This window comes from Motacilla alba, chromosome 2, assembly GCF_015832195.1.
Source record: "Motacilla alba alba isolate MOTALB_02 chromosome 2, Motacilla_alba_V1.0_pri, whole genome shotgun sequence".
NCBI lineage: Eukaryota > Metazoa > Chordata > Aves > Passeriformes > Motacillidae > Motacilla > Motacilla alba.
The window spans coordinates 24,447,616-24,735,973 of NC_052017.1; the positions used below are offsets into that span (position 1 = coordinate 24,447,616).

Genomic DNA, 288,358 nt, shown 5'->3' on the forward strand with positions numbered 1-288,358 from the left:
CAGTGTGTGGAGAGAAGCAGGGGCAATGCTAGAACTCTGGCCCTCCTGTCTGGGACCTTTACCCACAAATGGTATGAGGAAACAGGGGCAAAACAAAACCTCTGCCTTTGGGCAGTCTTGTCCTTATTTAACCATGAAAGCATCTCTTCTGGAGCTCTCCCTGTTCTTCCAGAAAGGGACAGGACTAAGCAGGAGCCTGGTGCCATTGACCAGGCAGCTACGGAGCTGATGGCCAGGCTGCCGTGGGAGTGATGGTGAGGCTGGCCTGGGGGGATATCCTAGGCATCTTAGAGGGTGATGGCTGAGCCTTTGTGGGGCTGCCAGCTGCTGCCGTGAGGATGGTGGTGGGGATGCTACCTCGGCTGTGGTGGGGCTGACGGCTGCTGCCGTGCGATGGTGTCAGGATGCTGTGGAGGTGGCGGTGGATGCTGCCTGGGCTGCCGTGGGGCTGACGGTGGAGCCGGCGTTGTGTTGACAGCCGGGCAGCCGCGCAGCTGCCGGCTCGGCTGCTCCTGGGGCGAAGCCTGCGCCACTGTGGGGGTGACAGCGATGGGAACATCGTGGAGCCGAGCGAGCGCACTTCAGGCCGGAGTTGCAGGGGGGCCGGGCGGGGACACTGAGCCGGCCCCTCCGCCGCCACCTGCCCCGCGCCCCCCGCGGCCCCGCCCCGGTCCCACGGGCGGCGGCGGGGGTGTCTCAACCGGGGGCGCGCTGGCGGAGGAGGAGGAGGAGGAGGAGGCGGGAGGAGGAAAGCGGCAGCAGCAGCTCTCGGGAGGAGCCTGTCCACCGTGAGACAGCATATTCAGCCGGCGGCGGCGGTCCTGCCGCAGCGGCGGGCGGCTCGGCTCGGCTCGGCTCGGCACGGCAGGGCGCAGCTACTGGCAGCAGCCCTTCAGTCAGCGGGGCATCCTTCTGCTCCCCGGGCGGCGAGGGCTCGGTGAGAGCTGCGAGGCGCCGGGAGCGAGGGCTCGGTGAGGGCTGCAAGGCGCTGGGAGCCGCTCCGCATCTCCCGGGCGCCGGCGGAGGTGAGGTACCCGCGGGGCGGCGGGGCCGGGACGCGGCGGGGCCGGACCGGAGGGGCGAGTGAGGGCTGCCCTTGGGCCCGGCGCTGGCGGCGGAGGAGCGCGGCGGGAGTCGCTCCGCGGGATGCGCAGCGGCCGCGGAGCCTGGTGGGGCCGCCGGAGGCGCTCCCCGGGCAGGCGGCCCGGCCGGGCCAGCGGGCATCCCGGCCGGGCGAGCGGGCATCCCGGCCGGGCGAGCGGGCATCCCGGCTGGGTGAGCGGGCAATCCCGGCCGGGCGAGCGGGCATCCCCGGCTGGGCGAGCGGGCATCCCCGGCTGGGCGAGGGGGCATCCCCGGCTGCCCGCGGGAGCCGTCCGGCCCTCGCCGCGGGTGGGCTCTGGCGGCCTGGCGGCTCGTCGGCGGGGGGGCTGCGGTGAGCGAGCCTCGCCGGCCTCCGCACCTGCTCCGGTCCCTCGGGCGCCTCTCGGCCCCGGCTGCGAGTGGCGGCCGCAGCCTCCCAGCTGGTGGCTGAGCGCCGAACAGCTTAAAGCGAAAGGGGATGGTAAAAGTTTTTCATCTATTATTCTTCACACAGCGTGAGCGGTAAGCGGGTTTGCTCAAGTCCAGGATGACAGCGGACAGTAAATAGATCTTTCTCCCTTAAGGTCATTCCCTAAAAGGGTGAGAGAAGGAGAGAGTCAGCCAGAGGCCTTTTTTCACCGGTAGTCCAGTGAAATAGATTTTCAAAAGGATGTTATTGCTGTTACATCATCCCGGGAATCCCCCATGGTCAGCAGACAACATAAGGCCCCAGATTTCCTAGACAAAGCTCCTGTTTTATGGACTGAAACAAAGTTTGTTTTTCTATCAATATTGCCATTGACAGAAAATACAGATTTGAGCTATAAATGCATATAACATAAGGATTCTTGGCAGATCAAGCAATTGAGCCTGCTAATATAGAGGGCACGAGATGGAAGGACCTGACATGAAGTTGGCATGTGACTTTGGCACCTGAAAATTTATCCTGACATACAGGGTTTTGTCAGTGCTTCGCATCTGCTTGAGGACTTTAAAAAACATTGGAAGCTGCACTAAATATCATGAAGCAAGGGACTGCAAAACCTGTTTCAGAATGGAAATCCCGGGTCCCAGGACTGCCTGTCTCCTGATAGATGGTGTTATCAGAGCAATCAGGGAATTTAATTTCTTCTACTACCAATGTGCTTTGTTGAAGTGCCTCATTTGTTCTTGCCAAGTTAACGGGGAAAAGTTACATGTTTGCTATTCTGATTCTTTTATGCTCTTTTTTTTTTTTTTTTGGTTTTTATTTTCATTTGAGATGGCATCTCTAGTAACATTCTCCATATTTAGTGAGGGCAGATAAAATTGTTTTTATAATTTCTCTGCAGCATTTTTCTGGAAGAATGGGTTTCTTCAATACAAACCTTGGGGGTGCATCCAGGTCTTCTCCCCATGGGAGTGCTCACTGTGACACCAGTGCATCCTCTGCTTTGTTCTTTTCCCAAAATCATCCTTTTATAGTTCATAAAAATAAAAAATGTGTTGTCCCTTCTGTACCTTCTCTGAGAATAGACTGTTTTGAAGATTGGGTCTTATCATCATCCTCCTTGTTAAGCAGGACTTCTGAAGGCCAGGTATGTGAAGACCCAAAAGATGGTTTAGAGTTAGAATTGGCTAGATTTCTCTCAGCTCTAAGCACTTCTGCCTCTAATTAGTCTACCATAAAAATTCACTAACTGTAGTGCTGTCTTATGCACAGTTTAGGAGAGGAATCTTTAAAGGAGCAGCAATAAACCACACCTTGCACATGTAGTGATTACTGGAAGTTTGTACCCAGCAGAATTTAAATTAAGAAGCTGACTTTCCTGCTCTTTCTATAGAAGGAAGGGCAGTGAGCTGCCCTTCTTTGTGATGCCTTTCAGTGGCTATTTTTTTTTTTTCATTATTGAAATGTGTTTGTTTTTCAGTGTATTTTTCCAGCTTCAGGTTTCTGGTTCCTGTTATGCCTCCCATAGATAAAAAAGCCTTGCTTTAGCAGCTGTCTTCAGTGTAGGTACTCTAAACCATGCAACAAGAACTTACCTGCCTTATTTTCAAATAAATTAACAGATTCAGTACCTTGGTCTTCTTTTCTTTTGTAAGACAGGTTTCAAAAAGCATTCCTTGCTGCCCTTCTTTTTCCATCATGCAAGAAAAGAGGGGGGGAATACTTGATAGAGCTGGTTGCTCTGACGGGCTGTGTTAGAGGCACCACCATTGCAGGATATTGGACAATGATGTGAAATGGGCTGGAAGGGAAAAAGATAAGGGATCAAAATCGAAAAAACATAAAGGTACAGAAAGGCAGTGTTGCTTTTGAAAGCTTTATTTACTCCTGCTGGTGAATGAGTTACTCACGTGGTATCTTTCAGCTCCTCAAACTTAACTTCTCACAGAGATTTTAAACGTATTTGTGGGCACTCTAGGACTACTCAGGGTTATTAACCAGGGCTATGCCTCAAGTGCCTGTTGAGCATCTTTGGCTTGGTTTGACCAGCAGCAGAAGTAGTAATTTGGAATCTTTCAGAGTTACCAGCACCTAGTGCCAAAATGAGTTGCTGCTTGGAGTTGGTGGTGGGATGTTAACAGAATGATCCTCCTTGTCGTTTCTGTGGGCTTTAATTTTTAGAGAAGTTGGAGGGAAGTAACAACTCACTGAGGTGCACAGGGTAATTCATATCTGCAGAGATAAAGTCTCAGGCTTTCTGCAGCCATAGTCAGACATAATGACCTCTCAGTGCAATACTCATCTCATACTCAGCAATTTTATTTTAGAAATCTTAAATGAAACAAACCATAATGACTCTAGATATAATCTGTGTTTAAAAGGACATTTACCAGACAAAATACTGATGGAATATGATGGCAAAATGCCCTTAGTACAGATGCAACTTGTGTTAGTGAAACTGTGCTTTTGCCAGTGCAGCTTTATTTCTGTTTGTCAGAGTAACACAAGTCCTGCAGATGAGTACACATTTACATGTCCATATGGGGGCTTGCATATCAGCTGAGGGCTCAAATGGTCTTCCCCTCATCTGTTTGTAAGCAGTCAGAAATGGTAAAGCAGGAATGATACTGCTTAACAAAAAGACCTTGACTCAGTCTGAATCTCAGATTGATGCAATATGTCCCTTTGCTACTTGGTAATAATCCATCTAAAAGTGTGCTAGCTCTTTTTAGTTAGAGATGACATTGGGAGCTGTTGTTCACTTGGCCATCTGCAAGCCTCAAAATAAGACAGTGTACATGAGCTTGCTCCCCCAGTACTGTTCATTTTACGTGGCATCATCTTGCCAACTTTTCTGGGAAAATGGCTACTTCCAGGCAGATGGCAGGAGCGGCAGGAAGCTGTGAAGCAGACTAATGTGTGAGCCACTAGATCTTACAGATACAAGACACCTCTGATAATCTGTGACAGGTGATATACCAACTCCTCCTGAGCTTAAAACGACACCCCTTCTTTTTTTACTGAGCATTTTCAGCACTTTTGGTTGTACCTTTTGAGGCAAAAACAAGCTGATGAGTATCTGGGAGTGCAGTGCATCATGGAGAAGGCATGGAGCAGGAGTGGTGGTTTCTTGAAGCATTTTGTGGGCAGCACACTGTAACTCCATGCTCAAGTTTAAGGAGAGAGGTATCAGCCCTATCACTGCTGACAGTAATGGGAGTTTCTCTCTGACTTCTCTGGTGGTGAACCGAGCCTATAGAGTGGTGGCAGAAATCAGCTGCCCTCATTGTTTGAATGCCATGATACTTCTCCAAACACTATTGAAGGAAATGAGAGCTTTGCATTGACTTAACAGAGTTTTTATCAGTCCCTGTCTAACTGTGCATTGATCTGTGTGCAGATATCTGTGTTACCTGATGAATAGTAGCTGCTTAGATGTCTCTTGTGATTCTTGGCTCTTAATCGTACAGTAAAAGTACATGTTTTATATTTAACACAGCTCCCATGCATGTGAATCAGCTGATCTGGAGAGACAAGTTACCTCAACCTGAGGAACAGACCTTCTGGGAGTCCTTCTGGAGCAGTGCAGCTGTACCCTGTGTGTTCCCCAGATGCTGGCTCACTGTCCCTGCTGGGCCCTAGAATAATTAATCAATAATTTGACTAAAGAAGAAGGCTCATTTATTGCCACTCAGCAGAAAACCATTACAGAAGGAATCTTTTAAGGACTTAACTTTTTGTTTGTGAAGTGGTATCTTTTCTTCACATTTCCTTTCCCTCTTGCTATCATTCTTTGAGGCTTACCCTTTTCTATTTTACCCAATACTTGTCTTGACATCATATTCCCTTCTTGCTGGCCTTCTCTTCCCCTCCCCTTTGTTTTCTCTCCCTAGCATAGAAATTATATTAATTCCTTGGTCTTTTCTCCCTCTAGCTGTGATGTGGTACAAATAATTCCAAATCCTGCTCCTCAGTTATTAATTTTTCACTTCATCCCAGCAGAAAGATGCAGTGTGTTTTGTGTTCAGACAATGGGGAGTTATAGTAAGGCAAAGACACAAAACTGCCTAGTATGATTAAATAAGTATAATAGAGGATCTATTTTGTATCTATTTATATCAGTCTATATCAAGCCTTCCTTGATTCTAATAATTTCAGATGGAATTTGAGGGGAAAAGCTATGCTATGTTAGTACTGAAAGTATGCCGTGTTAATATGGAAAGTTAATCATTGTATGTCTTAGACCACATGCTGGGAAAATATGGATTTCTTTTGCCTTAAACTATTCACCCCTTCCGTTTTGTACCCATTAAAACAGATCTTAGCTTTTAAAGGGCATAGAGAGTCATATTAAATCCTTACTATTCAAGGCATGCCCTTGTTTCATGTTTTGCACATTAGGCCACCTCTGTTAGGATCAGAGTGGTTACCAGGTCACTTGGTAATTGGGGCAAAGACATTTCAAATGATTGCTATTATATACTTCCAGAAATTAAAATATGTAATAAAGCAGGGTTACAGAAAAAAAAACAAACAAACAACAACCTAACAAAAACCAACAAAACAAAAAACCAACCAAGACTGTTTCTAATGTTTTCTTATATTTGAACCTCTCTGTCCTGGTTTAAAGACTATTCTGCTGACACAGCTTTTAGAAGAATTTCTTCTCAGATTCTCACAGCACAAAGTTGGGGGACTATCTAAACTCATGTGACTTATTTCATAATACATGTTTGTCTTCTCTTTAAATAACATGAAATATTTGCCATTTTCATTAATCTCACTATTCAAAATCATATGACGTTGTTGTTTCTTTCATCAGTTTGTTTCTAGTTACATTTTAAGCAATTGCTGAACCAGAAGGTGGTTTGTATCATAATTCTGATTTATTTCAGATCTTAGCTTGCCTCTAAATGAATTCATTCTTTGTCCTTTTTCGCTCAAACTGCTCATAGAGCTGTGTCACACGCTTATAGCAGTTTGTTACAAACTATCAACTTCTGCCAGTCTTCATTGCCTAGGAACACAAATTACTTCTGCAAAAACCAAAGAAAAGATAGTTCAGGTTCTATGTGCTTATGACTGTAAACTGTGTTGTGCATTAAACAATGAATGGCTTAAAAATCTATAACCTTTTGGAATGAAACAAGAAATTTGACCTAAATCATACCCCCTAGTGTGCAGTTAGCTATTCATGTACATAATCTGCTGCATTTGGCAAAGCCTGTGAATGTTGTATTCCTGCCTTTCACTATCTCCACAGTAGTAATAATAATACAAGAAAAATTGTGCTGATGGGATAGGAGGGTATTGTACTGGAGACAAAATAAAAAAAACAGTGATGCCATTCTCTCTTTGTACTGAAAGAGCCCGTGGGAAAACTGTCCCTTTATTTCTCACAATATTTTCTTGTTCACAGAAAGCTGAATAGCAAGAAAATGCAGGAAAGCCTAGTTTCTGAGCCTTTAAGGGCCTCTGAAAATATTTTTAAAACACCTTGTGCAAATTCAGTACTTTGTCTAATAATTATAAATTAGAGAGCCTTAAGATTTTTCCCATATGCTTAAAGCACAAAACTCAGAAGATGACAGTAAATTATACTCCTTGTGAGGGGCTAAGATGGAAAAAAATCTGTGTTTCATCCTTAGTACTGGTACTGTCCACACCTTTTACAGCAGCCTTTATGTACATAACACTTATTGGGTTTTATTGTTTACTTATCAGTGACTGCAGGGACAGGGAAATAAAAATACTCTAGACTTCCACGTTGACAAACATATCAGTCTCTTTGAACAAAATTATAATAAAATGTAGCAGTAATATTGGTTAATACTAGTGTGGAATTTGAAGTCTTTAAATGGAGATTATGCCTCCTCAGTGTTCATTCAGTAAAGCTTAATTAAGTTTAATTTTTTCCCAAGAAAGTTTCTGATCTCTCTAAATCAAGTGATGAATTAGGAGTAAGTATAATGAAAGTTGGTTGCCTCCTATTTTTTGGTGTTATTTTTCTTGAGGTAGTGAGTATGTGTGTTTATGTCAATAAGACTGCTGTGCTTTCTCATACCATGCAATGTTGACTTTTGCTAAAGGATTAATTTTAGCTATTACCCAATTACTCCTTGGTTCTCTCTGGTGCTCTCTTGTGATACTGCATTGATCTGTAGTTTAACAGTTTAACAGTTTGATGTGGCTGAAAACCAGACATGGATCATTTCTAGTTGCCTTGTGGACCTTCAGTGGTCCAGTATTTTTACAGCCACTAGTAAACGTTGATACATTTTCCAAAACTGTATCACATTCCCCATTTGAAGAGAACTGGTGGTTTCTAACTGATGTCTTGGTCTCAAATTCTGGAGCCAAGGTCCTGGTGTAATGGGCCATGCACTAAGGCTTGCTTCTGGATGCATCCTGCAGTGTGCTCCAGGGATGTGATTACCCCACAGTTCAGGACAGGGACTTGTTTGCTTTTGCTCTCAGGCAGCCCGTTTTGCAAAGCTTCTTCTCAGTGGTAGCCAGGGCATTTGAGAGATATGTGTGTGGGGGAGAGAAGAGCTCATGTGCAGCCAGCATTGCCTTTTCTAGGAGGCTGTGCCTAAAGTTCAGAGCATGTCCACATCTTAAACCTGGGATGCGTACTTGAATTCCCCAAACTGGGAGCTCTTATGGTGCCTGGGAAGCTCAGCTGCATCTAAACTGACAAAATGGTATGGAAACAAACTAAAATTGCTGTCCTCAAAAGTCAGCATGGCTCTCACCTGGCTCCTGAAGCATGGGAAGTCTCTAAAAACTCATTTTTTTGCCCTTTTCTGATGTGTTCTTACCCTTGAGCCCCCAGACTCAACAGCCAGTGTGTGCACTCTGTCTCTCTGAGGCTGCTCTATCTACTTCATCTCTAGTTCCTCAAGCCCATCTGCTAGACTGTGGCTCCATGCTGAGGTGCAGCTGACAGCATCTGTTCCTGGTTTTAATGGGACTCACCTAAAGTAAAGGAGTCTCAGGTAATTTTTACTTTTGCTTAAAGAGATATTTGATTGTGAAGTGGTATCTTTTTCTTTGTGCTCTGCCTTCCTCTGTGCTCTGACCAGCAACCTATATGTCTTCTGCAGTAAGTACATTTCCAGTCTTCCCTGCTGAAGCTGCTTCTCATAAGTCTAAAGTATTAAAGTTTCCTTGAGTGCAACAGAGCATGTGGGAGAAATAGAAAGGACTCTTCATCACCTTGCTTCAAATGCTCAGGAAGAAATAGGAGTCTTTAGCTCCAGATACTAAATACAGCATTGTATTGTAAACTAAACAGTTACTGTGTATAATATAAACTAACCCTGAAACAAAGGCTAGAACCCAGGGGCCTCTGTTAGGGATTAATGTTCGCTCTCTCGCATCTGCTTCTTCTGGTCCAATGAATCTTTGCAGAAAAGAAATTAATAGAAAATAGCTTCGATGATTAAGAATGCAATCTCCATTCCTCCAGTCCTTCTCACTCATTAGCCAACAGTCACCCTAGGAATGTGGGTTTCAGTCTTCTCAAGACAAAAACTGTCCAACCCCCCACAGACAAACCACAAACAAACAAAGAAGCAATCCCCAAAACATGTTGCTACTGTTTGGGTGGAATGCCTTAACCACAGAAAAGGTAAATGGAAGGCATAGATTTCTTGATTCTTAGTCTTCTCTCATATTCAGATACTTTGCATACGTCCTTTACATTATGCTGTTAGGCATCTGCATTTATCATCTTGCCTTGTTATCTGGACATACCTTTTTTCTCTTCTGTCAATCAACAGGGATATTTGGGTAATGCAGGCTCTGAGCATTCATCTTGCTTTGTTAGTACCACCAGATAAGCCCTGGGAAGTACAAAGAGAATGATAGTGTTGTTTATTCTACTTTTTTGAGAACTTTCTGTATATTTCTTACAGCCAGGGCTCTTCACTGCTTTCTAAATCTTTAGCTGTCTTGACTTCAGAGCTGAAATCAATATGTAATATTTTTAACCTAGTTACATCCTTACAGACATCAGCAGCAAAGCAGAGCATATTTTGTTATAAGAAAGAAATGGTATCTGGGTAAGTCTTGCAGCAAAACCTGTGTGATGATAGCAGAGCTTGTTCTTTGATGTCTCTCTGGCAGTTGTCATAACTGGGTTAAGAAGCAGACACTAGAGCATGCATTTTTCATGTTAGGGTAAATGGCTTTAAGTATCACTTTGCAGCCATGTACCACTAGGGTTATCTCAGGAGGAGAGTGGAAAAGTCAGAGGGGTCAGTTTTACCCCCCAGTGTGGAATGAAAGTACATGTTTTAATGGCTGAAATGTTTTCAGGATGGAGAAAATGAATCTTTGGTCCACTTCAGGAGAGACTAGCAGACAACATGAAGCAAAATTTGATGTTAGGCTTTAGTAAATCATTAAATTTACCCCTGGGAGGCATTTTGGTACTGTTATGATGAACAAGATATTTTATATAGGTTTTGAAGAAGTGATCATATCAATTATAGAAGCAGATATCATTGACACCTGATCATTGTATAAGAAATACATACAGAAGAAATTGAAATCAAAGACATGAAATACAAGGCTTTTATTTTTCTAGATAGGTGACCTGCAGCTTGTTACCTCTCTCACATTATCCATCTCTAAAATTTTACCAATTTACAACTTGCATTTGGTGGTCTTTTAATGTCAGAAAACACCTTTAAATTATCCTGTTAGGTCACAGAATCATAGAATGGCTGGGGTTGAAAGGCATCTTTGAGATCTTCTAATTCAAAGGTCCCTCCAGTGGAGACACCTTTCACTCAGAGGTTCGTTCAACCTGGCATTTAAACCCTTTCAGGGATGGTGCATCCACAGCTTCTCTGGGCAACCTGTTCCTGTGCCTCTCCACTCTCACAATGAAAGCTTTTTTCCTAATAGCCAATCTAAACCTACTCTTTTTCAGTTCGAATCTCTTTCCCCTTGTCCTGTCACTTCCAGCTGTTATAAAAAGTCTTTCTCTCTTTCTTGTAGGCTCCTTTCAGGTACTGGAAAACTTCATTTAGGTGACCCCAAAGTCCACTGTTTTCCAGGCTGGACAAATCCAAATCTCTCAGCCTTTCCTCCCAGGAGATGTACTCCATCTCTGTATGGAGTACAACTTGGTGGCCTCATCTGGACTCACTTCAACAGGTCCATGTCTTTCCTAATAGCCAATCTACTGGGGCCCCAGAGCTGGATGCAGCACTGCAGGTGGGGTCTCACTGCAGCACAGTAGAGGGGCAGAATCCCCTCCCTCACCCTGCTGGCCACACTGCTTTTGGTGCAGCCCAGTTTGCTTTGGCTTTCTGGGCTGTGAGTGCTCTTGGCTGGGTTGTGTCCAGCCTCTCATCCACCAGCCCCCTTAAGTCCTTCTCAGAAGATCTGCTCTTGATCTGTTCATCCTGCAATTCCTCTCTGGAGCAATCTGGGAAAATCACAGAAAATAACATGGTGCAACAAGAGAGACCAGTTAATGTGTGTGGGGAATGTAGAGTCACAAAAATTGGAATTTTGTTTTGTCCATTCCCAGCCATATACAGAGCCACATATGGAATCCTGGGTATTATTGCAGCCAGACAGTAAGCAATAACAGAGACAGAAGCTGATAGAGAGGGCAGTGACCAAGAATGCTTAGGAATCTTCTATTCTACAAGACCTAAATGTTGTCAAGCATGCAAGTGCTTTTTTTTGCTAAAAACATCTGCTCTTTGTAACTGGTGCATAATTCCTCAGTCAGATCCCTGGGAAGTACAAATCAGTATTGGCTGCTGCATTGTTGAGGACCATCTCGCAGAAGCACATCTGAGATCATTGTGCAGTTATAAATGTGCTCGTTAATGCTTATTGAGAGAAAATCCAAGATATTTGAAAGACCTATTTAAAATTCAGTTTTCTTTGAAGTGGTGTGTGCAGTTGGTTCTGTGGAGTTCAATATAAAGGGCGCATATTTGGTGCAAGACATGCAGCAGTTTTGCTAGAGTGACATGTTAGAATGAGTCCTTGAGTTCATTCTGCTCCTTGCTGAAATGTTGTGTGTTTCTTGCTCACCTCCAGTGAGTTGTTGCCAGCAGCTTCTTCCCTTCAACCTTGATGGCTCTTCCATGGCACTAGGTTTTTTTGATGCCTTGTTAAGGCTGACCTAGAACAGAGCCTAGATGGAGTTAAAGAATTAAGTAGGTATTTATTAGGAGGCCTCAACAGATCCACCTTGGGCAGTACAAGAGCCCAGCTAGGGCTACACTCAAATGAACCCAAAATGGTCACAAAATGGACAACTGGTCACGGGGTCTCACGCTTCTATAAGTTCTGGTCCATTAGCATATTGAAGTTAATTGTCTAATTATTGCTTTAGCTTATTAAGTCCCATCCTTCTTGTTTTTCTCTCTTTAGTCTGTCGTTGTTTATGCTCTTGGGCCTGAGATTTGGATCATTTGTCCATGGTCCCCAGCTAGAGAAGGAATTGTTTTGTCTACCTACTCTGTGATGAGAGCTTACCATCCCCTAATATGAAGCTCAGAACTACACGCTAAAGCTGCACAGAATCAAAAAAAGTGAAAGCTGAAACCTGAGGCATATGTTGGAATTGAAAAGGTCATAGTAGATTTAAGAGACTAAAGGGGCACGAGAGAAAGGGGTGACAAGAAGGTGTTGCTTCATTGGCACTACTCATGATGGAAGAATGGGCAGTAGTAGAGTTCTGCTCACATGCTGCTTTGTGGAGACCCTACAATTCTGCTGAAACTGAGTTTTTGTAGTAGGGCCATTATGGAAGAATAAGTGCGAAAAGATTAAATAGTAATAGATTGTAAGGGATGTGCAACTGAGCAGTTGTGGGTACATTTCTTATACCCTGTCAACATCAAAATAAATAGGCTAGAGATGTGCTGACCTGTTGCATAGCAACCAGGAGGAAGCACAGAACCAAATCTCTGGAGGCTTGTGATTTGTAAACCTTTACAGAACAAAGTACAAGACCTTTGCCCATCTGCTAGAAATGTTCAGAAGCTGAAGGATAAAAATGGTACATTCCCTGAAATGCAACACTTGACAACCATTTTTATTTATAGATAAATACACAGATGCAGTGTTAAAAGCCTGACTATTTTGCCTCAAGGTTATGTAGAAAAAATACTTAGTCTCTTCAATTTTACTTAGTGTTTTCCTGAATTCATCACACACAGGCGATTCCTTTAAATACTGCAAATGCTGAGTTTTTGCAGCTGCAAATATTTGCTCATTGTTGTGATTTCGTAAATATTGGTATGCCCATTTAGCAAAATTATTTATGTTATTCGACTGAAGTCAAGTACAAATTCTGATGCATGATGAAAAGAGCCACTCATGTTTATTTAAAAATTGCTGTTGAGATGCTTCTAGCCCCTCTTGCCCATTTGAAGTGTGTTTCAAACATTATTTTCAAATGAATGAGATGTATTAGAATACATTTATGCTAGGGTAGCAACTCCCTCTGGTTTCTTGCAGACCAAAGCTGTTTATCTGCTTTGTACAGTTTCATACTTTGCATGCACATTTTACAGTTGTGGAAGTCATAGGTAGATCTCATGGGATTTTTTTTCTATTGTAAAAATATATAATATTTCTAACTGTAGGAAAGATGTGAATTTGTACCAAGTAGAGATAAATACGGTATGTTATAGAAATGAATCATTTTTTTCCAGTGGAACACTTCATATGTCAGAGTTTCAATAGTAATAGTACTCCCACTCCATAAACCCATTCTTTAAAACCAAAACCACTGAGTAATATATTTTATTGTGCAACATCCTTTGCATTTCGCATGAATATGTTTTGCAGTTTTGGACTCAAGTAACTGGCTATTTATGAAGGCATATGAATAATACATGTACAGCATCTCTAAATGATAGATGCTGCCTATTTATTTCAGAGAAGTTCATGAATGAATCAATTATTTATAATTAGTTACATAGGATGACTAATGCCATATGTAACAGTATTTAATGAACCCCCTTGGTAATTGCAACAGAGATAATAACAAAAAGGACAACACAGGAACTCACAAACCAGGAAAGACCTCAAGGCTCATGAAGGGTAAAATTTCTATTCCTTTTGGAAAATCTCTACTCTAGTGCAGCCTACTGAATGAACAGCATGTAAAAATCCTGCAAACACCAAAAAGAAGTAAGATCCGTAGGCTTTTTATGTGCTACCAGATTTGGAAACTTAGGTTCCTTTTTAGATGAGCTTGGCAAAAGCATGCAAGCAAAAAGCTATGTTAGCAAATACAAAGAACAGGCTGGAAGAGAAGGGAGATCTTACATGTTTTTTACTTTTTCTACTTAAAAAGTGCACTGTTGTAATTGTCTTTTTATTTTATTTGATATACATTGGACATTTTGGACTTTTCCCCCTATATTTAGTCTACATACACATCTTGCAACTCTTTGTACCTGTTCTTCCGGTTTTATTACTCTAACAAGTATCAACTTATTGGTACTGAAATTCAAGTAAAACTTATTAGATACCTGTGACTCTTTCTGCTGTTAAGTGTTCATAGAAATGCTTTGAAAAAATATCTGCTCAAATATTGTGATATTGATCATTGATAAACACCTTGTAGCTTGTCAAGCTGTAGTAAAACTGGCTTGCACCTCTAAAAGTACTTGCCTGGCTTTTAGTCCAGTTGAGGAAAAAATGCCACTGTTTGCATATTTACATTCTTATTGCTACCACAAATGAGATGGCTGTGAGATGTTACTACCTGTGGGATGAGCTTAGTGGAGTAGTTTGGCATATGTTGTGTACAGCAGAGAAGTTTGTGCAAACATCGTTATTATTTTAAGATTAATGTAAATTGTCTTTCAAATATCTTGCTTCATGCAGTGACAAGCTAAAAGGAACTGCTGGGAGCATTGTTAGGACAGGATTCTTCTCACCCTGTCTGAGACATTTACAATGGAGATTTCTAGTACCTAATGTAGATCACCCAGGGCCCTTTATCATCATTAAAGAGGAATTGCTGACTTTGGGGCATGCTTGATCTTAGCTGCTTTTAAACAACTGCTTTAGGAAAAGTGGAATCACGTCCTAGGATACCCAGACTCTTTTGATTTTACCTGTACTGATGGTAGGGATAGCTCTGCATGTACACTGTGGGCATCCAGGATGCTGTGAGCTAATCAGAAGATGGTAAAGTCCCAGAAAGCGGCCCCTGGGAGCCAGTGCTGCATGTGCACAGGCCTGGGTAGCTGCCATCGTGCTGGGTCTGGTGTGTAAGCGGAATTAAATGTGTTTCTAAGCTTAAGAGGGGACTCTGGGGACTCTGGGACTCTTTAATGCGCATGAGGAAAACTGACATCTTGAAATGGAGTACTCCATTTCATCAAAAGGCATGCCATGAGGAGCCAGCTCCTTTCTTAACTATCTCGAAGGAGAATTTTCTCCAAGTATTGGGAGTTCAGGCAGATGCTCTCTGTGCAAGGTCCTGCTAACAAAAACCTGTGCTAGCATGTGTGGTAAGCTCTTCTGCAGTGGGAGGACTCTCTGTCCCCTTTGAAAACCATGACAATAAACTCGGCCAAACAAATAAAAATTGATCTAGGATCTAAGATTATGCATCTCCCTTGAACAGGGGAGCCCCAGGCTGTTACTCTGCTATGATAATTATTTCTACACTTACTCAACATTCAGTGTGTTCCTATGTGTTCCTCTCCCACACAGGGGATTTAATTGCTTCAGTAAAAAATGTGCTCCTTAGTGATTCCTCTGACCAGTGCATTCTCCCAGGCTGGAGATTAGGTTGTGCATAAGCCTTGGGCTGTCATTCTGCACCACAGAGAATGTTTAAAATAAATGTCTTTTACTGTTTGCCTTTATCTCTCTTGGTGTGGTGTGCCTTTTGGCACTCAGAGTGGCACTTACTAGAAATCTGCCCGCAGGAATGAACGGTGTTAGCTCCATGGTTAATGCCAAGCAGAGTGATAAGTATATTTGCCTCCTTGCTAGCTACAGACTTTCTGACACCCAAGAAAGGTGGTTACATACCGTTGGTGTTCAATTTGTGCTAAAATTGCAAATAGCCAGTCTGCAGGTTGGTAAGCTGTCTAGGGGGCTCAGGCATGACTATAATATATTCAGGATGAAAGTCTGTGACTGAGCTCTGGCAACATTCTTTGAAGGAAATTTAATACATCCTCTTTGTTGTATGTAAGATCTATTTTGTTAAAAATAGAGCAAAGTTATAATAGGATTTGATCACCCTGACTGGAGCATTGTGAAAAAGGGGCCAGGCACTAAACCATTGATGCTCAAATCAGGGGAAAAGCTAGTTAGCTTCCCTGACATTAACGGAATGAATTTTTAGAAAGCCATTCATTGATATCTGACAAACAGCTTGAAAGGGATGCCAGACCCTCAGGGTTTCTGTCAGTAGCCTTAAAATGCATTTGCATATTTTTTGCATGGAAATGGGAGTTCTCCCTCTGTTACCAAACTGCAGAACTAAAAGGATGCAAAAACTCTATCTAATCCAAAGGGCTCTGAGGGGTAACTTCATAATCAGAATTCAAATGTGTGCAACAGATTAGGAAAATTACTTCAAATGGGATTTCAGCCATATCTAAAAGAGACACAGAAACCCTGAACAGATTGGTAGGCAAAATATTACCTGCACTGCCATTAAAATGCTTGTTTTTTTCCTCTGGGCATTTCTCATGTAAAAAAATAGCTCACTGATGTCAGCTGATCACACAGATTAATGTTGTTTCAGGTGCTACTGCTTACTTTTCCAGATAGCAAATGTATTTTTTCTTTCTGTCAGTTTTGATTTCTCCAATTGATAGCCATACCATTATGGATGAGAGTGATAGAGGGATAAAGAAATGGTGGTCCTCCACATGCAGCCGTTGGTCCCATTGGTTGGTAGCTGTCCTTCCATTACCATTTGTCCTTCCTATACCATTTGCTGGCAGCTCTTTTGGAGGGAACCAGAGTCCCCTGGCCTTGAAAGGGTGCCTTGCTAGCATGGACAGCTCTGCTGAAGTGCAGAATCTGTGACAATGTGAGCTGGAATTTGAGCCGCTCTTATGCCTGTCCTTTTCATTAAATGATTTCCTTGTCTGATTCCAAATGTGATTCTATTCTTTCCTTTAAGGAAAATGCTTGCCAAGACAACAAAGCATTTGGGGCCAAGATTGTGCTTAATGGGCGGGTGGTGTTTGGTTGGCAATATCCTCCATGTCACAGGGTAACTACCAGGCTTTTATCATTTTGAGGAGGAAGCTGATGTCTGCAGTGAAATTCATGATGGGTGAAAACGCCATATAATTTTTAGCAGATAATTTTACTCTCTGGTCATCCACCCATCCAGGCAGTAATATGAGTGGAGTTCTCACTATGCTAAAGGAGAGATGGCATTCAAATTTCCCATGCATCAAGTGAACAATAGACTTCCATTGCGTGTACATGGCACTGCCATTGATCTGATTGATTTGCGTTGCAGCAGAGGATATGATCGCTGATGTGTGAACAGGAAAAGCACAGTTAACTCTTTTCATGAATGTTTGTATTAGTCAGAGCTGTCCTTGAAACAAAGTCCTAATAAGAAAATCAGTATTGATACAGTTAGATTACAGTTCATAATGATTATGATGTTAGAAAATCAATAAATAATCCATGACTTCAGTTATGGATTTGTGCAACACTGGTGGGGTTTTACAACTGTAGAAAAAGATTGGTATCATATCTTCTTTAAAGATCTGGCTCTATATCTGTATAGTATGACTTTATTTCCTTACCCTTCATTTTCAAGGCTCATGTACATCAGTATAGGCTGACAGAGATTTAAAAGAGAGAGTATTTGATGCTTCACATCACTATTCTAAAGAAAAGTGGATTTAAATGGTGGAAGAGGTCTTTCAGTATTTCAGAAGAAATGTTTTTGCCAAATTTGTGTGGTTGACATCAAATCAGGAGTGTTAGGCATGTCTCCTGCCTTTTGGAAAGATGACCTGTACACAAGACTGTTGGCAGAGCAATGTGCTGCTTCATTAAAGAGAAACATTGATTTGCTGGGGTTTTGAGCCTTGTCTGCAGCTTCTGGGGGAATGGCCCAGCTTTCCTTGGAAAGGGTGGAAGAGATTCCTGGACAGGATAGCTCAGAGCTTGGTGAGAGTGCTCGCTGGAGGGGTGAATGTGAGAAGGATACTGAGACTGAACCAATGGTCTGTGTGGGAGCGTGTTGGTGGGACAGGGGATCCTGCTTGGCAGCTGTACAAAGCACCTGCATAAGCAAAAGCTCTCTTGTTTCCATTTTTTGAAAGTAAAATTATTACTTGTCTAAGAAGTATGGGGCTGTTTGGGGCAGCTCTGATTCTGGTACTTGGAATCTATTTGTGGATCTGAGTTCTACACTCTGGCAGAGCTGCTGAAGATCATGGAAATCAAAAGATTTTAGCTTCACTTTGAAAGCATTAAAGCATTATTTTGAACAGCAATAAGTTTGCTTCACAAAGGTAATTTTATAGTAGAGGCAGTCTGAAAATATATTCCACATTTGGTGATATTCTGGTCTAGTTTCTTGAAATGAAAATTGCAAAGAAAATATTCCACTTCCTACAATGTCAGTAAAGTCCGAGGACCAGTGTTTATATAGAAATATATTTGTTGCAATTTTAGAAGCCCTCATTTTGATATAATTAACTATCTTTTTTTCAGTAAATAGGTTAATCATTCTATTTTCACCTTGATTTTCCATATTTTTGTTTCCAGCAGAGTCAAAATGTCAGACAAAAGTGATTTAAAAGCAGAACTTGAGCGCAAAAAACAACGTTTGGCTCAGATAAGAGAAGAAAAGAAACGGAAGGAGGAAGAAAGGAAGAAAAAAGAGGTAAATTTGCAAAACCACCTTTTAGATAGCTTATGCTTGTACAAGGGGCTTGCTGAGGTTTTGACATCTCAGTATTGTATGCCCCAAGGTATCTGTCATGTGGAATGAGATACTCAAACCCACGTCAGGCTAACCTGAAAATCAAAAAGCTTATTTTTAGTCAAGAATATTGGGGTGAGTGAATTGCTTTTAAAACCACAGCACTGTCAAATGACAACAGTTTAGACAACATGATGTGCATGTGTATGGAGAAAGAAAAATTGATTTGCCACAATGCTTTTTCCTGCGCTCTCCTTCAATGGAAAGGGAGTGGAGAGTGGGGAAAGACAGAAAGAGGACTCACATTTTTTCAAGCCATTACAATCTAAATATGTATTTTTGTACTCTGAAGACTAGTTTGATTACTAGCTAAGGTAACAGATTTACAATTATTATTCTCCAGTAAAGTAAAACATAATTGCAATTGCATTTTCATCTTCTGGCATGGGTGCATCTTTCACTTCTGTTAAAGTTTGATTGACATATTAGTTTATTTGTCCTTGACAATATGCATTAGGTTTATCATTAAGGGATTTGTACTTCTTTTTATTCAGTCACTTAGTGGAATAGAGGTGAGAATTGACAGGAGTGGATATTCATTTTCATGCAAAGTCAGAGAAGCATTAAGTGATTATGCTTCCTTTCCTTCAAATGTCAACACTTACTATAGTTTAAAGCACCTGTTATCCTTTACTAATAACTGGTTTCCTTTTAAACTGACACTTTAATATTGTACATGAATTTCATGGAATTACCGTGGAAATGTGATGTGATCCAAGAAATCAGCATTCCAGTTTTGGCTGTCTTTTTAATCTTTTGTCATTTGAGCCACATTTGTGCAGTTACAGCACATGCCCCAGTGAGGCTCCTGCACTCACTGGGGAAGTTCTCCATAAGCAGATCTTTAAATGATTATGCTTTCAGTGGTCATTACTGAAGAACTAGAGGGAGAGGGGCTAAGCTAATGCTCAAGGGAGCTATTAGATCCTTTCTCTTTGTCCCCTGACTCTGACTTTATGCCATGTGGAGAACTTGTGGTGGTTGAAACTTTCCATTGTCTGCAGATAATGCTTCCATGCGTATTGTAAATGGGCTGTACTGTGGTGCCAGATGGGTCCAGGAGTGAAGGCTGACACTCACAAAGGTGCTTGGCCATTCACACTGGTGCAGGGGAGCTGTCTACAAACCTACATGCTGTGAGACAATTCATGGGAAGAGCTGAGCACAGGAATATGCCTGGGCCTTGACTATAAAATCAATGTTTCCTGCAGTCTCTGAACTGGAGAACATGAACATTCTGAATTTCCGGGTTTTCTGTTGTGCCTGCACCAAGATCAACACCAGTCTGAGGAACTGTACAAGTCCTCTTTTCCAGCACTCTGGTTTCTGCAGAAAGGGCAACCTCATTGTGGGATTCTGGCTGATGCAGGTGCTCCTACTGTTTTTGGATGCCCACAGATCAGAGTGGGAGAAGGCTAATGTGTGTAAGCTCCAAGGAGGTAGAGATAGCTAAGCAGAGAGGGAAGGGTCTTTTGGTCCTTTAGTGAACCCAGGGCTGCCACAGTCCTAGTTTAGAGATGTCAGTTCTTTCCTTTGCACCTCTTGGATATTGAAGTTAATAAGTATTTCTTTTCCCAGCAAGTGCTTCAGACCAAATGTAGAACCTTAAGCTACATCACTGAAATGCAATAAATTTTTTTGTTGATTCTGAAGTAAGTAGGAAAGGGCCTGTTTTATTCAGGGTGATGATACTTGCTGTTCTGTGGTCAGCTTTTATGTTAGTTGAGTAAGTTGCACCTACTGAGTGAGAGGCAGAAAATTTCCATTGTTGGCCTGTAAAAATTCTTGCAAATATCCTTGCAAAAACTGATTTTACCATCCATTTAGGGAAAATTACTGTTGCTGATATGCACACTATAAATTATCTAAGTTAGAAATTACCTAAAAGTATCAAAATTAATTTCAAATTGTACCTAAGCAGTAGTGCATACACATATTTCCACACAAATAATTTCTAGAGCTGATTATATATGAAATAAACTTTTCTGTTTTGTTCTGGTTTAACTCAGGCTGATCTACAGCAGAAGAAGGAGCCAGCTCAGGAAGATTCTGACCTAGACCGTAAAAGAAGAGAGACAGAAGCTTTATTACAGAGCATTGGTATATCCCCAGAGCCACCTCTAGGTATTTATGAGAAGCACACTGTAAAGCATTCAGCTCTGCCACAACTAATGCTTTCTTTCTACTAAAGCATGCTTGGCTTTTTTGATTTTTGGCTGTATTAGTGAAGTGAACTCTTCTGTTTGAATGCCTGCCATACCATTCACGTATACAAGCTCATGGCATTTTGAGTACTCGTCATTGCCAAAAACATCTCTTTCATTTCTTCAAGATTTTTTTATAAACATAATGCAGGTTGGTTTTGCATACCAGCAGTGATTTCTTTTCTGATGGACTGTTTTTTCTTCTCACTCAAAAATATAAGTGCTATCTTCATTAACCCCAAGTTTTGTATCAAAAATTCAAATTAAGCATTTGTAAGGAAGGAGGAGCGTAGTTATGTGGGAACTCCCACTATGTTTCTTTTAAAATGAAGAAAAACTGGAGAAGGAAAATAAATAAAAAAACCCAAATCACAAATAGAAAAACACTTATCAACAGACACTATTGTAGATTTTTGCTCTGGTTTTGTCTGCTTGACATCTTTTTTGGTTTTAATGTTTTAGTTCTAGAACCTGAAGGCTTCATTTTGAAAACACATGTATGGATTACCTTGATAAGGCAAATTTATTGAATGGTCCTAAAGTGAGAAATTTCCTTCCATTTCCCCTCTTTCCTTCCCCTTCCCCTTCCCCTGCCCCTTCCCCTTCCCCCTTCCCCTTCCCCTCTCCCTCAAATTTGGGATCACTCTCACTGTTTTAGCTGAAATCTTGGCCTCTCTGGATCTATCAAGCCTTTTCATTAAGTTCATTGTGACTGAATCTAGGGTTTTACCCCTGGTTATTCTTGCCAGTAATATATAGGAAAAACTTCAAATTTGACAAAATGTTGAAGTTTTGGTTTAGGAAAGGAGCTTATACAGATGCCTGGGAACATATACAAGTAGGTAGTGACATTCTGAATTGGAATTTGAATTAATTACTTGCATCAACCAACATTTATTGAGAAAAGTTACTATTTTTATAAGCTATGATAGAGTGACTGAAGCTTTTAGACACCACTTCTCAGAAGAATTGTCTGACAAGTAATGGTTAGGTTATTTCTACATATAACAAAATATGTTTTTTTAATTATATCATTATACAAAAGTAAGCTCCAAGATTAAATCAGATATATATTTTAATGTATAGCATTAAAATACTCATTTTTATGTAAGAATGAGTATATATGTCCTTATCATTTTACTATCCAAACACATATATATTCATGTTGCAAGTTATCAGTTTTTATCTTAGTTAGTTTTTTCTGTTTGATACTGTCAAAAGAACATGTTAATTCACATGTAAGGTGATTTAGTTAAAAATACTATTTTGTTCTCTTTTGTTCCCCTTACATACACTCACAATTAATATACAAAGGAGGATTTAATTCCCTATTCACGTGATGCCAGGTCTCACAGTGAATATGGAATATGTAAACAACCAGACATACCTGTAACCTGCCAAAGGGCTGTCACAAAGATGAATTCACTTTTCACGCTGCAGTCATTTCTGTGACAGTCTCTAGGGAGAATCTGCATTAAATGCTTGACCATATGGAAAATCCAAATCTCTTGACAGGTCTGTCATTATACATTGTAAAGCATAACAAAGTATTTTAAAGTTTTACTCTGTTAAATCTATAAAAGGAAATGCACATGATTTAAACCAAATGGAAACTTTGCTTTTTGCATTAAACTTTCTTTTTGTGTTTTATTCAATGTGGCTGCTTTGAAGAATACTCGCTTTAAATCTTGACTGGAGCCATCTCTTAATTTTTAATATTTTTGAGAAACCATTTTAAAAGAAATCAGGATATTTTTACTCTTTTATTTATTATTTCTTTGCTGAAGAGCTTTAATTCAGGCTGACCTTGAGCTATGAACTTCCTTTCCTGTTTCAGGAAACAAAACTGCCTTTGCATGAAATATGCTTCAAAAGCCCTGGCAAGGCAAAGAGAAAATCATTTCAAGAGCTTGGGCAAATAGTCTCTAAACCAAGGGAAACTTTTCCTTGAGTGTTGAAATCATGTCCCACCCAAAATGGAAATTTTGTATGACCTACGTTACTTAAGAAAACAATCACCAAGTAAACTGTGTATTCTCAGCATCTTTGGGAAATGATTTTAACTTAGTTGATTTTCTTATTTAGCTTTTATTTTTGATGTCATTTCCGCACTGCAGCCTTAGAGCATATCTAGTGGACTCTGGCTTTTGATTTAAACTTGGAATTTGAAAAGTATGCTTGTTCATTTGCCTACGTGACTTTACCAGAAGAGTTCACTTAGATTTTGACAAGACAAGCCCCTGATACTACTTCATACTTTTAAAATCTTTTGCAAGTCAACTTCAAACCAGACTCAAGAAAACAAGTACTATTTTATTTCCACAGGTATCTTCTCCATTGATTAGCTGTAGATTGCCATTGGGCTTTCAGTCCTGTCTAGATACATGTCAGTTTTAACACCTCCAGAAGACTTAAAATTCACTTGACTCTCTTCCTTTTCTTTTTCTTTCCTTCCTTATTTGCTTTCACCATTTCAAACTCTCCTACTCATTCATCCACTATCATTTTGGTCCATTGGTTTTGATTTGTCTGACACTGCTCTTCATCAGTGCAGTCGCTGCATGTGTTAACATGGGATACCTGTTATTTTCATTATTTAGTCCCAACCCCTATGTCTCCCTCTTCGAAATCAGTGAGCACACCCAGTGACGCAGGCAGCCAGGACTCAGGGGATCTGGGACCCATAGGAAGGTAAGATACAGAGTTAACAGATTTAAATAAATGTGAGGGTTTTTTTCACTTTGCTCTTACTTCCCCATTTTTTCCTTTTCTGCTGTAAATAAGAACATGCTGTATTGAATGTGTACTTTTGTTTCTGCATTGTCCACTGGGTGCTACTGTCCAGTAAGAGTGGTTTTAGATGTGAGGCAAATAAACGCATGCAACAAATGGATCTTCAAGTCTGAGCCACAAACCTTATAGTGGAAGCAAGAGCTGAATTTACACTTCTGAAATGGCCTACAGAAAGCTCTCATGCTGTTTGGAAATACCCTAGACAAAAGGGAGATGTGCCCGGGGTAAAACCTGTTATTCATACTGAGATCTCTCTGTTCACATAATGCCAGTCCCCTTGGCATTCCTCCTCATGTAACACCGGGTTGACTCAGGTTGCTGTGACTGCTCATTGCAGTGTGCACCCCTGACAGTGGCAGAGAAGAGCTTGGACAGGAACAGGCTGAAACATCCCAGGACCCACTGGCAATTCTGCCTTACAAATTCTGGATATCAGAGAGTTTCATGCAGAATGGAAGGGAAGCAGCTCTGTTCTTGTTGGAAACTGGAATGTGTGTGAGGGATGGAAACAAGAGTAATCTTATTTTTGTTTCCATGGGGGAAATAAAAAATGAAGTGGCAATCCCAAAATAATTCCTTCTCTGGAATAGAAAAGAAAGGAGAATGTGAAGATGCTGCTGGTAAAGAAGGGTATGTTCAAGTAAAAAGAGGTGCAAGCAGCTTTGTATGTTTTGAGACATGTAAAAGACGGATCCTAATAGCTCTTTTTGTATCACACTAATTCAACATAGGGCTGAGCTGACAGCTCATCCAAGTCTGTGAGCCAAGACTCTGCTAATGGCTTGAAAGCACAGTGATTGCTTTCTGCAGTTCACAGTGCTCAGAAGACATCATAGAATACCTCTCCAGACACAGACTGTAATGGGACAGAGCTTCAGGTCACCAGATTTCATGCCACACCAGCCTTCTGCTTAGTAAAATCATACTTCTATAGCAGAGAGTATGTAGTGTCCCCTTCAGCCAGATGCAGACACTCTCCCTTGCGATGTGGACACTTCACAGCTGCTATTAAATCAGCTCAGCCCTGCTCCCAGGTCTACCCTCTAGAAGAAGTGGAAGTTGCTAAGTGAAAAGTCTGTAGGATGTAGCAGTTTAAAACACAGAAAATAGTGCAATTCTGCCTTCATAAGTAAATGCAGTAGATTTCAGCAAGTCAAAGTACTTAGAGTAAAACAAAAATCCTTTTTAAGCAAAGTATAGCCTGCTGTTCAGGATGAAGCTATTTACCTCATTTCTGTGTGAAGCTCTGACAAAACTGGGTGGAGACTTCTGAATTCCTGCTTTTCCTCTGAACCTTAATGCTGTAACTTTTTTACCATTAAGGTAAAAAAAGGCTCTTGGAAGAATTTCTTTGGCTGTTACCCACGCTAGCACTTTGGCTCTCTGTCAGCAGCGAGCAATGAAAGAACATGACCACGTGTCCTTTCAGAGGAGAATGGAGTTTGTCCCCTTCTTCTGAGCTCATGACGTTCTGCATTGTGGGCTTTCACTTTGGGTCCATTTTCCGGCTTCTTGTGGCCATACTAGGAATTCAGTGGGAATCCTAAGACCTTGCTTGTAGTCTCCTAGTTTGCTTGGCATATTCTCAGGTATTGAAAGGGCTGTGCTGTCTGCAGGAAGGCTGCCTGCACATCTTTGCCCGGAGCGATTGGTTTGTGGTGAGGGAAATAATGTCTGGTCCCATCCCTGGGGAATGTCTGTAACCAGTGGATAGTATTGAGTGGCAGTTAGTGGAATTAGTGTCACTGGCTGCAGGTAGATGTGCTAGGTGTTTGTGTGAACAGGTGCACTCAGGCCTGCATGTGTGATAGAGTGGTCAGACTTGGCAAGGAAGATGTTGTAGAACTGTCATTACAGTGGGTAAACAGGATGAAACCACCTCAGCTGTTTTCTGTGAGAGGTGCCCAGACCATGCACCTAACTCATTTTGACTACTGCATATATTATTGCCTGTTGTCTGTATAAACAAGGTTATCCTGCTTAATTTTAATTTATTTTTCCATTTCACTTTCTGTGATAGATGGGGCACTTCTGCTGAATCCCCTGCAATGCCATCATGCTTGTTAGATCTTTCCCTTTTCTGTACTAGGCTGAGCTCAGGCTTTAGAGGAGAGCAGATTAGTTTCAAAGCTGCTAATGCCACAATCTCGGCGATCACAGCTTGTCCATTGTTGCTGCTGCTAACTGCTGCAGGAATGATGAGCTCACACAGCCTGGCAGAAATCCTGCGGGCAGTCTGATTACTCATTGCTGAAGTGTTCCCCGGAGGAAGATGATGGATATTTAAAAAAAAAAAAAATAGCTGCGAAGTGGCAGATTTCAGCTTATTACAGGAGAGAGGCTCTGTTTGGCTTTGAGGAATGCAGGAGATCTTCATAAGTTCCCCTTAAGAGGGTCCAGATTCTGGTACAGAACTAGGCTGTGTTCATACTTCTTTGAGTTTTTGGTACTTCTGTTAGTTTTCTTGATCTGTTGGTCCCATTATCACCAAGTATATTTGAGATATGCTTGCTGATCAGAGCATATCTCAAATATATCTGCTCTTCAGGAAAGAAAATGTATCAACTGAAGAGTTTGAACACTGTTAAGTAGTTGTAGTCCTGGAACCACAGATCTCAGTCTTTGCAAGATGAAAACTGAGTGGTAACTTGCTCACCAAGTGTAATAGCTACATAGGAACAAACAGGCTCCTCCAGCTGGAAAGGTGAAAGCAGCAAAGTGTTTGGTATTGAAGTTGGAGAAATATAAAACAGAAAAAAAATTCAATAGCAAGACAAATTCATTGCTAAAACAATTTACCTAAAGACTCTGTGTGATCTTCTATCACTGGTTGTTGCTTGTCCAGGATAATGTGCGTGGCAAACAGGCAGATAATAGGTCAAACAATAACTCATTCATAAAGTTGTGCAGCCCTTTTGTTGCACGGGAAGAAAAGCTGCATGGTCATAGTAGTCGCTTCTGCCATGAGACCTGCAGACTAGTAGTGCTGCTATTCTTCAGGACCATTGTCCATTATCTCCAGCACAACAGCCAGAGCAGTGTTGTCTTTTCTCTGATGCCATTCACTGTATTAGGAGAAGAGATGGGGTGGATTATGTAATAGCACTGAATTATGGAACCATTTCTGTCTTCAGCATCCCAGGGTTTTGGTTTTTTTTGCTGCTTAATCTTTAGTACCATTTTGCTCTTCATCACTTGGGAAAACATTAGGTCTGAGCAGCATTCCAGCTTCCCTCTGAGCCATGACAGCAACCGTAAGAATAAGCAGATGTTAGATGGATAACTGTTCTAGAAACTGCTGACTGAATGCTTTCAGTTGGACAGGAGAGCCACATTTTATATCTGTTTTTGTGGTCTTGGGGATCATTTCTGGGTATGCAGAGGTGTGTTACGCTTTGATTCTGGTGCTGCTCTTAGTTACCAGGCTACACCGAACAATTCATTGGAGCCCAGTTGTTGCTCAGAGAGCAACTTATGTCTCCACATTGCTTTACACATCCCATTTTGCTTTTTTTTGATGCCTGTGTTATACAGATAGGATGGAAAAATTACATAGCCTGAGCAGATACGCATCTCTGGATAGATGGGTCATTGGTTCACAGAGCTTTCTTATATGATGTATTCAGACATGACTCATTTTCATAAGACAGTATTGCAGGATTGCATGGAGAGTCTCCTTGGAATAGAATATGCTTGGCTCTTTCAGGATGTGTTTTGTTTTGTTTAGTATTTTGTAAGCATTTTGACGATTCCCTGTGTCCTGTTGCTGATGGTCATCCTATCTATGCACAGACATGCACAACTTCAATGGAGATTTGAATGCATGTGATGAAAAAGGCTGAGGCAAAGGCATTTGCTGAGAGGTCCTATGCTGTAGCATAGTGTGAAACACAAATTTGCCTCTATTAATATAAAACTCCTTTTTAATAACTGTATGCATCTCCCTGGTGCATACTCTGAACTTTTGCTACCCTAGTGTGCTAGAGAGGATGCTAGCTAATATAATGGAGGCACCATGAAACATGCCCTTGGAGAGGTATGTTCTGCTACTCAGCATACCTTAGGCATTTGTGAACCTTGTCTTTGCAGCACTCACAGCCATGTATTTTGGGTTTGTGTTGTCTGAGGAAGTGCACAAGGACAAACCTTGTGCAGTGCCTCAGAGGCAGGCAGTACAGTATAAGGTTTTGTGGTCTGAGCAGCTCCCTGGAAAGATCTCATATCCTGGCTCAGGTAGGGTCCATCTGCACTTTGCATGTAAACCCTACATAAGGTAGCAGAAATACCTCTGTGCTGGGAGGAGGTGCTGCTGTGGCTGGGTAGTTTTCAGGGCTCACACCAGCCTGCATTGGTGTGTATGCCTCTGTTACCTACAGGGGATCCTGTGTTCACCTGGCTTGTGGCATGCTGGGAGGAGCTCCATTTGGGGACCAAGGAGTGATTTATCTCTGTGGCCCATTTTGCCCTGTATCCTTCAGTGCTTCTGTGTTCTGGGAACATGTAGGATGTTCCCAGCTAGCTTCACTGTCCTGCAGTAGTAGGTTTGCAGAGTAGCATCTCATTTGTTGTGAACTCTGTGTGTGTGTGTGTGTTTAGTGGAGTCCCATGCATGCAGCACTTCCTGCTGTGCATTGGGGAACATGAGAATCCCATTAGACTGGGTGTAAGGTTTCCTGCCTTCATCTGCTCAGTGAACTGCACCAGGCTCAGCTGTCTTGGATGTGTAAAGGTTAATGGCTGCCCTTCTTTCTGCAAGAATTTTGTCTGTGCTCTTTTGCTTTCTAACTTGTGTATTTTGCTGTGCATAAGTTTAGGTACCTGATTATTTTGTGGGCTCACATAAAGAAAAAGATATTAATCTTCTGGTGGCTTCTTTCAGAGGATGGTTATTTCAGTGTGGTGCTTTATCTGCTAAAATAATGTAAGCCGGATTATTTTGTGCTATTTCTCTCTTAGCCCATTGGACTGGGCTGTGGATTTGTTTAGCTACAGCTACTCATTCTGTAATTATTGCTCTTATTTGGATTATGGTACAATGTAATACTTAGTTTAAATGGTTCCTACCTGATTTATGTTGTTGTTCCTTTGATATCACAGGTTTTGAGATAAGTTTTATCCACTGAAATCAATTAACTTCCTTCATTGTATGAAGTGTACCTGCAGTAAAGCAGGGTTAGCCCTTCTTTGGATGAAGCTCTAAATATTTAATGAAAGTTCCTGTGAGAATGAGCTTGAACATTGCATTAGGTAGCAAAGAAAGCAAAAAATAAGGGGAAACTGGATTTCTCAAAGAGATTTTTTTAGCAGTAAAATGCTGGAGAAGTTAGATCACCCTGGAATCCTGATTGTCTCATCATCACTAGGTTTTAATTCTTCATAAAATACATTAAATGAGCAGTCCTAGAAATAGAACAGCTATCCTCAATGCTGGACCACGTCCCTCTGAGGAGCAGTATTGCCTTTGGCTTTGGCTTGTGGGGTGATTTTTTGTCCACTACATCAGTTCATCTTGCAGTCACTGTGTCCTCTGAATGTTCCCAGTTATATTCCAGAGAATATAGTAGCAGCTGTCACATTAGGTTGGGTACTGATAGAGAGTCGAGAGCATGTCTTCTTCTCTCATTCTGTTTTGAAGTTTGCTGGCAGTATTAGTCTGCATTTGTGTATGTTTTCATCAGATGTGATCCTGTCCTTCCATCTACCATGGCCACCTTGAGCCTTTTTGGTTATAAAAAGAAATACACTAGGATATGTTTTCTTTCTATGTGTTGGTGTCCACTCCCAGATTGTATTGTCCTGGTGCAGAATGAAACAGATATGATTCCAGTCCTTTTTCTCTGCAGCATATTGTTTACTCATTTTTGTATAAATAATAGGTATTCTTATTTATTTTGCAGCATCCAAACACACATGCCAGTCTTGTGTTAATCTCACATTACTTCATGTCTGACTGTCAAACACAAACGTTTCGTGCTTTTCAGATACACAATCAAAAGGAAAGAGATAGCCTTGGAGCATCTGGGCACCATATGAGTCAAAGCATGTCATTATTTTACAGTTTTGTATTTAATCTTGCTCACTGACAGTCAAAAAAAAAAAAAAAAAAGAAAAGGTATCTCTACTCCAGTGTGTTCTTACTACATAATATTTAAAATCAGAAAGATACTTTTTGTTCTATGATCTTTCATGAGTACATCTACATGTCATCAAAGTGTTTGGGTTCTGTCCTTTTTTTCCTGGAAAATCATACTTGGCAACTCAGCTTTACTTTTCAAATAGCTTCTTACATAAAACAGTAATATAACACATTAACAAGCTGAAGAAAGGGTATCAAAATGCCATTCTCCCTTTTAAGTGTCTACTTTGCTGTTTAATTAGACAGATAAAGAAGGCAAAAGAAGGTAGATTCTGGTCTCTATTTCATTTGCACAGGAATGTTGGATTATTTTAGTAGATGACCTTTAACAGTCCATACAGTATATTTCCTATCTTCTCTTTAGCTGCAGAAAACATCTCTCACAGACATTAGCAAAACCATGTTTCTAAAAGATCTGCTAAAACCACTGCCAGCAGAACCATATTGCCTCAGGCTTAGCTGCTTTATCATTAAGTAAATGCATTTGACAGGTTCTGTGCAATGATGCTGTTTCATCACTGCCACTCAGCTTTGCATTACCAGAATTTCATTGTGTTACCACATTCAGAAATGACAGGGATCCTTCTTCACTTGTTCCAGGACAAGTGGGCCTGTGATGTATTGCCTCAGGAGCAGCAGCTGTAACAGTTTTTTTTTTTTTGTAGTGGATTATTTCCTTTATGGTGCTTTTTTGTAAGATCAATTTATTTGTACAAAATGCTTTCTAAATGGCTGCTTTAGTGGCATACTTATTTCATAAATGGGCTGAGCCAAAGGGAAGTACAGAACAATGTGAAGACTCTAAGGGAGCTACAGGAAAGACTGAGGAAAAATAACTGCTTCATGGCAAGCTTTGCATGCATGGTGTTTTATTCAGACAAAGAAGGATTGTAACCCTAGGGACTGTTGTGCAGTCTTTCACAGTGCAGAGTCAGGAGAAGTTTTCTGCTTGGTGGCTAGAGATAAATGGGATGCCCTCTGGGACACTGTGTTGCCACTCTGTTTTGGTGGCTTTGGGCTTGGTATGGGGTGTGCACCATTACATGGTAGGACAGAAATTAATAACACCCAGCTGTTACACACATTTTTTCCCCATTTAATTTACCACAACTCCATTGTCAGGACTGCTTGGCACACGTTTCATTTTACAGTTTCCAGCAGACTTAGAGGCCAAATCGTGCCTTAAGCCTTCCTGACCTGAATGGTGATGGCTTCTGTGAAGCAGTGACAGTGTCAGCCTCCTCCCCTTGCCTGAGGGAAGCCTGGCTGTCTCTGCTGTCTTTGGCCTGGGAACTCTGCTGCTTTTTAAAGTGGTGCTGCAATCTCTCACACTTCCCCACAGCAGCCTGTTCACAGAATAGCAGTGGGTGGCTGTTGGGCTGTTTGCACATCACAGCTTGCCCTGCGCAGGTTAGGATGCAAGGCTGAAGGGCGGCAGAGTTCTTACATTGTTTTTCTTCCTTTTCTCACTGCAAAAGAAGAACCACAACCCTTCTCCTTTACATTCAATGAATATTTAGCCCTAGATATCTAAAGCCTCTCCCTGCCAGTTTGGTTACTTTTTTGTTGGTTTTTTTTTTAGCCCATAAACAGAAGCAGACACCTTAGGGACTGATATTTGGCAGTTGCTTTCAAGTGTCTGAATATCTGACCTAGAAAGTAGGGAGTGTTTTTTGGTGTGTGCCAGTTACAAAGTCTGAATGGTCCATATTAATTAGAATCATCTGCAATCCTTTTAGCATGTGAGCCTCTGGCATCATTAAGGATTTTCATGCTTTCCTTCCTAAAGGATTGATAGAGTTCAGTCCTCCAGATCTTTGATTATTTTTCTCATTAGCAAGCATCTCCATGCTATAAATCAAAGGAGAAGGAAAGATTGCCATTCCCAGGGTGCTTCGTAAAATGCCTTGGAAACCTGAGCCCCAGCTGCATCCAGAAGAAAATAATGTTAATGTATAAAGCCCCACTTAACCATTTAGGTTATCAGCCTGTCTATGGTTAGTTCTCTTTAGTAATTTACAGGCATATCATCATATATTTAGTCAGACAATCAGATGATTTTAGGGACTAAAATATTAATCTTCTTAAAACAAAAAAAATTACATTCTAAGGCTAGCTCAGCTTAAACAGTTCTCTTGCACTGAATTTCATCTTAATTTAAATAAATTGTGTAAGATCACCTCCCATTTTAAACTGTTTAACATAGTTAAACTGGTACAGTTTGTACATATTAATGTTTTCTCCTTCTCTAGCCTATTAAAAAAAAAAACCTTAGGAAGTTTCCATTCACAATTTCATGTTTTATCTGGTAAAATAAAAAGATTAAATTAGTGATGTAAATGATTTCAGTAATGCAATTTTTAGGATTTTCCTTCAAGTATGTAAAGTGGGAATTGCTGCCACTGGCGAGATATTGCTATTTTTTAAATTTTATTTTATTTTTTTCCCCATGGAGTTTTGAAACAGTCTAAGTATGCCATATAAAATTTTCCAAAAGCAGAACCTATGAAAATAAATGGTTTTCCATTTAAAATTTATTATGATTAGTAAATTTTCGATGTACTTATTTACTTTAATAGTTCAAACTCAGAAAATAATTTCTGAGCTGGTCTATTAAAAGTAAGATCATTGGGTCAGGAGAACTTTTGACATTTTGACTGCTTATATGAAAAATTTTTGATAATTCTCATAGGGTGAGTTCTTGTTTCAACCATAACTGTAGCAAAAATCTCATCCCTTTTGTAACGATTTTACTTTTTCTTCCACTAAATAAATTGTATAAAGGGAGGGAAACACTAGCTCTTCTTCCAGCTAGCAGTTATTGGATTTTAGTACAAAAACAAAATGGAAAATTTGCTGAAATCTTTCACCTTCTTCTTCAGCTGAATAATACCAGACCTAAAAGTTGTAGGTTCCAATCTTCATGTTACTTCTTTGAGTCCTCTGAAAGGTTATGGATTGCCTTTCCTAGATTTGACAATTAAATATGATTTTGTTTTTTGTGCAGTTGTACTCAAAGTCCCTTGAAGTTTATTAGAAAGCTTTCCTTATATGCATATCCATGGAGTCTGGATCAAAGACTCCTAATGTGAGTACTGAAGTTTCTTGCAAGCATTTGCATGAGCTGATAGCACATAAAACTTCTCCTGCCAAGTTCTTTCTTTACATTTGTGATCATTTGAGTTCTGTTTTGCTACAAAGACTTACTCTTGGTATAAAAACCAAGACAAAAATACTGTTTGAAAAAATAATTTTCCGGGTTTGGTTATAGTAGGTCATTGCTAAGGGAATAAAACAACTTGTGCCTTGTCCCTGAACCTGTTTTTTATTACTTCACTTTCAAAATGACCATTTTGGTATCTGGCACTCAGAGTAAATCTGTGTCAGTTCTAGCTATTTGACCTTCTGTCCTCACAGATCCAGCCCGCTACCCCCAGTGACCCTCCTGGTAAAGCAGCATAAATTTGCAGACTAAGATTTCTTTAGCTATAAAGTGTGAGTATGATATTGCCAGGAGATCTGTAATGCAGACCTGAACTAAAGGACAGACTTCAAATATAGCAGATAAATTCAGCAGATTGGATGAATTAAAATTCTGATTTAATTAGTGGAATTCTGTGAAATGGGAATCAGCAAGGTGTTGGTCCTGTGATACGTCCTTATCATTGCAGGCTCGCCAGAATTGTTCATCATGATTTAAAAGTCAAATGGTTTTTGAAAACTATTAAATCCATTCTGCAGCATAGCCTTGATCCAAGAAGAATTTTGGAATACACATATGTTTTAGGTATTATTTGTTCGTGATTTTTTTCAGTGTTTTAAACTCATGCCATTTTGAAAAAAACTCTTATGGTTGCCAGGCAGCTAAAACATAGTGCTGTGCTCTCAGGGAGGTCAGAGTTGCTCTTTTTATTGGTGAAGACTGGAAGTCAGAGGTGTCAGCCTGCTTGGAAGTGTAAATGCAAACCCAAGCAAAACCTTCTGGCTGTGCTCCAGCAGTGGTGCCAAGCTCCTTGTTCTCTGAATGTATTAAGGCATTTTATTTTATGATTAGCAGTAGCAGCCCAGCTCTGAACACAGGAGTGCACAGTGGAGTCAGAGCAGACTTTGCTCTACAAGCACAAGTGACCGTCGCGTAGAGAGGCACAAATCCTCCCCAACTGCTGATAGCCATCTTGCTATAGTGTGCTTCAGAAAACAAGCAGCACAAGGAAGGTATTTTCTTTTTGCCAATCCTTTCAAAGTGGAACAGATCTGCAAAACAGAGCACAGATGGCAGCAGAATAGTGGCTTAGATGAAAACCATCCATTGAGGCAAGTGGTACTTTTCCATCTCTGACTAGTGGCTTTGAATCTCCTGGTTTTTTATATAGTTTGTTTTGGAGACACACTTCAAATGTACAAAAATATCAGAAAGTGAAAATCACAGTGGACAGAATTAAAATTATAAAAATGTAGAGTGACATGAATAAAAACAAATAGCTTATCTGTACACACGTATATTTAGACATCTGCAGTAATTTCTCATCAACAGTTTCTTATCAGATTTGCTATTAATCAGCAGCAAGTTAGTAGCCTTGAAGAAAGTGACACAAGAAACTAGGTAGAACTCTGTAAAGTAGCTAAATAATTATGCAGCCTTAAATTCATTCTGGCAATTTTCAGACATTGAAAAAAAAAAAAAAAGTGGTCTATATACATGATAGATTACACATTGAAACTACAAATGCTACTGGATTGCAATTTGCTGACAATATTTGGTATTATATTGAAAAAAATAATTCATACACATTTTAGCATTTTATTCTGTTGGTGATTTTAAAAGAGGTCTCTTATCTCACAGATGTTGTGACCAGTATTTTTTAAGGTTGTATGAGCTGGGTGTAACATGTTTTTCAACATGCCATCAGTATGAAGGTGCAGAGTTCCTGATGTAAGAATTCTGAATCTTTTGGAAATTGTAATGCAGGGTTAAAATTGTAATTTTAAACATGAGGCTCTTCCTTACATCAAAGTCAGAAGCCAGAATTGTGTTCTCTGCAGTTTTGGGCTTGTTGGTTAGCTCATTTTTCCTAATTCACTTCTTTTGCTAGTTGCATTTGAAGTTAGAAGAAAAGAAAGCATGAAGCAGACTGAAGCCTGCAGGCTGTCAAGTAGCAGCTGATTGCTTCCTTATCTATTTCTCAGCAGATCAAAGTGAGAGTGAACAGTAAAGATACAAACCAGCTCTAATACCTATTGACAATTGGAGTCTAAGTTGGGTTGGGTGTTTGGAACTGCTGCACGGAGCAATCTCCTGCCTTTCTGTTCGTATGGAAAGAGTCCATGGTAATGTTTCACTGGTGGAGCCCTTCATTTAGGTGCCTGAAGATTGTATAAACATCATCAAGACCCCCTCCTACCACAGATGGGGAGAATGAGTCACATTCACATCCTTTTAGAAATATTACTCTGGTAAGCAATGGTGCCTTGAGACTTCCCACAGGATAGGTGAGTCCATATGCTCTGGAGAAGTCCCACCTTCATTTCTGGTCTCTTTGCTTCAGTTTAGTAACAGACTATGCTCTGCTTAGTAGATTGGCCTTTGCTCCCTGAAAAACTGTGGCACGGCCTAATCTGTGGAGTCATGGCACCATCTGCCACTGAATTTCAGGGTTAGGAGGGCATTGCTATTTCCCATAGGAAGAGTCATTCTAGGACACTGTTGTTGCTGCAAGGGGAGATGCTTGGTTTGGGGCCTGTCAGATCTATGGGTGTTTCATTAGGGACACATATGAGTATCCCAGTTCAGGAGATACCTCGGGACTCAGTACACTGTCAGTGCAGTTTTCTCCTGGTCTGGAGAGCACAACAGCTCTTGGTGACAGGAGATGCCCGAATATAGTGTTTGCTTTCCTCCAGTTCTGCTTGAGGGTGTGATTTGCAATGCTGCAAAGAGGATTCTGCCCTGCAAGAAGCCCCTGGGAAAGCAGACTTTGCTGCTTTTTCTATGAGGAGACTTTTTTTTCAAAAGCATGGATTTTCAGGCCTGGCTGCTCTTGACCTGGGAAAGGGGAGTTGGGGGAGAAAAGAAATCATGCAGAACACATGTTCTGCAGCATCAGCAACAGATGAGGGAGGATTTGCTTTTGGCTGCAGGGAAGCAGAGTCACAACTAAGCTGTCAGTATGTTGCATATGAAAAGTGTTGGATTGGGGCACATACCCAGAGCCAAGTTCTGTTGCGATATGATCATGATTACAGATACTAAATATCATTTTTTGATGGCAGATTACTAAGGATATGTATTGGAACTGATGCCGTACGTGTTTCATACACTACTGCTAAGGCCAGACCCAAAGCTGCTTAAATGAACTGAAGAGTTCTCATGGATTCCAGACAGTTTTGGATGTCAGAATCTATGCTTCATTAATGCATTCTAATGTTGGGAATTTTCCAAAAGGTTTCAACTGTTTTATTTTATTTTTAGTTTATTTTAGTCTTTTCCACATTTTTAATCTACATAATTGACATTATGCAATCAAAATAAAATCTTCTGGAGGTAAGGTTACACAGAGCATTGTAACATATGGCAGTGCCTGTTTTTCCATGGTAATAATAATAATAATGCTATGGAAATGCTTCTGTCAAAATTCCTCCCACCTTAAATTTTGTAACAGTTCTCTGTCCTTTTAGAACTGTGCTCTGAATGTCTTCATAATGCTTTGGACTTGAATTCAGAAGAAATAAGTGTTGTTTTAGCATCTGATCCTTTAGTAAATATATGATCATCCGAGCCTCTTCCTCTTGTTGGTTTCTTTCTTCAGGTAATTAAAAGATGTTGTGCCAAAATTATCTGGTACTTCTTCAGTAGTTAGAGCTGAAATAGCACCAGCATTAGTACTGTCCTAAATTTGAGAAAAAATAGGTTATTGAGATGCCACTCTAAAGGAAGAGAGTGAAAGCAGATCAATTGAAAGAGAGGTAACAACACTTGTACCTTGTCTTCTTAGTGCAACATCTAACAGCCCTCATTCCCTTTGTGCTGCTTTAGAACAATCTGTTATTTAGCAATACAGCTTTTTATCCTTCAGTGAGCCAGGGTCAGCTGCTGTGCACAGAACATGTCCAAGGGCCATGGACCATGACACAGGGCTATTGTTTCCCACTATGTGGGAGACTGATCCAGCACCCAGCTCTGGAACAGTGTTGTGTAGTTCTGATTAAAACAGGGTCAGTGCTGTCTGGGTGGGGGAAACAGACCAATCTGGCTTAGCCCTGACTGTGCTGTTCAATGAGTTTCCAGGGGTCCTTGCCATGCCTGTGTCACTCCCTTCACCGCTGGGAGGAGTCTGCAGGACTGGAGACTGCGAGGGAGCACTACTTTTTTCTGCTCGGTCTAATGCTCCTCTCTTTTCCCCATAAAAATGTTCAACTAAAATGTTTTTCATCTCTTCTACATAGACCTGTGGCAAAATCCTTTGAATCCACTTAGAGGAACCTTGAGCAATTTGTGCTCTCTGAAAGGTCCGGAGTGGGAGCACCTCAGCCTGACTGCTGACTCCTAGGCCATGCACTCGTCCTCAGGGACTGTGACATTACCTTCTCTACCTCTGTCTCTGGGTGAAGTCAAGCCACTGAAGTTCTCTTTTACGAAGAAGTAAGAGAGAAAAAAGAAGAGCAACAGCACCTAATTCTTTTCCTCATGAGGAAGTGTCTGCAGGAGAAATTCATGCACTAGCTGGAAAAATATTGACAGCTGCTTTTCTGCTGAGATCCAGTGGCATTTCAAAATGCCCACTGAGGAGTGTCCACAGGAGAACAAGCGTAACTAGGGTGCTCATCCATATGATCAAGGAATGTTGTACGCAATGTCTGTTCATCACAAACAGATTAGCTTTAATTTTCTAGTCAGGATGACAGCACAGGCTATTCAACATCATTTTTGGGTTGCTAAACCTCAAAGAATCTGTTTCTTTCTTTTTTGATGTTATTGCCATGGAAACTAGCTAAATTGCAGGTCCAGATTACATCTTTACTGTTCACTCACTTTCATTTTGATCTGACGACATTCTTCAGGTGCCAGGAAGAGACAAAGAACAAATCAATGGTGTTCCTTGCAACACAGAGTCACTCCCTGTGCTCTCCAGCCTTTGCTACCCGAGTGTAGCTACTTGTGTTCTGTCTCCCAGGGCAAGAGACTTGTAACCTGAAGATTTGTTACCTGCAGCCTCATTTTCTGTGGTAGCATTGCTCAGCCAAGCTGGAGAGGACAACTCAGCAGATTGCTTCCTCAGCTCTTTCTCACCCCTGTGCAAGTCGTTACACAGGGATGCACCATGGAACACAAATCTGGGAAATGTTTTGCAGATTCATTAAAACTATTGAAAACAGTTATAATTAGGAGTCAAGGAGAATTGCTATTAAAAGTAGGTATCAGTGTCCAGAGTGGTGAAGGCTCTGTATGAGAATCCAGATGATAAATACTTAAGGGAGGAATGTCTCTATACATGTCTGCCTGTGATAGCCCAAACCATAAGTGTTGCTCCCACAGTTTTGGGATTTGAGTGCTGCCTTGGGTGTGGGAGATCTCTAATTTTTTTTTTTTTTTTTTTTTTGGCATTTTTATCAAGGTACCTGGTAAAGGTGCCCTTTCTTGTGACCTGGCCTGGACTCTTGGAGGTGGAACATAGGGACTGTACTTCCAGAGACCTGTTGCAAGCTCTTGCTTTAATCAAATGATAAAAGTGTTCTTTCTGATGAAATAACCTTTATCCCCCTACAAATCCTGTAGGTTTGAAAGTGAATGTTGGGGGGAGGAAACTGAAATGAGTTATGTACATTTTCTTTTAAGAGTTTGGAAAACGTGGACATGAATGGATGAGTAGCCCCTAGGCAGCAGTAAAATTAGAGACTGCCACTTACAGAGCAAGTCCTAATATGTGCAACTGACCTTGGTGACATTACAAGAGCAATCTTCACACAGATAGAATTTTTACTGGAGTATCTATAATGCATTAGTCATTGATGCCTTTGTCTTGCATCAGGCTTTCAGATCTTATGTCCATTTTCCACTGTACTTACACTGCAGTCAAGTTAGAAGGGAAAAATCTGTTATTTCTTGCTGCATTATTTTATCTCTGACCATTTGTAATACAGTTTAGTTTTGGAGAAGCCTTTCTTTATCACTATAAACTCTTTTATCCTGATAAGTATTACTATGGATCATAAGTTGAGGGAAATGAGTGCCCTTATGTTGCATGAGAAAGTAGCTTTGCATTACAGGTATTTTTTGGGGTTTTTTGGTTTGTTTTTTTTTTTTTGTATGCACAGGGTGTTGAGATTGATTCTTTTTCTTTCTAAAATGACAAGAGTGGAGCACATGTCCTTGTCTGTCTGTCCAGAGAGTGAGTTAACATTGGTAATAGAATGGGTGGGTTTACTAAGGACAGGAGGTAGAATAATTATTTGGCTTTAATAGATCTATTTCTGAACTAATTCAGTAACTTGTCAGTTTGTATGAGTGATTCATTGGCAGAGGTTGCTATTGTTGCAGAAAGACTTCTGTGTATTGACCACAGCTGCTTATATGGCTCGTTTTGGCTGGACCTGGTAATATTATGAACTCTATTCCTCAGAATTTGTATTCAAAAAATTGAAATTGGGGGGGGGGGGGGGGGGGGGGGTTAGTTTTGACAGCTACCATTTTCCAGCATGCCTTCATGAAGACTTTCTTGCTTAGGAAAGGAGAACTTTTCTTTGCTCTAGCCTCTGCTAGTGAGAGCAGTGCATAATCTAGTATTCATACTATGGGAAAAGGTGCTGAGGAGCCACTTGTGTGTTCCTGATTTTTCATGGACTCCAGCAGTTTTGTTACATACAAGATGTGGCTTCCTGAGTGTGGAAAAATAAAGTCAAATTAAGAGACAGGGAAGGAGGAGGCATTTTTGAAAATGTTGGCCTTGTTATGTCAGTTTTTGCATTTCTGAATTGAAGGATTCTGAATATTTCACAAGACTGTTTAAAGGCTCTGCGAGTGTTTGCAAGGTGTTTTAGAGCTGGTTGCATGGGAAACTGCACTGCAGTGCAAGGAGCAACATCTTCACTTCAGACCACAACTCTGGAATGTTTGTACATTTGGTGATAGCCTCATGTGATGGCAGTCCATAAGAGATTGTCATAGACCTGAGTTTCTCAGATGTATTATCAGCCTCTTCCCCAGGAATGTTATCGGGAGGAAAAGAAGAAGAATTTGTTTGTTTGTCCCAGATGCCCTCAGAGTATGTCAGAGCTGGTATCAGTGTGCCATTTGTTGTCATGTGTGCTATGTGATGCTCCTGCCCAGAGCAGTGTTGTACAGGATGGAGTCTGTCTCAGGAGTGTGTGAAGGGATAAACTCTTCAGTGGAGTTCATGGCAAGTGCTCAGTCTACCTTATCATAAAAACATAAATAAATTGTGCCTGCAGATTTTACAAATTATTGTGAATCCATCAACCTAAGTTAAAGAGTTAGAATTTTTCAGGAAAAGGAAAAAACCCCAACCCCGTGTTTAGTTAATCAATATGTGACAGAAAATCCAGCTTCTTTCCTCTGTTTATCAATAATATGTGGTTTTATTAAATTGCCTGCCCTGTCTCAGTTTGACATATAAACCTTGTTTGACATATGGTGGCTGTTGCTTGCACCTGGAAGTTGAATGTACTACATAGAGCATGTAACTAAGGAGATGGGGTTTTGTTCATCCTTTCAGTTAATTCTGTGTGTTCTTTTTTTTCCCTCCCCTTCGTGCTGCACGGCTGATTACCACCCTAGGACCTTGCAATGGGACACAGACCCCTCAGTGCTGCAACTCCAGTCTGACTCTGAACTTGGGTATATGTCAGCTCTTTTTGTTATCATTTCTTTGCAAGAATTATGTTGAAAATGCTTCCTAGTCGAGCTGGTTGTATGTGATTTTCATTTGCTTTTTTGACTCAAAAAAACCATAATTTAAGTTTCCTTTTTTTGGTTTCATAAATAAGAAGCTTCAGCAAAGTCATATTTGTGGGAAATAACCCCAGCTATTTAAACAAGCTTATGGAAAGATAAATTGCTATTTCTGTTGCCTGGAACACAATACAAATAACTATTTCATTTCAGATGAAATGTTATTATTGTGGCATATATGTGCACGTATAATTACATTGATCTTGTTTGTACCAGTTGATTCAGACTGCTCTCTGAATCGTTAGCAAGATACTTTTCCCTCTCCTTTCTGCTCGCTATAGTTACGCTGTTTCCACATGCAGTAACAATGTCCCCTTTTGCCTTAGGAGCTGCGTATGTGTTTAAAATTGTACACTTAAGTGTGATCATAGTCCAAGAGTAAGTGCGAGCTTAGTTGAGTTCAGACCTATGAAGCTTTTAAAAAAATTTAATAGAGCTAAAATTAATATTTTATAGTTTGGGATGGAACTTCTTTACCCCAAAAAGTGAAAAAAAATAGTTAATTTAAATGGTATAGAAATGCTTGTCTGCAGAGGTATTTAGGATAACCTGTTCCTCTAAAAGGGGTGGGTAGCAGTACCTCAAGCTCTTCAGAGCATGAGTCATAGGTGAAACCAAATCACCACTGTGAAAAATTTGTTCTACCGATGAACTTACAGGGTTGCCTCTTTTGAGTCTCCAGGCAACTCTCTCATGCTTTTACTTGATCATGTTCTACTTCATTCACCGTTCTGTAAGAAAAACAACAGCTTCCCTTCAGCTGCTGATTGACAGTGCTCCCTGCTGCAGTTAGGTGTGTTAGGTCTATTCAACAGGAAAGATCCATAAGGAAAGTATCCAGAGAGTTTTCTAAACAGAAGTATTTCTCCATATCTAGAACTCCTAGGAATGTTTGTAGTTTACTCAGGAGTGTGACTTCAAATAGCTCGCACATCTACAATTTTACCTGGGCTGTACCAAAAAGGTAGCATTTTTTGAGCTATTTTAACCTACAGAAACTCTATAGAAATCCCAGCTGCTTTTTTAACAGAAGTTTGAATTAGGAGATGAGGACTCCTAGGAGCAAGGTTTCTCAAACAGCTGTGCAAACCAAGTTCCTTTATCTGACTCATGAAAAGATAACTCTGCATGTAGGGACTTCAATCAATTACTAGCAGCCAGTGCAGAGACAGAAAAGAAGCATGCCAAAGAGCAAATCCACAGGTATACATTTTAATGGAAGTCCTGTCCCTTTTGAAAGAAAACTGTCTTTAAACACAAGGCAGAGTTAAACTTTCCTCTGGTGTCCTGAGACTAGAGAAAAAAAAAAAGCAAAAAACCAACAAAACCAATGCAAAAGAAATCCTGCAGTCAGCAATTAAATGATGTGTGTCTCAAAACACTTCTAGCAGATACATCTTTCTTATAATACCTGTGGACAGAAGAATCAGTTTTAATGTATGGGTTTTAGTTGCTATCCTCCTACTGACATCCTATTAGCAGTTTGAAAAATAATCCTTCAAAGCTTATGTGTTCTCTAAGATGAATATTTATTGAATTTATGAGAATTATGAGCACCTCAGAAGAAAAATGGGGATGGGAAAACAATAGACCATTAAGTGTTGCCCTAAAAAGACTAGAACATTACAGCACATATTTGGTAAAGTCCAGATATTGAAAGGAAGCTCCAGCTGTCTCTGAGTGCTTGGGACCAAAGGCTAGGCCAACTTTTAGTAGCATGAGAACAATTAGAGGTGGCTTGACACAGACAAACAGCAATCAATAGATCATGTTCCTTCAGATGAAGAAGGACCTCCCAGTCTTCACCAGTAATTACAGAATATGAGTGGCACAGGGCATTTGTACAGGCACCAGCAGTTACTGAACTGGAAGTGTTTCAGATGAAGAATTCCATGTATTGTTTTTCAGCACAGTGCTGTGGGAAGTAGCTCACTTCTGTGACACAGTGTGCAGAGGTTCAGTTCCCCCAACTAGCAGTTAAATCCAGCTCTCTGTTAGGGTCATGTTCCCCATCCTCAGGCAGTCCAGGAGATACAGAGTGACCTCATGTGAAACTGTTTTAGAATTAGGTGAGGTTTTAATTAGGTCCAGATTAGACACATAATTAATTAGGGATTCTACTTAAGCAAGACCACTGTCAAGAGACTCCTTCAATGCAAACAACCTCAGTAAATGGAAAGAGTAGCCTGGGGCAGCAGGGGACTGGTTGCATAGGGAAATCAAACTGACCAAGAAGGCAACAGAGATTGCACATCTGGTGCTGAGGGAGAGAAAAGCACATGAGAGTTTGCTGGGGTGAGATATTTATTAAAGACTGAATTCACACAGACCGTAAGTTAAAGCAGCTACAAAATGTAAAACTACTCAAATTTTTGCCAGCTGAAGAAACTTTTCTGCCCCCAGTAATGAGGTAGAAGTTTTTCTGTAGAGTTTTTAGACAATTGTAGATTTTGTTCATATTGGCAAAGTCAGAGATGATTGTAAGGAGGGAGCATTGTTAATTTTTTTTCTTTGAAAAGAGGAAAGACTCAGAGCTGCAACAACTGTTTCTGCTGTAGTGGTTTGTTACAAAATACAGCTGATCTGTACCTATTACCTGCTGAAACTAATTGCAGTCAGTTTAATAACAACCCAGGCAGTAAAACAGATTTGAAAAAAAATATGGCTGATGTAGCTAAAAAGTTCAGTGGGTGTTATCCAATGATGACAGTTTCCTTTTTAGACTCCCATTTCCTTTCAGACATGAATCTTAATTGAATACCTAAGCCACTGTAAATTAATTAGGTCAAAACCCCTATGACTTCTGTTCTTCTGACAACCTGGAAAATGAAGAGGATATGGATAATGTGTAAGAATTTTCTGTTTTTCAAATTGTTCTCTTCAATAATGTGGCAAGTTGAGAAACATCGTGTCCAGGAATTTATTTCCCCATAAATGCACAAGCATGCTCATACTTGTTGATTTAGGTAACTGGCCTTATTTAGTTCATTTGTTTATTATGTCAGCATTATTTCTCTGCTAAAAGTTGGCTTTTTTTCTGGTAAAACACTTCCAAGTAACCATTTTATATTCTTCACTTCCTGCAAACAGTCAACCAATGTTCAGGAAATAAACTGATCTTTTCCCCCTACTGCTGACTGAACTGTTCACAACTAAAAATGTTCATGACCATGCTCAGCTGCCTCTCTTCGTTTTCCCTTACCCACTTACAGTTAGTTTGCTTCACTGATTTATTTCATATGGTTTATTTAAAGCAAGGGAAATAGACAAAATAGAAGGCTATACTTGCCCTGCTCCAGTTGTGTTTTAGCTCTCCTCCAGCCATTGCATTAAGACTCCACATAAACCTACTTCAAGGCCACTATTAATGACTCCTGTTAAGGGCAAAATCTCCTCCTTTATGGAAATTAAACATCTTGACAGTAAACGACTCTGTTACTGCTCCCAGCTGAACATTTGGCAGTCTAATTCTTCCTGGTTTAAATCCACTGTACCCTTCCCACAACTGTGTGTCCCAGGCTGAGGATGAGCTCCTTTGAGCAGACAGAACATCACAGTAATGGTAGTATAAAAGAGAATTTTGTGGCGTGGTAAGAGGGACACAAGCAGGCCGTTTCTCTCTCCCATTTGCAGTCCCTCTCAGCAGCATGATCTAGAGGTTCAACAACTGGACTTTACTGTGGCAAATGGTTCCCAGGTTAATTTTCTTCACTGCAGTGAGGTACTTCTCATGCCTACTGTGTTGTGTTTCACCTTTACAAACACTGAAGTATTTTTATACTGTTCATAAGAGCAAATATTTGTTCCTGTTGCTGATTTACTTTTACCATGACTAACCTTTTGATGTCGTGTATTTCACCTTAGACGCAGACTGCACAAACTAGGGGTGTCAAAGATTACCCAGGTCGATTTCTTACCTCGGGAGGTCGTGTCATACTCCAAGGAGACACAGACACCTCTGGCCACACATCAATCTGAAGGTAAGATTTATGGCTTTTTAAAAAAAAAATTAATAGAACATTTGCATCCAAGTTAAAGAATGTAATAAAAATAATAGTAAGTCATAACATAGCTGCTTGTCATGTATTTTCTGCAAGCCAGCTATTGTTTATGTGATTAATGGCTCTTCTGATGAGAATAATTATAAAAATCACTTTAAATGTGGGTGGATCCAAACTACTTCTGACTTACAATGAGTTGTGCTTAAATAGCAGTTTAACAGGAACATTTTAAACAACAAATCATTATGAATATAATTTAAATTGCGCTTTATTCGTTTTTTTTATGCTTTCTCAAGGAAGTTATAAACTCTGTGCTTTGTAAAGAGGCAGTGTTGGAAAGTTGCCCTCAGTTCATCAGCGTGATTGTGTCCCCCTGCTGTAGGTGAAGCTTAGGGAGAAGTTGCAGCTTAGGTCCATGTACTGAAAAAGGAGGTTTGCTTACTTTCATGTGGACAGTCTTTCTTTCTCTCTGCTGACATCGTGCTGGCATCTGTACTCATGGAGCTGTTTGTTGGCTGTTTGGCTCTCTTGTTGATAAGTAAATACACAGAAGGGCAGGGGCTTGCTGATCTGCCATTGCTGTACTGCAGGATGCTGATTGCAGGTCAGTAGAACCATTTAAACTGATTGCAAGACAGTACATTAGCCTGATGTTGTCTGTGCACTAGAACGAAGCAGATAGAAGAGGAAAAACTCATAGCAGTCTTGACCATAATTTTTGCTGTTTACAATGAAGGATCAATAAAAGTTCAACAACTGAGTAATTTTCTGCAGAAGATAGTGTAGAACTTTACTGGGCCTCATTCAGAGAAGAAAAATGCTCAAGTAGGTTCAGAAGGTGGTGGTGGTGGTGGTGGTAAATCTGTCTGAATATAAGGTACTGTCAGGGAAGATAGAGTGATAAATGTAGCCAGTTGTTGTTGGGTCTTTTTGGTAACTGGGTAACCAGGTCTGCCTTGGGAAGCAGAAACAGAAAGTGCTGAACTGGATGCTCAGATTCTGCTTTTCTGGAGCACAAGTTTCCCTTGGTTATCTGTGGTCTGCAGTAGTGCCTTCAAACACAGACAGCTCTTTGGCTTGGATGATGCTCCTTGAGCAGTGTGTCCAGAGTGCTTTACCTGCTCATAGGGAGAAGCTGTCTCAGAAGCCTCCCTGGGTCAGTCCAGCTCATCTCTGCTTCTTTCTCTGTGGGCTGCTGAAGCCTCAAGAAAATGGGTTTTGCCCCAGAGTCTTTGTCTTCTTTGCTTAGGACCAGTTGATGCTCAGCTCTGGAGCATTATCATGAATTCATTGTTAGATCAGATGGAGAGGGTGTCCTTCCTCAGGCCTCTCTGACACATGGCCTTTATCCAATGCAAGAACCTATGAATATGGAGAATTTAAGACATGGCTTTGTGTTTGCCTCCCTCAGACCTACGACTCCAGCACTCATGAGTTGACCTGCCTTTCTGAAAAGGACAAGCTCACTAATGGAAGTGTCTTCTTTCAGTAAAATCTTGCTTTTTTTCCCAAGGAGCTCTTCAACTACTACAAAATCCTTTTCTTGCTAGACAAGAGGATTATCTCCTACCCTTCAAGGAAAAAAAAACCCAAACAACAGTGTGATGCCATGGAGCCTGGCAGTCAGGACAATGAGCAGAGAGGCAGTGTGGTTTGAATTGGTCCTCCCAGCACAGAGGAAAGTCACTTGTTCCTCATTTGTGTGAAAGAAGATAAGTGCAAACATAAAACATCGTGCACTTTAAACTGCCTGGGCCAAAACTGTGATGGAAGAGATCAAGTATGTGGGCTTGGTGACTGGATTTGTTATCTTTCCCATTCTCTGTCATCACAGCCAAGGAAAAAACATCAACAGTAGTGGTGTTTTACATATTAAAATACAGAGGAAATATCACCCAATCTCTTCCTTCAGATGTGTGAGGGAGAGAAAGGGTAACTTTCATTTACTTTCCAACTTCTGCTGGGGAATTCTCTGCATATAACTTGGGTATGATTATGGCTCTGCATTAGTAAAGGAGATTCAGGAAAGTTTGGTTATTCTGTTGAGAGGCTATTTAACTGGAAATTCTCTAGGGCATAAATAAGCACTGTGATTTTGGTCTCCCAGGTCTGATGGAAATGCATTCTCAGGTTTCCAATCTCCCAAGCCTCTTTATGAATGCTGAGCCCTTCATACTGTCAGTCTAAACATGAACAGAAGAGAGAGATTCCTCAGGAGAGCAGCTTAGAGAAGTGTCTGCAGTGTTTCTATGCATTCATGTGATAAAATATAGCCATTATCTTTTCAAGATAAATTGTTCAGCCATTACTATGGTTATGGGCTCAGTTATTTAGCATCTGAAGCCTTAGAGTTTGAGAATAGAAAACAAGAAACTTATTTATTTGGATGAGTCTGACTTCAGCATTTGGAATTCACTTTTCACTGCCTGCCTTAAGTACTGGAAATGTCAAAATGCGGAATTTTAGGATGAGATTGTTTCATGCTTTCTTCTTGTTTGGAAGACAGCTAATAAATGGTATAGCTGGTTGGAAAGATGGGTGAAAAGAGAACTTTGGCTCCATTCAAAGTTCTTGAGCATTTTTGAAATATCCTCATCAGGTTTTCTGCATTTGCTTCTCTAGAGAGCAAGAAAGAAACTCTGAGGTTCTTTAAAGCTACTGCTGTTCTGGACCTCAGTGGATGTTCTTTGTGGTAATGGCTATTGCCCACCAAACCTAATAAAAAGGAAGGACTCACTCCAGTAAGTCCAAGTGGTGCCAGAGAACCAGATGCTATGTGCACTGAAGTCTCAGCTTGTCAGCTGCTAATTTTAGAAGAAGTAGTGTGGCATTATTCTTCACTGTATAAAAAACAGATTAACTCCTCTTTTCAGAGCAGGTAATTTGCTTTATTTCAGAGGAATAATGACATGTCATTTCTCCTACCAACTCTATTATTTAGGGAGATGTGTATATGCATCATTCAATCCTTTGATCACATGTACCTAATTCTTTTGCTTTATTTAGGTCACAGTCAGCTTCAGCCTTTTCCTTTCTTCCTTGCAGGATGACTTCAAAAACACACAGATCTTGGCTCTGGAGCCTGAGAAAAAAAACCATGCTCTTTATTTTCCCCTTCCTCCTGCTATAATTGAACTTGAATTCAGGTATTTGTAGGCATTGAGAGACATTTTACTAGTGCTGTTTTTTCCATTCTGGAGTTGATTAAGACCTAGACCATGCCAAATATTTTTTGAGAGTTCGCTGGGACACTTCCTTCATTGTGCAGAGGCTCTCACATCACCTCAGGAGTGGCAGCCCCATGGTTGGACCCTCCAAAGCACTGTAGACCTGCTGTTTGCTAAAGGTGCACCTAGGAGAAAACAGAAAAGCCTAGCCTCTGCCCAGGATGGGTCTCTCACTGCTGTGCAGCAGTGGTCTGAGCTCTGTCTGACTGCCTGCAATCCACCTTTTCAGACAGGAAAGCAGTCTGCACATTCAGGCTCTGCTAGATGCCTGCCTCATCTCCAGCTTGCTGTTCTGCTCTCGATTGGGCCAGGAGGTAAAATCTCAGAGAAGGGAGATACTCCTCTGATCTGGGTCTCCTCAGAAACTGAGGGCTGCAAGAAGGAGAAATTCTGTGATCTCTCTGGCTTTGCTGTCCAGTTTCAAGAGTGTTGTTATTCGTCTTTTGCAAAGTAGAAACTGCTTCATCAATAAAATGAGATGTTCTCACATTCTGCCTTGACAGACTGTCACTGAAAATAGGTTAGTCAGAAATGCTTTCCTGAAAGAATAGGTTCTGTGTACAAGAGAAGGTCTGGCTTTCTAAAACAATGGAAGTCATGTGCACTTCATCAGTTTATCATCTTCAACGGATATTTGTTCATGGAGGGAAAACAAATGATCTGCCACACTCACCTCCTGAGCAGGGTAACCTCATCCGACGTCAAAATGTTGCCCAGTTCTGGCAAAGAACACAATGAGACCTGTGATCCATCTGTTCATCTAGCTTTTCAAACACTAAGGGTATTTTGACTATTAAAGAAAAAAGAAAAATAAGCTCTCTACTCCATCTGGAAGTAGGCTGCAATGAAGTGGCAAAATGGAGGTGGAGCTCCAGAGGCTGGGTTGGGCTCTGTGTGTGTCTGACAGTGTAACTCTCTGAACTAAGGTTCCTGAAAGTTACCCTTTTTAAAGCAGGGAGAGAAGAGAGGGGAATTCTCTCACGGTCAGGCTCATGAGACACATGAGCCTATATCTGTGTGTGATACCAAATGTTAAGTGCTTACTGTAGGGTGAACCAAAATTCTCTAGGTACCACTGATTGCATTGACTATTTCTTCACTGACAAACTTGGTAAGAGAGCACTTTATATTGCTCTTTATATTGATTTAGGTTTGTCATTATGGAGTAAAATGGATATGTCTTAAAGAGTGATACATTGGCATCATTTGAGTTTTGGTAATTGGATGGGAAGTTATCTGTGACTAGGACTGACAAACTCCAATGCTGTGAAAGCAAGTCAGAACTCTGGAATTTTATCTTTTCCATGATAAAATCTGTGGATATTATGGATTTTATTTATACTTTGGTTCTATTTATACTTTGATTGTCAAGGTCCAAGATTTCCAGGTTTAATCAGTGAGGAGATCTGTCTGTGTACATGCTTTAGGAGACTGTGCAGCAGCCCTCTAACCCAGCAAACTCTGCCCCAGTCCTGCTGTGCCTTGCTGTGCCTGACTGTAGCTCAGCTCTAGCTTTGTGGGTGCATGCTGTACTTTGGAAAAGCCAGTCCCAGAACTAAGTGAGATCATACTTGAGCTTTACTATGGCCAATCTGGCTAGAGCTCATGGATCAGAAGCTGGGGTTTAAGTTAAAGAGCTTACTTTGGCTTTCCCCTTCCTGAGAATTGTAAGCTCAGCTCCAGTCTCAAAAGGACAAGTCTGGACCCAAGAATAGCTTTGAACGCCTCATTTAATGGGAAATGCAGATGCACATTTGTGCATTACCATGCATGCAAACTATGTGTCAGGATATATGATAATGTGTGATGGAAATTGGACATTACTAGGGGGAAAGCAAAGACTTTCTGTTGTAAACAAAAGGAGATGCTGAAAAGAAAAACTAGGATAGAAATCGCTATTAAAAAGAGAAGATGACCTAAGGATGAATCAGTGCTAAGGCAGAGAAACATTTTAAAAGAAACAGAGCCCTAGGATTTGTACTAATGGGTACTAATTTTGTAATAATGTTTTGTACCTTTGTGAAATACTATGCTCCATCCCAAGCGGTACCATGTATCACAAGGTGTTCTTAGTTAGCTATAAAAAATCCAGTTTGCCTTTTCTTTTCAGACTGCAGTCCGTCTGAGAGGTACCTTGGATCTCCACAGCTGGCATAAGAACTCTGATTCAAGATGGCTTTGTTTGATTAAATCAACAAAGCTTAATTTGTACTGTTGTACCAGACTGTACAAGATTGGATGAGACTAGAATGAAGTGGTGCAAAGATTTGAGGCATTGCATTGTATAGAAGTCTTTCAATAATTCCTCTTTCTTCCTGTCACAAGTGCATCACCTTTTGTAAATAATAAGATTTTCAATAATTTTTGTTTTAATTTAGCTTTGACATAAAGATCTTTCAAAGGCATTCAGGCAGCGCCCTCTGGTGGTGCAGCGGTGAAGCGCCGCGCCTGAGGAATGCCGGCAGGGAGGGATGCGGGAATGCTGGAGGGACCTGCGCAAAAACACTCGCCTGATCTTTTGCCTGAGGCAAGAATTACATTTAACAGAAGGTGCTTGAGTTGTATGACTGAGATGTAATAATGCAAGTGCTGGTGAAAGAAGTGTGAGAAGAGACCAAGGCATTACACGGAAATTGGGGGGGGGGGGGGGGGGGGGGGGGGGGGGAATATATATTATTTAGAAATGTTAAAAAACCTTGAAAAATCAGCCATAGGTACTCAGAGCAATAATACACCAGTGAAATCAGGTGCAAACCCTTGCTATTGTCAATCCCTTTTGAAGTACAATTAGTAAAGTACAATTTGTTAAGATGCATATATTCCAGAACAGCCACAACAGGCAGCTACCAGGTGTGGTGGGCCTGTATTCTGCTCCTCGCAAGCTACAGACATTGGATATATACCTCTGAAGGCTTTCTTCACCACCTGGCTCATGGTTATTTTATGTGGTACAAAATTAGAAGAAGGACTAGGCTTTAGAAATTAGTTTTTCTTGTTTCTGTTCTGCAGAAAAATATATTTGATACTTGTAAGGATTTCGTCTAGGAGGAAGAATGAAGAGGCCACAGTCTGGTCGTGGATACTTTGGTGTTTGAGTACAGAAAGGGACATCAAATGTCTGTTTTCCTAAAATATGTAACAGACTTGGGCTCAAACAGGATTTCTGCAAGACAGTCCCAGTCCATTTCTGAAAGGTGGCCGAACAGTATATTAATCAGCAGTCCTTGCTTCAGTATTTGCTCCCTTCCCTGTTTCTCCTTCCAGGTTTTCACTAAAGATTTCTGGAAAATGGCTTTTCTCAGACAGTCTTATGCAGACAGCCCTTTTAATGCTAAACTGTTTTGAACAAGCTGATCTGACAATTTATTAAGCATCAGTAATTCTCAGGGAATTATCTACTAAGAACTGGTTTAACAGAGAAGATTGCCTCTGGTCACACACAGTTGGAGGTCTGAAGAAGGAAACCTTTTAGAGATCTTAGACTTTTTCTTGATCATTTCATTACACAGGGATCAAGTGACCTGACTCTTTGCAGCTCCTCCACAATCTTAACAAAATTTTGGGCAGGTCTCCTGAAAACCAGGCACGCACACATAGGAGTTTCCTGCTCCAAAGTGTCCCTGACCTTCTGCAGACTCTGGTTTCTTTGCACGAGGTACCTCTACATTAAATGCAAGCCAAGAAAGCATATCTGGTAATTCTTTATGAGGGTGGGGAGAGAACAGCAGACCCTGTCACGGCTGAACCATGCCTTCTCTAAACCATTCAGGCAACAAAGGAACAAACCAAAGATTAACTGCTTTCTTGATGAAACAAGGAACCAGTTTTTGGCCTGGGCTGCCTTGGAGGGGACTGTTGTGCGATTTTGTTCTGTGCATGGAAACAATATTGCTTCAGAGCCTTCACAGCCATCACAGAGAAGGACCATGCTGTACCACCCTTCCTCGTGCCTTCTTGACCCTAATGGGTCTTTGCTCTGTGCTTTAAACCAGGTGGATCCCATCCTCCACCCAAGAGGTGGGAAGCTGTTCTCTCCTAGAATAATCCAAAAAGCATTGTAGTCAGTCTCCTTGTGTGGAAACCAATCTGCTCCTTTAGTTGCAGTGGGAAATAATGTGATTGAATGAGATCCTGGTACATCTGGTGTTGCTTGATGGAAAACAAGAGAGCTGATGTTAAGAGCCCTGACCTCAGACTCCTTTAACTAGCTGCAAGTCATCTCACAGTGCCTTTGACCCATCTCTGTGTCCTGACATCTGAAACCAGCAGTGATCCATGAATTCAGAGAGAAGCCCTGTAACACCTGTATGCAAATTGAATTCTTTGTTGGCTGGAAATGAAAACCTTCCTCTAAGTCTTTCTTCTCTGCAAAAGATCCCAGCCGTGTTTTACACATGAACAACTGCTGCATTGAGCTGACTTGTTAAATGTTCCCCTCAAGCCACAAAATATTTCTAAACCTATTTGCAAATATATGACTATTAGTATGTTGCAACTTAACTTTAACATGAGAACAAGGAAATTGGCCCATTAATGAACAGCACCATGATTTCCCCAGTCAACAGTCAGTGGAAAGACAGTGGCCAATTTTTCTCTATTTGCTGTTTTCACATGTTTCTAGTTATCACTGCATGTATAATTTCAGCAGTGCTTGAATATTCTTTGAATTAGCAATGTATATACATATTACAATGCTCAAATGAGAAAGTTCAGACCTGAAAATGTAAAAAGGGTGAAATCTGGGTTAACAGTGCTTCCAACAGAACAATGAAGACATGCCTTTTTGTTTTCTTCAGAAACAAAGCATGCTTTTTCCTGCCATTCCTGTAATTCCTTCTTTAGACTAATGGGTGATGCCTATTCAGTATATACAAGAATAATACCCAGCACCTTCTATTATGTCTTTAGTAACCTTTGGCAAATTCTGGCTTTGTAACGTGGACCAATCTCCACTAGAATTTAAGACAAGATTAAGAAAAATGTGCATTGTAGAAGTAGCAGTTATTAATCCTCAGTGCTCTAATTAGCACTTAATCTTTCTAATCCTGTAAGTAGATACAAAATCAGGGCTGAAATAGACACAGGCCATAATGTGGAAAGGCCTTCATTAGTGGTGTTAAAAAGATGTACAGAAAACTGCTTGGTTACTTCACACTTCTCAATTTGATCCTTGGCACTTGGACTCCAGGAGATGAAAAAGATTCACATGCCAAAATCCCCTCCTCTGTTTTAACTCACAGTACTAATGTACTGGGTCAAAAATTACACAGCTGAAAGTTCTCCTGTTCAGCACCTCTCTATCTTCAATTCTATAGCTGAGCCTCAGCCTAAGAAGCTGGCTAATTGTGCCCCTCTATAGTCTCCTTTAATTGGCTCATTTCCATAGGAGAGGCCACCTGCCTTGGATAGAGCAGTATCAGCTGCTTGCCCTCAGACTAACTGGAGAGGGAGCCAAGTGCCTGGGCTGGCTAGAGCAAAGAATTTGGCACACCCCACATGACTGCCTGCCTTGAAGATGAATGGGGATGCACCCCAAGCTGGGTCTTTGTTCACCAGGTGTGTCCTCACACTCTGACCCGAGCACCTGGGCAGAGCCCCCCAGTGGCACCCCAGGGCCTCCTTCTCCCTCCCAAGAGCTGCTCCAGGGTCATGTAAAGCCATGCTATATTTAGTATAAAGGCAAAGTGTAGATCTGTTTGTAATACTTGAGAATGCCTGCTCAAAATCAGTAGTACCTGGATCCTTTCCAGAGAATCCTTTTGCTCTCTCGCTCACAAGAGTTACTCTGAAAACTGAAGAAAGGATCTGGATGAAGAAACCTTTAATGAAATGGATATGTCAGTAAAGTAAAAGTCTCAGCATGAATTCCCACTGGCCACTATTAATAGAAGATGGAATTCTCTTTTGCTGCAATACAATAGACTGTCTCCACAAATAATGTCACTCTTTAACCAGACCCTGGCTGTCACTTGCTCATCTGTCTTATTTAAAATAAACTTAGCATGTATTCACTCTGAGTCACAATTACTTGAGATGTATGTCCTAGCCATAAACCTCCAAACCAGCCCTCTCTCTTCCTGCAAGCTAATACCCTACTTAAAGCACACAGGAAGTGAAAACATAGTAATTATTTTTCTGAAATGTGTTGAGCTTGAGCCACGAAGCTTCACACTTATTTTAAGTCTATAATTGCATGTTGTTGCTGTGGATACTCCTTTTTTTTTCCTCACCCCAATTGTGTTGGGAAGTTTGCTACATCCAAGCTCAGTGTGGGTTCAGCTTCTCTGTGATTGGCACAAGCAGATCCCTGCACTTATGAATAGACTTACTGATCTCAGTAGCAGCTGCTGGGTTTTGAGGACTCTCAGAATTCACTGCTTGGTTTGGAGCTGAACTTCTTTGAAGGTCTTGCCCCAGCTGCACAACTGGAGAATTTTTGAAATTTTAACCTTTAATCATGGTTGTTTCATATTTTCTTTCTTGTCATCTCCACTCAGAGGTTCACTTTTCCTCTCCTAGGCACGAATTACTCAGCAACAACACACTCAAAACAGCACTCATCTGCTGTGAAACACAGAAAGCACTAAAGATCTGACTTGTGACTGCATGAAGAATTTTCTGTGTGCTGGTATTGCATCGCAGATCATGTGCAGGTTGAAAACACAGCGTCTTACACAATGAGACAGCACGAACTCCTCCTGCATGTGTTTCACTGACTTCTTACCTGTGACATGAGACGTGCTGGGATTCACATGGGGGCATAATTGAGGCCAAAAGAGCTGAACCCAACACAGTCTTGTGAGGGGGATATGGACTATAGCCCAGACTGTCCTTCAGTCTGTGCACAAGTTTCCAGAACTGTAGAACTAGTTAATTTGGTCTGATGTCAACTGGGTATGCTGTAACATGTTCACAGTTCGTACTGATCAGGAGTAAGCATCTCTTATAGTCTGCCTTTTCCTCTTTGCTAGATTGGGTACTGCAGAAAGCTTGGGTGCAGGATTTCCAAGTAGGCAGGATTCCTGAGAGTTGGGCATGCTTACATATATTTTAGGGATGTAAGAGCTGCTGTTTAAGTAAGGACATAACAAATTTGCATCTGGCTTATTTGTACAGTCATGAAAAGGTGTCTAGTGAACAGTGAGCTTCCATTTTCAAGAGTGCCTTGGACAGATTTAGGGTGGACTGTGCAGGCACAAGTGCACCGTGACGCTGTCTGCTTGGGAAACATCTGTTCTGCCATTCCTAGGTTGTAACAGGATGGAGGCAGAGAGTGAACAGGAGATGAATCTGGTCTCTCTTTTCTCTTATTGTCTCTAGTCTATGTATGGAACTCTGTTTAAAAATTGCAGGTACATTCATATAGTTATTTAAGTATTTAGTTATAGGTACAGCTATAGATACAATGATTACATAATGTATTACCTGTCTGTATTATATCTGTAGATTTACAGAGACTTGTAGATACACACATAAAGCTGAGCACTACAAGATCTCACTCACTGCCTGCCAAGTGATACCCTTGGGCTCAGAGCAATGGTGTAAATCTCAGGAGTCTTATCTTTGTTATAGTCTATATGTGTAATTCAGAGCAAGTCACAAACTGAGCTACAATCAACACAGAGACATAGACCCATCTCTTCATTTCCCCGTAGCACAGACCACTAAAAGCTTGAACATGAACTAAATGAATTCACAACAGCCTAATTTACTAGGATTTTTAGCTGTCACAGAGCTGGCAGGTCTGCCAGCATGACTAGTGTTAGTACCCAAGCTAACTGCTGCATCCTTGTTGGGATGCTTCAGTAGTTCAGTGCAATCACATGCAGTAGCTCTACCTTGAGGGGCCAGGCCTGTTTGTGTAAATTTCCACACTCGAAAGAGTGAGACAGAACCTCCCAGAAGGCAACTTACCCTATCTACTGTATTTATCATAACACTGGAAAAAATGATCTTCTATTTGTGCCTTTCTCCATCGCTTACAGGACTTAGTCAATACATTCAAGTTATAACCTTAATTTTTAGATGATTGAGTTTAGGTAATTCCCACCACTTGGTGATGGGAATATAGGCAAGTGCCTTATGAAGTATTTTACTGTCATCCTCTGAAACGGTTTTGGAACTGCTGTTATTGCTATTTCTTTTCTTGAGCTCCTTCATCTCTTATCTATTCCCCTCTGAAGTTGCTTCTTGGGCCTCTGTGAAAGAAAAGTGAAAAAGCAGACACCTTATTTTCCCCTGTAACCTATGAAATTGAGGGCAGCACTTTCCCAGCTGATAAAGGCAATGGTATAGAGAAAAAATAGAAAAATTGCTTTGCTCTTTTATATCTTCAATTAAGTAGTGTTTTCGTATTATTCAGGGGACTTTATTGTGTGGACTCGATACTACACTTCATGTGCTAACATTTATTTAGATACATCAGTCTGGTTTGCGTATTGTGTGGCTCCTCAAATGCATGTTTCTATCCCATTTTGCTCAAGGGTTTTGCCGTACAGTAAAGGCCATCAAATCCCTTCCCCCAAACAGTGTTGAGCATCAAGTGGATACATACCTAGATCTGGAAATTATAGCACCATGACTGTGACATGGACAAAAACACAGCTTTGTTTACTGAGGCGTAGGATGGGGAATATATGCTTTCATCTCTTCTTTCATCACTTCCAACTGTATCACATAGGTTGTTGAATTGTTCACTTTACCTGTGATATTTCTTGCGTTAGAGTGTCTTGATGAAGTATAAAAAATGAATACCCAACCCTTAGGTATTAGCTATGCAGTGAGGATGTATTCAGATCTAATTACTGAATTAGTTAGTACTAGTTTGCGATTATCCTTAATGAATCTGGATTAGAAAAGGTTAGTAAAAGTACCTTTTCTGCTTCACAGTTCATCAGCTTGAGATAATTTAGTAACAAAGGCTCATGTTGCAATCAGGGAAAAGACTCCCGCTGACTAAAATGGGACCTGGACTGGGACCAAATTAAGTGCTTTCCATGAGCCTAAATAGCTGACATTGTCACTGACTCATCATGTGAAGCCCTTCAGTACATTGTAGAATCATTTTATTTGTATTTCATTAAATACGAAAGTATTTTGCTAGGCTTTCCAGCTTTGAAAAACAAAGTATTCACATAAGGGCCAGGCAACCAAATAGCTATCCTCTTTTACCCTGGTTAGCAGGCTTAACCCTGCAAATATTTATTCATGTTCTGTGCTCATCGTTAGTCCTCTGACATATTTGATTGTCTGATATAAGGCATGTATGTGTTTGCAAGACGGGATCTGGTGCTGTAACTTTCATTTGTTGTATCCTGTTTTGCTGATGGACTGCAAGCTCTGAAGGGCAGGAAATGTGTTTGTTTTTCATACTTATCAGTACAGAACATAGAAAACATGCTGTTAAAGAAATACTGATCATGAAAATGTGTTGATATATAAAAGAATAGTTTGGGTTGGAAGGGACCTTTAAATGTCATTTAATCCAACCCCCCTGCAATGGGATATTTTCAATTAGATCAGGGTGCTTAGAACCCTGTGCAACCTGACCTTGAACGGCTGGTGATGGGGCATCTGCCACCTCTCTGGGCAACCTGCACCAGAGTTTTACCACTCTCATTGAGAAAAAACTTTTCCTTATATCTTTCAGTTTAAAGCTATTGCCCCTTTCTTTTTTGTTGCAACAGGTCCTACTAAATATATGTATTACATATATATGTGTATATATGTGTTTTAAGGGAAAAATATGCTTCTTCCCTGCATTCCAGGTTGATTCACTTTGGCAACTGCTAAAAATGTGCATTTTATTACCAACACCTTTTATCAATCCAATGAACAATAGAAACAGCAACTCTGCTCCAATACTGGCCACATCTTGCAATAATTTATAAATGTCCCATATTAAAAATAATACAGTTACTCAAACTTTTTCAAAATGTCCCAGGGTAAGCAAATGCTTTTGTATTATTATTAGTTTTGACAAACCTGATTGTATGCTGGCCATTGTTAAAGGGTTGTATCTGCCTCCAAACACAGTGAGAGACAAAGAATTTTTAATGAATTTAATTAAAACTTTATGTGTTTTATGGTGTTCACCTCCAGCTGGTGCGCCATTCTTCTCTGTTGAATGAAGTTTCCTCTAATGCATAATGATGTGTTTTATAAGAGGGATGTTTGAACCCCCTTCCTAGTAGCCCTGAGGTAGTTTCCATGGTATGACACAGTGGTGAAGTTTTTAAAAGCAGGTCTCTTACACTTAAGCAAATGCACAGGCATGAATACATAGATATGAATCTTAAAATAAATTTAAGAATTTTTTTTTCCCCTTGAAACAGTCCTTATGGGCTAGCTTTTATGACCCATGCTGCTGAGCATTTGTCTGTACAAATGGCACACTGACATGAAAGGGTCTTGTTATTTGACTGCTTCTGTTGGGGGTAGAAAGTTGAATGATGTGTTCTCCTTTGGTTAACACGCTGACATCTGTACCAGGCACAAGGTCCTGATATTGATGGGCACTCATAGTGCTGCTGTAATAAAAATGAACAATAACATGTAGATAGCCTTGTTAGCAAATGTTTCAGTGCATTTTATGAGACATGCTGAGACACTGCAACAAGCTGGATCATTCCCATGGCTGGTTAGAGTTAATGGAATTTTAGTCTTCTGAATCTCTTGTGTGTTAGGGCTTTCACTCAGGGTTTCTAAAAAGGGCAGTGACCTGTGTCCTTTTCCTGCAAGCTGTCAATCAGTATTTCTTCTGTTCAGAAGTAAGCTCTTGCTAAAAGAGGTGGGCTCTTCATTTGTTTTAAGCACTTTCTTTTCAAAATCTTGAGTCTGGGTGTGGCCAGACTGGAACACACAGAGCTGTATTTTTGTGGTTCTTTGGATGGTGAGATCTCAGTTGTGCAAGAATCTTGAACAAGTTCCTCAGGGGAGAAATGAATGAAGCAAGATGTCTTGGACCAGAGGAATAGGACTTAGGAACAACTCACATCTCTACAGGGAGTAGCATGATCCCTGGAGAAGTGTCTGCAGTGGAGGCTACAGACTTCCAGTGGTTCTGCAGAGACTTGAAAACTGAGATGAATGTTGAAAGGCATCTTCATAAATAATGTGTCTTGTTCTAATAGCTGTGAGGAATTGGATAAGAAGCTGGTTACAAAATCACCCTGTACCAGCATCACCCTTTTGAGGTTGGGGGAGCCTTTTATACAATCTCATGGGAAGGTGACTAAAAGATGAGGCTTTCCAGGAGTATCAGTGTATCAGCTGGAAAACAAATAGTCAGTGGTTACCTGGAGATGAGACTGTTCTCTTGGGAGAGGGATCTCAGTGTTGAATCCACCTGTGATCTTTAACACAGTTTTCTAAGCTGTAGCCAACAGTAATAACAACAGTAGATCACTATATCTGTTTTTCCCACCTGATGAAGAAACAAAATTATACTGGAGAGGACCAGTCATAAACTAAATCAGAAAAAGTCTTTAGAGAAAATGCTAAAAATGTGACATTTGGTGGAATGACAAAGAGCTGAAGAGATGAAGGAGCCTCACAAGCTGAAGAATACTTACTGGTGATAGACATTAAAAAGAAAGCATGATGAACAGAAAAAGAAGGTGGATAAATATGAGATTGTAAAGAATGAAGAAATGAAAAGGAATTAAATGAAGAAATAATTGGAAGAAAGTGGAGGAAGTCCTGAAAACCACAAAGACATATTGGATCTTTCTCAGAAATTAACAGGATGCTCCTGGAAGTAACAGAAGGAAAGGATATGAGGAGCTGACTGTCCTACGTGGGAAAAAATCTGACCACAGACTAATGAGTCATCTTGTTGCATTGCTCCTGATTCCAGATGCTCTGACTGCAGTCTTCAGTGAAGCTTTGTTTGTTAGAGCAAATCAAATAAACTTGTTCTGATAAGCTGCAATATACCCTTCAGGGAAGGTAGAGCTTCTGTCAGTTAACACAGGGAGCTCTGGGACTAAATTTACCAGCAGCTGAGGGCCATGGTCTGTCCCTGGGGGTCTGTTGTCAGCTGGTGGACTAGATTCTGTGCAGTGTAAACCTGAACAACTTATATTTAGTGTGAGCATGAAGGTGGCAGCCTCAGAACTGCCACCCTGTGCATCGTGGTGTGGAAGTTTCTCTGGACATAAGGCAGAGCCACATGGAGGGAAGATCACACAGCTTTAAAAATGAATAATTTTGCCATACATCATGGGGGTATGCACTTCAGTATGCAGTATCAGTCAGGACATCAAAGACTCTGTAACTCACCTCCTAGTAAATTGGGGCTGCTCTTTGCCTTTGGTTAATGTTGTCGAGTGGTCAAGCTGTTAGGCATCGGTCTATATTCCTGTGGTCTCCAGCTCCAAAACAACATTATGTTTAACTAGTACTCTTTGTTCCTGCAGTTACTTTTGATTCGCACTTTTGGGAGGAAAGTAAAAGAAACGTGAGAAGGATTAGAGTTTGGGACTACAAGGGCTGAGTTGTGTACACCCATGACATGCTGTTGGTGTTTCATCAGCCTGTAAACACTGACAGTCTGACAGTGAACCAAAGGGTCCTTTGAAGCAGAAAGGCAGGGCCCTAAAAAAATGTAGGAGTCCAGGTGCTGGCTGTAGTCTTAAAGTTAAAAAACAGAGAAGAAATCAAGCAGGAAAGAAGTCAAATGACTGAAACCCAAGATTTTTTTCCCATGGTTTGCAGGTATGTTGCACAAAGTGGCCAGTTAACAAAGGAGGAAGATGCACAAGGATTTGATTTGTAGCAGGTTTTATTGGCATGTGAAACTACCACAGAAACAGAGGCTTGAAGAATGATCTTAGGGTGGAAAAGGGGGCCTTTCTCAGCTCAGCTGAAGTGCAGGGCTGCCTGCCCCAGCCTTTATGCAGAACAAGAGCATTGTGGAAAATCTTAGCAGCATGGTGCTGCTAAGAACATTTTGATAGGAGGTCAGGGTAGCCAAGCACACATCCAAGGGTGTGCCATAGGACACTTGTCTTTCAAGTACACTTTCAAGCGTACCTTTCAAGGTACACTTTTAGGTGATCTAAGTGGGAAACTTCTGGATGATTAAGGCCATTGCTGGATTTTGGAAGCAGGTCTGTACACGTACATTCCTAACTGTTGGCAGGACAATGGTGGAGAACAGAAACAGGAAATTTGTGCCACTTACTCTTTTGCCTATTTAAGGTAGTTATTGCAGCACAAAGGGATTTTGAGCCAAAGTGGTCATTAGCAGATATTGTACATACCTGTCTGTATATACAAATCATAGAATCATGGAATTGTTAAGGTTGTAAAAAATCTCTAGGATCATCAAGTCTCGCCATCCACCCTGTAGCACCACCATGTTCACCATTAATCTGTGTGTGCATAGACTGATGTCATTTTAGGGTGAAATAGGGTCATTTTGATGAAAAATATGGACAATTAGTAAGATACATTATGGATATCTTTAAGCATTCTTTGGATTGGAAACACTGATTCTGTCAGAATATAAAGAGAGTCTTACAAAGATAAAAAAGTAATAGAAACAGACATACAAAAATAATGGACATTTAATAAGTCTGCCTTTATTTTACCTTTCTCTGACTTCAGACCAGATTGTCCATGCATGGAACATCCTAAAAATCATTTTAAAATTATATAATATTTTCTTCGGAAGAAATACGAGATTTGGCTCCTCTATCTCCTTTAAATGTTTCAAAATCCCTGGATCAAAGCCCACAGAATCTCTCCCTAGGAGAAATCTGAATGTGGATAATTATGCAGGAAGCAATGAGCACTTTCATGTTTTAGCTTCTTTTACTATTTAAGTAGAAGTTAAAGTGAAATAAAAAGATATATCATGTCTTATCTTGACAGGTTTTTTTCCTTTGTTTTGGAATCCAATATTCACACTGTTTCCAAAGGCATAATGAAAAAAATTATGTAGAGTTAAAGTCTTTCCTTCAGTAGTCTTTATACTGAAAAGTATTCCCTTTGAAAAGCAAAACTTTATACAAAGCTTGCCAGTATTGTTAAAATGACACACTTTTTTGTGACCTTTGCTACATCTGCATAAATATTTCTGTCACTTTTGATTATTTCTTTCTGCATTTCAGAAAGTGCTCTAGAAAGTACTGTGCTGTGTCCATGTGAATAGCAAAACTCATGAACATTTCCTTTTCTGAGGGCAAACTTTTCTGCCCTATACTTACCCACCCTGAAACAGTCTTCAGCTCTGAACCCTTTGACCCTCTTGGTGATTTCAGTGAAGGGACAGCAGGAGTTATTTGAGTCAGGAAGCTGTACAGCAGAGGATATAATTCACTTGTGAGGGATATAAATCAGTTATCCACGTAGGATATGAGTCAATCAATGTTTGTCTGATCAACACACTTCTTTGGTCACTTTGCTTTGAATGGCACTTGCCATGTCCTACTAACCTCCTACAGATGTGTGTCATGAAGGCAGCAATAACAATTCCCTTCTTGGACTCCAGCAGAGAAATACTTGCTGAAGCCAATTACAAAATACCTGTTGATAAAACAGAGATCAAGATATTATTTGAGTGTTCTGTGTCCTCTGTATAGCCGGGCTGCTTTACAGCATTGTGCTGGACTATAAATCCCATTTACATTAGCTTTAATGCCCTTCTCCATCCCAGTGTTGTATAAGACAGCTTCAGTGTATGTGGAAGTGAGGCCAGAACAATTTGCATCCATTTGAATGACTTTCCCTGAAGTGATAGCCATTTGGAGCATGATCCCCTAGAGGCAAATTAGCAATGAAGCCTGACATCTTTGCCTGCTGTCCACCCAAGTCCCACCATCCCATTCCTAGGCCAGTTTAGTTAGGTTCTGCCTGGCTGCATTCCTGTGTAACCTACTCTAGGTGTCCCTGCCTTGGCAGGAGAGTTGGGCTGGATGATCTCCAGAGGTCCCTTCCAACCCTCAGTATTCTGTGACTGTGATTCTGTGATGAGAAATCTAGCCTAGAATTTGTTTGTGTTACATGGTACTGCACAGGGAACATGGAAAAGCCCCAGATAACTGAAGGAATCTGTTTGGTACACTGGGCCTGCAGCATACAGTAAGAACATCAACAAATGTCAGGCTTGGTAGCAAACTTCAGGCTTGCTCTCAGTGCACCACTGATTCATTGCCGTGGTCACTGTATACAACATGGATTAATGAAAAAAGGCAGTGCATGTAAAATGATTAAAGCGCTGATCGTTCTGCAGCCTGAGGCTGACTCAGGAAAGGATGGGCTCTGCCTTGCTGCTGGGATTGCCTGCTTTACTGAGGTAGATGTGCATGTGGTCCATATCATTACTGATGGTGTGTTCTGGAGTTGTTATAAATACGCTCAGTTTGGGTCAGGATTAAAAATTTTTAAAAAAAAGAAGTGGTCTCTCTGATTTGTTGTAATGATGGTGTGCTGTCTGCACTGTGTCATTTTCCTTACCCTTGTAGTGGGATAACATGCAATTAGAGACTGATGTCAGCCTGTAAAACTTTGGTGTAAAATTTTGGTCGCACCAAAATACCATACTTCTTAACAAAGCTGGCAGACATGTCCTTTGGCAGCAGCTGCTTGCCATGTGATTTAAAACTTCCTGTCACTATAATTGATGTGTTTTTATTCTTTCCACTTCCTGAAGCCTGATCAGAATTAAAATTGCTGTTGGAATTTCCTGTCAAAGCAACTCATTTATTCGCCGAGCGCTGCACTGACAGTACTTTGATTGGACATTGCCTTCAGCTATTCTCGGGCAGAGAGATTGCTGTGAATTATGCTCCTTGCCCAGGTTTGACTTCCCTGCATGCCACATCTGCAAATATATACAGATTGTCCATCATGTGGAAACCTTGTCCTAATGAAAACTCCACATGTAGAATGTTAGATTTGAATATCAAACTTGGCCACCTGCTGGGGCCCCGGCTTTTGTGTTTATTTAGGAAACCCCTGAATTCTTCAACTGATTGTCTCACCGTAACTTTCATGTTACCTACCAAAAAGAGCTCTGCTATATTTCTACACTGAGAATTTATACTTCTTTTCACATTTCCTTCAGAAAAAGCTAATGTTTGTGTGGGTTTTTTCGTTAATTTTCTGCTTCAGTATGCTGCTTGCATTCCTTCCCAGAGGTGGCTGTGTTGTGCTGCCATGTGGCATTTTCTTAGATGTTACTGCAGAATTTGTACAGGCCTCTGAGAACATCCAGGGTGAAAGATTCTGTGTCAATACAAGTTGTCATTATTTGCAGTGTGAGTGCCATGAGGTGGTAGCTCTGTCCATTAGGAGAATAAACTGTTAAATTTACTGTTGGATGAATCATTCAGTTGCCCCATTTGTAACTTCGTTTTCCTGTTAGAGCTGCTTAGCGAATTGCAGGTTATTTTGGGAAGCTGAATAATGGGCAAGTATTGGATTGTTCTTCAGTTATAGCTGACACAAAGTCATTGTCACGTCAGAGTAGAATAGATATAATGATACTTACTTAACTGCCTTTGTAAAGTGTTTTGATAACCTGGGCTGAAAGGTACTTACAATCCTGTAAACTGTTACTATTATTATTAGAGGCAATATATTATTTTTAAAGTTCTAACTTACATTATTTTGAGGATATAGAGCGGGCATCAAAATATTCATGTGCAGGGTCTTTCCCTTGACCAAACTGAGTGCCAAGTACTCTTCCAATGTCAATGTTTTAAGGAAATGCCTGTGACTGGTTTGGCTGGTAGCTGTTGTATGAGGCCATAAGTGGCAGTCTTTGATTCACTCTCTACCTGCAGCTGGTGGAAACAGCTCCCACCAGATCCTGGTTGTGGTGTAAGGTACTGTTGATGATTTATTAAATCTACTGTTTCTCCTACATAAAAACAGATCAACAACAACAACAACAAAAAATTCAAACAAAACTTTTTTTTTTTTCTATAAGACAAGTATAATAATATACTTGCCTTATATTCACCATGGGTTTTTTTGTGGTCAGGAACTTGGACTTTTTACTTAACACATAGACAAGTAAACAGCATGCCCTCCTGCAGTGCCTGTAGGAATAGAACAGCCTTTCCAGCTGAAGAAATGGGAAAGCGGATGCAGGTGTTTTATGGGATGGGAGAGGACAGTTAAAAGGGAGGAGCTGTGAAAGAGAGGGGGGCAGAGAGGAACAGAGGTTCAAGGATCAATGGTGGGGCAAAGGAAGGGCCTTGCTTTAAAGACTGGCCTAATTCTGCCTCACAGGAAAAATGTCAGGTCTTCTTTGTATTCAGGATCACTCTGCATTTAGATAATTATGCTATGTAGGAGAAAATACTGAATAATGGTTTTCAAAGAAGATGAAAAAAAAAGAAAAAAGTCTGTAAGATAAATGTCCAACTGTTGTAAGCAAGAGCACTGGCAGGACCGTGAAGTTTCACTGACCAAGTGATATAATCAGAAAACTGGAAAAATGGTAATTTTGTGAAGGAAAGCAAAAGTGAAATCCTACTTGGAAAATAAAATTTGCTCTTACTCTGAAGGTCAGGATAATGGTATGACAGCTAATGACTCATTTTAGTGCAAAATTTAAGGAAGACTCAAGCTATTCAAAGTTGGTCCTCTGGCCAGGGCTGGCTGGATGAAACTTCTCAGTAAAGGGACAATGACAGGGATCTACATACATGGATCATGAGACATGGCAGCAGGAGCTCTACTGGCCAGTTCTTAACAGCAGAGGTAAAGCCAGGACAGCTGATCAAGGCGGAGGGAAACTTCACATTTAAAGAGTTTCCCCAGGTCATTTACCCTAAGTAGACACCAATTTCTCTTTGGGAAGTTATAGAGATGAGGCTGCACATTGCAACATGACCAACAAAAGAAGCTCAAAGTGAGTCCCTGGCTCTGGGCTGGACTCCTGCCTGCAATGCACAGCAAGGAGGGAGCATGGGCAGACTTCTGAAAAGGAAGGGAAAAGATAGTCAAAGTGAGTTCAGTTCTCCTGATGTGGGTTGTGTTTGTTTTTTTTTCAGGAGAGAGGCCAGGACAAAGAGAGAAGTATAATAAAAAAACACAAACAAATACACTCAGTGTGCTGCTTCTTCAGCCGCCACGTCAGCCCAGCTGTAAATGCCCAGTGTAGGAAGAAGCCAAACCAACAGTGCCGAAGGCTCCAGGAAAGACATAATGCTGACACAACAGTATCTGAGTTCTCAACTGATTTCAATCACTAGATAAATATCAGTTTCAACCCTAAATGATATTCTCAAGTAATTGTCCAATGCCCAGTTGGGCTGGATCGGTGTTCCTCTGGAACTCGTTCAGGCCAACTTTAACTGCTTGGGAGAGCGTGGCCAAGAGCAGACTTATGTGCTGGAGCCTGAGATGCCATTAAACAGGCTGTAGTCAAGAGGACAAAATGCCTGGTGTGTTTAGTCTAATACACCATGGGACTTGTTTGCTACAGTTACAGTATTAAAGCTGTAATTATAGCCAGTGAACCGCAGATGTACTGTAGCCGCAGGGTTTAAATGGGGTGTTACTGCAGTAGAAACTACCCCCAGTAGGTTATAAGTTCAAAGGGTCATTTTTCCCTCTCTGTTTAATCAGATACTCAAGCTTACAGACTTCTTAGTGATCATCATAAGGTATTGAACATCCCAACCTGTTTTATGTAGGCCCCTTTGATTTGTTTTTAGTTTTTTGTTTCTGTTTCAGAAGAAAGATGATAGCTTAATGCTTGCATACGACCAGGCAGTCAGTATTTAGTGCATGGCGCAAACAGAATAGCATTTTTACGATGTGCTGGTTAGATAGAAGTATGCCACCCTGCAGCAATACTGGGCTGCAGTTCTCAGTAAATAATGATGTTGATGCTTTGTACTTGAGTCAAGGCTGAGAATCACAACAGAAAACATAGGTTTTGGCACAGGAGAGAACAGAAAACCTCTTTGAGACAATGCAAGTACAATACATTTGAAGATGGTATTAAAACATGCTATTTTATTAATTATTAAAACACAGGTTAAGCGTTTCTGACCTTGTTAGCCATTGCATGCTGGCAGTCTTTATGGCACTGGTCTGAACATGAACACACACACCTTTTACTAACACATATAGGTGTCAAATCTCGATTTGAAGTGACTGAAGAAAAATGTCAAAACTCATATACTTTTTCCTCCCTGTACTTGACAGACAAAATTTCATATTGAACGTAAAAGAGATGATAGCTGAATATTGACTTTCCATTTTAGCAGTGAGCATAACAATTTTTTTTTCTGATTAAGCAGGACTGTAATGGTTACCATGTAGGAAAATATAGGTAATATTAAACTGAAATATGTCTGTCTAGGGATCCATTCATTTCCCCAAAATAGCTAGTTTCTATTTATATATGAATGTCTGTATGTTTATATATATTTAAATGCCCCATTTGCTACACTGGTTTTAGCTTCTTGTTAGCATCACTTCTTGTTAGCATGATGTTCTACAGCACAAGGCAGCTGGAAAAGTGAAACATGTGTTCAAGAATTTATGCAGTGTCTTTCTTTCATTAAGAGAACTAACAATTATAGGTGCATATTATAAGTTAGCAGTGCTAAGCAGTATGTTATAGCCATGTCTGACAGACATGTTGTTTACATTCATATTTTATATTGGTGAAACTGTAGCTTTTTTATCAACATGACATTTTTCAAATGCAATATTTATACCTCTTCTTCCATACAGAGGAAACGTAGTCGTCTAAAAACATGATACGTTTTAAATCCACTTGTCTCCTTTTCAATTAGAAAATATTTCCAGTTATTTCACCAGCAAAATACATAATTCAGCGTATTCTATATTCCAGGCCTTCTATTAGTTGATGAGGGGAAAATTTCTCACCTCGTACTAACAGTAACCCATCTTATTTTAATATGGCTGAAACCTCTTTGGGTATGTGCAACCCTCCCTTGTTGCCCTTAACATTTTCTTTGGGCTGCCTGTACCATCATTTTGCACGTACTGTCTCTGACAGTGTCAGTGGGAATTGCTCACAGCCTACCATTTTTCCCAGAGGAATATCCTTGCCTAAACTGCTTGAACTGTGATCTCTGTGATCCTCAGAAACAGCTAAAAATACAAAATCTTTTCTTACATACATATACCCCAGGGAGATGGTGTGATTATGAGCTCCAAAGTCTAATTGTACTTCATGTGAAATGAATATATATGTGGCCTGAAAAGGCATCTCTGACACAAAAGTAAACAAATAAACAAGTAGTTAGTTAATCCATCTGAATATTCTGTCCTTAAAGAAAGCTACCTTGCATACAGTATATCTATTGTAGTATACAATCAACAGTGCAATATACAGGAGATATTTGGTAACATAAATACCAGCCTGGATCAAATCTGAGATCAGTCCAATATAGTACTTTTATTTTCAACAACATCCAGAACGAGGTATTTCAGAGAAATATTTCAGCAGCTCAGAGCAGGCAGAGGTGGATAATTCCTCCCTCTTTTCATCACACTCAAAAAAGATCTCTCTTAGTAAATTGAGATTGCTTTAAATCCTGAAGCATAAGGTTTCATTTTTGTTCCCATACTCTTCCTTTAAGCATTAACTATTACAAGCCTGGATATTACTACTGTTTCAGTACATGCCTACGCTCTCATAAGACCATAACCCCAGTAACATCCTGTCATAATGAGCTCCAAGGTCCAATTACACCTTGTCTGAAAAAAGTATTTCCTCCTTTCAAGTTTGAATTTGCTGCTGTTCAGTTGTACAGACTATTCTCTTGTTCTTGTACAGTGCAACAAGAATTTCAAGCTACAGCTTAGCAGTTTTGTGTTGTAGATACACTAGTACCTGAAACGTCCTGATCATGAGCTGGCTCTTCAAATATTACAAGGTTTTCTCTCATTCACCAGTGGATTAAATCCATGTAGATAAAAGTAGGAAGAGACAAAACCCACCACTTTTAAGGACAGAGTAATTCCCAGCAGGGACTATTCTCCAGCCCGGTGGTTCTTTGGGAAGATTCTTCTAAGGTCCAGAAGCACCTAGCAAAGACATCAGTGGATGCTGTGTTTATCACTGTCTGAGCCAGACCCTTCTAAGACCCCAACTGCAGCCTGATCCCTGAACACAGCATCTGTCTCACCCAGCTTGCTTTGGAGTTCCTTGTTTCTGTTGGTTGCTGGAGTTGCCTGTGTAGTCAGAGACATCCCTAGAGAGCACTAACGTAAGAATCTAAGGTGGGATGAGCTGCCTTTAGGAGATGCCTATTTCAGCCTGTTGACCACATGGAAAGCCCAGATAGCTTGCTTAAACTGGGCTGAATTCAGGTAGGAGCAAACCCACCCGTGCCAGCAGGCAGCAGCTGTGGAGAACACCGTGGGTCATTGGCCCATGAACACAGTCACGTCTGACACATTGTCTGGCAGGCTCTGCAGCAGGCAAAGTGTTTGAAAGTTGCTTTGGGAAAGAGAACATATCCATGCAGCTGGCTGTGTGCTTAGTAATCACTTTCCAGTGGTCAAAGTTGTCTTCCACATTTAGATGATGCAACTAAAACTAGGTAGACCCCTGATTACTTCCTATTTCGTGCAATTGCAGGTTGTAGCAACATTTCTCTTTTGCTGTGCTTATGTTTCATCAAGCTTTCAAAAAATACTAGGTCGCAAGATAGAAATAACTCTACACAGCTTAGATGTTTATTAACGTGTAATTCAGAGTCTATTTTAGAAGGATATGTTTGTGTCTGTTGATGATGAGCTGATGCGATCATTAGATTTCTTCTCTACATTGGCATGCTTTCTAAAATCCTGAAGAGGAATTTTTTGGAATGCGCATATTCTGGAATTTCTGTCAGTGATTACACAAACATTTTTTTGAACTAATTTCGTTAAGAAATAGTAAAAAGTACAAACAGTACAGAGTGAACATAGCTTGTCGTTTTTGCGGGGTTGAGGCAATTCATTAATTCAAATGGAGAAGATATGAGCATGCAGACAGGTTGGTAGACTGTCGCATTATCTTAAAAGAGGTAACTAAATAAAATGGACCCATTCAATATTATTATCATTGCACTAAAAAGAAAGGTTTAAAATAAGTGAGCAGGAACTAGCAAAAAAAAGCAATGTCTTTGGAGGTTGTATAACTTTGTAGATTGATTTTTCTGTGTAATACACTTCTGGTTCTGCTGTGGAGAGTGATATATCTGTATATTATATTCTCTGCAGTAAAATTTGAATTTTCCTAGATGTAAAATCTGTATTTCAGCTGCTCTGCACTTCTTGTTTTAGCAGAAAATTACAAACTTCTGGATTTGAAAATGACATATTTTTATTAAAGAAGTTAATTTTTACCTAGATGTACAAACTGAACACAATTGATCCATATCCCATTACATATTCTCGGTAAACTTTTTCCTCTATTTTATCCTGGTTTTGCTGTTGTTAGACTATCAATCATAATTGCACTGACTGCATTTTTATGGAGTTCAGCAGTCAGCTCCTTTGTGTTGCTCATTTAGACCTATGGAACGTACCTTAATTTCAGTAACAGTGAGATAAAGTGGGATTGCAGGAAACACTTGTGTGGTCAAATGGCTTTGACACATGTACGTGACAATGGGAGAGCTGTTTCTGGCAAGTGGCTCTGCCAACAGTCCATACCACCTGACCATTACACTGGGCCTGATAACAATGAAATATAATTCTCTCTGATGAGAATATGAAGGGAAAAATGACCCACAAATGTCACTCACACTACTTAGTGCTCTGCTGAATAATGCATGGCTGCCTAGAATACCATGGAGATGGAGATTGTAGAGGAAAAAAGAGAAAGGCAGCACCTCTCCAAGAGGAAGCCAGGGTTCTGGATGGCATCCTGCTAGGACTCAGCCAGATTTAGAGACACTTAAAAAACATGTAATGGCCACTGTGAATGCTACCTTTATAAATTTAGACTGATTGTAATGGCCATAAAAAAGTAGAGTCCTTGTGCATCCGACCCTTACTAGTATAAATGCCTGTTCTGTTCATTGGTGCTATTGGCATGTGGAGGGCCTTATGCTGTGCACTCCCCTGCAGTGAAGGGCTCCCAGAGCCCAGCTCTGAGTAGGTCCTCTTTGCTGGGAAGGAATGTAGGGCTGGGAGAAAATTTTTTTTTTCTGAGATGAATTGTAGTTGTTTCCAGCCAGAATCTGGCATTATTTTCTGCCATTAAAATAAAAACAGCTGAATTAGTTTCTGGATATGAATTCTTTTGGTGTACTAAAAATCTCAGCTGTCTCAAGCCAACCATTCTTTTGAGGTCATTATGGAGATACAGCAGAGGAGAAGGTACAATAGATTGAGGCTGTATCCCCCCCAGTTAGTTCTTTGGGAGATAATATTAGCTAAAGTAATTTAGAGCAGCCCTGAGGCTGCACACTGGTTCCAAGGCTTGGGAGGGTGTGAAGGCATAAGGGTGAGTGAAAGGTATAGAAGCATGGCTTAGGACCTGAGCCAAAGTTACTACAGTCAGGGGAAGTCTTTCTATTGACTTCAAAAGGTTTAGAATCAAGCCCTAAGGACGAAGGAATAGAAGCCTGACTGGTTGAATTATAATACCAGAAGGATTTAGCTTCTCTTACAGGGTTAAGTTTCATCCCTCCTTAGCTGTGAGACAGAAAGAAGTGTGTGAAAAGTGCCAGTTGCTCCATTTCTCTGAAAGAAAAATTCTCTGAAAACCATCTTACCTATTTTCCTGGGATGCTGTTCATGATCATATATTCTTTTGTACACAGTGGAGTAGTTTCACCAAACAAGCTCTTGTCCAGTTTTTCAGATAAAAATACTCTATTCATAGATACTCTATTCATGGGTGTGATTGGTTGAATGTAATCTCTTTTAAACCTAGAAAAATAAAGTTGAAATTCTGTTGAAAATTTGATAAAGGGGAGTTCAGCTTGGTGCTATTAGAAAGAGTCAGAGTTTTGTGGACATGATATTGATTTGTTTTCATATAAACTGAAAATTGCAGCTGCAGATAAGAGCCAGTTTGACTTTCAGTGACCCCCAGGGAATTGTTTCTTTCTCTGTAGAATAAAAGGATGCAAGTCTCTTGCAATCAAGTTGTCTTTTTTGTAAAATCTGTAAGAGTTTGGTTGTATTTCCTTATCTGCAATCAGAAAAAGGTGAAATCATTAAGTGAATTTATAGGAAATAAATAGGCTATTAAGAAAAGTTTGCTATGTAAACATGAACAAAATTGTTTGTAGGATCCGGAGTTTTGTTACTTTTTTTTCTTCTGTCTTAATTCTCTATCTCTGGTTTGGAAGTTTCTTTAAATAGTGTTCTAAGTAGTCTGTACATATGCAAAGGTGTAGTTGAGGAATTAAACTATGTTCTTTTGAACTACAAAAAAGTTTGTGTAATCTGTCATAAGGAAGAAAAGCCATCAGTAGCAGTGATATTCTACAAACAGTTGCATAAATTTAAAGTTAGCTATTTGTTTCAAATTTTTGCAGTACACTAATGACTACTGATAGTTGTTCGTGAAATCAATGTTTTGCTTTAGCAGCTGAGATTTTTTTTAATAGGTTACTTTATTTCAATCTGAAAGAAGCATTAGTTCTCTGTATATGACATTGAGGGGTGTTCAAGTATGCAAGCTTTTTTTTAACAGTAACATTTTGGGAACATACTGAATTGGTATATTTTGAAGGGAATAACACGTTAAACCCATCAGATACATGAAACTGGATTCTGTGTACTGGGTGCTAACGGCAGAAACCTCACACAACACTGGAGCACCAGTTTAACTGTTTCTTGTGGTCTGACACACAACTTGGCATGTAGGGTACATGCCTTTGAGACTGTCTTTTCCTGAGAGTGAATGACATCTCTTTGTAATGTACTCCATGCAAAATCAGCAAAATAGCAGTCTTCAGTTTCATCAGTTATAGACTTCCCAGGCAAAATTGTGTATTTGCACAGAAATGCTAAATGAAAGAACAGAGGAAGTTTAACCACAAACATCTTGATAAGTATACAGACATCATTCTCCTGAGACTATGCTGTGCTACAGCATTGAAGAGTCTTGAGCTACTGAGCTGGTACGAAAGATGAAACATAAACCTCTGCCATTGTGTTTTCATTGTGAATATTGGAACAACAGCACTAATTCTCTCAGTCTGTGCTTTTAGACTGTGAAAGTCAGTGTGCATTGCAGGGGTTGGTTTCATTCTCCTTGCTCTATTAACATGGAAACTGCAGGGCTGCAAGTCAAGTTTGCCTCTAGCAACATGAACCAGTGGCAGAAGCAGGACTTGCTGTCTGCACCCTTTGGTTTTCCTTATTTATCAGCTACAATATATTTTCTCTGATAGTATCAGTGGAACAGTAAAAGATCCTGATTTACAGTAATGTGTAGGGCTTTATCTAGAAAACTGCAAGGAAACAGCCAGTAGAGTGTGCTGCTCTCTCATGATGGAACAGAAGAAAATCTTTAGTTGGTTTGCTTAAAACTTCCAGAATATATATTTTTTTAATTTATTCCTTAATGTAAAATTATTCTTACCAGGTTAGACTTTCAATCTCTTTACCATTGCCTTTTCTGGAGTGGCACTCAAAACATCAGCAGGTAAAACAAATTTGAGTTGTGTAGAAGACAGTGACAACCCCAAACCAATACAGTATGGAAGAGCAGTGGAGTCAGATTATCTCATTTTTCTTCCAGCCTGAAGTTCCTATTTTGAGAGTCTCATTCATGAAGGTCCAAAAAGAGTGTTTACATTCCCCCTTCTCTAGCTGACCTTGCCAGTTATCCTCTGACCCTGTGTTATGATCTCAAAACATCTGTGCAACCCTGGTAACTTCAGTGTTTGAGGGAGGGATAGGGAGGGGGAATTGAAGTTGTACAGGATCTTTCATCGCCTTTTGCTTTGGTTATATAGACTTTGCAGTATTTTTTGTGCCAGAGCGTGGATAAGAACATTTGAATATTTATATTTAAATAAGTATATTTAAATACGTATAAGTTATAAGTACTTATATTCTAATGAATTGTTTCTGAAAGACTATGTGTCACTGCTATACTATCTTTTACAATTTTTTCATAAGGGATTGTTTTTGGTTTGCTTTTTCACAAATAACTTATTAGAAACAACATTGCTCAATGTATCCGAACTTTTTTCCTACATGGCATTTTCTCACCAACTGGGAATGGAGGTGATGTGCATCCGTTGCAGCTGGTGGGTGCCACTCTTGGCTGGCAGATTAGCTGGCACAAGATGTGTTGTGACAGCATGAAAAATGTCATGCGTTGGCAAATGAACCCATGCCTTCTACCACGCATGCTGCTTTTGGACTGGGAGTTCAAAAGAAGAAAACATGAGTCATGCCTCAGAGTGCATGGGTTTTGCTGCTCACTATAATTTGAATAAGCCTCTATCTTCAATGCAAAGATTAGGAGAAAACACTGTAATAGTTCTTAACCTTTATTTCTGGTAAAAATCAATAAGCAGCTAGATTGCCCCTTATCTTTGTAAGTTCCACAGCATACACTTCAAAATCTGACTTGTTTTCAGGTTTAATGAGACAGGATTTCTCCAGATTATTATTTTGGCTTTGTATCAAAAAATATTATCTGTCATTTTAATAAGCCTGTGCCATTAGTACAATCTTAATTATTTAATTAGAATCATGAAACTGGAAACATTTTTTTTTTCTGTATTGGCACAAAAAAAAAATCAGTCTATCAGAGGAAATTTTATTTTAACATTAATGAGTTGAGATTTCTGAAAATGATGGGGGAAATGGCCACAGCTAAAAAAATGGACTCAATAGGTAAAACTGTAAGTGTATGTGAGATCAAAAGAGAACAGTACTCTGATGTAGACAGCTCTTCATGGCTTGTATAAACAAGTGCTCCTGTTGTTACTACCTCTGTTGGAGCTGCAGGCATCAAAATGATCACAGAAAACACCATGGAAAAAGGCAGATTTAGCAAATGCCTGAGATGACTGAGGGAAGATCACAGCTTTCCTAATGACATTTATTTAACTTCTGCAACCATATATTTAGCAGGATAGGAGTGGACTGACTTAAGTCATAATGAGCCTTTGAGGACCTAAATGCATCAGTGCCAGAGGATGTAGCAAAATGAACATGAGGGATTTTACTGCCTAATACAGGTGCCATTTCTATTAACATATAAGGGAAATACTTCTGGTGTGGTTTCCTGAAAATACTCTAGCCATGGCTACACACTCAGAAAATGGACAAGCCAGGCTTTTCCTATATGCTCTGTAGCAGGGAAAGCAATGCAAAGAAAATGTGGGACTTCTCTGAAACCATGCTCGCTACACCTACACTACATTGTGTGTAGGCACATGGGGCAGGGGCTGATTCAGAGAGCACAGCCCTCTGCCCTAGCTGTGCTCCCACTATTCATAGTGTGCACTGTGGGACATATCTAGGGATGCTCTGTTACAGGGTTAAGGGAGCTCAGGCTTCACCTCTTCCCCATTCTGGGTCATACACAAGCACTTGCTGCAGCATGGATGATGCACGGGCAATTTTGGCATGTATGGGAACTCTTGTCCCACAGTTATCCCCTTCCTGCCCTGAGTAATATATCATAGAGGCACACCGTGATCAACACCTTGCCAAAGACAGAGTTTACACATCTGTGTTTTGATCCCAGTCTTGCGCTGAATCTTTGCCACAGCACCTCCTTCAGATTTTGGGGCTAGGAAACTAGTCCCATTCTTTCTGCGAGTATTCAGGCCAAGTGTTTTTCTTTGTTGCCTATCCTAAACTCCCTCTCCCACCCCCACACCAAAAAAAAAAAACCCCAAAAAACCCCAAACTAAACAAAAGCAAAAAATAACCCAATACCAAACAAAAAAACCCTCAGATGTACATACCACATTTACTGTAATCCGTGGGAGCTGCACAACTGACATACTGACATGAATATAGGATTTCATGCATTTTTCATTTGGGGTACTGTAAGAAATCACTTTATTAAGCTTTTGCAGACTGCTGTATGTAAGTACGGCAAGAGTTTATACACTAGATAATAGGGCTTAGGAGCTGGGCCTGACATAAAATATTTTGGTTAAGTAACATTCCATGATGCAAAAATATACTAGATTCCTAAAAGAAAGTCGAATTTAGTACTGTAAGATTCAGTCAGAGATCATCTCAAATGCTGGTATTTTTGCAGTGAGGAAGAAAATGGAAGGAGAGTGTGCTTTGTGTGCTTGTCCTTTCCCTATGTGCCTTTGTAATATAATTACTAGGTAAAAATGTAACAGCATTAAAAAAAATGGCGTGCCTGAAGCCTTCTGCATGCATGCATAGGAGCAGAGGCTTCTGTTAGATTCCTTGTGTCCCTGTGCAGCTTCTGAAGTAGATGTACAGTTTTTGTTCAGCAGCAAAGTCCAGTACTTGGGGTGCATTTACACGAAGACTCTGATTCTGCAATAGATAGCAGCATGCTTGAATCATTGCTGTATTTCTTATAGACTTTATGAGAGCAAATGCTCCTGTGGTACATGCTTCCAGTAACACTCACTGTATTTTTTCCTTGGCACTTCAACTTTCCCTTTCATATGGCCTGCTCTTGTTTGAAAGAACAGTATATGTTTAGTTTGTTGACAGAGCTATGCTTGAGTAACACTGTCTGCGGTGACAGACTTGAGTTCCCAGAATATAATCTGAACACCAGCCTCATTATCCCAGATATTGACACAACAGTCACCTATGCCAGATAGAGGAAATATATCAGATGAAGTGGACAACTGCTGCAGCATCATTACAGTAAGACTAAACAATCTGGAGCACTTCAAATTTTAGAGAGAGAAGGGCTGTGGCAAGCATGTTATACAAGGAAAAAGTAGATGAACAGTGCTTGTACAGTGAGAGCTCTGATGTCCTAAGGTGAAAACTCTGCTCTCTCCCCAGCAGGCTCTTGCCTTGAGGTGGTCACGGTACAACACACAAAAGAACATGTGGTTAAATGCGGGTGGCTTTCGGCATGGGTCCAGGAGAGCTCAAACCCTGTGTGTCTGTATGCATAGCAAAACACCTCAACCACAAAGCTCTGTGTGTTCTTGTAAACATCTCTCTTATTTATACACATGATATTTGTGCACTCCCAGTGTATAGGTTTTGTCCATGTGAATCCCAGTGTTTGCATGCCTGAGGGCCAGCGCGTAAAAACTGCACCCACAGAATTACCTGTACCTAAGCCAGGCTATCTTGAGTCTTTGCAAATGTGACATTTGCTATTTCAGGGAAGCATTTTATCCTTAATATGTAAGTGCAAAATTGTGCAACTGCAGTGTAATCTAGGTTTTCTAGTAAGAGACACATGATACATTTTTTGACCCTTAGGATACTGTAGAATGATCATTTTGAGAAGTTTATCAAGCTAGGTATAACTAGGGCTCTGACAACTATCTGAATAGGTTTTTACCTAGGTTTCCCAGCATAGACAATTTACATTTTAACTAGCATGTGGTTACATTTTCTTCCCCAGGTTTAATCACTAAACACTGGAAATCTTAATTTCATCAAATGCAATCAAAGAATTTTGTATAGTAGCAATTAAAAGTGTAAAACTAGCATTCGAGCTATAGCAAATTAAACAGCTGCATTGGAGTATTTTTAGCAGTCATTCCAATCAAAATGCACAAAAGCCTTTTCTTTTTTCGCGGAGTATCTGCCGGGTGTAGCTCTGGTTTCCATAATTCAACAACCCTACTAAATATACACACATACTTTTAAAAATTCAGTTACAGAGCAGCAAGAAATGATATTTTTTCTACCAGGCAAGCCGGGTGAAAAAGTTCAGAAGGCTTGTGCTGACTGAGTTGCTTTTGCAGAAGGGGAGCTTCCAGCTGTAGCTGAAGTGTTTAAATAAGGAAACCAAGAACTACTTTGTTGTTTCTGTTACTTTTACTGTACTTCATGTGTGGCATTGAGTTTTCCATATTGTAAATGCCACACATGAAGCCAGAGGACCTTGTTTCTCATCATTCCTAGCTCCTGCCACGTTGTGGCAGTAGGTCTTTCTATTTATTTTACTTTTTTTACTTTTTTTTAACTGGAATGCCCTAGCTTTCATGTATGTCAGCCAACAGAGTCCTACATAATCAACTATATAATTAACCAAGAGGTAGTTCTAAGCTTCAAGTACCTACATGTTCCACATCCCTACTCAGTTTAGAGACTGAATGAAGAAAATTGGAGGAATTTTAGAAGCGTGTGCAATTCTGAGTTGCTCAGCTGTGGGAATTAGCCTGCATTCCCCAAGTCTGGGAGATTTAAGAGACCTCAGTCTTGGTATGCAAAGACACCTAGAAATATGGAGAGGGTCACAAGTTTTGTTTCAGTCCAGACCACGTGGGAGTCTTAACCAAGCATTTGAGTGCAGGATGTAGATGATATTAGAGTGATATGTAGATGATGAAAAGGGACAAGGGTCCAAGCCATGAGTAGAGAAATCAGTTTTGGAGTAGGGATTGGGTGGGAAAGGCAAACTAACTCCATCAGTGTATGAGCTCATGGACAAACAAATACAGCCATGGAGTTTGATGACTGTGTAACTGTGAGGTGGGGTCCCAGCTTCTCTTCAGGCTAAGCAGGAACTTGATCACTCAAGTTGTCTTGAAACTGCTGGTGAACAAAAAGATCATGGGAGTCAGAGTATGTGAAATAAACTGACATGGCTTCATATCCAGGTCTCCCCTCAGCTTCTTTGTATATTTTGTTCAGATGAGGAATAAAATAAATGAACACCCTGGCACCCATTGGGACAGATTTCCTACTTTATCTAATATATGCTTAGGGAACCTAGCTCTTGGAGGTTTTTTGTTGCCAGCCCTGTGCTGAGAGACAGTATTCTCTTCCATTCTTCTAGCTTCTTCATCTTCCTCTGTCACTCTTTGCTCCATTTGGCTTTTGGTCATTCCTGCTGTTTTACAGATCATCTCCTATATTAATAGGAAAAAAAAAAAGCTGTTCTCCCTCCCCCAGAGATTCAGTTGTTTGTTTATCATGAAATGCATTAGCTTAAAGTTAATGAACTTCCACTAGAGCTCTTTCCTTTTATTTGCTGCCATGAAGCATCAATCAGTATCACAACAGTAAGTGCTAGTTCAGTGTGGATGACATCCTTAGAAGTAGGGATGCAGCTGAGGAGGTGAAGGGAAGTGGCTATTTAGAGCTCAAGTCATCCATTAAATTACTCAGTGATAAAGTCACTGTCTTGTTCTTCAGTGATATTCATGTCATGTTGCTGTGTGGGGAGGTGGTGATGCATCATTACACTCTGGTGCTTGGTGATGTCTTATCAGCACTGGAGATATTTTGGGATAGTGCCAATAGCTTGCAGAAGCTTTGCAGGCATGAGATGCTATAATGGGCAAGAGAAATAATTACTAAATCACCACTCCCCTTACACTGTGAGCCAGGACTGGAACTCAGCTTTCTTTTAAACACGTTTCTCAGAGTGACAGATGCGGCTTCCTCGCTGCTACCAAAACCTCATTCTCTGGCTGGCTGGAGAACATGTTTTTTATACGTCTGTATGCCTGCTTCAGGAAGTGACATGTTTTTCACAGCACTTTTGAAACCTTTCAGACAATCCTATAAATAAAGAAAACTAGTGTTGCTTCTTTTTGTGTGCTACTGCTAGCACACTGCAAATCCTCCAGACCTTGGCATTGCTGTCTTAGTCCCTGGTTTCTGCCTAAATATTAACTCCTACTTGAAGGGATGTGATGTTGTTGACCATTCCCCTGAGAAGGTTCTGCAGAGGAAGTGTGAATTGGAAAAAATATGAACATCCAAAGTGGGGAATGACCATTTGAAGAAGGGAGGGCCTGAAGAACTTCCAAATTATTTCATCAACTGGCTTGCTCCCTAAACTCCTTCTAGCATGGGAAGCCTAGAAATGCTCTTAGACACCTAGCTAGGACAAAATGTTTGTGCACTGTCAGCCAGTCCTTGCTGTAGCAATGTACAGTGTGTAGTGTTCACCTAAATTCCCATGATTAAACATTTCTCTTGCCCAAGTTTTGTGGACTGCTTCTGTGTTTTATACAGAAGCTTTTGGGAACTGTAGCATGCACTGAAAACCATTTTGCTGTTAATGGTTTGCATGAAAATACCATTGTAGGTATATGAAACGCATGATTACCGTGGCATTAATTAAAAATACTGATCAGTCTACCATGTTGTCAGTGCCTGCAGAGCTTTCTGAGGGATTTTACCAGCAGCACTGGAAATGATTTGCAAATGAATGATGAAAATATTGGGTTGTTTATACTTCAAGGATATCCTCTTAATAAGCAACTGCCTCCCTGCTGCCCTCCTTAAATTTTTTTCCCCATTCAGAAAGGTGTTGAAGGTAGGGCTCCACTGTGGGAGTTAAGATACCGTGTTTATATTTCAAAAAGCAAGCTGAAGCCCTTAGAGTTTGTCTCCAGCTGAGAGAAGCACACATTGAGAAATTACAACATTGGTATTGGCTATTTGGAGCTTTAGGAAGTGGCTGAGAGCTGGCAGTCAATTAAAACTGGGCTGGAGTTCAATATCAGAGTTATGCTGCCTGTTTTTGTAGGATGTGTTTGAATCCCGGGCTGTGCTGCAATATGGTTTTGATGTAGAAGTATGTAAAAAGGAAATGTAACCCTTAAGAAGCTGTCTGCATTTTCTGGTACAGACAGGTTGTTCTACATAACTCCAGGACCATATTTGGTCTGGAAAGTTGCACCCCATGTACTGTGGTGCTGTTCCTGATCCCATTTTTTGTGGTGTAAACATGGGATAAAGCTGATAACTTTGTTCCTTTGAAAGAAGAGCTGTGATGCATAAATTTTGGAGTGTGTCTTTCTGTCTGCAGCACAATGCTGGCTTTTAAGTGTGTGCTGTGCAGTGGCAGAAATAAGAAATAGCACTTCTGCTTGACAAGGAAAGATATAATCCATGAATTCTGTACATTAATGTGGATGTCTAGTGGTTTGATCCCCAAACTTCCCAGCTGTGATATGGACTATTTTCCTGACTGTAGCAAATCTCTCTAAAATGCCTGGCATTTTTAAGCAACTGGTTTCTGCAGCTGAATTCACAATTACTTTGATATAAGGACCCTGAATTTTTCTTTTTTACTTTTTTTGATTATATATCTGTGGCCCCTTTCAGTGGTTAGTGTTAGTAATTTCCACATTGGCTCACAGCGAGTGTGGTGTCCAGTTCTGTTAGCGCTATCACATTCACTGTTCACTGGAATAATATTGCTCTTATCAGACAAAGCAGATCAGACTTGTAATCCAGAGACTTCTGGGTTTTTTTTTCCCTTCTTTTCCTGGTATGGTTTGGGGCTTGTAATAAGAGCACTTTGGGAGCATTTGCCGCACTGTTGTGTATGCATGAAAAATACCACCTCCCAGCCCCACGAGTTGGAGAACAAGTTTAAAAAGGAATATTTGCCCTAAGGGTTTTCCCCAAAGACACTGAAACTAATTAAAGGCTCCCATTAACTTCAAGAAGTTTTGGATCCGATCGCTGGTGTTTTTTGTTTTCAGAGCCTGTAACAGAGGTTTCTGAGCCATGCTGCGAGGCAGCCTCACTCCAGTGGCGCTTCTGTTCCCAGCAGAACAGGCCACAAATGTGTAAAACAGATTCACCTCTTTGTAAAGCCATTCTCAGATGAAACCATTTAAAGTTGCTTTAGAAAGAAAGGAAATAATTATTCCATTTGCTTCAAGGGTTAATAACACTGGCTAACTAGTCTGTGCAATACAGAAAGGATCCAGGCATCTTCAACCTAGGAGTGAAGTCATGCCCCTTACCAGTAGAGAAAAGAATGGTAATTGCCTGCTGTGAGTATGAACGTATTTTGCTGGCTAGCAAAGAAATGGCATTGACAACTGGCAAACCCACTCTGCTGAGGAAAAAAATGTATTTTTGAGGCCGGCACACAGCCAGCATTTTCATTTGGGAAGTCTCATAAGTGGAATCAAAACTCTTGCGGAGGTAACATGAAACTGTGCTTTAGAAGGTTGGTTTTTTTAATCCCACATTTAATTCTGTCAACATTTCATGCTGGAATAAGAAAAATATTCCTTAGGTTGGTTTTAGTCAATCCCCCTCATCTTGGTTTCTCCCCCCACCCCAGTTCCTTTCTCCACCCCTCTCCTCAAGACTTCTTTCAGCGACACATTTGTTTAGAAAGCAGTGGTCCTTAGAAATATGGTGATATGTCTCCTCTGAGAAAAGCTGTGTGAGCAGCACCCAGTATTTTGAACCTGGCCCTGATTTGGGGATGTGTTAAAGACCATGGCTTCACATAGGAATAGTGGTCTGGTGGACAGCTGACAGGTCTGGGGAGGAGCAACCTGTCCAGGTCACCACTGGCACACCCGTGTCTTCTGCAGCCCTTTCGGCTCTGACATAGCAATGGCAGTTTTGAGATGAAGTAAGAATTGTAAAACCACCATGTGATAGGGACATTCAGTTGAGATGAAAAGGCAGAACTGAGACCTTAAAGATGGGGCAAGTCTTACACAGCCCATCTATAAGTAGTAGACACAGAAATTACCTATTTTAGTGCATTTAGGGAGAGAGTCCTAGGGTCATGGCTGTAAATACATTTAGGTCTGATAAGTAGGCATTGTAATTGATTCTCTACAAGCCTCAAGGTGGCCATACTGGGACTTGTTTGGTATGGAGGTCTTCTGAAAATCTTCTCTACAACGTAGATTTGCACCTAATCTTTTTTCCTGTAATTAAGACATGAGAACTTGTGAAATATTAACCCTCTGCCATTGTGCTTAAGGATTTATAAAGAGCTGAAACTTTGACTCATAAATCTGTATACAGGCACTTAAACAAATAGCCTGGTTACCCAAAGTGCTGAGCACGCAGCCTTTCCGGTTGATTTTCTAGGGTTTGGCCTAAAAAAGGCTTATAGAGCTGAGCTCCCATTCTTTCCTTTCCTCCCACTCTTTTTAGTGGTTTAAACTGTGCTACTCTCTATAGGGCTTCACTTTGCAGTGATGTCTGCTGCATTTGCTCTATGTCACTTGCAGAGAGAATCACTAAAATACATTGTATGGAGAGTTTTAAAATTGCAGGTATCCTGTAATCATCCTTAAGATGATGCCCTTTCTGTACCAGAAGCTGCATTTCATCAAAGTTCTTTGATGAAAGAACCAGTTTTTACCTAAATGTCTGCTACTCTTTATGTCTATCCTGGCTTACCATACTTCAATGTACAGCACGTTATTGAAGTATGTTGTTGGTGTTTGTCTATTAGAAATTAGACTAAAATCACCTTTGTACTTTGTATACTTTGGTGAACAGCTTTCAGGTGGCAAATGTTTCTTGCCATCAGACAGAATTTGATTCAGAGAAGTGCTCAAGACCATTTCTTGGTATCATTCATTTCTCCAGTCATTACTCTTCCTAACAACTTGAACACTGCAATAAATGTGCCATTGTTTATGATTTAGCTTGGAAAGTCCATTATGTTCAGTCTTCTGATCTTCATTGGTACATTTGGTGTGGTTCTTTATCACAAAGAACTATAACTTAGGGGAAATAAAATAACTTGCTGATGCCGTAAGTTTCCAATATGGCATCTTTCCCCCTCTCCCCCCCAGCATCCCATTTTTAAAAGAATTCATAAATGAGCAAACTTGTTGCCAGAAAATCAGTTTGTTGGGGCATATTTGTTACAGAACAAGTAGCATATCAAAGTATGAATGTGGAACAAAAAGCTGTATAAGAATAGAAGAACCTTTGGAACAGGAGCTAGAGAAGGCATTAACATTTTAAAAAACTGTTTGGAGGCAGGAAATAAATGTTGGGGATTTTTCTTCTCTGTGGGCTAAAGTTTTCTGTTCTGGCAATTTTGTGATGACACTGCCATGGCAAAACAGAGAACAAAATAAAAATTTTTCAAATTCTTAAAAGAGTAAAAAAATTTCAGTAGATTGTTCACACCAGGAAGAAAGAAAAAATAACAACAACAAAAAAGATATTTTAATAGTCTGTCTGGATTTCCTCTAAACAAAGATGAAAGCAATTTTGCAGGGATTTCTACTCAGAAAGGATTGAGATTTTTTTTTGCCCTGCATTGTTTTATAATCGTCCCAAAAATGTAATTGATAAAGGTAAATACTAAAGATAAAATACATTTGTTGTTAACTCTGGGAAATATTTTTTGTCTTTTTACAAAAGCATGTATAATAACTTTAATGGGCTTGAAAAGTGAGGGGCAGACAGAAGTTCTCTATGGATTCAGGGATACACTGCACCTGCCTACCATTTTGTTTGGCCTGGATATAAATAGAGGTCTTTGGACCAGGTTGTCATTAATCTCTCATCTTTCATTATTATTCAGTAATTTAATCCACAAAATACTTTAAGTGGTATATTATGACCCTTTGATTTCTAAATTATTTTCCTCGTAGATCTTTTTCTCCTTGTGTGTTTATTGCATTCCTGTGCACATGGAGTAAAGTCTGGGTCTACTAGCGAGGACAGAACAGTTTTCCAAACGTAAAACAGTTCACTCTGACTTTGGATTTGAAAATTACTTCTAAAGAGAGGCTTTTAAATATCAGAGCAGAACTGAGCATGAACAGACGTTGCAGGACTGAGTCCTTCAGAAGCAGGCTTGCTTTGTGCCTGGACTTGCACTCACTGAAATTATGAGAGAGATGTGAAATAGAGCTGTGCTTGGGGTGTGTAAAATAGGCCTCTGAATGAGAATGAAATGTAGAAGGAGGTTCTAGATGTGTTCTGTTACTGTAGGCTCTGGAAGAATTACAGAAGTAAAAGAACAGTCCTTTCCACTCTCCTACTAGATACAGGTACCTCCAACTTCAGGTAGAGGACATTAGTCTCAGGCTATTAAAAATATCTGAACAGAGGCCTCAGCTACAAACACTGTGATGGTACTTGTTTGTTCAGAAATGCATTTACTAATAAAATGAATTTAGAAGTTTATTAGTAAATGCTGACAATTGGAATGTTCAAATAAAAAACTTCATCTGTCCAAAATTTTAACAGCTCTTGTGTTTGAAGACCCAGTTAATGCAATTTTTAGTCAGTTTTCACAGAATCAAGTAATTCTTGAGGCCAGAAGGGACCTCAGGAGATCATCTACTCATAATTTTCCTTTATTATCCTTTGCACTTGAGCAAACTCATGAAAAAAACATGTGACCATGCTGCTAAATACTGCCCTAAGTTAAACCTACAAGACATAGAGATTTGAGAGCAGAAAGATTTTCTTGTATTTCCTATGTACTTTCAGAAAAAAATACATGTTGAAATTAAGTCCTCCAAACTTTGAGGAAATATCTGAATTCTGGGACAGTCACCAAAACCAGGCTTGAAAAAAACTTTTTTAAAGAGTATTAATATGCAATGTATGTTTATGAAAGAGGCAAAATCGACATCTGTGAATATTAAACATCTCTGCTTAAGAACAGAGCTGTTGGCAGCATGAGTTCAGTCCAAGCTGGGCTGAGGCAGTAATTTTCCTCACGTGAACTGTGTGCCCTGGGTCCACAGGCCCACCTTTTAAATCTTCTATTCTGCTGAAGGATCACACAAAAAAAAAGTTTCACTATTCCTTGTTTAGACTGTTAGAAATTTCTACCTGGTGAATTTTAGCATTTACGCAACTGGAAACTGTGGTTTTGTTATCAATTTCCATTCCCCTTTACTCATTCCCAAAACATGTGATCAGGTATTACTTTGGTGTTACTCCTCCCAAAAGTCAACTAGTACAAGACGTGATGACTGAGTACACTCTTTCCTCAGCCTTATCTCTTGTGATCCTACACGTCTTCTCCTAATGTACATGGGTGGCTCTTGGAGCTGCCTACCCCCAAAATCACAATCCCTACCACCCAAAGCACACTTTAACTTAGAGAAAGCACAGCTTAATGTAGAGAAAGCTTGCTCCTAAAAATAAAAAGTTCACTCAAGATCTTGTTCTCTTTTGGACACAGCCACCCGATGTGTTCATACTAGAAACACCTGTCCCTCAGGCCTGGAGAGACTCAGCTCTTCACCCCGTGTCAATGAATCTTGTACTGGAAATAGACTACAGACCACTTTAATAGTTGCTTTCTTTTGTTTGTTTCCTCTTAGTTAATAGGAAAAAACAGAAACATTTTAAACCAAGTTCAAAGGAAACTTGGTCATCTCTATTTCCCCATCCAGGAGAAAAGGGGTAAAATCTGTTTTGAGTTTAGCTATCAATCTAGTAGTAAATTGAATTAAATAAGAAAATGTTTGAAAGCCGAGTTGTATTTCATCCCAACTGCACTGCTGATTTAAATAGGGTGGTGGGAGGGGAATAGGGCTTAAATATTCAGCATTTTATGATAAAGTATCCCTTGTGCTTCCACCACACCTCCTCTGGAGATAAAACACAAAGCATGTTTGGAACAGCTCATTGCTGCCACGCTGCAAGGCTCGGTGCCTGTTGTATCAAAGCATAGCCCAAAGCAGGGTGAGGTGCTGAGCTGCCCCGGTGCTGTCAGCTCCGTGTGCATGTGGGAGCTTGCGTGTGCGTGTTCCACCTTGTGCAAGCGCCACAAAGAGCCAGAGCTCTGCTCTGGGTGTGCTACAGTGGACTTACGAGGCAAGGGAAGGAAAGGAAAAATGGATTTCCCAAATTGAAAAGCATGCCAGTGAAGGAAAATGCCATTTGAAGAATCAGGGGGCAGGAGGGGAATAATGCTAGTTAGAGTTTTCCAAAGGCAGGGAAAGAAAGTAAGTCTGGCCTTTAATTCTGAATTCCATGCACAGGATGGGGGGGGGCAGGGGGAAGTGTACTCTGGCATTTATTTAATGTAAGGATTTTGTACAAGTGTCTGTGTCACTAATTTGTATAGGATATTCTCTGGTTCTTACAGTGCTAGGCAGGCTCTGCAGAGTGACAGATACACCAGCTGAAATGAGAAAAATTACGTACAGAAATGGAGGCAGCTATTCACCAACACATAACAAAGGGAAATAGTGTGAGTAAGCATGTTAATTTCCAGCACATCTGGGAAGTCAGGCCTTAATGGCAAAGCCTATCATCCTGGTGTGGTCTTCCGGCTTTGGTCCTAGTTCAAAAGCCAGCAAATCTTACCGACATCCTGGGTACTAAAGACTTTGATTTGGTCACTCAGACAAAATCAAAGGTCATTTGTGTAAGGTATCAGACCCAAACACAGAGCCCTGGTTTCAATTCTTGTCTCTGACACTTGGACTATTTCTTTCTGTTGTCATAAGGGTTCCCAGTTTGAGCCTCTGCTCAAGGCTGAATGCCTTGGTGCTCCACATTGCCTGGCTGTTGGCTTGCAGTCTGGTACACTTGGAAACCAGCTCTGATCCCCGTGTGGAGAAACTCAGTTGGGTGGGAGCACATCAAGATGCTGATCTGAGCTCCAATGTCACCACCACCAGCAGGCTGGGTGTAATTGGTTGAAACCACATGGCAGGAGATACGAGCAGACATCCAGACATGGCTAAATAGTAAAGGGTCAACTCATCCCAAACTGCGAGTCTGTGAACTGAGAAATGATGAGCAGGCAGTACAGATGAAACATTTGACCAAATGCTGAAGCATGGACTGACTTCTATCAAGGTCCAGCCATGGACTGTGAGTCTTGCTGCAGCAAACACTGCAGGAAGAAGCTGGAGTGGTAGCAATACTATGTGCTGTTGGTGAAGCTTAACTTCTTACCATTTGTAAAGAGCTCTGGAGTGCACTGTCTGCTAGATTAACCTGCACTGATTTCACATCCATTTATATGGGAAGACATGTCTTTTTAACATTAGTTCTGCTGCATGCTTAAATGAGACATGCTTTACAATGTAATTAAGAAACTCTTCGCAGAGTTGTCAGCTCACACTTTTCCCACTTTGCTAATGCCTTCAATGCACAAAAGCCATGAAGAAAATCTTTCCGTGACATGATGGCATTACCAGCCCTTTTCAAGTGGGAGGACTGTACTCCTACACAGCAGATTTTCCCTGTGTTGTGGTATTCATGCAGCAAAGAGCTGTACTTCTGAAGGGTTTCTTGTTTAAGCTCTTTCATGCTTCTTGCCTTGGAGACTTCTTTTAGATTTGTAGCCAAGAGGAGGTCAGGAAGTGCTCCGTGCTGCAGCTTCTTTTTCTGTATATGTTTCTATGTGGTTCTCCACAGATCCATGGAACACATTCCCTTCCATCTCTCTCCCTTTCAGAGTAGTTTATGTTTCATTATTTGCAGATGGAAAAATGACAACTTGACAAACAGGGAGGATCTTATTATTTAAATCATCATCTTCTTTCAAGCTCTCATGAAGTGTAATGGGGTAATACTGAGAATGCAAAAACCAATTGGATTTTATTTGCCCAGTGCATGAAAAATGAACTTCCGTGCACATTTCCATGCAAGATTATTTTTAGCTGTCATTCTGCTGATGGAATTTGCCCATCTTTGTAACTTTCTGATTTGGCCAAACTACTGATGCATTTACTGATGCCATTACTGCCTTTGGTTTTAGGGGGATGAGTATGGCTTTATAAAGTCTGTATTTTCAACTCTTCTGTACTTTTTTTTCATTCCTAAGCACACAGAATAACAACCAGGGGTAGATTCAATCTTGAAAAAGCCACTAGGAATTTTTAGCAGCCTGAACCATCCCAACTAACCCAAGACACACAAGCTCTGTTCCCCAGTTTTGTTTATTCTTTTCCTACCATGATTTACAGCCAAGACACACTAGCTGTGCTTGCTCCTCACATCCCAGTCACAAAACCAGAAAAGACTTTGTTGAACTGGGCAACACTGTTAAGCCCTTGTCTAACAGTTTCAGATTCATTTAACCATGAGCACAAAGTTAATCAAGTTTCACAAAGGTCTGTGTGGGATCTCAGTCATGTTGGTAGGAGCTCTGGAAAGTGGTGGAGTTTGAGGGCAGCGTCCTGCCTGCAGGTTGCGCCAAGCTGCTTCTCTTGTAGTACTTTCTCTGCTAATACGTTTCAGTTCTGTGGAGGAAAGCACTGAGAGAACGTGGTGAGAACTTATTCAAAATCTTTCAGCAGCAAATGAAATGGTGGGGAAGAAGTGGAGCAATCAGCTCATGGAAGCAATGATGGGCACTAGCCAGCATTGCCCGGCCACCCACCTCCATCTTCCGCCTTTGCTGGGCTGCCCATGTAAGAGAGCAGTGCTTCTGCTTTCCTCTCTGTGAGCACAGGGTATTGACCAGAGTGTTTTCCCACCCAAAGCTGATGTCCCTGTGCCCAAAGCCAGCCTGTCCTGGAATGCTGTAACTGGAGCAGCAAGGCTGTCGCTCAGCCCAGCGGTGGGGTTGGCAGAGCTGGGCACAGCAGGTGTTCATGGAAGAGGACCTTCTGCCTTTCTGCATCACGGGTCCTTGAGCACAATGACTGGTCTGACCACTGCATTTGATATTTTGTATCACATTTGTGTCCACAGTAAGATTTTTAGTACATCCAGAAGTCTCTTCCAGCATCCCAGTTTTCTAGCACAGCAACTGAGCTTGTGTTCATAAAGGAAGCAATTACTTCGTAGCAGCTTGTACTGTTTTAAGAGCTAGGAGCAAACCCCTAAACCTTCCTCTGTCCTGTGTAATTGGAAAAGGTGTTTTTACAGAAATTGATGTCATGGATTCAAAACAAAATGCTTTTCTGTCTCTGATTTGCTCTGAACCATGGTTGTTACTGCAGTGTAAGACAGTTCTGCATCTTCAACCTTCTCTCCCCAAAAATCAAGCTATAAAAAAACCTGTCTAGATTTTAGCCACCTGGTTATAGTTAGTTTCTTATTTTAAAATAGCTTTCAAAATAGATCAGACATTACACTGTTAAAAACAATTTTCCCCGTAGGTATTGAATATCAGACAGGGCTTGTAGTAATAACTGATAGGTATCTAGAATAATCTTCAGTATGAACTGAGACTACAAAGATCTGTCAATCACTGTATTTAACTTTAAACACAGATGATTTGAATTCATGTTAGCAGCATGAGGAAGTCAAAAAGATGGAATGGAGCTGTTGGAGAAAAGATGATAGGATTACCTCTGCTGTTAGCCTTTCCTGCTACTTGTTTGAAATACTAAATCAAGGTGAAGTTTATGAAAAAGGCTACAACGGGGGTTTGTAACTCTTCATTCCTGCTGGGATTTTCCTATTATAAATCTGCTGTCAGAAGTAAGTGCTTTACTTGTGGCTTAATTTTATGCAGGCACAAACACCTTGGTTCAACACATTTTGCCAGAGACAATCTTGACTATCTTAATGCAACAGAGTCCTCATTAACAGGGACCTGTGAAAAAGAAAAATGCACACATGCTCTTTTGTCATTGGTCATTCATAAGCAGCCTGATGAAAACTGAAATAAAACATAAATCCCAAGGTGGTGTGGGGCTGGTGTGGAGACATGAGTGTTTGAATCACACAGCTTATGTGAATTATCCATCTTGGAAGAACATTACACTCCACCTTTTGAATGAAGTTTCATGCATGTAGTGCAAAGCTCACAATTTCTATTTGTTCTGCTGTGGCTGCTGAATTTAGCACTACTCCCAGTACCTACCCCCAAAACAAACACCTCTGTTGAGGTGATTTTTCCTATTTTATCCAACCATGTAACCATAGAGGCTACTAGGACAATGGATTCCAAACTGGTCAGACTTGGCTTGTGCAATTTTTCTCCCTGCAAGAGCCATCAAGAGAAATTGGTAGCACTTTTCTGACTTCATAATGCATCTGTCCTGTTCATTTTGAGTTCTGCATGCAAATATAAAGAGTCAGGATCAGGCTTCAAAAGCAATAAATACTCGTTTACTAATTTCCTGTTCGATGTACTGGGCTGTGTTTCAGGTGTGCATCAAGTTTGTTACCACTATCTGTTATCTTGTTCTCAGGACATGGATGTGAAATTTGCCTTCAGGCACTCAGAACTGGAAGCAGAACTTGAAGTTTGTCCCATCTGAAAGAAATCATTAACCTGAAGTCTTAAGAGAGGGAATCTCAGATCACAGGAATAGACATCTTGTCATTATGTTGATGAAAGACATCCTTATCCCCAATCAAGTGTGTGCTTCTATGTTGGTTTAATATCAGATTTTAAAATTGCCACACAAGTATGACTGCATCCCTTAGGCAGTGGCTGCTTTAAAGTCAGGCCCAGAGGGAATCTCTCCTCCATGCAGTGCTGTGAAATTTCAAATTTCAAAATATAATTTTGTACCAGCTTGAAAGAATACTCCAATGTAGTGACTCTCCACTTTGAGTAAAATTTTGCCTTATTTTCCAGTCTGGTTACTGAAAACATCTATGTTTTAACAAATGTTACTTTAATTTTACTTTGCTTTACCTCATATTTTAAAGTAGTCTAAAGAAGTACTTTTTAATGGAAGGCTCCAAAAAAATCCTCTCAGAAAATGTGAGAACAGGCCATTTTAATGTTTCTGGGACTGCCTCTTCATCTTGGTTTCTTTTTATAATTTTCCCACTTCCACACAGAAAGTGGCATCATTTTGCAAAAGAAAAAGATCTGATGGAGCTGCCGCTCCTTTTTGACGGAATATGACTCCAGCATTGCTGGCTTTTGTGATCTGGCTAGAGATGGAGGAGTCAACTGATGAAACATAATCTGCTTTGAATTATCGCAGCAAAACTCTTCGCTTGCAGTAAATTCACTGGCGTGCATGTGCGTTGTGTTTCCTCAGATCAGGATGACAACCTCATTGCTGCCTGGTTTGTGGCATCCCGAGTTAACACATGTAAATTCGCAGCTGTGAGGTGTGTTACAGTGAAAAGACACAGGGGCAGAAGCCAGCAACTTCTTTCTTTTGCTTTCCAACTAAAAAAGCAAAAACCAAGCAAAAAAAAAAAAAATTGATGGAGAGGTGCTTCTTCAAGTACAGGATCATGAGGCAGCATAACCCAGCATTTTTTATCTGCTTTCATATGGTTCTCCTGACTTAAAACTCTTGTCTGTAGCTGAGAGCTTCCAAGAGCTTGCAGGAGAGGGTCTTGGCAGTATTTTGCGAGAAAAGAAAGGGTTCTAATTTACAAGCAGGCATTGTAGGGCACTTCATAGCATCCATTTTCCAAAGAGGGAGAGACATAAACTAGCCGCAGAAATTATTTTCCCTGAGGACTCTGAACTGTGAAGAAGGAAAAAGGCAGCATATTCCAGTGGGTGGTTGTGGTGCAGTTGAGTCTTCCCATGTACCCCAATTGCAGGTGCAGTCTGCCTGTTTAGACGTCTGAACCTACTGAAGTGTGTTGAGCCTAAACACAGAAAAACATACCTGATCCTGCGAGTTGCAACAGATAAATGGGGTTTTAACCATAGCAATTGAGAACTTGGGTGATGGGGGTTGTTTTTTTCTTCTTTTTTTTTTTTAATTAATATCTTACAACCCAAGTTCTCAGAAAAACCTAGAAGTTCATCTGAGAATCCAAATCAGAGGGCATTTCTGTGTCAAACAGGTATCTGCAGGTGGGTAGGGCTCCTGGCGTGCAGAAAGCCCCAGATTGCAAGTAGGGGATTTTTGATATCTGCTTTGGGAAGACCAAATGCCAGGGAGGCTGGAGAGGGGCCAGGAGGAAGGAAGAGGCCTTCCTGGGGGCACGGGAGGCTTTGAAGTGTGACCCTGAGCAGAAGAGGGGTGGGCAGGGTGGGAGCGGAGGCGAGAGGCAGCTGGGGTGGGCAGAGGGGTGCAGGAGCTGCGGAGGCAGGAGGTGAAGGCAGGGGTCAGGGTGGAGGGCGTGGGCAGGGGGTTCCCAGCCCTGGGGACAGCAGTGCTGGGAGGTGGGTGCTCTCCCAACAGGCTGCAACAAGCAGCTATGGGAAACCGGCTGTGTTTTTTAACAGCTGGTTTAACATAATGAGGGCTGAGCAGCCTCCAAAGCAGCCCTGATCACATGCCTCAGGAGAAGCAGTGGGTGAAATATCAGTTTAGGAATCAGGAGACCAGGATTTTATTCTGTCATCTACAGCTGTTTCAGGAGTGACTTTGGGCAAGAAGCTGATGCGCTTGTGCCCGGGCTTCTCTACCACCAAAAGCCATTGCTCACCTGGATACCCCGCAAATGAGTGTCTAGAAGTGGAAGCTTCTCCTCTTCCAGTGTCGTAGAACAAAAACATTAAATTGAAAATTAAATTAAAATATGGCAAGTTCAAAACTGTCAGAGGGAATTCCTTTTTCACACACGCTGATGCAAATCATGGCTAACACCAGTGACTAAGGTGAAGTGGCGTCAGTGGGAAACAGAATTAAGTGGGGTCTGTTTAGTGCCTGTAAAAGTAATAAGCACACACTCATCGAGCCCTGACCCAGCGTTTCTTTTGTAGTTTAAAATTTTTTAATAAAGTATTTTTTGCCTGCCTTTTCCAAAGAAAAATGTTGAAATTATTCTTTGCTCATATAAAATGCAGTTGCCGTATGACTAATGGCTATTTTTAAAGTGCTGAGAGAAACGTATGCATGTGTGTGTCAAGGAGACAAAGAGAGGGAGTTTTTGTCTATTTGCTGTGGTAATTGTTTATGAATATAGTTGTTTTTCCAATTATCCTTTCCAGTTTTAATATATTAGAAGCCTTGTCTCCATTTCTGTCGGTTGAGGTTTTTGTGTAAATGTAGAAATTCATGCTGTCAGATATTTCAGTTACAAAAACATGTGCTACATCTTAAGTATTGGATTTTATTCATGAAATGCCACAGAACTGGGATGGGGAGATTTGTGGAAAAGATGGCACTAAAAGTTAAACAATGGTCATACAAAAAACTGTGTGGCCATTCAGATGATTTCTGGGCCTTGAACTGAACATTTATTTCATGTTCAAAAACAAAGGAAAAACCTCTGAAAGAACTCACGCCAATACCTGAAGGAGAAGTTAAATCCAGAGTCAGGGCTGGAGATTTGTCCTAAGCATATTAGTATGGCTGCATGAGCAGACATACAGTATGGAAGTGGAGAATTAATTTCTTCTACAACAGCTACATTTTGTAACCTTGCTTGTGCTAAAACCCAGGGGAAAAGTGACGAGGTGGCCAGTGGAGTCTAAAGTCATTTGCACTTGGAATAAATGAGTCTGTGAGTGAAGTCCTAGTCCCCTCTATTTTAGAAGCAACAATCACATAGAATTTGCTTGGTCTACATTTACTTAAAGCTTTAAGTACCTAGTGCCCAGCTGAGGCAGCCACGATTGACCTCTGTATCAGGGGCAGTGTAAGTGCCAGATACTTCATCTCTGTGTGTGTGTGTTTAATGTGAAAGCAGCTTTTGTTTTACAATTGCTGCTCATGCCATAGCTGGTGGGGACTGGTTTTCATTAACATACTTAAGTTTTTGTGATTTAACACTATTGCATGATCTGAGTGTTTCAAAATGTCTTGAACAGGCCCTATCCAGAAGTTTGCCACGTGTCTCAGTGCCCTTTCCCAGGGCAGAAGTCATTTCACACTGCTGGCATGACATGATTTCCTCTGGCAGCACAGCAGGAACACAGGTTTCAGAGGCTGTGAAAATCTGCATGGTTTAGTAATCCTCTTCTTCATCCACAGAAATAAAGGGTCTCCGGCTCTATCTTCCTCAAGGTTAACTGCAGTTATACTGGGGCAGGGTATTTTAAATGTATACTATTTGGTTTTGGAGCTGGAGGTCTGTAAATGCTACTGTAAGGCTTCTGGTGTTCAAACATTATTTCATGTTGGCATTTTTATTTGAAGGTCCAACCATGGCCAAGGAAAGAAACCTTCTGTACTTTTGTTTTTGTGTTACATCTTCCAGCTGGAATATTTTCAAGCACAATAGAATTGAACATGAGATTTGGAGAGGAAAAGAGAGGAGAAAAGGGAGTCAGCTAGAAGAAGAGGTGATGACTCCAGTGGGGTACTTTGCAGTTTAGTTCTCTGGGGACTGAAAAACGCTTTCAACCAGTGTGATGTTGCAACAGCCCAAAAGAGGAGAGAAAAATCCACGTCTGATCTAGACCGACCAGAAACTAAAAACAAGGGACACTTTGAATGCTTAGACTCTCACCACAACTGAAAACTGTGTTCAGGCCAAGGAACTGGAAAATCAGTTTCTTGGGTTAGAGAAATGCTTCCCTGAAGAGTCAGAAGCAGCTTTCCATTTTAATTGGTACAGAAATGATTGTATTCTGAAGCAGTGATCCTAACATTTGAACCAGTGCAAAGGTTTGCAGTCAGGGCTATGAAGGGCTTAGTGAAATGCTACAGTAAAACAAATTTTTCTGTGACATTTTCTTGCCATTTGGCTCTGTTAGTCTATCATTTGTCACAAAATGGAAAAATAAGATCTGTCTTCATAATGTACCAAAAAGAAATCTGACTGCAAACACAAGTCAGGAAGAGGCATAGGGACAGGAGCTGAGTGGTGTAACCCTAGATCAAGAGATGGTTATGAGAAATCATATACTGGAGACCTCAGAATCCCCTGACCAGGAGTAATTGAATGTGGTAATTGTTAAGGAGAGCTTTGAGAAGAAATGTTGAGTAAAAATTACTTACGGTGTGCTTGTTTTAAGAGGGAAGTGTAGTAAATTTCAGGACAAATTTTTAAGTGGCAATAGCACAGGCACGGCCTATGCTGTAGGCAAAATAAATTTTCTGAGCTAAATGACTCCTCTCAGTCAGCCAGGCTAAGTGTTTGTTTTTGGGGTGAAATATGTATTTCCTTCATTGCGCTTGTATAAGGATAGCTGAAGCCTGAGAGGAGGACTCTGGGGATCTGGTTGTAATGGCTGGTAAGAACACCTGCCCTTTATGGGATGAAGGGTGAAGTCATGCAAATTTGCATTGCAGAATAAGGGATGAGATCAGAAAACCCTTCTTAGATGTGTCAGAGATATGGGAGATGTACTTAGTTTTGCGAGAATCAAGAAAATTAGGATTTTTCCATTAGTCTTGCACTTTTAAAGCTGATGTATCATTACTGGTCTACTTACTGTGGAAGATGTTAGGCTAAATAAATTAATCTCACGGAGAACTACCCTGCAGTCTTCTGGATTAAAATGATATAACTGTCAAACATTATATTATTTTATGCATAAATTTTAGAACAATATTTTCTTTAAAATTACTCAGTCAGTATACTTGACTCTGGTAAAAATAGCATGACTCCTACAGCCTGTATTTTACCAATCTTCAAAGCTTCTGTTTTGCATAAGAGCACCACCGCACTTTGATAACAACACATGACAAAAGATAACAAAATCAAGGGAGTCTGAAGATGCTAGGCAGTCTGTTCTTGTAGCACAGTGATTTTTTTTCCTTGCTCATGCAGAGCTTCAGTCAAGTAACAGATAATTTTGTTCAGGATTGAAATCATGTATGTGGAAAATGAAGGAAGAACATAATATACTTCTGTTCAAGTTTTATAGGTGCTGTGGCCATAAAATGGTTCCACAAATTCATTCATCAGTTCTATCCTTTCTTTTTCTAATGTTCTTTTTTCATCTGATGGCCATTGGAAAGCACAACTGACTGTGCTAGTTCATAAGGACAAGATGGTATGTTGGGAGTGTTCTGTAACAGGGATGGAGAACTTTACAGGGATGAGCCAGAGCTTTTTTATGTTCCTCCAATGCACATTAAAGTATTTTGCTGGGTAGTGAGCACTAGTACCTTGCATACATATGATTCTTGAGTGCAAATATACTTGCAAGCTCCAGCTCACCTGAAATTCTCATCTGAAATTTGTTGCCTGTTACATGGAGCTTAGGGCAAGTTCTGTTCTCCTGTGGGGTTTTTACTCAGTATTGAGGTCTGAGTGGTGTTCCTTGCTTTGGCTAAATGAAATACATTTTAGAAGGCAGCTGCCTATTGCCAGGAAGAGCCCTAATGCAAGAATATTTCCATCTGGGATGACTAACATGCCCAATGTACGTCCAGTCTCACATCCCACTCTGCAAACAAGATCCACTGATGAATTAATTATCTTCTTGCTTCAAAGGGCAGTCAAAAGATGAAAGTGAAAAACTGGATGTATTTCAAAAAATGACATTATATGAAAAATAGGTCATTCAGCCAGATTGCAAATCACAGATTTTCAAAAATGTGGAATGTCAGGCAGTCCTATTTGAAAAAAATATGGCTTCTCTTGCTTGTTGCATGTTTTACTAGTGATGGAAAGAACACAGTCATAAAGGAAAGACAGTGTTTTAAATCCTACTTAGGATAATGCCAGCATTATTCAACTTGTTTGGTCCAGGCTTATGCCAATATAAATACAATGCATTTGTCCTTGTTCGGTTTGTAGTTCTTTTGTAACAGTAGCAGCAAAGTTATTTTGAACAGTTGTAAATGTAAAACTTATACAGTGGTTTCTGGTATTTCATAGTTGCAAATATGGAGTCTGCTTTTTGTGAAGACACTTGATTTTATAGAATGTGTCATATGCATGGCTGATGATATAAAACCCCATATAATAACCCACTGGCTTCTCATATATCACTGACTCAGTCAATAAAATATATAATTGTGATGCTAATTAAATTGCAATTTTAAAGCTGTATCTTTAACAAAGGGATTGTTTGTACCTACCCAGAATTAAAACCAGAGCTATCAGTCTAATTCAGTATAGCTGTCAATTCTAAAAACAATACACAGAAGCTGCAACTTCTTAGCTTCAGAGGCACAGGTCTGAGGAGGTGTAAATCCTCCCCTGAAGAAGAATGCACAACATGCTGCCTGCTGTTTAATGTATTAGCAGATCAGAGACCATAACTACATAAATCTCCCCAAAAATCAGCTATTTAGTAATCTATTTGAGCAGTACCAGTACTGACTTCCTAAAACTGGCAATTCAAAAAAGGCAATACAGTATTCATCTCAAGAATTAAAACCCTAAGCCAATGTCATGTGTAGTCCTCTCAGATGCAATTATTTATTCTAGTATTCTAGTTTGTCTTGAATGTGCCTGGTATGTTTTTATATGCTGTAAAAATAAATACAGTGGTTTTAAGCCCTGGAAAGTCCAAGTAGGTATTAAATAGTCCAGCACTGCTGAAATGCAGGGTCTGATTTTCTGAGATCATCTGTGCCCTCTGTGAATATCTGATCCAATTCAGCACATCTGGGCATTTCTTCTGCAGTTGCCAGGGAGCTGGCCATGTATTCACCGAGCTTTCCTCTGTACCACCTATTGCAAGTGGTTGTGGTGTCCAAGGCAAAGACCAGGCATAGAGCAGGCTCATTTGAGCTAGTAGTTGGTTAACATTTGAAAATTAGTATTTACACCCAGATGAAAAAAAACCCCAGGTTTGTAAGCAGAGGTCATACTCTTATTAGAGCAACTTCTGTAGTTGGGAAAAACAGACAAGCTTTTAGACAGCCAAGACCACTTCTGGTCTGAACCAGAAGCAGGAGTGTTCAAGCTAAGACCAAAATTAAAACAATTGCTTTACTTTTACCTTGTCAAGTACTGTTCAGACTGATTGGCCACCTCCTGGAGCCTTGAGAGTCCTCAAGCTCTGAGATATGAGGATACGTTTTTGATCCAGTAATCTCAGTCTGTATTAATCCCACATATGGCTCCACCAGCTTCAGCAGACAAACATCATTATTCAGGCATTTAATGATCATTTCCATTGAGGATTTGTTTATTTATAGAAGGCAGGGTGGCCTTAGTGGGCAGGACTCTAGGCTGAAACTCTGAAGCCCACTCTGGGTTCCCTGAGGTGCTGGCCTACTGCGTGGTCTGCAGTGCATGGTCTGTCTGTCAGCTTCTGTGTGGTAAATAGACATACCAAAACTGGCCTCCTTGCAAAGCCCTTTTATATCTACAAAGGAGAAGTGTTGCATGGCAGTTATACACTTCTTCATTACTAGCTCTTTTTCATGTGGTTCCTTTAATAGACATTTGAGTTCTGATAGTGTTACACCCTCTTCTCTTCTGAACAGGGTGTAACACTACTGCTGGTGCTGGTAGCATCTCTGTTTGCCAAATGTGACCAGAAGGCTCCTACTACTGTGATGTGAACAGCTAAACAGTGATTTCTCTCAACGTCCTAACATTAGATATGCTCTTAAAAGGGAAAGGCTCTGTGTGTGTGTGTGTGTGTGTGTGTGTGTGTGTGTGTGTGTGTGTGTGTGTTCAGGAAATACACAAGTTTCTTCCTCTCCCTGGAAAATTATTACAATCTGAGCGAGCACATGTGGAAATTAATAACTGTGTAGATGTTCACAGATTCTCCAGTAAATGCTATCTTTGTCACCCTTAAATAAAGCACAGGAAAAGGAATACTGCAGCATTTCCCAATATTCTTAATGTATGTATTTGCAGTCAAATGTACAAATGCATAACCATACTTAATAAAAGCAAATGTATCTAGTATGAACATGTGTGAGGATGCATACATTGGTATTAAATAATATGCTATATTATATATATATATATATATATATATATATATATATATATATATATAATGTCAAATAAACATTTAGGTTGCAAAGCCAAGCAACATTGGGTAGTCCAGAATGCAGATTTCTCAGGCATTCTTAATTAGCACTCTTCAATATGTAGGATGATACCATTCTAATTGCATGATAACATATAGGGCTTTTTTCCTTAACAGTTTCTTGCTTCAGCCAGTCAATAGGGGGATAGTTTTTTAACCTTTCTGCTTTTTATCCTATTCCATTGAGTGCTATGGCCTCAGATCTCATATTAGTGCACATGATCAAAGTATTACACTGAACACAGAAAAAACATTAATCCACTTCCAAGGTTTAGTTTTGCTGTTGCTTCCCCAACAGCATCATAATATGCCACAAATCCTGATGAACATGTCTCTGCAAAACATCTATGCAGGGTGAGAATTCTATTTTTTTTCCTACAATATTATTGCTGTCTTGCAAAAGCACTTAAGCACAGGAGGAGAAAGGACAAAAATGTCAGAATGACAACTTTCAGTGAAAGCTGAAAGAGGGAGCTGTGGGAGCCTTTGCATGTGTAGAATTTCCCTAAGACTTTCTCCACTCAAAGCACAGGGCCAGCTGACTTCAGCTTTCAGCACTTCTGCATTTCAGGCCCCAGGTGTCTCTTGCTGAGCACCCAGAAAATGAAGCCAACCACTCAAGAGGGAGGAAATTCCAGAATTATGTCATCATGCCTACACGTGGGGAGGGGAAAGGAGCTAATCGTGCCCAGACAATCCAAATTCTGGCATTTGCTAATATTTTAGCATTTGACTCACAACCCTATCATTCTTTTAGCTGACTTTCTCTGTGTATGTGTATACATTTCTCTGTAAATAAATAAGGACATCTAAACTGTGTCTAATCTGCTAAAAAGTCTTGCACTGCTTTCTCAGTAAAACTATATTGATGCTTGTGCCCTTGGAAAAAGGCATGATGTGTTTTAATAACCTTTACTTACCTCCATTTATCCCTACTCTGCATTAGAAACAGGAAAGGGCTATAGCAAGCAAATAATTTGACGCCCAAAACCAGAGGGATCAAGGACTTCTAGAAACAGGGATAAATTTGCTTCACTTCAGCCTGAAAACCTGCCACTAAATCTCAAGTTCTGAATTTTTTGCATCATCCCTATCCATTACCAAATTGCAAGTGAAGCATTAAAAAGCATTGCAAGAAGTCTTAAAAATCCTAAATATTTCAGTTGAATATTGATGTAGTTTTTGTTTGCTGCCTGAAAATTTTCTCAAACCCTTCACCTTCTGAAACTTCCCTGCACAAGCTGGCAGGTTAGAAACAGGTTAAAAATTGAAGCAGAAATCCATATTTAAACAGCTGGTTCCGAAAGTTGGTGCTTTAGGGAATGAAAACCTTTAATGCAAGACTCACAAAACTTTTGTAGGGGCTGGTTTTATTAGTATCTGCCATAATTCTATCTGTTTGTATATATCTGTACAGCATTGTGATCCTATCTGTGTGTGCATGGTTCTTCAGGTTAGCAGAATATTCAGTCCCTGCTGCACCAGGCACTCACACTTCTCACCTGTTCTTTGGAACTGGGAGTGCCTCTCTCTTCTGTGCATCCCCAGCTCCCCTAGCACCACAAACAAATAGCAGAAGGACCTTTTTTACCCCTCCTGTGTGTGTACAGCAGGAGAGCTCTTCTCACCGACTCTGCTGACTGTGTTGGATGTTATCTGTCTTTCAGCCAGTGGACAGAGCAATGTATTTACCCTGCTAAACTGAACCACCCTGGCTTGCTCTCCAAAGGTCTATCCTTAGTCCTTCTGTGTAGGGTACCTAGGGAACAGTAGGCACCAAAGGGAGGCATTGTGAGTACCCTGCCTTTTTTTCCATCTCAAGTTCCATGGTCTGACAAATCCCTGATAAAGGAATGGCAGTCATTAGTAGTGCTTTTAATTCTGGAAACACCTCTTCATCCATGCTGGATTCTTCCTCCCTTTCCAGATTGAGAAGCACATGGTTATCCCTTCTCCCTGGTGGCTGAGGAGATGAGTTTTCCCTTTCTCCCCAGTGTAGTCACTAGCAGTAAGGGGAATGATGGCAGATTTTATGCCAAGATTTCTTCATTTTACCAATAGGGAAAAGCATATCCGTCCATGCTGAAACACCTCCTTATAGTATGTGGCTAAGCTGTGATCTCCAGCTGAGATACTGCAGAATCACAGAGTCACAGAATATTCTGAGTTGGAAGGGACCCACAAAGATCACTGAGTCCAACTCTTAAGTTTAATGGCCCATATGGCAGCTAGCAACATGTCCCCTCTGGACTTCTGAGAGAAGTCCTAGGGTAGGCAATGTGGGGGGAATAGTACGGTGCCTATTACGTTATTGAAAACAAAATACAGCTGCATGTTCCTGTTGGTTGAATGCAACCTGTCAGCACCAGCATCTCACAAGAAGCCAGGACTGATTACAGCCAGCCTTCACAGCAGAAGGTGCCAGTAACCAACCAGCTGGAGAAGCATAATATGTTTTCCACATTAACATAGCAGGTTAGAGCAGGAAGTGTGCCTGGAGAAACACCATGGCACAAGGAACTGTATGGTGACAGCAGGTTGCTCAGAAAGCCCCAGAGGATCTGCAGTGTTTTCCTGATGGCTGAATGCCCCAGGGCCAGGACAACATGAGGTTGGTCTCTCATACCATGGACCAATACAGGGCACCAGTGATGCTTGCTATGCCTTGGTGGTATGTCAAGCTTCAAAATAACTGCAAAATAATTCCTCCATAGCCCGTGGATTTACTCATCCTAATTGTTAAATATTTTTGGGACCTGCTCTATTTTCATTCCTCATAGTTCACAAAATCTAGAAAGCTGTGTGTCTTTATCCTCTCAAGAATGTGAGTGGGTTGGGTGCCAGCCCTGGGCACAGGAAAAATGGATCGCATTGCTGTAACAAGCTGGTAACGAGTAATGAGGGCTAGGTAGACTCCAAGCCATTTTGGTGCATCACTGTCTTTTCAGCTCTGCTTGTATTATGTTCTGGTCTGGACAATCAGAACCATTGTAACTTCAGAGAAACATCAAGGAATGAATGGTTTGCCCTCCTGGATAAAATGAGAACATGTGAGTGTGGGGAGAGAGGGGGAGGGAGAGATACATTTGCATAGGTCAGGAAAGGTCATTAAAACATCTGGCAGTAGTAACTGACGTGTGTCAAATTTTAGTGTTCATTAAATTTGTATTAATGCAAGAATGGTTCCTAAGCTCCAAATGCCACTTTTGGTTGCTATATTCCCCCAGCTGATGGTGATGACTTTTCAGAACTGTGCCATGCTTGTTTCCTTGCTAGTGGCATCTGACCTGAGGTCAGTTTTCTGTTTAACCTATTCCTGTAGGTCAAAAGACAAATTATTCTGGTGAGAATTGAATTGGAAATGAGGTATCTGGATAGCAGGTGTCCCAGCTGTGGAATAGCTGCCAGGCTGAAACATATTTGTATCTGTCCTTATGCCATCCAAGAAGTCATATCCGAGGTCAGGGAGGTATTCAGTTGACATCTGAGAGGGGAAGTTATGGGGAGCAGAAGTGGCAGGTGCCCTGTGTGAGCAGATTATCTTGCAGTCAGGGGAAAATATCTAAGAGTGTCACTCTGAGCATAAATGTACATGTTCCATGTATTGGGCACTTTGCCTTTTAAAGAAGTGAGACAATTTCCAGGCCCCTTAAGGAGGAGAATCTAACAAATCTTTTTCTTCCTTTTTTTTTGTTTTTTTTTAGAGGATGAAGATGATGAAGAGATGGTGGAGCCAAAAACACAGGATGACTTAGAGACAGAAAATCAAGACCAGAAGCAGGAAGTGAAAGAAGGTAAAAATAAAAAGGAGGATGTTAGATGTTTAAAGGATTGGATTCTGCCAGTAGTTACTCTCATTAGTAGTTTCCACTATTGAGAACACTGAAATTGAAACAGTCACCAGTTTTATTGATTCAAAACCATGAGTAGCATAAAAGCAGAAAATTGTATCCCAGAGACCCAGCTGGTAGGCCTGAGAAGATTGTGAAAGGCATGAGGCTTGAGCTGTTTAGAAGAATGTCCTACATGCCCTTATAATTTGAAAATGAAGTAGGAATTCTTGGATCCCGGTACTGGTACTAATTTGTCCTCTGGCTCAAATACCCTGCTTATGTGAAAGATTTAAAATGGGAATGCCAGGCATTCCAGCAGCTCTATAAAGTTTGTTGGTCTTCAGAGGTACTTGGAGCCCATAACTGTCTGCCTGCTTGAGAGGAACAAACTTAAACCTAATGGTAGTCAGGAATCTTCCAGCAGAAAATAATTTCACTTGAAAAATGTTTTCTGTCAAAATCAAACATTTTGTGGGAACTGCCTCATGGAACTTAAAAACCCCCCCTGAAGCCCAACTGGTCCAGCCCTTCTGTCCATTACTCTGTATTGAGGTGTTCTGCACCATTACAAGACACAAAAATTCAGGTTACTACTTGCTTCTGCTGCAGACAAGAGACACTTGCTTATGTCATGCATGTCAGCACTGATGTGGCAGATATGCTTGGTGTCTCTTTTCCTTTCCTTGGACCTGTCCTAGCTTTCAAATTAGAAGAAGAATGTGAAATTTCGTCTTCTTTTTCCAGAACTGGAAATTTACTAGGGTATTGGCTATTCTAGCGTGTCAATGCCTTCCACAGTCAGTGCTACCTCCTGTGTTGAGTAGGGAAAAATAACTGAAATAGCAGCAGCTGTAGGGTCGAAGGAAATGGGTTTCTTCTCCAGCATTTCTTTTGTATTGCCAGGACTGCTCAAAATTCTGTTTATCCTCTTGAAAGGTAGTTTACTTCTTTGGGTAGGGCCTAAGTTATTTCTTGCTATGGTGATCATTACCAGGATAATTCTGTGAGCTTGGTTTTTCCCAAAATAATCTCTCTAGGGGAAATATATGGAGCCATTTTACATGGAAGCCCATGAAATCTTCAACTGGTAATACAGCAGCCAATGCTTATTTCTCATCCAAGGAGACTGGTATCTTTTCATCAGTATCCAAAAAAGATTAATCTTTTGTGCCCACATTTACTATCCTCACCCACTGAAATGCAAGCCATACTATTTCGATTATAAATTGATCTTTCTTCCCTCTATAAAGCATCACAGAAATCACCCATCCCATAAATCCTGCAGTGTTCATTGCTCGTTTAGGTCCTTGTGGAAATGTGGAGAGATAAAAGTCTTCCTGCTCCTCATCATTCTGCTTCTTCCACTGGCCCCAGCCACTGATACCATGGGCAGACAGCAGGAACAGGAGTCAGGCGAGTCTGCAAAGGCAGGACTGAGGACATGAGCAAGAAATGTGGCAACATGAAAAAACTTCATTCTTCATGAAAACTACTCTTCTTTTCAAAACGGTGCGGTCAACTTACAGTCACTGGACCTAACACAGCATCTCTTTTACTGATGGCAGCAGAAAGCCATAAAAACCTCTACTACTGCACATCGTGCGTAAGCACTGTCCTGGGCTGCTGACTGTCCTTGTAGTATTCAACTTAAAGCTTATCCCACACCCATTCATTCCCGCAGAAAATTGATGATAATGCTAATACATGGGGAGAAAGCACAAACTCCTGCAAGAAGAGAAGAAGAAAAAATCAAAATAGAACCCTGAATTGATTTATTTTACTTTTTCAATGGGCTTTCAAGTTAGCCTTTTATGTACTTCGCTCACCAGCCACCACTGCCAACATCTTTTATTTCTTTGCTGTGCTTTAGTCAGAGGGCAGTGCTCCCTTTCCCTGCCTAGCACACCCCTAGGAGCAGTAGATCATCTGGGCTGGTTTAGCACTGGTCTCAGGCACACAAACTGCAGGCTGTAAAAGCAAGGCACAGCTCATTTCAGCAGAACTGACTTTGTGAGGTGCTAACATCTGACGGGGTTCAAGGAAGAAGAAAACATGCTCATTGCCTGATAGAAAGTGAACTTGACCTGTAGTATGTGTTGTGATAGATAAAATAGTGGTGTGCTGCTGACAGCTGACAGGCATTAAATGCTGTGAATCAAATGAGGCCATCGTCCTCAAACTGACAAGGAACGGAGGCCCATTTTTTAGTGTTTGGTGTCATTCTCTCCCTGTTGGCTTTAGCCCTTTTGCCTACAAAATCCCATTTTCCTCTCTGTTGTAATCACCCTTCTCATGTTCTGAGCAACATTCAGAGTTTGAAGCCATCGTTTGTGTTTCATGGAAGTGATTAAAACCATGTTACAAGTCAAACAGGAGTTTAGAAGAACATTTCCTGTCGGTGCTGCACTCTGTGTGCCTACTCAGAATTAATAGCTTTTCTGCAAATTAGCACATAATGGGTTAAAAGCATGTTTATGTTGGCATTAAGTACTCTGGCTTCTTTTTCTCTGCAAGGCAAGACAATATTTTGCAAACTTTTTAAAGAATCTCTAATAGACATTATAGTGGCGCCATTCACACTGCTATATAGTAGTTAAGGCTGTGTCAGCACTTCCATTATGAATCCTGTTTTTCAGGGATTTATAACCCAGCCGTAAAAATTTGCTCTGGGCTGAAATTTGGTTTCAGCTCAGGGAGCACATTTTTTAACAGATTAAAAAAAATCAGCATGGCCTTTTTTGAGTTATAGGAGTGTTAAGAAAAAAATCCATGGGAGAGAGAAATGCAAGGAGAGAAAGGCAGACCATTTTTTCATGAATATAACTCAAAAATTGGTCAGGATAAAAAATAAAGTTTGGATGCAGTCTGTTCAGTCTCCCTTTCTCCAAGCCAACAGGACAAGAGTACTCTATTTTTATAATGGTATTTTAAGAGGAAACAGGATTTTTTTTTTCTATGTGGTTTATAGGTAGTTCGGTTTAATTCTTCAGACGTTTATTGCATGCTTAATTTCCTCATATTCCCTCCGCACACCCCAGAGTTGCTCTATGGCGTTTGGTGGGATTATTCAGCAGCCAGGGGTGTTTTGTAGGGTCTGACCCTGGCTCTGGGCATGTGCATCACTGTCTGGCATGGCACCTCTTGCAGAACTTCACTGCTATGGAGGCGTGAAGGGCAGAGGAACAGCTCAAGCCCCCCAAAGTGGAGTGGGAGATGAAGAACTGACTCATTGACCACTTGAAGTATATGAAGCCTTGGGACCACCTTGTGTTCCTTCCATGGGGTTGCCTTTTGCCACCCATGTCTCGGGTGCATGGGTTCTCCCCATTGTTTTTGGAAGAAGTGAGTGTGGGATACCTGACGGTGAACTGGGCTGGGCTCTGCCTGTTCCCAGCCTCTCCTGACCACATAAACAAAAGACTGGTCCCAAACTGTGGCATCAAGTGGGATGGGGTTTTCCACCACCAGAGAGCTCTGGAGCTCCACCTAAGGCTCTTCTTTGTGCCAGTAGAAACCACAAGAACAATGGGACCAGCTAGGTCTTAAAAGTGGGCCTCAACCTGCATTTATCTGAAGCTATGGGCATATCCACAGAAACTTGCACAAAAGACTGTGATGGGAAAGGCTGGGATGTGCATCTCCAATGACCTACTGTGCCCTGCTCTTGCCCTGACTCTGTGCATGGGGCTCAGGTGTCCACAGAGCAGGCTGGGCTGGTGGGGATGGTTTCACTCTCAACAGCTCAAGCATCAGTATTGGGAAAGCAAGACAGGTTGTGGTGAGGTTTGTCATGGCCAGAAATGCCACGGTTTCACTGCCACCAACACCACAGTGAGCTCAGGCGTGCCAACACATCCTTACAGCCAGCTCAGGCATGCTCAGGGATGGTGTCCAGCACAGGCCCTGGAGAAGCTCAGGCACTGGGAACAGCCCTGGCTGGCACAGTATCAAATTTAAGGCTCTGCAACCTGCTAATCCAAAATAAAAAAATCCCTAAATAAAGCTTGAAATCTTCCTTTATATGTTTAGTGGTTATGCCATGAAGGGGCTTGCCAGCACAACAAAGACATGACAAATATCAAACCATGGTATGGGACACAGCAAAGCAGGATATGGCATTTGACAAGACTGACATGAAAGTGCAAAGCACAAGAAAAACAGGAGGATCACAGGATCAGCAGGCAAGGACTGAAAGCTGCTGAGAGCTGCTTCACACCTTGCAGTTCTCACCCTGTGCCTTTCAGCCATCCTCCATCGTCAGCACATCTAAAGTTTACATGGATTTAAATAGATGCTGAAAGAAATAATACAGCTCTTAAAGGGGTTTTAATAATCTCCTTCTGTCTCTCATTATATCTCTGGGTTGATAACAAGGCTGCTTCCTGCTTTACTGTTTTTATTAGTTTGCCCTTTCTTTCATTCACTTACTCATTCTGGTCTTTTTCTTTTGGTTTGGTATTTTTTTTTTCTTTAATGGATTTAATTTTCATTTCTCTTGTCAGGTTTTTAGAATTGCTGAGATTCCAGGAGAATCTTTGTTATGTTTATTTAAATGTGGGATGGATTTTTTGTTTTGTTTTATTTTTTTATGTTTTTTAACTCCCTTGAGAGAAGACTCAAATTCTGGTACTCAAATATTTCTAAATTTGTTCCTGCACTGTTATCCCAACTATTTATGTTGTATTTACTACAAACATGCTTCTGCTGAATAAGAACAAGTCTGCAGCAATTTTCTCTTTGTTCCTAAAGATTCAAGAAGATGTTTTAATATCATTTTTTGTTTCTTTCTGTTTTGCCCAAAGAAATTTATGGACAAGGAACTTTATGTGACATACAGTATTTTTGAGGATTATGTTAACTCACATGAAATGATAAAATGTTCCTATATTTGTAAATAAGTCTTGAGTAAATTGGTTGTTTTCACATCATGTTCAACTACTGTTTCATATTCTAGACCTTCCTGTTCAAGCACAAATATATAATATTTTTCATTACAGACACACCTCACAATTTCTTTCCCTGTGGTGCCCTCTGTGCATTTTTTACTCTGTACAGCAATTCAATTTTAAATGTGAATTCCATTTTGTTTTGTAAACTGTTATACGTTAGCATGGGCGCAGGGCTTCTTTGGTACCTGTTGCTGACATCCCAGCCCCAGACCCCTTGCAGAGCAGGTTGCTGGTGGCTGTGGGGTCCCGTCGATGTCTGGGTGGGTTCAGGGGCAGACAGGATGCCCGGTGGTGCTGTCAGGCAGCACTTGGTGGCTGCACCACAGATCCTCCTGCCATGAGCTGTGCAGGGCCTGAGATGGGTTCAGCTCCTTCGGGTGGGATCAGAGCACAGATACAGCAGTTCGTTAGGAAGCTGTGGTGTTGAAACAAAAGCAGACTATGGAGCTTTCTTTGCAGCAGTTTTCATGGCACTCCAGGCAATAAGCACGTAGCTTTTAGCACTGCTAAACTACAGACTGCACAGGGCTTTGTTCAGCACAGAAGGTTAGATGTGGTTGGTTTGGGTTTTATGCCAGGGAGAGCAGATACTTGAAGACAAATGCTGTATTCTTACAGGGAATTTCTGGAGATATTGTCACATCACATAGGTCTCTGTGACAAAACAAAACAAAACACACTTTGATCAGCTACTTACGTTTCTCAGTTTTCCTTTAAGACAGCCTGTGTTTCTTGAAAGCTGAGATCAAAGTCACTGTAAGCTCCCAGATCCGAAGAAAAATTGCAGAAAATTACATAGGTTCTTTTTATTTTATTTGAGGTAATGGACAGACAGGGAGAAGGAACAAGGAGAAAATGGAAATGTCTCTGAAAGATAAATGGTTAGAAAACATCCATATTTGAAAGAACAAGTCTGTATGCTTGGGGTTTTGCTCATACTTCATGTATTTACAGTAGTTATAGCAATGTTTTACACTGGAAAAAGTAATGATAACATTCTTGTAAGAAGAGATTGCCTCAAATAAAACTTCAGAGGCAGCCGAATGAAAGAAGAAAATAAGGCTAAAATATGAAGCTTAATATTGCCAGGGGGCATCTGGTGTGTCAGTCAGATGAATGAGGTAAGCTGATTTATGCCCTAAAAACTTTAGCCAAGGTGTTCCTGATGGTTTAATAGACTGCTGGCCTCCCACAGATCATTGCTAACTGCAAGGGAGATTTTGCTGAGGTAGAACTACAATCATGTGTTTCTCCACTGCTTGTGAGCACTCTACAGCTCCCAAGTTGTTTACTTTTTGCCTTTTCCCTTTCTATTGATTTTGGGTTGTATTTTCTTTGCAGTTATAGTCAGCAAATGGCCGAGCAATAAATTTATATTTCCAAGCTGTAGAGAGGATTTGATTTAGCAAATAATTTTTACCATTTGCAGCAGTTTAACACAAGTTTTCCAGTTGCCTTTGCAGTTATTTTCCCCCTCTTTATGCCATTTTGCTGCATTGTCATGCTTGTTGTCTTTGATTCTCAGAAAGCAATGCTTTAGTGGTGACGATGGGATATTGCCTCATTACAGGCTTCCTTGCCAGATGAGTTCCCTCAGTGCCAATTACTGTTCAGCAGTGGATGCTGCAATAGGTCAAGCTGTACTTCTTGCTAGTCTTTTCTTTCACATGCATTACTTCTATGTAAAGCACTCAGGGGCAAATTGTGCTCCTGCCTTGGTAATTGTCACTCTGCTACGCAGGGCGACCATGTGAGGGGATGCAGATATTCTCTGGATGTGTGGAGCTCCACAGGGACCACTAACCTGCTGGTAGGAGACACAGGGCCAAGGCCATAGGAGATCATCAAAGGCTAAAGTTTGTAACTTTTTAGCTGCTCTGTCTCCTGAGGGCCAAATTGTTCCTCCACCTTTTGCATTTCTCCTGCCCTCTCTGTTTAGCTCAGGCGTAGTGCAGAGATTTTGTCTTTCAGAGCTAATGCTTTGACCACCTGACATAAATTTTGAGGCAAAGCATGGTGATAGCAGCCTCTCCCAACCACAGCAACTCTGAGAGCAGGTATGCTGAAAACAGGGGGAGCTGAGTACTGCAGGAGTGATGACCATGCCACTCCTCCTGCCTGCTGCTGTGCCCTTCCATCCATTCCTGCCTCAATGGCTGGTGGTGGCATCATGTCCCATCCAGCTGGGCACTGGAGTGCATGAATCCAATGAAGCACAGGAAAATCAGAGGGAGAGCAAGGGCCACGTCTTCCTGATCACTGAAAAAAACTGTGTGGCATGACACAGAAACTAGAAAATAATTTTGAGCTGTAGCTTGAAACTGTGTCACTCATTGTTTAATTAAACATTGAGATATGTATGACAGGGCTGGGAGTTAAACTTTGCTGTGTGGTGGGTGTTCTCTGAATTCCCTTTTTTGGCTGCCAGTGTTTTAACCCAATATGGCCTACAGAGACTGCAAGGTCATTTTCACAGGTAAACACCTCAAATCTGTAGTCTAAATCTAACTGCAGGACACCTTTCATCTCCTGTTAAACTCTTACGTAGGAGTCCCTGTAGTTTTGCAATAAATCTGTTTATGATATGTTGTTTGTGTTCCTAATTATAAATTTGGAACAAAATTCTCTGTCAACAGAGCTTTTTATGCTGGGAATTTAGGTTAGTTGCAAGGTTGGTTTGGGGTAACTGTAAAGATACTAATGTCATTTCTTGAAATACAAGTAATTCTGAAATAGAACTATAATGATGATTCAAAAGCACTTGTGGGCAAATACATAATCAATAGACAATATTGCCAGAATATCAATATGACCCTGATAGTGCAACTGAGAACAGAATTTTTTACTGTAGTAACAGCAGCATCCCAACTTTCATTCCCTCTGATGCTCACATTTGAGTTGTAATTTACCAACAGGTCATAAACTGATGGAGACATTGCACTGGTGCGTCCTTTAAAGACAGCATTTTTCAAATGAAGGGCCAAACTGGAAAGATTGGAAGTAAAGGTTTAGCAACTCTGTGTACATGCAAAGAAGCAACTTCACCTTGGGGGAGACATGCTATTCTTACTGCTGCCCAAGACAGCCCCTACCCCTCCCAGGGCAGCTTTGCCCATGGCTTGGTGACGTTTGTTGCTCTGGGTCTTAGGATTCCTCTGCAGGGAATAAGACTGCCTTAAAGAAACTGCTGTTTGGCTGGTTGCTTTCATTTTTGCTGCCTCAGAGAATATCTTTGGTTATTCACTTCTTTACTTCACAAATACTCTGAAACAAAGACAGAATTTGTCAGTGACACCAAGTAGAAATTGGAAGAATTGAAGGGAGAGATTATGTGAAACCTTTTAATATAAAGAACTGTAGTATAAGTTAAGAAGATTATTTTATCTTCAGCTCCTCTGACAGGTCCTCTGTTACATAAGTGTTCTGCTTTTTCCAGTCAGGTATTGCCTAAACGTCAGTCACAGCCATTTCCTGAAATAAGAACACTGAGTTTATTTAATTTGGGGGTTTTAAGCATTTTCCATTTCAGAATAATAAATACATAAGATACAGGATCTCTTCTATGTAAAGGCTACATTCTGGTAAGATACAGGAGTATGTTTAGATGTATTAAAAACTTCTTAGTCATGATTTTAAGAGTAAAGCTTTGATTTTTCTCCTGACATGGCCACAGCAAGCTTTCATGTCAAAAGAAACCCACTGAAGATGTTGATTCATTGGGAAAGGGGTGAAATGTCATACTCCTAACTACATCTTTTCATTTTTCAAGCTCCTCCTAGAGAACTGACAGAAGAAGAAAAGCAACAAGTTCTCCATTCAGAAGAATTCCTGATATTTTTTGACCGCACAATACGCGTAATTGAGCGAGCTTTGGCTGAAGATTCTGACATCTTCTTTGACTATAGTGGCAGAGATGTAGAAGAGAAAGATGGGTCAGTTTGGGGTTTTTTTGCCTCTGTAAAATAAGTTTTATAAAGATAATTCCAATAACAGGAAGCCTTAATTTTAAACAAAATTTAACATTTTTATTGTTAAGAAAAGCTTAAAATCTCTCCGTGAAGGCCTGGGTCACTTTGTCATCTGAAATGATATTTTAAAATAGCTTCATGATTTACTGATCTGGATTTTGGCAGGTTTTTTAATTTGATGTATTATTCAGCTGGTTTAATTTTTTGTTTCATTTTTGGGATGAAATTCAAAATTCTGGGAAAATACCTGAAAGAGATAAATACCCATATTCATGTAAATGTGTACATTCCAGCGGTGTATGTGTGTGTGCTTATGATATTTCACAAATTCAAACTAGTGTTGTTTATATTCTACTACTGCCTCAGGTCTGTAATGGATCCCACTTTACCATGCATTGTGGGGATGAAAATGATCTCCCAAAGCGTTTGCAATCTTAACAGCTAAGACGAGAAGTGACAAGTTTTGTTTTCAGCATTTGATATGGGAGCAAAGCAGTAAAACTCGTTAGTTGGAGAGGGAATATTTAGGTTGAAACAGCCATGTGTCTGTTGAAGCCTCATGGCAAATCAGGAGCTCTATTGCATGGAAGTTACTGGAGGTTAACCCAGAACAGCATCCCTATGGACCAGCTGAGTGCATCAGTGTGGCAGTGTTGGACCAGCACTGAGCTTCAGCCTGTCCTTATGGCGTCACACAGTATCTGCTGTCCCCATCTTGGGGAGAAGTTGCCATACCTTTAACATTTTAGGAGTCAAAAGTAAGAGATATTTGGTTATAGCTTGGAGGTGAAGGTTCATAAAAGTGGGAGCTGAATGCCAGGGCCAGGTTCATCCTGGGAGAAAAAGAGGGAAGAGATGGCCCAGAGTGACCCAGAAGAGTCAGGCAGGCAGTGAGAAATTAAAAAATGTGGTTTTGTGAAACAGACCTAAAATTTGTTCCTTGTTGCATCATTTTCAGCCAGACAGTCAGTGAGAGCAATTAAATCAAGGTGGCAGACTTCCCCAGGCTGAACAGAGATCTGAGAAGTAGTCCAAAACTTTTGCACTGCTTTTCACAGCATTTGAACCCTGGTACTTGAAAATCTGTCACTTTGTTTGAATTCACACAGAGATGTTCAAGCAGGAGCCAACCTTTCCTTTAACCGGCAATTTTATGATGAGCACTGGTCAAAGCATCGTGTTGTTACCTGCATGGATTGGTCTCTTCAGGTAAGATGTGGATTTGGGAGATATATTTCCATATCACTTTCACTTCTCCCTATAAAAACTATGGGCAGCCTCTGTTTGCTCTTCTTTATGCAGAGCAGGATATTATTTTTGAGATAACAGCAGAGCCCTGTGTGAGTGAAAGCACTTTTCTCTGTGAAAAAGAGTGGTGGACAATAATAAAGCTGTCTTTCTTTTTTCTCTTTTTTTTTGTATATGTTACTTGGCATGCAAAATCAGGATGTTGTGTTAAAACCCTAGGTTAACAAGCCTACCAAGATGAAGTCTTTACTTCTCCTCCCCCTTTCACTAATTTAGCCAAAAATGGAAAAAATTTTTGGGAAAAAAGGTTTAAAATTAAACTAACTAAAATTAATTTACTTAATAATAATAAGTATACATAGTAGTACATAAAACTTTTTTAAGTGGTGAGAAATAAAATTAATTTTTCTAATATACTAAAAATGTGAAAGTATCTGAACAATTTGAAAAGATTGAAAATAGGTCTTTCAAAAACTGCTGGATTTTCTCTTCAAGTGATAGAAGAGGAGGCTGCAGCTGCTCTGGGTCATGCTAAGGCAGCATGCCTGGAATGTACCCAGTCTCTCTGCATTGCAAAGCATTGTCATTGGAAAATAAAACTGATGATAAACCTGCTTAAGCTCTCCAAAACCAATGCAATCACATCAGCAAAGTGCAGAAACCATTTTAATTAGTTATTCTGTTGGAGAGCTGGGATTATCAGATATCATCACAGGTCCTGTTAAATGAATTTGGTTCCAGTTTTACTCCAGCCTCCCTTGTCCTGTTTCATCATTGTTAGACTGTTCCTAGGTTCTGACCTGCAGCAAAGCATCTGGTTTCCTTGGGAAGAGAACCAAGGAGACTCTGCTCCTAAATCCACCAGACATGTATAACAAAACTGCTGCAAGAGGACATTGAGTTCAAAAATGCGGGCACAAGCCACTCTGGCTACTTGGCCCCAAACCCAGCCTCAGGCGTGCCATGGGATAAGAAGCATGGGGACTTTCAAACCATGCTTCTCTCTTTCCCCTTGAAATGGCCACAGAGCTGCTTCCATCCCTCTGGATGCTTCCCAGGCAAGGTGGAAGCTGTCTGCACAGAGAGAAGAGTCGAGGGGTCCCAGTGAGCACGGCTGCTATGCTGAGGAGGTCTGGGTGGTGCACAACAGCCACTTGCAGAGAAGCTTCTTGTAATAGCCAGCTTGCACTCCATGTGTGAAATGAAGGATTTATACCTTTGCTTTCATACAAAATATCAGCCTAGCAACAGGTATGTGCTATTGTAATGTGGGTGGCCTTTAAGCACATATGGATTTCCACAGAAATCAAATATAAGCCTGAGGAAACACTTATCTTAGGTTGTTCACTTGTTCAGGGGCTGGAAATTACATGGAATTCTTATCTGATATTTTCCTAACAGGCAGCTCTTACTGTATTCCCAGGGCAGCAAGAAAAAAAGCCGCCTCAGAAGAGCACTGCCAAATGTAATTGTTCAGCCCCTGGGGCTTGAAGGCATGTTCTGCTTCCCACCTCTTTGTTCCAGGGTGGCCCCTCCTGCCTTCCTCTTTGTTAACTCCTCATGCTCAGCTCCCTGGCACTCCAGCAGGGGCTTCTCTGTGTGGGGGGCTTCTGTATGCTGCCCTACAGTAGCCTGGGAGTATGGAGTTGCCTCCTCTCCTTCCTGCTTTGAGTTGTATCCATGAGACAAGAGCTGGAGCCAGACAGAGGTATTTCACCTAACCACTAGCTCTGCTGCTCACACATGCTTCAGGACATGACAGTGTCCACTGTGCCAAAGAATAACTTGAATAATCATGGGAACTGCAGAACACATTGCTCAATTTTCTGCGATAAAACGGCTGCTGCGAAACAGCCTGGAGGCAAATAGAAGCTTAATCAAACAAAGGACATTGATGCATTGATTAAACAAGTTACTCTGTTCCCAGTCACATGTAGAATACAGTCTCAAACATGTGGGATCATTCATACCATTCAAGTTAACCCTCTAGCCCCTTGATTCTTTCACAGAGCAACAGGAAAATGGCTTAGGTGCTTAAGGATCTTAGGGAAAGGCACAACTGACTGAGAGTGAACATGAAGAATGATAGCACCTAACTCTGTCCATGGGAGCTAACTTAGATCACCTAAAGCCAAGAAAATCATCGTCTCGGGGATAGTGATGTGTCTTTCTTGACCCTCAGGCAGCAGCCTTGAAGGAGGTTTTGCACAGCACCATTTCTATGTTGCTTTCAGTTGCAACATAGCAGGACATCTGGGCACCTGGTGAGGACTGAAACTGTGTGAGTGGAAGTAGATTGAATGGGGCATTGGAGTGTGCAGTGCCAGAGAGGATTTTGGGTACTGCATTTAGCTCTGTTTTTCTAAGAGTCAAAAAGCCTCATAATGGTGTTACCCAGCTAGGTATGACCCCAGTATCTGTGTAAACTTTAAACTTTGTTTCCAGTCAAATACAAAAACTGATTGCAAAACCTGCAAGATTTGAGTCAGTGTCTGTTTATGGCCAGTCGTGCTGCGAACCATGCCCACTAAACTTCCCAGGAGCCTGAACCAGCCCCAAAGTGCTTCAAAATTGGTACTTTGGACCTGGTCACACACCCTAGCTGGTTGTAGTGATGCTGGCAGGAGGGCTTGTTGCTTCTGCCTGCCCACATATCTGCCCCTTCATGACTGCAGGCTCAGCCACTCGCATGAATGGTCCCCAACCTGTTCAGCCACAACGTGATGCCCTGTCAAGAGCCTGCTGCACACTCTGTTTACTTGGCCATGGGCCAGCGTGGGATGAAAAGGTTCAAAGGAGAAGCTGAGCTTGCTGTTCAGAAGTGATTGTAAGCTCTGTTGCAGGAGTGAGAGAGGAGAGGGGTGAGATGAATGAGAGCAGTTGAGGGCAAGGTTGGCACAACTGTGTCCAGAGAGGTGGCATCTCAGGTGTGGGATTAATTCACCCTCAGGTGCCCCTCAGGTCTTGATGAGGGAGAAGATATGGTTGGTCTACTGCTTCCTTGAAATTCCATGCAAGTGAATTGGGTGCTAAATTGTTCTTACAGGCTGTGCCAGCAGCCAGGGTCTGGAGGGATGTAGGTACAATCTAGTCAGAGATTCCTTAAAATGTGAAAGGGGTAGGCTGTGGTGTCCATGTGTCATTGCTGATTCCTCCACAAATGGGTCCAGGCTCATTTGGAATTATGAGCTTGAGTAGAAAAATCATCAGCTCTGTGATACATTGTCCATGGAAGTGTACAGAATGTGGGAAGCAACAGCTGCTGGTGGCAGAAGTTACAGCTGTGTGCATTATTTCTTCCAAATTGATTTTGAGAGCAGAGAGGTTCAGACCCCAATAATAATGATAGAAAGGGTGGTGGTTTGGGGTTTTATTAATTGTTAAAGTGCCTTTGGACCAAATTCACAACTCCCAAATGAGAGTTTCTTTGTCCTGCTTCCTACCAGCTGCACTGTTCTCCTGTAAAGTGGTGGATGATTTGGTAGGAATTTACCTGGGAAAGACAAAAAGTGACAATAATTTGCAGATACTGAGAAATTTTGAGGGAAAGCATTTCTAATTTACAAGAGGAGAGTGTGGGTCTTGCACAACTTGAGCTGCTGACTCACTGGTCTGCAGAAGCCACATGCTTTTCTCTGGACATGCCATAATCTCCACTGCCTTATCCCTCTAAACAGGCAAATACTTAGAGGGAAGGACAGAGGTTACCAGAGGTGGCTAGTGTCAAACATGTGACAGTGAACAACTGGGAGTTACTGTGTAGACAGAAAGTAATTTATGTTTTGTGGATACTTTGTTACTTCTTACAGTGTTTTGAATTGATGCAAGGTCATCAAGACAGTGTGAAATTCTGATTTTTCATTTATGATATTATGTATATATGGATGTATATGCATAAACAAAGCAAATAAATATGGGCGTTGCATATCTACTTCTATACAACAGTGGATAATGGATATACAAAAAAGTGTGGCTCTGTTTTAGAGCGCTTATTGCATCAATCCTACTGAGTCAGTGGAATTCAAGGTCACCCTGTGCTTTACAAGATGACCTCAGCATCTTGCAAAATTGAGCTTCTGTGAAGAAAATGTTTTGTTTGCCATTTGAATCATCAAGAACAGCTTTCAAGTTGATTCTGTGCATAAGTGAATAAGAGTGCATAATGAAATAAGAAAGAATAGTTTTCAGGAATGCCCAAAAAAGTGAATTTCAGAATAAAAGCAAGTCAACCCTATGGTCATAGTGTTTGATTATCAAAATCAATTAAGACAGCTGTTTGTCCCTGAAGAGATGTTGAGCAAATACATTAAAATTATTAAAGCTTTCAAATTTTTCCTCCTCCTTCCTTTTCATTCCCTTTATAAATATTTTGCTAGCTGTCTTTTCTTAAGAATTACCTGCAGAAAGTAACATTGCCTTTGTGATACTTTAGAATAACTGATAGAGAGCAAGTATCAGGGGTTTTAAGGATGTTAGGGATGAGTAAAATGTAAAACCAAAATGAAGCAGAATAATATGATTGAACTATCATGTATTTTAATTAAAACCAGATATTGCACATTTACTGTAGATTATTTCTGTCTGATATGATTTTGTGTAGGTTTTTCATTATCCATGTTATTTTGTTTGCATTTTCTTTTCCTTTGTAGTACCCCGAATTGATGGTTGCATCTTATAACAATAATGAAGATGCTCCACATGAGCCTGATGGGGTAGCCTTGGTGTGGAACATGAAGTTCAAGAAAACCACACCAGAATATGTCTTCCATTGTCAGGTAAGGCTAAGGAAACCATTGATTTTATGCTTTAGACATAACAAGTTACAACATGGTGCATGTCCCCACTGATTATATGAAAAGGTTAAGGTTAAAAATAGGCATATTTAGTAAAAGTACAAGTGACAGTCCAGTGTTTTTAGAAGGCAACCAGCCTTCTCAAACAAAAGCCTGTCAGGGCTGCATGTCATTCTTTGTCTATTTAAAACAGTCCCTAGGAGATTTAGTTCATAAATCCCTTGCACTTATGAAGTAACTGTGGTGTACCACTTCCTCATCCAGGCAGTAACACATGCTTTCCCACCCACGTTCACTTCCTCGCATCCTCTGCACTCAAGCTGCCTACCCTTGCCTCGGTTCTGCTCAATATCATGTTTTGCTTTTAAAATTGGGTAGTAAACTTTGCATTTTTGGACATGTGTCTGTCTTCCAGCTTAATCAAAATGGTATCAATTTCAAGAACTACTCCACCAATTCCTTTAGGCCAGTCAGTTTGACCTGTCCTTTAAGTCAGCAAAATAGTACTTCGCTTCACTCCATGCTACTTTGCAATTATGCTGGCTTAGAAGTTTATGGACAATTCAAAAATAGTTAAGTGTTTTATTTCTGTATGTCTGTTTGCTCCTCTTTTGCCACTGCTTTTATGTGTGAAATGGCACAGCCTCATATTGACAGAAGAGTTCAGCTCACTGCCTCTATCTCCATCAAACTGTCCAAACTGTGGAACAGGGCTTGGGCCAAATTTTAAACCTCTTCATTAATATCCCTCTGTGGTAATTAAATACAGGACAGTGGTATTCAAAAAGCCATATGGAAAAGTTTCAGCAAGTAAAACTTAACAATCAGAGATTAGTAAAATGCAGATAATTCTGTGGTAAAAATTGCTTCTCTTGGAAGGATATGTATTACCTGGCTAATTGTGTAAGCTAAGTGTCATTTTACATTTGAGGACCAAACATCTTTTTGAACTAAGTTTTTGTTTGGACTTGGGTGCATTATCAGATGTAACATAGTGGGAGGGAGTTGCTGGAATTGAAGTTGCTGCTTCAACCCGATTAAGTAACCTTTAATTCTGGGCATATTTTTCTAATTTGCTATACTGAAAAACAACTTCACAAGGAGTTTAGGCCTGCAAATATGCCATACAGATTTATATACATAAATATATGTGTGTGTCTATTACCTTTGAAAGAGGACTTGTATTTTCATGGAGAACACATTCAGCAGCCAATGCTGAACTGGCATTGACCTTCCAGACTGCTTAAGGTCTTAGCTCAGATCCCATGTTCAGATTCTTCTATGATACACACGCAGCTTAATGTTTTGAACAAAACTTCCAAGAGAAGAGATGGTGTTTCTAGGAAGCATAATCCTTAAACTAGATTTATTTTGCAAGATAATGACCAGATTCAGGGTATCCCTCCTGTGTAGACATAACTATTTGTTCCATTAAAGTTCTGTCTAGATACACTTAAACAAAAGAAGTATGACTTACTGCATTGGAAGCAATGAGACAGGCTACACTCTCCATTAGAAAAACACACACAGGACAAAGTGGTGGCCAGGGATTTGGCCTGGCTGAGCTTCTGTCTAATCCTCACATTGTTGGATGTGCTCCCTTTTAGAACTGGAACCTTAAAACCTGTGAATTGAGATGTATATGACCGTGCTTGCACAGGTATCCTGGATTCATTCTATTTCAGCTAAAGAATATCAGTTCTGCCCATGGGAAATATTTATTTTCCTTTCAAACTGACCATAGATAATTTGCATTATAAGCCCATTATGAGTTGGATCTGTCTTTGAACCACCATGATAGGGCTTTTGATGTGGAGTATCTTCTGCTTATCTTCAGATCAGATGGGGTTACCCACACGGGATTAAATGGGGAAGCAGAAAGTATGCAACTTGGTCTCTTGAACACAGGTTTTGTTGTAACTGACTCAGATGGAAAATAAGAAAAGAGTAATATCTTAGCTCATACTCTGGATTTCAGTTCTATAGATCATCATGTTATTCTGTTAGTGGAAACTAACTGTATAATTAGTCAGCCCCATATCATTTATATTACCACTTTGCTAGAGAAACATTCCCTTATTCAGTCCTGATTCAGTTATTTCTCTAGGCCTTCTGAGAGAGAGGCCCAGTTTTGCTTCATCACATAAATGACCTTACAAGAGTCCAGCCCAACAGCTAGAGATGAACACACACCTTAACGTTACAGCTGCTTGGCCCAGATACGACACACACAGTACTTTTTATAGTACTCTGGAAATTTGTTGGGGAAATACACTGTATCAGGCCCAATAGAGGCCCAGTAGAGGCCCAATAGGGCTCTATTTTCCTTCCCAATGACTTTCTATAAAAAGTGGTCGCAATAAATCCTACAAGATGCTGACTAATATACCTTTTGCCTTTCAATTTTTGAGGCTCAGAGAGCAAGACACAAGGAAGTACAAAGTAATTTCAGGTGTGACTGTCAATGAGATTTTGCGAGCCACTTCTGAGAAGCCAAATCAATGAATATGTTTATGAAGGCATTTCTGAGAAACTTCTAAGAAATTTCACCTCAGAAGTTCTGCTAACCTCAATAGAGATAGATCTGTGAAGCATCTCTGGACAGCTAAAAAGCTGGCTGGAGTTGCAGCAGGCTGAACTTCAGATACCAATTGTGCACATTTGGTAAATTCTTCATTAACCCTTAATCTTTTCCTGTCTTTCCTGATATATTATCTAGATGCATACCATGGAATTTCTTTATGTTCTTTACCTCTTTCTGAGACTGTTTTTAATCTTAGATAGGAGAATGTGAAATGCTGAAAGTTGCCAGAACCAAGGAGCTTCAACTAAAGATCAGCCATGACAGACAATGATGTAAAAATCTACTGGCAAGGATGCTTTTGCCTAAATCCAGTCAGCAAAACATTTGATTTCAGTCCTCAAATGTGAGGGATGGTGTATTCTGTAAATATGAAACTCTTACCCAATTTAAAGTAATTTTAAGTAGTTGTCTCATTAATACAATTTAAGTAGTAGTAAATTTCACAGCTCTACAATGTGTTGTGCTACAAATACTGGGTTCAATTTTAGTTAATACTCATTAAAGGAAAAGTTACAATTAGCCAAGGGGACATACTTGCTCATTAATTCATGTGTACTGCCATGTGCTCTGTCAGATGCTTTCTAAAACAGTCCTGATGGCTTCTACTCTTACCTCCCATGGAACTGGTGTTTTTCTTCTATGTGTTTTATTTTTGCCCTTCTTTGGGTTTTTATATTTCTGCTTTAAGTGCTGACAGTATTTTAGCTTTGACTCCCAGATTTTTTCCTCTGTAGCTCATCATACATTTCTTTACCACAAGGTTAGAAATAGAAAAACAGGGAAAAATGAGGGATTGGGCAATTTGTTCATTTGTTTTCCTATGCAAGCAAAATTTGTTGTCTCAGAAGCAAAACTGGAATGGGAGGATGATATCATTTGCCAAAGGAATGAATGCTCAGTGCTTTCCTTACGTAGTGAGAAATAAATTGAGCACGCAGTTAATACTGCAGAGTGCAGACTGGGAATATCTTTGTACGAAAGAGTGAGGGATGTCCTCTTCCCCCATGCTGGAGCATCACATACTCTTGGTGTAATTCAGAGCATTCCAAAGGCAAGACACATGCCTTTCAGAAGTACTTTATGAAACCATGCAGATGAGTCAACCCTAGTTGGGTTGGTTTGGCAGTATCCAGAGATGGAATGAATTCCAGGAACAACATGGAAATCACATTGAGTCTCCCTTGTTTTAGTTGGGAGAATTTTAAGCAGTGGTTCACATTGCTTCTCTCAGCCACTCTCATGTGCTTCTCTCAGGTTTGTGTTCAGGTGGGGGTCACAAAAACAGAAATAGTATCTCACAGTTATTGATGATCTGACTCATCATATGCTCAAGCCTATATTGATTTCTGCAATGCACAGGGCTGGCCTTGTATGTGAACATTCCCTCCTGTACCATTGATTGATAGAGTAGCACCAACCATGTTTCTCAGTATTTGTGTCTTTTTCAGAAGGTGCTATTATGTTCTTTATGTGTTTTTTCCTTGAACATACAAATAAAAATCTGCATTACCCACTAATTATGAGGATTATTTGTACTACTCATCATCTCTGCCCTGATGTTGTTTCTGTTTCATGGTGGTCTGATCTAAACTTTCTAAGTCAGAAAGACCTGAAGAAGTATCTGAAACTTTGCAGCAACATATCTCTGGTCAAGTGAGGTGAATGAGAACTCGGAGTTTGCAGTAGATGGGCCAGTAGATAATAGTCTGAGCTTGATACCCCTTCTTTCAGCAGGTTCTAGTAGCATGTGTATAGCTCTGCTCTTCTATCAGATCTCATAGCTTTTGGGTTACAGCTGATCTGCAGAGACAAAAGTCACAAGGAAAAGAAATAATCAGTGTACCTAAGAGACTTGAGGGTATTACAAACCATTTTCTTTCTTCTGGAACTGAAGAGGGGTGATTAAAGTTGGTTGAGGTATCTGGATCTCAGCCTCAAACATCCGTCATGTCAGGAGAGGAGGGGTGGAGGAGGAAGACCGCTAAAGATATTAGTTTTGCGCAAATAAACCAAATTGAATGTTACTTTCTGATTTGGAGGACTCTGCATTGTTATTGGAAAATGAAGAATTCTGTTTTACTACACACAATCTAATTGTAATAGAAACAAAATATTACTGCATTGATGGTCTTTTGATTTATTATGCATTATTTCCTCATCTTCTAATTTCCTCTTTGTCAGCTATGTCTTTTCCAAATGTCTCAAAAGGGCAGTGAGAAGCACAGATCTGACACTTAGAAGCAACTACATACAGTGTATTTTTAAAGCAGGAGAGCACATATGAAGTAGCTTTTCTTTGAGGAAACAGTAACCATTTAAGAGTTCTTTTAAGGAGTCAGATCAACTTTTAGCATAATCACAAAAATATTTCAGCAATATATCACTTTCAATAGCTGCAGCTATTTCTGTCCTTTTCCTAAAGTGCTATGCAGTCATATTTACTTGGTTAGTTCCATCTTTTTACTAAACTGTCAGGTTTCTTGTGGGAAAGGGGATTTGTGTTTTCTATTTTAATTTCAAGAAAAGATGTCCATGCTTGGAAAATATTGGTGGATTGGGTACAGAAATCAGCTACTCAGCTGCACCACAAAATGTTTCATTCTCCCCTAGTTTTTTTGTAGTGGCTTCCATACACTGCCATTAAGTTATGTGTTTGACCACTCTTCATTGCTTATCCTGGTGTGGTCTTTCCCTTTTCAACTAAATAGATGGAGTCATAAATGCATATCTTAGAATTAGATGCATTGAGGTAAGTGAAAGGGTATATTTAGTGGCTGATATTGGCCAGAGTTGCCTTATTTTTTTCCTGATCTGGTTTCTTTGTTGTTGTCTGCTCTTTCAAAATCAACATAAATTCCTTCAGATGTGCCTTTTGCTCCAGCAGTCTGCCTTCTTAAGGTGCTGGGTGCCCAAATCCACAAGGCTTGTGTGTGGAACAGGCTGAGGTAAAAGCTTGAATGACTAATATCCTCCTTTTCCTCTTGTCCTTGAGCTTCCTTCTCTGTGGCAGCCAGACTAGAGCTCAGTCCCTCCAGAGCTTCTAAAGAAAAGAAATACTACAAGAAGTTTAGTAAAGTCCAGAAAGTATGGTTGGAATACTTTAAACATTAAGAAAATTTTCTCTTGTAGTTATATTGGTGCTTTTCCACAAAAACTTCCTCACCTTGTAAGCACTAAGTTTCAAGCAAGGATTCAGTTCTTCAGAGAAATACAAGAAATGAAAGACCTGGAACTCTCTCTTAAGCTTCACAAATTTTCCTAAGTAAAATCAGTGCAAAAATCCAGCATGTCCAATTCCAAAGGTGACTTATCTAATTCCTCCATTTCAAGTGAGAGAGGGTACCTGTGATCAGTCTTTAAAGAGCCGTAAATGTCAGAGAAGACATGTGGTTCTGAGCTGACTGCAAATTTTCCCAAAAAAACCACAAACCCTTTCTTTGGAAGAGAAAGTTTTTTCCAGCCTGAGTTTCCTCATGACCCCTATGATCCTAAACATGAATCAGATTCCTCCTTTTTTCACAGTAGTTCACTGGTAATTGGGCCTCTGACTGCCTGCCTGTGAAGATACTGAGACAGCTGTCATAGTGGGAATACCTCAGCACCCAGGCTCCCAAATTCTTTACTGACTTTTGTAACACAGACCCAAATGTTGCCAATCATACCAAGGGCAGCTTCTTCAGAGATAAAGGCGCTGTTTTCTTTTAATTTCAGTTTTGTTTCCTGCTGTGCATCATTGGTAGGATGACCTTGGTGGAGCTGTGTAAAGCTGTGTTGTGCCTTTCCTCTGGGACACTCCGTCGCTCTTACATTTGTGTCTGTGTGGTTATCTGCACACTGTAATAATTAATGCAGAGGAATAGTTGTGCCATTTCAAATTTCATTTTTGGGGAAGTTCTAATTCTAACTGTATGACTGGGGGAGAAGAAGAGTTTCAGCTACAACTTTTGATAGAAGAACATACTCTGTTCTTGTTTCAAAACTTCTGTCCTCTGCCACATTTCTGGTCGGAATGTGGAAATACAGAGCACAGTTTGTGCCATGAAGATGTCAGTAAGCAAGAGCCCATGTCTTGTCTCTTAGGCTTTGGTTTTGGATTCTTTCCTCTGTCCTCAGCTGATACCACTTGTGGTTTTTTGTGGCTACACCACTTCTAGCCTTTGTTGATTAAAAATATCTATCATTTGGCCTAAGATTAGTGCCCCAGTACTTGTGGAGAAATTGTGTATGAGTCAGTAGAAGTTAACTCACACATCTGAAGGCTAAGTGTAGCACTTGGAAATGGTTTTTGGTGTGTTAGGTGAGAGGAGAGACCTGCATGCAGCAGATTTGTAGAGGGGGACAAAGAGGACCCCATGTCCAGAGGACAGTGTCTCCTGTCTCCTGTCAAAAGACATTTAAATTGGGGGAGGACAGAAAAGGCACTGGAAATGTGAAAATGTATATTCTGGCTTGGGTGCCACAATGTCTTAGCCAGTCCTGAAATCACCAGTCCTGCTTTACTGCCGAAATGCCACAGCTGTTAGCGTGGAGTCTACTAGCATCTGCAGTTCAAAACCAAGTATGCCATGTTTTCTACGTAGCCTTTCACCTTTCAGTTTTAAAATCTCTTAAACCTGACTTATTTCCACAAAACTCAAATCATTATATTTTTCATAACAAGAGTGGGAGAAGGAAGCCTTCTTCCAGGCAAGGTCAGAGAGCAAATAAGCATCATTATTTAGACTAAAGGGATGTCACGGAGTTGCTTACCTTCCCTTGGGTTTTAACTATGTTTTTACAAACCCTTTGTAAGCTGATTTTTCCGTAATGACTTGGATCTCTTGCTGCCTTGCACAGAACCCTGAAGAGCAACACACCCATCAAAGCCAATTTGTATAACAAAATAATTGTAGCCATGTCAGTCTGTGAAATGACTGCTATTACAAAAGGTGGGTGTAGTTCCCCTATTAGTAGTTAACATTCTGAATTATTTGAGAACCGTGTTTATACATACAAAGTCTGTTAGCAACAGAATGCTCCTTTTCTTAGAGCAAGGCTTAACACAGATCGTCTTCCTCATTTGAAACTGAGATTTCAATTATGAATCAAATAATTAGGAAGTGACAACTTTGCTTGTCTTGGATAGAAAATTTCAGGTGGTTCTCACATCTAAGCCTTTTTTGGAGGGGGTAAATGTCATACACTTAAATGATACACTGTCACTACTAGAAACAGCATTGTGCTTTTTGCAAGTGTGAAAATAGAGATTTGTAATGAACCTGTACTTAAAGATGCTGTTTCTCTTCCTTATGTTCCGTAGTCCTCCTTTCAGACCAAATATGAAGAATATGTTGGCTACTTGATACAGTGAGCATTCAATATTTTTTTTTTAAGTTTCTTTATTTCATTGATAACTTGCATTATACCTTTCTAAATTACTGGCACCTAATATGCAATTCAGAGAAAGCCTAACTTTTGATTTTGCCGAGTTAGACATGCAATATTTTTAAACTTTAGCTAGCTAAGGGGAAAAAAAAACTCAGTAAAAAACTGTATTTCATAGGAGAAAATTATAGTGATATTGATGGTTTGCCAAAACCTCAAGCAGTGACAAAATCCACAGTGTCCTGAAAAAGATGCCTTTGCAAAACCATTCCTTTGCAGATGGCTTAGATTATTGATACTTACAAACACATGACATTATTCATTCAACTGAGAATTGTGAAAATCTCCGTTGATAAAAAAATGCAGATTTGTCACACTATCCCAAAATTGCAGAGAAAAAAATTCACCAAATGCTGCAATTGTTCCTGGGGTTATTTTATAGTTTAGAAGTTGTTGATTTGGTTACATTTCAACATAAAATAGTGTAAAAAGGAAGGAAGGGAAAAAAGAGCCCAATTTTCCTTTGTTGATATCAACATTACATTTTAAATATTTTTTGTATATTTGAAACTCCCATTGCTAAAAGGGTTTTAGGTGAACAAGAAATGCAGGATCAGATGTGAAATCAATAAGTCACTGAGATCCTTCCACTGAATTTTTTCCATAAAGGATGTAAAATACCATGCAATTCCCTAGCTGCACTGCAAATGATGGATAAACAGCCATAGGCATGACTTTTCTGTTTGGGTTATGTAACTGTTCTCAGTGTAAACTACTTGCAATGAAGAGTACATTTGGTCCAAATTCAAGAAAATTATTTCACCTCATGATATTAGTCTCTGTGGGAGCTCTATGTGAGGAGTGAAGCCTCTTTTTGTGTTACCTGGCATAAAATATAAAACAGTTACTCTTCTAAATTGCTATAAAAGGCCCCAGAAACCAAGGAATCCATCATTACAGCCCAGGATACAACTGTCCACTGCCTCCAGTCTAAAACCAACAGTTTTCTGCCCTCTGCCCCCATGGCTGAATGACTGACAAGTACTTCCTTAAAAAGAACTTTTGTATATGGACAACATTGATTTAATGATGATTAACACTCCTGGCTTCCCAAAAAGGGAAAGCAGAAGCACGTGCCACGTGGCTGAGATACTGATATTATCCTTGGAAGATGTTTCCCATGGGGCAAAGAGAAAGAAAAGTTAAAGTACATTTATTTTAGCATAAAATGACAAGCAAATGTCCTAAATACAAGAAGCAATATGCTTTTAACAATTTGTCATATTGGAGAGATCAGAGTGTTTTCATTATCTCTACAATAAAATGTGCCAGAATGCGTTAGGACCTGTGATTAATTCATTTGCTTGCTCTTATAACACCGTTCAGTATTTCTGTAGTGAAGAAAAATATCAAACCCACTTTAGTTCCATATTGTTCATGAACATACACTAAATCACCAGTCATTTCATGGAGAGAAAAGCATGCTTAACATTTGCTATCTCATGTTTACATCTATTGGTCTATTAAATAAATTTACTAAGCCAAATTTGGACTGGACGTGCGCAGAACTACAGACATGAGTTTTCTGGGATAAATCCATTCTTCCTGGCAGGATAAGGATGCATTATGAAACATCCCATCACTGGTGTGAGTGAATGACCCAAGGATGCTGGTTTTTGAGCAAGAGGCAATCCTCTGATACTCCAGAGTCAGCAACTGTAAGATGGTGTAACTATGCTGATTTAGTGTTACTAAGGCTTTCACCTGAGACTCTAAAACACTTATCTCAATCCTTCCTCCTCTACAAGAATACTTATGGAAAAAAGTTGTGGAAACCAAGGAGCATAGCCTTGCAGGTGACGAAAGAAGGATGTGAAATTTCAGAAAACTAAGGTTTGCTCAGAGAAAGGGGAATTAAAAATTGTCTATAATGGGTTTCATTTATTCCTCTGTGATCTTAGCTGCTTCCTAATGCTCTGGGTGCAGAATCAGGCTACTGTTACTAGAATCTCTACAGTAATTTACTGTAGGAGAAATGAACAGTGTGAAAACAACTAATGTTTCCACCCTCATTCTTATATACAGACTTGCCTGTGGTATCCTCTGTGTTTCCACTAGATAGCTGTTTATTTGTGGCTCTCAGTCTCTCAATCTCCATATCTATGTGCAATGTTAAATAAATTTTCAATCATTTCCAATTATTTACACTGCTTATAAAAGGCACATCAGTGAAAATGATGGATTTGGGCAAATACAAAAACCTATTAGTCTTCATACGACTAACATCATCTACCTGGACTCATGCAGAGCATTTCACCTTGTCTTGCACAACATCCTTGTGTCTGAACCGGAGAGACATGGATTTGATGGGTGGAACACTCAATGAATAAGGAATTGGATGGATGGTTGCACTCAAAGAGTTGTGGTCAATGGGTCAATGTCCAAGGGGTGACCAGTGACAAATGGTGTCCCCAGGTGTCAGGGTTGGGACCAGCACTGTTTAACATCTTTGTCAGACACGTGGACAGTGGGATTGAGGCACTCTCAGCGTGTTCACTGACCACACACAGCTGTGTGGTTCAGCTGACATGCTGGAGGGAAGGGATGCCATCCAGAGGGACTTTCATGGGCTTGAGAGGTGGGTCATGCAAGTCTCATGAAGTTCAACAAGGCCAAGTGCAAGGTCCTGCACCTGGGGAGAGGCAATAAGCACAAATACAGGCTGGACTGAGAAGGGATTGAGAGCAGCCCTGAGGGGAAGGACTTGGGGGTGTTGGTTGATGAGAAACTCAACACGAGCTGGCAATGGGGTCTCCATCCATGGAGGCAGTCAAAACCCAGCCACACACAGCCAACAATAACCTGCTCCAACTGATCCTGCTCTGACCAAGGGGTTGGACCAGACAATCTCTAGATGTGCCTCCCAACACTGGCAATTCAGTGAGTCTGTCTCTGACACTTCATACTTGTTTTCCTTTCACTGTCTGATATTGATGTGGACATCTGCTGGGTTGAGACTGTCTCTAAGTCTATGGAGTCTTCCCAGGACCATCTGAACATCGGGGTGTCCTTCTTTCTTCACAGAATGAAGGTCATCTGCTTTCAGAATGCCTGAATTTAAAAATTGCTTGTTTAGGAAAGCACTTACCAATTTGCTTGGCTGTAAGCAGGCTTTTGAGTCACTAAAATAATGGAGAACTTAGAAGAATTAATTACAATTAAGTTCATGGACTTCTGAGAAAAGATGGACTTAAGTAAGTTCTTTCCTCATTTAAAGTTGTCTTGGTTCAATGTGTTTGATCTTCTGACTGTGCCTTGGTTCTCATGGCCTTTGCATTTCTTGTGGGGGTTTGGACTCAGTGCTGCGCTTGAGAATTATCTGTGACTGTCTCACAAGCAGCTGTGACTACTACACCCAACTTCACAGGCAGAGTTGTAGATAATTGTTCTTGCAGCATCTGTGCTGGTTTCTAATTCATCTGTGGCTTCACTTGATCAGACCCATTGGTTTGAGGAACTGCTGCCATAGAAACCACAAAACCATCCCCAGAGCATGAGAATAACTTGTGTTTCTATTCCTGTTCTCAGATCTGGAATTTGCTACCTCTGTGGGCTCTCTAAAGTCTGACTCTGGTATTTCCAGGACTTGCCATCAAGTGATTATCTGTTGTGCTTTCACTATGAGGAGAAGAGTCCAGGACACCAAAATCACAGCCTAAGCTCAGTCTCTGGGAGAACTCTTCTGCTTCTGCATAATGTTAGATGGGATCACCTCTGGATAGGGACTCTTAAACCTCACTCCTGAGGCCGGATCCTGGCTCCAGCAGGAAGGAGGTTCTGCCTGGACAAGTGTGCAGCATTAAAAATCTTAAGTCTTGAGGGGCACTTTATGAGCATGGGGCTTCCTGCCAAGATTACACCTATGTTCTTTATCAGATAATATCCGAGAGATAATATGCAGAAGTAATTCAGGAATAGTGACCAAAATCCCTGGATTTGTCCTTCCAGGACAGGTTCCCCAGGTAATTGCTATGGAGAATTGGCTTCACCTTCAGAGATTCTTTGGGACTTGTCTAACTGCAACACTTACAGAAGGCTATGGTTTGCATGATGTTTTGAGTATGTGCCTCTATAGATCTGATTTCATTTGCAGTCTTAAAATAAGATGCTTATCTGGCATTTCCAACCATTGCACCGAGTAAATTTTTCAGGTAATGCTATTATTCGCTCAATTCTAAAGGCCTTCATCAGACTGAGATGCCTTAGTAGGGATTTTGTTACAAGCTCATCATAATAAAGTAGCCTCTGTGCCCCAAAACTTGCAGCTATAATTAGCAGTAGTGGCAGGCAGTGACACCGTGACCCTACATGTATAGCAGCTCTGGTCCAGAAGCCTTTGGCTAATGCTGAGCTGAAACCAGTGAGCCCTGCTGCATGCAAGCTGCACGCCAGTCTACCATGCTCAAGCTGACACTTACCATCTGCTCCAAATTGTGGCCAGCCTGTGGAATGAGTGGGGATGGCAGAAGGTCTCTGCGCTCCACCCAGAGACACATACCCTCAGGCTCCAGGTCTGAAAGGGTGGTGTAGACCCATCACTTCAAGCTTGTCAATAATTCAATCAAAACTATTAAGAGTGCTCATGAATAACTGTAGACTATCATGACCTAAATAAAATAAGACAAACCAAGGAAGTGCTTGCTTCTCCAGCATGCAAGCACACAGACATTAATTGTTTGACCCTGAGATCTGATAAGCAGCCAGGTCCTAATCAGAGAAAACAAACATATTTGGGTACTTAGCATCTAAGAAGTTGAGTGGAAAGAAAACCTTATTTTGATGCGCTGTTGTTATGAAATTACTTATTTCTCCAGGCTTTAATCATCTCGTCACCAGTCTAACAAAGACAGTATGATGCTCAGCAAAGACTGTTTTCTCAGGCTTGCATGTGTGTGCAGTAATTCAGGGTTACTGAATTGACTCCTTGCTGCAGTCATGAATAAAGGCACACAGGATCTCCCTGTGTTATATTTGAGAAGTACCAGGATTATCTGCATTTGCAATACAGCAAGCAGTTTTGCTGTTTTTCCAAGTCACCATGACCTTACTGAATTAATAATAGCAAGTGCACTTTGCAGAAGGGCTGAAGTGTAGATCCCCATTTGCAAAGGCAGCTTGTGAACTTTTCTCCTTATTATTTTTCTCTTGTAGTTACATGGGCTGAACCTGCAGTTACAGAGATGAAAGCAGAAAGCTCCAGCTTTCTGCTCTATTTAAAATGAAGTCATAAGGCTGGATATTGCCTTTCTGTGGACTTGGGCAGAGTGCTCTGATTCTGCTGCAATACTCAGATGTCAGCACTAAGGTTAGATGCCAGAGTTACCTACCCTGTAAACTCGGCTAAGAAAGGCTGCATTTCCTGACATACTCTTTTCCTTATTTTTAAGGACTTAGTACTTTTTCAATAAAAATTAATTTAATTTGTGGCTACATTTCAGCTCCATTGGTTTGATGGTATAAGTGGAGCAATACCAGCTTTGGATTTAGAGCAGTCGTGTGGCTGAGTCTCTCTGTACAGCTTTCATGTGGTCTGGTGAGACATTCTTAGAATCCCCAAACATTTTTGAAGATCCTAAACTGGAGACATTCACAATTCTTCCCTCCCTTTCTACCATTAATCCTTCATGTTTTAACAAGCACTGAAGTTAATACAGCCTACACTCTTTCCTGTCACACTGGGCCCCCTCCCTCCTTTCTTTCTCTTGAATAAAGCAATCTGTTCTTTCCTGTCCATACTCTTGTAAATCAAAGGGGTAGATGTCGACACACACCATAACCAAGTATAAACTTCCTTTTTTTAATTAAACAGAGTTCTTACATTTGGTTTGAAGAAGTGTTTGTTTGGTTTTATTTATTTTTTTAATATGTGAAGGATGTCAACTGCTTTTATTTTATTTTTTGTAGAGACAAATTTTGTATGGTACCACAAATAATCTCCAGCACAAAATATTTCAGATGTTGTTTCATAGTTTAATAGGAAGGCAGTTGGAGGGGAGCAGAAGTCTTGGAATTTGAAGCTTTCAGAATTAAGAGGTTACCTCTTTGGTACAGGTTTTTGTACACATAAATCATGTTTTAACTTCCTTTTCAAATTTAATTTCAAATCCAGCTGTAATCCTGTTGCTTTTCTCGCTGCTGTTTTCTTATTACTACTAATTAGACAGTAAGATGAAACACAGAAATATCCAAACTCACAACAGCAGGTGCTAAAAATAAATAGGACTCTTGGAAGTAACACAGGCTCTATTTCAGTGTACAATACCAGGTATCTCAGTCACCAGAGGAAAGTCAACTTAAGTTGCCTCTTTCAAGATATCTTGCACCTTTAGTGGTGCAAAACCAGAGAAAGGTCCCTAAACCAAAGAAAGTGCTCAGATCTGATGCTGCTACTTTCCATGATTATTCTCAGTCCATGACTGGTCACGAAAAAAGGGCTTTATTTAATAATTCCGTTTCTGTTTTATTTCTAGATGATGGTTTTAATCCACATTTGCAGCTGAAGTATATCATCCCTGTGATGTAGGGGGCCAGATATAGGTGTGTGTAGCAATGCAGGAATGAAAAGGTCTTCTGATTGCCGGGTCAGAAGAAGGCTGGGCAGCTCTCAGAGGGACTGTGAGTGCTTAGAAACTGTAAATGATGCTCTTGATGAGCAGGACTGAGAACAAAGGTTATGAGTAAGTTGTATGTGTACTTTTAGCCTTCCTCTTTATTTATTTATTCCTCAGGAGAACAGACATAAGTAATCAGTGGTCCAGTCCCTGTTCTTCAGTTCCTATGGATGAAGGACTATGACTATGGTTTTATCCATATGGTTTTACCTTTTCATGGTTTTAGCTAAGGAGCAGTACCACAGCTTTGTCCCTCTACTCTCAGTCCCTCAAGCACAGAAAAGGATCTGCCACTTCAGCAAGAGGGCCAGCTGTGTCCTGGGGTGAATCAGGAACAGAATCCCAGCCAGTCAAGCAAGGGGATGGCCCTGCTCTGCTCTGGGGTGGCCTCACCTTGAATAATGCATGCCGTTTGGGGTGCGATAATATAAAAAGGACATTAAACTATTAGAGAGTGTTCAGAGGAGGACCACGAGGATGCTGAAGGGTCTGGAGGGGAAGCCATATGAGGAGCAGCTGAGGTCATGTGGTCTGTTCAGCCTCGAGGAGACTGAGGGGAGACCTCATTGCAGTTACAACTTCCTAATGAGGGGCAGAGGAGGGACAGGTACTGATCTCTTCTTTGTGATAACCAGTGACAGGACTAAAGGAAACGGCATGAAGCTGCATCAGGAGGGATTTATGTTGGATATCAGGAGAAGGTTTTTCACTCAGAAGGTGGTTCAGCACTGGAACAAGCTTCCCCAGGAAAGTGTTACAGCACCAAGCCTGACAGAGTTCAAGAAGTGTTTGGACAAGGCTCTCAGCACATGGTGATTCTTAAAGGGTCCTGTGCAGGAGTTGGACTCGATGATCCTGATGGGTCCCTTCCATCTATTCTATGATTCTGTGAACTCAGCTGCAGTTGATTTCATTGCCTGTAGTTGTCTCTGTCAGAGTGACACACAGCAGCATGCCACTGATGGTGGTGCTTTTTCACATGCATGTACTCAGCTAGAAAATCTACCCTGAGAGCTTCCTGAGAGCCTGCTGCAATATAACCTGGTCTTCTGGAGCCTAGAAATCCCTGTGAACTCCTCGGATTGCTTCTTCCCACTGACAAAGTATTGTTTTGAGATACATCTGGTGTCAGGCGTAGGCATATGGCACCAGTATGGCAATGCTGGCTCCGGGGGTGGTTTCCTGCAGAAGAGGTCTGGCTGAAGGCAGTAGTCAGTGCCTATTGAGAGTTATTATTATTTAGCACCCAGGTCTTTGTGAACTTGTTTGACTGGTGGCTGGGCAGAGTGCCATCGGAGCGTATGGACATGAGCAGAGACAGCTGGGTCTCCAGGGCCTTACACACATCACATGTGGGTACTGAGGTCAGGCTTCTCAGTAGGGAGAAGCTAAATGACTGTCTGTCCCAAGCACGTGTACCTGTGGTTGACGGGATATGCCATCATTAATCCAAATCTGGGCTGTATTAAGCTTCTAAAATAAAAAACAGCTTTGCCAGCCACTTGAAGAGGGCTGGGGGCCTGTTTGGATCAGTGCATTAGTGGGGAGGAAGGGAGGGAAGGAGCAGGGAGGCAGAGCAGGACTGATGAACAAAAGGTTATGATGTGGAGCCGTGCTCCACAGTACTCCTCCTCACAGGCTGAGATGACTGACCCCCCCACCAAGGCAGGGGGCAAAGGGCTCTGCCTTCCTCCCCCCAACTGCAGACCTCTCCAAGGGCTGGGCAGCACTTGTTTGTGAGGCCCAGCCCTCTCTTTGCTGCAACAAGAGCATGTACATCTCATGTTTTGTTTCTTAATTATGTTTTCAGCGTGGTTCTTGCAGCAGCTGGGAGCAGAAGCTTTAGCATTTGAGAAGCAGGATTGCCTGTTTGCCAGGCAAAATCCCCAGGTTTAGCAGCCTGAGCTCTCTCTTATGCTTGGGCAGTGCTCCCACATGGAACTAACTCAGGTTTCTGTCGCTATACAGGGCGACACGGCACAAGTACCACGACTCCATCAGAAGGATTCATAAAGAGCATTTATTAGAGTAACCGGTTACTTTTATAGTTCTCCAAGATATTTACATTTACTCAACACATACATATATTGCCCATTGGTAGTAGGAAAGAAACAAAGTTCTTAATAGGTGGACAAGGAGCAACGTCATTCTGTGAGCCAGCTAGAGTCCGTATCTCTTAACTTTCTCTCCTTCATCATGTTCCCATGGTGACAACCTTGGTGTCTTCCTCAGGAGAGATATGGGGCTTTCCTTATCTTTAGGAAGCCTTCGCTGGCTCACAAGAACAGCACAGAATGTCTTTCCTACAGGTTTCCCCCTCTGGCCCTTGGAGATCTGCTCACCTCCACAGAGAGGCAGAACATGTACAGGGGATGAGGCAACAGCACCAGTATTGTGGCCCCACTAAGAGCACAACATCTGGGTGGAAGATCACAAAGCCAGAAAATACTTTAGTAAGGCCAGCTAAGAGAAAGCTAAGGAGAGACAGAAAAAGCAAACTCCAGTAGGCTGTATTTGCATAGAGAAAACCTGAGCATTAGGCTGAAGTAAATACTGAAGTGATTCACTGCACAGTGCAATTCAGAGGAATGCAGATGACCAGACACTGTGATTTTGCCTGTCTCTTGTGGGTCCCAACAGTTGCTCAGAAATGCTTTGTGGCACCCGTAAAAAGATAATGCTGGGAATCTCCTAGCCTTAAATGCTGCTTTTCTACTGTGAACACTAAACTCCCTGTGGAATTCCTTCTGACATGATTCTTCCTACATTTATTTATGTTCTGTTGCCATATACTGTGAAACGATCTGCTTCTGCCCTCTGCAACAGGTAACTAAGCACCTACAGTGTAAAATGTCCCTAACTGAAAAACTGGGAAGCTTCACCATTGCTATTGGAAAGCGCCATGAGATTTCCCTAGAAGGGTGTGGCAGAAGTGCAACCAAGGATATGCTGTTATTTTAAAAACCTGACCATGTGCTGGTTCCTCCCCCTTTGAAGTCAGTGGCAAAGCTGTTTCAGAGAAGCAAGACTACTTGAACAGGCAAACAAGAGGCAGCCTGGGGGCAGAAGAGGCTTACAGGGAATGGTTTCTGCTGCTGTCCTTGAGCACAGAGCTGTTCAGACAGACTGGAGACCTGTCAGCCTCTCTCCCATTAAGACTAAGAAATGAATGCTTTTCAAGTTGTTAAATGAATGGGCTTAATCTTACAGCCCTTACTCATCTGAGTACTGCCATTAATTTTAAGAAAATAATCACTGTATTATGTGCTATGGAATGGAGTCCTTAAATTGTTAAATTCTAATATTTGACAGAATTTTTTATTGGCTAGAAAAATAATACTGACATAATTAAAAAGAGGTGAACATTTCACCTTTTGAAGACTGAAAGCTGCTTTGGAGGGAGATGTAAAACTAGAAGCAGTGCAGAGAGCTCAAGCCCCTGTCATGTCTGTAGGTTATTTTTGAACTTTATGAAAAACACACTTTAGCAGTTTATATCCTGACCATTCAACTGTATTCTGGCATTCTAAATGCAAAAACATGCTAACCATGAAAGCAGAACTTTTAAAAATACACTGTCCACTTGGCTTCTTTGCCCTGCTTCAGAGTCTCCCAAGTTTGTTTGGGACAAACTTGGGAACTTTGTTGTGGAATGACTGTTTGAATTGGGGTTTCTTAAAATACATGTGGAGCCTTGAAGCTGCTGTGGCGTGTACCCAGTGGTGGAGCTGTACTATTTTAAAATCATCTGGCTATTTCACTTCATGTAAGAATATCTGTCAGCTTAGTTAAAAGAAATGAGAGGGGTTGATTAAAACAACTCACGAAGCCATTAAACAAAGAGATAAAATGTAGAACATATGCTTTAGGGTCGTTTTAATTATAATGTGGGGGGAATCTGTGGAAACTGGATGGCAGCTGCAGTGTAGCTGAGTCTTAAACCCCTCTTAACAGTACCAACATCCTGTACCTTAGGGGTGGAGTTTCTTTTCTGTAAAGCTAGGTCCTTTGGAAATGGTGTTTGGAGGCTACCTCTCATTGCTATGACTGACCATAATGGAATTGCTGTGCTCAAACACTTAGATACAGACTAAAATAGGCATTTATGTACACTAATCATCTAGTCATTAGGTGCTAGACTACATAACAAAAGAAAAATGTATGCAGAAGTGTTAGTCAAGAGAGGAAAGTATAAAGATGTCAAGTGAAAAGCCAAGACGATCCAGAGAGAGTGGGGAAGAAAAAAAGGTAATGGCAGCTTTTTTTATTGTCTTGATTATTTCATTAGGTAAAAAAACCCAGTAATAAATATACTGCTGTAAGCTCTAAGTATGTCTATTAAATTCACTTAGCATATTATCTGGCTTTAAACAATTGGTATCAGGCAGCCTCATGAATTGAGTAAAATCTGTTTAAACTTCCCATTTTACTTTAATCTTAATAACCTAGCTACAGGCATCAAGAGTTAGCATAATTAATTCTAGCCCTATCAGAAGGGGTTTCAAGTCTCTCATGAGTTCAAATCAGTCTCTAGCCACTAAAAATCATCATGAGAAGCAGTAAGAAAAGGAGGCAACACATCTGCCCATGTCAAAGGTTTTACAACCCCATCCACTTCTCCCAGAGACAGGGCTATTACTGATACCGAGGTAGACACTGGGTCTAGTTCAGCTTGGCAGCTCCAGTGTTCCTAATTCAACAAAGTGTCCTGAAATGTCTGCCATGCTTTTTATGCAAATGAAATATGGTAATTTAGTTAACCCTTTGTCATTGAGTAAAGTGTATTCCCAGACAGGAATACCAACACTTTAAAATATACAGTCATTAAAATATTTTTTAAATATTTGCAGAAAATAAAGACATAACATCCAGGACCCATTATATAAAAATGGGAAATAATTATTTGAGAAGAGCATGGAAGACTTGAAGGAGTTACTGCTTCTTGCTCTTGACTGTAGCTTGTTGGCACATGAAGGTCTGGGGACTGTTCCCTTGAGGACTTCAGCTGTTATTTTAAAGACATTGAAATGTGGTAGTTTGGATAGATAACAGTCTCCATACTGGCTTGTCGGGCTCTCTACCAGGTAGCCAGGGTGCCCATCACACAAGTCTGGCTCCCAAGCATCCCCAGCTAACAAAAATATACAAAGATAACTCAGCTGCCATTAGGGTGAGGAAAAACTCCATTCTACTTAAACAGTGTAAAGTAAAGTGTGGTCCCCTTTGTTCTTAGAAGACTTTGGTAGCAGAGGAATCAGTCATTAATCCAACAATGAGACACAGCTTGTCAGCTGATGCTCTCAAAACAGCACACCTTGAGGTGAACTTTCGAGGTTTTTTCACAGACTTTCCTCGAGATACCTGAGTTAAAACTTAGAGGAGAAAGAGTGGAAGAGCTCTCACTGATGGGATGTCATGGGCCAGGATGCCATTCTCTGTTTGGCTGGCATCTGGTTAGTTGAAGTTCTCACTTCTGGAAAAGAAATTAAGCACTTTAACATCACTGTCATGGAGAGGTTATCTCAGGTTTTTAGCATCAAGCTCAGACTCATCCTGTATTTTCCCTAGGACCAATGGAACAACACATTTTAGGGTCAAAGTTAGTTCTTTGCATGTGTCCTGTTGCTTTAGTAGAATTACTAGTGCGCAAGGAGTATGAATAAAGTTCATACAGTGATTCCTAAAATACAAGATGCTAATTACATTATGCTTCCCTAGGGAGAGAACTGAAGATGGCTGACCATGTAACCCCTCTCTTCTCTACCTCTTTTCCTTCAGTCCTCTGTGATGTCAGTCTGTTTCGCCCGCTTTCACCCAAACCTGGTCGTCGGTGGAACATACTCTGGCCAAATTGTCCTGTGGGATAATCGCAGTCACAGGCGCACTCCCGTTCAGAGAACTCCCCTGTCTGCTGCTGCTCACACGGTAAGGATAAAAATCACCTCCTCTTTCCTTAGAGGAGATGGTCAGCAGGGAAAGGCAGCTGCCTAGTTGTGTCTACAATCCTAGTTGCCACACAGATGAAAACAGAGCTGTGGCCCTTGAAGGGAAAAAATTAGATCTAAGACATGAACAACCACCTCTTATAAGTGTTTGATTATCACACATTGTACAAGCAAGTCAGGACATTATTCTCCTTTCCAAGGAGGAAGGCAGGATTGAGTACAACACTTGAATGAGGCACCTGTGTGCCAGCACAGTGGCAATGTAACTCTTGTCCCCATTGTCTGTAAAGAGAGCCAGGCCACTGTAGAGGTTGTATGTCTCTCAGTCCGACATGGTAGAACACTCAAGTCATTATTGGTGTACACAAATATCTCCTTTGAACCAGATTAGGCACCTGTGAGGGTCTCATAGTAGATTCCTATAAGTACACACTGGTGCCCTCAGAAAAAGTGGGGCAATTTGCTTCTGTTTTGTAATAGAGCAATACATAAATCCCTGCCATGGTCTTCTGCTCCAGACAGGGCCACAGGGCAGAGTTTGCACACTGAGGGAGAGTTTATTTCAATGGAATGATGCAGGAGAGCATTTTGCTGACACACTTACACAGGTACTCACAGATAATTATTGATGGTGGCAATGGGCTCTAGTGATGTCTGGGAGATAAATGGGCAGAGCAGTAATACAAAATACCTGAGAAAGAAGAGACTTCATCTGTGATACAAGGATGATGTCTGTGATAGGAGAGTCTCTTACATTGCAAAGTTCTCATATTGTGCTGGAGGAAGAGACAAGCCTGGGTTGCCTGCTGAAGTGTCCTCACTCTGCCATGGCACTGACATCCAGCCATCCTGCACAAACGCCTTGAGCATTCTTGAGCTCTCCTCCTCCAGAGTCTGGGCATGAGCAGACTCTTCAGGAGGGATGGAAGGTGGAGTAGCTCATCCTGGAATCAAGCATAAGGCAATTCCTGAGTGCAAAGTAGAAAGGAGGAGAAAAATGGAAATGTATCATGTAAGGGTGCAGATAACCACAATTTTTCTGTAACATAAGGAACTGAACTCAACAAATCTTGTTCTAGCAGGTTGAAGGTTCAGACAAAGTGATAGTACTTTTGCAGCTCCAGCTTTTACAATTCTGTGATTCTAGTGCTTGGAATTTGCAGATCAAGGTTCAGCTTTCAGTTGACTGTGACAACATAATCCCTGGAGTTAAAAGACAACTCCAGAAGCCATGCCATGTGAACTACAGCTGAAGATTCAGTATGGGGCCAGTCCTATGATTGCAAGCCTCTTATATTAAAAATTACAGGTGTGCACAGACATGCTTAGTGGGCCAGGCAATACAAATATTGTTCCCTAAATTTCCACTATCATGAATGTTGATGTAATTATCTAATGATCTGTGCCATGGGCTGCAACTTCAACATTGCTTTTCATTTCCCTAATGTTTTTGCTCATTTTGTTGCCAATAATGTTGTTCAATCTGCATAAAAAGAAACAGTCTCTCCTGGAAGTGCAATTTAGAGATGTAGCAGACCAGAAAACTAGTGGCAAGAAGCTGACTGTCACTGAAAATTGAACAACTGGGACTCAAAATCTAGTGGAAAAGCAAAGATTAATGGGAAGTAATTTGTTTACACTCAAAAATCATTTAAGGCAAAATTGCACCTCCTGGAATTATATATTAAAACAGTTTTATTATTGCAGTAGAATATGTAATGTTTTCCTTTTGAATAATATAAATAAATTACTTTCAGTTGTGGATGGGCACTTTATGTGCTGTCATGGATTGGTATAAATAAGTGCTTACACAGTCTAACATGAGGAAGTATGATGTTTTAAGGAGTGCTCAGATTTTACAATAATAGTTGCTTACTTTATATTCGCACATAGGAATTACTTACATAAACTGTAAATGAGGTCTTGGTTGCAAAAGGCTGGCTTGAATCCTTGCTGCCAAGAAAAAAAAAAATTAAGACAACAGTACATTAGCAATGCTACTTTTTGTACTGCTAGATACAAAATTGTGAGCTGAATAGTCTTTTTTTTTAATTTGAACTCATGCTGTATGTTAAAAAAGGACTTTTCTTTTTTCTTTCTCTTGCTTTGTTTATTTGAAACAGATAGATCATGTTGTTTTCCCTGACTTAAACCTTCCTGAAATTTAGTATCACTGATTACTGCCTGGATTCACCAGGAAAGAGTATTCTACCCACAGCTTACTCACTAATTTCCTTTCACACCCACCACACATCTGCACTTGGGACAACAGGAAATTTTAATTAAGACAAAACCTTTTTGCATGATGATTTCATTTCCAAGATAAATAAAAGCAAGCTGGCAGCAACCCTTTAAAAGGAAGGAGCCTGTTTAGACTTTCTGTTACATACAGTTGGTTGTCTTTTTCATCTGCTTTCCTTCCATCTTTTCATTTCTGCCATGAGTTTTATTGTGCATGAAATTGATGGCTGGTAGCACTGATTAAAGCCAGACCTGACACACTGAGGTGCTGCTGGAAGGACATGGCTCACTCTTTCCCCCCCACTAAATATTCTAGATATTCCACTGCTTGCTGTAGCTTCCTCCCACCCACTCTGTCTGTTTGGTCTACTGGAGGTCAAAACCCCATGTAAAAAATAGTTCTATGCTTATCTCACACATCAGTATGCAGTAATCTTGTTTAGCACTGGGGTCATTAGCTTACACTAAGCAGCAAGAAGGTCCATGAAATGAGGGTAATAGTGTGAGACACATGTGAGGGACCAGCTGGGGTGCATTTGATGCTCTGGAAGAAACCAGGTGCCTGACAATCTTGAGAGAAAGAAAGAAATTGGCATCAAATGGACCTTGTGACTTACTGGTGTGTACAGGCACAAGGTACTATTTCAGCAGCAACTGCTTAGTCTATCTCAGTGTGGACACAAACACTGTTTGTACAGGTGCTGCACCTTTTGCTCTTGGAGAGGGGACATTTACTGGGCCCACTCAGGTATCAAACCTGAGAGTGAGCCAGAGCTCTTGAGGATTTCTGCCATTCCCCACTGACTGGGTAGGTGACCTGCAGCTGGACCTTGACGTAAGTGGCAGTTCTGCCATTCCTTTCAGCAGGACCAAATGCTACATTCCTAACACTACATGGAGTTGGCTTAGAAGCTCCCTAGGGATCTCTTGCAAGTTGGTCCTAATTTTCCTTAATTAAGCAAAGTATTAGAGAAAAATTGTTTTTTCTTTCTGGAGATGCAGGTTTTCTATTTATTGGTAAACATTGCAGAAAAATTAAATTTTTCTTTGCTTGACTTTTGTATATTTCTAACCCTTAATTTAGCAGTAGCACTTGTACTGGTCAAAGGAAATGAAATCTTATTGTTCAGTTTGACTGATTTTTCACTCTGGAGATTGCTGAACTTGACCCATCCCTCATATGTCACCATCAGGTATCAGATGACATTTCAGGCTCAAAGTTTACCAGGTTCCTTGGAAAAGGAATAGGCCAAGTTTCATTATGCATACTAACTGGAATTCAGCCTCCATGGAATGACTGCACCATGGTGAACCAGGTGTGACACCCTAAATCGAGTCACTCCCCAGTTATAATGACAGATTTTAAAAGGTGTATTGGCCAGTGCTGAAGAACATTGATGGGCTTGTTCATGTTCTTCAACTGGAGTACATTTGCAAATATTTAGCATGCAAGCCAAATTCTGACAGAGTTCAAGTTTTATGCAGCTGTTTTCTTGAATAAAGTTTTCATTTTTATTCCGTTTGGACAGTTTTCCTCTTTCTGCTGGTTATTTTCAGTGTCAAAAGCCATCAGTAGAATGATACATGTCCCTGTGGGTGAAATCTCATCCACATAATTCTGTATTTTCACAGCATTACTCAGCTGGGCTGTTTTATTATGAGGAAAATGAAACTTTGAAAATATTTCCACCTCCATAACATACTTCTTAAAATTTAAATGAAAAGGAAACACAAAAACTCAACCAAAACAATTCCTATCTGGCAAAAGCTGAGTCCTATATTTTCCAGGCATTGTGTGAACTTAATCATTCTTTAAAATAACATATGAGACATTCGAAATTTGTTTGTGAAAATGTAAGAATGGCTCTCTGACTTCCAGTGTTCTGTGCTTTCAGCATCCTGTGTATTGTGTGAATGTAGTTGGAACACAGAATGCACACAATCTTATTACTGTCTCTACGGACGGCAAAATGTGCTCCTGGAGCCTGGACATGCTCTCAACTCCACAGGTGGGTTTGTTTTCATCAGCGTGGGGGGGGGGAAGTGTCTTTGGTAGAGCAGGATACCTGCTTGGTGGAACATAGCTCCTAAAAGCCAAAATCTCACATCCTATAGAAACTAAAACCAAGGGATGCACTTGAAAGAGTACAGCTTGCTTCCAGCAGTCTCTGCTAAGAGCCAAACCCCATTTCCTTTACCACAAATCATGTAATTATTGTAATACGTTAATACATAGGTCAGTTTCAAGTGAAAATGAAATAGTCCATTTCAAAGCATGGTAATTACAGAAGTCGCCTGTGGTATAAATTGCACTTATTCTACAGCATTGTTTAACAAATATGGACTAGATTGCACTGCTGCTGAACATACCCTAGGCACTGCAGGTTTCCAAGGCATAGTCAAAAACTCAGAAACTTATTTTGCTGGCAGCCTTCAGTAGCCAAAGGAATAAACAATGCAAATCAAAAGTTTTAGAACTAATTCTCCCCCTCTGGAATGTTTGCTACTATTGTCTGTTCCCCCCTCCTCTCCTTTGTATCAGAAATGAAAGGAAACACAGGAAAATTGCCCAAACCACTAGTGATTATAATAATGGAAACTAAACAAAGAATCCAATGCTGAAAAAGGTGTACAGAAAGCATCTTTTAAGTGTTATCTTCTGAAGAAGTACATTTTCTATTCCAACACATCACTCATTTTTATACACAATTTCTTAGAAAAAAATTAATATAATTTTTACTAAGCATCATGGGATCTGATCTTGTTTCAAAATGCTGCATAGAAACTCCCTATAATGATTCCATTAATCATGTACTAATGTGCAATTACTATTGAATTATTTGCTTTTCAGTGTTGACACAAGAGGTGGGATTCCTCCATCCTAACCTCAGCCATCTAAAAGTTGATGTGTCAAGTCTAAGTTAGAAATTCAAGTTTTCTGTACCGCTGAAGTAGAGAGAGGCTGGTACTTCTGGAGGGTGACTCACCCCATCCAAGTGTGAAAAGCAATTTCAGATACCCACTCTGGGACACGGAGCTGTCCTATCTTAGGGTGGAGAAGAATTCTGGAAGTCATCACATCTACTCCTCTACTCAAAGTGAGACTAACTTCAAATTTTGACCACATTGCTCATGTAAGGCAGCAGTGTGGGGCTGGTAGTTGTGCCCTGGGACTGTAAGAAACCAATACTCTTCTGCAGTAGATATGAAGGCATCTAAAATGGCCAGGCATCTATGTTCAGGCACCCTAATGCCTTCCACAGTTTCTCACCTAAACATCAAGAAAATAAATCCCACCCCTGCATATTCATTTACTGGAATTATAAAGTCTGAAGCACAGATCTGTGAACATCTGACTTCCAGTATCTCATCACTCAAATGGAATTTCCCTGCTCCAAATCTGGCGCTCGACAAGGATGGGAACACACCCCACATTACACTGAAGTCTGGCACATGGCTCATGGTGATCTAGAAAAGAGAGGCACAGGACTTGACCTCAAGCTGCATGCCATAGCTTTAAACTGGGAGGAGTAAAGTGTTGCTGATGTGTGTCAGTCTGAAACTTTCCAAAGACACAGCTCCAGAGCCCTTGTGTACAGTCATGGTGTGGGTGCTGGGAGCAGAGTGTCCACCACAGTCTATGGCCATGTCTCTGCAGAGACACTAAATGATGATCTCACCCCAGAAGGTTTTAACAAAAATATATGATCTCTCTCCCATATTAAGAGAATTTCTCTCTCTCACTCGCTTGTTTACACAAATATGGGGTGGTCTCCCGATACATTTTCCATGCCTTGTTTTGCCTTTATAATAGAACCAAATATATTTCAAAGAAAAGCATAAACCAAGCAGAAGTATTTCTCTGTGGGTTTGCATTGCTCTCCTTTCACAGGGATACCCATTTTCTTTACAGCAAAAAAGCCCTTTTGAGAAAAACCGTACAGGCTTTGGCCCTAGAAGAACAGCAGCATAGACCTTTTAAACATAGAGAACATAACCACTTAAGTAGCTAAAAATGAAAATGGTGAAATCATTCAGGCCTTTTGTGGATTCTTGGGTTACACCATTTAGGCTGCAAAACTAAAAAGTTGTGCAAAATCTGCTCAAAGCGTACACATCTTGCAACAGCCACAAACTTGCATGGTTATTTTATTTGCAATTGCAAAAATGGGCATGCTGATTTACTTTAAAATATAGCTACCAAATGAAAACAGAAAACATTCCTGCTGGTTTGCAGCTTGATGGTGGAGTCTTGAGGGAGTATTTATGGTTACCTCAGAAAATCCCTGAAAAGCAATGCTTGGAATGGTGTTGGTGACAGGACCTCAACTTTTTAATTTTATTCTGCAACGGGACAAATGACACAGTAAAATAAATGCCTCACATGCACACGATATTGCAAGTGTTTCCTGACAACTGATTTCCAGAATGTAAATAGAAGGGTATTGCATGATTTATTAAAGCCCAAGGCTGGCAAATGTAACCATTAAGGTATTATCTTTAGTTTCTGCACCATTAGATTTTAAATTCTCACCTGTCATCTCTGGCTGATTTAAGATGATGCAGAAAAGACCAGTGCCTTCCTGCCAGTCTCACATGTGTGACAGACAGCACTGGGGATGGCAGCAGCATCCTGGTTTGTGACACTGCATCTTCTTATAACATCTTATGTAGAAACCAAATGTGACTGGGTCAAATGATTTCATCTTCCTCTCCTGCTACTCCATGTGGTATTTAGAAATCAGTTTTTAAAAAAAACCCAACCCAGACTAACAAAAGGAGGATCCCAGCATAATAACAAAAACCTATTTTGGTAGGAGAGCATGGAGCTGGTATACAATAAGTCCAAACCAGTGGCGGTCACAGGAATGGCTTTCCCAACTGGAGATGTCAATAACTTTGTCGTCGGCAGTGAAGAGGGAACAGTCTACACAGCCTGTCGTCATGGAAGGTGAAGTTCAGCATTTTGTACTTATAAAACATTGTGTACCTGTGTCGATGAGAGACAGCCCAGTGTGTGTGGAGAGTGTTCAATGTCTTCTTCTCTTGGATCAACAATGTCTGTATTGTTCCTGTGACCAGCACAGGAGCTCCCCAACTTTGAGCATCTTTGCTACAGCCTGTTATACTGGGACAGTTACCCCAGACTCCCTGTGTAGCTGGTGGTGAGCAATGATTACCCTTAGGTTGACTTCCTTTACCTTTTTCAGTCATGTGCCTGAAGAGAAGTACCTCAGAAATACCTCTTTCTCTCCGATGAGATGAGATGAGATGAGATGAGATGAGATGAGATGAGATGAGATGAGATGAGATGAGATGAGATGGAGGTTTACACAACTGTATACAGGTTTATACACCTAGCTGAGATGCAGGTGTCTATGTCTGCACAAGTTAAATGAGGCCTAGGAGACATATCTGTTGCAGGGTAATCAGGCCTAAACCAATATCAGATGGTAATCTGTTCTATTTTTTACCATTCTCAGCTCCATCTTCAGTCTCCACATGGATAAATCAGAGAAAAGCCACCATGGGCCTGGTTCCTTTAATAACATGGATGCAGCCACAGTGTGCCACATGGGTTCTAGAGAATCCTGTGCTCTCTCACACTGTGGTCACACATAATATAACCCAGGCTGTAGTTTGATACTGCAAGTTCCTGCAGGATGCTAGTGTGCTCTGTTAGCTTCCAGTAGTAGTTTTATCTCTGGGAAACTTGAAAGGCTTTTGTAAAGAACAAAAGCTTGGTTTTCCACTGACAGACTTGGAGCTCATCCCCACCAGTAGTACGCAATGTTCTCTGAATTCATATTTTATCATATTTTGAGTTTATGTTGGCCAAAAAGACATTGATACAGTGGTTTAAGATTGTAAGGCTTCTATTTCACATTCCCAATGTTTTATAAATACGGTTTTACATATGTTTTGTTCAATGATTTTTATTATTTTAAAATATTTTTATTTTAGCCTGACCGCTGACAGTGTTGCAAAATTGTGTCTATTTAGACATATACTGATAGGCTGTGTGGCGGGTCATGGTTTGAATGAGTCTTAGGCTGCTAGGATGAATGGAGCATGCCCAAGGGCATTTCTCACTTCTGAACTTCCAGACTTGCCTGGTTTGTTCCTCACAAGAGGAGGAAGGTGGCAGATCCTCTTTTTAGCACACCTTTTCAGAAACCTTCTACTGACCATTGACAAAAGCTCTTCTGCTGCTCCTGCCTGTCTTTCCTGGAGCTTTTTGCTATCATCCCTGGTTTACTTCCAGAGGCTCTTGTGTCCTTCAGCCCAGCACAGTGAAGAGCCATATGTCATTCTGGAAAAAGGTGTGTCAAAGCACAGCAGACACCAGGGTGGTCTCGGTGCTCCAGGACTCCCCTTACCCCACTGACTACGTGGCAGATAGCTGGGATCAAATAAGAGGTGTCCTTTGTATCCAGCACTGCAGGACTCAGCCCCTGCTCCAGCACATGCTGTGAGGTCTGGCAGGGGAACATAAGTGAGGTCACCCTGTCCACATAGGAGAGGTAAGGGGACACTGCACCAGCTGGATGAGGGACCAGCTTCCTCTGGCACAGCTCCATATCTCCTTTCAGTATACTGTACTCACACTGGCACAGGGCAATTTTTCTATAATCTAGCTAAAAGGGTAATTTCATTATTCCCTTTTCTGTGTACACTGTGAGACAGCACTGACAACTGATCTGGCATCATTTGCTTCCAGGAAGAAGAAAACAGTGCACGTTGTCTCTTACAGAGTGTTGTACTTTTCCTTGCTAATAGCTATTCCAGCCTCTGGCTGATGAAATGCACATCTCCCCTTGTTCAAAGTAATGACTGTATGATACCTGATCACAGGATCAATCACTTCACTTTTTGTGAAAAAGCATTTGCATCCTAGTGACTTGATTGACTGCTATGAAAAGTTATCTTAGATATTTAAGAGAAAAAGAATTGCCCATGGTAAGTCATTAACATATCTGCATTTTTATTTTAATGGTTATTCCTTGTGATAATGGCTTACTCAGAGGCATAAGCTATAGTATAATTACAATTTTGAATTTTATAATTATACAGAAATGTTATTTCAATCTACAGGAGTAGACAGTGTAAGTAGAAGTGAGTAAGGTAAGTCTTCAGAAGTAAGAGAAATTCTCCCGATTCTGAGCTCGATTCTGAGCATTAATTTTGCCCACTGGAGTAAACCTCTGCAGGCAAAGTCCTTAGCAGAAGGAGAAAGATTTGCAGGTTAAATAGAACTTTAAAAGGAAACAGGACCCCAACAGTAAAGAAAAGTTATGTTAAAACACTAGGTGGTGAATCACTCTCTGCGTGTAAATCCTTCTTCTCCCTGCAGTAAAGCTGGCATTGGTGAAATTTTTGAAGGCCACCAAGGACCTGTCACAGGAATCAATTGTCACATGGCAGTGGGTCCAATAGACTTTTCCCATCTCTTTGTCACATCATCATTTGACTGGACAGTGAAATTGTGGACCACAAAGGTAAGAAATCCAAGTTGGGCTGGGACAAGTAATTCCACTTGTGAAAATGCTGTTGTCAGAAATATTTTAATATTGTCTATCAAGTCCTACGAACCAATTAATTGAAAGGCTGTGGTTAGAATGGGCATAGTGATAGAATTGAAAGTAAAATATACAGCTAGTGTAATTACCCTCAATCATATTTGCCCTTGAGCATACCTTGCCCTTTAGCAGGTCTTCATTTCAGTATTAACCCTAGTGCTGAGCAGTTTCACAAGGCAAGGAGATGAGGATGTCTTGAACTCCAAGCCATCAAACAATCCATTCAGCTCTCCCTGTGCAGGCTAAATTGCAAGGCTAATACTATGCACTGTGGTGGTGCAGGAGCAGGAACCCTTTCCTCTGATGAAGCAACAGGGGAAGTGCACATACAACTTAGTGCAATCAATATCACTTGTGAAATGCACTGCTGGAGGAGGCTGTGATAGCCAAAAGGTATAAAATGTCCCAAAGACATTAGACACTGGAAGCAGGGAGGAAGTACATGCTGGAACTTACATTCATGATCTGCTGCTGACTACTCTTGGCCGCCTGTCCATGATGGCTTTCAGAGAAAGCAGCAGAATAGCAGAAATGACACAGTCCTGTGAATCTTTGAAACCCCAACACACCATGGGACACACTAAACAGACCACCAACCTGATGGATTGTATCGGCTGATAAAACAGGACAATGAGATGTAAAATCCTAATTATATAAGTCATCTAAATGTTGGTTTGTTTTTTTTTTTTATATACACCAGAGTAGAGAACTGCCTTCCAAATGTCAGGTTCTTGCCTTAACCAAGTCGGTTTTATGCCTGCATTTGGTTCACATCTTGAGCTGCACCCGGCAGAGTTCCCGTACTGGAAGCTGACCACAGTCAGGAAGTATCTCAGCATGTGTTCCTCTAAGACATCAGGGCTTGGAGATGCTAGAACAGATGCACAGCAAATGTAAATATGAAAGCGATCAGAAGGCCTCATGTGACAGCCTCGTGCTGGAAAAAGAAGCAGTTACCTAGATGGTAACTTGTATCTTCCCAGTGCTTTTAATGGCCTGATCCAATGTGTGGGCTAATTAACAGGTATCTTTTCCTAGTCGGGTTTTGTCTTGAGCATTACGCTTCAGGAAACTCATAATGAGAAAGGTGCATGATTTACCTAACTCACATGTAACTGTATACATCACTAGACCCAGCCTGAACCAATGCAAAAGTAATCCAGAGGAGTGGACATGGGCAGGCTGGAATGGGTCTGGGATGGTTCCTAGGCAGTAAATGTTAGAAAAGGCTGCAGGATAGCCAAGGCATGGACAGCTTAAATGTTGGCTCAGTGGGGCTAGATAGGCTGTTTGGTATGTGAGACAAGGGAGTCCTGGGCAGTGGTGACTTCTCTTGGGAGCAAGGGAATACTGGAGTATTGAAGCTGAAGCTGAGTAAGGGGGGAAGAATTTGTGGGGAGTGCAGGGAAGATGAAAGGCAAGTATTGAATTCCAATCACACATGTACAGAAAAGTCTTGGATTGGTATTTAGCTGTCAGCTTGAGGCTGAATATGGCAATGAGGGTCTCATTCATCTGCAGATTAAATGAAATTGCATTAAGGGATAATAAAGCCTGATTTTTATTTTAAACCCTTGGGATTTTAGAAGTTAGTAGTAACACTAACACAGCACATTTTGGGCACAAAGACACTGCAGATAGCAATACACAGTTATCCTTGTGGAATATTTCAGTGCCAGAATGGTTGGGTCTGATTTTGTTCAAGACAATCAGTTTTCAAAGAGCCAAACCATTTAAATTTCTGATATCTATCAAGCTGTGGCTTGTCTGGCAAGAGAGGCTTCCTGAGAAAGCTGTTTGACTGAGCTGGGCGAGCTGTGATGTGCATGTGACACACCACAGCACCGCTCAGACCTGGAAGCTGCATTGCTGTTTTGGATCACTCACTTTCTTCTGGAGCAGGTTTAAGCAGCAGCAGCAGCCCCAGGCTGCTGCCCTGCCAGCCACTGCCCTGTGAAAACATCCTCTGAGACACTAGACAAGTTCTTAAATTATGATGAATGTTTTCTTTTTCTCCCCATTCAACTGCATCAGAAGTTTATTTCCATATTGTCTGAATAATTTTCTTGGCTGGAGCTACTACATATTTAAGGCTCTCTTTGTTCAGTTCTCATCGTCAAGGCTCAGTCAATCAGTGGGCTCTGAAAAAAAATAGTGGATTGATATTAAGTATTAAGTGCTTCTGCTAGCTAACAAGATTTTAGTCTGAATTGGTTTATTCCTTTAGCTTCTTATTTGTAAATTTAATCTCCCTATCAGCATCCAAAGCCATATTGCTTTCCTGCTTCTACCAGCGTTGCCTACTTAATCCTGTGCACATTATCCTCTTTGGTCATGAAATTCAATTCCTTTCTGTTTCACAGGTTCAGAGTCAATGTCCAATTGTAAAGTGAACCATAAAAGCTTTGTGTTTATATTGTCTATTGATGTTGTGTAGCATCCTGGGGTGCTTACAAGAAAGGCACTTTCATAGCAGGCATTTGACTGATGGATTGAAAGCACCATCTCCCTTAAAAACTCTCACTTTACATTTTATAATGTTTTTGTGGTTAACACATTTTCTAGCTAAAGGCAGTTCAACCAGGTGACTGAGAATAAGATTTTCACTAGCGGATGAATGAGCGTTTTGTACATAACACTAACACAAGGTTCACATAATCATCCATCACATTAGCCAAAAATTAGGTCCCTGTGTGAATAGCAAGCAACCAGAAGCAACAGGAAAAGAAACAGAATTTGCAAAGATAGTTGCTTGATAACCACAACATTACCTGGTTCCTGATGAAGTTAATAGGGCTTTAAACTTGAATTCATGCTACACCATGTGAGCAAGTCTGGGATGCAGAGCTGTCAAAGGGAAGTCCCGACGTGAAGTGTCTGTGGAGCTCTGCCCTTAATTAGGTAGTGTCGGTACGATGCTTTGAAGAGGTAAAGTGCTAAGTGGAAATGCTAAGTGTTGTTAATTAATTAAACACTAATCCTCATGAATGAATAGCATGAGGTTAAATAATGAAATGTAAGTATTGTTATTATTACAGCAATTGCTGTTTGGAGAGCAAATTTTTTGATTTTGTGTCAAGAGATGGAAGCTGTCTTGGAATTGTTAAAACATAGCAAAACATAAGTTGGTTTCAGCTAAAGCCTAGAAGATGGCTTGTTTCCTGCTAAGGGAGTTAATAAGGGTCTGGACAGAGAGCTGGATTTTGTTAGCTTTTTCATCCTTCACATGCCTTCTTTAGCTCTTATCCTTCCACTGAGGGGAGTTGCTAATGACTAATTTTCTCCTCTTGCACCTATGCCTAAGTCGTGCTCAGATGGGCAGAGACTGGTGTAACTGTAACAACGTTGCTGTATCCCCATCCATGCTTGTCTCCCTCTGCCTAATATTTAAGTAATGGTGATAATGCCAAAACCAGAAGGAGGCTCAGAGGGGAGCAGACTGGTAGTAGGGCCACCACATAACCATTAGCAGGGTGTAATGGAGCCAGGGGTCACGTGTGCCCTCGGTGACAGACTAGCCATTGTGTGTCTATGCTCAGCTTTGCTTTACTGGCACGTGCATCAATGGTAGCACCTTCCTCGTGCCTCTCCTTTGTCTTTTCTTTTTTTCTTATGCTCTTCACATGCTGCTCTTCTCTTCTGGTATGCTGTGCTGTTCCAGTCTGTTGAGCTTTTTAGAGAAACCACATTTTAAACAGCAAACATTCCCATTTCTATGCTATGTGCCTTCACATACATCTCTGTACCTTGAAAATCTTACGCCCCTGTGCTTATCAAAAACTGGGTATGACCCAGTCCTTCTGCCTCTCAGAGCAAATTACTCTACCTGTCATACCTTCCTATCAGCATGTAAATTCAGACTCCACTGGTTTTCATTTGGCCTAGAGTTGAACACCATCTCCTCCAAGATCCAGCTGAAGCCTACCTTTACAAAAATGCAAAGAAGCATGTGGTGGTGGTGGGGGTGGTGGTGTTACTATAGGCAGGTACCTCTGCCCTTCCTGAGAAGCCTTGCTGATAGGATATGATCAAATTCACTTAATAGAGTAAATTTCTCATATTGTCATGTAAGGCATTTAGATGACTCTTCATATGAAGTTGGATCCTCCTGGTTCTTTTATTATGTAGCGCTTTCACACTTTGGTTTCTTATGCAGCCACTGGAAAGAAGTAACTGTACAGCACACATTAGACACCTCTTGGAGAGACCACCATTCCTGCCCACCACTGTCTATGCAGGAGCCCAAGTCTGGCAGATGATCAGTTGCTGTAGCTTTTGGTGGCTTTTTGCATCTGGGCAGCCTCAGGCCATATCTAAACTGGCAGACATGTCAGCACTTTTGAGCTCCCAAGTCTTTTTTCTTATCCAGGCTTTTCCCAAGCCACTACCAGGAAGGAATCAGCGTCTTTATCCCATACCACATGCCCATATACATATGCACCTTGATTTGCAGCCAGAATCCTGTGGAATCCTTTACTACTCCTCCCTCTGACTGATTTTGGTGGGGCTCAAATGTCTATCTCAAGGGACAATTCACTCCTCTTATTTTGGATACCTGACTAGAATGGTCTCCCTCACTGATGCCTTACCACACAAAGCTCCTTCTGTTCTCTTTGATAAAAGCAATTAAAATGATTAATTTGATTAATCACTGTCCAAATGTTAATTTTATCTGGTTATAGAGAATGACAAAGGGTGATAAAGTAGCATGCTGGGATTTCATGGAAATGGTCTCTCTGTAGTGTGAGTTCAGAATTTTGAGTTTGATCCAAAAATAAGGCAATGAATGAATTTGCTTCAGAGCACACTTTCTGTCAGAAGGCCAAGCTGACTTGGAGAAGAGGGTGGAGTTGCCTGTTCAGACAGGATTTTTTTAGGTTTTGCCCTTTACCTCTGGAGCCAGAGGTCTGGCTCTCATCCAGCTATTAAAAAAAAAAAAAAAAGGTATTTTCTAGGTAATTTTAAAGAGCAAAACCAAACCAAAGTGAAGTCAGGTGGCTTGAAATCAGTCCCAAGTTTTTCACTTAAAATACTTCTCCTTATTTCAGTTGCCTGTGTAGCCATATTTGATAAGTATTAGGAAAATATTAATCAGCTGGCCAACATACTTAATTTACTGACATGAAACATGGTGCTTCTTTGTGATACATTTAGTGAACAATGGCACACACACAAATAAAACAGTCATCTAAAATACTGAGTTCTAAAAACTCAGTGGGTTAAACTGTATTTCAGAAAACCCTAATATAAATCCAGCTGTAGCAGTGAAAGCTCTATTTGCGCATGGAAAGCAGAAATGGATTTCAGGAGCTTATATAATCTGTGCAAAACAAAGTCATCATTCCTTTTTTTTTTCCCTGAAATCAAAATGCAAACCTCCCACTGACAGCTCTGTTGCAGAATTACACTGGAGGATCAAGCTCGCATGGAATAGGGAAGCATTTCAGGACAATTATCAGTATCAGTACCAGGACTTCTTCCCTAATGGAAATTTTCTCCCACCTGCTTCAGGCAGCCATCCTTTCTCCTGCCATGTGAGAGACTTTTGTTATCAGTAAGAAAAAAAAAAAAAAAGGAACTGTGTTCAAAGTCCTACAAGATGGAGCCGTCTTCAATAATAATTAGCCTCAAAATCATTGCTTGCTGACCCTTGAAAGCTCTGCGGGCATCCTGGTGGCAGCAGCTACAAACACTAATCTCGGCTGTTTAGCAGACAGTGCTGTAACATCAGGCTGTGTCAGCCATCCTGCAATGCTCCTCGTGCTCCTGCTTCCTGGCAGCTGAACTGCAGCAGCAGGGTCACTTGAAAGCCTGGCAATTCGCTGAGTACATACGCAAGGCTGGGCCAGGTACCCTGCAATGAGCAGCATTTTCCATCAAAAAGAAAAATTGAATTTTCAGGGGCCTCATACTGAATGTTCCCATCAGATTCACAGGGGTGGGACCCAACCAAACCACAGCTACATTATCCCACTACTCTCCTCGCCTTGCAATTTGAGCTAAACTGCCTCTCTTTAACAACTTGAGGCCCGAAGCAGGGAGAGCAGTGCCACTGGCCCCAGACGAGGTACATGCAGGACTCCAGTGAGTGCCACTGCCACTCCTGCATGGCAGGAAAGCTCTAGTGCACCGATCCAGCTTCTCCCAAATCATCTCAGCCACTCTCCAGCACTGCTTCCTTGTCTCATCTGCATGGGATGTAAACAGGGACTGACAACTGAAGGTAGAAGACCAAATATGTCCTTCAGTGTTTCACTCTGTGTTCCCTCTGATCAGGATTTGGTGATTCTTCCATCAACATGCCATGCTTATAATTTTCAGCAAGTCCCTCAAGAGCTTCTCTGAAAAATAATCCAGGAATACAGTAATATAAAGGCAGGAGTATGAACTATGAATCAGTTTGCTAGGCAAGGACAATAGGACTTTCTATAGTGTTTTGAGCTTCTTAAAAGAAATTGAGCTATTTTTAGAAGTAGTTAGAAATTCCAAAAGAAAACAATAGTATTTCTAAAGAAGTATTTTGACACAAATGCATAATTAGTAGTTTAGGAAGAAGTACTGTCCTGCTTAGAGCATGTTTTAGATAAAAGGTGGAAAACTTGACTACCATTTAGCGATGAAGTCAGCAGTCTGAGGAAATACAGAACAAATGGCAGATACCTGTATAGGCTTTTCCAGTGTTGCTGTCTGCACTTGCCTCCAGTTTGATGTGGGTGAATGAAGCAGAGAATATTAAACCTCCCAGAGTGGAAACCCATAGGCACAACTCTTGTAATTTTGGAGTAAGAGGGGCTCCAGATTAGGAATTAAACTGGATGATCTAAAATGCAGAAACAAGAATTCACCAGCCTGGCCAGCAGGAACTAGGGATAAAAGTGAGCTGGGGAACACTGTAAGTCAGTCTGCCTTACATACATTCTGATGTTTTTAAAGTTCATCCATTGCAAGCAAATCTTCTAAACAATTCAAATTTACAGTAGGCATCAAGTAATGCACATTTATATCAAACTTACTGAAAATAGTTCCTCAGCTAATATGCAGTGGTAAAGAAGAATGCTATTCTTTCTGCTTTTTTTTTTTTCTTTAGAAAATAAAAAGGCATTTTTCCATTGGGTAAAGGCATGGTAGAAGAGAACTTTGGAAATAGAGCAGCACAGCCAGAATGTGTTGCACCTCTGCTGAGTACTTAAAGAGTTAAGAAGGATTAACCACATAAGGAGTTTACCTGTCAGTAAAACTAGCTTCTAGGCTATATCCACAGATTTCAAAAGCTCTGCTGTTTGAATTTCTGATGCTCTTAAAAGACAAGTGCTGTCTGACTTTCCAAGTTCTTTTATGTTTTTCTTCATACCATAGTATTAGACATTAAGATCAGTTCTCATTAAAACCGCCTGTGCCAATCATCAAACCTTTTTTCATTTGCTTCTTTCTTTCATACTCACTTGTGGCACTTTGACTTTGAAGGAAACCACAAAAAATGTAATCATCAGGTTATCTCCAGACTTGGTCTGCTCTCATAGCCCCTTTCCTTTTGGCCTTACCCTTGTCCCCTCCTCTATCCATAATAATTCCCACATGTTTATGCAAAAATATGGGACTTTCTTTTATTATTGACAATTAAGAAAGGCAACAGTTTTGGCATCTCTGCAAGAAAAATAATTTCTAAAAGTGAACAGTTTTCTGCTTTGTCTGTCTGCAACTTTTAGAATGCCAAAGCCCAATCAGTGTAACAATACTACAGCGCTTGAACAAAAGGGTTGTGAAGAGTGTAGGAATCATTTCCACTCATTTCTTTCCCCCTGTTGCTTCTGAGTCTAAAACTTAAGCCTGTTACGTTGCCAATCAAGTCAGTTTAGACTTGATTCAGTGACCTAGTACTCACCTGACAGTGAGGTGACACAACATACAGATAGGTCATAGCCCAGTGAAATGTTCTTTGAGTCCCAGAGGCTCATCTGCAATCCAGCACTGACATTGACTGCCAGAGGCAATTTTAAGGCAGGTAAAGGAGTTTTTACTCATGTGACTCAGTTCAGGTACCTCAGTTAGCCAATGACATTGGGTGACTAAAGATGAACATCACCCTTTTGCTTTCCCACTGCTGTCCTTTGAAGGTCTTGCTAGTCCTGGAAATGGTGGAGCAGGCTACAAGTTGTGAGTTGTATAGTACTGGGGTCTGCAGGATAATGATACCCTTTGTGGAGAATGCAGACAGGCTTTGCTGAGCCATTGGGGATGTACCTGTAACTACTGCCTCTAATTTATGACATCTAGTAACAGTTCTTGGGAATGCCGTGACTTTTAAAAATGAGCATAAACTGAAGTAAGTCAAGGCCCACAAGTATAGCATCCAAGCAGGAGCTATTGGATAATTCTAGATCACTGTAACTGTTAGAAAACAGATTTGGGAGAAACATGATAGTCCAGAACTGGCAAAATTCCTGTGGAGATCAGTCAGTCTGAATGAAACCCAGGGTCTCTTTGACTCCATACAAACAGAGAACATGAAGGCTTACAAGAGCAGTAGAGCATTATACAAAGCAGAGAGGACTGAACTCCTCACCTCACCACAAGAGGTATGGACAAGTAACCCCAAACAGCTAATAGCTGGTGTCCCAAGAAGGACACCATTAAAGGGGGAAAGGTCAAGACCAGAGTAAAGCAAATTTGATGAGTATTTAACTCAATATTCCTAGCAGCTTTTAATTTCTGCCATGCTGTCTGCATGTTTTGAGATGGCCTGGTTAAGTGGCACCATCAGAAGGGAAACAATGAGCCTGGATTCAGCAAAATATTGAGGTCTCTTTCAAGATGGAGAAGACTGGGCCTATAGAACTGAACAAACTCAGATACTAGCCTGAGCAGAAGTTCTACAAGCTGTGCCCTGTCCCACTTTCTTTCACATCATCTAGTCAGTGTGACAGTGCAGCACTCACTTTAAAGAAAGACAGAAGATAGTACCTTCCCTATGTGTTATCTCTGCTGAAAGAAGCGTCTTTCTTTGACACCATTTTGCACGTTGTGGTTTTGGGTTTGTTTGTTTTTTTTTAATCAATAAAGACTATTTATAGAATACTTGGTCTCACAGGGACCAAGTTCCATGGTTTGGGTTGAAGGGTCTGTAAAAATCATCTCATTCCCAACTGCTATTCCCTGGTTTGTTCAAGGGCCAAACAGACAAACAGACAGTGCTCAAGACCACTCTGGCCCTGCTCTTTCCAAGTGCCTGAAAGCCTGAGCTTGAGCCTAAACAAACAACATTAGCTTGTTCAGAAAGTTTCTACCCCAAGGACTAATGAATCTATCATATTTGCTGCACACCTAGAGAAATAAAATCAGCTTGAATCAACTTGCAAGTACTGCACAATACTGATGGCTGTTGTTAATATGGTGAGAGCCAGAAGTATGGTGTTTGGCTTATCATCTTTAGACTAGAAGACAATTGAGTAGAAAGAAAGAAGTGGAGACAGCAGAGTGTGTGGTGTCACCACACATCTGCACTGCTGAAGGTACAATCTAGGAAAGTACCTTTAAGTGGAGCTGACACCCACAGAAATTGTGGCAACATGTAAAAAAGTGCTCGTTTCATGAAATGGGCAAAGCCAATAGTTTTTTCCATGGCTTTTTAGAAGTCAGATGCTAGTTAAAACCTGTGTATATGTATACATTCCTGTATATGGATAATTAGCTACTTCATGTGTGGCGCCTCCTGGATTAAAGAAAATTCTTCTATGCAAATAAGTGGAATAGACTGGTCAAATTTATATGTGTAAAAAACCCCTCTTTTATATAAATGTGTAGAATTTATTTAGGTGAGCTTCTTATTTCACAAACAAGTCTTACTTCCTAGACAGCCAACGGGTACATAAAATGTTCACTCTTCATTGTCCTCTTAAACAATGCCTCTATACAAACACTGAGGATAAATGATCCATAACATGTTTAAATAAATGAGGAAAAAACCCACATGTCTTGGAATTGGCTTTTTGCTTTTTCCACTAAACGCTCAAATCATGTTCCTTTGGAATCAATGGCAAAACTCCGTTGATTCTTTAGGGCCATATTTTCACCCTACATTCTTCTTTTTCACTAAAAAGTAGATTTGGCCCAAGTTTTTCTGAAGATACTGCTTTAAACTATTTCTTCTGTTCTACAGAATAACAGAGTGGGTTGATATTTAAGAATGAAAGGTCATCAAGTTTAAATTTCGGTTGTTTTATAATAATAGCCATATGTTAGTTATGGATTGTGTAGGTCTGAAGTTTTGGTAATTCAAAACTGCTTTAAAGTGACCTTTACATGGTTCCACATTTCAACATTTTCTAAAAGCAGTCGGTAGAGGTTCTTACTCATAAATTGTTGCATTACAAGATCTGCAGGCCTGGGCCCATAGTAGGGAAGCAGGCTTGCAGTAAGGAAGTCCTATGAACATTTATACACACACCTAAACTCCGAAATGGAGTCTTCACAATGAAGTCGACATAACTGCTCTCAGAACAGGATGAAATGTCAACTTTTAAGAAAGGCCAGATCCTGTTAGTATTGGAGACAGGACGCGAAGCAAGATGGACCATATGCAGTTGTTGTGCTTTTCTCTGGTTAAACAGTGCAAGAAGACAAGACAGTCTGGGAAATACTTTCTCTTTTTTCACTGGCAGCTAGTCAAGCTGGGAGGACACTGATATTGGAGGCAGTATGAAGGTGCAGCTCAGCTCCACTACCACTGCCTGATTTCTGCCACATGATTTCTCCCTGATTTCCCAACCACACTGCTCATCATGCCTTTTGGTTGGGCTGTTCACAATCCTGCAATTTCTTATTTCTTTGCAGTGCTCCATGCCCTATTCTGCTCCATTAATTTGTGTGTCATTCCTTGCATGTCTGAGATCTTTCTCAAAAGCCATATTATTCCTGATGTGCACTCTTTCCCTCTGGCTTTCTATCTGACTGAATATTTTCACTGTTACGGTAAAGGCATTTCATTTTTGGTATTTGAGGCTTTTCACCTCAAATCCCAGCACCTTGAAAATGTTTTTATTTTGATAACAGGGAAGCAGAGGCGCATCAGCCAAAGCTATTTCCCAGAGACTACACAACATGTGTACAGCAAGATATAGACTAGCACCAAATCTCCTGACCCTTCCTTCTAATGCCTTGGTCTTTAGGCATGAAGTGGAAAATAACGTAACAGAACTAAAAAAGCCATTTAAAAAGTGCCACACTCAAGATCAAAACAAGTTTTGATATGCTGACAAAAAGGAAATGCTGATTGAAATCTGCCCTGGATTGATTGATATCTTAATAGGCCCTTAACTTCTATGGAATTTTGTTATTTCTCCCATGACATTAAATGTTAAAGTGCTGTATGTGCAGCACTTTTCCCATGAATAAGAAAAATACCATCCATCTAGCAGTTGACCAGGTTTCTTTTTTTTTTTGGTATACTACTATCTTCAACACTCACCAGGATTCAGACACTTGATATATTTGAACCTAAATTAGATGTTTTCAATGAAAACCCACAGTGCAGCATTGGGAATCCATGTAGCTCTCTCTAAATACTATTTCCTAGCTCACAGTTATGAAGATTCACTTTGAAATTTCCTATGAAATACCTCTGCCTCTTCAAAAGTTTGGTGTTCATTTGGCCCTAAACCCTGGAAAAGCTTTAGCACAGGCATGTAAGTAATTCCATTAACACACGTAAGTAAGTCCACTGATAGTATAGTAGGCAGACACATATGTGTTTGGAGAAAAATACCTTCTTCAGGAATGAAATTTTTTTTTGTAATTTTTTCATTTTCTTTTACAAAACTCCAGCCTGGGGAAAGAAATTTAAATGGTGTACAAATTCGAGGTAATAAGGTCAAGCTCTGATTTCATTTCTTTGTTACACAAAATGTTTGCTAGTCTTATGAAATGAACAAAAACCATTAGGCCAGTTACAAAAATTTGAGACCCAATCCTGTAATCAAAGCATCTTTCATTAATTCAAGCAGAGGAAAACCCAGCCTCTGGGATAAATCCCTATGTATTTTCAGTGTGTTTGCAAAGGACAAAGTCGTGTAATTAAACCTCTGAATACTTTCAGTAATTTTTTTGTGATACCTGCGGTGGCCAGAAATATTACAGAACTGTTTACAATACAGTGCTGCAACAGCAGCACACCACATCAACACTCGGAGACATGGCAGCATAGAGATGGACACACGCCTGTCCCACACGCTGACCCTGCAGTGCTTCCAGCCCCAACATCCATCCAAGCACCGTGGGGTGCAAGACGACCAAAACCCAAACTAGCAACGACCTGTCCGTAAATAGATGTCAAATCGACTGCATTATCGCTTTAAATTAATAATATACGAGAGGAAAGCTATATAAAAACTGCAATTGGTCACTCCACTTTTTGAAAAAATAATGCATGGCTATGCTTTGAGGCAATCCGGACAGTGTTCCCTATGTCAAATGCACCAGGGTGCACTCCAGAGGGACCTGACCGAGATGTCACACTTAGACGGCCGGCTCAGTGATGCCGCATTTCCCGGGCCCGGGGGACCGCGGGGGGACCGGGGGCGCCCGTCCCGCCGGGCCGCGCTCGCCAGGGAGGCGGCAGGGAACGGCAGGAGAGGGGAGGCACTCAGGGAGACCCTCGGAGAGGTCCCATTGTTTAGATTTCTGTCATAAGCCATGAGAATACTTAATTTCTTTCATCTCTGGAGTTTTCATTATCATTCAAATTTCATTTTCCATTAATTGATCGGGGATTAGCGAAGCCATTATGCAAAAATTAAAGACAAGCCAGATGCGATGAATAATTCATGAGGGACAATTACACTTTATTCCTGTTGTACTTCCTAACTTCCCTCCGACTCCCCGCCTGCTGCAGATGACAGCCTTCCCTCCCTCCGGAGCAGCCTCCCTCCTTCCCTCCCTCTCTCCCTCCGGAGCGCGCCGGGCGCGGGGAGCCCGGGGCGGCGCGGGGCCGGTGCGCTGCCGCCGCCCGCCGCTAGGTGTCAGGCGCGGCTCGCGGTGCGCGGGGGCCGCGGAGGCGCCGCGCTGCTCCCGCCGCTCTCACGATCCTTATCGGAGCCTCCGCCGGCGCGCCCGGCTCGGGAGGGAGCGGTGGTCCGTGCCCGCTGCCTCCCGCACCGCCCCCCGCACCCCCTCCCGCCGCCAGGGTGCCGGCCGGGAGCGGGCGCGGGCGCTCTCCCCGCCCCGTCATCCGCGCGTCCCACACCCCTCACACCGGGCATCTCATTTATCCCACCGGACAGTTGTTGCCCCATTAAAGCGCAGTCCCGCCCTTCGCGGAGGACCTTTCATCTGGGGAAGTTTTATGGCACTTTGTAAATGTGCAAAGTTTTTAATTAGACTCGCCAGACAGCCCCAGGCAGCACTAGCGCCACGAAGTCTTCATGCCGCTCTCTGCTTTACAGCACAACAAGCCGCTCTACTCCTTTGAAGACAATGCCGACTATGTCTACGATGTCATGTGGTCGCCAGTGCATCCCGCGCTCTTCGCCTGCGTGGACGGGATGGGGCGCCTGGATCTGTGGAACCTGAATAACGACACCGAGGTGAGGCGGCTCGGCGGCGGTGGGAAGGCGCGGGCGGGCGGGCAGCGGGGCGCCGGGCGAGACCTTAACCCTGTGAGAGCCGGCAGTGCCGGGCACCCCTCGCCATCCTCCCCGCCGGGCCTGCGAGAGGCGCAACGCTCCCTCGGGGCGGGGACAACCCGGCGTCGGCCGCCGCCCGCGCCCCGGGGCGCGGCGGGGAGGGGAGGGTAAGGGAGGGCAGGTCCCGCTGCCGGGGGCGACCGCCCGTCCCCCTCTCCCGCCTGCCGTCCCTCCTTCCCTCCCTCCCGCCTCCCTCGCTGCCTCCCCCGCGGCGGGGCTGCTGCGCTCGGTACCTGTCAGGGGCGGGCGGGCCGACTCCGGCACCCCCGGCAGAAAGCCAGCGCAATTAAATGCCGCGGTGCCGGCTCGGGGAGGAGGCTCCTTCCCCCTCTGTTATTTTAAGGTGCACTTTTAAACCGCGCCCGTTCTGCAGTTGTTTTGGGGTTTTTTTGATTGTTTTTTGGGGGGTTGTTGTTGTTTTTTGTTTTTTTTTTTATCCCCTCACCCGGTTTCTGACGTTCCAAGAGCCACGTTTGCCATTCCGGCCCCAACCCAGGGGTCACACCTTGGCAGCCCGGGCACGCCGCCACTGACTGCCCGCGGGGACCGGGCTCGTGTTGGACCGCGAGACTTGCTCTCCCTCTGAGTTTATTATCCTCTGCGCCACAGTCTCTGGGGACTGGAGCTTGGAAGCCCCGTGCCAGTGCCTCCAGCGTATCCGAAACTAAGCGTGTGCCCCTGCATCTCCCCTGACATCCTGCCTTTGAGTCACTTGGTACCCTGCTGCAGTCTTTTAAAGCACAGGGCATCTCTCTCACATGTAATTTGGGGCTTTACACCCTCACCCTTTTTTTAATCTTAAACTTTGGTGTGGAACTTAAAGGTACAAATGCAAATAACTTACCTTTTCTTTCCACTGCTATTAGCTAAACGGTGGGGGCCATTGGAAAGGAAAGGTCTCACGTTTGAATTTCACTGGTGAGAAAAGGTTAATCCAAACACTTTTAGCAAGGATTGCGACTGATAAACGCTGTTTTTTAAAAAGTATCTCTCTAAACGTGCCAAACCTCGGGGTTTTCCTCTTATTATTTCAAATTTTAAAAAACAGCAGAGGCTTAAATTGATACTGGTTTTTTTGGATTTGAGTTTCACCCAAAAATGATTTTCAGAAAACCTGTTACCACCTTAGATAGCCAGTAATCAGTTTCCAGCACAAAAAAATTGAAGTATTTTTCCATGCACTAAGTCTTCCTTGTTTTTACTTAATGCAATGTAAAACTAAGAACAAACAGACTGTAAAAAAAAATAAAAGGGCACCTATTAGCTGGTGAGTTTCTTTTTATGTCCCAAAAAAAGAGAAGATGGAAGAACAAGCTGCAGTATTTTCCTCCTTACACCCTATTTTTAATTTATTTTTTTTTAAGATTAGTTGGATCATTAATATACCTTTCACATAAACCTGCACTACGTTTCAGTCAGAGTAAAATACGGGCGCCTTTTATGGCTTCCAGTGAGTGGTGCGTGCCATAAATAAGCACGGACAGGTAAGAGGAACCAGCACCGGGCACTGCACTGTCAAGGAGAGCACTGAGGCCTTTTGAAGTGCTCTGAGCAGGAAGCAGTGCAGCCTTTTTAATTAGAGCACATACAGCTGGAGGATATTCAGGAGGAGTCTCCTAAGAATTTATTTTGGGAAGGGAGGGACATATCCTTCAGGTGTTCTCATTAATGCAGGCTTAAACACAGAGCATAAAACCCAGCATTTTGAGAAGAAAAAAAACCCCTTTCCCCCCAAGTACCAGGACTGAAATTGAAATCAACTGATGTTTTGCCATTTTACTCAAGGAGACCATAATTTCTTTCCAAAAAATTAGTCTGGACTGCTTGATCCCATTCCCATCAATAATAAGGCTGTACGTAGCAAACCGCTGCTGCTTTCAGTGTGTTTACATATAAATATATAGGAACATCAAAAAAAAAGAATTAATTTCAAGCTTCATCCTGCTTTTATTCTGCATGCAAGGCCACCCCCTGATTTCACAAATTATTTCCGTTCTCAGAGGTCAAAATCAGCTCTCATGTAGGATCAGACTGGACCTATTTCCATGGTGTCCGAGCTTTGTGTTTTTATGAGAATCAAATTTGGGTCACTGGACACAGAAATATAATTTGCTTTCCTTACTGAGCAGTGATGAAACAAATAAAAACATCAGTATAAATGATAAACTGACAGATTCTGAATAGATGTGAAGTTTTGTTATGCAGGAGAAGCAACAAAAGTATCTCTGAAAGAGAGAACTGCAAACAGTTCTTCTAAGCATCATAACTGAAAGTGATCGTTGTTTGCCTTTACCCTCTATCTGGTAGGTCATAATTAGCTAATAATTTTCCAGATTTCTGTAATTGATTATGCCGTTTAAGTCTGCACAGCTATTTGCTAAGAAAAACTCCTTGTCAGCACTTCTGCCTCTGTAATAAGAGATCTTGAAACACCTATTTTTCAGATCGTTATTACTTTTAGATGTCAGATATGTGATGTCAAAGTATTTGTGAAGACAGTAGAAAATGACAGGTCTATTACTGTGTTTAACTGCTAGCTATTGATAAAAATCTCTGTGTAAGAACTAGATGTGATTGTTATTAAGGAGTCCTGGCTTTGTTTAATTTGGGGAATAAGCCACATTAATATTTAGGTATCATTTTGAAAATCAATTAAGAAAAGACCTGGGTTTAGATACAATATGCTACCTTCAAATTTTTGAATCACAGCAGAGTTTCCACTAGTGTTGCTCTCGGTATTTATTGGTAACATTTTTCCTGAGAGCTGGATGCTTTCTGACCAAATAATTTAGATCGTTGGACTGTACCAAGGATTTAATCAGTGTAATAATTCTTTTCAAAATCTCATTGCAAAGTTGCAAGGCTATTGGTGTACTTCATGTTTATTTCTGCATATCAGAAATTATTTTTGTAATAGCAAGGAAGTACATCACGTTTTCTTTTATATCTGATAAATGCATATCAAAAAAAGATGAAAAGAAAAAAATCCTTACCCACTCCATCATTCTTTTGCAAACTGAATATTATTTTTATGGATCAGTGTAATGAGGTTTGCAAAAAGCTTCAGGATAGCAAATGCTGTTTTCTTACCAATGTATCCGTAACATTTATTTTTTGATCAAGATTGGAGAGGATCTCTTGGTGCTTGATGAGTCTTATTTATGTACGAGCTGATACGAAACTGACTTCCAAAGTCACTTATTTCTTCTGCGTTATCCTGTCAGATGTTTCTCAGTTTTTTTGTATGTTGTACCTTAGCTTTTAAAGTGTGAGGATGGTGTCTGTATCTAGAAACAGGTAACAGATGTATTTGCAAGCAGGTTTTGACACTACATAGGCAATGAAAATAATAATAAAAAGCTGTATTCTAATCGTGCAGGTTTTTCTGACTGCATCTTTCTTAATCTCTTATCTGTTAAAATTTCATTTCAAAATTGTTTAAAATCTGACAAGCACCAACTTCACAGAATTTATAAGGCATTTCAAATGTGATTTTAAAAACATAATGCTACCATTATAAATAAACTCTTACCTTGAAATCTAAAATAGGCATGTGTAATTTAAACTATCACTACTGAGAACAGACAAATCTATTTTAAGATACTATGGTTTGATTATATTTCTCTCCATATCACTGGAGAAAACGCTTTTTCTTTGGATTTTTAAAGACTGTTTCAGTATTGCTTTTTATTTTGTTAGATAGCTTTGTGGATTAGTAACAGGATTTTTCAAAACCATTAGGTTTTTAAAAAAGAATGGGTTGTGTCTTGTGTCTGCGGCATTTGTGCTTATTTTTATGTGGAGAACTGAAAGAATGCAGTATTAACAACAACAAAAAATAAACCCCCAAAAACAAAAACCTAAACCAAGCCCCAGCTCTAGAGTTATGTATTACAGCCTCCTGAAAGATTTTGTGAAAATTCAATGCCCTAAATATACACTGTATATTTGCACATGAAACATATATCTGTGATCTGCAGCTTTCTGAGAAATGTAGCTGGTTAGTGGCTCAGTCCTCTAAAATGTGGCATTTAGCTGTTTGAAAAAATTCAATCCCAAATGTTATGAAATTAACTTTGTCTGGATTTTTTTTTTCTCAGAAATCCATGATCACAGCACTAAAACTTGCTTATTTTCTACTGTGATTTTTATCGTGGATCAATGACTCTATGTCAGCTTACGGCCATTGACTGTTCTTAGGTAAAAGACCCGGGACAAGGAGTTAGTGCATGCCAGCTTTTTTGGGTAATACTGCCTTGGACAGGACCTGGGCCTTGCACAATGGGGAGATGAGTCCAGTAATTATTTGCATTTGAATAACTTCCTAAAGGGGGGGGAGGATGGTATCTGCTTTCTGATTGGTGTCCAGCATTATTTCTACATAATTCATCATTCTGCAAACAAAATCCTCCTGCGTTTCTCTTGTGGGGCTCACGACACTACTGTGAAGCCCTTTGCCGAGATGATGCTTTAGCTGTGGCAGAATCCTTGCGCTTGAGGTGCCAGTTGGTTTGGCAGCCTGGTGTCAGGGTTGGTGAGAGGGAGCAGGGAGCCTCTCGGGGGAGAGTCAAGGGAAGCAGCCCAGATTCCCGGTCCTTGTCCAGCTGCTGGCGTGGCAGTGCACGCGCTGCGGCTGCAGCGAGAGTCTCGGCAAGTCTGCAGAGGTTTGGCTTCCTGCTGTCACTCATCTGGTGTGACACAATGAAGGCATTAGAGCTGAGGAGGAGAGTGGCATAGGAGCTGTACAATGTTCATTTTAAAATTATTTTTCTCCAGGGTCTTTAGACCTGTCTCAGTTCTCACAGTCAGAGAACCGAGATGAAGTCAGTGAAGTACTGGTTTTGTTAATCTTGCCAGTTTGTCAGTGTTCAGACCAGGGTTTAGTATGACCTTCAAGCTGCTTTCTTCCTGCTCCTGCTGCACTGTACTGCCAATGAGGACAGAAGGAGTACCTGTCACTCCTCCCAGCATAGCCGGGACTCTGGTTCTTGTCCAGCTACCTCTTTTTAACCTGGACTGCTCTCCATTCTATACCCATTTATAGATCCTGGGACACTCCCTTGTCATCTCACAATGTTACCGAAACCTTTTCCCACCAGATGGATGCAGTGGAGGAGTTGTTTTTGCAGCTATCCTATCCCATTTGCCTTGACCTGAAAGACACTGAAACTAAAAAGTCTTGTTTGGAAGAGTGTTATGCCAAGCTACAGGCTCCTTGCTCAGGCAGGTTCTCTCCTATTAAAGGCGGCTGGGTGGAGCATTAGTAGGCTTGCAGGTTACTGTCATTTGTCATATGAGGTGACCTAAATCAACTATCTGGGACAAACACCCACACAGTTCCTTCCTCCTGCAGCATCTTTTGATGCCCTCATTCCAGCGTAGATGACAAACACTTCTCTTGAGATCATGTTCATTGCTTTATTCATCCCACGCATTAACCAGAATCTTTATGTGTTCTTGTGGATCACCTGTTAAGTTGGTTTACTTGGGGCAGGGAGGGGGTTTAGGAATTAGACAGCATCCAAGTGTATTTAAAGCAGAAGTAATGTCCTGGGGATGTAAAAGAGAATTGTGGGAATATATTGTAGGAGTTCCAAAATGTCAGCTCAGCTGTTCTCACTTCTGCCATGTGCTCACTCTAAAGTGATTAGCTCAGGACTTTTCTGATAGAATACCTAAGTTTCAACCTCTGCATCTAGCCACAGAGGTGAGTATGGATTCAAAGGATGTGTCAGCATGAATACAGAGATGTGTCTGCTGACTGTCAGGTTATCTGGGCTTGAGTCAGAAGCCAGGCCAGGACTGAAGCCAAATCCTGCTCTCAGTTGGTTCTTGGTCATGTTAGTGACTTTTTAGAAGAAAATATTTGGTGTTGCATGTTTCCAGGGCTAAGGAGGAAAACATGGTTTCACTTACTGCCCTTTACTGTTCATTCCAAGCAATCTCTTACTCTTCTCTCTTTTTAGCACATCATCACAGAAGCAATGAATCCTTTTGCTTTTTTTTTTCTCACCCCAATGAGAGTTGTTCGCTTCTTCCAGCAATGCCAAGGGACTTTGACTCATCCAGGACATTCAAAACTGACCCCTGGGTTTGTCGGCAGTGTGATTTTATTGTCATTCCTGTTCCTATTGTTTCAACAGGTTCCCACAGCCAGTGTCACCATAGAAGGAGCGTCTGCCCTCAACCGTGTCCGCTGGGCCCAGGCTGGGAAGGAGGTAGCAGTTGGTGATTCAGAAGGCCGCATATGGGTCTATGATGTTGGAGAGGTATCTTCTGTTGGGATTCTTTTGTGGTTTGTTTGGTTTTTTGGGGTTTTGTGTTTTGTTTTTAAGCTCAACTCCTGGAGACTGCTACGTCCAAGTTTAAGAAAAAAATCTGTCTTATTCTTTCAGTGGAGTTCTCCTTGAATTTTGGTTGCCAACAGTGTTAATCGTAAAGCTACCTTGCAAAAGAGTTAACTTCTTGAAGTCTCATGACAGAAGTCTCTTTTAAAAGCTTTCAGTCTTTTTCAAGCTGTTTTTTATAATGATCCTGTGGGTACATTTGGAACAAATTAAAAGAACATAAAGAAAAAATTGAGGTGCAAAAGGAGGCTGTGCTGTTCTAAAATTGGTCCTAAAGGGTTTACCTTTTATACTCCAGTATCTCTTATTGCTGTAAGTTTTTGTCAGCATGACCTGCATAGAATGCATCTGTTCATTTGATTCCGCTTCTTATGTCTGAATATGTGCAAAAAAAGTATTAACAGGAGGAAATGAGAGGTGTCATTTTGAAGGATAGTAGGGGCATGCGTGATAGACTATAGCAGGATGCATATTCTGTGTCTAAGGCTGCTCTCAATTCACCCTGATACATCTCTATAGCAAGCATCTAAACTGCAGTGTGTTTGGCAGTGATGAATCTAACACTTTGTTGATGAATGCCGTATAAAAGTGTTCCATCAGCATTACAATCCCTTGGAACAGGTAAGGGTGAATCTCTGAGCAATCAGCTTTTATGTAGAGAATTTGTTTTCCATCATTATCTGTGATAGGATACTGAGATACACATCTCTACACAGTAGGGAAACATTATAGAATGCATACAGAATTATCTGTAACTCTCACAAAGTGATTTTATGGCCCATAGCAAAATTGCTTGTGCATGACTCATATTTTTGGATTTCATTCGCTAGTGCAGGAGTTGCCCTTCCTCACAAATGTTTGTTGAAAGTTCTTGCCATGTTGTTAGCATAATCTCTAAATTGTCTAAGGTTACTGTGCTCAGATTTCCACTGTGACACTGGCAGGTCAGCTGTTTTTATTTATTTTTCGTTTTGCACGATTGTTCTGTCTTTCAAGTGATATGACAGGCTGTGGAAATGTCTTTGATGACAGCACAGTCTGATCTTGTCTGAGAGTCTAGACAGGCTGTAGAAATGTCTCTTTTTGCATATCATACACCAAATCATTCATAGGACTATTTACTCCTGCAAGCTCACCCAGAAGAAAATAGCGTTCTATGCAGAAGTTGGTAATATTGAAGTTTTTGACCTTTCCTGTGTATAATAAGACGTCATCTTGCAAAATGAGTCATAGTGATACACTCAAATGAAAAAGACAAATTTATATTACTTGGAAAAGAAAACAGAGTAGTTCAACAGTATTGATTTGTGTGAGTCCAGTGCAGTGTCACATAGAGAGTTCTGCTTCAGGGATGTTGCCTGCCCTGCCCCTGCAGAGCCTCAGTGTCTCCAGCTCAGCTCCGTATGCGCTTAAGTAAACCGATGGATGTCTGTCCACACGGCCACTGAGAGACCATTGCCAATCCTGCTCTGCTGTAATGAATGAAGGAGCTCATTAATTTGTCCTGGTTCAGTCAGGCAGTATCAGTCTCTGCAGTAATTCCTGCATGAAATTGAGCAGAGGTCATCTGGGCTGCAGCACTGCTGGGGCTGCTGTGTTGTTAGTGCCATTTTCTGGTTTAAAAGAGAAGGGTGCTCATATATTCTCTAGCCCAACTGTTGTCACCATAAAGCCTCTAGTGAGGCTTTTTGTAGAACAAGAGCCTGGAACCAAGGGCATGTACAGTGAGTAGCAGCCTCTTGGGTCATTAAGCCTCTGGGCCAGTCTGTAAAGAGCTCTTTGATGAGAGATTCCGTCCTTAGCTGTCCTCAGGCATGACGCATGGGGGATTCACAGTGCACGTACACTCTTGGAAGTGTCTGGTACAGAAATACGGCAGCCTTTAAGGATTTTGCTTTACTTCACTGTGCAGACACTGGCCAGTTTTTGGCTCAGCTGGGGTCCTTCTTTGACTGTCCTTTTTGTAGGGGTTTGATTCTGGGATCTGATGGGGCTGGTGTGACAGTTTAGGAAGAAAAGTTCTTCTCCTGCCAGTCATCCTTAGCCACATCCCTTGCTGCCCAGTTTTTGTGCAGGTAGAAGGGTTTGTCACCATTCGTATTGTGCAGAGAAAGACAGATCAGTAGAGAAGTATGTATTTGTTTGTTTGTCTGTTTGTTTGTTTGTTTTTTGGGCTGTTTTTCTCCATGAAATGACTCACATGGGAGTAGACGAGGGAGCCTGTAGCTGGGGTCAAGGGGCTGGGAGCTGGACTATACAGCACCCAGCAGCAGCTAACTTTCCTGTTTGACCCAGCACTATTACAAATCCTGACACTAAGCTGTGAAAGTTGAGCTTTCAGCAGCAGCACTCTCCTCATCTCCTACAACATCAGCTTCTGAAAAGGCCTCATCACTGGAAGAACTCATCTCAGCCTGGCTGATAACTCAGTAGCATCCACTTGTTTGAAGGTGCATCTCCCTGATTTGGGAAGATGGGTGTGATTACTTGCATTAGAAAGTTAGCAGGCCACTTTACAAAGACCCTAAATACACTCACCAAAATTATTAATGCTCCACTTATACTGCACCTTTTTAAAAACCTTCGTTTACTTGTGGCTGTTCCAAATGTCAGATTAGATCAGCTGTAAACTCATAAAGCACTAGTTCCAGCAGAAGAAAGAAATACTGTATTTGTATTTTAATACAGCATCGTATCTTTGAATTTCACCTTACTAGAGAAACAGTTTTTCTTACCTGTTTCTTAGACAACATTGACTCTGTGAATTTTAATCAGAGCAGAAAACATCAGGCTATCAACCATTAAGGAAAAAATTAGGTGGTAAGAATTTTTACTTTGATAGATTCATCACAGTTTTAAGGAACTATCCTAGAGAGCAGTAAAGTTTACTGCAGCTATTAACCGATATGGTATAAAAAGAAAACATATGACCTAAGTGAAAAGCATAAGACATAAGGCCTAACCTTGCGTCCTTTGTGAAGGTAAGGAGTGTAGGATCAGGGCTGTTTTCACTTGTGTAAGAATTTAGGATTTGACCCATGTTGATATGTTATGCAGTCATGGTCTTTATGACAACAAGAAATGTCAGACACATGAAGAACACGGCAGGGTCCATGACCAGGGAGTTAAAAATAATGGTGACACTTTCAGTTAGGCTGTATAGTGTTATCTCCTTTGACTATGTACTTTTAGTTGTTTGATTTTGGCATCACATCTGAAAATAACTGAACACATTTATTTTCACAGTGAGGGGTCTATTTTCTCCTCTATGCGTGTGCTTTATGCCCATTAGCATTAATGGGAGTTACACACACACAATTCCAGCAGAGAGGAGACTTAAACAGTCCATATAGATGTGCTCTTGTGGATCAGTAAGCCCTGTTTTAAAGAATGTGAATTATGAAATGAAATAAAAACCCAAACATGCAAAAATCTGATTGTTTCAGTATGATGGGATCTTAAACTAATACATATAACCAATCATTGTATATACACTTTAGTCTCTGTAATATCTAAATATTCAAACTTCTGCTGGCATAGTAGTTGTGATATTATTATTGTGATAACTTGTATAATTTAGCTCCTGTGGCCTTACGGCTTCTTTACTGGGCAGCAAGTTTTCTGTATGGTAGAAGCTGATTTTAACAGAACATGGACCACTGCCTATAGATTTATTCACATGTTCAGGTGATTGATAGTTAGACCTAACTGCATGTCTGTTTTGCAGATCTGTTTTCTAGAAAGCTTGCTCCCATTGTGCACGCTTCAGTGATGTTACACAGTGCCTGCTGTCAAAAATATTCTCTAACAACCATGTTTGTTGCTTACTGTGCTTATTGCAAATGCTCTTTGCACCTTTGCTTGTAAAAGAAGCAGCTTGTCATCCACCTTCTATTATTTCTTTTTTTTTCTCGTTTATCTCTTCCAGGTCATATTCTGCTTGCACTGTGAGTATGTAGGTAGAAACTGTGAGTCAATGACTTATTATTTCATTCTAATAAAATATAAAACAAGTTTGCAGCACAGGATCACAGAATTTGAAACTGTAATCACAAGGGGCATAATGCAGTACATTATTTTGCTAAAGTGGTTACAGGACAAACTATTGCATCTGTTTGGCAGTCTCTCAGACAGTTACTTCTAGTCATGCTTTGAACAGGCAACTAGTGTGACAGGTGGACTGGAGAGAAGTAAGAAAATGTCTTTCTCAAAACCTTTCAGGAAGCCTGGCTCTGCCAACAAAGCAGTTACCTGGTATTGTTTCTACAGTTGTTTCCTCTGTCCTTGTTTCCTTGCAGTGAAACCAAAGTCCCACGGATGTTTATGTGACTTTGTTACGTTGCAGAGTTAATGCTGCCTTAAGCCTTTTTAGGGCTGCTGTATTAGGTTGTTTGTGTACTTCCCCATTTGCTCCATCATAGGTGTTAATCCCATATCTCATTTTCAAGTACATGACCAGCGAGGGAGGAGCTGGTAACTGCCCTGAAGTACATGGATGAAGTGGTACAGTAAGGATATCCTGCTGGTGCCTATAAAATAATTTCCTTTGATTCCAGCAGCCTTTAACAGCTGCTCTGAGATTCTTAGGGTTCTAGACAGAAACAAAAGTATATTTGTGACCAGCTCTCACATTTTGGTATGACTACTGAGTCACTTTTTCTTCTGGCTAGAGTGGGGAAGCATTTGTACTTTGTACTTCTGTCTTGTGATCCCTGTGTTTCACTGTAGATTTCATACATAAAACACATATCCAGCGTCTCTTTCAAGAAGTTAATAACTGCTGTGGCCCAGCAAGAGAAATATGAAGCTAGGTTTTGTGTCATGTAGTTACTCAGGTAGATTTTCCAGTAGGTTTGCTTTTGCCCTCATAAAGCTTCTGTATTTATATCATAAATATATATATATAAATAAATATATATATCATAAGCTTCTGTAGAGCATAAATTGAGTTGGGAAATTTTTTTTTTTGCCACAAAAGCAGAGTTGAGACTCACCATAAAATATTTTATTTTAAAATCTGTGTTGAATTACAAGTATTCTTGGAACACAGATAAATGGCTCACGCACATATCATGGAGGCAAATTTCAGCAATAATAAGGGGTTGTGCTTACAACCACGTTTTATTCAAAAACATTCAAAGATTAAGTAAGACGCAGTAGTTACAACAACATGCAGAATCCAGGCATAAAGGATAATTAAATTTCATCGTTGATATTTCTGCTAGGGAGGCTGGAACCCTGGCCTCAGAGAATTTTAAAAACATGTTTTAACAAAGCAGAATGTCTTAAGAATTGTTGGAAAATGTAAAGAACTGTGGTTTTGATTTGCTTCCTTTTTTCCCCCCAGTTTTATAAGTTGAAAGATTTTAAAACTGGAAGCATTTAGAGATGACAAAAAAAAAATTCCAGGAACTTCAACTTTTTACTTGAATAATGTCTGAAATATTGAGCAGAACAAGCTCCTTGTCCCTCATCATTTCTTTTGACTGATATAGCCTGTATTCACAAAGGGATTTTTGAAGTAGGGTAAATAAGAACTCCCTAATGAAAAAAATGCACTAGTTTGAAATCAGTCAATTTAATTACTGTGTTTTATGAAGGCCATTACCCATTGCTGATTACTAGGGTGATAAAATCTTTAAGCTTTGGTAGCCTCCATAGGGGGTGAGCTGATCTAAGTAGAGCAAAGTCCAGTCATTATCACCCTAAATACTTGTGTTTCTCATTACAATATTCATTACTTTAGGTTACTGTGAACGCTTTGAGGTCTTTATGTAAGCACTGGTTTATTCCTCTGTAGAAAAACAATGTTATGTTGATAAGTTAAAACCAAGTGTTTATATACCTCTACAGTTTAAAATGAGGCTTAGCTATATCCATACATAGAAATGCATTGGTTTATACCTCTGAGTATAAATTTCCCTATACACACCTATTGATGGCTGTTTGCTTGTCAGTGAGGTTGTATTAGTCTGATAAGAAATGGAAAGGGATATGAGTTACCTTGTTATTTCAGTCTGTTTGGGTACTTAAAGGAGCTGGAATGGAGGCTTATGTTCCTAATAACAATCTTTATTAGGGAAGTACTTTTCAAGAGGGAAAACTGAGCCGTGATCTAATTAATCTGAGTTACCTAAGGCTGGTTACTGAGGATTGGAGATCTTTATCTCCAGTGCCAGCCTGGGCCCTTGTGCTTCCCTTTCTCTGCCACCTCTTGCGTATCATATGGCATCACTGGCTCTCTGCCCTTCTCAGTCTCCCTCATTGTGGGTTTCAGACTTACAAAGCAGCTTCATAAACTGGTGTTGCTTAAAAGATCAAAACTTTGCAAATGCTCTTTGCACTTTTGGTTATAAAAGAAGCAGCCTCTCATCCAGCTTCTATTATTTATTTTTCCCTTTTTTTTCCCATTTATCTCTTCCAGGTCACATTCTACTTCGCACTGTGAGTGCAAAATCCCTTATTCTTATGTTGAAAAAAGTATTTTATTTTAAAAAGGAACTCTTGAAATGTGTCTGAGATGGATGTGGATGTGGGTTACGGGGAGAGGAGAGTAGCCTGTAGAAAGGGACAGAAGAACTTGGTGTGACTAAGCCAGGGAAGCATGAGCCTGGTGGTAATATAGATGCTCCATGTTCTTGCAGAGTGCTTGGGACCAGAGGAGGAGACCTAGTGGAGCTGAGGACATGCTGCCACCAGCGCATGTGGCTGCAAGCTGCCCATGTATTCATTTGAGTCAAAAATTAGAAGAATATTTTTAACTATCAGAAGGCTGAAGTCCTAGAGTGGGTAGAGATGGTGAGACAAACATCCTCTCAAAGCGGAGCCTATCCCCAGGATTTTGTGACGTGCTTGTGTGTGATGCAGACATGGGTCACACCTGGTGTACAGGGTCACTCTCCTGCCTATGCACGGGTGTTTGCTTGTTCTTGGCAACAACAGTTTCTTCTGTTTCTCTCTCTAGATCAATGGACGTGAAATTCTACTTCCATTTTACTGTCTGAATGTTACTTGTTAGAATTAAAAGAGGAAGTGTCAGATTTTTAATGGAAGTACCTTTTTTTCTCATTTGTTGATTAGACAGTGAAATGAAATGGGTATTAGTGAAAACAGACAGAAAGGGTGGGGGGTTTAAATGGTCATCTTAAAAAATCAGTTGATTCTTTATTCTTAGCTTCCACTCGCTTATGATGAAATATTTCAGCAGTTCTCTAGAGACAGCTTAGTAGCTCCTCAGAGAATTTCATGGGGTAAAAAGACATAAGTTTCCAATATCATACAAATATCTTTTAGAAGAATTATTCAATGTTTCATTGTATGAAATAAAAATCTTAAGAAACCTAGTTAAGAAACCTTAAGAAACCTAGAAACCAACAAAACTCTGGCCCTACTCCTTTTTATTCATTTGCACACTACTTTTAAAGCTGACTCATGTTTCCTTTTCCTTTGCAAAGGCCCAGATCCTCCCCCTGCAGAGAGGATCAGAGAGAACAAGCCACATGTGACAGGAGTTAATACGTAGCTTAATACACTATTGGAAGGCACTCAGATAACAAAGTGATGAGAGGAGCAGAAGAGAATCTGTAAGAGATCATTCCCTTTCTGCACAGTGCAGCCTGCAGGAGGGGGAGAAGGGAGAGAGCTCTGTGTGACAGTCTTCCTGCTGGTATTTTCCTGCTGAGCTGGGAAGCACTGTAAAGGGCAAGAGAAAAAGAGCAAAGGGAAGCCCAGATGGGCCATACCCATCTGTGCACACAGACGCTACTCAGGCTTCACTTCTAGTTCCTCAGTTACTGCTTCTCCTGAAAATTTGTCAAGAGGCTTAGTGCAAAATAGAATCTGGGTCCAGGCTTTCTGTGGTAGCTGTAGCTGAGACAGCTTTAGCTGGTCTGCCCCTATCCTAACCCTGTATTGTCCCCCACTATGGGGGACCACAGCTGTAGTCAGTGCATGTTAGCTGTGTCACAGGGTATGTATTTTAAGTATCTAGTTAGTCTACTGGGTGACATTTTCTCTGAAATTTTTTGTCCCTTTTCTGATGTAAAAAGAAATGTTACTGAAAAATGTCCATAGCTGTAAGTAACAGAGAGTATGGAAGAGGAGATTTGCCAAGTATGAAATTTAGTTTAAGCTCAGTTTGTGTGCAGCAATTTGCAAATTTCAAGAAATCCATGACTTATCATTGTGGTGTTAAAATACTTCTGAGACAAGGGCTGTTTTGTAAAATTAATTTTTTTTCAGGGGGCTTCTGTGGTTTCAACCTGTCACATCCAGTAGCAGTTTTCATTTTGAGAATCCTTAACTATGTTTTCAATCTTTATGGGTTGCAGAATGGTCTGTATTTTAAACATATAAAAAATACTTAATTCGTGACTTGGAAAGTAACAGTTAAAATATCAACTGAGGATAACTCTGGGCCTTAATACATCCTATTTTGCAGCTAAAATTCTATATTCTGTGTTTAATTTAAATGTGAAATCTATACTGCAGTGCCTAAGTGATGGAAGAATCCATGTCTGAAATGAAAAAAAAAAAGAAACAGCAAAATAAACCCCACTGCTATTTCATGATGGATGAGCTCTTGCAGATAAAGGGATGTGTACAAAATCTCAGAGAAAGCAGCAACTCTCCTGCTGACTAAAATCTTTGAGCAGTTTATAAGCTGCTGTTGTGAGAGTCCATTTGCCAGCTGAGAGCCAGAAAGCTGTGGCAGAAGTCCTTTACAGTTCCTGTTCTGACAGGTTTCCTGGCATGAATCATGGCATGGACATGGCCAGCTTGGTCTGGAGGGGAAGCAAGCTGAGCTGAGTATGATTTATTTCTTCCCTGAGGCAACAGTCCTTCATGCAGCTGAACTTCCAGGGAGGCACCTTTGCCAGTGCAGCCACCCCACAAGCTGAAATTCTGGTATTTCAAGTGAGAATGATGGGCTCATTCTTCCAATCAATGTAGTTGTCAGTAAAAAAAAAACAAAAACAACAGTAGGTATTGGAAAGAACAGGTCGAGGGCTCCTTACCTTCTAGTTTAGTTCATTTCGTATTTCTAGGCTTACTTGTGCAATGATGACAACTGATAACATAATTTGGTAGAGGAGGAATCCTGATGCCTTAGCTCCAAATGTTAAATGTCCTGAAATGCATGTCAAAAATTCCAGGACTTTTCAGTGACTTTGAGAAATGACAGTTGGAGCATGCCTGAGATCCCCATGGGAGGTGAACGGCAAGGCAGCATGCCTTACTATTTTTCTCAAAAATGCCACCTGTAAATTGGTGGCATTACAGAAGAAATGGAATGGCAGGAACTGCAAGAACTTTGTTGCTTAGGGCACCACCTCTGTTGAAGCAAAATTGTGAGCTTTCCTCAAGCATGGCAGATGCTCTTTCTGCTCTTTCTGCTGATTACCTCATTTGTTTCCAAGAACTTACAGGCCAGTTCTCTGCCACTGCAAGTATCCCTTGAAGGAGATGCATAAGAGATGCTCCTCTCATTATGACTGGTGAAAGCAGTGGGCTGAAGAACAAGCTATAAACTTGTAGTCAGCCATAGTATTTTAAAAATAAGAGGTGATTTAAGGAAATCAAAGTTTTTGAAATTTCAGTTTGAAGTCAACTCTTTCAGGATGACTGATGATTACTGAATGTTTTATCCTCTGTAGTCGATATAAGGTGCAGCATTTTTGTGTGTTAGTTGAGGGAGGCATAATCTGTTTTGTAGCCTGGACATCATTCCTTCTGGTTAATTCAGGAGAGCCTAAGCCAGCTCTGGTTTTGGAGGTGGAACTGTAGCATTGTCTACAATTAAAGATACTTTCCAATTCCTTGTTTTCTTTTCTATATGTTCTATCAAGTTGTAATCCTTCAGGCTGAAGTTTTCCATAATTGGTGTTTGCTTCTAGCACAGGTTTTGTTGTTTCTTACTTATTTTTTTCTTTTTTAAGATTAAAGACAGTACCATAACACAAAATTAATAACACGCTCAAATTGAGGGAGTTAGTCTTAACTCTGACATTTCTTATCTTTGAAGTGTTACAGTCTGCAGTTTTAATGTTCAGTTAACATGCATTTATGTGTCACGTATGTATAATTTACGGGCTATGTTTTATTTTGTTCTCCTGTTAGACTGGCATCAAGATGACTGATGCAGACAAAGAGTATTAAGTTTGGGAAAGATTTAATGAGCATTCAAATGTTCAGTTCCTATGTAGGCCCTTTGTACAGCATATCTTTGCACATTACATATAAATTATTAAAATAACACTATTGTTAGCTTGGTATTCAAAACGTAGTTTAGCATCAACTGTGTAACAATTCAGAAGTTACTGTTCTTCTTAGAAGAAAAAAGTCAGAGTTTGCTGAAAATTGATTCAGATTTTGTTTAAGTTGGGGGGTTTTGATATAAGCTAATATTTTGTCTTTTTTTTTTACTAAGGCAGCACTAGTTAAATCAGACCCTGCTGGTGAATTGCAAAGAAATAAATCACAACAGACATTAATCTAGATGAGGGCTAAGTAATTAACTTCATAGAAGGGTGGTGTATATTCTGTCTGTGACACTAGACTGACTGCTGTGCATAGAATAAATGGAGTATTTCGGTTGCCTATGGTATTCCACCCCTTCAATTAAGTAAACAAATATATATAGAGCTACTCTTGAGTGTATCCTTTGTGGTCTAAACACTGTATCCTATTAAAATCATCTGCATGCAGTATGTGGGGTTTGAGTTCCTGCCAGTGGTTTCATCCATTGTTAACAGTGATGCTCGGCTCTCCCAAGAGTTAAATACAGTGGTACTTTAGTTATGTGGAGAGGGTGCTCTTGGTTACTTTGGTGGCCATTTCCCTGCATATTACCTCCCACTTTGTTTCCATCCATGTGTGTGGCATAGGGTGTTGCCTGAAAAAATATAGGCTTTTTCAGGAAATAAAATATCCATGTAGTTGAGAAAAATATCAAAGGCAGCTGTAATTGATTCTGGGGGGCAAGACCAGGGCCATGATAGGTGTGTTCCTGCCTGCTCTATGTGTGTATCAAGATATTTAATATTTACATTTTCATATCTGTTTTCACCTCAGCAATAGTGACACAACATCTGTTGAGCTCCAGAAGATAGGATCAGTTCTGAAAGTGGAACTGTAATTGTTCATTGTTGTTTGTATTGCGATCCTCATTCTGCAAGTGATTGTTCTACTTTTTAGAAATCATCAAGTTCAAGTAGTTATAGTTTATCATCATGAAACACATTTTTACCTACAATGTTATAACTGCATTCAGATGTTAATCCACTGCTCGAAGTATTTGCAGCAGATTTATTTTCAGCACTTATACGGACAATATAGGTTGACAAAAATTTTGCTCAGAGAAAATACAGCTAAAACTACATTTGCCTGGAGCTATGTTTGTTTGATGATGCTGTTAAATTGAATTGAAGGAATATTAAAATGGTGATAAGCCATACACACAAATAACTTAGTGTGAAGTCTGAGATTTTAGTCACTAGTTAACCAGACTTGCCACAAACTTGGATTAATCTGAGTATTTTGTAAGTTTTAATTAGCTATCTCTTCAAAGAGTGTTTAACTTGCCTTTCTAAAAAATTGTAATAGCAACAGGATATTTTAGAACATCAATTTTTATATAGTTTTTATTTTGCCTGCTAGATATGAGATTTTATGGCATATACAGCTCTATGGAAGCAAAGACAAGTAAACAGAATTGTCTAAAATAAGATCACCCTTTGCCTCCAAACAGCAACGAGCCCAAATGTAACTTAAAAAGATGCGTGTTAATCAGAACGTGTCTGACCTTTTGGAGCATAGTGATTAGCTATAGGACAGCCATCAATTTAGATCAGAACAATCTTGTTCTTAACATAAAAATAAGAAAGCATTGTGCTTCCGCGAAATGTTTTGAATGGGTCACATATTTTTGAACTGGGAACCGCTGTCACCCTTGGAGTGTATCTTGGACCACCATGCCGGCTCGTCTGCACACTTGTAATTGAAAACAGTGTGTGGCACCGGGGCGGCGCGGGCCGCTGCAGCCACAGGCTCAGGCTCTGGCAGATCTTGCGAGCCGTGGTGTAGCTGCTCGTTGTCAGGTTCTCCCCTTACACCTGTGTCCACAGGACCGGTGGGTCAGAAGTGTTACAGGCCGTGCTGGTTGGAGAGCTCTGCCCCTTCACAACAACCTCGCAGTCACTGACAATGCTGAGGAGGTTCTTCCCATGGCTCTTTTTGCTTTGAGGCTTCTGAGCTCTAGGTGAAGCCAAAAAAAGAGTGACTACTAAACTGGTGACTGGGATCACACAGTTATTTCACCACTGATCGAGTGCTGCAGGGTATGAGCTAGTGTCTCGGTGACAGGTAAATACCCCCATGAGGTACGGTCCTTCAAAGGAAATGGGACAGGTTCAACATAGACAACTGTGCTCCCTTTGAGCTTATACAACACTGGTTCCTCTGAAGTGGAGGTGGCTGCTGCTGCTGAAACTGCATTTCGATTCCTTCTCGGGAGAGTCCACTGCCCTCAAAGGAGAGCTGTGATGGACAAGAGCTTAGAGGCATGAAGACAGGAGGAGTTTGTCCATTCCCATCCCAAAGATTTAGAGGCTTCAGGGAAGGCAAGGAGCCAGAAATAAAGTGAAATATCCTCAATGAATAATTCATTGGCTGGAAAGTGTTTTTTTAGGGAAACTGAAGCTATACAGGGATTTAGACAAATTCAGCTGAAACACTCTCAGCCATAAAAAAGATGGATAGGAGGGAAATATACAAAAGTCTTGAAATACGTTGTAATATCTTGTTTCAACCGTCTGGATAGATTCCTTTAAAAGGCACATTCAAAGATTTGGGAGTTTTGTCTCAAAATCTCTCCTCTTCTTCTCTCCTTCTCTGCTTCTTTCCTTTTCTCCTTTTCCTTTTCCTTTTCTTCCCTTTTCCCTAACTTTAAAGAGCAAATGTTCTTGAAGGTGTTAATTTATCTGAAAATGAAATTTATGTTGATTTGTATCTTCAGGCACTGTTTTTTTGATCCTTTCCTGCTTGCTAGGATTGACTCAGAGCTCTGACAGCATCAAGAGATGTCTGGCCAGAGCATCTCCTTTTCCTGAGTTCTGTCACAGTTTTCAGAGTAATAGTGTTCAGTGAAGTTGCTAATTGCACAGTTTCTAGGAAAACACAGAAATACAGCTTGTGTTTGTCAAATCTCTGGTGTATGGATTGGAAGGTCTGCACACAGAGGAAGTCTCTGGCTCCAGGACAAGGTGGAGGAGGCTGGTTTTGGTGAAGTTCACATACCTGGTGCTGCCTGTGCTCCCTGGTGAGCCTCAGGGACGGGGATCTCTGTTGCATGCCTACCAGATGCACATAAACCGTCTTCTTGGTCAGTCCTAGTGGGGAGCGAGGCATGTTTTAGGGCAGGAAAGCTGACAGGTAAGTGAAGTGCTTGGCTAGAGTGATCTCCCAAGAAACAGAAGCTTCAGAAGGTTCAAGAGCTCTGTGAGACACAGTTTGATTGTGTACTGGATAAATCATGTAGAATGGTGACACATCAGCAAGGCAAGGACGGGTGCTTGTCAGGAAGATCCTGGCAGCCATTTTTCATATATAATACTAGTTTTCCTCACTAGAATTACTGTTTGATGCAACTTAAATGTACCATGATGTTAAAGCTGAAGCAGTGTGAGTAATTCAGTCAATTAATTAGGTGTGGGTAGCATTTGCCTTTCAGTGTAAAGGGATCAGAGGAAAACACTTAATAGCTTATATGTTGTTCTGCTCAATACCTTAGCATCAGTTCATTCAAATAACCTGACCCAAATAAGTTATTATATTATTATGCTTTGGTGAACATTTCTACCCTGCATCAACATCATGATATGAAAGTTAACACATGCTGCTTTGTAGTAACTAGAAGTGGACAGAGAAATTGCCACATGAGTGAGGAACACCCAGATAGTTCTAAACCTCTGCCCTTCCTCCATGGAGTATCTCCTAATTTCTTCTACCTCTGCCCTGGTATTTGCAGGAAAAACACGTGCAGAAAAGCTAAGAGGGAGATCCCACAGATAGACTCAGGTCTCCAGCACTTGTGGGTGACAGTGTACCCAGATGAAGGAGCTTGAATGGAAAATGACTGGAAGGGGAGCAGTAATCCAGAGAAGAATTTGAATTGGAGTTTGTGGATACTTTGTTTTTATTTGTGGTCTTTTCCTGTATAACTGTTGTGGTTTATTATTGGGGCCTTTGTAGAAGGAATGGGTTTGGAGGATAAAAGACAATTTTTCCTTTGACTTTATTATTGCCAAGGTTTCCCTTTGCATCCCTGAGGAATTTATATTAGAGAGGTTTATTCTATTAACAGTCTGTTAGCAGGATTGGCCCCTTGTTGAAAGCATGATGCAGTGCATGAGATTAAATAAGGTAAATAAGATGAAGTTGTAAGGAATTAGGTGGCATGTGGGCATTGAATATTTTTTCCTCTGTGCTAAAGGTATTGACTTCGGTCATGAATTGCTTTGTGAACTGAGTCACTAGAAATGGCCCAGACATTGCTAACACTGTCAGCTAAAAATAACATATGTAATGCATGCATTCCTGGGAAGACACTTCAAGTTTGAGATACCAAGTTGTTTTAATAGCCTGGACTTTGATTTTATTTGTCTGTGGCCATGCTGTGGAGTAAAGGCAATTAAATCATCTCAATGTCATAAATATATTTAATTTTTTTCTTTAGAATGACATATGTTCTTTTTCAACCACTTAATACAAGGTAATGCTGTTAAAGACTAGAAGACAAGGAGCAGTGATGCTTTATTAAATTCAGAAAGTCCTTTGCCTAGGATATTGCTCCACTTAAAAGATTTTTCTACTTGAAATCAGTGAGACTCATTTCATTCAAGAGATGGACAAATGGTAGTGCTGTACACATCAGAAGAAATGAAATCTTTTAGGAGATGTGGTAATAACAGGGAGATGGTTGCATGGCTGGTTTTGGTTCCATCTCTGATAGCAGGATCTCTGCACTGCCCCTTCCTACTACACAGAAGCCAGTCTAGGTGTGTGGCTGTGGCCAAATGTGTGCTACAGGTACTTGTTGGCTGGTGTGCTGACCTCTCTTCTGGTGCTACAGTTCCTTCTGCTGAAGGATTTTGAAAGAACAGTGTGGTCTTTCAAATGCAGGTCATCCCAGATCCACATCTGTGTATGTGAGCGTGAAAGACAGCTAAAATGATTTACTCCTGTAACTCTGGTCTCCATTCCTGGGAGAAGTAAAGGAGAAAAATGCCAGAAGTGGAAGACAAAGAATGGAAAACCCAGAGACTGCAACGATGCCTATATTAATTGGGCTGACATGGCTTTTTCACAGGCTGCATTTCTTAGTCTGTGGCCTGAGCCAATGCTAACTGTACTATATTTTGTGTTTCAACGGGCAGAACCCTAAACTTGCACACCAGCCGTTCATAATGTAACTCAGTCACTGATACACATGTATAATACATGTGTAATACATGGGAAGTGTTAAAAAACACACTGTGTTTTCTGCAAAAGACTGGATGTAGAAGCAAAGCTAGAGAAAAAATAATTGGGAAAAAACCTGATAATCACCAGTGAGATACGGAGATGTTTAGATCTTGTATTGCAAATTCTTGTCCATACGATTAACACTTGCAGCAGCATATGTGGAGCTTCTACATGCAGGTAATCTTGGACATACACACAATCTCTTTCCCCAGCTGGGTCATGTCCTTTTCTTAGTCTCCAATTCTGTGTATCCAGTCAAGATGTAATGAGAAGAGAATAATTTGACTGTTTTCCAGTATACAATGCCTCATGGGTACCTATGATCTACTAGTGCCACGTGGACACAGTTAGCTGACCAACTTGACACTTCTTGTGGTGTATTAAAATATTTAAGTCAATTCAGATTGAATACTGGGTAGTACAGACTGGATTAGCTATAGTTGCACCCAATCTTCAGTCCAAAGGCATCCATTTGCTAAGGTGGACAGCACTTTATTATAGTTTCCTGTAGTTTCCAAAACAGTTGCCTTCTTCAGTACCAAGCAGTGTGCAATGTCTTGAAACAGTTATTCTTTCGTATTAAATGCAGGACGTGATCACAGCGCTTCAGGAGGGTAGTAAAAACTTATACGGATCATGTGGATACTTGCTGCTGTTTTCTGGAATTTGGCTTAATGAAAACAAAGTTGAGAAAAGTGCTTGTTTGGTTTTGGTGTTTTGTTTTGGTGTTTTTTTCTATTTAATTATCTCAATCCCAGCTTGCATTATCTTCCAGAAATTGCAGTATTGGATCCAGCTGGAAATGACTGCAATATTATTTTGCCATAGCACTAAAGCATTTTGTCTGGAAGTTCAGCTATTTAGATTACATGTCCCTCTTGAAACCTAATGTTCAAGAGCTCTTCATTAGAAACATCAATGGTATTAAATGAAAATGGATCTTGCATGATGACATAAAAAAATCAGACTAGTAATACAGTATCCCAGTTGGTATAACATTTCCATTGTAATGCATTTCCTTTAACTGTGAATTCTTTAACATAGAGGAGGGTAACTAAAATAATACAATATATTTATTTTACTACTTAGAGCTTTAATGAACTTCAGGGAAATAGCTTCAACAGAGTGTTTTAAAAGCTCTGTTACCTTGTGCACAGTGACCTGGGTCCTGCAAACAATTACACTCAGGCACAGGCTTGCTGACTGCCAATGGCCAGCTTGTATGCGTAAAGTGAAACATACAAATGCATACATGTAGAGCTCAAGGCCTTGCTCTAGTAGGGAAGATCTGAAATATTTTAACCTAGGGGTAGATTTTGCAGCAACGCACAAAATCAAGCAGATAAAGCCTTTTGCTCTGCCACTGACTAAAGGCTCGTTCTGGCTGGTACTTGAATAGGAAACTGCCAGATGTGCCATGTGAACTTGGCCACACTTCGCAGGGGCCAGCCCCAGCGGGTTGGTGAGGCACATGCCTTGGTGCTTCACTGTGTACAGCCACGCTGATTGCGGTAGGAGCTCTCCTCAAAGGAGGTGCCTCAGTTTTGGGCCAGGGTGAGAACCAGTCCTGCACTGTCTGTGTCTCAGTTAATTCTCTGCTGGTTTGTCCTGCAGCTGGCTGTTCCACACAATGACGAATGGACGCGCTTTGCCCGGACCTTGGTGGAGATCCGTGCCAACCGAGCTGACAGCGAAGAAGAGGGGGCGGTGGAGCTCTCGGCATAGAGGGAGAGGAGCAGCGCCGGCCAGAACAGCAGCTTCCCCTGCTGAGTACGCCAGCGTTCAGTGTCAGAGTCAGTCTTGCTGTGGCTTTTGATGCCAGTGTACATGCCAGTATTGCTCAAAGCATTCCATATTAATCACACTGCTTTACACAAGGCTGAAAATATCCAGAGCATTTTCATACTTTATATTTCTGTCTGAAAAGTAAGAAAGAAAAGACAAATCAACCCTTTATGGGTTTAGTTGTTGCCTTTTAACTACTTAGTAGCTGTATTTAATAGCTAGGAACCCCTGGTTAAACTTGTGCTCACATTGCCCTTCTGGCATAGTCCTATTAAATCCATATGAAGCCAGATATGATTATGTGCAGATGTGGTGTGCTTCACTGTATGGGACTGGGCCAAAGACTTTAGATGTGGTGTATCACATGGTGACTTACATTATGAATGGATGTACTATACGAAAGTTGCTGCTCCTTATTTATTGCGGTGTGCTGCATGGAACATATTTATTTGAAAGCATTAAAATAAACGATCCTAAAGCATGTGCGTAATGAGAGAACTGCATTGTCTGTGTGCTGCTGTAGAGGTTACATTAAAGTCCACGTAACAATTACAGTACATCAGTTGTGCTTAAGATGTAAGATCTTTAAAGGTTGGCTTGAGTGGATGGAATTAGCTCCCTTTCCTTTTTTTTTTTTTAAGATGCCTATTATTTCTAGGCACTTTAACTATATTTCAGATACAGTTGGTCACTGATACTTGTCATGCAAGTTAACACTAATAGTCTGACAAAGGGTTGTGGTTCCCAAGTATGACACCAGTATTGCCAATAAAATGTATCAGGCTTGTTCTGTTGCAGTGTGGTTGATCTTTCCTTGCCAGCAGTGCTCAGCATGTTCATTACCAGTCACTGGTGAGGCATTGGGTAAATATGACTGCCCAGACACACAGAAAACTCATGCAGCTGCTCTGTAAATAGATACCTTCGGCACTGGGACTGCCCAGGAATGGACCTGCGTGGATCAGACCCTGCTACCAGTTTTCCATGGGCAAGCACTAAGATTGCATGTCAGCTTCTAGGCTAATTTTTATTTTCCCTCCATGCTTACTTGCACACACATGCACACACAGAGCAGCAGCATGCTGCCATATATGCTGAAAGAAAAGGAATAGGAGAGACAAGGCCTCCTTGGACTGTCTTGAGAGACAGGTTGGGACAGGGGACAGAGCAACAAGTTCCTTTATGACAATCTTTTGTGGCTTGAGCAAAGAAACAGAGTGCAGACTGGTCTTATTGGGTGCTGTGGCTCAGATGGATGTTGGTGGTGAGGCTGCTTGATACATCCATGTTACAACACTCTGCTGAGCCAGAGGACTGCTCTGACATCTGGGTTTAGCAGTGGTTCACATTTAGGGGCATGGAGGTAAACCAAGTTTGACAAGAAAGATCTTGCACATTAAGTTTCTCGACCCGTTGCTACAGCTCGTCTTTGGGCAGCCATGTTGAGGAATGAACACATCATGTGATCATGTCTGGGGCTATGGCCCGATCCAGATGCACTGGGAAGTCTGCACTGCTAAAGCCAGAGTAGGCTGAGAAAATGAATCCTTTGGAAAAGTTGCATTTCCCTTATCTTCTTGGTGGTTAGAGGCACATCCCTGTGAGAGTGCATGGGCTACTTTCATCTTCATGGCAGAACCTGCAACTATCTCCCAGTGCCCATGGAAGTGTCCTGCCACTGGGCTGTGGGGAGCATCTTTGCCCAGAAGGCCTAGTACACAGCAGAGATATATCAGTCATTTTCGGGTGGCACCCTGAGATTGGAGCCATGTGTTAGAGAACTTTTTGTTCCTGCTGCTCCCATGGGTGCTTTGGGAGTTGTCCTGAAGAACCAGTGTAGCACTTCTATAGCTTAAAGGTGAATGCTAACAAACAGCCTGGTGAAACAACTGTAAAGGAGCAGTTTAGATATCATCTCTGGGTTTTTTCCCCCAGTTTTGCCCTGTTTTTGTTTCAGAAACCGTAAGTGTTGTCTGTATACATGGATGAGGCAGAAGTGGTTCAGAGTGGAAGAGGGGGAAGCACACTTGGTTCTCAGTGGGTCACAAGACCAGGAACATATGCACAGGTGGATACACAGCAAAGTACTGCCATCATGGGAGGCACAGGTGGGAACCCACTACCCTTCCCCTCCAATGTGGAATAGCTGCACATTGCAAAGTGTGAGGACACCATCTGAGAGTGCCTGTGGTGTAATGGGAAGGGCATGCCGCCAATGTTGTCTTCCATTCATCATAATCAGTGCAGTGGGAACAGTTGGCAAATTTGCTTCTACTTTTTCCATATTACTATTCAGCTTTTGGAACCTAAGGGGGGGGAGGGTCCTGCATGTTCATGTCCAAGTTCTCCCTACTTTATAGCATTAATAGCTTCTGAAATGGTTTTAAGAGCAGCTTCATAGCACCTGCAGCAGTTGCTGCTGTGTGCAAATCAGAATGACCAAAGTCCATTTTCCATTTTCGAAATTTTTCTTTCCTTTTCTACTTTTTTGTGGTGTGTCGGGCTCAACAGGACACAGAGGGAACAAGGAAAAGATCTGAATTTCCACAGAAATCACCAAGTTTGTATATACAGAGCAATAACGTGAAAGAGCCATTTCACACAGCTGAAGAAGATAGAAAAGCACCCAAGAACAAGAAGCATTTACTTCCCTTCTGCTCATGATTATCCTGCAGTGGAGTTTCTGACCTGCCCTTGTTGCTGCCCTTCCAGGAATCTCCCACAGTTTTTGTTTGTTTGATTTTCCTGCTGCTAAACAAATAGCTGCATTTCACTGGCTTTCTGAAACAGCCCATATGACAAAATGTTACTCAGAATCTGCCCAGTGGGGAAATAAATACAAAATAGTCCTTTAATTTGAGCAAAAAGAAATCATCTTCTCCTGTCTTTTTTGCCTATAAACATCCAGAGAATAGAAGGAAGAACATAAAGAGTTATGTCCTATGCTCTAGCACTGCCAGGATGCTGCCATGACTGCTCTGGGTGTGGAATGGGTCAGAAGACAGCCTGGCTCTTTTAGGGCCATTGCAAGTGAGCTTCCTGTGAAGGACAAACTGTGTGCTCAGACTGAGCTGGAGAGCACACCTGAACCATAGAGGTCAGAAAAAGCAAACCCAACTAGAGCAGAAGTAGGCAAGTGGCAAGAAGAGGCTAACTTGAGGTTTAGAATGGAGGACAGGACTGTGAGGTACATGTGGGAGGGACAACTGTCCTATACAAGCTGAAGGAAAGTCCAGAGTCCCCCTTGATTTCAGTGCCAAGGATCAGAGCTACACCTGCACAGACAAGAGGCAGAGAAATGATGTGACCAGGGATGTGGGATTTGTTCTGAAAAAAGCTGTGAAAGGACATGGGGAGACATGACAGGTGGCACTGGGGGTGGGAGCTGGAGGCATTAGCCGAAAGGTGAAGCAGGATTCTTCACCTTTATGACGTGTACTTTGGTCAAGACACCCCGCAGTAACAGAGAAAGAAGATGATAGCCAGGGTATACTGAAAGAACATGTGTACAGCAGCGGCCAACCTGGAATTTGACCAGGACACACAAAACTCAGCATGGAGCTGGAATGCCAGGTCCATTGTGTAAATAACAGCACTTGAACCAAGTGGATCTTTGAAAGGTGGAAGTGAAATAGGCTACCTCTGAAGTCTGGGAACACCACAAACATCTCCATGGAAAGGCTGTCAGAGCAAGTCTTTCCTGCTAAGAGTGGACTCCACAGAACTACCTGTAGCTCATTACTTCAAAGAGAAAAAGTAGGCAGGACAAATGGCACTAGGTTGCAACGATTCAAGAGCTGCAGCTTTTTCCACAAGGTACTCAGTAAGTGCTCCAAAAGAAATTTTTCAAGATGGAAGGTGTTTCCTCCTGAGTCTCAAAACCAATGCCCCAAATATTTGCTACTTCTGAAAACATCAGAGCTCCTACCAAGCCCTGGAATATCATCATCTCACACTAAAAATGACAGCCTGCATCTCTAGGGCCATGGAAACAACTAGGAATAGGTTATTTTACACAAGACAGGTAGAAAAAGCTTCAAAGAGTTTTAGTAACTGTAGATAAAAAGCATACATGGCAGAAGACTGGAAACCCTTCACAGAGCAAAACGGCATCCTGCATGGAGTGGGATGGTCTCCATTGACCAGTGACAAAGGACACTCTCCTAAAGCAGGACTCGGTGCCTAAGGATGCTATAGAATAGCCACCTGTCCTTGGGAAGCTTACAGGACTGGTTCTTCTTCAAAGTCATAAGCAAAGATACTTCTGAAGTAATACCACCATGTCTGGTACACAGTGTTGCACAGCCTGGGGTGTGACGAAGGCCAGGCAGTGTAACTACAGCAGCTGGAATGAATCTTGCATAGTACTGTTTCCTGGTGCAATGAGGAACGGTGCAAAGAGAAGTTAAAATTATTCCTGCACTTGAAATGTCATCTCTCTGAAGGGCAAGACCTTTTGATGACATCCCCAGGTTTAGCACTAGGTGAGGCTGCCCAGTCTCACAGCCTGAGTTATCTGCTGCCCACCATGCAGAAAGCAGAATCACCACATGGCACGTGGCATTAAAGAAACCACTTTATCCCAGGCTGCTTCTGTGTTATTTTATGTATTTGAAGGTCTCTGGAGACACTTAAAATATAAACATCTTGAGATTTGTATATTCTCAACCATTAAATAACTCACAAATTATCACCATCTCTGGAAATAGCCTTCTAGCTTATGCAAAAAATGGCAAATATTTAAACAAAAACAAAGTCTGAGTTTCACAGCAGTGTTTAAATAGCAAAGCTGGAGGATTCAGCAAAGCTGATCGTCCCTGTGCCACTGGAGAGGATTTCAGCAGCAGGCAGTGTGACATGTATGTGCATATAGAGGCTAAGCCAAGGTCATTCCAAGCAGGCTGTCCCCTCCTAAGATGATGCAGAGCCACTTGTCAGGTTTTGTATTTTTAGCAGGTTTAGAAAAACCTGCCCAATTTATTTTTGAAGCCTGTGGTATGTTTGCTTACAAAAGCATCCCTGCAAAGTGTCAATATTAAGTCAGCTTAAACCCAACCCATTCCCCAGGGACCTGGCAGAAAAGCATCTCCTGGCTTCTGCTGGACTGAGAAACACAAACACAGGGTACCTCCTTCAGGGACACTCCTTCCCCACTCTCAGTCTGACAGGTAACATCACCAGTATTTGGCCATTTCTCTTTTCTGCGCTGTCACAGGGAGTTAGCTGGAGTGAAAGAGGCAAGAGAGGTTACTTTTTATCCATTTGCATAACTCACCCAGAAACCAAGAGAGGACAAACATTGTCCTCAGGGCGTTTTGTTTGTTTGCAAGGCAATCTGACAATTCCTTGGCCTGCAAGCTTTTCAGAGCAGGAATGCATCCTTTTGTGTCTGGAGGAAGCTGACTGTGGTTACAGATCTTCCCCAAGATCTCCGGGCAGAGCTGCAGCATGATTTGGAATGTTTTGAGTTCCACTGGCTCTTCAACACTTCTGCCCCTACCTCTGCTGTCTACTGACCCTGAAGAGATGGAAGAGCAGAAGGAGAGAACAATACTTCAGGAAAGTTAACGGCAAAGGGAAAGGCCACCATGGGTGGGTGGGGGTGTCAGTCCAGCCCTGCTCAGAGAAGATGAAGGCCTTCCAAGATGGATCTGCCATACTAGAGCTGTGCCTGAGCTTTGTTCCTGGGATGGGAGCTTTGCCCTTCATCCCAGAATAAAGAACAAGTCATAAATATACTGCCAGGCCTGGGAATGAGAGGGCACCAGGAGGCAGAGAAATTGGTTTTGTGGAACACAAGCAATGAATGGTCTTTATCACACGAGCCAAGAAGTTGTGCAAGCCCTACAATAAGCCTGCTCTAATTCCTCCTGCGTGCCTGGCTGCAAAGTCCAGCAGCACTGGGGTTCAGCATCAGGCAGCAGAGGAACGTGCTCTGGTGGGTGCAGCCTGGGTGTCCCTCTCCAGAATGAGCCAGGAGGAAGCAGCTGCCAACCAAGCTCATCCAGTGGCCAGGCATTCCCTCACCTGGATCAGGGAGAAGGTGCAGCTCTGCACTCAGACATCTTCCCAGAGCTACTGACTTTCCACAGAAACTGCTGATATGGTATATCAGGCAAATCTGAGAGATGAAGTATAAAAGCAGCTCTTAAACAGCCTCAAATCTCATGTGTGAAGCACAGGCCGCACCCAGTGAGAATGTTTTACCTCTGTGACATGCTTTGACCAAAAATCCTGATGGTTAATTTTGAAGGGTTAATACAAGGGAGAGCTTTTTCCCCCTCTTTTTGAAATGAAGGAGCTGTCATTCGGGGAGACTCGGATACACAGGGCTGGGAGGAAGCAGCTGCTGTCTGTCAGAGCCCCGTGGTTTAGCCAGACTCCAAGATGCAGCTGCAGGTAAATCTCATCTGCTCCCCTCACCTTCACACACACAAGTGCTGCTACTGATACCCCTGAGCTCCATTTCACTAATAACTTCAAAATACAAATTAGTCCAAGAGAATAACTTTCATGATAACCCAAATACAAAATCAGAGTGATTTCCATTTCAGTATTTCCACAAATTACAGCACAGTGTGATGTTGCACAGCAAACTCATTCTTCTGCAGACACGGCATCTGTGCATTCCCTCAGTTTACAGCCAAGGCTGAAGGCACCCACCCCTCACCCGCCCCCCACTCCAAGGAGACAAGGAAAGCCAAATTCTTCATCTTAGTGGTTATCATAGAAGACATCCAACAGGACCTTCAAGTGTGATCAGGCTGTTCATAACCACTAACCTTCTCCCAATAGTAAAGATCAATATATCAAAGCCTCAATCCTCGCTTCTGACTGAGGAAAAAGTTTCTCTTTTTTCCTGAGTGACATCTCCACCAAGAGATGTCTTTTCTGGGTAGGGGAATTGTAGTAATTTGTTCTCAAGCTGCAGGTGTTTTCATAGCCTACAAGTGCAAACATTAGCTTCATCTCAGCCTGACTTTATCACTGAAGCTGAACAAGACATTCGATGTACTGCACTATTTCCATAACAGAATACCATGTGTGCATCTGTTTGAAAGGTTTATTTCTATCTTCATAAATACAGAATTTTCTAAACACTGTGCAAGGCACCAAAAATTAAGTAAAATCTTTTATTTTAGACTATTTTAATCTCTTTTGACTCAATGAAGTAAATAAGAATCTGAAACCACCTATTTGCCAATTACAAGCCAGCAGTTAAGGCAGGTACCATTGATACAGTGCATGAATTTTCTATTGCAGTTATTTAAACAAGCAGCGTTTTACTATAGAAGTGCATATACAAACTGAATTCCAAACACCAGCAGCCCAAGATAGGCACCCAGTTATGAAATTTCCTTGTATGTGTAGTAGAATGCCAAAAGTTCTGCCATAAAGTGCAAAGACTATGGACAATAACACTTTCTTTTGAGCATTTTGATACCAGTAACATAATACAACGGCTAAACATTTATAAATGTGGTTTCCATTACAAAAACATGTTCCACATAAAAGCTCCATAATACAATCCAGAAACAGAACTTGTGCGTGATTTAAAAAGCTGAAGCTGTACTGGCATACTTAGGTACCGGGTATATATTTGCTGACCTCTACAGACACGCACCAAGTTTCAAACCAATTTACACGCACAGTCCAAATCATTCTGCTTTGAGCACCGTGATATCCACTGAGTTTTCCATTTGAGTGACGATGTGCGACATCTGTCCTGGTAATCTGCAACTGAGCATTGCCTGTAAAATGATCTGGTTCGCAGCTCTCACCCAGCCCTCCCCGACAAACAGAACCTAAAATTAGTGTCTTCCCAACACAAGCACATGTCAGATGTGGACAAATACATTCATGGTCCCAAACTTAAAACAACTGGTAAGAATTTCACAGTGATCTGGTTACGGAAGCACAAAGACAAATGATTCCATTTAAGATGAAAATTACCTTAAAACTCAAATGAAGCTAATCTTTTATATGATGAGAAGCTAAAGGAACAAAGTATTAACCGATTAGAAAAGTGGCTCTTTCCCAACTAATAACAAAAACCCTACAGCAATAAACTTAGGGTCCTACTGCTGCAGCAGCCTTTGAGGTAGGTGGCGATGGCTTAAACCGAGGTAGGTAAAGTCCAAACTTGTTTTCAATCCCTGCAAAAGTGGCAACTGCCAATTTATAACCACCGACATGATCAGGGTTAGGAGCAGGGAGCGTGATCCTAGATTTAGGAACTGTCTCTGATCCAGCTGGTTTTCTGCAAAATAATAAAAAGAATAAATTAACTTCCATAGAGTAAAATCAATATTCACAAAAATCTCTGTAAATTTAATGAGACATCCCAGTGTACTTCCCTGTAAGTAACTAAAATGCTACAATGTAAGGAGAAATGCCTTGCTTTAAAACCTTCCAGAACAGTCAGGCACCTTCATGTTGATTGAGTATGGTCAAATCCAGGTAAAATTTGCAGTGCATTAATCAAAACTAATGTGAGGTAGCAGGGGTTCATAAGTCTTTGCTACAGCACACAACCAATTCAGGAACATAGCAGAGTTTAAGTGATTTTTGTGGTGGCTTTTAAACTGCTGTCCCCAAAGATCCATAGAATCTGCAGCTGCTCTGGGATCAAGTTAAACAGCTACATGGACATTCACATTGTATTGTCAACAAAAGCAGGAGGCACAGCTGAAATGCCAACAAATTGGTTTTGACCTTGGTGACAACTATATATTTTTTTGGATGTCAAATGCCCTGTCTAATCAGGGACACAGTTCCTCCACCAAACAATGAGGACTAATGAAGAGTGTATCCTGACCTGGCAGGAATCACATTTTTCCTGCATTTACATCCCCAGCCCATTATTTAGCCTCCCACTGTTTCTGTTTACACTAACATAGTGCTGGAAACTGTGATATAAAATATGGTAATATCTTTCTATGAAAGAGCTACTGGAATATCATCCTAACCTCCAGCAGTAAAGTGTAGTTGAAATAATGTTTACAAAGCCTTTACAACACGTCCTAGCAAGCCGCTGCCTCTGATGTTCCAAGGAGGACCAAGACCCAACAGAACCAAGGGTAACTTCAGGATCCCTGGTATGTTCAGACATCACATACTTACACTCCTCCAAAGTCCACATAAAACCATCTTTGCAGTAGCTCGTAAGTCACCAGAGTTACACCAAACTGAGGAGAAGATCGAAATACACGAGCTTGAAAGAAAAGAAGAGAGTTCCTAAGTGACAAATGCCACAATCAGAAATCACTTGGCAACCAAAGCTCTTTTACACACCTCCTGCTCCTTTCCAGAGAGCCTTCGGGCCTTCTTCCCGCAGGATCTTGGCAAAACAGTCCACGACGCCACTGTAGGTGGTCTGTCCTGCTCGGGCTGCCACCTGTAGCCTTGTTTTGATCACATCTGCAGGGGTGACCAGAGAGGCTGCAGGCATACCTGAACAACACAAAAGTCATCAGGTGAGTACCACTGCCTTGGCACATATACTACACACCTAGTTTATCCAGAGGGAAGCAGGTCTTTCCTCCTTACATTAGGAGAATCCAGCCACATTTGATTTAAGCAGAACCTGGGAAGGAGAACAAGCAACAAGCAGCAAGAGGTTGCTGTTGTGGACATGGCTTAAACCAGAGAGAGCTTCTCCCAGAGGAACAACCATATCACGTGCTTCCTGCCAAGCAGGGAGCTTGGGAGGCACAGATTGTAGTTTCCAGTGCTAATCAGAAACTTGCATAGTTAATAAGCACAAAGCTTTTGGAGGGAAGGTTGATATTTCCCTTTCCTTTTCATTCCTCTTTGTGGTTCCTGGCATCCTGGTGTACACTGTGCTAGAATAGGCTGTACGCAGACACAAACACAGACACACAAACACCCCTCACACGGCAATCTCACTGAGAACCAGATAATGCCATCCATGCTCAGCAATGCTTGAGAGCTGAAGCTTACAAAAAGGGTCATTCCTCTCATTAGGAATGGCAGACTGCTCAGCTGCAAAGCCACAGCTGACATCCTCAGCAGAATATGTGGAGGAAGATTTAAATTTACCCTGGCAGGTAATCAACTAAAAGTAAAAAATACCAAATTACCAATGGGTGGTATTTCTAAAACCATTCCTATCCAAACCTGGGGCATGTTTAGAATTGGGGAAAAAAAGACCAAAAAAAAGGCAAAGAAAAGCACCAAGACTGTACCCAGAAGACACTGTCTCTTATGGTTTTATTACTTTTCCATTCTGCATCTGTTCCAAACCAACTTGGTTAGATGTAGATGCATAAATCTCCTTTTCTCTTTTTTTTTCTTTTTTTTTTTTTTCCCAGCTCAATAATTCTGTAACAAATTTTATCCAAACCAGCATGGTCTGGCCTCAAGCTCCAGAGCACCCTTCCTGCAGACTGCTCCAAGAGATCAAATCATGTGAATATCCTCCTCTCCTTATCCCCCCAAAATAACCCATACAACTGAGTGTGCACTCAGTGCAAGCATGGGCTGTCTGGCAGGCAAGCACTAAAACCTGGTCAAGGTTTCTGAACTCCAAAAACACTGAAATACCTCTGTGCTTAGCTTTACCCACACCAGGGTATTGCTTGAGTCTTCAATTTAAAGCCGGACTTTTGTCCTTCAAAAGCCAGCGTTTCCATGAAAACCAAAGAACTTACTTAGAAACAATTCTGCTTACTACACATTGACTTCCATCTCCTTATCACTCACTTCATATTATTGAGGATATTTTGCACTTGAGATACTTAAAATCCTTTCCTTAGGAACTATGTGTACAGGACAAAAGCATTTCCAGACAAATCAAAGTTACAGATTGCTGCCAAGAGAAGCTTACAATCATAATGTGACAAATAGCCCAGCAGGAGCTGACAAGAATCAAAAGGAGCTAGGGGAAGAGAAGGAACTTCATGGAGGCAGTAAGCAAACAGAGCAAATTAAGGAGAGATCCTGCAGATGATATTAGGGTCATCTCAGAATATGCTGCGGCACAAGAGGTTGAGACTTCTGAAAACCAGAAGCAGATCAAGCTAGATGACACGTGTGTTGCCTGTGACCCCAACCACAATGGAAAGGAAGATGATGTAAGCAGTACAAGCAACACCCACTGGCAAAGGAGACAGAATGCACATCTGGGTATGGCTAGCTTGAATATCCCAGCACCATGGGCTGTGTGTGGGAAGGGGGAGTTTCCCACATGCAGCCGGAGCTCATGCACACCTCTGAAGTCTGATGACCAGGCGAGATCCCTGGCTGGAGAAGAGACATTGCCTAAAGACCAAAGCCAGCTTTTCAGAAGTGGTGTTTTGTTCTGTCTTTCCCTTGATGTTCTTTTGGCAAAACAGTGGACACATGCACCCCCATCACACTTTACGTGTACCCAATAAAACAGATTTCTTGGTTTTATAAACAGTATGATGAGCGTTGTATCTCTAACACTGTAATTTGCTCATGAGAGTTAACCTAGGATGGGATTCACAGGAAGCACTGGATAAAATTCACATTATAACTAGATTGGTGAGCCATATCAGCAACAATAAAGACTGCTTCTGTGCCTGAACTTCAAAGGGATGGTTATCTCAGTCTGCAATCACCTGACAATGGCTAGAAAGAGAAAAATAGGAAAACCTAAGAAATTACTTGGCTTAAAAATGCCATCTTATGTTTCAAGTCTAAATATGATCTAAAGTTCAAAAATTGTTTTGTTCCATTAAAATGGGTAAGAAATAAGCTGGCTGTAAAAGCTCCTGTTGGAGGATTTGGAGCCTGGCTTTGGAATGGGGTGGGGGAGGGGAGAGGACAAGGGGGTTTTGAGCAGCAGTCATTGGAACACAGCTGGCTTTGCTAGTGCCAGCTCAATTCCTTTGGACTATGAGCCACTGAACAGAGATCAATATGCTTCAACACGGCAAACCAACCGACCTTAGCTGTTCTCCAAAACCAGATACTGGCCATAAAAGGACCTTGCTCTCAAAGAGACACGGCCCTGTGTACAATTTTGACCAAGTTTTCTCAGAGAGGAGAAAGCTTAAAATTAAATGAGAAAACATTGCTAAACCACTTGTCTGTACTGGATTCATGCCATTCCATAGTTTTTCTCACCTGGCAGGTCACAGCAGTCTGCCAGGGACCATGCTGGAGAAGGAAGCTGCTGAAGAGATGAAGCAGCCCCTGATAAGCATGGTGGAAAGATCAGCTGATTTGAGCCCTCCTGCTTGCTACACACTCCCCTAAAAATCCTGTTGCACAAATTTGCAAGTCTATTTGTTTCCTAGGTGGGAAACCATGGACACTGCAGGAGCAGGACTCTCAAGCCCCCTCCACCAGACACCTACCAAGTGGTGGTCCCCTGTGGATGTAGAAGCTGTGGAGGGACCAGCCATGCAGCAGACAAGGGCAAGCTCAGGCTTACAAAGCCTCTGTCTTCTCCCTTAGGCTCTGGCACAGTCAAGCTACATTCATCTGTGAGAAGTTAAGCTTGTTTGGGCTCTTCTGTCTGCTATGCAGCAGACTAAAACAACCAAGTGCTCAAGACGACACTCCACACCTCTGTCATATCAGGGTATTTCACAGGAATTAGCAACCTGTGACACTGCAGCAATGTTTTCATAATCTTCTGCTTTGTTTGATATTTTAAAAAACTATAAAGGTAAAATCCTCAAGAAGCCAAGTAACTTCAATGGGATACTGAGGGTAGCAAATACTGTCATCATTTTGTCACCTGTTATATCATTGTGTTTGGAGAGCTGTACTTCCAGTGTGGCTTCTGGACTATATATACCAAAATTCAAGATGCAGTTGATCATAAAGAATATTATGAATGCCATGGTTTTGTTTATAAATAATTACAACAAAACATTACCTGGCAGTGGGACACAGCCAAAAATAGCACAGTAACTTCACAAGGAATGACAATAAATGAGTTTTAAAAAATCAGCAAAAAACTTTATTTTCCCTTTCTTTTGCTTTCTGAATGTTATGATTATACCAGGAACTTACAGTATCTTCAACTTGCTCTACATCACAGTAACTGTGTTGTTTCTGCAGTAAGGCTGCAAAACACAGTATTGTTGCATACAGTCCTTTTGAGCATTTTTTGTTATTGCTGTCACTGCCATAACTATTGTGCTGCCAGAGCAGTATAAACCACAAAAAAGGAAATCTGGGCACTTACCAGCTATTGATCCAGCCAAGAGGAGATTTCCAGGGCTAACCCTCCCGTCTTCATTTGTAAATGAAGCTTTCAGATGAGCGTAACAGGGGAAGTAAATGGCAGAGAAGGGGATGTCACGCAAAAAACATGCCTTAGCACCCTGTTTGAAAAAGAGAACAAGTTTTGAGAATGAGCAAATTTACCATGATGAACCATGACTATCAGAGAATAGAGCAAAATTGTATTTTTTCAGTTTGCTGTAAAGGGCTTACAGAAAAAGCAAATTCTCCCTCAAAATTTTGAGAGATTCATGTATTTCACCCTGCTGAGGAGTGTCTCTGTGTTTTTTTTTGGTTTAGTAATTTCTGTCACTGTATGTATCTTGTCTACTTCTGCCTCACTCTGAGGTAGTGTAGTTATGTGCTGGTAATAGAGTCAATACCATGTGTTTGAGTAAACTCTGAAAACACCTTTGGAGACCTTTAAATTGTTGACCTTGTAGCCATGAACCTGTAGTGGGAGTTTAAAAACTATTTGAAACAGAGCCCCAGGATAGGTCTGCCACCTCTCACTCCCACTTTAGATTAATAGTCCAGGGGAAACAGTGCCCAGTACACATCTCTATACAGGCACTATAATTGATAATGCAACATATATTGATGGAATAGGAGAATTAACAGCAAGACTTTTTGCAGAACAGTAACAGCATTCTTTACTTGTGAATTTTAAAGTACAAGTTATCTGGGATACAGTTTGTTTCAATAACTTTCATCTCTTACTACTAAATTTGCCTTGCTATCAATTTGTGGAAGTATCACAATCAACCAATAAAGTTACCAGCAATACAGCTGGTTTCAAATCTAAGAGGAAAGCAAACAGGAAAGGAAATTTTTGGGATAGTGGCAAGCAATCAAATGTTTTTCAAGCAGGGAGAAAAGCAAAAAGGCCACTAGGGAAGGTCAACCAAAATGAAATATCAAATAGTATCCACGCTCCAACAGCAAAAGGGATTTGCAGTCTGCCTTTCCTCAGAATGGAGATCCAGAGGACAGCAGAGCCTGCCAGGACTAAGACCAGGAGGAAAGCACAAACTTGAGGTGGCTTGGGAAAATGGGTAAAATCTTTCAAGCTTGAGAAAGAAATGGTTCATGGATGAGCCTAAGCCTCTTCTCTTTGAAGCAAGGGTGGAGACCTGGTGAAACTGCTTGAGGTTCATCCACAAACCCTCGGGGGGGGGGGGGTGTCCTTGTTACTGTACTTCTCTTGTTCACAGGTCTACTAGCACATGGCTCAGTGCCAGACATTTCACAGGGGACATGTTAATATCCACATAATTTAATTAAATCTAATGATATGCCTGGACACATCTGTAAGCTTAGCTTGTATTATAATACCACTGAAAATATAGCATTTATCCAAGTTAGACGCTGGTTATCAAAGACAAAAGAGCTGAATGGTGTCAGAAAAATCGTGTGGCTGCCTTTCCACAAGTCAAGGGAGGGGAAGGCAGCAGGATGTGTGACAAGATATCCGGGTCCTGCAAGCTGCTTCTCAGGAGACTCTAATAAGTGCAGTTTGCAGTCAGAGACTGCCTCTGAAAAAATAAAGATTTATCTAAAAAAGCCATTAGATCTTGTAGTCAGACATTCTGAGTGTCACAGACTCAGCTACTGAACACAGGGAGCACAATAGGCTCTGCTCCAGCCCCAGTGCTTTCCATCACACTTTCTCAGCTTATTTCTTGATGTTTTCAGACTTAGTAGTGACCACTTCCCCTGACACTCCCTTTGGACGTTAATGACTTCTGCAGTTCAGACCCTCTGGCTTCTCACTCAGCTGGATGTCTGATTTACACTGCCCATCACTGATTCTTGTTATGCCTTTCTGGAGACACTAAGCAAAATGCCATAAAGCAACTCAAAAAGCACTGGTGTTGGTCCTGCTCTGCCCCTTACCTTGAGGACACAGAGAAGGTGAATTTTTTTGTATTCAACAGAGACAAGGATTCTGGACTCTCATGTGCAACAGAAGCCTGTTGAACAATCTACCTTTAATCTTCACATAGACAAGACTAGGGTTTTACCACCTTCTGCCTGAAAAATCCCAATATTTTAAGGATCAAATTTCTGCACTGTATTTACTTCATAGAAAAATTATGAGATTCACTACTGAAACATTCACAGACTGACATGGTTTCTTCAAAGATTTCTTTTTAGAGCGTGTTTCCTCAGAGCAAATCTCCCCAGAGCCTTTGCCCCCGAGGCACATTACTTTTATTTTCTTCGCAATGTAATTAAACACTGCACACATTTTTTCCCTTGGCATTTTTTGCATACCCTGAAATATACTGATATAGTTAAAATGACTTACAAATAACTACACAAATCAATAAAGTCCAAATGCAAGCAACTCTCAGTTCAACCTGAGCTGCAAATATTCCTCCCTCTTTTTCATGGGGCAGAAGTGGCATATTGTTAATATCACTAATAATATACATTCAGGTATGCAGAAAGGGAAGGATGTCCATCAACTTAGCTGGCTCAGTGTAAACAAAACCTGGATCAAAACTTGGATCCACTTTAATAATAACCACGCTTGGCTCTGGTCCAGCATTGCAACAGTCTAAAGTTTCCCCCCATCATTCTGTTTAAAGTCTGGGAAAGCACGTTTAAAAGCAGGCCCCATTTAACTTCAAGTTAATCATCCGCAGCCAGCCTAGGCCAATTAGGAAGGCTTAGGGAGATTGGCCACAGTATCTTGAAAAGCAAAAGAAACATTTATTTTACTCCTCGCACCTTTTTGATGTGGACAACGTGCTGAAAGCCAAAGGCAGTTTTAATCAATCCCCAGAAAGCAGTAAGGAGCATCCACCCGAGTTTATTCTGGCAGCCAAGGTGCAGACCTGCCAGGCATGAAATTGTTGGGAGATCCTACACACCAGGACATGCGCCTTCCTCGCACAACAGCCAGTTGGCTCCCATCTTCAATCTCTTTAATAACCTTAAAGCTCTTAATCTCGGATAGTATCTCACTGAATAAACCAACGGAGGGAAAAAAACCCAGATTGTCAAAGATTTGGATAAATAAACCCAAGTCAGTGCTGGGGCAGGTTCTTTAGCATGCTAATTCCTGCTTATACCAGCTCTACCTGCAAATAAGGCTCTAAACAAACTATTTCTACTACAAGGGGAGGGTAATTATACTGACAAAGGCACCTCTGTGTCGGGTTGGGCAGAAGGAGCCGGCAGGTCTGGGAGACGCAGGCTTAGCCTAGTCTCCTGCAGTGAATGCACATTGTCTAGTGCAGGGGGAAAAATGCCAGACTGGGGGAACCTAGCAGCATTCAAGACAACAGTGGTGCACCTTGTCTGCGAGAGTTATTTAATGCTTCTGGCACCTGTACTTACAGCCACCCCCTCTTTTTCTCTTTTACAGGTTTAGAATTTATTTGGCATGTATAATTGTTATTTTGATCCTATAGCTACAAACAATAGGCAGCATGTCATTTCTTGATCATTTTGCATTCTTCTTGGGTTTTACTACAGATTTAACCCTTTGGAATCGGAGCCCTAACAGCACCTAACAGGTTTTGTAACAGTCAGTCAAATATTACTGGTATTTGCTTTCAGGGCCTGCATTTTTTTCCCCACTGTTAAATGGCATTGCCTTAAAAGCTACGATAGGTTTTTATTCACATATATTTATACCAATCAAACTATGAAACTCTATTAGAACATCACGCTAGAGGAATAAAATGGTGACTTCAAATGCTCTACCAGGAATTTTAATTCAGTTTGCAGGAAAAAAATATATACCTGTTTTAGTTGGAAGGGCATTTTTTTGTTAATTTAAAAGGAAATTTCTGAAAAGCAGGTTCTTACATAAGAGAACAGTCACAAATAGGCATGGTGGATGCAAAATGTAACTCAAAACTTTTACTACAGTCTTTCATATGTTTATCATCCTGCTGTAAACCCTCAGCTTCAGAACATGGAATAGCTCAGCTGTTATCAAAGGAACCAGGTGAGAGCTTGGTACACATCCTGTCACTTGAGATTACACTCCAGGTCAACACACCAGAAGCTTGTTTATGAAGCATCTGGAGGGAAGGGAGAGGAGGGGGAAAAGGAGACTTTCTGACTAGTTTTGGAAATGAAAACTGCGCTGGCAGTATCAGCCAAAGCACAAATTTGAGCTAAATACCTTGTAGCAATTATAAAAATAAACATTACCACAACCAATGTACCCTTTCCTTGAAGACTCATTTACCACTCTATTATTTACTGTCTTCCTGGGATACAGAATAACTTTGTTGTGCAAAATTATGAAGTGGCACTGTCTGTTATGCTGCGAAGCACTATTCAGAATGATTATGTATACGAGGAGTAATATTTTATTAAACATTTTATGGCAGATATTATATGGATATGAGTTTTTGTGATGTACAAAATAAGTAGGTTTACTTACAGTGTTTATTTACATAGACACTTTAAATATGTCTTTCAAACACAACAGAATATAAATTCAACTGACTTTAACGGGACTTTATTCATATTAAGTTGTAAGAGAGGCAGAAGAGAGAAAATGTATTATCTAATCTTGGATGATTATATCAATATTCAGTTGTGACTAGGAACTAAATAAAATCTATTAAAAATACTGAAAACCAGAAAAGTATCCTTTCCCATTTCTGCCAACACAAATGACATTTTGCATTAGTTTAAGTGATATTTTCCCTGACTGCGATGTGTTGTCTCCATATTTTTAAGAACAGTTGTCACCTACAGAGTATCTATAGTTTAAGAATTTACTAGTTACCAGCTTCAATGCCCTGGTGCTTTCACAGTAAAGACTACTGGGAGAAAGAACACAAATAGAGGAAATAAATTCCCTCTACAAAAGTGCTGTTGTGTGCCTCCTCAAAGCAGCATCTGGATTTTGAGAAGTACAGTGTTTTAAAATACTTATTTACACATGTGGTTCAGAATTTTAGACAAAGACAGAAAAAAATATTTGATTTCTAGCTTTAAGGAACTACAGGGGTTCAGCCCAGCCGTCAGCTTAACAAGCTGTATGTGTCAAATCTTTTTATTGCTGGAATTAACATGCATTTTATTTCTATGCTGCATATCATTACAGAATGGCTAATATCTGACCACCCAGTGAAGGCGCAGGGAGTCTAGGAGGAAGCACTGACTGTAAATAGTTGCACTTATTATGATCCCAGACCTACTGTTCTTTAGTTCTTTGGTGAGGAAGGAAGAGAAAGGGAAGCAGACGTGGGTATGGGCTACCCAGGATATACAGAACCACTGCTTGGGTGTGCAGCAATTGAGACAGGAAAGCTAAGGATCAGCTGGAGATCGATCTAGTAAGGGATGTGAAGGGGGAGTAAAAAAGCTTTCTGTAAGCACATCAGCAGCAAAAAGGCAACTAAATAAATTGTGAGGCTGTTGCACAATGGAGGCAGGAAACCTAGTGGCAAAGTACATGGAAAAAGCAGAGAAATTATCTTTGTCTTGCTTTTTACCAGTAAAATCTGTCCCCAGGCCCCTCAGCTCCACAAGTTCACCAGAAAAGTCTGCATTACCTGCAGACAGGGCACATGGAGCACATACAGAATCCTGAGACCAGAACAGAAACTTCCAGTGGCGCTGAGACAGCTGGCTGATGACTTTGTTAGGTTGTTACTACCTTCAAAAGGTAAAGTCAAACAAGGTTCTGGTAACTAGAACAGACAAACATCACACCTATCTTGAAGAGTAAGAAGGAAGAGATGGGAAACTCAAGATGTCTGGGCACACCTCTGTTCCTGGGAGGCTTATGATGCAAATGTCCCTGGAAGCCATTTCCAAGCATATGAAGAGCAAAAGAGATATTGGGAACAACTAATTTGGATTTACCAAATCACAGCTGACCAACCAGTTTGCCAGACCTGTGGATAAGGGGACAGCAATGGGTGTTGTACACCTTGACTAAAAGTCTGGCTTTTGAAATGATCTGTCATCATGTCCCATAGCTAAATCGATGGAACATGAGCTGCACTCTCATCAGATGATGCTGAACTGGGGAAATAGTGTGCTGTAGTGAGAGGCTGCTGTTCAGAGATAAATTCATAGGATGGAGATACAGGCTGAAAGCATCTTTGGAGAAAAAGTCTGGAGGATACTGTGCCTAAATTGAGTATGGGTCAGCAATGCCTCTTTGCAGTGAAGTCAGCCAGTTGCACCCTGGGCTATAGTAGCAAGAGTGCAAGGGAACTGATTATTGCCCTCCATTCAGCACTGCTGAGATGACATCTGGAGCCTAGTGTCCAGTTCTGGTCTCTCCCATACAAGAAAGATGTTTTCACGCTGTAGTGAGTTCAGTGTGGGACCATCAAGCCAGTTGTGTAGTCCATGGCACATAAAACAGGAACTCAGTGTGCTCATCTCCAAGAAGAGCAGGCTAGGGAGAGACCTTATTGCCCACTTAAAGGAGAGTGCAGGGGGAAAAACAACTTTTGGAGGTGCACAGTGGAAGGATCAGAAGCTCGAACATGGCCAATTCAATTAGTCATAAGAAAACAGGTGTGGGATTTTTTCTTTTCTATATTTGCTTTTAAACTGTAATGGTGGTCAAATACCTGGTCAGGTTGCCCAGGTTGCCTCTAGGACTGGCTCTCAACAAAAATTATTCTAACATCAAGTCTGCAGGTCTAGAAAGCACAGAGCAGAGATCTCAGCACAGTACTACTGAGAATTGTTTCTGTCCTAGCACAGAAAAGTGGCACATTAACATGCCAATGAATGACCCAAAAGAATATTACTCTCACTTATACAGAGGGGCACCAAAACTATGCAATCCAGCTTCTTCTCAGTGATCCTCAAAGGATAGGCATTTGGACTAGAATGCAGGGATAATTATGATCATAATCAATAAAAGATTCACTCAGCTGGATGCAAAAAGGGTTTACATTTCCTTTGTTAATTTGTTGACGTGAGACATAAGATTTATCTGTCTGTGTCTTGGTTTTCTCTGTTAATGCAAGACAGGAGCACTGAAATTAACTATATCAGGGGGGTGTGGGCATTTTATTTTCAAATCCACAGGAAGTGCTTCATAGGTAGAAAATAATACAAAATATAAGAATTCAAATAACAAGCAGTACATCTTGTTAAGACATGTAGGAATTTGCCTCATGAAGCTAAGACTAACTCTTCACATCTTCTCGCTGCACTTATAATTAATACATTCTTCCTTGCTGGCTACTATATAGAACTCTTATAGATTTCCACCTGAATTTTAGCATAAACGACTCATGGAAACTAAGCAGAACATGCCAGATGGATCTGTAGTGGTAAGAACAGCTTTCAGGGATGACTTTTCTCTGAACAAGGAAAGGAGAATTTTCACTGCAATCTTTGCCATGTGGTAAATAAAACTTAAAACCAAAAAAGACATTCATTTATTTAAAATTAAAATTCCTGAAATTAAAAGTCTAAAATTCTGCTTTCAACACTTGCAGAAGAAAGTCAATCAGTTAAAGTCATGACTAAAATAGACAAGTGTTTAAACAGCTGGAATACTTACAGGAAGGTTCATTAAACCTATAAAGGAACCTCAAGATTCCCAAATAAAAGTATTTTCTAGAATAACTATCTATTCTTGTTCTTCTACAGCAGTATCTATGGAGTTATAACTAGGTCTACTAAAGTAGGTAGGGGCTTGAGATACAAGCCTTGTGTCTTGAGACACTGAAAGACAAAGCTAAAGCAAAGACTTCAGATGCAAATGAAAGAGTTGTTAGAGTGAAAAACGTGAAGTACTGAGGTAGTAATAAAATCCTTATTCCTGCTTCATAGTCTAAAGCTAATCTGACTTGTTAAGAGTATGAACATTCCAAACATACCAAGAGATTTCAGTTCTCATTAGCAGAAGATTCACTATTATTTGATGTCCACTTGGTCATTATACTTACTAAATTAATTTAGAAGCACCACCAAAGAAGGCAGTACCTTTGCCTTCACCAAAGGCGGCAGCACCTACCAAATCTAGTCTCATCTGAAATTCGTTTAAAACCATTGATGTCTCTGGGTAACATTTACTGGGGCTGATGACTGATGCAACGAGTTGTTCATATCTGCCTGCCCTCGCAAACACCGCCAACCGCAGCACAAGCATTCAGGAGAGGGCTGCTATTGCCTCCAACACTGCAGCTCCACAAGCATCTCAAGGCAGTTTAATACTATTCTGTGACAGACTGGGTCCCCATGCCACAGCCATTCCTCCCTTGGACTGGGTACAAGCATCCTGAGAAGCTACACAGTGAGCTGCTCTGGGTTCAAAACAAACTAAGCCCTAAGGAGGAGGAGGAGGCTTTAATGATTTTCTTGTTCCAGATCATTATGTGGGTGCACAAATGCTCTGACTGGCACACAGGAAAGGGGGCAGATAGGATTGCCATTTTCTTTTGGCTGCTGTCCCAAATGTTTGGTAGAAAACAGCACAAAGCTGCCCAATTACAGACCTAGGTGTGACTAAGGGTGCCCTTGGACACAAGCCTTGTGACATGGTCTTGTCTTGTGATTAAATAATTGTCTGTTTCAAAGCAACATAGTGCTGTAACTTGCTCCTGTTCATGTGTAGTCCTGACTAATGTCCACCAGTATTTACTCTAGTGGATAGAAATAATTCATGATACAACCCAAGACATTAATGCCATTAAAAATGGAAAAATGTAGGAAATTCTGCTCAACCACCAGGAGCAGGTATTCAGGGAGAAAAAAAATCAAAAATTGCTACTTTAGTAAACTATTTCATCACTGGTTTCATCTTGTGTTTTCTTTTTGCTAGTCCAAGTAAAAGTCAGTATCTGACCTCCATTCCTGCACAGCCTCAGGGAAGCAGACTCTTTACAAAATCCCTGTTTTCAGTTGTAAATGTTAATCTGATCAACACAGTAATGCCATTTACTAGGAGTTTACAAAATAGCCTCAGCTTCAGAAAAACACCTAAAAAATTAGCAAGTCAATTTAAAGGGAAAAACAACTCCCCATTAAATCCTATTCAGACCTGCAACTTCTCTCCAGGCCAAAACATACAGACACGTTCTCATGGGCAGGCTCCCTCTTTGTAATGTTAACAGAACAATTTAAAAAGACTGGATGCTTAAAAAAGCAGATGGAATTTAAATACTGGGGAGGAGGGGGATAGGGCTCATTTGGCGTCTTTTGAAGCATCTTCAATTTATGGCTGGACTGCTGTAAATAAGAAACAGAGGAATACTGCCTGCTTCACTGGAAATCCTGGGACTAATTGGAAGTATGCAAGCTTTCTTCCAAGTTGTAGGCTGCAGAGTCTGAAGCAACACCACACGGTGCTCTGCAGTATATGGTATCCATTACAACTTTTATTTCAATACTGGAGTGGAGTGGCTATCTCAAAGTACTTCAATATCTAATATTCAATATCTAATCTCTTTCATCAATATCTAATCAATATCTTCATATCAATATCTAATCTCCTTCATCTAAAAGTAGAAGACATCCTAAAAGTATGTTAATCCCTTAAATTATTTGTAGCATACATCCTATTAGATTCAACATTCAGAAGATGTTTCCATTCCTGCTGCCAACATTAAACCTAACGACTTCTACATATTTATGTATCTATGTGAAAACAGTAATAGAGAAAGCAGAACTGCAGAGTCTGTAGCATATGCTCACAAAGGCAGCTTTTCATGGTATTATTTGGGAAGATAGTCTTCTCAAGAAGCAAGGGGAAGCTTGCTTTAGGAGTTTATTTTTATTCTGGGCTCCCACTGTCTGTATTTCTTCACTATTATTGTGCTGCAATTAATTCCCATCACCAAATGAACGATGACATCTGGGAAAGCTGCTGAATCAACCACAGAAGAGCAAAAGCAAGTTCCAAAACTGTAAGCTCTATACCATGTAGCAGATGAAAATAAGCTTATTTTTACAGCAGGCAGAATATAAGGAATCACAAACTAATACTCAATGAACCTTAAACCTGCTGAAGTGAGAAAATAAATCTCAGTAAGATTTACAAAAACCAGATGCTCAAAAAGATGAGACAGTTTCTTCCCTTAATCAAAAATGAAATATGGAGATATAATATCACATAAAAATTTTTCTTTTAGAAAGTAAAATTGTGTCCACCTATGAAAGTTTATGAGAACAATGAAATTATATGTTGATTTGAAAATTTATAATAGGCTTATTTTTAACATTTTTAAAAAACATACCTTGTAGAGACCAAAGAAACCTAAGTCCCTTAATACACTGAGGGCACTAACTCTTGGACCAGTAGTAATTTCTCCAGCCACCTGCAATCGAATCTTGACAATTTCCAGTGGATTGGTAAAGATTACTTGAGAACCTCCAGCCTGAAATTAAAAGCAGAAATCAATATATTAACCTGCTACATTATTTGCAGTGCGCATCCTGTTACATTCAAGATAAGACATTTTCAATCGTGCTGCACTCGGTTAAGCTATTAGCAGTCAAGAGTTTTAGTATTAGTGCACCTCACAAGGTAAGAAACCTACTCCCCCACGAGATGAGTTGTCAGGAAAAACAGGGAGGAAGCAGGTCAGCCACTGCAGGACACGCAGTACATCAGACAGACACTAGCTCAATTCTTTTTGTAAGAACACATTCTCCAACACCAAGTTATGCAATAATCACAAACCAAGAACACTATAACACAAGTAATGAAGTAAAAGGAAAAATTAGTAACTAGTAAAGCAGCTGTGATGTGCAGTATATAGAAAGTGAAAACATACTGTTAAAGAGCAGAAATCTGGTAGAAACTTTTTTCAATTTTGACATGAGTTCATATAACAAAGAACACATGGATTCCAATGAACAGAATTGCAAGTATATTGTGCTTTTTACAAAAACCCTCTGAACTACCAGTTTCAGTGCCATTAAATGCTGTTTGATTCAAGAGTCTGAGCTCTACATCATTATTTAGGTACCAGGCATTAAAGAAAAGAAGGTCTAGAGACTGAAGGATTCTATTAATCAAGAACCACTAAATGTTTTCAATGTGTCAGTCTCCATTCTTTGGGAAGACACCACTCAATCGATTCTGAAAGTCTGCTTTAAAACACAATGGTGGCAAGCATTTTGGACTCCCTCTGGTTCTCGTAAAGTTCATCTCATTCATCATATGTAACTTAGGGCATAATCTTTCAACTAACTGACAGATCCTGAGCTAAAAAACTGCAACCAGAAAAAAAGGTAATGTGAAGGTTACCTAAGTGTATTAAAAAAATATTCATTCAAACTCCTTCTGGCTCAAATTCAACAGAATGTCATTCTAACTTCTGTTAAGTATGTAATTCTGTGGCATGACAGCTATGCTCTTCTTTAGGTTCTGAAATCACATGACTTATGCAAAGGGCAACCCTCACCCTCCCTGCAACAAAACAACTATTTTGTTCTAGAAAATACTGACTAAAATAAAGTAACCATTTAAAAGCACTCTCATGTAGTGATGTCTCATATGCAAACACCATGTGCACGTATTTTTGAAATTATCCCAGTTAAAAGAATTAATTGTAGCTCAGATTAACTATCATTCAAAATAAAAAATACGCACAGTAATATGGTTCAAATAATGTGCTGAAGAAATGGCAAATCACATGAACAACTATTCTTGTCTACCACTTGGAGTGAGCATATACAATGTGGTTACAAATTAAAGTCTTTACATACCCCCAAAATATCCCAAGTGTTTCCTATTTTGACCAGGAAAAGCATACTCTTGTGTAACTCAACTGGTTTTGACTTTCAAATTGGCATAATTTAATTTAACTGCTTTTACCAAACCAGAATCCTGGTATATATAAAACTGCTATTCTTGTTGCCATCAAAAATTAGACTGATAAATTATTTAGCACATATGCTGATTTAAGTTTTGCACTGAAACTGGAACATGAACCATTCAAAACAAACAAAAAAAAATCTTTCTTTTATTTGTCTACTCATCTTGCTAAGTCTCAAAATAAATAAAAAAGAATCCTGGAAAGGTTCTTTGATGAACTGCATATTCCTATATAACAAAAATTTTGGTGTAGATATTACAATTATTAGGCATTCCCCCATACCAACATAAATATTTTCTTCTTAAAAATGATAAAATCTGAATTGCAGGTGATAATGTTCATTTGCAAGTTTCTTATACAAGAGCCATTCTCTAAAAAACATTACTTAAAAACTCGTATCAATTGATCTACTAGCAGAATTAAACTACATTCCCTCAGTATGATATTCCTGCAGTTCATTGTGCCATGACTCCATGGGAAATGTTCCTTTAATTTTCACTACAGGAAAACTGTATTAAATTTTAAAAGATTACAACAAAATTAAGTATTAGTACAAAATTAGTATTATTATCACTATTAGTGCACCAAAACATGGAACAATTTAAAAAGCTATAAAAATGTTTATAAGTGAATGCCATTATAAAGAAAGGAAGTAGAAAGAGACATCTGATTTTAAAGGAGAATAAAGGCAAATTATTTCAAAACAATATAATTTCAACACAAACAGATGGGAAGTACTTCAGGTGCTAGCACATATAAATGCCTATGTTTGCATGTCCAGCCTGGCTGTGTAGACACTTCCAGCATTAGACATTTGCTGCTCTAGCTAAATCACACAGGACTTCCTCTGCTTCAGCTTGCTATTTAAAAACACAGATGCTATTATTCACCCGCTTCACACAACCAAGCTCGCTACATTAAAAGTTTTAAAAACAGAGACCTGCATGCACCCCACAGTACAAAAAGGACTATCAATTTGGCTGCCCACACAGCAGGTTTGAAGAGAGACACTGGTCATTTCCAGTGAAATGTTTCCATACTGTCCAGATACTATCTCAGAACTCCCTGAACAACCTCTGCCATGCTCTGAATTTGATCTAAGATATACTCCAAAAATCAAACTGTGAATAACTGAAAGCGATGAGCCACACAATACCTGACAGAGGTCTCAGTAGGAGGGTTTCTACCACCTGCCTGCCTCCTGATGCAGAGGAAGGCTGGTTTATCAGCCTGAGCAGAGGCAGTTCCAGTGGTAACAAGTACAGTTGCTCGGTGGGGAGCTTTGATCATTCTGTTATTTGAGCATCTGTGCTGGTAACTGCAGCTCCTTGCTCTCAAAATGGGGGGGAAGCAAACCGGAGATGGCTACTGTACTCTCTAATGAAATGATTTCTTGCTTATCTAGTACTGGTAACTCCTATTGTGTTATTCATCATCACAGTAATGCAAGCGTCTCATAAATATTAATTTATTTCCTCCCAGTGCTTCTGTTAGGAAAGCACAATGAATCTGGTTTTACAAGAAGGGGTTTTGAGGCAGACAGTTTAATTGTATGACCAGTGTGTGCATTTCCTCCCTGCTCAAACATTAACAACTTGTAAGAGTCTCCAGATATCCTCATCTCCAAATCAGTAGCTTGAATCACAGTAACACGGCTTCTGTCTTCTTTCTCAATTTTTGCATAGTGAATGCAATGAAAGAAATCTTATCAATCTGGTTTTTTTCCAGTCTTTTCAAGGTACTGGTATGAACTGGTATGGAAAAAAAAAAAAAGACTAAACATCCTCAGCATATTGTATCACCCTGTTCATTCATTTTGTTCGGCCAAAAGTTGAAGAATACTGCCTTCTTGTTTGCTAGCTTTTGCAGTCAAAAATGTATTTAATTATAAGATTTTTAAATATGCTCCCAAAGGGAATAATTTGAAAAGTACTTTTTTTTTTTCTTTGTCCCAAATAAATACCATTTAAGCTTAGGTTGCTCAAGCTTAGTGATTTCTCCACTAAGTGTCAGAAAAATCAAATACATCAAATGTTTAATACAGATCATTCCCAGTAACACAAATTTTTCTGTACTGAAGTTACAAACTTGAATACCCTCAACTCTGAATTCCTTATCACATCTTCCAATCATTTTTTAAACAAATGATCTGACTGTATAAGTAAATCTATTACTTTTCTGTTATTATCATGTGATTAAAGTAAAAACTACAATTTTGAGTTATTTATAGGCGTAGATAACCAGAGGTACTGCATAGATAATTATCTCAAAGGGCCCATATTATTCTGAAAGAATTTAACTTTTGACCTAATCACAAGCACTTAGGGTCTTGTTTGATTTAGAGCAAGAAAATAAAAGGGAAATATCACTGTCATCCAAGAACAATTCATACATGCATAACTAGAAATGTGCATGCCTTTAAATGTGCTTTAACAAAGTCAGCTAGCTATGCACTCAAACACATGTGAATTTTTAAAAATAAGCTGGGTTTTTTCCCATTTTTGTGGTTCTTCAACTCTGCAATTTGTATGATATCACCCAACACCTCTCGATGGCAGTATAGTCTTGCACAGTGATACAGCACTGTCTATCATGTCTCCTGCTACTTTCCTACTTTACTGAACAGAAGGAAGAAGTAGAAATAGTTGAGGATTGGTTGGGTTTTTTTGTCCATGGAGAAATAAAGCCCACTCTGTAATTTTAAAAAAAATGGTTTAGTAACAAGCATTTAACAGTATTTCAACGTTTTCTATTTCTTCGCATTCAAATCACTCTGCAATAACCTTGCTGGAAAGTAAACAGTTTTTCACCTCCCTCATTACACTGAGAGAAGAATTTCCTGTTCTTTTTAATATAACTGCTTTTTGTGTCCTTATGAGATTAACTAAGAAATGAGCATACCAGACACAACTCTCCTCAGGCTTTCACATCTCCATTTGAAAGCTTTGGTGCATGTTCTGAGGAGAATACAGCTTGCAATTAAAGAAGGAAATTTTATGTTTTCCATTCGAGAAGCAAGTACTAGATTCTTTTCGTTTCAGTGCTACTGACCATCAAATGTTCTTGCTCCTCTAATTAACCCTATTATCTATTTCAAATTGTAGCCCCTTTCCTGCTTTCAGTAACAGCTTTCAGGGTCAGCCTAGATCTTTCTTCTGCATCCCATCCAACTAATCACATATCCCCTTTTATGGTTTCATGGATGAAGAAAGGATTACTACTGCTATTAGAGTGTTAATGTTTTTCAACAATATCACCCAGGGATAGCAATTATAGCAATTAATGGCAATCATAAAAATACATAAGCAATCTATTATACAATTACCAAAAATCAACCTCTGCAAAAGAAATTGTCCACAATGTCTTAGTTACTTGTTTAATCTACAAAAGACAAGCAGGTGCAAATTCCAAGATTTTTAGTCAACTGTTTATCATATTCAGTCCTACTGCATATCATACTCTGTCCCAAGCCCTTACTCCTTTTAAGTTTCCAGATGCAGCTTGTTTTCCTGTGCATTTCATAGCTTTCATTGATCCTAATTAAAGTCAAGGTTCCTGAAGTACAGACACTAAATAAAGATTGCTCATTGTCATAAAAAATTAAATTTAAAATGTACTAATGATTTCAAGAATGGAAGAATTACCATCCTCATTGTATAATAAAGGGCAACTAAGGAACAGAACTGTTCAATGACTTACCACAAAACCACATACCAACTCTACAACAGAACAAAGCTTAGAAGCCAGATTTACAGAGTGCCACTGCAGTGCTTCGAACTACCTCCAAAAGTCTTGTTGTTTGTATGGCAGTAGGTCCTCAGAACATTAGATGAATTATGCCAAACTGCTGCAGAAGGGATTTCACTATGGACTCTCCTGTTACCAGAAAAGCTCCCAAGTAACAGAGAGCAGTCCAAAATGACTGTTTTTCTTACAGTCTCAAAGGTGACCACCTTAATTTCTTACAGATCTCAAAGGTGACCACCTTAATTTTGTGGTGCTGTATGTCAAAAGCAAAGCATACTGGGTTCTCAAAAGCTTGGTTCTATGCTACCTTTTCATTCCATAAAGTCAGGCCTCAAAAATCTAGACAAGCCATCTCATGCTATTTTGTGTTCTCTCATCTGTGGTCCTATCTACACAGCATTCTGATAATGCTCTTCAGCAATGGGAGTTCATATAGTAAATACCTTTTCTTCAGATCACAAGATTTCCTGAGCCCTCAATCATCTGCTTTTCACTACTCTGATCAGCCTATCACAGAAACAGCTTTCATGCTGCTCAGGCAGAATTCTGTTTTTCTCTAGCTAATCTTTCTTGTCTTCTGAGGACAGCCTTCCCTTGGGCTGGCTAAGGTTTTACTTTGTGCAGCTCAAACAGCGAACACTGCTAGAGTCACAGTCTTGTTAATGTCCAAATGTACATAAAATGTAAAGCAAGCTCTGTCAAATCCTCACATAAAAGTGCTCATAAATAGAACTGCAATTAGTCTGAACAGAAGTACATTCCTGCTACTGCACTGGATTTCCAAGACTCAGATACAAGTTGTGAGGAGTGTCCTACAATAGAATATTAATGACCTGGCTAAACAGAAACAAACAGGAGTATGGTTTGTTTATAAGCACTGACCAAGTCTGCAATGGGGAAAAACATTAAAATTGTGGATATTTTCCATGTTATAGGTAATTCACTTCTCAGAAGCCTAGCCAAAAAATCAAAGTGGAGCCTACTTGATTGGCATTATAAAAGCAATTAAGTTACAGACCTGTCAAATCTGTTAATGTTTGGCTCTGTCTGCTCTACTTGTCTATTTTGACTAGCTGTAGAATCATTTAATGATTTACAGACCTTTCAAGTCCTAAGGCATTGTAGCTGTATTAAAACTGTGACCTATTATTTCTTGGTCACATCATAAATTACTGTGACATCAAAAATATCTTCCTTTTTCTCACAGAAAGCTAGATTTTAATTCCTGATTTGAATTCAAGCCTTTCTTTTTGGATTTGGGGTTTTTTTGAACCTTCACTGGTAAACACTGTAATATTTTACTGCCAGTAAAAGGAGAAGTCAAAGGAGAAAGGGACATGTAATAAAATATAATTGTCAAAACAAATCCATGTCCTAAACTGCAGTGTGCATTCATCTAAAACTTTGCAGTCATTATTTCTAATATAAAAGGAGAAAAAAAAGAATAAGATTCATGTTGAATTAATATTAAGTGCATTTGTTGGAAAAAAATGGACTTTTTAAGCATTCAAAATTGTTTGGTTCTGCAATCAGAAAACTATCAACCTAAACCCAGGTATCTCTCCTTGTTTTACAGTTTGAAAAAAAAGTTTGAAAAATTTTCTGTCTCTCTCTTTTTCAGGCAGAAAGGAAATGAAAAGAAAGAAGAGAGGGAAAGCAAAATGGCAAGGTATCCCTTATTTGTTATGGAAAAATACTTTTTGTGAAAAAAAAGTTTAAATTGGATTAATTAATGCAAAAGAGAAATTCAAAATGAAATTAAATCAAGTTCAGAAAAATTCATTACTGATTTAGGGAAAGACCAGTTTAAGTAGGTATGACTGGATGAAAATTTCAGCAAACTGTTGTTTTAAAAACATCCAAACCTGCAAGGAAATATGGGCTGAGGCCAAAGAGAAGCAGGAACTTTACACCAGTACTTTCCCAGGCTTTGGTACAACTTCTTGGAAAGGGCTATCATGTTACTGTATGTTGCCTTCTCAAACCTCATCATAAGGCTTAAGTCTAAAATCTGATGAAAATTTACCAGAGTCAATTAAAACAGAGCAGTGTTGAAACAGAGTGAGTTTGCAAATGTGAAGTAAAATTTAAGTCCAGACCTAGCTGGGGGTTTTTAACCAAAAATTTACGATTCGTTTAAATGATTTTCAGCATGCTGAAAATAACTACAATTACAGTGGTTCAGAGAACAGTACTACACTTTAAAAATACCTAATTAATTATAGTATGTTCAGTTACATTATATTAATTATGTTAAACAGAATTTCAATCTAAATAATTCATTGAACAACATCAATTTTATGCACAAAAAACAGCTTTAAATTTAGTCAAGGGTAAAAAGCATGTATTAGGAGATTCTGAAGTTTTCCTTAAAGCAGATGTGAAAGTTGGATATGCAGAAGCAGGTAGAACTTTCCTTGAAAGTAATGGATCCCCAGCCACAGGGAGAACAGACCTCAGAGAACAAATCTGCTAAGCATTCAAGAGACATAAGCCTTTTGCTGTCAAAGGTCCTAAGTGCAATCATCAAGATGACCATCTTCATTTATCTATCTCAATAAGCTAGACCAAAACTTTTCTGTATGACAGCAATTGTTTGCTTCTTTTTTCCCCCCAGATATACATGCAGGTATTTTTTTCCCCTGGCACATATACTGTGCAGTTTAATTTTACCCATAACTCAGCTTCCCTTGTGAAATATAGTTGAATGTTAACATATTTAGGTTTCATACTAATGAAATCAAGAATGGCACCTTCAGTCTCCTTTAGTCCACAACTTCCAAATGTCTGAATTTTTGAAAGTAAGAGATCTAAATGTGGGAATTGCAGTTTATACACCCTCTGTCTCCACCGCAATGCCAAAAAGAAAATGTAGCTCAGATGTGGACTTATCTTTATTACTCTCTGAAACATAAAATAAATGTTTTAAGTAGCTTAATAAAACTATTTGCTCTGGATCTATTATGTGGCACAATTCACAGGGAATTTCACATCACATTCCTGTATAAAAATTAATTCTGGGCAGGATTTTGCACTTGATGTTAACCGTATCTAATTTTTATGTTCCATAGCAGAGTTGAGGCTGCCCAAGCAGGTCTGATGCATTTTAACTTTATTATGATTCCTATAAAGTCTCTTGAAATATGCCTAAAATTGCCTTGACAATTTAAACAAAAGCAGATCTGTATGGGATCTGTAATTGTACTGTAGCTACATGATTTAAGCTGGCTAATAGTGAGCACATACTGAGCAGCTGGGAAGGAAAAGACCGTGTGCTCAGAAGGAAAAGGGAGAGCAGAAGGAAAGGGTAATAAAGCAAAATGTAGCTCTCTTTTCTTGCTCAAAATTATGCCTCCTATTTACCCATATATGCAGACAAGGCAACATACATTATATAGTGATTCCTTTAGTCATGCTATAATCCTTCTTCTGTTTTACTTAGTATTCATTTATGTTTTATATCACTCTTTATTTTGCATATTTGTATCTCCTTCCCAGTTACACAAATGTAAATTTTTCATTAAATGTTGAAATGCTTTATTTAAGGTACTAAGCAAAATGAATGTCCCACCTAAAAATTTAGAATTAAAGGTAATGTCTCAAACCCCCAAATATAGTATATATATGACACTTTTACAAAGAGAGTTTTCCATGTGTTAATATAACTCAAAAAATAAGAATAATATATAATGCTATAAAAAAAAAAGATTACTTTCAACAGATGCCTGTAAGTGAATTAAGTTTAAAAAAAGCAAGCAGCTAAACTTGATATGACTTAAAATTATTTTTTATTTAAAATACAAAATCAAGTAAAAGACCATGAAATAACACTTCCAGAAATTTCAATATTATTGTCACCGTAAAAAAAAATATTTCAAGTTGTACTTACAGCTTACACATACTTTTATGAAGGAATTCCAAAGGTAAGTTGTAGCATTAGCAGAAATCAAACCCAGCATATATGTGTCCATTTTAATTCAATAAGGTTAAGTCAGCTTTGTGGTTTAGATGCTCAGCAGATCTTAGCTCTACAGCATCATTAAACCATGCCTTGAAACTGAAGATTTTTTTACTAGCCTCATAATGATAAGGGCTATATAGGATTTGCATGAGTGATGAGAGTCCAAAATGCGCAGCAGAGATCAGAGTTCATGGTGGGTGTCAGGCATTGTGCAAATCTGAAAGCTACATGCATTTTTACGGGTAACAAATACTATAGTCATTAGGAAAATTTCTTACAAAGGAGATGGAAATCTTGTGTTAGTAATTTACATAACAGCCTTTCTTAAGTATAAAGGTTATATTTTTAATTGTATTCTTGGGGGTCTCAAAAAAAAATCTCAACCAACCTATCGCTTTCATCTTCACATAATAAAAAGCTATGAAACAGGCTGTTAACTGAATTAAGTGTCACAAGGTCAGGAAATAAAAGATCTATTTTCTTCTTTTCTTCTTTCTTTTTTTCAGGAGAGAAAACAGTTTACAAAACAGAAAAAGACTTGTTCAATGAAACAATCAGCTTTAGTTACAAGTGCAAAAGTCAGCCATGTGTACTAATTCACAGTAATTATGATGCAAAGTGAACTCCTTGGAGACTTAGAAGTCAACGCCTGGCAATGGTTGGGCAAACAGCAGAGTAGAGCTACTCAGGTGATACTGACCCCTTCAAAGCCCTTTGTGTTACTGAACAACCCAACCTATCCAAGTAACTGCTTGTCCTCCCTTTCCTAGGTATTATTACTATACCGTATTCACAGGGCTGCTATTTAAAACATTACAAACTAGCAAGCATCCCAGCACTCAGCTCTTGCATAAGCAATGAATACACTCCAAGGAAGCAGAAGCACTGAAGAAGAAAAATTTAAATCTGTGTTTGTAACACAATCTCAGCTGAGAATTAGTTGTAGAATGTGGAAAGGTGATAGGGCAGGAGTCTTAGAAAATTAATCTTAGTTGTCTTCCCCTTTTTAGATTTTAACACATCATGCCCTCCTGTCTTCTTGCCTCCCACATAAGCAATTACTACATTGTGAAATGAGGTAAAAATCCAAGACTGACAATTTTCGAGCATTCAACACTGTCCGTGCTGCTTCCACAATGAAAACACAGATTTCACGATGGCTTAAAGGGGGAAAAAAGTTGGACCAATACAATGCTTAAAGCTAGAGGAAAAAGCATGTTTTTGGCATCTCAAATTTAACACATATATTTACACCATGACAGAAAAATTCACCCCAAAAAACCTAGGAACTGCTGATAATGAGAGTCTCTGTTGCTAGTCTGAATTGGGTTTAAAATTACAAAAGAACCCAAAGACCACCTGCAGAAAAGACAAGTTGCAACCTATCTACCTGGCACCAAACTATGCCCTTAAGTGGAGCACTACAGTTAAAAGAAAACTCAGGGCATTCTGCCACTGCACGTCTACTGCTACAACTTCATGCAGCATCTCACTGCTAATATAAATTTAGGATAAGCCAACATTTACAGCACATTTAAAATACATCTCAAAGCATCTATCTCCTAAAGCAGATCCTTCGTTTACAATGAACTGCTGGCAAAAAGCTTGCTGCAGCATTCTCATGAATGACAGGTCTCTGTAAAGAGTGCTTTTTGTGCTGCATTAAAAAATTCACAGCAGTCTGTAAAATAAAAACTCTAGATCAAATGACATTTTAAATGAAAATTTTGCAGAATTCTCTATGGCTGCTATGTTCATGAGACTTTTTATTAGTGTAAGGGGCAAATGCTTTTTACTCTGCAAGCGCTTTATTGCATTTTTCCTTCATTTACAGCATGCTTTTTATTTAGGGCTTTAGAGACCCACATTCTTCTCTCCCTCCCCTTCTTTTTTTCTTCCCTGAATGCTCCTAAAGTTACAGAACAAGGGGATCCTACCTGGCAGTCTACAACAGGTCAGTGATCAAACAGAAGGAGCAGTGAGACAGCAGCCAAATCCTGCCCCATCTCCTGAGAATTACAGAAAGTCAGGGCTTCTCAGCCTGCAATGCAACTGAGCCACTGCACCCTGAGGCTCAGATAATCGCAGTTCACTTTCTGCAAGCACATACAGCACAAATCTCTGCACCTACTGAGGTTAAGACGCAAGCGTTTTTATTTAAGTTGCTGCTCACTGTAGTTTTCGACACAGGTAGAAAGAAGCTGCTTGAAAATGTGACCTCATCTGTCTTATGACAGCAGAAACAAAGATAGATTAAAAATACACCAACATTGCTCTGCCCCAGTGATCAAAGCTGTTTTAAATAAACAGCGCTCTTTATCTGTAAAATGCACTGGTCTTTGAACAACTATTCGTTTTACCTAAAGTATTTACATTTGCTTGAACAAATCAATACACCAGATACAGTAAGCTGTAACATGAACAGACACAACTAGACCAAGTAGTGAAATATCATCATTTACCCAGTAATGCGCCAGTTGTTCATTAAGATACTACTTTGTGCAAGGAAAAACACTCTTAAAATTTTAGTGGGTTTTAAATACAGCCTACATTCAGGAATGCATTATGCACCGAGTTAACATTACACAGCCTACGTCTGCTACGAACTCAAAGCAGCATGAGCAGTCTTTGCCATTTCAAAAAGCCAGTAGCACTGCAAAAAGTGAAAATTAGTGGGTGCAATAACACATCAGGAAAGAAGTGACGTGGTAGAGTGGGTGCCACAAAGTAGTAACTAATTATTAACTTCTGGAAAGGTTAGCATGAATCCTCTTTAGGCCATAAGCTACAGCCAACATGAATAAAGACACATTCTTGATTAAGGAAACAAACTCTAAGCTGTGAGAATTACAGAGCGCAGTTAAAAGGCACGATGCACAGAAACATTTACCCTTTCATCAAGAACGGCTGGCCTATCTAGGAAAGAACTGAGATGCTCTAGGAGAGTCTGCTCTTGAACCGGATCTGTGGTTAAACAGAAGCCTTAGTCCACACAATTAATCTTAACTGCACTTTCATGAATGTCATATGAAGGAAATTAAAGATACTTACACAGCCACCAGCAAGAATTTCTGCAGCCAGTGGGACAGACCCATCTTTAGTCCTGAACTTATCTCTCACAAAATCATTAACCTTAAAAGACAAACATTTATGAAAGCTGATAAATTAAAAGGTCAGAGAAAACACTCATCAGGCTGCAAATTCTGTGCAAATGAAAATGCAAATACATCCACTAACCTACCAAGCTACAAGATATCAAAGAAATCAAAGACTTAGATTTCATATTAAATATTCTAAAGCTATGTTCTTCCTTCTAACAAGAATTTGAAGTATAATTCAAATACTTATTATTCAAAAAAGAAATCATCACTAATAATGTCATTTTAAAAATCAGAAAATTATAAAATATGTTAATATTTTAGAGGTGTCAAATTAATAAAAAATTAAAATTAACAAATTTAAATGTCAAATTAATATCAGAATGTTCAATACTAAGCTTTAATAACAATGCCAATTCAATTAGTAGCATTATGTGCCTTTTTTTTAAAACGCATACTACTAGCTTTGATGAATACTGCCTTACCAGTGAATAAACAATATATTATGATTGGATTATAATAAGAAATTCTTAAGTGCCTTACAAACACTTAAAAATAACAAAATTACAGAAGTAAAACATTTGGAAAAAAACATCACACAAACAAGTTGCTTTCTTACCAGCAATTCACTACATGCTCATATTATCTACCTCCTATTGCACTGCAATCATACACACAGTAACCACGTGGAGATACAAAACCAAAAGCCCTCCAATAAATAACTATTCTGATTTGCTAAAAAGTGAAACCAAAGGCCTATGCTACTTACGAACAAGCAGATGAGCTGAACAAGTTGAATGAGCTTGTTCTATTTTGGAGTGAGTCCAAAAATAAGTTTTCAGTAAGATTCTTAAAATTTACATGTACACCTCTGGATGAGACTTGTATGCCACCTGTACTGTTCACAAGTCAGATATTAATAGTTGCTAATTTTAATTTGCTGCATTTACAATGTGGAGTAATGTGAAAAAAATCCATTTACAAACTTACAGTAAGTTTTATGGCCTTCTCTGGTGCTACTCCTAGTAGCTGTGGTAACAGACCTGTAACATGGAAATAGAGAATTCAAGGCATTGAGTAACTTGGTATTAAATAAACAAATCAACAAATGTATGTAGAGACCAGCACCTAGAAACAGGCGATTTTTACAGCAATTTTGTGTTATTATATATAATGAGCGTACCTAAACATTCAATTTTGAGAACAAACTTTGTGCTACCACTTCAAGTGCTACCACTGCCTATATGTATTTGTTTCTTTTTCTTTTTAATTCATACTAGCTCATTTTATGTTCAAACACTAATATAGATTTGCCAAATATGTTTCAGTACTGTACTAAGCTGACTTTTATTTTCTGCATCTTCACACAAAAATCAAGACCTTCTAATTAATTTGGTGAGATACACAACGAATCCACTTCGAAAGTCAAAACCTCAGTACCTTTTCTTGGGAAAAACAATGGCATTACATGGCAGGACCGAAGGGGATAGGAATCAAAATAATGCAAAACATTCAAACATGTATGACTGCATTCTTGAGCTCTTTGCCCAGCTAAATCATCAGTTCTTAAAACAAAAGAAGTTATGTTGCTTTCTACCCAGGTATGGAATTTTCTATTTTATTTTGTTAGAAGTGATGTGATACAGAACTGGAAGTGTGAATTTCTGACTGTCAGCTTCACTTGTTTGAAGTGAATGGTCGATATTTTGTAAACATTTGAATGACACAGCCTAAAAATAGGCAAAGCTTACCAACAAAGCCTGAAGCTAGAATGGCGTTGGCAGCATCCATCAGCATAATGAAATTAGGACACCATTCAAAAATGTGAGAAAATCACCCCAGCTAGAGCTCCTGGAGCAGAACCCTTTGTTTTAGCAGCTCAGGCAGCACATTTGGGTACTTTGTACAAAGCCTGACATTTTCACCTCTGCACGGTTTTATTTTGTTGAAAAGAAACCCCAAAAACAATTAAGTTTCCACCTCTAAAAGTTAACCCGCTGAAAAGCATTTTCTTAAAGAACTAAATGTCAGAATAACACAGAGAAAAATGCACATGTTCTGGTTTAGTATATTCTTCGATCCTCTACCATCCATCAGCTTTACAGCTTCCTATTGATGCTCTTAATAAGAAATTGACATTGAAGAAAAGTGTCACTTGGTTTGTGGTAGCAGGAGATCCAACCATATTAATATATTGATGTCTTTATCCAGCTGATGTACATGTACATGTAACATTTACCCAAGATAACTATGCTGCATTATGATCATATGACTGAATATTCAAATTTAAAAAAACAGTAGCACTAAGTTCATACACAGTTGCTCAAAAAAAAGAGATTCTGCAGAATAAGTTAAATTTTAGAATCTGAGTTTCTCAAAAAAAGTTACTTGTACGGTTGACGCGAACCCAGACCTCAAAGAAAAACCATTAAGCCATTCAGAATTATGTAATTAAACACTACATTATCTGCAGCACTCTGAGGGAAACACAATAATATAAAATGAACAGGACTTTTTCATTACAAAATTATCTTTGTAATTGCTATAATATTTACGACTTGCTATAGGACATGTGTAGCTTTATATAAACATTATGGCAAATGACTTTATATCTTCAGAGCTTAAAAAAATGTTCCATATACTTTAAAAGCACACTACCTAATCTTAAGCCAAATCCAGCAAAATTAAGCCAGGCTGATATAGCAGATATAATCCGAAACACAAAGGTCATTAATTTTAAAATCACATATACATTATTATTACATGACTTTCAAGTCATGTTTTATCAAATAAATCACAGAAAAAGACATTCTAAGATATCAAGATATGAAAAGTATAAAAGTAGTCTAGTTGATGATCTGCACAAACCTCCAATCTTAGAAACAACATTAGCAGGACAAATCAAATCCATTTTCACTGAACTGATCTGAAGATGGCCTTTTAACCATTTTTCAGCTCCCAAAACTCTGCATTTGTAGAAACACTTGCAAAGTCATAAGAAAAAGACATTTATCCTGGCACAAGTTATTTTTTTTCCATCTGGTTCATTCCTTTAGAACTCAAATCTGAATGGGACTGTTACAACTCAAAGCTTTCCATAAAACTTTGAGGTAGAGAAGAGAAAGATTAAATAGAACAGGCAGCAGTTTAAAGAAACCCCAACAGCAGAAAAACCCAGCTGGACAACCAAAACCTAGAACATTTTTCTCTTTTCCTGCCTCTACTTCACACATGATTTTATAGTATAAAAATGCTTTGTAAGTTTAATTACAGATAATGCTGTATATATCTACTGCAAGACAGCAGACAGTATCCTATAAAAGGTAGCCTGAATTTTAAAACCAGGTTTTATTGCCTTGCCAGGTACCAGCTAAGCCTACTGTCTCCAGCATCTTGGGAAGGCAGAAGGACCCTTCATTTGACCACATACCTATCTCAAAGTGGCACCTGTGCATTCTATATGCTATGACCATCAAAATTAAATTTTCTTTTCTTTATTGTTTTGATGAGAGCCCCGAAACACTATCGAAGAATTTCTAAACATGATAACGAAGCTAAGTTTTGAAAGAAAGAAAGCACATCAAAGGCCCCATATAAAAATGTCATATTTCTGTTGGGGTTATCTTGACACAGTGGGAATTTCTTAGTGTTACTGTGCATTAGCAGATCAGCAATATGACATATACACAGATGGAGAACAGCCTTAGAAATGTCTGACAGCGCCTTAAAAATGCATGCCTTTTATAACATCAAGGCATAATATCTTGCACATAGGCAGCCTGCTAGTATAGTACATAGTAAACACATTATTCAGTGCCTTTTTATAACCGAGGCTTTTTAGCAGCAATTACAATGTACCACTTTGTATCTGACACACTGTCATAGTGGGACTCTCAGGGAAGGGGAAGGTGTGTGCAAAAGGGAGCACCAAAAGCTGCATTCATTTTGTGACACCCTACAAGTTATTTTCTGAAAGCAGTCTAAATACACTGTGAATACACATACAACAGCTTGTCCAGCCCAGCTGTACTGATAGCACTGAGAAACAAAAATCTTACTTGGCCAAAGTATTTTTTTAGATGTCTAACAGAGAAGTTTCAGTTTCACACTGTGTAAGAGATGTGATTTTCCCTTCATATTAGGAAAAAACAGTGACTGAAGGTTTTGTTGCTCAGTCTAGATAAAATATTAGGGCATCTCATAGGAAGGCAGTAATGGAATACTGCCACATTTTTCCATTACAGGATTCACACAATAAACCAGACAATTAATCACCAGTTGCCATTCAAATATAGCTCCCTCAAACTGGAAATAGGGTATTTCCTGAAAATTTTGTGCTTTGACAGAACTTGGGGTACAAGTAGGCTTGCAGTTCCACTCTATGTATATGGCATTCTATTGCATAATTTAGAAGGAAAGCTGCCACAGTCTTTTTGCATCATTAGCATGGGAGTCCATCAGTAATAATGAAGCTGCATGATGAACAAATCATTAAAATCTAAACTAGATGGCATTTGGAGTCACTGCAGGGCTAGAAGCACCATCAACAGAAATAAAACTAACAAACAAGCTCCTGAACAGTTAATGATCACAGATGACAGTGTCTTCAATAGCATTCCCTGTCTTTTCCATCCTCCAGGCAAAGTGGCAGCAATAGCATGGCTACCAAACATTTTCCTAAACTACATTTTATCTCTGGTACTTAAATTTCCCAAGAAACTTCAATCAAGTATGTGTGAAATAATCTCTACTGGATGCACTGCTTAAGTCTGTGAAGCATTCTGTGACTCATCAGGTGGACTTCTGATTAAAATTCTATTATGACATGTAGGTGACCTCATCAGTTGGAAGAGACCTTGACAAATCACAGCTTTCAAAGTTTTCTTAAATTTGCATGTATAAAAATACCTGTGAGTTTCTAAATATGCATTTCAGGTATAAACATAGACACAACAGTAAATTACAGATATATGAGATGAGCATTCTTTTCAGCCATGCTGAGATACAGATGAAAAATTTATCTCAGATATAAAGTCTTTAAAAACTGCTAACAACAAAGCATTCATATAATGCATATTATAAAGACTCTATAGAGGTTTATATCATGTTTGTTTTTGTTGTTTTTTGGTTTTTTTTAATCCAAGTGTCTTCTCAGTGGAAACATTGATTACAATTAGAACCAAACTGACATCAAACCAAATATAGTGCTCTCTATATATCCACAAGATGGTGTAATTTATCCTTATCTGAGATAGTGGTTTCAAACATGGTTTCCAAGTTTGGGAAAAAACAGTGATACCAAAAAGAAAAATCAGTTCACTTTGTCAGATGGAAATATGAGCCTTTTATTAAGAATATCTGAAATGGCTGAGTTCAGAGTGGAGCTTATAATTTCTGCTTGCTTTCTTGAAGTGCATCATTACAAGGAGACCACTGCTCTAAATGTTCCTAGTACAAGTTTTAAAAAGCTTTTGCATCTATTGAGCTAAGGAGAAGTCTCCCAGTGATTACTCCCTCGTTCAGTGGGGACAAAACCACCCACATTGACTTAACCCTGAAGAAATCAGCTGTAGAAAGAATTGCAGTGACGGAAGAGTAGCAAAAAGTAATGTACTCTGTAGCATGTCCTACCTAGGCAGAATTCAAGACTAGAATAAGATGACTCTTGCTAAATGTTTACTGCATTACATTGGGTAATCACACTAATCTACAAAATGCTCCTTTCAAATCTTCCTCTCAAGCTTAACTGGAAACTTCCTTCTGCACTCAGCTCCTTAACTTTCTTCAACATCTCCTGAGAGAGTGAGCAGTAGTCCAAATTTACAGAACTGAATAGAAAGAGCTCCAGATTTTTAAGCAGTTTTCTCTATTTGCCTCTTTAAAAAGAGCTAAGTCAGGGTGCTCTTTAAGGAGAGAATTTGTAAAACAGCAGGTCTCAATTTGCTTCTAAAATGATGGTATTCAACTGTATAATCCAGAAATTAGATTATTGGCCTGGTCTTAGAAGTTCAGCTCCACCAAACTGAGATTTCACTATTCAGTACTCCTTGGAAAACTGGAAAGTAGTAAACACGATAGGGAACGGAAGGACAAGCTATACTGATGAAGTTTCCTAAGGTTCCTTAAACCTGGCAATGAAAAAAATCATTCCAAACTCAGGAAACTCAAATGGAGTTAAGAACATGCATTTATGACATTTCTGAGTTTTTATCTGATTTTTTTCCCCAGGTGAAAAAAAACACTGTCCTTCAGAAATTCAGTAAGACAGAAGGAGGCAATAGTAGAATTCTGCATATTTATTCTTTCAGGATGCTGGAAGAAGCAGACAAAAATTTACAAGGAATACATTTGGTTCTTTAGGTAATAACTGTGACTTTTGAAAGATTTTGATTGCTATAAATCTTTACAAAATAGAGACCATGTCAGTACTCTTTATTAAATTATTATATCTACTCCAAAAAAAATGGTCTCAAACTCAGTCAGTAATAAGAGAGCCTTCCCATCTCCAATTGTGCTGAAATAATTACAGAGTCTGTATTTTGCAGAGGAGCTACTTTGCCACCCAGGTCATATGTTATAGTGTGCACACCTATCACACCACCTAGTTTTAATGTTGTTTCCCACATTGTTTTATGAACTGTTACTTTTTTTTGAGGTGCACACAGCTTTGCCAGCTCATAACAATATGTTACTAAAATCCTCTGTTCTTCATTCCTTACTCAACTGCCTTTAACAATTAATTTCTTTCATTACAATATTCTTATTTCACAAGTGAAAAGAAGTTTCTAAGCAAGCTAGCTAAAAATGAAGACACTAACGCAAGTTTCAAGTTCTCCCCTATGAATATGGCAGAGGGGCATAAAAGGTCTCAATAATTGTGACACCAGAAATATAATTTACTTTAACTGTGTGACAGAGAAGAACTGGAATGTCATGCCGAGGTTCCTGATTCTTTATGACACCTCCTGAGTTACCTGAACTGACACCACTGATGCCACAACTGGGACAAGGACAGAAGCAAAAAAAAAAAAGGCCCTATTTAACTTCAGGCACTTATCTAAGCTAGCCAAAGTGAGTATTATTTACATCCTGAACACGGTCAATGGATTTTGGAGCTTTCTCCACTGACTATAAAGGCAGGTTGGAATGGGTAACTTCGTAACTTAAGTGTATTGGTTACATATATAAAGCTAAGTGGGCTGAAACCCAGTGAATCACTCTGGCTGACTCCACAGTGACGACCTAAGATACACATAAAACTTGATAAAGATGACTATTGCCAATGATTACTGAAGCAAATGCAACTGGTTCACAGAGACCTTTTTGTCTCAAAAGAAACACAACAAAAAGTACTGCAAAGAACAAAAACCCACAGATGATTTAACTTCTTACCAAACAGGACAAAACACTCTGGGCACTAAGCACTGCTAAGGAAATGAGAACTTTACTAACAATATATTTTTGCTGTAGGAAATTGCTAATGGTCCCCTATAGCAGATGAGGAGAGAAAGGACAGATAGGTCCTACAGCAATGTTCTCATTACAGTGATGTTTTAATTATCAAGAAGTTTGCAAATCCTTCCCCTGTAACAAAGGAGCGAAACTGAAGTCTGAACTAAAAAGACTTAAAAATCCAGTCACATAAAACTCTTAATAGTATTTTATCATTAGTATAGAATGCCTTTTAAACCTACCTCTATAAAGGCCAAAGAAACCTTCATAACGTAGCACTTTCTTGAAGCAATCAAAGCTGTTTTTATACATAAGTTCTCCCACAAAAGAGCCTGTAGAACGCTGGTTTTGCATGCGAGTTTTCACTAAATCGATTGGGTAGACTGCAGTGGCTCCAACAGCTGCAAATAAAATCCAAGATGTAAGAAAACATGATTTTGCATTTGCACTGTTTGACTGCAACTGTCATCTTTCACATTTACATCTAACATATCAGTTATATCTTTTTTCTTCATGATATATTCTGGATACATTAAACTACCTCTCACAGTTTTAACCAAATACACTTTCCAGTCCTACCTCATTATTAATTTCATTTTCCTGAAATTTGTTTGGGGACAAATCAGATAGTAACACCACCTGGAAACTCCAACAGCTCATAAATTCCAAAATTCTTGTAGATCAGATGATCCTTTCCCCTTCAATCTTACAGTCATCCCACCCCTTAGACACAGCTCCAAGGGAATGTCTGAGAAGCCTTCCACACTTAAATGAGAGGCAGAAGGAGAAGAAGGGCAAAAGAAAAGAAGAAAAAACCCAAACAGTGAAGATGAATATTCTTTTGCTCAGCCATGACTAACCTCCAGCAACTGAACCAAGGGCAAACCTGTACGCTGATTCTGCAATCTGGATGAGAACAGGTCGAGACACATCGCCTGAAGCTTTCTGTCAAGGCAGGATTTAAAACAAAAAGAAAGACAAGAAAAACCATCAAAACATCTAATTTCCCAAGAGAACATTTCATGATCAGACAGATAGAAGAATATGGATACCTGGAAAAAATTCCACAATACACTAGAGATTTTTTTCACAATTATTACTTATTTTCCTCTGATTTCTAAGTGTCATATAAGGCAGCCTCTTCAGATTGGAATAGGAAAGAAAATAGATACTACAACAAAATTATGCAACTCTAAAATCAATGGTCTAAATGTGGTCTAAATGAGGGCTTACATATTGCCTCTTCAGTCATTAATCTTCTACAGCTAAAAGCAACTCCAGCTTGGAATTTCTTTCTACTGTCGCCAACACCAGGTACACCTATTACTTGCCAGGCTACCAAAACAAGTGTGCAAGCATTCACACAGATTAGCTGAAGGAAAATAAGGTTCCATAAAGCACCCCCATGATTTCATTTTGCTCACAGTCTATGAGTGCTAGATTTAACCCAATGAAAAATAAATTTCAGAAGTGTTCCAGATTTAAAATTGCTATCTAATAAAAGAAATAAGACAGAAAACAAAAGTTCTGCAGGGGCATTAAATCTTTCATACTTACTAGCACTTTCTGCAATATGTTCTTTTGGGGATACTACAAGTAAAGCATCAAAATAAAAACAAGGATACATTTTCCTGTGTTTATGTTTTAGTTAATTCAAATATAGGTGGAGATGACCACAAATAAATTACAGATATCAATGTAGCTGAAAATCTTTTTATCAAGCAGCTGACATTAAAAAGGAATTGAGTGGAAAAAAATGAAAAGGTGGGACGCATACACAGAAGAAATGGAAAGATTTAAGGACCATTGTTCGTTGTCCTCGCCTCTTACAACAACGTAAATCATGGTAGCAGAGACGGTGGCCTCAAAGCAAAAGTGAAGAAGCTGCTACTTTCATCACACATTTTTCTCTACCTTTTACTGCCACCTATTGTAACTTACGTTAGTTGATATTCAGCCCAATGCAAATGCTTTTAACTCCTTTAGGAGTCTTCTAGGAATAGACATTGAGCTTTTGGGAGCCAACTCACTTGAATTCATCCCAGCATCATCACCATTTAGTCAGTGCTTGAACAAACAGAAAACCACCACCCCAGATACTGTCTTGGAGTGGTGGTGGGGGTGTTCACATGTAAGGGAGGCAGGAGAAGAAAAAAGAGAAGAAAAAGAGACTCATGTGTACACACACACACACACAGAGGCCTGGCTTATGGCCTGGTAGTCCTAAAAATGAAGCCTGGATCAACTCATTGTGGTCAAACTGGCGTCTCCGCACAGACCCAGAGCAGGAAAAAAGAAAACAACAAAAAACCCTTAGTCTCACAAGACACAAAGTTAAGACTGCCTTAAAATAGAGACAAACAGGAGGGTTAGTTTTAAATCCATCTGTATAGAAACTTGTGTCAATGAAAATGCAAACTATGATAAGATAATAAGAAAACTGAAAGATCAACAGGTTTGACATTTAAAGAACACTCCTATTTCCTTTTGCCTCAAAATCAAAAAAAAAAAAAGTCCATTTGTGGTTATACCACTGAAAGTAAATATCCTTTAGGTTTTGGACATACTTTTACTGAAAGTAAAAGCTCTCATATTTTGATATTCAGCAGAGCATAAAGCAAAGCAAAGAACACTGTGAAGCCAGGAATATGCATATATGTTCAGAGTAAGGGCTGCCATTTCATAGGCTAGATACTGAATTTTAATTTTTTTCTCTTCTCCTCATTAAAAAGAACACAGAGCAACAGAATCACAAAACTTAAACACCTTAATTAGGCATGCATCTAATATTTACTGATAGATGACACTGCTATACATATTATCTTTTCAAAGTAAATTACATTTGACCTGTTAAAATGGAGCCCAAGAGGAAGGGGCACAAAGAAGAGATGGAGAGAACGTGACACTGGTTAAAAAATAAATTCTAACAAGATGTTACTCCTCACAATTATTACAGAACACAAGAGAAAAGCAACTTAGATGACAAGAACAGGAAGAGGTTGGCTGTCTATTTAACTGGCACTGGAAACAAATAACAGCATCGTGCTGGCTTCTGTTCTTACCTGCCTCTGAGCCTCAGCCAGGTTGTAGGGCAACGTCCCTTCCTCCAGAGGAGCAATTCTCTCAATATCAGCTAATGTCATGCGCCTGAGGAAATTAATTCACATTAGTATTTGCTTAGAGGTTGGTTTTCAGATCACTAAAAGTTACCTGCGTATGGGCCACTACAGCACACTCTCCTGTTCCCCAACACCATCTCCCACTCCTTCCAAGAAGAAGAGAAGAGGAAAGAGAGTAGGATAGATAACTCTCCACTTACCCCCGTGGCTCATAAAGATCTGCTAACTGAAACAAGATGTCAACTTCCATGGGTGTAACCTGACCAAATTTCTGGGCTGCCAGAACAAACTCCTCTGCAACAGAATGAAAATACAGAAAATTAAATGAAATCAAACCAGAAGAAATAATCCAGAGCACCCCAAAGTTGCTCTATATTTTAGTATAAAGTAGAAGACGCTGGTTGGGGAGGGTGAAAGGGGAGTAAGCTACCCAACACCAAAGTGTTCCTGTCACTACATAAATGTGTACTTTAAATGGTCTGTCCTTCATGCACGTAAGTACAACTCTCTGGTCTTAAAGCTTAGTACTACCAGCAGGATTTAGGATATTTGACATACGGTATCAATCAGCTGCAGGTCAGAGGGAAAAATATAAAATAAAAAGCAAACAAAGAAAAACCCCCAAAACAGGAGTCAAGAGATGTGGAACTTTTCATGCATAGTCCCAGGAGGCCACATTAATGAAACTCTGGTGTTGCACAGGGAATTCTCTATAAAAGTGGTTAGATATAGCAGATAACATCTTGTTCCAAGCTTGTAGATCAGCTTACTGTGCCGCCAATACAAGTTTATGGAATTCTTCAACTACCCTTGAAGGTCACTTTAATAGGCTGCCAATTTGGCAGGAGTCCTAGGAAGTTTTTTAAACTTTTAAATATCTCTACATACTTTCCTCACCCTGCCCCCACCACCAGTTTACTAGTACCTTTTTCTGATTGAAACTAAATGAAAAAGCTGGAGGGTGCACTCTGACAGGACTGTACAAAACTGAGTGGCAAACCAAGGAATGGTAACGAGGTAGGCTTCCCCCCCTGCCCCCACTGATTTAAAAGCATACAGATGAGGTCTTTCCCTCCATTCAAATACCCAAGGAAACATCCAGACTGCAAATATTTCTACCAACCTTTAGTGACTTCCACATCTTTTCTATTTCCAGCCAGAGTACTGTAGATCTTTCTAATGAGCTCCATGTTGTTAAGGAGAGAATTAAATCCATTAAAATAGGAAAAGCTGACCTGATGGGAAGTGGTACCTCCAGCAGCCTAGAGACAGTAAAAGAGGAAAAGAGAATAGAGCATAAAGCAAAGCAAAGAACACTGTGAAGCCAGGAATATGCATATATGTTCAGAATAAGGGCTGCCATTTCATAGGCTAGATAGTGAATTTTAATTTTTTTCTCTTTTCCTCATTAAAAAGAACACAGAGTAAAAGAGGAAAAGAGAACAGAGATTGTTACAAGACTAAAAAAAGCTTGGAATAAAAGTTTTCAAACAATGTTCTTTTACAAGAGTGACAGCAGCACAGGCTTGCTTTTTCAAAAAACCTTCAAAATAAAGAACTTTAAATGATGAAAGATTCTAATGTTACTGAAACTAATCATGACCAGAATATAAAACTCTCCCCACCCTACAAACCTAAACAAATACATATGCAGGATTATAACAACATAACCAGTAGTAATGTACAAAGTTCAAGTTTCAGGACTGCTTCAGTTGGAAATGTTTCATAAGTTGGCTTATTTCTAGTAATGAGGAAATCTACTTCTACATGTAAAGCATATTACTATATAGAAAATTTCAACAAAACCAAAACATATTCTGAAAAAGGTCAATTGAAACCTTTAAATTCACAGGCATTTCAAATCATGGAAAACCAGCAGTAAGCTCTTAGGCTTATATCAGGCAGTCAAACATAATGGGAACAGTAAGGTTCGAACAGTTACTCATTTTGAAATGAGAGCGGAGACTAAACCTTTGTCTTAAAGTGGTGATGGGTCTGCACACAGAAAAAATATTGGATCAATTCACTATTTAAACTATAAGATCAATGATCAAGCAAATTTCTGAAAAAAATATGCATAAGCTTGCCAAATTTTAACTGACCTTGAGGGATAATAAAAAAACATACCTGATGTTTTATGACAGAGCATATGACACAGGAAGGCTGGTAACAAGACTGTGAGAGAACCATGGAATAAAGTACCAAATCTCACTGTCAGTTCCTAAATCTTCTGGCTATGCTTTTTGCTGCATGCATCTTCTAATATTCTGGTCAGAATTTGCACTACTCATCACTTCACAATTGCAAGTGAAATGATGAAATCTCTTCGTTGCAAGTCAAAGCAGAACAGACTTTTAAGTAGATCTTCAAACCTGAATATGGCCAAGCTTTAGATTACTTGGATTGTGCTGCTACAAGTTCCCAAAATTATAAACTGTGGTCAAAACCAAATGTACCTCTTTTCTTTATGTGCTCCAAACTGAGACAAAATATACAGTCAAGTGTAACAACTATTGGTCAAGATACAGTGAGTGTCCCTGGTTGATGTTCCAATTCATACATTGTCCCAGGTACTAGGAAAATACACTCAGGAGCTTAGAATTTACATTACAAAGCAACTTCTTTGAGGATGATATCCTAAGTGGGATGTAATGGCATTCAAAAATATCTGACATGGTCTACTATGATGGAAAAAGGAAAACTCTACATTTGTAGGCCATTACTAAGGTCCATCTAAATACTTTGTCTTTTGTCTCGGGAAACCAAGACCATTGAGGATATATATTCAGCAATCAGGGTTAATTTTCATATGTGTAGATAATAACTGCTAGACTTCAAAACATGCATCCTCAGGCTGATTACATGTTGTGTAGTGGTCAAGGTACATAAGAAAAGGAATTCCACATCTGTATCCCAGGTCTGCCAGCTGGGATACCAGAACTACTCACAGCTACTAGACATTCTTCCACAAATGGTGTCAGCATGTGTGGCCGGATAGTGACCATAATGTCCCTGAAGTCCATTGCTGTGACTCTTCCAGACTGAGCACTGTCTCTCTGTACAAAGGCTTGTTTTGCATGTTCTAATTGTATCTCCTGAAAATATATGGGGGAAAAAAGCAGTTAGGTTCAAAATAATCACCTTAACAGTTACATTTAATATAAGTAATGCAAGACTCTCATACCTAACAAAACACAACTACATGTAACCGAATTTTAATTGGCTCTTATATGTATGTTTTATGTAAATTTCAGCCTTTTCCATTCAGCCTTTCCTATGGTCTCTATCACTAACCTAAGCACCTAGGACAACATCATGATTTCTTTGCTGTCTGGACATTATGTCATGTAATTCATTTAACTGAGAAATGGAGAACACCTACCAGCACACCAGCACAAGTAATCTCCCACTCATGAACATAAAAATTTTCCATGATGTGCATAACCCAGTTTATTGCATGTGTCACAGCAGGTCAAAATACTTTCTGTAAAAGCACTCACTACTCCCTGAACAAGGACAATTAAATCACCAGAGATTTCCATGTAGACACCTACTAATCTGGAAAGGATTCCCTCAAAGAACATCCTTACTTAAAACATAAAGTTATTTGTCTGCAAAAGACACCAGCAGTTTAATTTAGAACTCCTTGTCTCATGACTGATTAAAGATCAGTTCTCAGTATTTTAGCAGTAGTAACAGGCATAAATATTATCTGATACAACCACCTGATAATCTCATTTTGTGATTCAAATGTACTTCTGAAAGAAAAAAGAAAGAAAAAGTATATAATCTCTCAAAGTTGTATCTTTTCCTACTGTGACCTTCACCCTTTCTTCTTAAATTACTGTTAGACTACTTTATTTTTTTGTCATTTAAAAGGAACAATCCTGCACAGATAGTAACTGGATATTACATACGAAATTTTGTTCAGTTCTACAGGTTTGTAAAAAAACCCCAAAAAACTCTGGCGATGTAATTAGACTTCCCAACCTGTATTTTTCAGCTGAATGGAGGAACACTAATCATTGCCATGTATTCCCTTTAAGTTTCAAGGATTATAAAAACTTCACTGGAAAAACAGTGCTTATTCAGAATACATATTCATAGTCACTTATTAAGAAAATGGAATCAGAGCAAAACTGAGTAGTCAGGAATACTAAGCAGTCTTGCAGTGGACCATGACACTATCCAACTATTTCCATTATACTTGCAAATATGTGCCTTAAAATACATATTAATACAAGACTCAAGCTAGTCAAGAATCACCATCATGAAGTATCCACAGTAAATATGATCTCCTATAAGTTGATATTTGTCTCACAGCAGCACTCAAGGAAATAAAGAGTGAAAGGTGAAAGGCAAATTCAGATGGAGTAGGATCAGACCTGCCAGAGGCCTGCAGATGCCATCTCTCCCTCCTTCTATTCACTCAGTTCACACTGCCACTCAAACCATGCTTGTCTTTTTATTTCAGCCTTCTGACTGTCAATTTTGGTCTTAGTTTCTTATTACAGCACTGTAACCTGTATGATGAAAACCTCCTAATATATTAGGCAGAGGGAGGAAAGGTGTGGAGGGAGAAGACTGATCAATGTTTCACTCCAGAATTAATCTGAAATTTCTTCTTTTGAAGGGAAACACTTGTGGGGAGTATAATTTGAAGTGGTACAATTTCAGTTCAGCCATATTTTCTTTACATTACAGACCCCCATGCTGAAGTGTAACAATTCAGCAATAATACTCACTCTGGCTGGATGCAGCCATGCAGGTTCTTACTTCACTTCAATTGAGACTACAATTTTGACAGAAATTTGGAAGGAAGCAATTTTGGAAGGTTTGTGGTGATATGAGCACAAAAACACAAAAAGACTTCATCAGCTTGAGGCAGGCAACTACTTGGAGGCAGAGAGCTCTGCAGAGGAGTTAAGTATAATAAAGCCAGTATCCTAAACACTCATCACCTAGCAGGTAGAAACGTATGAACAAATGAACAAAAATGTTTGTCATTAAATGGAAGCACCACTATAGAAAAAAAATCGTATTTAGAGGAAGATTATGTGGAAAACAGTGCATGTTGCTTCCTTCTCCTTCCCTCATTCAATTTATTTTAACCACTGAAATTGCTGGCAGAGTTTTGTTGGCAGAATCCAGCACTAAAATGCAGTAAAAAAACCTGGACAACACTTGCAGAAGTCCAATCTGTTCCTGTCTCTGTACACCCATCAGTGAGCCTGGAGGTATTGTACCATTGGTATGACCTTAGCTGACAGTGATGTCTTAGCCACAGGAAAAAAGCAGGGCCCGTGCTCCAAAGAGGTGCATCAAGTGTGTGTTTCTTGTCATCACCCAGCTGACTGCAAAAAGGCTGCTAGTACTACAGTTGAGAACAAGCCAAAACACCCCATCCTCTCCTTGCCAATGTGAGTCTTTCCAATTTTCTTGGTAAACTGGAGCCCACTGGAGAGAATTATCCCACTTGTTTAAACACATTGTCAAGGTCTTGGTGCTGCCATTTACCCATCTTCTTGTCAGCCAGAAAAGAGCCATTTAGCTGTAGATAGACAGCCAGACAACTGTGAATGGGATGTCTTCTGAAACTCCCTATTCACACCTCCTCCCTAGTTCAGAAACTAAGTTCCAGTTCAAAATGGTTTATGCATACTGCACATGAAAGTGGACTGACCTCAGGAAGGTAGAGACTTTTTAGGCTATGGTTATTTTGAGCAGTGCTACACATTTTCCAGTTACACCAAGAAGAAAGAAGGACAGGGATCTTCAGCCACATGACATTCCCAAACCATGACCATGGATGGCAGCAGTTTGGCTCACAAGAACATACAGACAATCAAATGCTGTCACAAACAAACCAGACATTTCTAATCACTGCATAGTGCATATCAATGCAATAAACTCCTTGAAGTGTTTACCTCAAAAGGCTATCCATTCCCTCAGCCTCCATGCCTGAAAGCTGAGACAACTCACATCAAAACTATGTTTCAAAATGAACTCACTAGCTACTGGCAACTTATCAGGAAATTCTTTATAAGATGTTTGTAACGTATGTTGTGTATACGCAGCTAATATAAAATATATCACCTTAAAAATAAACTGAAAAATTATAAAGCAAAGCTGTAGTCTTCAGAGATGCTATCTGACTTGCAGTAACTTTATTATTTTATTTATATGTATAAATTTTATTTCAGCCTCATATTATTTTACCTAGACAGACTCAGGTTTAAAGAAATACAATCCTCGTTACTTTGCAATACAAATTACACATCCTAAAGAATCTTCTCCATCTAGACTTTCTGTAAACTGAGATATACATAGAAAACAAGCATCTTCCTTGATGCTGAAAGTCCAGAATTCCCCCAGGTAGCATAAGACTTTGTGAAAAATTAATGCATGCATCATGGCAGGCATGCTGGCACCATAATTCTAATGAAATTATTTCCTATCTAGAGATTTTACCTCAGCTTTCACTTACAGCTCATTAAAAGCTTCTTTACCTTCCACTTAAAAAGAAATTTATGTTTGCATTCCATCCCAATGGATCTACAAGTCATCAGACACAACACAATCTTTGCCACTGGAGTAGATCCCAAGGTTCAATTATAGAGAGTACTACTTCAACTAATATTATGGGTGTAAATAAGTTTCCAGACAATGCAGAAATGGTTTTACCAGGCCTACATATAAGGGTATGTTAAAATTCATCTTGTGGAATAGATTTTACATGCTGAGAAAAGGGCTGATGTTGCTCTTCAAAAGGCAAACTTGCCACTCAAGTGATGACAGAACACGACCATATCCAAACAGATACATATGATGGATATAGAGTACAGATAGATGAGCTAATTTTAAGCTAGCAAATGAGGAGGGTAAGACAACACACCTTGAGCTCTAGGTTGATGCAAATAGATTGTTAACTGCATTAGAGCCAAGGAGTTTGGAGGCTATACTTTCAGGCATCTCTCTTATTGCAGACAGAAGAAGCGCTAGAAGAATATAAATATTCAGAATCCCATATAAACTCTTTATATTTAAAGCCACAAGAGATCCATCTTGTGCATGGATAAAACATAGTAATGCTATTTTCCAACTACCTAGAGCTTTGCCAGAAGTGATGATTAGTCCAAATGCTTCAACAGATAATGATCATGGAACAAGTTTATGTGACATAATAGGACCCAATGTAAAGGAATGAATCTAGCTAGATTATTCCATTAAAAGTTGCAAATTGCATTGTACTTACAAAGCAGTACCTGAAGCGCCTTACAGAACCATCTGGTCCATGTTAAGGGCAATGTAAAGTGCATTCACACATCAGGAATGCAGAAAGGTAATTTGGTATCCACTGTGGTCTCCTGCTGTCTAAGGTCCAAGGTCTAGACATCAGACTAAAGAGACTGACTCATGCACAGGCAGAATGTCAGAAGGAAAAGCTGAGTACCAAAGGTTACAAAGCTTAAAGGAAGATTTCCACGCCTGTGAACAGTAACTCTCCACTTTGTGCCGAGAGCCATTTCTGTGCTCAAACTTCAGCATCTGTAATACAACACTGCAAGGCAAGAATCAGCAGGGAAACTTATGTGATTCAAGGATTTACAGTTCTAGAAAGTGGGTAAACAGATGTGCCCAATTACTGTGACTGACTGAGCATCCTAATAGATCATACTGGTAATAGGCAGCTTCAGCAGTCTTAGGACAATTATTTTAAAATCCTTGCTGTCTGCACCAATGCTGAGAGCATCTTTATTAAGCAGCATTAGAACTTTTCTTGAGTGCATCTCACCTCTCTGGAGACACCCAGAATTGTCATCCTTATTCTCCTGGTTTATGCTCTGACCTATATGGATCATCACCAAAAGGGCTGGCTGGTTCATTAGGACCACTGACACCTTCCATCACAACCAATTATCCCCACAGTATCATCCCATCCAAGAAAAGTTCCTTCAGGTAAGAGGAACATCCCTCCACAAGATGAGAAAGCCTAATAGTTGGGACTAATCTCCAAAGTTAGAAAATTCCTCCCTCAGTCCTTACTTTTTCTAATTAAAGTTAAAAACACAAAAGAACCCAAAGAAAGAACCCAAATATTTCAAATACCCAGCCTTATCATTACAAGCTCTTTTAGGTCTGAGACTCTAAAGTCTCTTAACCTCTCTCAACAACCCTTGCACACACATCTTTTTGGTTTGTTTTTTTTTTTTTTTAATGGTGAGAAAGTGTCGTATTTTTATTCTGAGTTTTTCTAGAGATTTTCCTCATATCTCTAAGTAAATAGATGAGGCAAACAGGATTGGTACTTTTTTAAAACTGTGGCTTTAAATCACCAAAATCAGGATACATTTCCGAGGCTTATTCTGTAGTTGGAAGGAGATACCAGAACACATTGCCAGAGGCATTTTTTCCTAATCAAGTAGCACATTTGCTTTTTCATTCAAAAGAGGTTCTGATTCCTATTTCTGTCACAAAACTGGTTTATGTCTTAGCTACTTAGGAGTTACAATAGTCAATACAAAGCCTAAGGGAATATGATTTAATCATGTGATACCTGACGTCCTCTTCATACAAAGTTAATTAGGCTCTGTTCTACAAAGTCAATTTGAAACATTTGTCTCAATAGCATTATCTTAATTATTCCTCATCAAAATGATACCACCCCCTACTGTGAACTAACATACTTGTGTAAACAAGAAAAAAAGAAACCTGGCAGTCTTGAAGCAGGTTCCCATTTTAAAATTCTCTAGTGTAAATACTAATACAGGCATTAAGTATTCAGGACGAATACAAATAAGAAACTCACGTGTTTCACCTCTTTTCCTACTGAAGACTATTTTTACCAGTACTGCTGAAATACAGATAATTGGGGTTTTTTTATTAGCGTAATATTTAACTTCCTGTGACAAAGTACCCGAAAGTACAAATAGCCAAGAATTCCTTGTAAAAAGTAGTATTTTATTCTTTATATGCTACAAGCAGATTTTCCGTCTCTAAGATCAGCTTAATTCAAAAAACATCAAAAGTAAAGTGCATGGAAATGGCTTTTAGCAAATATTACTGGATATCAGCTCTGAATTAAATATATGTTTGGCAAACACGCTATTTACAGACAGAAGTACTTCTTAATACAAGTCTGGTAAGTTGAGTCCAAAATGTTCAATACTGTTATTTAACATTCTTTGACTTGTGGATTTAAAAATATAGGAGATTTTCAGACATCAAAGTCTATGTTATTATTTTCATGTCTGTGTCTACACAACGGTGTAGAAAAAAATCACCTTCTGCATACAGGTGCAAAAACAAAGGAAAAGGAAAAAAAACCACTTAGCCTGAATCAGAAGTTTTACCAATAGCAAATCCTGTTTATCAACATACTATACAAGTCCAGCACTCTGATTTTAAGAGCCTATACATGGTATGTATTTCAACTTTGCTACCAGCTTGGTATTTGGCAAGTTTGCAAATACTTTGATTCTTGAATCCATCTTATTACTCTTGACAAACCATACTGTATCAGACCCACCAGTAAAAACTGAGTGAACTCCGCGTATGTTAGGTGTCTTTTTCTATCCTTTCCAAAATGCAGCTGTACAAACTCTGAATTCCAGTTAAAAGGAATGTGCTGATGAATCGTGGTCTGGCCAAAAACTTGTTTAGCATCCTCTGGGAAGAAAAGAAAAGTGTTCATTTAGTAATAAAATAAAACAACAAGAGAGGCAAACATATAAACAAATATGATATTTTATAACAGGAAAGTAATACTATTCATATAAATTAGTAACACATTGTAAAGCAAACCCAATGTTTTTTGTTTACCCAAATCATCACCTTCACAAATAGTTCCTGAATAATATTTTAATTTGTGAAGTTTTACATGCACAGCATTTATTTAAAAGGAACTTAGATATTTCAAGTTTCAAATTCAAGCAAGAGATTAAAATTAAAAGACAATTTATAAAAAGATGACTAAAGCTAACTGATTTTCAGCATAATCTTTTCAAGTTGCTAACAATGAAAGTTTTGTATCACTATAATTCATGCTTTTGATTTTTTCCCAGAGCTCTCCACATTCAAACAAATTAACTACAAAAATACCATTATTCCAAAATCCACTTTTCTGGAGTTACTTATGGAGCACTGACAAGCAGGACAGGGGATGGGGGGAGACATGGCAAGCAGGAATAAAAACCTATTGCCAGCACTATGCGAATTTTAAACCTAAATCTCTTCTACAAGGAGGGGGTCATCATGACAACTATGATCACACGTAAATACAAGCTTCATATTTAGTAGTCCCAACTGGGCACCAGTTTACTACATGCTTGGCAGACTGGTAATACACAGCAGTTTTTGTGAAAAAGCAACTATGTGATACACAATTAGTAGTAAGGACCGTACGTTTCTGCAATTAGACAGCGTATCCTGTAAGTAATGAAAACAGCAATGAGATCTGAGCAAGTACTTGTCTTGAAGGACAGAGCTCACTTCAATGTGATAGTTTTGTCTCAGACAAAAAAATAGGGCAAAGATATCCTCTGAAGACAAGCTCAAGGCCAGAGGTTCCCAGCTGCTCTATGCCCTCCTAATTGCTGTATGACTCTTCCAGCAACTCAAGCAAAGAGCCAGTTCTTGTCTCCTGCGAGTTCCTTTGAGTGTGGAGAGATGGTTCCCAGGAGTCACTCCCTACCCACAGGCTGGGCCAGGAGCTGGTCTGCTCCCTTCACGCTTTGTGGAAGAAAGACCAGGAGTCCAACCACGAGCTCCTGTCTGTCTCTGCAAGCAGCAGAGCTGTAAGCCAGTTCCCAAGCTCAGCTGGTGCCTGAGGTTGAGGAAATCAGCACAGCTTACTGCTTGCCTGTGTTCAGAACAAGCTGGGAATCACCCCACTGGAGCCAGCCTCTGCCTGCCAGGCAGGACTGGGAGCCACCTTCCACTTCATTCCAGTGCCACAAGCAAAGGTGGGAGCTGACTCCTTGGGGCGATGAGGTCGTGTCTCCTGTGCATGTTGAGATCTGGCTTCTGGTTCAGTCCATGCCAGGCAGGCACAGCAGCTCTCTTGAGCTGGGGAAATACAGCCAGGGTGGAATCCCCTCTTTTAGGCAAGGAAGCAGGAAAAAGTGAGAGTGAGGAAGATGAGAGCTGAGAGCCAGGAAGATGTCAGGAAGAGCCCAAGTAAATGAAGAAAAAAGACACAGAAAAGAAACAGTCACAATGAGATGAAAGGGGCATGTGTCCTGCTGCACTGACCCAAAAGCCCTGCACATGGTATTACCCACAAGAACAGCTTGTTCTAAAGCAAGAAGGCTTCACAGAGAGAGCAGAAATGAAACTGCAGACCTCTTCCCATCTCACAACCAAGTCTGTAGTTTCAACTTTAAAAACACAGCACCCACTGATCCCAGGAAATCAGCAAAAATCAGATGAAAGAGCAAGCTGGATTTAACCTACAAATAGAAAGACTAACCCCAGTTAACCTCAAATTCATAAAATTCATAACTCCACGTCCTAATGTCCTATGAGAATTTTCTCCAAGCAAAGTCAATGCCCCCAGGACAGCCCCATTGTTCATTCATGTCTTAAGCTCCATCACAGCCAGCTGGGATCTGTCTGCCAGCATTCTCCTGGAGCAAAATTCTGCTCTCAAGGCAGTGGGAGAGAAAGTCTATTGGTTCAGGGTGAGGTCCTATCCCTCTAGTTGAAGTCTTTCATTTAGGGTGCTTCCTACTGACACAGCTCAGGGCACCTTGCCACATGTCACTGGAGATCACATTAATAAAGCTCCTACTTGCTGCCAGACTTTCTTCAAAGAAGGCATCCAGCATGAAAAAGACAGCTTGTCTTGCCTGCATACAAGAAGAAATAAAGGTTGTCTCTTTCTGGCAGTGACCACTGCTTTTCCACAGAAATAAAGACATTCACAGAGAAATGAGATGTTCATCTGCTTCCTCTTTCCCTCTCATCTCATCTCCACAATTTCCCCAGAGCAAGCCACTGATACTGTGTGGATGAGACTAGGAACAAATCATCATTTACCAAAAGCTATGGCAGGACTCCAGACTTGCCTTTGTCAGAGAAGAAAGGTGAATTCTTGCCTGATGCAAGGTAAGAGATAGCAGAAACTTAGCTAGTATAAAATGAGTCTCAAATTTGTTTTGATGGGGCAAAGCTCCATACAATTTTCACTTCAAATGGTTAACATAAGAAAGTTGCACAGTCTCCTTTGAATATACCCCTGTAGTTTTATTTTAATTTATTATCATGCATTAGCCACCTTGAAGGAACAATGTATCCTGCTCCCCCAGCTCCGTGTCCTGTCAACCCTCCTTGGCTGGAGCCCAAAATAAAAATTCCATCTCAAGAAAATAAAACATACAATCAGAATGGTTTGGGTTGAAAGAGACCTTACAGATCATCTAGCTTCAACTACCCTGCCATGGGCAGGGACACCCTTCACTAGACCATGTTTCTCAAAGCTTCATCCAACCTGGCCTTGAACATTTCCAGGGATGGGGCATCCACAGCTTCTTTGGGCAACCTGTTACACACACACACACACACCACCCCCACAGTAAAGAATTTCTTCCATATAACTAACCCAAACCTACTCTCAGTTGAAAACCATTCTCCCTTTTCCTATCTTGTAGGCTCCCTTTGGGTACTGGAAGGCTGCAATTAGGTCACCCCAAAGCCTTCTCTTCTTCAGGCTGAAAAGCCACAATTCTCTCCACTTTTCATCAGAGGAGACATGCTTCATCCCTTTAATAATGGGTTTCCACCTCTGAACTTGCTCCAACAGGTCCATGTCCTTCCTTTGCTGGGGACCCCAGAGCTGGATGCAGTGTTCCAGGTGGGGTCTCACCAGAACACAGTAGAGGGGCAGAATCTCCTCCCTCACCCTGGTGGACATGCTGCTTTTGAGGCAGCCCAGGACATGTTTGGCTTTCCGGGCTGCAAGAGCACATTACCAAGACATGCCCAAACGTCAGGAAGTAAAAAGAATGGTAACTTCAGACTAAATACAATGTTTAATTATTGGCATTACAAAAGGTAAAGGAACGCACAGCAATGAAAGTGAAAACCTCATCAAGCCAATTTGGAATATAATAAGGTCTCTATCCAGACCATTTGCATTACCTTGCCTGTTTTAGAGATTAAAGGCCACAAGCTTGTCTCAGAAGTTCATGTAAGTACAAGAACCACTCTAAACATTCCAAGTTAAAGATGTGCACTTAATTTTTCCTATGAGCTGGAAAACACAGACTACCACATTAGTGTAGATACAGTAAGAGAACCCACACAACTTGATCTTTTCACAATCACACTGTACATTGATGTCAATATGACTTGGCAACTACTACCAGATGATTTTCTGACAGAATGCATGTTGGATTATACAGTGCAGGCAGCTGACTGAATGATTGCCTACTGTGCTTCTACTGATTCTTTGATGGCATGAGATGTGGTATCCTCTTTGCCACTGCTTTTTTATTCATACCCCATACTTCCTTTTTGCAACCATTTATGGTGCACAAACTCCTATGCCCAGTGGACAGTCTTCTTCCGCTTCCCTCACTAGGTCTCATTACCCATTCATCTACCACATCACTGACTCAAGTCTCATCTGAAGGCATTTTGCCCAATTCATACATTAAAAAACATTCATATTACACAAAAAATTTGAAGTGTTTTAGCTTGTGATTTAACCATCAAAAGGTATCCAATTATGTACCAGAACTCACTCCAGGTTACTGTTCAGTTGTAACAATCATCCCAATCATCTAAGTCCAGTATTAAAATAAAAAATGGACAATTAAAAAAATTTTGCATTAAACCTGCAGTTGGAAGTTCCACAGCTATCCACAAGTCACTTAACACAGCAAAACACAGAGAAGCTGAGGTGTGCTTCAGTAGCCACGAGTCATGATGTCTGTTTAGACTTTTTTTTTTTTTTTTAAGGAACCTGTTTCAGAACTAGACAATAATTTGTAATGGAAAGGACATCTGAATTTCATGGAGTCCAGACACCAGTCAAAGAAAGTCCAACCAGAAGAGGTTTTCAGGGCCATGGCCCATGGCAGATGAGGTTCGAATACCCCCTCATGGATTTCTGACTCAGGACGACAGGGTAAAGGAACATTGAAATCCCAGAGGGTCACAATCAGTGGGACAGGGTCTAGTTGGAGGCCTGTCCCTAGTGGCATTTCCCTAGGTACAACACTGGCCCCAATACTGTTTCATCAGCAAGTTCCACCTGAACATGAGGAAGAACTTCTTTACTGTGTGGGTGTCTGAGCACTGAAGCAGATTGCCCAGAGAGGCTGTGGAGTCTTCCTCACAGGAGTTACTCAAAAACCATCTGGACACAATCCTGTGCCATGTGCTCTGGGATGACCCTGCTCGAGCAGGAAGGTTAGACCAGATGACCCACTGCGGTGCCTTCCAACCTGAGCCAATCTGTGATTCTGTGAATACCTCCAACAACAGAGATTCCACTACTTCTCTGGGCAACTGTGCTTTGATCCTAAACAAGTATTTAATCAAAATATCTGATAAATGGAAGCTTTAAAATCCAGTTCAGAACACTGTTTAATTGCTTCAGTTCTAAAAAAAGCAAAATGTTAATGCTTCAATGTCAAGAGCCGTAACAGCACAAAATCAATCTAGAGCTAGCAAAAGATACAACCATTTGTGTGTTTGCATTGCTTGAACCAGAGCGGTAAGAAAGCCAAACAAGCAACAAGTTAAGATTTTAAATATTCATTTTCAGAAATCCATGCTGTCACTTTCATCAATCTTTTAAAAAATTCAACTTTGAAACTCAATTTTAAAATAAATTGCAAGGTTCTAAAACAAATAATTGCTTGTCCCTCCACAGTCTCTAACTAAAAATAGCAACCTTGCCATTCGTTTCTGATCACAGCATGAAAGAGTTGTTTTATTTTCCCTCCAGGTGATCTGCCTGCTGATTTACAGTGGGGGGTTTTTGGTCCTTCAAGTCCTGGGCACCTTCTTCTCTGCAGTGTACTGATGTGTATGTTTAGATGCTTATTGAACAAACAAGCATGATGCATTTACATTTTCATTCCTGTGATTCCGTTCCATTTTCATTCCTATGACATTCCATTTCCTGTGATTAAGAAGTAAAATAGAAATAAAGCATGCTTTGGAATAACTACAGACGTACTTGACACAACAAGGACCACCAATATTCTCCAAGTGAAATTTGGACTTACAAACTTTAGATTTCAAAAGGAAAACTCAGAAAGTCATTATTCCACTGCATTTTGTGTCTAAAGAAAGTCACTTAACAGAACAAGCTACTAAAATCTTTACTGGGTATAGTCCATAAGTATCAGACACATTAAATCTGAAATTCTTTCTAACTGTTTATTTTGCAAGAATATTTTTCAAATGTAGATGGAATCAACATCTTTTTTTTTTTACACCACCAGGGACTAATTTCACTGTAGCTGTCCAGCAATAAAAAACTTACTTCAGAATTCACATCTTTGTTTCCTACAGCAATTTCATATACAAATCAAAGTGATAAAAGCAAACTCCTGGCTCAAAGAAATAACCATGAACTTTACACTTTCCAGCATAGACTTGAAAGCTTTATATCTTTAACAGCTATTTTGCTTAGATAGATGATATTAAAAAAAAAAATCACTTTCTTGCAAAGCATTAACACACATTTTCCCTCACTTAAATACTTCAATTTCAAACACACCACAAAATGTACTCCCACAACAGTACTGTATTGGTATAAAACTATTTTAGTTCAATTAAAATGTCTAACTATCTACCCTCAAACCTATCTAAACTGTAATTTTCACTTTGAGCACTTCCAGCATATTCTCAGTTTTGTTTTCTTTTATCAGCCTCTTAAATCAGGTCCTGAATTCCAAATGTTAGGAAAAAATAGTCATTAACTGCTAGGTAACAGCAGATTTTCCAATTTAGAAAACTAAATTACACACACCACAAAAATATGTGTATTTTGCTATCTGAAATTTCATATTAAAATCTGTAATAACAAAACACTTTTCTGGCTCCTAGAACTTGCTGAAGTTTCTGCTTTCTAATCTGGCAATTCCAGGCCAGTTTGAAAATGGGATGGGGAAAAATCTTAATAAAAAAACAAGCTTAAAGTGATATACAGCTCCTGACACGGTTTAAAATATGTTCCGGTGTAGAAGCTTTTGGTGCCTCCCCAAATTCTGCCTAGTAATCATGTTGGGCTTTTTCTTCCAACAGGATATACAGATGGCTGACCCTCAACTTACCAAAGAGTTACTCTGTTAACCAAAGAGTGACCTCCTACAGTTGAAACTGACTCTCAAATCGGCATGCTCCCACCTTTCCCACACCTATTTTTTTCTTTTTAAGTAGCATGAAGTAGCAGCAGAAAGCACAATATTTTAGCCATGTACTATTCTTGAACTATCCCACCAATTCCAAGTGCTCTCTGTTACCTCTGTCTTTTAAAATTGGAGCCATTATAGTCAATTGTGCAAATCTACACTTGGTCTTCTGTAAAAAGAGGATTTTTAACCCACTGAACTGGAACATCTTCCAAGCAGTTCTTCAGATCTCTGACAAGATACCATACAGCACACACGTGCCAATCTGATATTCCCATGTATCTACATTCAGTTATTCAGAAAACATTCATATATCACTTTAAAAGTTTCCAAAATCAGGGTAGTTCTTTTTGTAATAGAACCTGATCATTAAAGAAATGCAGTAAAGGTCAACATATATATAAAAAAATTGATATTTTTTCACCTCCAGATAACAGATCAATATCTGGAGCCCATCAGTGAGAAGCAAAAGCTAATGATACTTGTTGAGCTGCTCTTAGAAAATGCATTGGTTAACTCGGCACACCCTTGGGCATTTAAAAAGACTGTACTGTGACAGCCCCACTGGAGTGCCAGCATCCTCAGAGGCAGCCACAGCAGGGTGGAGAAGCAGGAGCCTGGAGTCTCCCGCTAAAACTGGTCACCTCTGTTCCGAGGGGAACCATAACCATTTTGTGTCTGGAAGAAGCAACAAAGGCTGTACAGCACCTGTTGTACACAGAGGTGAAATGAAGACCAGTATTGGTAAATAAATGTCTATCAAATGTTGCAGGTAGACTTTAAAAAAATGCAACCATCAAACAGATCCCCCAAAATGCTTGCAGCAAACCATAAAGTCCAATACCAATCCTAAAAAATGTTCAGCATGCATTTTCTTTCAGGAGAGAGACACTAGCTACTGAACACAATTCTTTGCCCTAGCCAAACTTTTCAACAAGGACAGAGCAGTCTTGCAGATTAATTTCACACTAATGAAAACACTATCACAAAGAACATGCTTGTGCCTTCATGATTTTTCCCAATCAAAAAAATCCATGATAAGCTTCAACTTCACAAATCTGCTGAAATTGTTGTCTTTTTTATCCTCTTACCTTCCCCCTCCTCTGGTTGTTTGTGCCCTTGTCACGTCTGAAAACTACTAATTCACTTTCTCATGACATATTCATACAGCATCCTGTTCAGCTTGGCCCTAATTTTTGACTGAGATACTTGTGCATTTCTGTTACCTGTGTAAATACTGAAAATACCACCCAAAAAAAAAAAAAAAGTACCATCTCCCTCAGCAAGTAAGACTCTGGATTCAAGCTTGTCTGCTTCATCTGTCTCTGCTGTATGTAAGGAAGAATAACATGACTTTACATACAGAATGTTACATAATTTGCTTACTTAAAATGTCTTCAGAAATTTTCCAGAATGCAATCCTTTAAAAATATTTCTACTTGAACTGTGGCTATCCATAATTTCAGTTCACAAGCAACAGCCTTACATTTTTTTATTACCTTTCCTTGCCTCATTACAAGTTAGCAACAAACTTGCCAGCACCCTAAGACCTGAAGTTTGAAAAACACTAAGCCCCCTGTGGGCATAAAGAATAACTCTAGTCCTCTTGCCTTGAGTAATAATAACAATTAAAAAAAAACAAAAAAAAACCCAAAAAAACCAGATCACTTTCACCAAGGTAAACAGCACAACCTGCTAACAAAAACAGAACATCACTTCTATTTTCTCCATACAAGGCAGCTGGGGGATGATGCATGCGACATGCGTAAGAGAGGCAGACAGAATGGGGTTTTCTTAGCCTGGAGATGGGAGACCTAAAGGAGGAGCTCACTGCTGTCTACAGCTACCCAACAGATGAAGGGAAGACAAAGATGCACAGTGGAAGGACAATGGATGCAAGCTGGAACACTGGCAATCCCAACCAGGCATCAGGAATTTATTTTTCCACTACAATAGTGATCAAACTCTGGGAAATGCTTGCTCATAGAGGCTGCAGAGTCTTCAGCCTCAGAGATTATTTAAAACCGTGATTAGATATTTCCCCTTGAGCAACTGGTCCTGATGGTGGTGCTGCAAGGGTTTGAACCATATGGCTGCCACAGTCACTTCCAGTCTGAATTATCTGAGGGTTCTCTTACCATCCCCAACAAAACAACAGAACAAAACCAATAATAAAGAACAAACTGAAACACTGAATTTCAGTTCTGGATGATGTAGAAAAATCACTTGCATTTTCTAGACCAAATGAAACCAAACAGTGTAATAGGACAAAGCTTCTCCTCATATTTAGAATGACAGATTCATTTTGTATCCTAACAGGCTCTCTTTTACTTAAGATACTTGCATCCAAGTCTGCCTGGTTATATAACATTTTAGTTAAAAGCGAAAAACAAAACAAAAACTTGCTAAGTTGATATATGTATAGAAATTAAATTCTCAAAAAATAGTCTGAGAAGATGTCAAAAATTATTTTTAAGAAAATAAATATACTAACAAGTTTAATTCACATCCTTTTGTAATTAAAACTGACAATTATTTGTGCAAAATTCAGCACCGTACAAACAACAAAAAACATTAGAGACTGAACAGATTTCGCATCTGCAATGTTGCCACTGGATCCATCATATCTAGGCAGCTGTCATTTATATGTCAGCAAATGTTCGCTGTATAGGTGAAGCTGTGATGTGTAAGGTAACAACTCACTAGCTACAACTGGTATCAAGGCAATTTGAACCAGCAATGGAAGCATCACTGATAAATACTGCAGTTTATCAAGAGATCAAAGCTTATAGCTACAGCAATTTATTTTGTTGGTTCAGATTTAGCTTTTCATTGCTTTACATGGTGTTCAGTGTACCAGGCTGGGCATCACTAAGGTAGGTGTTGTGCAAGAGATAAAAAGAATTACAGATTCCATAAAAACAACCAAGTCATACCAGCAATTGCAGTGCAAAGCATAAAACAAGTAATCCTCTGTAATGAAAGCGAGAGCTACGTCCCACAAGTAGAAGTGAATTCTTTGGTCATGAAAGCAATTATGAAACTCTGGTAATCATTTTTGTATATTAAAAAAATATCAGAGCATTATCGTAGAGGAAAAAACTTTGAAGCTCATCACAATAACTGTCGAGCTATTTAAACTTCTCTTAAGAGCTATGTTTTTTTAGAAAGTTTACGAACAAGTATTCAGGTAATTCAAGTATCAAGTATCAGCAAACAGGAGCACTTAGTAAGATGCATCCTTAATAACTGTGTTATCTAACAAATGTACTGATATAATTAATAACAGAAGCAGAGACCCACAAGAGCTGATGTCTGCATGCCAATGAAGTTTTGTTTTAAAGACAGAAGCAAAATCCAATGCTTGAATCTGCAGCTGCTACACTTAACAAACAAAAATTTGGGGAGTGGGTTCCCAATTTCCTTCATGTTTTTGCTGGCTTTGGCGGGAGGTTGTTGTTTTGTTGTTTTGGTTTTTTTTAATTAAAGGACTGACATTTTACAGCATACTCATACTTCTCAAAGCAGCACAACACAGCATCCATTTTGAAACAGCTTCAGATTGAACTAGAGGATGTCTAAAAAAGAAAACCAAAACCATAAAACCACACACTATACCACAGCTCCATTTCATTAAGTACAAGAGCAAGAATTTCTGTCTGATGGGTAATTCTACTTTAATAGAAATCAGAATTAAAATCTTTAAAGCTGGTTCAGTAGTGGTTGGCAGCACAGACTCAGGCAACCACACCTCTTACTGTGCCTTTCCTTACTCTCTTAGCAAAATCAACATGGACAACACTTATTTTGCCCTACACTAGGGCTTGTGAGAACAGGTATCAGAAAATGTGAGTTCCAGTTCCTGGGTATCACTGCTGTGTTATTCACAGCTCAGAACTGCTAGGTACCATCATTTATTTTACCCATCCAAAATTAAAGATGAAGTTTACAATGACTTCGTTTTTAAACACTTTTTTTATGCAACCATCTTACCTTTTTTTTAAATGCCATCTAGTAAAGAATTTCAAAGGGCTCTGCTTCTTTAATGAGGCATTAAAATACAGTCACACGACAAAAAAGCAACTCTACTAAGTCTCTTAAACCCCTGGACTTACATTATCAGCTTTTATGTGCCTGTCAACACTCAACATTAAGAAGCAATGGTTTGCTCTTTGCCTCGAATTTAAACTTTCCTGCTGAGAGCTTTAACTCCTTACAAACTGTCAATGCTTTGACACTTCAGCAGAAAGTAAATCTACAACATGATGCAATGGCCAGGTGTAGTCCCAACCAGCCACTAGCCACTAATTTACTAGTGGGCATTTAATTCACCTCAAAAAGCAATAAACTAGAAATACTTTCCATCCCCCCATGTACCCACACTGCTTGCACATCAGCCCTTTTAAATAGGTAATAGTTCTGTCAAAGAACCAGGTACAGTTAACTTGCCACTTTCAAGAAATGAAACATTTAAAATTGTAGAGACGTCAACATTCGGCTAAAATGCAAATCTATTTCCAACCCAGAAGCTAAAGTAAGAGTGTAGCATTTTTAAAGAAAAGTAAGTGCAAAGTGTTGAATTGGAACTTCTTTACCCAGAACATTCCTCTGAGTCTCTACAGCCTGGACCTCATATTCAGTGTAAAAGTTCATTGGCATAAAGCCCATTATTAATTCCTTTCCTAACAAAGACGCCAAGTCAAGTGCACCTGAGAAAGAGTAAGAGTTGGAAGGATTTGCATGGTAGAAAATGTGAAATTCACTGCTGGGAACTATTCTGCTTGGAATAAGCTAAAATATTTATATCATTATTTTAGTGTACAGAAAAAAAAATGACTGCACAGATAAGCCATGCTGTTTCTTTACAACAATAAAATGAGACAGAGACTTAAAATGAGAGCCTTGAGACACTGCACCTAACAGCAGTATACTGAAAAATTATCCTTTCTCTATTCTTCTGTTCCTTTCACACTGTAATTCCACAGTATACAAAACCCCTATTTAAGTCTCCTAACCTTGATAAGGACTTGATACTACTCTCATTCAAGTGAATGGAAAAAGAGCTCATAATCAGCCTCAAAGACACATGACTGAGGCATTGAGTGGCAAAGTTACAGGATAGTATTTTAATAATGTATTTATGAAAATATTAGGGTTTTTTCCATTATAGCAGGAAAATAAAACTCCTTTTTTCTCCTCATGATATAAAATAAGGAACTAGCCTTGTCTAAAGGTCAACCATTTCTGCTGAGAATGCACAACACTGAGACAGCTCTTCCATCCTCTCCAGTCCAGGTATTTACTGGGGTGATAGCCACAAGGTACTATACAGAAGTTACAAATACATCTGTGGTTTCAAAAGGGGAGATGAAGGAATTAAACAAAAGCTATCTGAGATTCTGCCAATGCTGGCATGTCTCCTCTTTCAAATACCTTAAATACAGTCTGGCATGGGATTTTCTCTCATCACTAGAAGGACTTCAATGGACTTCAAATGCCAAACAAATCCTTTGACTCACTGTGTAAAACCCCAAGGGAAGCATTTGACAGCAGGAAAAATAGAAACAAGAATGCCAAGAGTTAAAAAGTTAAGTCAGACTGATTCAGCATTCAGATCAAACGAATACAGTTCTTCCTAGATTATTAATGAGTGCTCCAAGCAAGCAGGGGCTCTGACACAGACAAGAAACTGCACATCACAGGCATTCCAGGAACTCTGGTCTGCCTTCACTGGAACAAAACCCTAGTAAAATATGCATTCCCTCCTGTTTTAAAAGCATGGCACCTCTCACTGCTTCTCTGTCCATATAATACAAAAAAATGTTAGGCACAAAATACTTCCTTCATCAAGGTTATGATCTGCAGAATTTTTTTCTGAAAACCCTTTAGCATCTGTAGTAGCTTCTGAAATACTGCAAACAAAAAGCACATCTTTCACACCCTCAACACACTTCCAAAATAATAAAAACAAGAGACACAAGAAGAGACAGCAAGTCTTCTCACCAGCCACAACTTCAAATACAGATTTTTTTGAGAAGGTAGAAAGAATACAATGATGTTTCAAGCAATGGTTATAGAATCTTGTTAGTTCAAATGGAAAGAGAAGGGCTTTTTTAACTGAGCATAAGACATGTGTGGGAAATACTAGTAAAATGCAATGGATGTGTGAACCATATATTTCGGAAAGACAGAAGAGTCAATATCATCAAATTTCCCATTTCCTTAGAACTGTTTAAAAAACAAAGAATAAAACTTGATATCTAGGAATAACCATGTCCAAATGTAGCAGATTGGAAACAGCAATTTTAGACAGTGTAGGTACTCAGCAAAAAAAATTCCCCATACTTTTCCAAGTGCAAGCTCAATAACAGAAATTAGTCCAAACTGCTAAATTCCAAATCCTTCTTTCAGACTGAATGGCGCTTATCATTAGGCAGGTGGGAGATAGTCCTCCAGATATCAAAAGCTAGATCCTAGAGATATCTAGGATATCTAGAGAGAAACAGTCCTCTTAATCAAGTTTCAAACTGGCCTGAGTATATCTCATTATCAGTGCAAACATCACACTTCCAAGACACAGCTGAATTTTACAGGGGGAAGGAACGGCAGAGGGCAAGTAATAATGAATTAATTACTATAAAATCTCACAGAAAACAGTTTTAAGCCTTAGAAGTCAGCCAGCTTGAAATACAGCAAATTTAAACAAAAAATAATTCAGGGTAATGATTTAAAACCCAACATTCACCCAAGCCTTCTGGCAACTTCATTGCAGTTTTACAATCATTTCCTGTGGTCACCTATCACTGCTGGTCTGGACCTGCACAAGCATGTTGGGGAAGAGAAAGAGGGAAGTGACCAGTCCTCCAGAGAAAACAATGAGGATGACCTTGGCTTCATACTGTGCACACATACATGATTAAAAGAGTGCAGGCATAAAGTTGCCTGGCATTAATGTAGTTCCACTCCCAATTACTGTCTCCTACGGTAACAGGAGGTGAAACAGAGTTTGGCATAGATACAGATTTTTACATGAAGAATGCACATTTAAGAATGTCTTACCAAAAGTAACTTCTCCTTTGCCAGTCTTGTCAAACAGCTGAAAGGCTACTATGAACAATGCGTCTGGAGCACACAGGACTGATTCAAATGCCACAAACTCTTGAAAAGATATCAACCTAAGGGATGAAGGAAAAAAAATAGCTATGAAACCAACTTGCTCGCAAAAAACGGAAATACAATATAATATTGATTATACAAAAGAAGTAAGACCATAACCAAAATATGTCCAAAATGTATTCAGTAGGAATTAAAATTTATCCTAAAATGCCCTATCCCAAATGCTGTCAGGAAGCCTTTATATCACTAAACGGAAATGTCTGTTGAACAAGGCATTATTCCTCTCAGCAAGTCACAACAGAACATAAAATAAGCAAAACACTCAGCATGGCTACTCACGTCAGCTTTAATGTCTAACTGAACTGCCCTCTGGGGGAGCCTACCTCCCTCCACTGGCAAGACAGAGCCAATAAAGACATGAGTAACTTCCCTCAAGACTCAGTACTTAGCACTTTTGGAAAGCAAATCCATTCAAGACCTACATGCTGCCACTCACTTCAGAAGGAACCGATCAGAATGTGTTATCTGTTTGCTAGCAACTTATTAGTCATCCATCACAGCCCTCCAGTCCTGCATGTTGAGTCACAAATTTCAATCAGTAGTCTGCATGTTCTTCCTCAGCCCAAGAGCAGTTTATTCAAATTCATCATTACAGCCCAGTTCCTAATGTGCTAGCACAGTAGTAGGGCATAGATAAAAACAGGGTTGTCCTTCCAGAAGTTAGTTCATAAGCAGAAATACATAATTAAACAACATGGCATTGTTTGCAGCAGTAGGTTTGATAACAGCAAAGACCTTGAACATTCTAATTTCTCTGCATCACACCCAAGAGTTCAAATGGAGATCAAACTCTATTCTTAAAGAGGCAAAGGCCAACTATTCTTCTTTTTCCTGCTTCTTTAATGTCTAGGCTGTAGAGTTTAAAATCATCTTCAAATATGTGGTGGCAGGGCCTGCTAGCAGTCTGGGATAGTAAAGATTGCTGTCTCTCAGGCTGCTTCATTGTCAGTGTAGCAGGCACGTAGCTTTAATGGGTTCATGTGGCAGCAGCTAGGGAACAAGGATTATTTCTGAAAAGCACGAAATTCAGTGTATCAACTGTCAAGAAACACACACAAACCCAGGGGATTTTTAATGGAAACTAACTGTATCCTTAGGACTTTGATCCAAAGTGACACTGCAGCCAGTTCAATGAAAACTTTTACTCAGTATGCAATAACAGTGAAGAACTAACAGTTTGAATAAGTTGGAAAAGATATTTTTTCCATCAAGTTATGATGACCCATGACTATACAGCAATTTCCAGTCACCTGTTTTATGGGAATTCAGAGAATATGCTGAGTTGGAAGGGGCCCATCAGGATCATGGAGTCCAACTCCTGGCCCTGCACAGGACCATCCCCAAAAGTCACACCATGCACCCGAGAGGATTGTCCTTCCTGAACTCAGACAGGCTTGGTGCTGTGACCACTTCCCTGGGAAGCCTGTTCCAGTACCCAACCACACTCTGAGTGAAAAACCTTTTCTTAATATCTAACCTAAACCCCCCTGAACTCAGCTTTATGCTGTTTGCTTGAATTCTGACATTGGTCACAAGAGTGAAGAGTTTAGTACTATCCCCTCCTCTTCCCTTGTGAGGAAGTTGAAATCACAGTGAGGTCACCTTTCAGTCTCCTCCAGACTGAACAGACCAAGTGACCTCAGCCACTGCTCATATGGCTTTCCCTCAAGGCCCTTCACCATCTTTGCTGCCCTCCTTTGGACACTCTCTAACACCTAAATGTCTTTTTTATATTGTGCCACCCAAAGCTGCTCACATTATTCAAGGTGAGGCCGCCCCAGCTCAGAGCACAGCAGGACAATCCCCTCCCTTGCCTGGCTGGCTGTGCTGTGCCTGAGGCCCCCAGGACAAGGGTGGCTCTCCTGGCTGCCAGAGCACTGTTGACTCATGTTTAACTTTCTGTCAACCAGGACTCCCAGGTCCCTTTCCACCGTGCTGCTCTCCAGCCTCTCATTCCCCAGTCTGTCTGTACCTCCAGGGTTGCCCCATCCCAGGTGCAGAATCTGGAACTTTCCCTTGTTAAACTTCATACAGTTGGTGATTGCCCATCTCCCTAGTTTGCTGAGGTGTCTCTGCAGGGCCTCTCTGCCCTTGAGGATGTCAGCAGTTGGCAAACTTACTTAGTATCCCTATGAGTCCTACATCAAGGTGACTTAAGATGAAGTTGAAGAGCACAGGGCCAAGGATGGAGCCTGCAGAACCCCCCTAGTGACAGATTGCCAGCCTGATGTCACTCCATTCACTGTAACCCTTTGTGCCTGATCTGTAAGCCACTCCCCACATCATGTAACCAGGCTTTTCAGCTGTGCACTGGACATTTTGTCCAGAAGGACACTGTGAGAGACAGTATCATAAGCTTTGCTGAAGTCTTAAAAGATTACATCTACTGGCTTTCCTAGATCAACACTTGAAGTGTGCTTGCTGCACATCAGCAGCCAAACATCCACAGGGTAACAAGCCAACTTCCATGAGGAACATGTTCCTTGATTAATAAAAGAGGACTTTTTTTTTTAAAGAAGCACAGCACAGAGAAGGCCTAAAATCTGTTCTGCACTACCTCCCTCAATATACCTGCAATAAATAAAAATAGAAGAAATGTAGAGTATGAAATGGTCTAACAAATAATTAACTCTGGGAGCTTGCCACCATAAATTAATTATAACATAGTGCAAGAAGTAAATAAAAAGAAAACTCCTCAGGTATTCTTAAGATGAAACTCAAAATTAATGATGTCAGCAAACATATAGGAATGCCTTAAGCTTTACTGGCAAAGAAGTCTGTGCCTTGTTACATATGCACACGAGCAATCCATCAGTCCTTTAAACACCTTGGGAGCTCTCAGTATTCTCCACTGTTAGACACAGACTACATAGATACTCAATTTTTCAAAGGCAGAAAACTTCCATCCCTTCTAAGCCAAAAGAAATTTTTTCAAAAGTAACATTTCCTTCAATTTTGAACCAATATATCACAACCTACTCAGTTTTGCATTTTTGCATATTTACTGTTACAATGTGACTTACTGGCTATAAAAAGCTATTATTATTTATTATTACTGGCTACATACCTGACAGAGCAGTAAACAGATCCAAAGCACTGAGTTCTGTTCCAAAGATTATAATAAATGCACACAGAAAAAACAAAAAGGACAGCAGGTGACAAGACTCTAGAATAGGATTGTTTGGAATTATAAATGTAAAATCTCTGCCAACACCGTTTTGGTAAAGCTGCTTTTTGTGTGCAACAACCTGCACGTGTCCTTACCAACAGTTCACAATACAGTGATTACAGAACAGAGAAGAAATACAGCACCTATCCCAGCAGAATCCCAGCACCATGTTAAGAACATATGCTATGTGACTAGGCCTGGGTTTGATTAAAACTCCATGTATTAACACTATTACAAGTTTTTACACTAGTAGAAGCATTTTTTTTTCAGCACTTGGAAGCAATAACCCCCCAAATAAATCACAGATAAATGCTTAAGATAACCCTATATCCATTTTTTAAACAATTACTCATAGAACTAGGAAGATTAAAAAGTGTACAAATTGTGTAGTTCTAGCCAGACTGTTAAAGAAGAGACATTAATATCTGCTGTGCCAGCTGAATTCAAATTAACCCAATTTTTACATGTTAATTAAACCAGCTATTTTCTTCTTATTGTATTTTTGCTCCCTAAGTAGACTAGCCTGCTAGTGATTCCCAACAGATCTATTCTAAGGACGACGTATTCATTTACTTCTATTATGACCATACAATACAGTAACTGAGCAGTAATTTTTCAGTCAATTACACGTGTGAGTCTTAATGCTTAAAGAAGCTGAAAAAATGTGTACGACATAGCCATATGCTCACTTCTCTACACTGCACAAGGGTAGTTGCCTGGGTAACATGTTTTCTCTCTGGTTTAGCATCACCCTTTTGGGTTTAGCATAGCCCTTCACTGAATATCATTAGGTGTCATTAAACAGCACATGTTAACATAGACTTCAATATACTACTTAAGAGTTATTTCATATACCTAAACAAGAAGTCATTCTTATGTTACAAAAGCAGAGAAAAACCTAGTGATTTTAACAGCACAGCAAGAGGAAGCTGAAATGTTTACGAAATTTTATTTCAGTTTTGAAGATATTCCACCCAAGTAAGTCAAAGTCTTCCTTCACCTTCACATCCTCATTACCAGTGCCAATACTGCACAGTTTATTCAGGAAGGTTCAAATCTTGATATTGTAAAAGCATCCACATAAAAGAGCACCAGTCTAAACATAACAACAGAGTATGGTGCAGCAAAACCACTATTTACTACCCTCCCCTGTCTTCCATGCTCACACCCATGGTATCTGGACACCCCACAGACTCAACACATTCCCACCAGAGAAAGTCTGCAAGGAGCCACACAAAGAAAAAAACCCACCTGCTTTTTATTACCTGCTGTAATAATACATACAAATGCAATGATGAAGAGATTTTCTTCAGAAATCAATGCAGATGTTTTTACTGTATCAGCAATTTAAACATGGTAACATAATGGGACACAAATTGAAGCTACATCTATTATTTTACTCTGCAAGCTAGGTAAACTAAGTATAGTGTAAATTGGTGCATTAGAGGATAAATTTGTATCCAATAATAATGGAAAATGCTGGTATTTCCAAGTGTTATTTTTGAATACTTTGTCCTTTCTAAAAATAAAGCATATAGTGTTTCTTAGTAAAGTGTTAGTTACTACAGTCCAAACAGAGACATGCAGTAAATGCTTATTTTGTTAGGCAGATGTTTAAAAGTACCAACAAAAATCTGAAAAATTATATTACAGTAGGCAGGATGGAAAATGCCTGGCCTATTGCTGATAGGCCTTTAGAAAGCTATTGTATTTTGGGGAAATTTCTGATCCAACTGAGACCAAATGAAGCCTTCTTTTTTTTTTTTTTTTAACTAAGATCAGGAGTGAGAGACTTAAGGCCAGGAACCAGGCTCCTCAATCTGTTTCATACAAACAACAACTATGCAACATAACACTTACTAAAATCTTTTTAAATGTTATTACCAGTCGACTACTTTGAAAGGTTTGTCTGGCAAGGAAAGTATTTCCTTTTCTTGGAGGAAACCTTAAAAACGTGCCTCTGTAAGAGAACAGCAGAAAAGCCCACCATCAAATAAACCTCTGCCCTGGCTTAAGATGGAGGCAAAACTTGCTCGCATGGCAAGGGATATTCATTGAACAACAGAGTATGCCTTAAGAGGTCTCATACCTTTGTCACAATAACAGTAGCTCACGTAGACCCTCAAAACCTCAATCTCTAGCAATGCAGGAACTGGGCTAGACTTACATAAGATTTTGTCTACAGTAACCACTGTGACATTACTGTATATGTAAGAGCTATGGTTCCTTTCATTTCACACTCAGAACTTCTTCAGCTCTTGGGTAAGAAACTCTTTGCCCATCTATACGCCCTGCTCATGAGCCTGAATCCTTGTGCTGTCTGCCTTTCACCTGTGTACTTGCCTAGTTAAGTATTTCACACTGATTACAGGTACGTATACATAACCCGTCACCAAAATCAGAAAGAATTTAAAAATATTCTAAAGAGTGCTAGGAACAGCCCTGGTGGAGGCTCAGACCCTTTTAGTGACAAGTGGTCATGCTCAACAGTCATGAACAACAGCTGCTTCTTCAGAGCAAAAGAGGGATCCAAGACAGTGGATAAATGCTTCTGGAAACAGCCTAGCAGTATTTTCACTGCACTACTTTATGTCACTAACACTGTAACAATATTAACTTGTCATTGCTCGTGCAAGATACCTTCTATTTTATAATAGAAATAATGCTAAATTACTGAACAGACTCTCATGACCTTAACCACGTGTAAGTCCCTAAACACTGACAAGCCCATTAAAAATGAACACCAACAAAAGCTGGTTTGTGCTTCACTGTAAAACTGGGAACTCTGGACTGTGAAGTTGGCAGCATTCAATAGGAGAAGACCAACAGTCCTGTTGCCGTCTTGAGGAGATTTCATGACAGGAGCCAAAAAGCAGCTGACCCCTACCTCAGATGATTACTCTGCAAGTTACTTTAAACACCAGGAGAACAAGGTACAAAAACCTAAGCAATACGGCAAAAAATGCTGCAATGCCACGTTAGGGAGATGGATGCTAATCACTTTCCAAACTTTCTCCATTCTTTCACATATTAGCTAAACAGGAAGACAGCCTGAATGCCAGAAGAGACTCTCCAAAGACACGTTACGAACTGTCACTGCACAGTGTGGATTACAGAAACAATCCTTACCCACGGCAGAAAGCAGCAATTAGAAACCTCAACACTACACCGCAAAACTCTTACAAGATCACGCCAAGTTACGAAATCCCAACTTGTCAACAAGTTCACATAGGCTACAGTTTTACATTTTGTTCTTCCTGACACCAGCTTCTGTGAGGGAGATCCAAATCACAAGGTATGGATTATGCTCTCAATCTTCTTATTACAAAACGGATTTCCAGCCATGTAATTTGGAAAATGCTGTTTTTGCAGGCATCAAACCAAAGGAAGAAATCTGAGAAATGTTTAACATTTTCAGTCAAATACTGTCTGAAGATATGGCTTTCTTGATGCCATCAATATTACCAACACAACCTTTTACAGAATTCTTTTACTGGGGCAGCAGTCATCACATTAACTCATCCGCAAGGTTTAAGGTGCCCAGCTGCCAAATACATGAGACTGCTGAGCTGAAAAGAGAGCACAGAAAGGACTGCAAAATTTCTCAGTTATGCCTGCATCTGTTCCCTAGGAAAACTGCATTATCTGGTCATGCTTTGTTTATCTCACATTTTACTCTCTGAAACCACTGATATGAGTCATGCCTGAAGTTTTCTGGTTTCTAAAAATGCCACAACTACACACTTAAAGTCCATAGCTAATTATTCTCACGTTTCTCTAAAGATACTTTAAAGGCAGGGTTCAACAACTCATATGGGTGAAGAGACAGCTTGCCTGGGCATGTACCAAAAGCAAATGCTAGGATTTCATTAAAGTAGGGGGAAGGAAGATGGAAGAGTAGCTAATCTTGCCTATTGGCAAAGTCACCCTTTCAAATGCAAACCATGTGCAACCAGCTTCACTGCTGTCTTCCCAAGATTGCAGAGTAGCTCCTTAAATACCTTAGGTGCTCCTCCTCCCTCTTGAAGGAAAAACACAGTGGCAAAAACCTTTAACAGTGCCATGGCAAAACAAAGCAGGGGCTCTTTTTTCTAGGATCTCTTCCTACACCATCTGAACTTATTTTGGATTTCTATTTGAATGTGTTTGTGACAGATACATAAAGTAAACAGAGACAGAAAGACTAGGGAAGGAAAGAAAAGCAGGAGCTAGGGGAGCCAGCCAACAAACATGAAAGCTCCCATGAATTAAAAATACATAGTAGACAGAAAATTGTTTGCACCACTAAATGGTAAGAGCAGTGGAAAACAATGTTTCTACTCTTTTCACTTAAAATATACTGTATTTCATTATGGATCTGCAGGGGAAAACAAAACAAACCCCCCTTCAAGGATCAGACAGTTTGAAAAAATGATTTCGTATTTTTTAAATGAACAACAGAAAAAGAAAAAAATAAATAAATCAACTGCAAATTCCCCCCACCCCCCAAACCAAAACCAAAACCACAAAAAAACACTTACCCATCTTTTGTCTGATCCACCACACCTGCAAGGAGCTGTACAGTACTTGCATTAGGTAAACCATCTCCAATTATCTTCAAGTACCGGGTGACAAAGTCATTAGGAGACATGAAGAATTCTCCATTCTTCTCCACACTTGCATACTGTTAAGTGAATACAATATTTAGTGCCTCAACACATCCTTCTCCAGGCATTTATTACCACCACCCATAGTTCCCAATCACGAGCAGGCCTCTGTTACAGCAGATGACAGTTCTGCTCCAGCGAACCTACAGCCTAGACCCAAACAGGAAAGGGTAAGAGGCGAGTACTGAAGCAGCTGAAGGCTCAGCTTCCCAGACAACGAATGGCAGACACACAATTTTTGGATTATCATGTCAACAGTAGTCTAGAAATGCTTCATAGCACCCAATGTGTTTCTGTAGTAGAAGCATGAGCACATTTGCAAGTAGGTATGTGGCATCTCAGGCCTACTGAAATTCTGACAGCAGTAGGGTACTGCAGCATATCTTATTTATGTGAAATGACCCCTTTTTTAGCCATCCTACTTCAGGAGGAGAAGGCAGGGTTGGTGACATCCACAAAATGCCAGTGCAGCAAATGATCCCGCAGGAATGTCCACCTGGGGGTGCTGTTTTGAAGAACTCTACTGCATCACCTCCAGCTATGGAGGTTTCTCCTTAAGGAAAGGAGAGCCTACAGATACTTCTCCTTGGCTGAAGCGCTGAAAGGAGACCAAAGAATAGCATTTGCAGAAAAATGTAACAGCAAAACACGAACTTTGACAGTTCAGCACACTACAGAAACAAGAAAAGAATTCTAACACCTGCTTTACACACAGTCACTAGCATACTACTCCAGAAATCAGCTATTGACTGACCCAAGCATATTTGCTTCCAGGGGAAGCCTCCAGTAATGTGTTACAAATAAAAGTGATATTAACATTTTTGAAGATAATATCTAAATAAACAAATAAAATTCCCTTTGTTACCACCTCTACCCTCATTGCTAGGTCATCCCTCAAATTTTTAAGTCCTCATTTTTTGAAGAACGTCAGATTTGAAATCAATCCTAAGGACTGAATTTTAAGAAAAGAAAAAGGATAATGACAATCATTAAGAGGAAAAGAAATCCCAGGCAAGATTTGTAGAACCATGTGTTAGCTTTAAGGGAAACAGGTCTACCTTGGGATAACAAATATGCACTGAGAACAGGAAAGAAACCACTAATTTCTCTTTCTTTTAGTTTTTAAGGCAAGGCAGGATGATAAACTATCATTGCATCTCCCCACAGAGCATTATCCACAATAAAGTAATAAATAAATTAGATGCCTACCACTATTTTGTAGTGTACCTCAAACACACGTTTTATTTCACATTACTGTGGCTCTGCTAAGGGACGAAAACTGCCAGTTTTCATTTCATATTGGTGCCTGCAGCATACTGTTATACCTGCTGTAGGCATATAACTCTCAGAGGGATGCCAAAGTGCTACAGTAAGTAGATTATTTTCTTCTAGTGCTATAGAAATACCATTTTCAGGTACAGCAATATCTTCAAGAAACAAGGCTTCAGAGAAGCAAGCCCAACAAAACATAACTCGCTTTGGCATCTATATATTGGATAGTGCTAAAGGATTCCTGTTTCAATAACACATGCTTGCTAGCTACTACACTGCAAGGAATTTTGAATTGTATACTTTTATAAGAACTAACAGATCAATTAATTTCAATGTAATCATTTTCAGAAAGACAGAATCCTTCAAAATCCCAGTCTCAGAAACTTTTAACACAGCTGCTATTGAAAAACAAATCAAATAAGTCAGACAGCCTATGCTTCTACATTTCTTTTTTTTTCCATCCAGGCTAACCCCCTGCTAGGGCACTCAATAATAGAAAACAGTACAAGGTTTCAGTGTCCCCCTGTTTCTTGTCATTGTGATTTACTCAAGTGTGTTTGAAATCCAATCACGTACTCTAAACTACATATAGAAAATGACCTTGAAAAATGTCAGCTTCATCACTTTGACTAAAATCTAATCTCTTAGAGGTTGTTAGAAGACTTAGAAGAAGTAGTCTTGGAAATATCTTAACAAAAATTTAAAAAAAAACAACCATCAATTCAATTTGTTTTAGAGGAGCAACATTTGAAAATTGGTTCTTTACAATTTTATTTCCCCCCACTTTGACAATTATACCCACAGAGAATTTGATATCATACATAGTACTTAATGGCTTTTTGGTAACTTATTTACACACATTTTATATAGTCAAGTAATAACAAGTTTAGCCCCATTTTAAGTACGATTTGCAAACATTGTACATGGGATTTGACATACTAAATATGCCAAAAGTTGACTGCAATCCACAGCATTTAAACTGATAATTTCACATTTATTTCTACACTATAGGTACTATTCCTAAATGGCCATAATATTTTTTTAATTCTTAATTGAAGTAGGAAAGAATAATTGTCAAATAATTTTGTAAGAGAACATTCCACAATCTGCAAAAGCAACTGTATTGGCTTCACCACTTAAAATAGTCTGGAGAAGCTTAATTAACACTCTGGGCATCACTCATCTGTAGACCACGAAACAACATAACACATTTACTCATCATTTTTCCTTCCTGGGAGTAAGTAAGCAGCATGACAATCCTGCATTACACTGAACAAAACATTTAGCTCATATTTCATTATTCTTTACTGGGATCCCTTCTTTTTAGTGGAAGGGAAAGCAAAAGAGGAAGAAAAGAAGTCAGAGGTGGCATTTCGTGTGCTAAACTACAATCCCATTCAATCCACCAAATCAGGAGGATTTGAGGGAGCTACAATCTTCAGAAATGTAAAGGAGATGAATTTCCAGGGGCAGATAGGAAACTATTTTCCCACTACTCTCAGCAAACCAACTAACTTCTCCACTCTCCAACTGAGGATCACCTCATATCTCAGAAGGGACTGGGCTTCTCTCTGGTGTGTTTATTTCCTTCCTCAAAGCTAGTGTCTTCTCAGGTCAGTGTCTACTCCCTGTCTGCATTTTCTGCTGCTTTGCTCCTGCTCTTCAAGTATGCTCCTCTGTAAACCACATAACCCCTTCTTTCTCAACAGTCTTTTTGCTCTCCTGACAGATACAAGTTCCAGGACTTAAGAAGTTAAATCCTGACTTTCTCAACTGAAAATTTCATCTCAGAGCTATAAATACTGACAGTATATAATAAAACTATAAATACAGGCAATATACATTGTGACACCTACACATATTGTTAATAATAGCTCACAAGGGACAATGAAAAAATACCAAGAACTACATGGAGAGTGGGGCATGACGCTGGAGAGCAAAGATGAAGGGAAGAAACTGGAAAGGTATGAGCTGTCTCAGGCCCTCAACACCTCCAAAGAAATAATTCAGATACAACAGCTCCCTAATAGCACTGTGACATCTACCTCATACTTATTCTTCAGAACCACAAATTTTTCTACTCTTTTTTTTAATACCGGAATATGAAACCTACCCAGATAGTGGACTAATGAATCTTAGGAAGGCTAGGCATAGTTATTTAAATTTAGGAAATGGGTCAAAGAAAGCAAGTTTCACAAAATCACTGAATAGTTTGGGTTGGAAAGGACTTCAAAGATCATCCAGTTCCAACCTCCCTGCCATAGGCACATACATGTCCCATTAGACTAGGTTACTCAAAGCCCTATCCAATCTGGCCTTGAACACTTCCAGGGATGGGGAATTCACAACTTCTCTGGGCAAGCTATTCTGGGGATTTACCAACCTCACAGTAAGAGTTTCTTCCTTACTTCCTTAACCTAAACCTACTCTCTTTCAGTTTAAAGTCATTCCCCCTTGTCCTATCACTACATGCTCTTGTAAAATGTCCCTATACTTGTGAAATGTCCCTCTCCAGATTATTTGTAGGCTTCCTTAAGGTATTGAAGGGCTGCAGCAAAATCTCCCTGGAGCCATCTCTTCTCCAGGCTGAACAATCTCAATTCTCAGTCTGTCTTCACAGCAAAGGTTCTCCAGCACTCTGATCATCTTTGCGACCCTCCTCTGGACTAGCTCCAACAGGTTCACATCCTTCTTATGTTGAGAGTCCCAAAGCTGGATGCAGCACTGCAGGTGGGGTCTCATAAGAACAGAGCAGGGTTGAAGAATCACCTCCCAGTTTTCAGCAAAACACTAGAGCACATTTCTCTCAAGTATATAAGCAAATACATGAGTCTTTACTTGCATGGTTTCCACAGCAGGCCATCAAAGAAGGAATTTTAGTTAAATAATAAATATGGCCAGCATTTCACACAGTGATCTTCCCAAGAGTTCTACAAATAACAGAAGCAGAGATAACCCTAAGGAAGAAAGGATGGCAAGGATGGAAGAAGAAAGTTTACCAAATCATCTAACAGTAAGGTATCTACATGAACATTTTACCACATATAAGAACAATAGTGAAACTCCTACCACATTCTCTGAACAATGTGGGTTTTTTCTAAGATAGCAATACTTCTTCTGAGTCAATACAATAATCACTCAGGAATATATCTGACTTCTTGGTGAGCATTGTTCAATTCTGATTATGGTATTTAAGTCTAACATGGTAATAATACGGTGAATGATTAATGGTTGGGAAAAAACTATCAAGAGTTGTATGCTGCAATAATGGAGCAAAAGATATGAAAAATTTAAGCAGAGAGAGTAAAATATTTACTTTACACATACCTTCAAAAATATTGCTTTCAACTCAGCTGGATCAGCTCTTTTGGTTAGAGCCACCTGCAAGTAAATACAATTATATTAATATGCATAGCTTACACAAAAGGTGTCAAAGTGTCATTTAAAAACAAGAACACAAACAACACAATGAGTGATGAAAATAAATGTTCACCTTAGATAAATTAGGCACAGCTTTAGTTGGCCACACTCATTTTATCCATTTCACACTTACATAAGGTTTTTCAATATTTTTGTTCTGTTTTCATTATACAGTCCTGCAACTCTTAAACAAGCACACGTTAACAAGTCATAAAGACATTCAAGAATCACATCCCTGTAGCATACCTCTCTGCTGGGATTCAGTATTATACTATCTTTACCACAGATTTTTACACTTCTAGCACATTTCATCTATCTATAAGTGATAAATGGCAAGAATGAAATACTCAGACTCACAAACTTGTTCAAGAAAGCAGCTCCATAAAAGCTGAATTTCAGTGTAACTATTTGGTTTATTACACTATTATAAACTTACAGTGTAGATCTTTTTAATGAGATTAATTCGGAAAGCAGTATCTAGAGTATCTAAATTTTTTTCTGCAGATCAAATTAGCAAGTTCAAACTAAAATCTAAGTTATATTTATTACCACAAGCCCATATTAGATTTTTTTTTTCAAAACACTGAATAAAAAATAGTCAACCCACTAAGGAGTAAGTCCATCAGTATTATCCTGGTTGATATACCATACAATAATTTTGCTGCTTTTGGCAGTAAGTGGATGTGTCCCCTCAGTCTGTGCCTACTATAGTTTCCCTTTCCTTCTTCAAGATACCTTGATAAAATCTTGCTTGCTAACATAATAACACTCATCTGAGAAGTCAATTCAGAACATCCATCTATTCCAAATTAGAAAAGCAAATACTTTGCAAGCAAACACAGATTTTCAAAAAAAAAATTGTAATGGGGAATAAACAGCCAAAAGACAAGACACACAATCTTACCCTCACTTAAGAATTAAACATCAGAAATGTTATCAATAAAACACTACTTTACTTTCCTAACTCTTTATAGCAATGGTAGACTGTAAAGGCAAGACTCCAAGTACATTTCTAGAAGCATACTGGCCTACTGCAGAAAATAGAAGGAGTCTGTGTAAGTCTGTACAACAGCATTATATACTCACACATACACTTAATGATGAATCTTCAGTAAGTTTGTCCTCACCCTAGATGGTTCATTTAAAAACTAAAAATCACAACAGAAAACCCCACAAAAACATGCAAAAAACCCCCAAAAACCAAACCAAAACCCAGAGTATTTTAAGAAAAGTATGTGATTATGGTTTCTTATAAAATTCTATACATTTTTTAAAAGGGAAAAACCACACCTATGCTCAACTGACAAAGTCCATAGCTGGAGTCCCAATCCTGTGTCTACACAGAAATCTGTGTGAAAGCATCGCAAAAAATCAAAGTGGAATTGTGAAGCTAAGAACATGAAAATGTGTGTCCTAAATATAATCACTGCGAGCAGAGATTTAATTTAACCTGCTTGTAAAAATTTTATAGTCTAGAGCAATTGAGAACTCTGTGGAAAGAAAAAAAAAAAGCAGTATTTCTATGCTGCTTCAATCCAGAACCTTGCCACTATACAAGCAGAGGAAAGACACTTCAAACACCTTCAGCCAGTAAATATAAATCAGTATCATATTTTATCTGTTTTAAAGTTAAAATTTTATACTATTAGAGAAAGCTAAGCCTAAAGAAACCAAGGGAGGAAAAAAATGAAAAGATACCTGAACTTACACTATTTTCCTTTAATTTCACTGATATTAACAATTCTGAGAAACTTGGGAGATGTCCTCACAGGCTAGCTACCATTTTTCAGCCCCCTTTTGATTACAGAGGAATTTGAGTGGTGTTTTTTACTCTCAATACTGAAAGACAGGTTGAAGTTGGTTAGGTCAGTGAATGCACAGAAGAACTGCAGACTGGGAGCCCAAGCGGTGGCTGCGTACCACAGCTTTCTTCCATTTCCTACAGTCTACTTCCTCATTCTTCCATTCCCCAGCAAACAGGAGAGGAAAGGCATGGTTAACACCGTGTTCTTTGGTGCATCCATGTCACAACTATCAATGTGCTTTCTGAAAGGAATGTCTGATCCCAATTGAAGAAAAGAGCCTCTATTACATTACATGAGAACTTCAGGAAGACGGATGCTAATGCAGCCATACCAGTGGCTAAGAGAAATATTTAATTCAGCTTTTCATCCATACCCAGCTATAGGCAAGGCTGAAGCTGCACACACAGCCATAAAAACTGATCCTGATGACAGGTGTTACTAGAAGATTCCCACTCTAGAAAAAGTCAAAATATTACTTTCCATACCATTCTGTAAATTGTTATGTCAACAGCTGAAAGGCTAAGTAACCTGATGCCAACCAGACTGCAAGCTGACAGGTAGCATGCTTGATGAAAAGTTGACCCACAGACGAAAGCTGCTTCTCCATCAGTCAGCTCAGCTGATATTTACCGACTCACATAACTGGGTTCAGGTGATGTGTTTTGTTACTGGAAAGACTTCTCCATTTTACTTCCATCTTTTCTCCATAAAAATAAAATCCGCTATGAGCTGGCAGGCCTAAGCCCTCTCTAGAGGCATGAGAAGGCATTTGATAAAGGAGATCTGAGTGAAATAATGTTGCTATTGTTCTTTACAAGAAATACTATGTAACAAACACACTTAAAACAGCAACTTCTATTAAGCAAGGTTCAGTGAAGAACGCCCTCCAACAAACAACATTTGTTATGAAAAAACCCAGGAAACAACAGAGTACCTCGACTGAAGTGCAAGACTATAATCAAGTTAGAACACTCTACAGGGAAGATTGGGATAATGTATAGAAAATATCAGCAGGGATTTTCATTCCTAAGGCAGACACCTGAAAGTCTTTAGCAACATACTGTGCATACATGTGTGTTACAATATATATGAAGAATGAAACAGGCAGTGTAAGAACTGCACTTAAAAATGCTGAGTCCCTCCCATCATCAAAAACACTCAACAAAGGGTGCACAGAGAAAAGGAAAGCACTGCGAGAGACAGTAACACAGACTGATTTGCATGCTGGAGCTCATCATATCTTTAGACTCCCTTGCACCTTGACCATAATTTCAGCCCATTTTCTCCAGCAGACCTCTTTTCTCCTTATTGACTTATGCTCAATTTAGCGAGACATGCATTTTCAGTCTCACTTCTATACTCAAAATTAAATGCAGAGTCTTTCCATAAAAATAGAACTGTACAACACAAGAAAACAGAATCCACTGAGAGTCAAAGATTATATAACATTTCCAACCAATTCTACTAATATATTTGTCATACACAAGGTAGAAGAAACAGGTTGTGGAAGATTGCATGGTATCAAAAGACACAAAAAGACTAACAACATAGTGCACTCCATCCAGTAAAGAACAACAACATGGGTGGGCAAGAAAGAAAAAAGGGCAGTAGGAAAATCATAATTAATGTCAATATAACATTGATCTAATGGCAAAAATATAGTATCTGATCTTCTCACTTTTACACCAAAGATTATTTTGGTAGCCACAGCCTGAATAGAGTAGAAAAATGATTATGATCCAGGAATACTTGGAAATTGCTACAATATTCCAGAAACTTTATTTCAACAACAGCAAGGCCTAACCCAAGATAAAGAGATAATGTTCTTTCTTTTGGTTTAGTCTGAATACAATTCAGATGTGAAAGAAAAACAGAGGTAAGGTTGCCCCCCCACACCTCAGTATCTTTAAAACATCCTGACACCAAGCAGTTAAGATGCTGGACAGCTGCCCTTCTCCAAGAAGAGAGGCAGAGCTGTGGCAGAGCTGGCAGTGGTGAGCTCAGTCTGTTCAGTTCTAGAGAACACCATCTACAGACACATACAGAGAAAAGATGTTTGATGAAAGGCTCAACAAGTGATCAGATGCTCTTGTAACTTGTGTTGAAATTAGGATTATTTTTCAGAAGTTCATCCATTCTTAAACACAACTAAAGAATGCAATGTATTTTATACCACTACAAGACCTCAAATTAAAATTGAAACCTTATGTCTTGTAGGGGTATTCTTTTATTTCATCACAAGTTATTGAGTCCACCTGTAAGACTCAAACACATGTGGCCCAGTTTATGTAAGAGGTCAGATTAGATCATCGTAATGTTTCCTTCTGGCTAAAAGTATACATATACACTTCAAATGTACAACTCCAAAGGAGATCAAACTGGGGTTTGACCTTACATTCTTGTTTAAATGAGTGACTGGAATATCAGAAACCAGTTAAAGCACAGTTACTGGCCAAGTCTGAATTCAGACCAGAAACCCATTAATACTGTTTAAGAATTATGCTAAGACAACATTTCAGTTTTTATTTTAATACAACTAACCTGATCATGTAGATGAGAATCATCTTTCTTCCCTATTTAGACTAGTACTAGCACAAACATATATAATCATTCTCCTAACCTAGCAACTCTCCTTAGTCACTTAGTGTCATCATACCCATATCCTAAGTTACAAGTGTTCTGCATCAGCATCTGTGCAGGGCACTGCCTCTTGTTTCAGCTGCCTCAATAAGCATTTTCTGTTAGTCCAACATGCATATTGTCACCTCAGCAAAAGAACTGCCATACCTTCTACAGTAAAAGAACTTCGACTGTGATCTCCAGTGGTAAGTGAAGTACGCAGAATTTGACATTACAAGGAAGATTTCAAGCAGGACATGCACCAGCTCACCAAGCAGAGAATCAGACAACTGCAAGGAGAGCTGGCACTGAACACAGATCAAAAACCTTCTCAACAGACCTCCTTAACAGCAAACCGAGTATTTCTCCTAGGAAAAAACAGTTCAGATAGCATTTGGCCTATCTGTCCAAAGGCTTAGGGTAAGAAGAACTGCAAGAGAAGTTGATAACTACCAACCAGGTAGGTACATCCAGCCTGACCAGTCTGAGCACAATCAACCTTGAGACAAAAACCTTTCTTTTCTAAAAACACTTCTGATCCTCACAGTCAAACATTTCAACTACACTTCGCAAAACTCTAACCCTACACTAAGCAGCTGTTACTGCATTCTTTTGTCTAATAACACCCAGCGAAACTAAGATAAATGAATGCTATTGACAATAATCAACAATCTTCTGTAGGATCTTTTCATATCCAACAAACTGGTTGAGCATGAAGAGATGCAGAATAAGCACTATTGAAACTAGACAGTTGTGCTGAGTCTACCCCACACACTGGTGAATCAAAACTAATTTGTTAACTAACAAAGACAGCATATCTCAAGCAAAACTATTCTCATCCATCTTCACTTCATCATAATTATAAATCTCTGGGCAATTCCCAGTCTTCTGCACCCTGGGAGGTGGAAGCTTCACTTCTCCCAAGTGCCTTAAAGCTAACAAACCTACTTTATTGTGTAATTACCTTCTAGCTTTGATCCTACTTTTAAAGTCCCAGAGCAAATGCAGATGGCTTGTTCATAAGATGGTTCTCACACAAGGAGACTCCCAAGGAACCATAGTATTTTTGCGCACAAACTCATCAGGGACCAACACATAGTTACCAATTATATACATGCAGGAAAATCCTTGTCCAGTTTGTCCAATGCTTCCAAGTAGATACAGAAACCAAGGTGGGAGTAGTATATATCTTAAAAAAAACTGCTACAAGAATTTCCAAGATTAGCTAATCAATGCTATGTAAAAATACTTTAGAGAGTGTACTTCTACAATTTTTGCACTTAAAGATCTAGAAAACAGAAGGACAGTAAAACTACCCCAATACAAAGGTAAAAATAGCTAGGCATCGCCATTTCTTAGTGAAATCATTTAACTAAAGGAAAAAGCACTATACTGTGGCCAACACAAACCACTCCAAACTTTAAGCACTTATCAGAAAATGGAGTTAGGAACAAACTGGACTATTTGTAGTCAGCCTCCAGACTAGGACAAGGATATAACAGCTATCATTCCTGCAACAAAAATTGATGCACTACACCACAGTAAGAAACTGAACCTGAAAACCTAAACTTTGTTAAAAACAGAAACTTCTTTCTCTTTTCATGTTACTATCAGAAAAAGCCCAGTTCTCCCATCACTCTATCTGTCCATCATAAAGAGCTACCATACTGTGACTGTAACTTCTCCCTCAAAGTAATATTCCCTATTGTCTCATAGCTCTTCTACAACACATTTTTACTCAGGACAGTGATCCAAAGATACAAATGAGCCACATTGTGATGGCCATTATGCAACGTTAACATATTCCTGTGTATCTCAGCAAACCAGAGCTCACCACTCACTTGAAGAATGTAATCATTCTACATAAGATATATTAGGGGTCTTTCAATAAAAAAGTTTATTTTCAAAGGAGCTGTTGAGAATGGTCAAGGGACATTTTTTATCCAGTCATGGGTATTTTTCAAAAATACTCACTCCCACTCATCATAGGTGGATGAGATGATAGATGTTAATGCTGCTACTTTGCTTCCTTACACCTTTCAGAAACAGAGTCATAGCTAAGAATTATGAACCTGATAAAACATTTGGCGGCTACCTCAGCCCAGATTATAGATTATTTCCCTTTTGATTCTCCCAGGACACTTTTTGTTACAACAATAAATGCTAATGTACAACCAGTGTGCTGACCATAAGCTCAAGACATCAACTGCTTCATGTTCATCTTTCAAAAGCAGTCATCCCAGTTCCAGCAATTCGTCTTCTAGAGGCTTACATCTAGCAGAAAAACATTCATCTCACCCAAAGAAGCAAAGGATAGGACAATTCTCCAGTGCAAGATTGAAAGCAGTTTCTGAAGAAAGCAGACAGTGAAGATACTGAATGACACTGTCATCATTCAAAAATTGTAAGAGAGGACTGGCAGACTATTAGGACAGCATGAATCTTACCTGGCATTCAATGTTACTAACATAAAATATGTATTTTAACCAGGATGAAGCAATGGGTAGGTGACAAGACAAAAGACCATTTAACACCATGGTTCTCAGGAGGTGGCACTCTCAGGAAGCATGATCTCACAGCTGTGCAGGGCAACAGTGAGCTCTGAGAGACCCATCTCTGAATGCAATATACAAGTTAGTAACAAGCCTCTCCAAGGTACCCACCCTTGAGCTCATGGTGCTCAAGGTTCCCAACAGTTCACAGCTTAATGGAGACAATCACTCCTGGTTTCACCTGGCTTCAAGCTTCAGACCCCAACCACCACCGCAACACTCACTTTCCCCTGCCATAGCACAGAGCAGCTATAACAGCCTAAAGAGGTTCTTACACCAAGAAAAGTCACAATCCAAAGATTCAAAACAATGGTATGATGCTGCACTCCCAGGGAACTTTGCTTCAGAGTCCTCAATTGCACCTGACATCATACAGTACACACAGACCTAAAAAGAGGCATTCCATGCTTTATCTGACACCTTCATGAATTACAGAACCAACAATGGCAAGGACACCCTGAGCAATGTTTAAGAAGGTTTCTGCGTAATTTTCTCTCCCAGATGTCAAAACAAGATCCCAGTGAGTGAGCAAGATTGTTTGCAGCAATAAACAAAAACCTGCTGCCTTTTGAAGAAAGTAGACCTGGAGCCCATACCCATACAGGGGTATGATAACCAGAATGACCTGTTCTTAAATAACTACTAATTACAAAATAATAATAACAAAATAATAATAATAATTTTAAAATTGTATAATTTAGTTATGTGCAATCAGTCTCCATAAACTTGTGGAAAGTTTATAGGCAGCAACTTTAGTTGTTGCTAGAGTAATCTGTAATTTGTAACTCCATGCTTGTGAATGAGCAAGTAAAGAAATGTGCTGGACAAAAGTTCCTATATATTACATGTCTTGACCAAAATTTGGTATTATTTATTATATATATATATTATAACAGGAATTATGTAGGAATAACTGACAGGTAAATTTGTTTTGTTTCAGTGTTGTGTTTTCTTCCTTGAAGACAGAAGTTCACTTTTCAAGATCCTGTTTATAATCAGTTCCATCTATTCAGCTCTATTCAAAATGCTACACCTCAGCAGCTCAGATAATTGGTAAGGGTGTGGGAGTGGACATGAATCCTTATGCCTGTATGGATCCAATGTACAATCTTAAAAAGAACAAATGACACATGCACAAGGGAAACAACATCACACACATCAAGTAAAGTTATTAGAAGGCTATAAATGGTGAGACTCAAAGAAAAGCTGAAGTCCTGTGGTCAGGAACCCTTCCCCATAGCTAACGAAAATAACAGGAGTATTCCAGAACATACTTGAGCAAAAGCTTTTCCTACTTGAAACATAGAAAGTATGTTATTTATTTTACTTTTTTCTATCCCTACAGCACTCAACACAGTGGCACACTGGGTCATGGGAAGCATGGCCATGGTCTGCGAAAGTCGACTCACAGTAACTATCCACCTTGGCCACATAAGCATGTTAATAAGTCTCTGATTCTGGAAAATCCGGACTTTCACATTAACAAAGTATCTCTCTCCCTTAAAGATTTTTACCTGTCATCTCAAAATACATATGCCAAAATACATGTTTGCAAACACACTCTCTTTTGCCTGTAAACAAGGGTATCACTGTTTGTTCAACTAGCACCATATGGGTTTTCGTTTAAACTTATTACATAATCTCCCTGAAGACAGGGAGTACAAAGTAAAGGCAGTTTAACATTTTATTTCACAATTCTTACCTTCAATATTAACAACAAACAACTGCTTGATGTTTAAATATTAGCAGATTACACAGCTGCCACAGGGCACTCTGGTTGTGTGACCTTCATTCTTGCTAAAGATCTGAACCAAAAAGTGAAGATATCAAAGAGGGTACTTGGAAATAATTTACAGTTTCATGTTGGAATTTAAAATAGACTGTGAAGACCTATATTTTTTATGCAACGCTGTCACTGTAATCCTAGGGGTTTATCTGCCACTGACTTGCTGCACCTTAGTCAAAATTGTTAGAGTTCACAATAACTTCCCATAATTCACCTAAGTTTTAAGATACCTCACAACAATAATTAAAATCTTCTCATCTCCTTAAGAAACTGTAGAAACATTTTTAGCATTTTAATTACAAACTATTCTGATTTTAGCTAGAATGATTTTGGCTTCTCATTGGTGGATATATTTTATCATAGATATTTGCATAAAGCAATAACTGTTTCCTTAAAACATTAAATTTACTTCTGCAGCATTGCCTTCTGAATGTTTTTGTGAGATCACTTGGTTGCAGTGGAAATAATGATGATGATGTCAAACGGAACATTTTGACTTAAAGATGGGAATTTAAAGGTAAAATCCCTAAAATTACTTTCAGGAAAGCATTTTTAGAGGGGAAAACAATATCGAACCATTTTTTTTCCAAGAAATGGACTTCCTTTTGCTTTGAGGGTATTGCAGTCAAACTAAACTCTAAAAACACCAGATTAACAAATACAGAGCAGTGTTTTAGACACTATAGAAGATCTAGCACTTTTCTCTTAATGTCTCAGTAACCAGGAGCTCTTCCATTTCATTCCTTGGACACTTGGGTTGATGTCAGCACCTGACATCACCAAATGAATTCAGAACAGCATGTCTGCTATCCCATAGTATCCTATTTTTTAGCCCAAACTGTCAAAACTGGAGCAGAATTCCAAAAAAAAACCCTTTCTGACCAATTGATCCAGCACTTTGAAACACAAAAAAATTAATGCTTTGCCTCCAAAAAAACCCAAAATGCTGGGTGATCAATCAGAGATTACACCTCACAGGTTTCATAACCTGCAGTACCCCAGAAAATCTGCAGCGAACAGAAAAGCCAGGAGATCTCACACTAGTTTTCATTATATACACCTTTGTTTGATCAAATTGTGGGTCATACACAACACAAAGCCCCAGGTTTTCAAAGCTACAAAAGAATTGCAGGCACACATTCTGTATAAAACTTCCTAAAAACACAGGAGGAAAACAAGTGTATTTGACAGTCTTTCTGTGCATATTTTGCTAAGATACTTCCATCATTTTCATGAGTTCAGTGGTCTTTTTACTTCCTTTGCTCACCACACATCCACAGGAAAAGGGGGAAAATCTGATTTATTATCAACTTGTCAAAGGCACACAGAATAAGGAACTATTAAGTGCTATTTCAACAATACAGGATTTGAATGCTTGCACACTTAAGAATGAAGTATTCTGGTCTAGGCTATTCTCATATCTGAGATACTGAATCTATAGGTTACATGTAATGGAAAACCAAAAGCAAATTGCAAGAGTTTTACAATCATTAAGAGTTTTACACGACTGTTTTCTTTATGGAGACAAAAGAGGCTCAAAACTCCTGTACAATAATCTTCACAATGCAGAAAAGACTGAACCTGCTGCTTCACACCAGTTAGTCTTGACAGAAAAGATTCAGACCAAGTGACTGATCTAGATCTGTGAACAGAGTAAAAGCAGTTGTATAAAGTTTGTTGTTGCCATGTTATTTCTTCCTTTTGAACAGCATCAACATGGGACTAATTCATGATCTTTAGAAAGTAGTTTCCAGTTAGACTGACACACAATGGCAGGCAGTCTTAGACAGGTGAAGTGACAGGAAGGAGGAAGGCTGACTTGATGTCAGTGACAAAAACTATTTTAATGGAAATGTGAAATTATTCAAAAATTTCTTCTCCCAAACACGTGAAGATTTCTCTAGTCAGATTCAGAGTGCACAATGGGCTGAGAGAAGGAATCAGGCAGACACAGTATTTTTACATACCGTGTTTTTCTAATGGCTTTTCACACCCAGTGCCTCACTTAAAGGTTTCTTCTGTCAAAGATCTGTTAAATCAGCGATGTTTCATCAAATAGTAGTTGTCAAACATGATAAAGAACTACAATAATAAAATATGTGACCAAGAGGTTTTAGCAGACAAGGATTCAGGGATAACTGGAAAGAGGTTGTATTTCCAAGGCAGAGAAAAATGACAACAGTAATGAAGTCTGATGTTTGTATTCAGTAGAACTAATTTTCAGACCTCTTCTATCCTAAAATAAGACCTATACATCAGGTCATGCAATGGACAGATATGACAGGAAAGTCACATAACAAAGGACAGATGATAACACATGACTGCTATTGCAGGACATATCTTTCAATTAAGTCTTTTAAGTAGGGAGATTCCTGCCCTGCTACTGATACGAGGCAACATCCCAGTCTCTCTCCCACACCAAGAGGCCACACCAGACCCCAGACTTGCCTAAGCAGATGTAGAGAGCACCTGATGTAAAAGAACTGAAAAAAAAAGCAAGCAAAGCCACACCATAAACACACACTACCAAGAGGCATCAAGACAGGTTTTATTTCTCAGTATGGGAAACCACGTCTACACATTTGAACACAGACCTTCAAACCAGAGTTGCACATGCAGACATAGAATCTTTGTGTCATGATGACGGCCTTTCATGTTTTGGAGATGTTACCTGCATTTTGATTAACACCCATCAACCTTTGACGAAAGACGTAGTCAGATGCCGCTCAAGCTACTTCAACACTGAATAATTTGCTCTAATTTATTTCTTTAAAACTACTCTAATTTACTGCTTTACTTTGATGAAGTGGGCACTTCTGATAACTTCCCAGAATTATATATCCATTGGCTGAAGCAAAAACCCAAAACCCTCCCAGAACGATGACTCTTCTGGCTAGAGAGTTCAGGGAAGTTGGGATAAGAAACAGCAACTAAAATATAAAGACAATTAGAATTTCTTCCTCCTACTAGCTGGATGATTGGCATTTGGTTTAGGATCATCCTTGTGAAAGCCTCCTCCCCTGTTGACTGAGTGCATTTTTAAGTAGTGGGCAAACATCATCAGGAAAGAAAAATGTGTGCCCTTCCATATTCTGAAATCTACAGACATTTTTTCCAGTACACCATGTCAGAATGAAAAACAAAGCACAGTGAGTGCTAGTTAATTTTTCCTCTTCATCTCCTTGCAAAGCCAGCTCTAAAAAAAGACTCCAACCTGCCACAGAACCTTCTTTGAACCTTCCATTTCCTATAAAGTTTAAACTTATTTTCTCAGATAGAAATGAAGCTTGGCTCCAGGAAAAAACATTTTTAAACCCTTGGTGAATAAAGATCAGGTAGTATTCACCTAGAGAAACTGAAAAATGTGAAAAGGTAACTACAAAACAGTGCATGGAGCTGGAAAAATCTCTGGTAAATGGCATTTTACATAACAATCTGAATTCCAGTAAATCAAATTTCAATTACAAAGGAAGTATCAACAAGATCACTGTCACAAACAGGAAATAATAAACTCTACTGGGGGAACAACAAGTGAAATTCAACCATATCAGATCTCTATTCTCATCCTTTTCTTAAAATTTTCAGTCAAAGAAATTTGTTCAGCTATATAGGAAATACTCAGACTTTGATTCCCCACACTTCCCTACCTGTGCAGTTCCACAACTGCTCAGGAATGCTATATTTTAGACTTGCTCAACAACTGTTTAGCTCAAAAGCCATGGTTTTGATACTTCAGAATACTAATTACACAAAAACATCTGAATCACAGAATCACAGAATATGCTGAGTTTGAAGGGACCCACAAGGATCATCAAGTCCAATCCCTGTCCTTGCACAGGACCTTCCCCAGGATGATTGGACAATGCCCTCCCCACCATGAGCCCGAGGGCATTGTCCAAACACTTCTTGAACTCTGTCAGGCCTGGTGCTGTGACACTTCCCTCGGAAGCCTGTTCCAGTGCCCAACCACTCTGTGGGTAAAAGAACCTTTTCCTAATATTCAACCCAGACCTCCCCTGACACAGCTTCAGGTTCTTCCCTTGGGTTCTGTCACTGGTCACCAGAGTAAAGAGATCAGTGTCTGCCCCTCCTCTTCTCCTCATAAGGTGATGAGGTCTCCCCTCAGTCTCCTCTTCTGTAGGAGGAGGGAAAACAAACTCTGTTTCTATGTATTTATAGGTTGGCTAATAACTATGGTCATCTAGCTACACAACATCTTCTGTATTCTAGCTTTGAAATTAAGTTTACTCTTTCAATCCTTCAATTACCTTAATCATCAAGGCCATAACAATCATAGTTATAAAAAGCACATGTATTACTCTTCTGATAGGTCCCAATAATTGCAAAAATAACCTTTAAAAGCCCTGAAATTTTTAAACTGATGGATTTTTTTTAAAAAAACAGACATTAAGAGTTACAGTGTACATTATCTTCACATGGAATTGATTCGCAGTGGGACCTGAAGACTGGAAAATAATTTAAAGACTTCACCCTTTAAGTGTAATGCTAATACCCTTCAAGTAAAATCATTCTTTGATATTTCTGTTTTGAAAAGAAGATACAATCAAGTTCCAGCTATATTATTCGTGGCTAATCTCAATATAATCTAACAACAGTTCTACAGACAACTACAACTCTAGGACTATTATTGCCAGCTCAACAAAACTTGGACCTTAGCAGGTGAATTTAATTCTGTATTCTGGCAGCTTCTATCAGGCAATATATGTTGGTCAAAAAGCATTTAATGAGCTCTAAAATGCTCAGTTTCTAAAGGATTCTTCTTCAAATTACAACATAACATTAACTATTTGCCTCCCAATCAGTCTGTTTTGCTGCCAGACAATCCTGTCCTAGATATCCAAAAGAGGTGCTGGAGTACATTCATTATTAGCTTTCTGCTAAGCACTGCACCTGACAAAAAGGTAATCTTACAGGTCTGAATAAATATTCCACTGTGTTTCTCTCCACATTACATCAAATTTAATTAACCAGTCGTATGCAATAAGATGCGGTGTTAACATCCTTTTCCATCATTTGCACCTGGTTTTCATCAAAGAGAACTAGTAATAATGCAAACTGCACTACTAGGGCTGGGAAGGGTTCACCTGTCATAAGAACAGTTTGTGGAGCAAGAACTAACAGTCTCAAGAGAGGTTACCTGTTCTATTCATTGCAATCACAGTCACCTAAAATATTAACAGTATGAATGCCAAAAATGTGAAAAGACAGAGATGTGCAGAGTAAAGAAAATTTGTCACTTAGGAATGGAAACACTAAAACAATCACCAGTTGTGGTAGTACTATTTATTACAATAAACTTAGATTGCCTAAGTTTTCCAAATATGATGTCTGAGTTAAAAAAAAAAAAAATCTAACCAAAACAAACAAACAAACAAAAATAACATAACAGCAAAAAAACCAACACAAATACAAATCCCAGAAAAGGTCTCGGGTGTCTGTTCTCAGCACCCTGCATCCAGCTCTGGTCCAGAGCCTTTGAGATCAGGCCTTCTACTGAAGGGATAAACTAGTATTATTGATGCTAACATGGACTCGCTGGTAGGGAGCAAGACCAAGGGCATGTGAAGGTCATAAGTCATAAAGGCAACAGTAACCTTAACCACAAATGCATGAAACCTCTCTGTAGCTTTGTTTTTCATTTTGATCTTTATACATTTTAATATGGATAATTCATAAAATGACAGAGTGCTTAACAATTCACATCTGTATCACTCAAAAACTACCAATCAAAGGAAAATAAAACACAGATTATCACACGGCTCTCAAAGTTCCTTCATTTTCAGCATCTGTCATCAAAGTCATCCTCCTTTAATTTCCCAAATTTCTGGAGAGTTAGGATTTCATTTCTCAAGAGTTAGAATTTCACCAGCTGCCTGACTCCTACAGACTAAGGCTGCAGTCATCTTCTGTGTGTTGTGTGAGCTAAAGCTGATCGGCACTGTTAGAAAAACATGTAGGGAGCAGCTAGGCTAATCAAGGCAAAACCAACCACAAACTTGCCTAAAGCAAGTGGCAGTTCTCCTTCTACAGCACAGTCAAGTCACTTTTGAATACATAAATAAGCCAATCAGAGACACATCTTTTTTTTTTTTAAAAAAAGCAACACAATAGTAGAAACCATTTGCAAGGGAAGTCTGATTTTTAACTTCTGCTTACTCAGAAACCTTTTAAAAACATTCCTATCCATCCAGGTATTAGGCTAAACAGAGAAAATAGGACAAAATACTCTAAAAGACTATAAATATTTAAAAGAAAAATCATGACAAAGCTTTCTTGGTGTTTCAGTTCCATTTTTTACATTCTTTCTTTCAATTTAAATTTTTGCCTACTGGCACGTAAATAACTTGTTGGTAATTAGTTGACCAATTAGTTCTATGACAATCTTACAATTTTGCCTATCCAATATTACAGTTACATCTGCATGGCTACCTTCTTGCAGCACACCTCCTACCTTCAGGGAAAAATCCCTACAACCTCTATGGCTATCCCAGCATGAACTACAGCTGACAACAGACAAACCACTTACCAAAAGTAAAAAACCCTGCCCTTCTTATTTCTCTGACAAGTAGTAGAAAATATAAAAGTACCTATAAATGCACAGCAGTAAATATTCCTATAGCAGTCACACTAAACAACTCTTCGCAGGTTTCCAGCTTAAGGTATGTCTGTGCTCAGTGCCATCCACATAACTCTTTAAACTGCTTTGCTGCGAACTGTACTAGGGAACTGATCTGATCTGATGCAAACTAAACCAATTTATATGCACTAAAAAAAGAAAAAAAAAATTGTGTCACTTTTTTCCCAGTCAGTTATCCACTCCAATTCACTCCTGCACCATTACTCTACTCTAGGATTGCCACTGAATCGTTATTTAGTGAAATCACAACTTCATGGCTACTGCCAGCTTTTAAAAACTGCAGTGACCTGGCAGTTCAGGAAACAAACAGGTACCTCTCCACACCAACCCAGCCAACAGAAGCAAGTTCAGCCCTGGCATCAGAGCAAAGAAGAATCAGCCCAGCACCAGGAAGGCAAAGAACCAGTCCTAGAGACCTAGTCTAGCCTAGCCTTGGCTTTCAAAGAAGAACCAGTAAGATCCTAAAGATATGGAGTAGTGATGATATTAAGATTTTAGAAGTATTTTTAAAAGGTCTGCCTGTGTGGGCACAAGTCTGCCCATCTCAGCACGCTCTCCACAAATAAAACGTGTTTGTGTATTTGCAAACTCCACTTTGCTCAGCCTCAGAGGTTCTGATCCATTAGCACACTTCACTGTCTCTAGTCACAGCATGATGCAAAAACCATTCCATTTGTACAAGCAAAAAGTCACATGCAATTTAAGGTTTTAGGATTCCAGAAGTTTCACCAAGGTGCACATCCAGAACTGCCGCAGCCCTGATTTGAGCATGTACAGACATTTCAGACACACTGAGCAGACGCCCAGCAACCATACATGCAACATGTCTAACGCACATTGGCAGTGAGCACCAGGCAGCAACCCTCTGAAGCTGTGGCAGCGGGAGGCATCCTTCATGCAAAATCCATCAACACTGCTGGCAACAAAGAATCCAGATCTTCCCCCCTCTCAGAGGGGTACCATAATGGCTAGAAACTGAATCAGGTTCAGGCCCACACCTCTTGCCCCCAGTCCTTGTGTTGCATGGTACAACACAGTGCAATGGCCCTGCCTGAAACAGAGGTGCAAACCTTGCTCTTCAAAGATCCTTCAGGGACTTTCCTTTTCTTCATCGCTATTCTTTCATATCTCATTGCCTGCCTTAGATGCTCCCTAATGAGCACACTGGTTGTTTTGGTACCGATTCCTGACAGCTCTGGTAGGTTTCTTAATTCCAAAGTCAAGTGGGTAAAAAAGTTAGGCATGGAGATGTCAGTCTAAAGAACAGAAAAAAACCCCATCTTTTTCTAAACTGGTTTTCATATGGCCAGAGTGTAAGGCAGATCTCCAAGGAGACTTGAAGAGTGACCATATGGGTCAGCACAAAAACAATTCTGGCAGGCTGCCTAGGCATGCAAGACATCATAAATATATAAATCCAGCAGCTGATGTTTAGGGATCTATCATGTATCCAACAAGAGAAATGTGATTAGTCCTGCGACAAGCCATATATCTTCTGTTTCTTCTCTAAAAGTACGTAGTTTGATGTACATGCAGTCACTTTGCCACTCTCTCTCTCAAATATTTCTTTTTTCCCTCTTCAGAGGAAAAGAAAACTGCCAACAACCCATTCCTTGTGAGCAATTTCATCCTTTAACACACTGGATTTTGTTCAGGTCAAGTAACATTTCTGGTAAAGAATATAATTGCAATTGCCTGTTTCTAAGATCTTGTAAATAGCATGACATTATTTTAAAAACTGCATTTACAGTGTTCCTTTAAGTGTTTTAACACAGCTTCAGCTGAAATTGCTTTATTCCAAAGCAATTGAATATAGAGTATTTTTATAAGGACCTCTTTGTCTCTCTGTAAATGACTGAGATACAGATACTTTCCAGAAAGAGAATGCATCAGAAAACATGCAACCTTACATTTTACTAGCCATAGTTATCTAGCACCATAAAACATCTGTTCCTGAAGATTATGTTGTAGCTAAAGCAAAACAGCATGATTAGCAGAGTAACGTAGTGCCTAGAGGCCTTACGCAAGTTTAGGTTTGGCACCATACAAACACACAGGCTCTATTCAGTATGGTAAAGCCATTCTACAGCCAAAGCAGAGGCAATTCCACAGATCAAAAGCAAAAATTAAGCTAAAATTCAGCAGCACATTCATTCCATCTTCCAGGAAATACAATATCACATACCTCCTTGTCATACTCCTTGGACAACATAGACAAATAAAATAGATATTGGCCTAAACAAGCTGGTCAGAAGACACATTGTTATCATTCAGGGCTGTAAGCTTGTCTACATTACAGCTCCAGGAGGAGTGCCTTTAACATGTGGTTTGAGGCACACTTCGAAGAGCTCCTCTAACCTCCTGCGACACAAAGCTGCATAGAAAGAGCAGATTATTCCCCAGTGTGACAAAATCCAGATAACTTTAAATACTTTTCAGCAGGCATCACAAAAGACAAGGTACACACATAACTGCTGGATCCAGTAGCCCTCTCCTAGGCTGTGCATGAAGCAAAGTCACCCTGCAATTCCTCTTACAGGGATACCATAATGGAAAGGAGCAAGTTCCAAAAACTTGCCAAAACCACTGGCAGTTGCAACATGCGAGGCCATCAGTACCTAGCATATTAAAGACATAAAGCAACCTCTTCCACCACCTCCTCTTGCCCCCGCCTTGCTCTGATAAGGAAAGGTGGGGTCAGAGAGGAAATAGTAGTACAAAGACACAGGTAAACTCAACTGAGACAAAAACCCCACTGTAATGAGGCTTCATTTCAGGGTAACTCAGTGTCCACTGTGGCAGAGAGCTGTATGGAATTTTTCCACAGCAGAATTGCTTCAAGAGTGTCTTTCCTGGGATTATTCTTGCCAGTGGGCCCTGTTGCATGCTGTGAGTCTTGTGAGACTGGGACTCAACCCGTTCTCCTGAAGGTACACATCATAAGCAAAGATCTATGCAGTAAAAGAAACCAAATGAAACCAAACACATGAACTATGACAGGCAGGACAGTGGAGTTAATGACTTGGTTTCTCCTCTGTTTCAGCTGCAGTCATCAGTCATGCTACTCTGTAGCAGAAAAGGAAGTTATCAGCACTCATACAAATTCAATGTCCCTCTATCAAGCAAATTCTGGTCTCTTAAGAAATCAAGATGCAGTAATAAGTCATAAGCAGCATAAATACATGTTTTTTTTCCTGAGGGAAAAGTGGAAAGAAGAGTCTTATGATACATATAAGAATTTACATATTTCTGCACAGATCCAAAATATAACTACATATGAGCAAGCACTGCTGGACCTGTACAGACTAGCAACAGACTTTCCATGTGGATATTACATAGTGCTATCACATCCAAAAAATTACCATGGTACCATTAAGTGCCATAACACTTTTAAATCTATAGTACATAAACTCAGTGGAGCTTCAGGGAAACAGATTGCTCTCTCCTTACTCACCAACCACTTTTCTCTCCACAACTGATCTCACTGAGTGGCTGGAGCCTGTCCACAATGGACTCCTCTCCTTTCATGGACACAGGAGCCCATCATGATGCCAGAATCCCTCACCTCTTCTTTTCTGAGGGCCCAACAAATCCATGTCCAATGCAATGCAATTCTTCTCTTCCATTTTGCTGGAGGAAGGGAAGAATGGCACGATTGAGGGCAAGAAGAGTGAATTTAATCTGTTCCCAGGCACACTCCACGCTACTGCTAGCACAGGAAAATGAGCACGGAAGAAGGAGCTGAACAAAGAGGCAAAATGGAGCTGTATGATGCACAAAGGGACACACTGGGTGTGCATGGCAGCAAAATAATCAAACTGGCATGGTTGTGTCAGCATCTAATAGTTTTGGTATTGTTTGCAATCATGTTTATTTAGAACTACATTGCCATTGTGCCTGCATTTCAATCGCTGCTTACCCAAACCTCACTAATTCACATCATCCAGGGCAGGCACTGGTTCGCTTCGGCAGACAAAAAGGTTTGTAGAGGCAGGGCCAGTGGTATCAATCCCTCACAGAATTCCAGTTAAAACAGCTGAGGTGATGCATCTTGCAGGACTGGGGTGTTCATTATGAGATGTCTGACTGTAGTAACACCAAGACATACAAGGAGCCTGTGCCAGGGGACTAACTATTTTTGGTGTGACAAGGTTTAGGATTTTAAAGGTAGATGTGGCAGTAACCAGAATCAACATTTAACTCCACTGATACAGCTTCCATAATAAACAGTTCCAGAAAAACACAAGAAAAAAGAGAATTTTAAAAAAAGTTAAATACATGAAAATTGCATAACCAATTTTCTTTACCTTGCATTAGAACTATCCCAAATATTGTCACATAAGTCAGCAACAAATCTCTTTTTGTTACATTACTGATGTGGTTCTGACAGTCTTAGAAAGATTTACACATGCACTTAAAATAAAGCATGCAAGCAAGTCCCATCAGGTACTGATGAAAGGTTCATGCCTTCACTTGAACAGTCATTTTACAACTAGCTTTTTTAGCATGCGATGTCTGTGTTCACTTTGTTCATAAGACAAAAGTTACATAAAGTAACTTATACATTCTGAGTAGTACAGGCAACCAGGACGTGCCCAGGATAAAAGTTCACACACGACACACAAAAAAACAATTACATTAGAAACAGAGATATTCCACAGTATTTAAAAATCAACTC

General features: G+C 40.1%; 2 protein-coding genes across 10 annotated transcripts in view; one reads left to right on the forward strand and one right to left on the reverse strand.

Moving 5' to 3' along the window:
• Positions 1-687: 687 nt before the first annotated feature.
• DYNC1I1 (dynein cytoplasmic 1 intermediate chain 1) lies at positions 688-186,626 on the forward strand. 7 transcript variants are annotated; one of them, XM_038127774.1, is made up of 17 exons: positions 690-1,025; positions 18,278-18,395; positions 20,504-20,618; positions 23,248-23,389; positions 40,420-40,479; positions 44,458-44,573; positions 103,028-103,117; positions 111,875-112,037; positions 113,183-113,282; positions 117,971-118,096; positions 138,512-138,658; positions 142,815-142,928; positions 145,737-145,870; positions 148,274-148,418; positions 161,936-162,076; positions 168,319-168,444; positions 185,659-186,626. In XM_038127774.1, exons 2-17 carry the CDS (start codon positions 18,288-18,290, stop codon positions 185,767-185,769), a joined length of 1,938 nt encoding a protein of 645 aa, XP_037983702.1. In that variant the 5' UTR covers positions 690-1,025; positions 18,278-18,287; the 3' UTR covers positions 185,770-186,626. The 7 variants fall into 7 exon arrangements, with proteins under 7 accessions (XP_037983706.1, XP_037983702.1, XP_037983704.1 ...); XM_038127776.1 differs by having other exon boundaries at positions 18,281-18,395; XM_038127779.1 differs by having other exon boundaries at positions 698-1,025; positions 23,332-23,389.
• Positions 186,627-192,878: 6,252 nt separating this feature from the next.
• The window catches only part of SLC25A13 (solute carrier family 25 member 13), a 99,081-nt gene continuing 3,601 nt past the window's right edge, over positions 192,879-288,358 (reverse strand). For 2 of the 3 annotated variants that reach the window (XM_038127773.1, XM_038127772.1), the window contains 17 exons: positions 268,168-268,221; positions 263,443-263,585; positions 255,637-255,752; positions 241,737-241,876; positions 235,156-235,302; positions 233,331-233,469; positions 232,408-232,501; positions 232,151-232,235; positions 229,949-230,033; positions 229,331-229,489; positions 222,627-222,679; positions 221,590-221,670; positions 209,244-209,384; positions 199,016-199,154; positions 195,124-195,282; positions 194,953-195,043; positions 192,879-194,089 (listed from right to left, as the gene is read on the reverse strand). In XM_038127773.1, the coding sequence (XP_037983701.1) occupies positions 193,900-194,089; positions 194,953-195,043; positions 195,124-195,282; positions 199,016-199,154; positions 209,244-209,384; positions 221,590-221,670; positions 222,627-222,679; positions 229,331-229,489; positions 229,949-230,033; positions 232,151-232,235; positions 232,408-232,501; positions 233,331-233,469; positions 235,156-235,302; positions 241,737-241,876; positions 255,637-255,752; positions 263,443-263,585; positions 268,168-268,221 (2,016 nt within the window). In that variant the 3' untranslated portion in view covers positions 192,879-193,899. Of the gene's footprint in view, positions 194,090-194,952; positions 195,044-195,123; positions 195,283-199,015; positions 199,155-209,243; positions 209,385-221,589; positions 221,671-222,626; positions 222,680-229,330; positions 229,490-229,948; positions 230,034-232,150; positions 232,236-232,407; positions 232,502-233,330; positions 233,470-235,155; positions 235,303-241,736; positions 241,877-255,636; positions 255,753-263,442; positions 263,586-268,167; positions 268,222-285,865; positions 285,881-288,358 lie in introns of all 3 variants that reach the window. The other variant, XM_038127771.1, reaches the window with a different exon arrangement.

What these genes read in the sequence shown, in the direction of transcription:
- DYNC1I1 (XM_038127774.1), top strand. Translation starts at nt 18,288, where the DNA reads ATGTCAGACAAAAGTGATTTAAAAGCAGAACTTGAGCGCAAAAAACAA. An exon ending in ATCCCCAGAGCCACCTCTAG is followed by an intron (nt 20,619 to 23,247) that starts GTATTTATGAGA and finishes GCTCTTCATCAG; the next exon opens with TGCAGTCGCTGCATGTGTTA. An exon ending in CAGTCTGACTCTGAACTTGG is followed by an intron (nt 40,480 to 44,457) that starts GTATATGTCAGC and finishes ATTTCACCTTAG; the next exon opens with ACGCAGACTGCACAAACTAG.